Below are 288,358 nucleotides of genomic sequence, written 5' to 3' on the forward strand. Positions count from 1 at the left end.
CTAAGAGTGGCTCTCATCTCCACTTCACTCTCTTCAGACTTGGACTATGGACTTCCTCCACTCTGATTAACCTGCTGCTGCTTCTCATCTTCCTGAAATCACTTGACACCTCTCTTCTGATGACTCACCCTTTCATTTATTCTCCTTACCTTTAAGGGTTTATTTCTTTTCACTCTTTCACATGGTCATTTTCATTTCAGCATTTCAACAGGTTCTCATATGGGAACACACATGTTCCATTACCGTATTGAACTGGAATACTCTGGTGATGGTTCTTAGTTCGGCTTTTTTTCTCTTTTCCCCAGATCGTGTGTGTGTGTGTGTGTGTGTGTGTGTTTATAGCAGTAGTTTGCAACCCTAATACATGTCACCATATAAAATTTGGAAATATGGGAAAATGAGAAATGTCTATTGCTCACCCAAGAGAAATAATTACTGTTACCATTACAATGTATTTATTTTCAGTCTTTTCAATATGCATATGATGTATTTTTAAAAACAAACAATATTATACCAAGTAAAATTTTGTATCCTGCTCTATTCACTTATATCATGAACAATTTCTCAAGTCACAAAATCATCATCTCCGACATGATTTTTTAATGTCTACATAGTATTTCACAATAGGGATAGACCATCATTCACTTACTAATTCTTCTTTTGTTGGCCATTTTGCTTGGTCCCAGGTTTTACTTTGTTTTTGAGTTCTGCCAGTTTCTCTCTCTTTTTTTTTTTGAATTTTATTTTATTTATTTTTTATACAGCAGGTTCTTATTAGTTATCCATTTTATACATATTAGTGTATACATGTCAATCCCAATATCCCAATTCATCCCATCACCACCACCACCCCCAGAATTCCCCCCTTGGTGTCCATACGTTTGTTCCCTACATCTGTGTCTCTATTTCTGCCCTGCAAACTGGTTCATCTGTACCATTTTCCTAGGTTCCACATACATGCATTAATATATGATGTTTGTTTTTCTCATTCTGAGTTACTTCACTCCGTATGACAGTCTCTAGCTCCCTCCATATCTCTACAAATGACTCAATTTCATTCCTTTTTATGGGTGAGTAATATTCCATTATATGTATGTACTACAACTTCTTTATCCATTCATCTATTGATGGGCATTTAGGTTCCTTCCATGTCCTGGCTATTGTAAATAGTGCTGTAATTAACATTGGGATGCATGTGTCTTTTTGAATTATGGTTTTCTCTGGGTATATGCCCAGTAGTGGGATTGCTGGGTCATATGATAATTCTATTTTTAGGGAAGCTCCATACTGTTCTCCATAGTGGCTGTATCAATTTACATTCCCATCAACAATGCAAGAGGGTTCCCTTTTCTCCACACCCTCTCCAGCATTTGTTGTTTGTAGATTTTCTGATGATGCCCATTCTAACTGGTGTGAGGTGATACCTCATTGTAGTTTTGATTTGCATTTCTCTAATAATTAGTGATGTTGCCCATCTGTATGTCTTCTTTGGAGAAATGTCTATTTAGTTCTTCTGCCCATTTTTGGATTGGGTGTTTGTGTTTTTAATATTGACCTTCATGAGCTGTTTATATATTTTGGAAATTAATCCTTTGTCCGTTGATTCATTTGCATGTATTTTATCCCATTCTGAGGGTTGTCTTTTCGTCTTGTTTATGGTTTCCTTTGCTGTGCAAAAGCTTTTAAGTTTCGTTAGGTCCCATTTGTTTATTTCTGTTTTTATTTCCATTACTCTAGGAGGTGGATCAAAAAAGATCTTGTGATTTGAGGTTCTTCCTATGGAAGAACTCCTAGGAAGAGTGTTCTTCCTATGTTTTTCTCTAAGAGTTTTATAGTCCCTGGTCTTACATTTAGCTCTCTAATCCATTTTGAGTTTATTTTTGTATATGGTGTTAGGAAGTGTTCTAATTTCATTCTTTTACATGTAGCTGTCCAGTTTTCCCAGAACCACTTATTGAAGAGACTGTCTTTTCTCCATGGTATATCCTTGCCTCTTTTATCATAGATTAGTTGACCATAGGTGCATGGGTTTATCTCTGGGCTTTCTATCCCGTTCCATTGATCTATGTTTCTGTTTTTGTGCCAGCACCATATTCTCTTGATTACTGTAGCTTTGTAGTATAGTCTGAAGTCAGGGAGTCTGATTCCTCCAGCTCCATTTTTTTCCCTCAAGACTGCTTTGGCTATTCGGGGTCTTTGTGTCTCTATACAAATTTTAAGATTTTTTGTTCTAGTTCCATAAAAAATGCCATTGGTAATTAGATAGGGATTGCATTGAATCTGTAGATTGCTTTGGGTAGTATAGTCATTTTCACAATATTGATTCTTCCAGTCCAAGAACATGGTATATCTCTCCATCTGTTGGTATCATCTTTAATTTCTTTCAGCAGTGCCTTATAGTTTTGTGCATACAGGTCTTTAGTCTCCCTAGGTAGGTTTATTCCTAGGTATTTTCTTCTTTTTGTTGCAAAGGTAAACAGGAGTGTTTCCTTAATATCTCTTTCAGATTTTTCATCATTAGTGTATAGGAATGCAAGAGATTTCTGTGCATTAATTTTGTATCCTGCTACTTTACCAGATTCATTGATTAGCTCTAGGAGTTTTCTGGTGGCATCTTTAGGATTCTCTATGTATAGTATCATGTCATCTGCAAACAGTGACAGTTTTACTTCTTTTCCAGTTTGTATTCCTTTTATTTCTTTTTCTCCTCTGATTGCTGTGGCTAGGACTCCCAAAACTATCTTGAATAATAGTGGTGAGAGTGGACATCCTTGTCTTGTTCCTGCTCTTAGAAGAAATGCTTTCAGTTTTTCACCATTGAGAATGATGTTTGCTGTGGGTTTGTCATACATGGCCTTTATTATGTTGAGGTAGTTTCCCTCTATGCCCACTTTCTGGGGAGTTTTTATCATAACTTGGTGTTGAATTTTGTCAGAAGCTTTTCCTGCATCTATTGAGATGATCATATGGTTTTTCTTCTTAAATTTGTTAATATGGTGTATCACATTGATTGATTTGTGTATATTGAAGAATCCTTGCATCCCTGGGATAAATCCCACTTGATCATGGTGTATGATCCTTTTAATGTGTTGTTGGATTCTGTTTGCTAGTGTTTTGTTGAGAATTTTTGCATCTATATTCATCAGTAATATTGGTCTGTAATTTTCTTTTTTTTGTAATATCTTTGTCTGGTTTTGGTATAAGGGTGATGGTGGCCTCATAGAATGAGTTTGGGAGTGTTCCTTCCTCTGCAATTTTTTTGGAAGAGTTTGAGAAGGATGGGTGTTAGCTCTTCTCTAACTGTTTGATAGAATTCACCTGTGAAGCCATCTGGTCCTGGACTTTGGTTTGTTGGAAGATTTTTAATCACAGTTTCAATTTCATTACTTGTGATTAGTGTGTTCATATTTTCTATTTCTTCCTGGTTCAGTCTTGGAAGTTGTACCTTTCCAAGAATTTGTCCTTTTCTTCCAGGTTGTCCATTTTATTGGCATAGAGTTGCTTGTAATAATCTCTCATGATCCTTTGTATTTCTGTGGTGTCTCTTGTAACTTCTCCTTTTTCATTTCTAATTTTATTGATTTGAGTCCTCTCCCTCTTTTTCTTCATGAGTCTGGCTAATGGTTTATCAATTTTGTTTATCTTCTCAAAGAAACAGCTTTTAGTTTTATTGATCTTTGCTATTGTTTTCTTTGTTTCTATTTCACTTATTTCTGCTCTGATCTTTATGATTTCTTTCCTTCTACTAACTTTGGGTTTTGTTTGTTCTTCTTTCTCTAGTTCCTTTAGGTGAAAGGTTAGGTTGTTTATTTGAGATGTTTGTTGTTTCTTGAGGTAGGCTTGTATTGCTATAAACTTCCCTCTTAGAATTGCTTTCACTGCATCCCATAGGTTTTGGATTGCTGTGTTTTCATTGTCATCTGTCTGTAGGTATTTTTTGATTTCCTCTTTGATTTCTTCAGGGATCTGTTGGTTATTTAGTAATGTATTCTTTAGACTCCATGTGTTAGTGTTTTTCACGTTTTTTTCCCTGTAATTCATTTCTAATCTCATAGCGTTGTAGTCAGAAAAGATGCTTGATATGATTTCAATTTTCTTAAATTTTGTGAGGCTTGATTTGTGACCCAAGATGTGATCTGTCCTGGAGAATGTTCTGTGTACACTTGAGAAGAAAGTGTAATCTGCTGTTTTGGGATGGAATATCCTATACATATCAATTAAATCTATCTGGTCTATTGTGTCATTTAAAGCTTGTGTTTCCTTATTAACTTTCTGTTTGGATGATCTGTGCATTGGTGTAAGGGAGTTGTTAAAGTCCCCCACTATTATTGTGTTACCGTCAATTTCCTCTTTTAGAGCTGTTAGCAGTCGCCTTATGTATTGAGGTGCTCCTATTTTGGGTGCATATATATTTATAATTGTTATATCTTCTTCTTGGATTGATCCCTTTATCATTATGTAGTGTCCTTCCTTGTCTCTTGCAACATTCTTTATTTTAAAGTCTATTTTATCTGATATGAGTATTGCTACTTCAGCTTTCTTTTGATTTCCATTTGCATGGTATATCTTTTTCCATCCCCTCACATTCAGTCTGTATGTGTCCCTAGGTCTGAATTGTGTCTCTTGTAGACAGCATATATATGGGTCTTGTTTTTGTATCCATTCAGCAAGCCTGTGTCTTTTGGTTGGAGCATTTATCCATTCACATTTAAGGTAATTATCGATATGTATGTTCCTATTACGATTTTCTTAATCGTTTTGGGTTTGTTTTTGTAGGTCCTTTTCTTCTCTTGTGTTTCCCACTTAGAGACATTCCTTTAGCATTTGTTGTAGAGCTGGTTTGGTGGTGCTGAATTCTCTTAGCTTTTGCTTGTCTGTAAAGCTTCCGATTTCTCCATCAAATCTGAATGAGATCCTTGCTGGGTAGAGTAATCTTTGTTGTAGGTTCTTCTCTTTCATCACTTTAAATATGTCACGCCACTCCCTTCTGGCTTGTAGAGTTTCTGCTGAGAAATCAGCTGTTAACCTTATGGGAGTTCCCTTGTATGTTATTTGTCGTTTTTCCCTTGCTGCTTTCAATAATTTTTCTTTGTCTTTAATTTTTGCCAATTTGATTACTATGTGTCTCGGTGTGTTTCTCCTTGGGTTTATCCTGTATGGGACTCTCTGCACTTGCTGGACTTGAGTGGCTATTTCCTTTTTCATGTTAGGGAAGTTTTCGACTCTAATCTCTTCAAATATTTTCTCTGGTCCTTTCTCTCTTCTCCTTCTGGGACCCCTATAATGCGAATGTTGTTGCGTTTAATGTTGTCCCAGGGGTCTCTTAGGCTGTCTTCATTTCTTTTCATTCTTTTTTCTTTATTCTGTTCTGCAGCAGTGAATTCCACCATTCTGTCTTCCAGGTCACTTATCCATTCTTCTGCCTCAGTTATTCTGCTATTGATTCCTTCTAGTGTAGTTTTCATTTCAGTTATTGTATTGTTCATCTCTGTTTGTTTGTTCTTTAATTCTTCTAGTTCTTTGTGAAACATTTCTTGCAACTTCTCAGTCTTCACCTCCATTCTTTTTCCGAGGTCCTGGATCATCTTCACTGTCTTTATTCTGAATTCTTTTTCTGGAAGGTTGCCTCTCTCCACTTCATTTAGTTGTTTTTCTGGGGTTTTATCTTGTTCCTTCATGTGGTACATAGCCCTCTGCCTTTTCATCTTATCTATCTTTCTGAGAATGTGGTTTTTTTTTTCCACAGGCTGCAGGATTGTAGTTCTTCTTGCTTCTGCTGTCTGCCCTCTGGTGGATGAGGCTATCTAAGAGGCTTGTACAAGTTTCCTGATGGGAGGGACTAGTAGTGGGTAGAGCTGGCTGTTGCTCTGGTGGGCAGAGCTCAGTAAAACTTTAATCCACTTGTCTGCTGATGGGTGGGGCTGGGTTCCCTTCCTTTTGGCTATTTGGCCTGAGGTGACCCAACACTGGAACCTACCTGGTCTCTTTGATGGGGCTAATGGCAGACTCTGGGAGGGCTCACACCAAGGAGTACCTCCCAGAACTTCTGCTGCCAGTGTCCTTGTCCCTGTGGTGAGCCACAGCCATCCCTGCCTCTGCTGGAGACCCTCCAACACTAGCAGGTAGGTCTGGTTCAGTCTCCTACGGGGTCACTGCTCCTTCCCCTGGGTCCCAATGTGCACACTACTTTGTGTGTACCCTCCAAGAGTGTAGTCTCTGTTTCTCCCAGTCCTGTCGAAGTCCTGCAATCAAATCCTCCTAGCCTTCAAAGTCTGATTCTCTAGGAATTCCTCCTCCCATTGCCAGATCCTCAGATTGAGAAGCCTGACGTGGGGCTCAGAACCTTCACTCCAGTGGGTGGACTTCTGTGGTGTAAGTGTTCTCCAGTTTGTGAGTCACCCACCCAGCAGTTATGGGATTTAATTTTATTGTGATTGCGCCCCTCCTACCAACTCATTGTGGCTTCTCTTTTGTCTTTGGATGTGGGGTATCTTTTTGGGTGAGTTCCAGTGTCTTCCTGTCAATGATTGTTCAGCAGTTAGTTGTGATTCTGGTTGGTCCCAGTTTTTTTGTTTGTTTGTTTCTTAATTTGTTGTCATAGAACATATCTATCACCTCTGGCCTTTCTTCTGTGCTTTTATACTAGTCTTTTTTTTTTGGCCGCACCATGTGGCATGCAGGCTATTAGTTTTGTGACCAGGGATCCAACCCGTGCCCCCTGCAGTGGAAGTGCGGAGTCTTAACCACTAGACTGCCAGGGAAGTCTCTATACTAGTCGTAATGGCGGTTCAGAACTGTACTCTGTTTGTTTTACGCAATAAGGAATTTATTGAAAGGAGAGCAGATAGCCCACAAAATTACTACAAATCACCTGGAACTTATGTTTTATTAATGTGTATATGCACAAGTTCAGGTAAGGGCTTCTCTTTTCTTAGTCAGGGAGAAGAACTCATCTCCTGTTGCCTTCCTGCACGCTCTGAGAAGTCCACTTTACCCGCTGCGTGGAGCTCACTGCACAGCATTTCTCCTAGATGTTCCCTTTTCATTCCACTCCCCTCCTTCTTCCCCTTCCCTATCCTTTCTGGTCAGACGTGCCCCTGATATTTGTCAGGCCTGGGGCAAAAGTACAAATTTGAATCAATATTATTATATCTAAATATTTAAATGTTACAAATTAACCTAAAATTAAAAAAAAAAAGTTGTGTTCTATCTTCCTCCTTCACCTTCATAGTAACCTGGAAGGCTGAGTTCTAATTTAGAATTCGTGTTCCGTGCCAGGATGTGATGATACAGGAAAAGCCAGCCGCTGGTCCTCAGCCTCAGGCCCTTGGTCCACGCTGCTTCTTTTCCACCTTCTACTCAATCCTTCACCTGTCTGTGGCTGCCCGGAGACGAGACCCTGGAAAGGGGCTCAGTGTTTGGCCAGAATCCTGGGGTCCCAGTACACAGAGCATGGCCCAGAAGAGGGGGGATGCAATTCCCTACACTCCTCACTCTTGTCGGGAAGTGTGACCAAAGAAGGAGTGGAGGGGGTCCTTCCACGCTGGGTCCAGGGTGGAGCTATTTGGTCCACCTCAGACTATAATTCTTCCTGAAGCCTCCTTTGTCTCTTAGAGTTCACAGTGACCTCACCTTTGCCCTTCATGCTCCCAGAGCAGTCACCATTGATATCACTCATTTGAGCATTTAATCAGTATTCACTGTGTTGGCACTTAGCTATTTCCTTACAGTGTAGGTTTCCTGGCTCCCCAACTAAGAAAACCTGGGTTCATATCTTACAAGTGTCAAATATTTCAGTCATCACAACTGATGCTTTATAAATACTTGATAAATCAAATGGCCAAAAACAAAAACCCACCGTAGACTAAACCAATGTTAATAACTTTGTTCTCAACTTAATGTCTTATTTGATATTTCAAATGTGACCATTTATGTTTTTGCCATAATTGCAGGATTACATCTTTTGATTGTGGGAAACACACATACACACAAACACACACACCCTGGAAAAGCATCTTTTAATAGGTGGAAACTAGCATTGTGATAAAACTTTTTATATATCTAAAGTATGGGTCCAAAATGTAACTATGACATGGAAAAATTTTAAGTAAGCCAATACACTAGAATTACTGCCTTCAGTATAGGACATGCTGAGGAAAGAGTTTCAACATAGCATAAAATAATGAGTTAATCAGGCCACAAATATTTCCTAAACATCTTCCATTTACTAAATACTGTACAAAGTTCTAGGTCCTAGGAGTATTCGGTAGTAAATAAAATAAGACAAAGTCCCTTATCTCATGGCGCTTATATTCAAACATTATAGCAGAAGACTGTTTTATATATATATATATATATATATATATATATATATATATATAAAATTTATAAATGATGTAATGATAAATGTATCAGATATATTTATTATTAGGCACTGCAGTTGCGACTCTAAACCCGAATCCAGGCCAATAAGTGTGCAGGGGTCTGAGAAAGAACTTGACAGGATCAGTGTGGAGTCATTGCTTACACAGTAGCTACATCCTTCCTGCTGTTCTGAATTTGCTATAAACACCAAGAGGATAACAGGAAGAGTGGCACCACCTCAGGACGACCTGCTCACCTCTCTTCATGTTCCATCTTCTTTCCTTAGGACTGTAGTTCCAATTTTACCAATGACTATTTAGATTACACAGTGAAATTCTGTGTTGTCTTGGGTTTGATTTTGAAAAGCCTAATTAAGGCTCCTTAACGTTCCTCCCTTGCAATTTGCCTAAAAGCTTTTTAGGGACCACTGAGAACAAAGTTAGTTTCCTGGCTGCTCTGAATGGTCTTTATTATTCCTGCTCTTCCCTAAATCTTTCAAGTGGAAACAGAAAGGAAATAGGAAGGAGGAGGAGGAAGGACACACAACTTTGCTCAGGCTCTCGGAAAGTACCACCTCCCAGGCTGCCCCACGCCAGCAAGGGAACTTCTGTATCAGAGAAGTGATGCAATATGGTTACCTCAAGTTTTGCTGCCTGAGGCACCGACAGCTCCCATGGGGTGCAGATCCTGAATTGGTAGCGGAATGTCTACCCTGAGGCCCAGTGAGGCAACCCACCCAGAGGCTGGGGTAGAGAACAGGCAGAGAGACTGCAGAGAGGATATGGCAGAGACTCGGGGGTCTGCAGGCAGCAGGAGTTGGGGAAAGCCAGGCAGCCAGGGGAGCCCCATTGGGAGCACTGCCCGCTGGAAAGAGCCCAGTCACCACTCACACCAGCCTCAGACTTGAGTCACGAATTCCAGAAGCACAGAGAGGCTGAGTGGACAATGGATTTTGCACAGCTTCCAGGTACAAAACCAAAAACTGAACATGGCTCCAAGGACCTTGCCTTACCCCAACAAGTTGCACAAAATCACAGAGGAACAACTGTCTCCCCATCATCCAGACCCACCTTAAGGAGAGGAGGAGCCTCAAGAGACTGAGTATTACCTAAAGAAACTTTTTAAAGTACAAGATTGAAATAAGCTTTAAATTGGCATTTCTTTCTTTCTTTCTTTCTTTTTTTTTTTTTTTGCGGTACGCGGGCCTCTCACTGTTGTGGCCTCTCCCGTTGCGGAGCACAGGCTCTGGATGCGCAGGCTCAGCGGCCATGGCTCACGGGCCCAGCCGCTCCGCGGCATGTGGGATCTTCCCAGACCGGGACACGAACCCGTATCCCCTGCATCGGCAGGCGGACTCTCAACCACTGCGCCACCAGGGAAGCCTGATCATATGGTTTTTATCCTTCAGTTTGTTAATATGGTGTATCCCATTAATTGATTTGCGTATATTGAAGAATCTTTGCATTACTGGGGTAAACCCCACTTGATCATGGTGTATGATCCTTTTAATGTGCTGTTGGATTCTGTTTGCTAGTATTCTGTTGAGGATTTTTGTTCTATGTTCATCAGTGATATTGGCCTGTAGTTTCCTTTCTTTGTGACATCTTTGTCTGGTTTTGGTATCCGGGTGATGCTGCCCTTGTAGAATGAGTTTGGGAGTGTTCCTCCCTCTGCTATATTTTGGAAGAGTTTGAGAAGGATAGGTGTTAGCTCTTCTCTAAATGTTTGATAGAATTTGCCTGTGAAGCCATCTGGTCCTGGAAAGCTATGGCTTTTGAGCATAGCATGACTACCAAGAATGACCATAGTTAATCCTCTCACAAAATCCTTCTTAGCAAGCTCTGTTTCCTTTATGTCTCAAATATTACCACTAAAGTTATCTTCTGTATTTTCCATTTTTATTTCCCTTTTTAATCTCTTTCTCCTTCTTTTGGACGGCATGGGCCTTAAGGTTTTTAGGAAATTGAGCAAGGGAGAATAATTGGGCTTAAAAATCCTTCTGCATGTAGAATTACTGAACAATAGAATATTCCTAGTTAGTTCAACTTTTTTTTTTAGTAACTTAAAACAACACACATTTATTATCTCACAGTTTCTGTGATTCAGTCTCACCCTGGTTTAGCTGGGTTCTCTGCTTCACGATCTCGCCAGACTACAACCAAGGTGTGTGTTAGGCTGTATTCTCATCTTGAAGTTTGACTGTGGAAGGGTCCACTTTGAGGCTCACTCAGGTGGTTGTTCCTTGAAGCTGTAGGCCCTTAGCTCCTACAGGCTACCTGCAGATCCTTGCCATGTGGGTCCCTTCACAGGCAGTTCATAGCATGGGTGTTTGCTTCTTCAAAGTCAGCAGGGGAGTGAGGGCAAGACAGCCAGCAAGATGGAATCTTATAAGCATAACATAATCATGGGAGTGACATTCATCACCTTTACCATAATCTATTGGTTTGAAGCAAGTCACAGGTCCTGTCCACACTCAGGGGAGGGGATCATATAAGAGGGTGAACACCAGAAGGTGGGGATCATAGGGTCACTAGATATTCAACTTTTAAACTTGTTCTCACAGATGATTTCCTTCCTCCCTTATGGATTCCTCAAGAATCAGTTTTTAAATTGTGAATTAAGAATAATGGTTTGCCTTAAACCTTTTGTGAAATGAGATGGGATGTCCACACAGCTAAAAAGAACCAAAATAATTTGCTCTTCGTGTATTGAGGCAGCTGAGACTATTCATTCAAGGGGATGCATACTTCGAGCTACTTCTCAGTCACCTTCATGCTTTTTACTGCTGGCTTCCCTTTATCACAGGCACAGTTCAGAAGTACTATGGCTATAAAAGCAAACAAATTTCTGTATAATGAGCATCAGGTAGTTATCAAACCCCTGGCCTCTTAGTACCAAGATTTCGTTTATCCAAAATTAAATCCACAGCTATTAATATTTAGTATACTAAATATTTAGCTATACTAAAATTAAAATCCATTTGTAAACACTTACCTAGTTCACAGCTCCTTCAATACCAGCAAATAGTGTATAGACAGGAGTGATAGAATTATTCATTAGATTTTTTTCCTGCACATAAAACTACATACAGTGACTCCCTAATAACCTTGGATTTGCTTTCATGAGGAATCTAATCACTGCTTTTCTACTTGTGTGTGAAGGAAAAGGAAGAAAACATTACCTGTTAAATAAGCCAACGTGCTGCCATTAAATAACTAGAGTGATGACTAGCATGATTGTTTAGTTTTTCTAAATGTTATTCTTATAATTATAATTCTTATAATTCTCACCTGGAATGGTGAGAGAGAACTGTGAATTGAGAGTCATTTAAGGTAGATGGATCTGTCTACTCCTTCCACTGTGTATTTGTCTTAAAAGATTAGGTATTAATATAAATGATGAATGATAGTTTATGAGATGCTAAACAACATTTAATATTTGCCTTTGAAATAAAGTTAATTTAGAACAAAATTTCATTTAAAATAAAGATGGTTCCATTAAAAAAATCCTTCTATTCATTGGAAGATAACCTAATTTAAATAGCTCTAGGGTGCAAAAAAGCTTCCCAGGTGTATTCTGAGGCTATGTAGATTAAAAGAAGCACAAAGAGTGTCTGAGATCTGTGTATATAAATAGAGGTTACCTGTCTCTCTCTAGGTAGAGTCAAAATATGGTGGTAGAGCTATTCCTCTAGCCTGAGTCAGAAAGTTCCTTTCCATAAAAGTAAGACTTCTGTTGCACCCTAAAGGAGAAGAAGGATGGATTATGCCAAAAATAAACGAAGGGGGGCTATTCATATATAAAGAAGATTCTGGGCAATGCGTGGAACTAGAGAAGAGATTCTATATGAAGGTTAATCACACTGGAGATCAGAATGGTTAACTGGACCGCATATGCAGTGATGACCAAGGGACACAAACCTGAGGTATAAAAGACTTTTGTATGAAAGCAGATGGCCACACACTGTCTCATGGAAGAGGTGGCTACCCAGCCTGCCCCCTCCACACACCCCCGCCCCCCTGCCACCACCAAGGCCCTTACTCTGGAAAGTAATCTAGCTGTTGTGTGCTCTGTGACCTACCCTGAGAATTGCTCTCACTCTTCCCTTGTTTCCTTTCTTTTCCTCAAATTCCATAGCAGGGTGCTTCCCTGGTGGCGCAGTGGTTGAGAGTCTGCCTGCCAATGCAGGGGACACGGGTTCATGCCCCGGTCTGGGAAGATCCCACATGCCGCGGAGCGGCTGGGCCCGTGAGCCATGGCCGCTGAGCCTGCGCGTCCGGAGCCTGTGCTCCGCAATGGGACAGACCACAGCAGTGAGAGGCCCGCGTTCTGCAAAAAAAAAAAAAAAAAAAAAAAATGGGCAGAGGATCTGAATAAACATTTTTTCCTAAGAAGGCATACAGATGACCAACAGGCACATGAAAGATGTTCAACATCACTAATCCTCAGGGAAATGCAAATCCAAACAGCAGTGAGATACCACCTCACACTGTCACTATGGCTATTATCAAAAAGGCAACAGATAACAAGTATTGGCAAGGATGTGGAGAAGAGGGAATACTTGTGTACTGTTGGTGGGAATGTAGATTGGTGCAGCCTCTATGGAAAACAATATGGAGAATCCTCAAAAAATTAAAAATAGAACTACCATATGATCCAGCAATTCCACTCCTGGGTACTATCAGTAGAAAATGAAAACACTAATTTGAAAAGATATATGCGCCCCAATATTCATTGCAGCTTTACTTACAATAGCCAAGACACAGAAGCAACCTAAGTGCCCATCAATAGGTGAATGGATAGAGAAGATGTGGCACATATATACATTGGAATATTAGCCATAAAAAGAATGAAACCTTGGCATCTGCAACAACATGGATGGACCTAGAGGATATTATGCTGAGTGAAATAAGTCAGAGAAAGACAAATGCTGTATGGTTTCACTTACATGTGGAATCTAAAAAACAAAACAAATGAACACATATAACAAAATAGAAACAGAGAACAAACTGGTAGATGCCAGAGGGGAGAGGAAAGAAATAAGTGAGAGAGATTTAAGAGTTACAAACTTCCAGTTGCAAAATAAATGAATCACAGGTATGAAATGTAAAGTGTGGGGAATATAGTCAATAACTATGTAATATTTTTTTAAAAATGAAGTGAAAAATATTTTGCTGAGAAAATATTTTGAAAGTTATAATAACGTTTGAGAAAATTCGAAATATTCTGGAATATTACAATGTGAACTAGGAACTGTTTCAGTAGGTAATTTTTTTCCCGTGGTAACTCTCTTGTCAATTGCAAATGATTCTTCATAATCTAGGATGACTAGACTTATAAAAATAACACTGTCAATCATTTCTGACTGAGCAGAATATTCTTCAGCTGAATAATTTTATTTTTTAAAATTTAAAAAGTTTTATTTATTTATTGGCTGCGTTGGGTCTTCATTGCTGCATGCGGGCTTTCTCTAATTGCGGCGAGCAGGGGCTACTCTTCATTGCGGTGCGCAGGCTTCTCATTGAGGTGGCTTCTCTTGCTGCGGAGCAGGGGCTCTAGGCGCGTGGGCTCAGTAGTTGTGGCACACAGGCTCAGTAGTTGTGGCGCATGGGCTTAGTTGCTCCGCGGCATGTGGGATCTTCCCGGACCAGGGCTCGAACCCGTGACCCCTACATTGGCAGGCAGATTCTTAACCACTGCACCACCTGGGAAGTCCCTGAATAATTTTAAATAATAGAAAGCTTCCCAGCTTTATGAAACATGGACCCTTGTCTTATTGGAAATGTCATCAAATAAATTAGTGTTGGTAACAGGTCACTAACCTGGCACTGCCTACTTCTGTCAATCCTACGACTGGACTGAGTAAACTTTGTGAACAAGAGTTCAGAAGTTGTGAGTGAATTTGAAGCTTATAACTCCCTAATGACTGCTAGGAACCAGAAGCATTGAACTTTAGTCAAGCAAAGTCTCACCACACATGTGAATTTCATGGTTTTGACAGCTACATAATTTTTGCCTAAAAGTTTATCTTTATAAATGCACACAGCATGTTATCTTTATAAATGCACCACTCATTTTGGTTGCTATAAAATGGGTGTGGAATGAAAAACACAATGTCTCTTCAGTGGATGCCAGAATTGCTAGTAGAGAAAGAACGTTTTATTCGTTTTAGGAAAAATAAGTTGACCCTGTGAGTAGGGAAGTCAGAAGCTTATTAATAAGAAATGACTAACCTGCTCTACATGGGAACGTGAATAGACTGTATTGCTGCTGGGAAAGGGCAATCAGAAGACAGGGTCCGTGAAATGAGGGAGGCAATGGTGAGCAGTGGCCGTCTGCTTAAGCTGTCACAAGCTGGGACCCATCTCTGCCAACACTGTCCCACATAACAAACATCTTTTTGTTTAAGAGTAATAGATCTCCAATTGTTCATGACAGGCAGTGGAGATTGGGACTTTTGTTTTCGACGCAATATAATTGGTAATTTGAATAAGAACATATCAGCTCCAGAGCAACTTTAATTCTGTTCTTCAATGGTTCCTTTAAAATGTACTCCATGGGGCAAGTTCTTCCCCTGATCCTGCATGAATATGCCAGGAGGCTTGACTTTTCTAGTCACTGCTGGGCAACACAACAAAGCCCTGAGGCTCCTTCAAATTGCAAAATATAGTCTCATTTCAGAAATTAGTCCCACTGTCTAAGCTTCTGACTTCACTTGAAACTGCAGCTACTCCCTCACTCTCAGCCAGGGAGGTAAGGCCAGCTACAGAAGCGTTGCCAACTCCTGGGGAAGGTACAAGGTTGGCTCATTTCTGAATTACTTCCTCCCTGCCCCCCCATCCCAACTACTTCAGTCTCTCCTGTCTCTAGTCCCTCCTGCCCTGGGGCAGAAGGTGGAGAAGAAAGTTCTCACTTGACTGATGTTCTGGGAGCCTGGATGGCATTCCCTGGGCCTGGGTGATGTTCGAAGCTGATTCTCTTCTCCTGAGGCTCTTTGTGCCCTTTGGGGTTCTTTCACAGGTTCTCTGGCGTCTATCCTTGGGGACGTCTCACCTGAGTTTGCTTGGGCTGGTGGATATGCTCCCCTCAGCTCCTTGTTCACTCTTTCTGCAGCCTGTAGGAGGACCTGGGACACTTTCAGGGTTTCTCCACTGAAGTTTGCTTTCCCCTCTAGTTGGTTCATTTGGGCAGGGCCTTAGGGAAACCGACGCTGCTCATGTGATCCTTGGAGAGCACTCATGCTTCCCCAGCGCCCACCAGCTTGGGGGAGGCAGGCCAGTCCCCATGCAGCAGCAATTCTCCTTCATTCAGGGTGTCACCTCTTAGACTTCCCACGTGTTTAGTAGATGCCAGTGCACTCAATCCCTCCAACACAGGGTAGACATAGCCGAGCCCTTCTCTCCAGGCTTGAGGTGAGGGGCAGACGCTCAGGGAGGAAGGTGGGACTGATAGTGCCCTCCACAAGCCTTTCCAGAGGGAGTCCTCCTCACAGACCCTCTCCACAACCCTGCACACCTTCCCTGAAGGTGAGAGGGAGGTAAAGACTCCGAGCCCCCGTATTCCATAACTTCCCCAGAGTGGTCTGCCTCACGGTTCACTTCAGTGTCTGATATCTTGTATCTTGAAGCTGCAACTGAAATGTCTAATACAAAAGCTATCTGAGGAAAAGTAATTTATTTGGCCTAGAGAGGAGGAAATCGGTCCAGTTCTAAGATTTAGACATAATACCGTACATATAGCAGTTGGCCACAAATAGATATAATTATGTAGCTTTCATAGCTATGTGAAGCTTAGTCTAGTTGTGAAAAAAAAAAAAAAGTTTTTCCTGGCCCTGAGATCTGAGAGAAATTTGTCACAGAGACATACGGATAATTATTATTATCATGATTCTTTGACAGATGAAAAACACTATTAACCACACAATGACATATATTAGTCATTCTCTGGTCATGTGAAGTGGCCTTTGGGTAGGGCATCAGGGAGTTTAAGCGGGGCCTTGAATCTGTGATGCACTTGCTGTGTTACCTTGAGCGAGAGGCACCTCTCCTTTGGGTGCCTCTGCGTTCACCCTGCTGAAAATGAGGAGGTGATCTCTGGGATTCACTCTCTATCTAGTTTTCTGTGAGTCTGTGAAGCCCTGAACACTGTATAAGTGACAACTACAACCCTCGGAGGTCTCATTAGGAACGTACAGCGGGTTAAATGGTGGTTCCCCCCAAAGGTATGTCCACATCTTAGCCCCCAGAACCTGTGAACGTGACCTTATTAGCAAAGGGTCTTTGCAGATGTAGTTAAGAATCTTGGAGAAAAAAAAAAGATCTTGAAATGAGATAATTCTGGACTACCCCGGTTGACACTAAGTCCAATGACAAGTGTCCTTATATGACACAGAAACGGAGAAGGCCACGTGAAGCAGAGGATGGGACTGGAGTTATGCAGCTAGAGCTGATCTGGAAGATCAGGCAAGGAAGTTCTGGAGCCAGAGCTGAAAGAGATGAGGACAGATTTTTATCTGGGGCCTTCAGAGGGGGTGTAACTGCTAACAACTTGACTTTAGACTTTGGTCTCCAAAACTGCAAGAGAATAAATTTCTGGTTTCAATTCACCAAATTTGTGTCGATTTCTTACAGCAACCCTAAGAAAGCAATACAGAAGGTGTGGAAGAAAATGAAAGCATACAGCCTGGCATGAAGAGCACCTGCTTTGGGATTAGAGAACCGCGCTGCCTAGCCCTGAGGGAGCTATTTCAACTTGCTGGCATTTAATTCCCTCCTCTGTAAAATTAGGATAAAAATAGAGACACTGTTTTTTTATACTTCATGTAAAAGTTTAAAAAATAGTAACATTTATAGAATGGTTGTGAGGATTGAGATAATGAATTACTTAGTACAGTGCCTGGTTCATAGTAAATGATTAATAAAGGTTAGCCATTGTAATTAAGGTTATTGCATATGTGAGATGACAATCTCTTCCTCTTTCGAATGCTGTCTCTAAAACTTGCTTGGTGTTTACTCATATATTGCTAGAAAAATCTCAAAAATGAGACAGGCTACGAGAAAAATCACACCATATGCTTCTGTCTCCAAATCTGCCTAAATGTTAAAAAAAAGGGGTGAATTCTGGTTATTATGAATGTTAGGAGCATCCTCAAAAAGGAAAGAAAAGGCACTATATATTATCATCCACATAAACTATTTCAGGGCCTTATCGCACACGTGTATTCAGCATTTGCCCCCTGAATATACAGGATGACATGTACATTGTCATGTGCCAAGTAAGAGGGACTTGGTAACTAGAAAGACCCTAATCTTTCTCCTTTAAAAGAGTATGGGACAGTGTCTCAGCAGAGGATTTAAACAACACAGGTGTTTTATTCCCCTGGCTCCAAAACTTAAAAGTTGAATGTTTCTTTCTTTCTTTTTTTTATTGAAGCGTAGTTGATTGACAATGCTGTGCCCATCTCTGCTGTACAGCAAAGTGACTCAGTTATATACATATAGACATTCTTTTTTAGTATTCGTTTCTATTGTGGTTTATCCCAGGATATTGTATGTAGTCCCCTGTGCTATTCATTAGGACCTTGTTGTTTATCCATTCTAAATGCAATAGTTTGTATCTGCTAATCCCAAACTCCCAGTCCATCCCTCTCTCTCTCCCCTCCCCCTTGGCAACTACAAATCTGTTCTCTGTGTCTATGAGTCTGTTTCTGTTTTGTAGATAGGTTCATTTGTGCCATATTTTAGATTCCACATATAGGTGATATCGTATGGTATTTGTCTTTCTCTTTCTGACTTACTTCACTTAGTATGATAATCTTTAGTTGCATCCATGTTGCTGAAAATGGCATTATTTCATTCTTTTTATGGCTGAGTAGTGTTCCATTGTATATATGTACCACATCTTCTTTATCCATTCATCTGTCAATGGACATTTATTTCCACGTTTTGGCTATTGTAAATAGTGCTGCTATGAACATAGGGGTGCATGTATCTTTTTGAATTATAGTTTTGTCCAGGTATATTCCCAGGAGTGGGATTGCTGGGTCATATGGTAATTCTATTTTTAGTTTTCTGAGGAACCTCCATACTGTTCTCCATAGTGGCTGTACCAACTTACATTCCCACCAACAGTGTAGGAGGGTTCCCTTTTCTCCACACCCTCTCCAGCATTTATTGTTTTTTTAATTAATTATTTATTAATTTTGGCTGCGTTGGGTCTTCATTGTTGTGCGTGGGCTTTCTCTAGTTGCAGTGAGCAGGGGCCACTCATCGTTGCGGTGCGCAGGCTTCTCATTGTGGTGACCTCCCCTGTTGGGAAGCATGGGCTCTAGGGTGCGCGGGCTTCAGTAGTTGTGGCTCGCGGGCTCTAGAGAGCAGGCTCAGTAGTTGTGGCGCACGGGCTTAGTTGCTCTGCGGCATGTGGCATCTTCCCGGACCAGGGCTCGAACCCGTGTCCCCTGCATTGGCAGGCTGATTCCCAACCACTGCACCACCAGAGAAGTCCCAGCATTTATTGTTTGTAGACTTTTTAATGATGGTCATTCTGACCGGGATGAGGTGATACCTCATTGTAGTTTTGATTTGCATTTCTCTAATAATTAGCGATGTTGAGCATCTTTTCATGTGCCTACTGGCCATCTGTATGTCTTCTTTGAAGAAATGTCTATTAAGGTCTTCTGCCCATTTTTCAGTTGGGTGTTTTTTGTTGTTGTTGAGTTGTATGAGCTGTTTGTATATTTTAGATATTAAGCCCTTGTCAGTTGCATCATTTGCAAATATTCTTTTCCATTCCGTAGGTTGTCTTTTCGTTTTGTTTTCCTTTGCTGTGCAAAATCTTGTAAGTTTGATTAGGTTCCATTTGCCTATTTTTGTTTCTATTTCTATTGCCTTGGGAGACTGACCTAAGAAAACATTGGTACGATTTATGTCACAGAATGTTTTGCCTATGCTCTCTTCTAGGAGTTTTATGATATCATGTCTCATGTTTAAGTCTTTAAGCCATTTTGAGTTTATTTTTGTGCATGGCGTGAGGGTGTGTTCTAACTGAACGAATGTTTCTTGATTTTTCAACTGTGATGCCAACCAGGCTTGGGAATATATTAGCCACTCTCAGACTTGTCTTTCTTGCTGCAAATCCAACCATTCTAAATAGAGGAGATAGAGACCATAACCTGAAAATGTGGTGTAGTACAGATATGACCAATGAGGATCTAATTTTGAGGTGGGCAGACACTCTGATTTGTATCTACTATAGAAACCTCTCTATGGACCTCAAAACAGGTGAAGGTCACCTATGTGCAGCTCCAGCTACCAGGTCACCAGTCACAGCAGTCTGGGGAATTCCACACTTCAGATCTAGACTCCTTGTCCCAGTTTGCTGTACAATCACTCTAGACTACAGTTTATCTGATATTATCATTTAAAAGTACTGTATCTGAGTGTTAGCTCACTTAGAAAAGCAACTTGAGTACAGGACCTATGTTTTTGTATCTTTCATGTTGTGCATTTATTAGGCAAAAACCAAATATTGGTTTGATGAAATAGATTAGAGAATTAAATGACTGTATCAAAATTAAAATTCTGTGAATGACATATAAGAAAAAATTCTTGAAATTCAAAATGTTTGGATAATTAAAATAAATGTGATGATGGCATAACAGTTACACAGAATGTTCTAGAAAATTGAATATTAAGTGCCTAAATTAAGAGATCTCCAAATTTATTTAAGGTTAAAGCCACCCATAAAACTGAACATTTAAAAAAACTTGTGGCATATGATCCAACAAATTCCACTTCTGGTATTTATTTGAAGGAAACAAAAAAACTACCTTGAAAAGGTATCTGCACCCCCTTGTTCATTGCAGGATTATTTACAATAGCCAAGACATGAAAGGAACCTAAGAGTTGATTGATGGATAAATGGATAAAGAAGTCGTGATATATATAAAAAGAAGGAAATCTTGCCATTTGTGATGACATGGATGGACCTTAACAGCATTATGCTAAGTGACAGAGAAAGACAAATACTGAAAGATCTGTTATATGTGGAATCTACCCCCCTGCCAAAAAAAACGCACAAAACTCATTGATACAGAGAACAGATTGGTGGTTGCCAGAGGCAATGGCGTGGGGAGTGGTTGAAATGGGTGAAGGTTTCAAAAGGTACAAACTTCCAGTTATAAAATAAGCAAGTCACTGGGGCTGTAATGTACAGCATGATGACTATAGTTAATGATTCTGTATTATATATTTGAAAGTGGTTAAAAGAGTAGATCTTAAAAGTTCTAAACACAAGAAAAAAATTGTAACTGTGGCGATGGATGTTAACTAGACTTATTGTGGTGATCATTTTGCAATATATACAAATATCAAATCATTTTGTTGTACACCTGAAACAAATATGTTATGTGTCAATTATATCTTAATAAAAAAAACAGTTAGTGGCTCCCCACGCAAAAAAAGTTAGCAGCGGACTTCCCTGGTGGCGCAGTGGTTAAGAATCCACCTGCCAATGCAGGGGACATTGGTCCAGGAAGATCCCACATGCCGCGGAGCAACTAAGCACCACAACTACTGAGCCTGCTCTCTAGAGCCTGCGAGCCACAACTACCGAGCCCATGTCTGCAACTACTGAAGCCCGCAACTACTGAAGCCCGCATGCCTAGAGCCCGTGCTCTGCAACGAGAGAAGCCACCACAACGAGAAGCCCGCGCACCACAATCAAGAGTAGCCCCCGCTCACCACAACTAGAGAAAGCCCGTGCGCAGAAACGAAGACCCAACGCAGCCAAAAAAAAAAAAAAAAAAGCAGCATTTGAAATAAAATGATTCTTAATGATAGACAATAAGTGAAAGGGAAACCAGTTAGGAGGTAAACTACTGTTGAACAGAAGACATCCTTTTAGTTTTCCAAGCTGCATTCAGAGATACAGCTGAAAAGGACTGTGTGAAAATAAATTCTATGTAATATATTCTAATGTTTAAAACTGTGTAGTTTATATAATTTTAGGTACTAATATCAAACTTGGGCTCAAACTCAGGTTATTTAAGGCAATGCCAACATGGTCAGTAGGCTTTTCTCTTCTGAAGATGAGGTTTTTCTAGATTGCGTCTAAGATCTCTTCCAATTCCAAATCCCTGAGTCTGTGAACTCCACTGCATCATGCTGAGTGCTTTTCTTTCCGGATAAAATGGCCTTCTCAGAACTGTTAGGTAAATCCTCCTAGCTCATTGTCCCTGACTCACTGCCACTGTAATCATGGCACCAGTTGTGGCTGTGCTTTCTTTGAAGTCCTAGAGATGAACCATGGGTGCCTTATAATTTGGAAAATCGCATGTTCTCTTTACTATAATTCTGTGAGGCCAATGTGATGGGAGACAACAGAGAGGTATTTAAACTCAGTAGCTATTAAAACCCCAAATCAGAAAGTGTTTTAGCTTGCCTACGGGGCACCTCTCTGTGACTGAGGCCTCCTGTTTTGGCTCTGGAGACAGAAGTAGAGAGTCTGACCTAAGCACCAAAGTTTGTCATAAAATTCATGTTTTATTGCCTCCTCTTCGTATGACCTGTTAATAACCACAAAAAATTTCTCATCTTTTATCCTTTTCCTGCATTCCAGCAAAAGGAGATTGGTGCAAGTATACAGGCAGAGACCCAGAGCAGCTGAGCTTTCTCCCTCCTCACTTCTTTTTTTTGGGTGGCTGAGCACCTTAGCACCTCAGAGTTTCAAGCTTATGGATTTTAAGCATGTACTTGTACATCTGAGTGTTACTCTTGTCTAGTCTTTCCAGGCCAACATTATCTTCTGGAGAGTGCATGAATCACAGTCCACGAACCCACGTATGCCAAGAGTTGACTGTTGTTGCTGAGGCCGCCGTTGTTTTTGTAGGCTTCTGTAGCTCTCTGCCACTTCCTGGTCATGCTGGGTTATAGAAATCTTTGGTAGAGTTGGGAATCCATGGGCCTCTAAGCCAGTCTCCCTGTAGGAACAGATGTAGCCCTTCCTTTTAGGTGTCATAGCTTCCCTCCACTAGGTCCGATTAATCTCTATTCGGGGGCTTCTCTCTTTTTACTTCTCCCAAACATTCAGCCTCTTCCCTTCAATGTTATTTATCTCAATGGATTGAGGAGATTGAGGCTTTTTGGAAAACAAATGCCAGTGAAGTCTAGTGAAAGGTACTTCTGCTTTCTTGCTACATACATAACTCTCTAGGTAAGGAAGTGCAGGGGGAAACACAGGTGGGAAAAATTATAGCTCAAGGCATTATTCAGCAATATTCATGCATTCTAGAGGCAATTACACTTAAATTTAAAAAAATATTAAGACTTTATCTTATTTTTAGAGAAATTTTACGTTCACAGCAAAATTGAGGGGAAGGTACAGAGATTTCCCATATATTTCCTGCCCTACTCCCCATGCATAGTCTCCCACATTATCAACATCCTCCACTAGAGTGATACCTTTGTTACAAGTGATGCATCTACATGGACACATCATAATCATTCAAAGTCCATTGTTAACATCTGCCTTATACTTTTTTTAAGAAAGAATATTTTTACAGAAGTATACTGCATTTATTGCTATGGAAAGAGTCACAACATATTGTTTTGACAGCAAGTTAAAAAACTGTTTATCAGGATGACTACAATGTTTAAATAGAAAACCTATGTGCATAATAAAATCTAAACGGATATATGCCACCTTGTTAACAGCGGATATCTTGGATATCACTGGAATCCACACATCATAAGCAAACTCTTCAGCAGCTGAATTGGTGAAGACATCTGAGATGGACTCAGGACTCACTGATACTACTTTTATTCTGTTTAATATTTTTCTGTAATTTACTGTATAAGAAACTAAGACCTGAAAGTACCGGCAATGCACAGTATACAGAGGCTCACAGCTTTATTTAGCACAGCTGTAAATGACCTCTAACTCCATTTTAGAGAGGGAAGCTGTGATGAAAGTGTCTTGCCATACAGCTGGATAAAGTCTCTGAAGAAAAAGAAACTGCGAAGGGACTACTGAACTGTTTGCTTTCTAATTCTAAGGGTTAAGAAGGTGAAATAGGGACTTGGAGGAAAAATTGAACTGGAAGTCAGGACTTCTTTGCAACAGTCATTGCCAGGCAATAATTTCATAACGTGGAAAGAGGGGGCAGAAGTGGGAGGAAGAATAGGGAGAGATAGAGGGAGATAGTCCTAAATGAGTCCTAAGGTCCCAGTAGCCCGCAGAGATAGGTCTCCTTAAGTACAAGAGAATTCTCAATAATCAGAAGCCCTCTCCTCCTATGCTGAACCAATTACTCTGCTGGGTTTATGTCTCCAGATACCGTAAACAAAAGGAAACCCGGGCTTAGGGGAGGACGGCGCTTGCCCACTGGGGTGCGTTTGCGCTCAGGAAGCCTCAGGGAACCTATTAAGTCACAATGCAAGACGCCGCGCTTTAAAGTCTAGAATCAGGACGTGCCGGCTTGGCTCAAGGTTAAAAAAAAAAATAGCCCTACGAATCCTTTTTGTAAATATCGTCTGCCTCCGCCAGGCCCCGCCTTTCCCGGGACGCCATCCCGCGGCCCCAAGAGGGACTCCAGGCCAGGGTCACGGCTGCAAGAAGCACCCCCGCACACTGAAGCGTCCCCTGCGGCGCGCCTCTGGAGCTCCGGAGCGGCAGCCCACGCCTAGTGCGCAGGCACAGAAAACTCGCCGCGGGCCTCGTGCCAAGTCCTAGAGATCACGCCCCCGCCTCGGCCCCAGGGGTCGGCGGTTTACTTTCGAACAGCGGCCCCGCGCTCTTCCTATTGGCTGATGCTACGCAGTTGAAGGTTGCCGGGAGACTGCGCCTGCGTCTTGAGGCTCTCAAGCCCCGCCTCATCTGGGAACCTGAAGGCCCTCAGGGCAGAGGAGGGAGGGCGGGAATTTGAGTAGCTCTCTGCGTCAGCCCGCAGGCTGTGGAGCTCTGTTTCTGCTGGTGGAGTTGCCTGGTTTTCGCTTCCCCACGGTGAGTTTATAAGGAGCTTCTCTTCGGTCCGACAAGGCGGCTCTTGGTCCCTCTTCTTTCCCTGTAACGCAGGCTGGTGTACTGCATGTGTTTGGGGCTTGGTGATGGAGAGGGCTAGCTTGGGCCCCGCGTCTTGGGTCCCTCTTGTTCCAGGTGGAGAGTTTGGGGGACCTCGTTTTCCTCCCGCCAATAAGGAACTGCATTTCCATGAGGGAGAAGGCCCTCTGTGGTGGGGAGGCGGAGAGAAGCTGGACTCCGCCGAGCTGGGCGGCCTCGCGGCGGCTCGGAAAGGAGGGCGCCGAGGCGCGTTGGGAGAGAGGCCCGGGAGGATTTGTCACAAACCTTCGGGAAGGGGAAGGGCAAGGGCACTGCTGTTTCGAGCCCTTTCTCTGGGAGGCATTCTCATTGGACTTAACCGCGTAGGTGTAGTTATGCCCATTTTACAGATGTGAAACGTCAGTTCTGAGGGGCACTAGGTAAAACTGACCCAGGGTCTGTCAGCATTTAAATGGCAGAATTGAGAGATGAACAGACGTATTAATGGGTATAACCTAAATCAAGATTTATAATTTTAAGCTGGCAAAATATTTCACTCTCATGGGTGCTACTTGTCTTCCAGTTAACTTTCAGCAGTCTAAAATGACGGTGAATGTTTGCTCCGTCATCACGATTGTTGGCTAATATTTTCAAGAGCTCATAAGATACTTGACGCTATAAAAAGAGGTACTTTGTGGCAATTTATTTGGTCACAGACTTGGGATTTTCAAGGTACAGGTGATACCTATCCTGCTGCACCACAGCTGTTGATATTTGTCGCTACTTTTAAAAAAACACAGTGACGCTTAGGGAAGGTAAACGTCAAAGACAGTGAAATTACCACGATATCATTCCCTATGATATCATACTTAACATACGTTTTGAGAATATAAGTCTAGAACATTAAGATAAAATTATTTTTATTTTAGAATAAAAATAAAAGAATCTGAAAAAGTTGAAGATATATATTCAGTCTGCAAACCAGAAGGTCAACGAAGTGGTAAGTTCTGGGAGATTAAGTAAATACCAAAGAAATTTTCAGTAAATTTTTACTGAGCGTGTGATTTAAAATGTAAGGGGAAAGTTTTAAATCTTTTGAAAAAAGGTGTGTATGTTGGTGGTGTATAAAATTCAAACCATATAGAAGGATCATAAAGTGAAAAGTAAACAACTCCCTTATCTGACCTATATCTTAAAGTTAGTCACTGTTAACTCTTGTTTACTCTTCTAGAAATCTTACAAGGATGTGTGTATCTTAATACAGACACACACATTTAACACATACAGATCTGCAAGTTGAATTTATTAAGTTATCTGGATACCTTTTTACCATATATTTTCATATTGGTCTGCATTCCATTTTAATGACCAAGTAGCTATCCTTTAAGGTACCATAGTTTATTCTGGCAAGACGAAATTTTAGTTTTGGGTGATATTAGTTTTTTTTTCTTTTTAATTTATTTATTTATTTTTGGCTGCACTGGGTCTTCATTGCTACGTGCGGGCCTTTCTCTAGTTGCGTCGAGCGGGGGCTACTCTTCGTTGCAGTGTGGGCTTCTCACTGCGGTGGCTCCTCTGGTTGCTGAGCATGGGCTCTAGATGGGTGGGCTTCAGTAGTTATGCCATGCAGGCTCAGTAGTTGTGGCTCGCAGGCTCTAGAACACAGGCTCAGTAGTTGTGGCTCACGGGCTTAGTTGCTCCACGGCATGTGGAATCTTCCTGGACCAGGGCTCGAACCCGTGTCCCCTGCATTGGCAGGCGGATTCTCAACCTCTGTGCCACCAGGGAAGTCCAGTGATGTTAGTTTTAACATTTCTTTTCAGCAAGCATATTGCTGAATTTTTCCCACCAAATATATATGTATTTTTCACTTTTAAAAATATTTTAAAAAAGCAAAGAAAATCTTAACTGCTCGTATCAGTTCCTGGTTAAATTGCATTAATAGTTTCTTTTTTAGTTTGGGGAAACAGGTTGATGTCAAAATGCAGGAAAACAGTGCAAATGGGCAGAGTTAAAATCAGATCTGACCATAGGATTTTGTTTTGAAAGAGTTAGGTGATCCTTCATTATTTTTGTACATTTATATGTACAAAAGTATTTTAAAAATGTTGCCCCATATTTATAGATGGCACAAATGTAGTATTTCTAAAGTAAGTCTTGAATTGCATAAAATGTGCTTTTTATTAGGTAGGGCCACAAAGATGTGAGACCCAGCCTGGGAAGTGGCACCTCTTGAATTTTCCCAGACTTATAGCTGACTCACTCTAAGTCCTAGAGCAAGTCATCTAACTATAATGTGGCAAATTTCTCTTCAGAAGGTGTAAAATGTAATGAATGTTTTATAACCATTCATGTGTAGAGATGAAAGGCAATAATGCATTAGGGAATTAAAACTTAAAGAATAGTTTACACAGGAGAATGGGTAATGATATTTTTGGTACTGCCCAGTTCTCCATCATCTGCTGTCAGTGCTGACCATCCATAATATGCTGGTTAGACATTATGGAGTCTCCATAGGAAATCGGCCCTCTGGAGAAAGACTGCATAGAAAGTTTAGAAATTCAGTAATGTGTTTATTTTTGACACTTAAGCACAAGACATGTGTGAAATAATTTATACGTAGATGATTTAGCTTCAGGTTTATTTCCGAAAAGATTTCTTTTTTACGTTCATATTTCTTGGTGACTTTTTTTTTTTTTTTTCCGGTATGTGGGCCTCTCACTGTTGTGGCCTCTCCCGTTGCGGAGCACAGGCTCCGGACGCGCAGGCTCAGCGGCCACGGCTCACGGGCCCAGCTGCTCCGCAGCACGTGGGATCTTCCCGGACCAGGGCACAAACCCGTGTCCCCTGCATTGGCAGGCGGACTCGCAACCACTGCGCCACCAGGGAAGCCCTCTTGGTGACTTTTAAAAGGGAAGCAGAACATCTTGAACTAAGTTATCAATTTGTACTTGGGCTTTTAGTACCCACTGGAGGAAAATAACATTTTACATGGGTTATTTTAATTTTTTTTGTTTTTTAAAATTATATATTAATATAAATCAATTCTAAAATTAATTTGACGGGAAAGGCTGGTTAATAGGCAAGACACTTAAACATTTTAAAGTTTTTTTATTGTTTTGAAACATACATAAAATTTACCATTTCAACCTTTTTTTTTTTTTTTTGCGGTACGCGGGCCTCTCACCGTTGCACCGTTGCGGCCTCTCCCGTTGCGGAGCACAGGCCCGGGACGCGCAGGCCCAGTGGCCACGGCCCAAGAGCCCAGCCGCTCCGCGGTATGCGGGACCCTCCCGGACCAGGACACGAACCCGCGTCCCCTGCATCGGCAGGCGAACTCCCAACCACTGCGCCACCATGGAAGCCCCATTTTAACCGTTTTTAAGTGTGTAGTCAGTGGCATTAAGTACATCCCACATTGTTGTGCAACCATCACCATCTATCTTCCGAACTTTTTCACGTTTCCAAAGTGAAACTGTGCACTCATTAAATAACAACTCTCCAAAGTCCCCTGTAGCCCCTGGCTTGTTTATTTAAAAAGCCAGCTCTTGGGTTTATCAACTCTAACAATTTTCTATATTTTAATTCATGGTTTTCATCATGCATTAGAATTTTCTTCTGCTTTTCCTAGGTTCATTTTCTTTTCTCTTTTTTTTTTTTTAGATAAATCCTTTTTATACTACTTCTGTTTGTTAATGAAAGTATATGGCTTCAGCTCTGCCATGTAGAACTTTTTTTTAACCCTGTAGATTTTGCTAAAGAGTATTTTTATTATTTCATATGGATAAATTACATCTTGGCTGGGTATAGAATTCTTAGGTCATATCCTTTTCCTTCCAGATCCTTGTGGATATTGATTGCTACATGTCTTTTAGCATTCCTAGTTGCTCTGGAGATGTTCTGGTTATCTACTGCTGTGTAACAAACGTCTGATGGTTTGGATGGCTGCATGTCCAAGATGGCTTTTTCACTCACATGTCTGGCACCTCATTGCTTCTCGTTTTGGCCTCTCTCATCAGCGGAGTAGCCTAGACTTTTCACATAGCGAAGAGGCAGCAATCTGCTAGGCTAGCTAAGGGCTATACCCAGAACTGTCATAGTGTCACTTGTATCAGATTGTTCAGAGCAGTCACATGTCCTGTCCAGATCTTTTTTTTTTTTTTAACTATTTATTAATTTATTTGGCTGCATGGGGTCTTAGTTGCGGCACGCGGGATCTTCGTCGCGGCATGCGGGCTTCTCTCTAGTTGTGGTGCAGGCTCCACAGCACATGGGCTTACTTGCCCCACAGCATGTGGGATCTTAGTTCCCTGACCAGGGATCAAATCCACTTCCTGTGCATTGGAAGGCAGATTCTTAACCACTGGACCACCAGGGAAGCCCCAAGCCCAGATCTTTTTGAGGGGAGAATAGATTTCATCTCTTGATAGGAGAATACCAGCAAAGTCACATCACAGAACAACATGTGGGAGTTAATTGTTGTGGCCATCTTTGGAAATTATAGTCTCCCAGAGAATTCTGACACTATTATGTATTGTTTTCCTTTTTGGGGTATCTTACTTTTCTTCCTGGATGCATGTGGGATTGTCTTTATTTCTTTATTTAAAATTTTAATATTTTAAATTGTATGTTAATAGTTGAAAGTAAAACAGAACTTAGGCTTATAATGAAAAACAGCAGCCTCCTGCCCTCACTCTCCCCACTCTTGATTCCTGATTCCAGAAGCAGTCACTTCATTTCTTTTAAATATTTCTTTTGGTATTGCTTCTTTATTCATAAATAATTTGCTTTTAATGTGATTTCTTGATTTTTCACTTTTCGGCATGTATTGACTTCTTATAAGAGAAGATTAAGATAAAACAAAGTTCTTAAACTTTGTTTCCTTCCCTTATTCCCTCCTCCCAACATAATTTTGTCAGTTTCTTAGTTTGGGCTGTTATAACAAAAATACCATAGACTAGGTGGCTTAAACAACAGTCATTTATGTTTTTGCAGTTTTGGAGGCTGGGAAGTCCAGGATCAGGATGCTGGCAAAGTTGGGTTCTGGAGAAAGCTCTCTTCCTGCTTTGCAGGTGGCCATTTTCCTGCTGTGTCTTCACATGGCCAAGAGCAGAGAAAGAGAGGCAGCAAGCCCTGTACCTCTTCTTCCTATAAGGGCCTAATCTCATTCATGAGGGCTCTACTCGGATGACCTAATTACCTCCCAAAGGCTCTACCTCATTAATACCATCACATTAAGGGTTACGATTTCAACTTACGAGTTTGGGGAGACACATTGAATCCTTAACAGTCATGCTTTTTGGTAAAATCAATATTTAATATTTAAAATATTATAACAAATAGGACAATTGAGCTATATAATGTGTTGTAGTATTTCCTCTTTTCATGATTCCATCACTTTTCCCTAAATTTAGTTTTCTCATTACCTCTCAATATGTTCAGACACGTGGAATGTTGTCAGTTCCATTTATTTACTTAAAAGCATTCCTTCTGGATTTGTCTTCTTCCTCCAGACTACTATTTCTCTAGGCTTGCTGCACAGTTATCCAGGACTTCCTTTCATAGTTATCCTGGTGAGAATTATTGTTTTTCTTTTCTTCCTGCAGCAGCTTCTTTAGAAAGGGTGGGTGATGGGTGGTTCAGTTTTGAGACCTCTTGTGTTAAACTATCTTTAGACTATCTACAAAATTTATTTACTTTGTCTGAGTATAGAATTTTAGGTTGGAAGCCATGTTTTCCCGAGAATATTGAAGAATTGCTTCATTGTCTTCTAGTTTCCAGTGTTGTTACATACACACAGCATAGCTAAATCCAAGATGTTCATACCAGAAAATATTCATAGGAAAATTTTTTTGCTCCTTTATTCCCCCTCAGGAGTCTAGGCTGGTTATGGAAAATTTCTGATGCATAAAATTTCATACTAGTTTCTGTAAAAACTAGCCCCTAAGCATGATAGCCACCTTTATCTTCTGTTTCTCAGGCAGCAACCAGAGTTAGAAAGTTCCTGGCCTTACGTAGTTATTTTCAACCAGGCTTATTTCTGTTAGCCAGTTCTGACTTACAAATTTGTTGCCTAAAATCAGTTTTTCAAAAATCAGCTAGAAGAGGGTAGTCTTAGATTTGATTTCTGTATCTTCAAGTTATCTACACGTTTCTGATTAAATTTTGTTAAAAATTTTATGTGCTATGGAAGTAACTTTTGAGACCAGGATATTTGCTTCCACTTTATGTAAGTTTAAGAGATGATATTTTCTTTACAATATTGTTACTGAATATCTTCATTCTAAAGAAAGTTGAGCTTTTGGGTCCTTAAATGAGTTCCCAGGGAAAATGATTTCTAACTTTTTGACAAATATAGGACTTTGGAGGGAAAGGTTGGGTTCTGTTTTAGAGTTGATTTTTGGTACTTACATTAAATAACTCTGATATTAAATCTAAATTGAATATATGTCCAATGCTCACATTTTATTCCTTTGCAAAGTGCTATTCTGTTTATTCCTTCATTATGAATTCTGACATCACTGAAATAAACTGAGAAACGTTTTTCTTGGGTGGTTTTTCTATTTCAGAGCTCTCTGTAGGTAAAGGGTAGTCATAAAGGCTTCCCAACATGTAGGCACTTAAATTTATCTGCAGTGAATGTCATCTTCTGTTGTCCAGTTATTTTTGTTTCCTGGAATGCCTCAGAGTTCAGGCTTATTAGTCTCTCACATCTTGGCTCATTACGGTTCTTAATATTGTCAGTCTGAATGGAGTATTTTCTATTTTCTGATGGACTCTTGATAAAAGCTTTTCTTAAGCAGAGATTTTGCTATTTAAAGAAAAAAAAAAACCCCAAAACTAAGGTCTGGCATTTTATTAACATTGGTCTCTTAAGGGGCAGTGTTTATTCAACCAACATTGAGTGAATGCCTACTGTGTGTCAACTTCTGTGCTTAGATACAATTCCTGCCCTTATTGCAGGCTTATATTCTAATGTATTGAAAAATGTTACAAAATTCTTTATTTTTTTGACTGCGCTACGCAGCTTGTGGGATATTAGTTCCCTGACCAGGCATCGAACCCAGGCCCCGGTAGTGAAAGTGCTGAGTCCTAACCACTGGACCTGCAGGAATTCCGACAAAATTCTTTTAAATAAACTCCATGTAAGTGCTCGCTATAAAGTAGAAGTGCAGTGTTCAGTGAGATTAGGGGACCTAATCTGGGGGAGGAGGTGGGACTCAGCTTGAGACTTGAAGAATGAATGAGTTGGGTTTTGCAGTTGGTGAAGATGAGGTGCATAAGAGCTGTAAAAAAAAGTCTGAAGAGGTTTTTGTTTCTTAAAAGTACAATTAGTTATTTGTAGATACTTCTAACAGTTTTTATAGAGGAGGATTTGGTAAGCTTTAGATTTTGCATGAATGGCACGTGGAAGGCTTGTTGGAAATATCGGTAATAGCTTGCCAAGACGTCAAGTTACTTGTGTCAGAGAGGGTCTCTGAACTGTTGCTGGATTTCTTTCATGAAGGAAAGATGACTAATGATGTTCTTTACCACTAATGCTCTAGTGGTCCGTAATTCATAATTACCACAATCAACACTTCATCTTTCAAACTTTTTTATCGCAAGGACTAATTCAGAAATATTACTCCCTTCCAAATCTTAAAATTAATATTACTTGATACTATTACACTGTGCTGATTCAGGGCTTTAAGCATACACGCTAATACTCCAAAATTCAAGAAGCTTGAAATTTATAGAACAGTTAGAAATTTAATAACTTACTTTAGAAACTATGGTTGAGCCAACTGAGAGTGTGAATTGAAGAATGTAATTTTGTTAAGAATTAACTTTTTATTTCATAGAAATATTTAGCCTTACCTATTCATGATTTGTGTATAGTTTTGATTTTAGCATCTTAGAATGTAAAAAGTTGCACAGACTAGTTATAATCATTAAATAGACTTCAACAGAACATCCCAAAGTAAATAAGCTCTTAAAGGTGATCAATTATTCAGTGTTAGGAATTGCATTATATAGAAAGCTAATTTTAAAAATCTTACTCTTTTAAATGACAAGTACAGTATATTAACAATTTGGAGGTTAACACCTAAAACTTTACATAATATGTGCATGTGTCTTTGTTATATGTAGAATTAAAATACTTTTTTCTCTTGACAGGAAATGCACAATTTTGAGGATGAGTTAACATGTCCTATTTGTTACAGTATTTTTGAAGATCCTCGTGTACTACCATGCTCTCATACATTTTGTAGAAATTGCTTGGAAAATGTTCTACAGGCATCTGGTAACTTTTATATATGGAGACCTTTACGCATTCCACTCAAGTGCCCTAACTGCAGAAGTATTATTGAAATTGCTCCAACTGGTATTGAGTCTTTACCTGTTAATTTTGCGTTAAGGGCTATTATTGAAAAGTACCAGCAAGAAGACCATCCAGATATTGTCACCTGCCCTGAACATTACAGGCAGCCGTTAAATGTTTACTGTCTCCTGGATAAAAAATTAGTTTGTGGTCATTGCCTTACCATAGGTCAACATCATGGTCATCCTATAGATGACCTTCAAAGTGCCTATATGAAAGAAAAGGACACGCCTGAAAAACTACTTCAACAGTTAACTGACACACACTGGGCAGATCTTACCCGTCTTATTGAAAAGATGGAAGAACAAAAATCTCTTTCAGAGAAAATGGTCCAAGGTGATAAGGAAGTTGTTCTCCAGTATTTTAAGGAGCTTAGTGATACATTAGAACAAAAAAAAAATTTTTTCCTAACTGCTCTTTGTGATGTTGGCAATCTGATTAATCTAGAATATACTCCACAAATTGAAAGAATGAAAGAAATAAGAGAGCAGCAGCGTGAATTAGTGACACTGACAACATCTTTACAAGAAGAGCCTCCACTTAAATTTCTTGAAAAAGTTGATGATGTCCGCCAACGTGTGCAGGTCTTGAAACAAAGACCACTCCCTGAGGTCCAGCCTGTTGAAATTTATCCTCAAGTAAGCCAAGTACTGAAAGAAGAATGGAGCAGAACAGAAATTGGACAGATTAAGAAACTTCTCATTCCTGAAATGAAAATTTCTTCAAAAAGGATGCCATGTTCTTGGCCTGATAAGGAGGAAAAAGAAGTTGAATTTTTAAAGATTCTAAACATTGTTATAGTTACACTAATTTCAGTGATGCTGACGCTGATCCTCTTTTTTAACCAACACATAATGACCTTTTTAAATGAAATCACCTCAATATGTTTTTCTGAAGCCTCTCTATCTGTTTACCAAAGTTTATGTAAGAATGTGCATGATTTAAAGAATCTACTGTGTCACACTTTATATTTACTGAAGGAATTCATGTGGAAAATAATTTGTTGAAAATTCAAATCTGAATTAAGTAGGCTTATTCTGTACAGCAGAGACTAATTAATGACCATTGCTAAATGGAGCAATAGGGGTAGCATGGATAAATAAAATAGCAAGCTAAAGTTTATTAGAGTTGCAACAAATATAATCCCTTTCATGCTTCTGTTGAATAGAAAGTGTGTCATCAAAAGTTAGAAATGAGACAATGTCTCTCGTTTTCTGAAAACCAGAACAAAATCTAGTAATTACTTGATTTTGAGTATTATCCCATTTCTATTGGTTTGAGAGGTTGACTTAATATCACTGTGATATTTAAATATTCTTGTACCAATATTATCTTTTAGCATTATATACTGCAGTGGTTGGCTCTGCAGTTCTTTGTGTATACGTAGCTTTTAATTAAAAGATGGCAAAATCCCGAAAGGTATAAGCTTGACACTTTTGAATGGACAAATGATGGTGAGAAGAGGTTTTAAATTCAAGTAGCAAAGTCTCATAGAGTGGATTGCTTACATTAAAGATGTGTTTGATCAAATGTACGTGATCCACACACAATGTGTTTTAGGTAGATTTAAGAGCTCTAAAATGTTTATATCAGCATTCACTCCTAATAAAACTATTGCTTTGGGAACGCTAAAGTGCCATTAGGGACCAAACAGTAACATTCCCTAGTACTTATTATTCTATGGTTTGTGTAAATTTATTTTAGGATTGTATTTAATTTTGTGTAGTCTTAGTCATGTCAGTCAAATCAGTTCTTGGCTAAAAACTCTAAAACATGTTACTAGAATGGAATATTATTGATATATCCCACCCTCATCATATTTGAATGGCATCATGTTAACTGTTAGGTCTAAAATTTTCTGTTGAACTTTCTCTTATGCTAATACCAAAGTACCAATAATTTGATCGTATTTTCTTGAATTGTGTTATAAAGGGAGCCTACTTAGTCATTAAGTCAAATCCCTTTGATTTAGTTTCCTTTTTATTAACAGGGGCTGAACCGTGGTGCTTGTGGTAGGGCTCTTAGCCCTTTTGTCCTTGTAATCGTAAGTATAAGCTCACTCACTTTCCAGAAATTCCAAATTGGCTCTTGGATTACATATTTAGGAGCCTTACTTAGTTCACACATTTTCCAGGTCAGATTAGGTCCTATAGCTGTGACTGTACTCAGGGCACTAGTTCTAAAATACTCCTTAGTGTCTTATCTACTGAGAACAAGTCTGAACACTAAGACGGCTGGCTGTATTGTCAATTTATGATCAGAATCATAACATCAGAATCAGAATAGCACGACTAACTGTTGTGTGGGCAAAGAACATCTGGAGGTGGAGGAGGTATATATTCAGCTTACCAACTAACTTTAGACTGAAGTTGCATCGACTTGATTAAAGTAATAGTTACAACACAAAAATGCCACATACTTTTTGGAATACGTATTAGCACTGAAATGTTAGGTATTATGTGTCAAAATTGTAATCTCGTATTTCTCGTGTGTATTAATCCTCACTTTTGTAGATTAGGAAACAGATACAAAAGTAAATTGCCCAAGGCCATGTATCTAGTATATGAGACTCCATGTATTTACAGAGTTCATCTGTCGTACTACCTTTTTAAAGGATTTAAGCCAAGATTTTTTAATCTATGTCTATGAATCACAGCTAAAAACTGAAGCATTTTAAGTTTGACCTTAATATTTTTTGTAACTTGCCAGTTTTTAGTAGAACTTTACTGTTGGATAAATTTTATGTAGTGTGCATGAATATAGTCAAATATACAAATAACTGAGTCTTATACATGCTCTTCTTTTTGTATTTTTATCAGGAGGAGGAGACTGTAAAATTTAAAGTATGTAATCCTGAAATATTTCTAAGTTTATGTATAACAAAAGTATATATTTTAATAAACTCATTTTGATATAAGCATTGAGTGGCTTAATAGGGCAGTCAAACTCGGGAGTGGTTGCTTTGGGATTTTCATATGGACTTACGGGCACTATCTATCTACTTTAACTCTTTAAAAGTTAGTACTGGGCGCTTCCCTTGGTGGTGCAGTGGTTAAGAATCCGCCTGCCAACACAGGGGACACAGGTTCGAGCCCTGGTCTGGGAAGATCCCACATGCCGTGGAGCAACTAAGCCCGTGCACCACAACTACTGAGCCTGCGCTCTAGATCCAGTGTGCCACAATTACTGCCCACGTGCCTAGAGCCCGTACTCCACAACAAGCCACCGCAATGAGAAGCCTGCGCACCACAACAGAGTAGCCCCTGCTCTCAGCAACTAGAGAAAACCCACGTGCAGCAGTGAAGACCCAATGCAGCACCAAATTAAATAAATAGATAAAATAAAAAGTACTAAGCTTTACTACTCCATTGGTTATTAAAATATAATATAAAAATATTAAATTCCATTCACCTCTGTTCTCACCAATGAAAAAGCCCTTGATTATGTTGATACTTTTTTCTAGTTACTTTTCCCTTGTATAATCTTGATTTAAAACAAATGACCATACTTGAGTTATAGATCTTGCTTTATTTAAGTCCATGCTAATGTATTTACACTTTTAACGGTTATATTATGATACAGACTGTCTTTGTTGGGTTTTAGTACCTAAACAATACTGCATTGAACAACATGGTAATTTTTAATTTTAATTCCTCAGGATCAATATTCTAGAAACTGAATAGCTAGGGCAGACTTTTGAATCAATACCAAAATTTCTTTTGAAAACCAAGTGGTTGCTGGCTTCCAGTAGCATTATAATATTCTTGGGCCAATACAGTGTAACACAACAACAAAAAACCCTTGACAACTTGATGGGCAAACAGCACTCCATCTTAATTGCCATTTATACTAAGGAAATTAGTCCTTATACACTTTATTCTTTTTCTGAAGTGGGTATTTTTCCTTTTCAACTAATGAGATAGCCAAGTTATTTCAGACATATTTGCTGACCCTTTTTGCAAGTGTTTTAAACAGTCAAGCATATCAAGTTTTAGAAAAGAACACAGTATTTAAATTCTCATCCTTATAATTCAGAATGACGGTTAAAAAAAAAATGTTTCTAGGATTTGGGTAATAGTGACTATCTAAATTACTAAGTGAAATACCTTAAAAATTTTACTATAGTAGCAGTTGATAGGCTTCTCCAGCGTAGGTCAAAGGTCCATGAGAGTATGCTGTGTCTTGGTAACATGATCTAGTTTAGAACTGTACTGTTCACTTTTAACTCTGCAGGTAGCAGTTTGGGGCTAAGGGTAAGTCACCTAACCCCCCCACCCCCCACCCCAGGCATCTTATTTTCTCCGTAGTCTGCTGCTTATAAAGTTGTCAGTTTCTTACAATCTCCTAGAAGCAGATATAGAGAATATTTTATTACACTTGCATGTCTCTTAAGTAACAGCATAAAACAGAAACTAGTTATATGATCCAGTTTAAGAATATGTATTTTATATAATTTATAACCCTTTACAAATAGAAAGTCAGTAAATACAGTACGCTGAATCTGCGGTGATTCAATCTGAGAAATCTTCAGTATAAACAAGTTTAGCAAAGTCCTTTAGATGCAATTTCTTTTGGGTTTACTGCAACACTTTTTGTTATATTGTATGTCTTGTAAATTCCAATAAGTCTATCTGAAATCTCAAACATATTATTTCGAAGAGAAATTATTATGAACTGGGCATTTTTTGTTTGTTCCTAAAGAGAAAGAAAGAATAAATTAGAAAAATTATACATATATTATAAATATATAAATCATATAATAAACATCTAAGCTTTACTTCCCTGAAATATTTGACAGTAAATTCAACATGACATAATTAATTAACATGAAGAATGACAACATGGGTTAATTCATGAAACAGTATTTGGGTTTGAGAAGAATTCAGGTATTTGGAAGGATGGTTGCCTAGAATTCTTCTAGTAGAAAAAAGATATAGAAAAAAAATTTCTAGCTGTGTTTCTGCTACTCATTTACATTATCCATTTATATTTCACTTTTCCAAAATGGAACTATTTGGCTGAAATAAAGGATGTGGGATTAGAGAACAGGGAAAAATCTCAAAAGAAATAAGTCAAAGAATTTCATCTGTAATGTTTAGGGAACCCATAAAATTTTCAGAATGAAAAGCTCTAAATGATTACTTACATATATATAAAATGCAACAATGGAAACATTTTTGAAATCAAGGGCTGCATCAATCTCATCCATGAAGTACAGGGGAGTGGGTTTGTAGTGGTGAAGAGCAAATACTAAAGCCAATGAACTAAGTGTTTTCTCTCCTCCTGAAAGGTTGAAGATCTTCTTCCAACTTTTCTTAGGTGGTCGGACACTGAAATAATTAAGAAAATCTCGTCAGTCAAATTACTTGTAAAGCTAAATTAAGACTTCGTGATTTGTTTCCCATAACTGGCTTCTACCACCTTCCTTGGGAATCTCTAATTTCCTTTTCACGAATATAAACTTCTGAGGGGTTCTTTTATAAACATGTTATTGGAGGATGAACACACAGGAACACCTGACAAAAATTTAAGATTTAAACAGCAAGCTAACAAGTAATTCTTGGTATTTTCCCTCTGTTTCCAATGCACTTTTTGCTTTCCAATTTTAAAATACATATGTTAGATTGAAATGCCTCGAAAATTAGACAAATATTCTGTAAAATCAAGTATTTACTGTTTGCCTAGAATTTATGCTGTAAACTAATATCTAGGCAAACTAGTATTTATGAAATAAAACAAGTTGTACATCTAACCTTCACATCCCACCCCTAAAAAAAATACTGAGTTTGGAGAATATGTAGAGATATAACAGAAGAATCCGAAACTCAGTATACAGCATAACTACAAACCTGAACATGATTCCTTCAGAGAAAGGATCCAAGCTGTCTACAAGCTCCAGCTCAGCATCACCTCCCAAAGTAAGCATTTGGTAATTTTCCTTTAATTTATTTGTTATTATATAAAAACCTGCCATGAATTCATTAAGCCTTTGTTTCCGAAGATCTTCATATGCCTGTCTAAAATTATCTCTTTCATAAGTAATTTTGTCCAATTCTGCTACCCGCTGTAAATATAATTCTTCCTATGAAAAGAATGAGAAAAACATCAATTCAGTTATACATTTGAGATGAGAAATAACACTGCTAATTATATAAAATAAAGGCCACAATTTAGGCTAAGGTGTAGCGACTTCCTGACTATTACAGTTTATTTGTACCTTCTTTTTATACTCTGCAATGGCACCAAGGTTTGGTTTCATTTCATGACACTGGGCTTCCAAGAGTGCAATTTGATTTGTTATGGAATCTGGGTTCTTGATTGCTTCAAGATCTTCTGGGCTTAGAAGTGGAATCTCTTCAACAGGATTATCTTCTATGGGATGCAATGATATTTTTGAAATCTAAAAGTTTAAGTTAGATCAGTGTTAGAAAAGGCATAGTATTATAATTCATTGTTAAACCTCACAAATTAATATGACAAACTGCCTATCAAAACAACAGATACTAAGGAGTGGTAACTAATTTGTGTATCAACTATGTTTCAAAGGACTTCAAGAAAAATAGTTGTAGTGTTCCAGGTGTTCATGTAGCCATTTGTTAAATCTCCGTTATCAGCCCTGGGCTGAAAATGTTGACTAATTCTGACCATTATGCATATTTTTCTGTATATAATAACTCCTATATACTGTTCATTTTGCCCCCATAAACCTGAGAAGTGATTATACACCATGAAATTAAGAATCACAACATACCTCAAAAACACAAAAACAAACCCTAACCTTTTTTCATAAAGGATATCTTAAAGTTACATTTAACTATCCATAACAATTCTCACCTCTTTTTGCCAGTATTTTATTTTAGAATTATGTTCACCAATATGACCATCTACTTGTTCAAGTTTCAACTTAATACTAAGTGCATCTTTTTGAAGAGCATGTTCATTTTCCTGAATTACTTTTAGTTCTTTAAGTAGGTTACGATGTTCTTTCTGGATCTCTGGTAAGGACTCCTAAAAACCAAGAAGAAATGCTACAGATATGATCTTCTCAAACAGAACAGGGATTTTCACATTACAAAGATGAAGAAGCAAGCAATCTCTCCCCACGCCCCTTCCACTTTAAATGAAAATGTTTTTATTTACTGAAAAGTTACAATACAGTACTCATTTTTACTGTACAGATGAAAGTTAATATAAGTTTAACTTATTGAGTGCTTACTAGGCAAGGTATTGACATCTATAAATCTTAATTGCTTGAAATACCATCCTCTCCCCTCTCCATGTCTTACCTCTGCAGCATTTGCATTCTTTACGACCTCTGCTGCTTTGTCTTCAAGACTTTTTAGCTCTGCTGTTAAGTCATCTACTTCTTTCTCAGTATCTTTTATTTCTTTCTCTGTGCGAAAGACAGAGTCTTGTGCTTTTTTAAGATTTCTAAACAAGCAAAATCATATATTAAAAATGTGGTAATGTGTGATTTGTTATTCTACTTCTGAAAACCTACCAAAGAACTTTTCATGACATCAATGTAACATTTTTTTCATCATATTTTAAAATTTATGATTTACTAAAATCCTTGAATTGGTTTTTTATGTTTATACATACACTTGTGGGATATTGTATATTTTATTAAACTCTCAGTATAAATTAATAAAACTTCCTTATATAAGCTTTTAGACTTAGACTATGAAGCAAAATTGTCCATTGGATTATTATATTCTTGTCATTTTCTTGTCAGATTGGAGATTCTTAAATCTTTACACCCATGAAGCTATACCATCAAGTAAATAAATACGCCCTGGTTCAAGTCAGGGCAAACAAGTGTTTTTGGCAGGGTGGAGCGGGGAGGAAACTGGACACATGAACACACACACAGACTACTTTTTCCCTTAATGAAGTTACTTCTATTTTGACTGATAATTGTGTTTAGGCAAAACATATGGCTTATTATTAGCACCTTATCTTTGAACAAAAGACACTGTAATAGCGGAATAACCAGATAATCAAATGTGACTCATGTTATAATTTTAAGACAAAAGAAACAGCTGTTTACATTTCAACATTTTTATACATATTTAGCTTTAATTATTTTAGAAATACTTTAATACTCTGAAAATTAATTTAAAAACAAGATCTGTTATGAACGTATTAAAACTTTTTGGGACAATGGAATCTAGTTAATTAAATTAATCAGGTTAATTAAAAATTTAAGTTATTAAAACAATTTTGCTAAGAAATCTCAACCTTCTTACTCTCCTAAAACCTAGATCTATTTCAATGAATCACCCTCTACTCCCTTTAAGCCAGAGAAATGAAACTCTGACTTCTGTGTCCTCACAAACTTGGGAATTATATAACCACATTTTGCCAAAGCATACCCGTTTATGTTTTTAAAAACTAGTCATATGATGTTTATTATAGGTGCCCACCAAAACTCCTATTAGGTAACAACATGTCAGAAGGGCTTAATAAGTAACAGTAACAGAAACATTTAATGGACATTAAGTTTAAAAAGGGGATGTAGGGAAGAGGAAGACAGGGTAGTATGCATACTCTACCTGTCAGCAGTCTTGATTGCTACTTGGGCTTTAGTAATAGCAGAAGCACATTCATCTAACTGTTTGTTTATTTTATCAAGTTTGTCTTGTTGGGCCTTGAGTTTATGGTTATTAATTTCTACGATAATATTGTGTAACCTTTTAACCTCAGCTTCCACTTTACCAGCTCTCTCAGCCACATTGTTATACTCTGGAAAAAAAAAAAAAGTGAAATTAATTTGTGTTTCTACGCTAATGAGCGTCACTTGTTAGATGTAAATCTCTTCAGTCAATATGACTTAACCTGATGCATGCCCAAGAAATTTTAGACATTTAAGGAAAAGTACCTCAAAAAAAACCAAACAAACCCCAAAACACAAAACCAGAATGCCCAAGTCAAAACAAATGGTGTTATATAACAACACATGGTTAAATTCTCTCTGGCTCAGCTGTGAACATAACCCACTTATCTCTTACTGGCTTCATGCCCTGAAGCTCTTTTCAAAAGTTTTTAGGGTACTTTCTTGACTATTGGTCTCATAATGATTTTTACCCTTAGATAGACTATGTGCCTGACTACTGCCCGGGGTGAAGAAAATTGTGGTTGTTTTATTCAATCAAAAAAAGTTCACACAATTTGGATAGCAAAACTGATAAGTTGAGCATGTTTCTGCTGGCAGTCATGGAAAAGTCTGAATTTTCTTGGTGGTGTTGGAGGCTCTGGTGTCCTGTCAAAAGCTTTGTGAATACTGACAGGCACTGGCATTAACTTTGACAGTGTAGATTATAGTAGGTACAATGTGCTTCTGTTGTTGGCAGTTGTAGTGTCATCTTCCCAATTTGGTATTTATTTATTTATTTGGCTGTGCCAGGTCTTTAGTTACGGTATGCGAACTCTTAGTTGCGGCATGTGAGATCTAGTTCCCTGACCAGGGATCGAACCCAGGCCCCCTGCACTGGGGGCGTGGAGTCTTAGCCGCTGGACCACCAGGGAAGTCCCTCATCTTCCCCATTTGAGAGATGACTTTCCAGTTGTAGAAGAGGCAGTATAGTTCCTTTCATGGTTCTACAGAGTAGCTCTGGAAATTATTCTTCATGTTCAAGCTAGAATTTCTTAAGCCATCATAGTGATTCTGTAAACAATCTTTGTTAAACACACACACACCCCCACACCCCAAATCATATCTGTACTAACCAGAGTGGATTCTGTTCTCCATATTTGAATCCTAATCACTATACAATATAGGAAGGATGAAAGGTGGCAAAAAGGTAAGGAGTTCAAGCTTTCAATATCTATGTCTAGAAAAGCAAGCAGAAACAGAGCCAACTTATGGAAAGAGACTCCCATAAAGCTCCTATGGGAGGAGTGTATCAATACATTTAGCATAGGGGAAAGGAGGTAGGATGTGCTAAGAGGAAAAGATTAGATAAAGACTTAACTGTTGTTCCTCTAGATTGTCTCTTCTCTCCTGTTAGGTAGATTGGAATTTCAATATTCTCCAAATCTCACAACTTAGTATTCATCTTTTTGTCCTACATTATCAGAGAATTCTTTAGTCTGATCTTTCAAACTCATCTAGTGAGTTTAACTCCAACCTCTATTCTTTATATTTCTGAGATCACCACTTGGCTTTTTTAAAAAAACAAAGCAAAACAAAACCCTGCCCTTTTTTTGTCTTCTGAATCCCCCTCTCCCCCTAAGGATACTAAAATAATGTATTTATTGAAGGAATTCTTTTGCTCAAAGTGGCGATGTTCTCTGTAGTTTAAGTTCCATTAGGCTGTCTGTATGCTTAGCTCCCTTGTGGGGTAGAGTACCAGCTGCTGTGGGGTCTGGCATCATGACTTATACTGGGGGATGGGCCAGGTATGCAACTGGGAAGGGTTCCACCCTTCAGAACATCTTCTTCCTTATTTTCAAGTACCTAACATGCATTAAAAATTCTTTTCCCTATCTATAGTAGCATGTCTATTAGAAGTAGGAGGGGAAAACTAACATCAGATAGTCTATAATTTTGAAGTCACTATTTTATACCACCTTGCTCCCCTTACTCTATTCTCTACACAACAGCCAGAGATTTTAAAAATATAAATTAATGTAAAATAAAATATATAATCTTAAAGATACGCTTGCAGAAATGGGCTTCCATATTAGATATTAACAGAGTCTACTAATAATAGCCAGTGTTTCCATGAGAGTAAATATATATGGGGCTCCTAATGAAGTCAAGGATTCCCTTTCAAACAAGAATACAGATTCCTGTAGTCTGTGAAAGTGCTGCTATAAATGACAAAGATACACATTTTTTGTTTTAATTGACCATTAGGTTCCATCAAAGCAAACACAACAAATATTGTAGGTATTCTGGGGAAGGACGGGTAGGGTGAAGTCCCTGTGTCTCCAAGGACAAAATATATACCCAAAATAAATGCAAGGAAAAAAGAGTCCTGACAGATTATATCACTTCCCTGTATATGACTTTCCAATGGCTTTTAATTTCACATGGAGGCAGGGCTTATAAGGCTCTACATTATCTGGATTCTTCCATCGTTTAACTCTAGCCACTCTGGCTTCCTAGTGTTCCTAGAAACTTCTGGCATAGTCCTTCCTGCCCCAGGGCCTCTTCTTACTCCTCTACATTCTTCCTGAAATGTTCTTCTCCCAAATATCCACATGTCCACTCATACTTCCACTGAGTCTCTGCTCAAGTATCTCTGGCAGTGGCCTGTATAACCACTGTGTCTATCTGAATCCCCATCCCATCCTGTTTTCCTGGTTTTACTTTTATCACCTAGCACCACCTGATACAGTATGCAATGTATTTATTATCTTCCCCATCTTTTAAGTGTGAGTTCCTTGAAAAGAGGGACTTTATTTTGTTCACTGCTTGATCAACAGCACCTAAAACAAAGCTTGGCCAGTAGCAGATGCTATCTGAGTGAATGCCTCAATATTAAAAACGTAGATAAATATGACCACAAAAATAAAAAAATTAATACAGCTATATATTAATATTCAATATGCCCAGTGGACATCTGTCTGCTTACAATCTTTTTACCTCTTTTTCTTTGGGAAGAAAACTCGACCTCATTTTTTGAACATTTGGATAATTGCTCCAATTCCAGTCCATCTAGTTCTTTCAGATGAACAATCAGTATTTGCCTTCCTTTGCTCATGAACCAGACGGTAACAAGGGTCTTTCTTGAGGACATGATGAAGGCTCACTGTGTTTGTTGGTGTCCCTAAGATACTGTGTAACTCACCATTACCTCCTCGTGCAATAAGATGCACATCCACCTATGTTTAATTGAAGCCAACATGGAAATAGAAGCAGGGCTGCTCAAGTGCATGATCAGAGGATTTTAATGTCAAAGTCAATTCTGACTATGAGCCTATGATCTAATTCCCTTTCTTGCTGAAAGCTTTTGGAAGAACACTTATATGTTTATATACAAGAAGAAAAAGTTCTGGAAGGAAAAATGTGTTTTCTCTAAGCTCTCAAACAAATAAAATAACTACTATCTTGAAGGGTCCTTAGGAAGACTGGGCCAAAGTATACAAAATATAAAATTAAAAGCATGGGTATCAGAATCAGACTGACTTGTTCCTGAATTCCTATACCACCACCATATGCTATGCGACCTTGGGCAAATTGTATAAACCATTCTGTGCCTCAGTTTTCTTATCTGTCAAATGAAGTACTTAATAGTACTTTATAACCTTCTGAGAAATAAAAACAAAAACCATTAAAACAGAGTGGTCACTTGTCTATAATATATGAAATCTACTTTTTATTCTACAAACTGCTATCTTAAACATTCTAAATATTACAAACCTGTTTTTGACCACACAGGGGGAAAAAAAGTGTATATCCTTAAACATACCTGTCTTGAAAGCAGTAACATTTTCTTCTAGCAATTTCTGCTTTTTTTGGTCAGGGGCTGTAGCAAGTACATTAGCTTCAAGTTCCTTAACTTGGACATTCAAATATTCTTCTTGCTCTGATAAACGCTACAGAAATGTTTTAACATTCAAAACTGTTAGTATTTTAAACTTACTAACAACATTTGCTTTAAACATTCTAAAAAAAAAGGTACTTAAAATCTTTAAGAGAAAGACAAAAACAAGAAAGGGCAGAAAACACGAACAATTAATATAAAAATCGAAAATGGCCAACAAAACGCATGAAATGTATACACTCATTAGGAAGATAAGTTAAAATGCTATTTTTTAGTATTTATATCAGATTAGCAAACTTACAACAAACTGAAGAGTACCTAGTGTTCAAAGACTTGGAAAAATTATTTGCATATGCTACTATTAGTAAATGAATTAGAACCGTCTTTTTGAGAACAATTTGGCATTATGCAACAAACGCTTAAAACACTGTACAGGGCTTCCCTGGTGGCACAGTGGTTGAGAGTCTGCCTGCCGATGCAGGGGACACGGGGTCGTGCCCCGGTCCAGGAAGATCCCACATGCCGCAAAGCGGCGGGGCCCGTGAGCCATGGCCGCTGAGCCTGCGCGTCCGGAGCCTGTGTTCCGCAACGGGAGAGGCCACAGCAGTGAGAGGCCCGCGTACCGCAAAACCCCCCCGCAAAAAAACCAAAAATAACACTGTACACATACTGGGTAATAATTATAGTTTTAGAACTCTAACCTAAGGAAATAATTGGATGAGTGTATTAAGGTCTGCATAAGGATATTTAAAACACAGCAGTATACATAGTCAACACAGAAAAATATTTATCAAATCGTAATACGAACAAAATATGCCAATACAATTGCATACAAAGTAAATGTACATTGGCTTGGAAAGAAAATCGTAATTAATAAGTGAAGAAAAGTTAATAAGACTCATTAAAAATTCATATGCAAATTTAATATGTATATCAATATCTACCATATACATAAACACATACATGCAAACTAGACACACTAAAAGTTGAAAGACATACATAAAAATTTAAGGTGATAATCTTTTGAGTATTTCCTAAAAACTGTTTTCTGATTTTGTTTTTTAAAAGAGACTGGGCATGTATTGCTTTTTCATAATTAAGGAAACATTTCACTTTGAGAAGAGAATGAAATAAAGGGTCACATAGTTGCTAAGGGAAGACACATTTCTATGGAGTACAAATGGAAACCAGAAATAGCTGTGGCTGGAGCAAACACTGTGACAGGGCGTTTATCCATTGGTACTCGGAGAAACAAAATCAACAGATGCGCCTTACACCTAGAGACTCAGCCTCCTCCTCCCCCCTTATATTTTAAAATTATAAGCAAACAGCAAAATGCTTCTGCCAAATTGCTGTTGAATTCCAATAGTTTCAGCTAATATTGATTTAAAAAGTACCTGGATGCTTGCAGTAAACTTTTCTAGTGTATTCCTCATTTCTCGTTCACTATGCCTTAACTTAACTACTGCTTCTTCCAGTTGTACTTTCTGTTCCTGAATTTGCACTGCTTTTTGAGAGTCTCTCTGCAACTGTGATTCCATTTTATTTACCTACAAAGAAGAATACCAGTGAAATAAGTTTATTCCAAGAGTCATTTCAGATTAACAGCAATTTATGAATGAAGAAAACCCAAACTTCTGATCTTAAAGACTAGAAACAAAGCAAACAACCCAGGTCCAATTCCAAAACCTAAAGCTTAGGAGATGGTCAACTAATTTCCGCATCATAGAATCAGATGAAAAGACCATTTTAAGTGTTGTATAGTCAACTACTATTACAATGAAGGTATACTACACAAATATTTAAGTGGAAAAATACAAACTATTTCAAAATATGAAAAAAAATCAAGCCACAACTCTTCAGAAAAAGTTAGGTATCCAGGACATCTAAGTACATATTTTTAAGGAAGAAAAAAGTATAGTGTTCCAAGGGTGATAATGGAACAGAGCAGTATTTCCTGAGCATTTTGACATTCCTCTTATATTTCTGGACATATAAAATTTGGAAACATGTATCAGAAGTCTTTGCTATATTTACAACTTAAAGAATTATGTCAAAATAGAAAAGATAATTATACAATACATCAGTAACTATGTGAAGAAACAAATTAAATGTCAAACAGTAAGTAAATGGTTAAATTATGATATGATCCAAATGTCATAACAGAGAAAGATATATATGCCGAGCATATATTTTTAAATTAACATACTTTTAAAACTTTAACAAGTTTCATATAAAATCCCACAGCTTATATACTAGTCATTTAGAGAAAATTCAATCTGTTAATTGAAAATCTGACTACAGTACATTTAAAATAGCAGAATTTTACAGTATGTTACTTATCAGTAAAGCTGCTTTAACAAAAATGTCTTGACCGTAATTTTGTACATGCTGACCTCTTCTTCTGGGATTTCAACAACAACTGATGAACCCATCCTTCCTTTCATTACTTTGCTTCCACCACCAGTCATTGTACCTGGAGAACAGAGGAGAGAAGTCAGACTTAGATGTCTCCCCCAACAAGATTAAATAAACTCAATGGCAGAGAAAAAAAACATTACCTGACTGTTCTATGATTTGCCCCTGTAATGTTACCACTCTCCATCTTCTATCTTTCTGATATGCTACTCTTGTGGCTTGATCTAAGTTGTCAGCTACTAAGGTATCCCGTAAGGCAAAGTAAAAAGCTTGGCGAATTTCCTCATCTTTTACTTTTACTAAATCAAATAATCGAGGAGTATTTTCAGGAGTTTGAATTTTGGTCATTTTCTTTGCCCACACTGCCATCTAAACATAAAAAAGAAAATAATATATATATAAAGATCATTTCTGTTAGATATAATTTATAGAAGTAATACACATGTATTAAACATAAGGACATGTATACAAAGTTCTGAGTATCTACATAATTGAGTATTACTTTACTGTTTTTTTGCCGTACGCTGGCCTCTCACTGTTGTGGCCTCTCCCTTTGCGGAGCACAGGCTCCGGACGCGCAGGCTCAGCGGCCATGGCTCACGGGCCCAGCCGCTCCGCGGCATGTGGGATCTTCCCGGACCGGGGCACGAACCCGTGTCCCCTGCATCGGCAGGCGGACTCTCAACCACTGCGCCACCAGGGAAGCCCTACTTTACTGTTATTTTAAAAAAGAAGTTATTGTAAAACTATCTCTATTCACAGATGACATGATCTTATACGTATTAAAATCCCGAGGAATTCATACATTAAAAAACGATTAGAAATAACATAAATTCAGCAAAGTTGCAGAATACAAAATCAATATGCAGAAATTAATTGTATTTCTATACACTAGCAATGAATAATCTGAAAATGAGATTAAGAAAATTCCATTTACAATATACTAAAAACAAAACAAAAACCCCAGGACACTCTTGATATTAAAGAACAAAATGAAAGGACTCCTGATTTTAAAGCTTACTACAAAGCTATAGTAATCAAGACAGTGTGGTATCAGTGTAAGGACAGACACAGATAAATGAAGAGTCCAGAAATAAACCCTTACATTTATGATCGGTTGATTTTTGATAAGGGTGCCAAGAAAATTCAACAGGGAAAGAATACAAATGGTGCTGGAACAACCTGATATCCAAAAGAGTAGAGTTGGACCCCTACTTTACACTGTATTATAAAATTAACTTAATATGGATTAAAAAACTAAATTTAGAACCTAAAGCTGTAAAACTCTTAGAAAACAGAGGTAAATCACCCTGCCATTGGATTACACAGTAGTTTCTTAGATATGACACCCAAAATACAAGGAACTAAAAATAAACTGGACTTCTATCTAAATTTTTTGCTTCAGAGGACACCATCAAGAATGTGAAAAGAGAGCCCACAGAATGGGAGAAAACATTTGCAAATTACATACCTGACAAGAGACTTGTATCCAGAATATATAAAGAATTCTTACAACTCAACAATAAGACAAACCAATTAACAAATGGGCAAAGAATGTGAACAGATTTTTCTCCAAAGATAAACAAATGGCCAATAAATAAGCACATGAAAAGATGTCGTACAAAAACCTGTGTACAGGAATGTTCATGGCAGCATTAACCATAATACCCAAAACATGGAAACAACCCAAATGTCCATCAATTGATGAATAAACAAACTGTGCTACATCATATAATGGAATATCATTCGGCAGTAAAAAGGAATGAAGTGCTGATACACATGTATTAGCCCCACCCCCTGCAAAGAGAAGAGAGGGAACTTATTTATTTATTTTTTGCCACACCATGAGGCGTGCAGGATCTTAGTTCCCTGACCAGGGACTGAACACGCACCCCACAGTGGAAGTGTGGAGTCTTAACCACTGGACCGCCAGGGAAGTCTCAACATGGATGACCTTTGAAAAGTAAGTTAAAGAAGCCATACACAAAAGGCTACATATTATATGATTTCATTTATACAAAATGTCCATAATATGTAAATCTAGAGACAAAAAGTAGATTAAAGGTTGCAGGGGGATGGAGGGGTGGGAGAATAGGGGTAGTGACTCCTCATGTGTATGGGGTTCCTCTTTTGGGGTGATGAAAATATTGTGGAATTAGACAGTGGTCATGATTGAACAATCCAGACCATGTGAATGTACTAAAACCTGCTGAACTACGTATTTTAAAATAATGAATTTTATGGTTGTGAATTGTATCTCAGTAAGTGTTTCTTTCTTTTTTTTTTTTTAAAGTAGTTATTGATGATGGAAGTTAGAAATGCAAACTACCAATCATTGTAACATTGGAATGTATATTCCTTTAGGGGAGGCAGTAGAGGATTTTTTTTCACAACCATGTAACCCCAGAGCCTAATATAATCCTCAAAACCTATCAGGTGTTCACTTAAATAACTATGAAAAAAAAGCTAGGATTCAAAATCAAAAAACACTTGGCACTTAAAAACTAAATTACAGGTAGATTATGAATACCCACCTTATCCAAACCTATAAAGGTTGCAACTCCAATGTTTTGTCTTTTAAGGAAGTTTACACATTCTTGGGCCGTATCGATAGAATCAACAACAATGTAGTCTAATGCATGACAACAGGATGAAATAGCAATATCATATTTTTCATCAATTGCTCCTAAGTCCCCCTAATAATTGAGAAGAGGGGGGAAAAATCAATGCACAATCAGCAAGGAATTAGGCACAGGATCATTTTATTAGTAATTCATATAGATTTTTCAAGTTGTGTTTAACTGAACTATACCCACGTATGGTTTTAAACAGTACAAAAAGGGTACACAGTGAAAAATTTAAGTGTTCCTCACATTCAACCTTTCTCTTCTGCAAAGGCAATCACTACTAGAATTTTTAATCTACCTTAAAAAAAAAACTTATGGATATACAGAGTTTGAATTTTTAATGAGCACAAAATGAGAGAACTGTTTTCACTGCATGTAAATAAAAATGTATAGTGTGAAAATTTGAAACCTAAAAGTATTATAAGCAAAATAACTTATAGAATAATAAAACTCTGAATTATTGAAAGCCATTTAAGATTATGTAAATCTGCTTCTCAGTCTATTAATACATAAGCTATCCCCATTTCCTTCCAGCCACCTTCTAGCTGGCCACAGCTCCCTTCCTTCTTCAGGCTCAACTCAGGCTTCAGGTACCCACTATCCCTAGCCTTGGGTTTTGACATCATCCCTTGTTGATTTTCCTAAACTCTAGCCACAACCTTTAGTATAATGGTATAAAACCCAGAATATAATTTATCAAGTTCTTATTTTTTTAAAAAAAGAAAAAAGGAGTTTGTTAAGTTTATCACTAGAGTTGGATCACTTTCTTAAAATGACTATAATTATACAAAATTAAAAAAAAACCCCAAACTATCTGTAACATGAACAAATACATACCACAAAGAATTTTATCATGCCTGAGTGTAAGAGCAAAATGTTTAAAAATGAAAGTCCTTTAAAAGAAACAAAAGTAAATGTTATTTTATGTACAGAGACAATATACAGTTAAGTCAAGGTAAGAAAATTATAACATCTGAGAAAAATGTATAGTCATTTACAAATAAATTTACTTTACCAATCTTCCATATATTCCTGGAATTCTGCCAGATTTTTTTTCTTGAATTATTGCATCAAGGACTTTCCCCCTACTTCGATTCATTGCTAAGGAACTCTTCGCTTCTTCAACTTTTTGGAAAAGATCACGAACCAAACTTTTGAAATTTATTTCTTCTTGTGTAAGTTTTTGAAGTTGTTTTTCTTTCTAAAGGTGAAAATAAAGAAAATGAATCCCAGAAGGTTACACCCTATCACAGTATAGAATTAGTTGTAATACCTAAAAAAAGAAGGAAAGGCCAATAATCAACACTTGAACCAGGACTAAGCTGTCACATTGCAACTGTTGGTTTGATTTTGAAAAATATGGATGGGTTTTCTGTTTTAAAGGGGGCAGAAATTATCTGGGTCAATAATAAGGAATATAAACACAATATAGACCTAGGAGCAGTGCACTGACTGCTAGAGCTAGAGGAGTTAGGGTTGTGGAAATCCCAGTTTGGCACCACACAGTTAGGCATAAATGTGTCCTAATTCTTATATTCTTACACTAATCAAAAACAGACCTCAATACAGGACTCTAGTTATGGGTGACCGGGCAGGGCTATGATTACACTGTGCCTTGCTTTTTAAATAAAAGGAGATTTATTATATAGTATTATATAGCATATATTATTATATCTAATTAAATAAAGGAAAACAAAGAACAAAAAAAGCATAGCTCTGAAATGAAGGAGAGCATGATGAGTGAACACTACTATTGCTAAACAAAAACGTCAGGCTGCCAAGAAGAGGAACCACACACATGCACACAAAAAGCCTAATTCTCAGTTTCTCAATCTCCAAGTTAGTGCAGCCATTTTTCTGACATTCTCCTTCACTTCCTGGCTTTAAATTATTACCTCTATTACCAGTCACACTGGTTTAAAGTATTGATAAAAGCTCAAGTTGCAGATTTAATTTATCCAAAAATAAACTGAATCATAAGGAAGATAGAAGTAGTCACTGAATATAACTTAAGTTTACATTTAAATTCTATACGGCCATTAAGTTCTCTGATGACCAAGCGGCGTGCATTTACTAAAATGAAAAAGACTTCATTTTCAGTGTAATTTCTCTCCAAGCAGCATTTTCTATTGCCATCTTGCCTAATGATGCTTTTGAGATTAAAGTTATGAAATTCCTTAGATGTCTAATTCACTCAAGGATAGCAGAGGACGTGGATGAGCTAATAAGCCAGATGTCTTGATTAGTTTAACAACTTGCAGTCCCAACAAAGAAAACTACATTCATAAATTCAAAAACAGAAAAAAATACACTAAGATAGTTGACTTGCATATTTGTTCACACACACACTTACACTTATTTGTGATTTTCCTTTACCATTGCCGAAGTTGTCTACACTTAGATTTAGGGAAACAAAAAACTTTCTTCTGTTTAAATTTTTATAATGGGAAATAATGGTGGCAGCAGTGATATTATTTGCTGTTTGACACTTGAAGGGAGAATGCAGCTTCTTGATAGTCTCGATTCGTATCAGATAGAATACTGAAATATTAACCCCATTCTTTTCGGAAAGATTACACTAAACAATAACAACAAAAATATCTATGTACCAGTCACTTAAGATGTTGAGATCAGGACTTCCCTGGTGGCACAGTGGTTAAGAATCCGCCTGCTAATGCAGGGAACACGGGTTCGAGCCCTGGTCAGGGAAGATCCCACATGCCACGGAGCAACTAAGCCTGTGCACCACAACTACTGAAGCCCACACGCCTAGAGTCCGTGCTCCGCAACAAGAGAAGCCACCGCAATGAGAAGCCCGCGCACCGCAACGTAGAGGAGCCCCCACTCGCAGCAACTAGAGAAGGCCTGTGCGCAGCAACGAAGACTCAGCGCAGCCAAAAAAAAAAGATGTTGAGATTTAAAAAAATATATGTAAATATAAAAATAAATAAAACTAGGGTTCATAAACAATGTTCAGATGAAATACAGAAGAAGATTTACCTCCTTTAGTTCATGTTCAATTTGAGGGAGTTTTGCCTGTATATCTCCAATTGCAGCTTTCCTTTCTTTGAGAGTCTCAGAAGCTGCCATTAGAGCTTCATTGGCCTTACTTAATTGAGACACTGCGGTATTATGACGACTGAGATAGATATCAAGTTCTGATTGGGCTACATCCATCTTTGAACGTGCTTCATTTACTGATTTGCTGAAATCCATAAGTTCTTTCTCTCGACTCTGTTAAAATATGATAGACCCCATTAAATCCGAAATATATGTGTTTTCAAACCTAAACTGAAATGGAAACCATTCATTTTGAATTTAACTTAATAGATTCTACAAGCACAATATACAGAAATAAATCTCACAAGTGGAATGGACTAACAGTTTTTGCCCAGTTGTGAATGTTCATGGTATACTGTCTTTTCCCAACTGATTTCACAAGAGCTTAACAAGGTAGATACCATACGAATATCTAGTATCTCAATTTAGAGATTAAAATGACAAAGAAGGAGTGGTTGAAAGAGAACAAAAATGTGGATCTGAAATCGATTCCATGGTCTTTCCACATTACCTTACCTAAAATGGTAAGGTGTAAGGACTACTCAGCAGAAAGTTTCCTCAAGTATATTTATGTTGGAAATCTTTTTAAGTTTTAGAGGTAAGGTGAGGTAATCCCCAACACAAGTCATAATTTGATGAGTGAGTAGAAATTTTGGACTACTGTAGTTGACTGTGTAGAAAGGACCTACTTATTAGAATAATGGAATAAGAAAAGCCCTTACAAAAGCCTAACCCTTTTATTTCACATACAAAGCATTGGCCCAGTAATATAGTATGATATTAGAACATGCCCATATTTCAAAACAGAATCAATTTAGTCCGTAAAGAAACTCCAAAACACTTCATGGAGGTATAATTAACAAAGGTCTTATGTAACTGACTTAAGTAACGTTAAGTCAATTCAACTCAATTACTGTCATCTATTAAATATCTATTTAACATGCTCAGTGTTGTCTAAAAGGCTGTGGTGAATATAAACAAAGATAGCTAAACTCTGTGCTTATACTCTTGCTGGGGAGACAAGACATATCAATGAGACAATCTCACACTCTTGCTTTAGGGAAGTGCTAACATAATGTAGTAGCTAATATTTATTAATTCCTTACTTTCTAGGCACTTTATGTAAGTAAACACACATTTTATTTTCACAAAGATTCACAAGATGGGTAATATTTTCTTCCGCATTTTGAGGAAGATAACTTGGAGACATAACCTGAGTTCAGAGATAATAAGGGATTGACCTAGGATTTGAGCCAAGAACTGACACATGAGCCATGGTTAAAACTATTACAGAAGAGCTACAGAAGCAAAGAAAGGAGATGTCATCTACGGTTAGTGTGATCCCAAGCATTTATAGGTAGTAACCAATAAATTACCAAGAAAATAATTTAAGAGAAGATGAAAAAGAAAATTTGATGATGAAGTCAATGTGTAACGAAGAACTGCACATAAAACAAAGTATTTGATGAGTATTTTCTTCTACCACTGTAAGTTCTCGTTAACTTTTTTTTTAAAACGAGAAAGCAAACAACAAGAAAGGGGAAGAGTCTAGGCTAACCATCTTTAGGAATGGTAGATATTAAAAGTCCAAACTTTTTCCTCTAACAGTTCATTTTTTAATATTACTATAAAAACAATCTTCAAGATTAACAAAAAAAAAGCCACCAAAATATATGCCAATTGATAAAGAAATCTTACTTCTTTTTCTTTCTGAAGCCCTTGTGTTTCCTGTTTAAGGCTATCCATAACTTCCTTTAATTTTTTTTCTTCTTTTTCTTTTTCTTTCTCAAGGGCATTATTTCTAGTTGTTGTCTCAGTTATGATATTCTCACTCTTGGCAGGTATACTTTTAAATTCTTCAACCTAAGATTATAAAACAAATTAAAGTTACTAGAAGCATGTACCTTTAGGCTATCCAACACCATCAATATTTGGCTTATTTAAAAGCATTTCTCAGGATCTTCTAGATCTTTGCGGTTTTCACTGTAATTAAGTTTAAAGCAGCTAATTTTAGCAAGTACTTCCTTAATCATCTGCTGCAATTTCTATGTTCTCTCAGTCTAATGGTAAAACTAATTCTACGAATTCCTGATTCCTTATGGAGAACAATTCTTCCTCGCTGAGCAGATCTTCCTTCTGCTCCAACTTTAGGCTGTAATTATCCTTCTTCACCTATGAATATGGTCTGAGTACACGGAATTCCCTGAAGTACCCTTCAAAGTACATTACAACTTACCACAAATTACTCATACACCCCTAGTTTCCCTCAAATCTTAAGATCTTTCCTAACTTTACCCTTCCAGAGTCACCACATAGGACTAATATTTTATTCCATTAATACCTTCCAGCAGTTATCACTTTTCCACAGTTGATTCCTAAAGGCTAATTATCTCTACTACAGTTACATTTGGCTTAATCTGCCCAAATCAGGGGTTTCTATCAAATCCATGCTATTTTGTTTATTCTGATTATCTATTACCAGAGAAAAACATTTCCCAAAATGGTGTCCCTCAAACACTGATTCACATAGATGTGTTACTGTACTGAGCATAAAGCATTTTGTGAACAAATGCATTCAGAAAATGCTTACAAGTTGAAGCAGAGCCTGTCTTATAATTACCATGTAATTATATGGTACAAAACTTTTTTTTTAAATAAATTTATTTTATTTTTGGCTGCGTTGGGTCTTCGTTGCTGCACGTGGGCTTTCTCTAGTTGTGGCGATCAGGGGGCTACTCTTCGTTGTGGTGCGCAGGCTTCTCATTGCAGTGGCTTCTCTTGTTGCAGAGCACGGGCTCTAGGCACGTGGGCTCAGTAGTTGTGGCTCACGGGCTCTAGAGCACAGGCTCAGTAGCTGTGGCACACGGGCTTAGTTATTCCACGGCATGTGGGATCTTCCCAGACCAGGGCTCGAACCCGTGTCCCCTGCACTGGCAGGCGGATTCTCAACCACTGCGCCACCAGGAAGCCCGGTACAAAACTTTTTTGAAGGGAGAGGCTTTATGTGTCTCACCTATTAATATCTGATTAAACTATGAATATAGTTTGAAACACCCCAAATTAATTGATTTATTAGTCTGGCTCCTAGCAAGTTAGGCATTCTGGTCTAAACCTCATCTTTCTTTTTTTGAAACCTCAGTCTAGCTAATCAACCACTTGCTGTAAATTATGAACTTCTCCTTCCCTCCCTTTTAAGGGAAAACTGCTGATACTCTTAACTTGATTTCTGCAGACAAAGGTACTATTTTTAAAAATCTATGATATGTAGCCAAAAACATCTCTTTAAATCATACACTCTAGGAAGAAGAAAATTATTGTCACCAAAATAGAATTGCTGATTTGGTAAATATTTTGCCAACAATGTATATCAGAAACATAAGCTCTAAAACTCAAAGTCAATGGATACAGGATTTCCCTTTGGGGAAAAATCAGGTTGAGATAAATCCTGAAACACTTAACATTCAGAATCCCAACTCATTCTCTTAGGTAGTATGGGCCAAGAACATTCATGAAAAATAATAAAAACTACATGTGATATTCAAACCTGAAATTTTAAGAATTTCTCCCCTATAACTTACCTTTTCTTTATCTTTTTGAAGTTGTTTTTCCAGTTTTCTGGCTTTACTTGTAGCATGCTTTAATTTTTCCCTAACTTGAACATCTTCTAAATCTAGTTTTGTAAATTTTTCTTTGTTCTCCTCAATAAATTTTGTAATTTTGTTCAGCTTCCTAGCAAAGTAAGAAAATTCAGTCACTATTTTGGATATTCTGATATTTTAAAGCCACCTTATATACCTTGCCTGGTTATAAATGTATCCAAGTTCTTATAAGGTAGGATCCTGTTTCAAGCTGACCCTCTCCTCCACCCATATTTGAAGGAGCTGTTAAAATGTGTGACTATAGGAGTTATTTTGTCCTTCTAAGCTGGATTGGAAATAATCACTATGATGTCTAGGTATAGAAAAATTTGACCATAAAAAATAAGCAAAACTCATTTGAAAGAATAAAAAAGAAAACTGCATAGGTAAGGGATATTGGTGTCATTGAAGACTGATATGAGAAAGATAATGAGAAAACTTTTAAGACAACTAACCTGTCAGGTTAAATGCTTGTTTGCTACGATGTTTTGTTATTATGTTCTGCCACTAGGGGGTAGCAGCCTGCATTATTTTAAGACCAGTGTTGGGCAGTCAAATATGTGATAATCATCATCAACTAGATGTAAGTCAATTAAGTTTTTTGTTTGCAAAAGGAGACCATTTTATATGCTGGCAAATGTATTACACGCATGTGCTGGCAGTAAGTTTATATACAGACACACACACATACATGCAATAAAATGTAACTAAATAATCTAAATACTTTTAGTACTTTCCAAAAGATTATTACTTCTCTATATCTTTTACATCTTTATTCTTAGCTTTCATTTCGTTTGACAGTATATTGCTCTTCTCATTAATTTCTTTGGTATCTTCATGAATTTTTTCCTTTTGAGTCTCCATTTCAGCAATTCGTTTCTGCAGATCATAACTAGAGAGAGGAAAAAAAAGATATCAGAGATCCTAAAATACCATTTCTAAAATTCTCTATTTTAGTAAAATCAGCTGTTTCTAAAGTATTCTTAACCACAGTCAATTAACAATTACCTAGGATTACTGACAGGGAAGGGGGAACCAACCTAGGGTCAAGGCTAGAATTAGGAATAAAAATAGGCTCCACATAAACAAAATTAGATCTGCTATTATATGAATTCAAAAGAATGTATATGTAAAACTATTAAGCATAGTAATACTTGTGAACCGACCTCCCAACTTAAAGTACGATACTTAAAAGTCAACTTCGATACTATGGTAAACAACCCTAATTTAATGAATTCATCACATAAAGCAAGTTTTAGAATTTTTTTAACTTCAGTTTTCACATTTCTCTAACATGGGAAAAGAGAAGGGCTTAGACTTACTGCCAGAAACTAATACAAAAATTGATAAATTAAGGTACTTACATGTAATATTGACAAACATGATTCTTTTTTCTAAATATTTCATTTTCCAAGGTAAGAAATTCAATGGCTATGTTTTTCTCTCCTTCTAAGGCGTCCTTTTCCTTTTCCACCATCTTAACTCTGTTTAACTACAAAAGTTAAAAGTGTAGAGATTGTTCATATGAAGTGTATTTGAGCAATCTGAATTTAAAATATGCCAACATTAGATAAAAAAACATATAAACTACATTAATATAACAGTGTTCCTCTAAAATGCCAATAAGAAAAATATAAAATTCAACCTAAAACACTAAACTCTGCCTGAATAATTATGACTATAACTTGAATATCTAGCTCAGTAAAATTAGTTAATACAGAAAACATTCTGGTTTACAATACAACTAAAGTCTACAGAAGATTCACCTTCTCTCCTCTGTGTTCATTTAATATTTCAAATCTCCGACACAAGACTTTAATAGGTTCATTTAGCCGTCCACAACCAATTATATCTTCTAAATATTCAAGCATACCCTCATCATGTTCAGTCTGGCCTTTTGGTTTCATCATAGCAATTTGTTCAACTTCACCCTTTAAAAAAAGTAATATTTCACACTCATTGCATATGTTTAGCAACATCAACCTTAAGTGAGAACTAGAAACAATGAACAAATCCAACAGTAATGAACAACTAAATGATTTAAATCAGTGTTTAAAGACATTTAATAAAAGTAAAAATGTTCTCTCCACTGATACTCTTAAGGGTTTTAAGCAAAATTCAGCAAAGTATTCATACAATCTACAATTAAATCACTGTGGGAACATTTTCAACTACTAACAGAATTATAGCTCCTATTCTAAAACAGAATTTTCAAAAAGACCCTTCACGGTTAAACTGTAGGAATCCTGTCCCAAGATGGTTAGTATCATTAAGGTTTCTCTATAAACCTGGTGTTATGAGTTCCTCAGCAAGCGCTGGGCTTCGTAAGAATGTCTCAAACTTAATGCTGTAACTTTCTAAAAACAAGACCATTAAATGAAAAAGGAAATATTACCATTTCTCATGGTAATAATATTAATAGAAGAAATCCAACTGACTGGAAACTAAAGATCCTGGTACATACAACACTGGAAAACTTTTGCTTGCAATCGTTATTACAACAACTTTTGAACTATAATTAAAATTTTAGATTAACATTATATATTTGTATTTACGCAGTTTAATTACAAAGAGAAAAGAAGAAAAAAATTCACAATCAGTAACTTTCAAGGCTGATTGCCAGGGAGCCATTTAGTTTGATGGGGAAGAAAATTTTGTCTGAACAATGCTAAGGCAAACTGCTGCTACTTTACTTCACACCAGTAGCCTGCTTGTACTCTATATTATTGCAACAGAAGAAAAGGGACAAATAGAAAAAAAAAATACCCCTTTATTTCTGCAAGATAGCAAAGACTGAAAAAAATCTTTTTAAATTATATATTAAAAAAAGCATATAGTCTTTCTCAATTTAAATATCTACAATATGTATTTGTGAATGAACCTTAAAAATCTGGGGTAAAACTTGCTAATGACAAAGCATCATATTTACCAAAATCCTCAACATAATTATACAAGGTAAAAAAATTTAAAGATAAAAGAAAAGATAAAACAGCTTATTTTAAAATCTACTCATTAGGGACTTCCCTGGCGGTCCAGTGGTTAGGGTTCCACACTTCAACTGCAGGGGGCATGGGTTCGATCCCTGGTCGGGGAACTAAGATTCCGTGTAAAAAAAAAATCTACTCACTAAAGGGCATAATTTTAAACATTTTTTACAGATGATCACTTTTCTGTACTTTGACAACAGGACATGATTATAAAATACAAACTGAAATGCTATCCTAAGAGCCTGTTATTTTTTAGATTTCTCTGCAACCGTGGGTATGTATGAATTAGTTTTAACTAAATATTAGCGTTTAAAATATGTAGCTATTTATATAAAATGTTTTATTCTGCTTTCAATTATCAGTTTTTTCCAAATATTTTCATAACAATTTTAAGTTTCAGACAGGATTTAAGCCTGGCAGAGTGTCCAAAGCTTTAGATTACAACAGGGACTCCAGCCACTGAAGAAGCCAAGAGACTTATTCAGTTGTTATCTAGACAGGGTTTATCAACAGCAACATTACTGACATTTTGGGCTGAATACTCTGTTGTGGGGAGCTAGGCTGGGTATCACAGCATGTTTAATAACATCTGGGACCTCTACCCACTAGATATCAGCAGCATCAGGCTTCCCCCAGCTGTAACAGCCCAAACTATCTCCAGACAATGCTAAATGTACTGGGGGTGAGGATGCAACACTACCCCCAGCTGAGAATCACTGATCTGGACGTAGTCAGTTTAACTTTTTTGTATTAGTGTTTAACAATCCAAATATCTGACACCTGATAGTCTAACATTCTACCGAATTCAATTTGAATATCTGAACACTTATTTTAAGAAAAATGGAAAACCATGCCAAGAGAACTTACATGTCCGCGTCAAATCACTATAAGGTATTATTTAAGTATACACTTTTCAGATAACCAGAAGTTATGATTTGGTGTAAGAATGATAAAAATATTCCTAAAGGCATCACACTTTTCCTGGCCAAATTACTTATTGAAGAGATGGATTACCACCATTAGGAGACTGCCTAGCTTTGAATAAAGCATAGTGGTTGCTTGTTTTTGGTTACTTGTTCCTCCCTTTCCAATTAAAATGAAGGATATACAGCTCTGATTTCTTTTCATTCTAACAAGGTTGCCCAGTAGAAAAAAACATTTTCAAGTGAAAGACAAGGACGTTTATGAATCAACATAGTTGCACCTCAAGTCCCATATAACATTCAGTTTTATTATATGGTATTCATTAAAAACAAAAAACAAACGAAAAAACCGGTTATTATCAGATTAGCACTATTGAATCAACAGGTTATTAGAACATTTAGCCTTCTACCTGTCATGTGACAATTAGGACTGTTGTGGTATTTCAATGACAACCTGGGACCTTTTTGTGGTTCTGTTCCTTGATGTCCTCTGCCTTACTACCTGCTACTATTTGTTTTCTTCGTTCTTTTTCCATTTTGTGTCATTTCATGTATAATCTGTGGGTAGACAGTCTGCTTAGAGGACCACTCATATTTCAGAAAATGTACCTATTCCATGTGAAATTATAGAATATAGTTTTAGGGAAATACCTTCAACACATTTCAGAAATAATTTTAAAGCATCACCCTGAATTTAAAAGTCACCTTACCACTCAAAGCTCCAAATCACAAGTAGTGGTAGCATGATGAGACAAAAAAAAAAAAAGTTTCAAGTTGCTATATGCTACCATCTGAAGCTGGCAAAGTTTTGTAGGCCCCCCCACGGTTATTTCTATTTTCTATAGCTTAAGTATACTAAACAAGGTTTTAAACAATTTTTTTCACTGTTGTTTACTAGTAACTTCCTATGTTTTAATTTATATTCACACTATATCAGAGATACTAGGCAACTGTGGAAATACCATCTGTGGTTTTGTTTTTTTTAAAAAATAAATTTATTTATTTTTGGCTGCATTGGGTCTTCATTGCTGTGTGCTGGCTTCTACTCTTTGTTGCAGTGCACAGGTTTCTCATTGTGGTGGCTTCTCTTCTTGTGGAGCATGGGCTCTAGGTGCGCAGGCTTCAGTAGTTGTGGCACGTAGGCTAGGTAGTTGTGGCTCGCGGGCTCTAGAGTGCAGGCTCAGTAGTTGTGGCACACGGGCCTAGTTGCTCTGTGTCATGTGGGATCTTCCCGGACCAGGGCTCGAACCCATGTCCCCTGCATTGGCAGGTGGATTCTTAACCACTGCACCACCAGGGAAGCCCCATCTGTGGTTTTTTAAAGTAACATAAAAATAGCAAACGTATTTCAAGAGGATATTTATAACATCCAAGGCCTAATCCATACCGTATTGAAGTGGATGGCAAACCAGGGTATTGTGATTCATTTATAGCATTCCTCAATAATCTAATTTACAAGAATATAGCTTAAAAATCTAAGAGGAGGGCTTCCCTGGTGGCGCAGTGGTTGACTGTCCGCCTGTCGATGCAGGGGACACGGGTTCGTGCCCCGGTCCAGGAAGATCCCATATGCTGCGGAGCGGCTGGGCCCGTGAGCCATGGCTGCTGAGCCTGCGCGTCTGGAGCCTGTGCTCCGCAACGGGAGAGGCCACAACAGTGAGAGGCCTGAGTACTGCAAAAAATAAAAAAATAAAAAAATAATAAAAAATCTAAGAGGAATGAATAGGTACGATGCTTTCTTATCTTTATTGAAACAGAATCCAAATTTTAGCAAGCAAGAACCACAGGAAACTGTAGTATATAGCTATAACAAAGCTTTTTTCCTAATAAGACCTGAAGGTTTAAGGTAAATATGGGTGTTTGCATCAAAACTAAATGGCCCAGATTTACTAGGCTTTGAAATTTTATTTTGCCTTGGCAATATTTTTATTTTCTCCATTTTCCACTGTAATGTAAGTTATTGTTCTTTCTCTTATTCTGATAAATTTTATTCTAATTGCTCTTTGTGAACTAACAGAGGGCAAGAAACCAAATGACTGAGGTTAGTATCTGTCTAAATTAAGTGCATAAACAGAAAGGACAATGCTTTAGGAGGTAAACTGCTGGCTATCTATTTTGGATGCTTAGGGGTAGTTTCCTATTTTCTTTCATACAGTTGAGGCGGTTGAACAAGACACTTTTGGATAACTAAAGTACTATTGATAAAGCTAAAATTCTTTTGATGTAGCACAGACTTATTTCTACAGGCTAAAAGACCAGAATCCAAATAAGTTTATATGTCATGCCAGGCTTAGAAGTATACTGAAAAGAAAAAGGGAGAGATGACTAGGTAACAACTCAGATCTCAGTTAATCCAATCTCCAAATTACTAAACAATAAGAAAAAAATTTTGGTTGTTTTAAATTTTAGTTTAGATTTTATAATATGAAGACAAAAAGCATATGAAGTTGAAAATTGTGACAAAACTAGCTACCCATGAAATGCTACACAGAGCTAAAAAAAACCCTACTTGTTTACACTTATAGTTACAACAATGGGACAACAGCTCCCAAACAAGGTATATATAAACAGGGAAATGTACAAACATAAAAAGCACAACGGCCAATTATAATCTAACACTTTTGGAAGGCATGTGTATTAAGTGCCTCTAAGGACAAGAAACGGAATTCTACCATTTTTGTATCATTTATAGCATCTCAGCATAGTGACTCACTAGGAATTCATTCAAATAGTCAACGATGAAATTTTAAATGACTTCAAATACTAGAATTGCCTACTTGAAGACCCTACTATACCATTATAAATACTTAAAAAAAAAAAAAGTTTACCCTTATGGACTTCTAAACTTTAGTGCTTTTTAGTCTTAAAAATAAGTTTTCACTTGAGCTGGATTTATATTTCTTAGGTTGTTAATCACTACCACTGGCCAAACAGCCTATACATTTTATTCAAAGTAATCACTTATGTCTTAGATGATGATATTCTGATGTCTCCAAGTTCCCAGCCTCCCAAACCACAGCTAGTTTTTAAGATGTTATTTAGTGGGAGATAAGGTAATGAAAACTGCATTCTTACTTACCTTCAAATGCTTTAAATCTCTAGTGCAGGAGTCTAAGATTTTGATAAGGAACTAAATAAAAATCCATAGAAACCACTGCCACTTTCCCTCAAACTTTTAAATAGGGCATCATTAGTTCTATCTAGTCCAATCCCTGTTTCTTCTTCCTAACAGGTGAGTTTCTAAGGCTCTTATCTGTAAATTTAATCAAACGGAATTCAATTTGTTAACGTGGAAAGTTCATCTCAGTATTAAAAATGATTTAAACAACATAACTATTATGATGACATAAAAAGGTTGAGATTATTATGAGGACAAATGGCTTAAGCATCCTGGGCATTTAAGAAGCACATATTTAATATAAAGTTTACAACTTAAAAACTACTCTTATTTACATCTTTGGGAAGTTACTTTATTTAGCTCCCTTTATTAACTGAATTATGTATACAGAGGCAATATCAAGGGAAAAAAAAATCACCCTTTCAAGGGTTAAAACGCAGCCTATTTTGATGAGTCTATGCACAGGTGTAAAACTTTGATTATCCCTGCGTGACAGTAAATAAACAGCAAATAAGATAAACACAATGATAGGTTCCTGCAAAATGGTATCACTATCAAATTTAGTATTCTAAAGGGGCATCTTTAATCCATAATTAACAAAATCAAATCCCAGAATACAAAAAGTCCATAAAAGTTAAATCTGATTAAAACACACACACACACAGCTTTAATCCCACATTTATGTAAATTCAAATCTTATTTAGAAATATATCTGCTGATGATTTCCCAACATCCATTTTAAAATAAGTTTGGGTTATAGAAGTATTACAAATGAACTGAAAATATTAATATAAGTCATCCCAGAATATTTCTTTACCTTCTACATACACTATGTACGTCTAAAAGTAACATTTTTTTAAAAAAAGCAGTTGAAGAATATAGACTAAAATGGAAACAGAGACTAACACTATAAGTTTCTTACTGGGAACACTCAGTCATACTAATTAAACTTTTAGTGTCAAACCAAAATTCCCAAGTTAGTTTAAAATCAGTAGTACAGGACACTAAAGAATATTAGCAGCTATTTCTATATCACAATATAGTTTTCCTCTTATTATTATGCTCTTGGTGATTGTAGGTAGGACAAAGGAAAAGAAGATAGCCTCAAATCAAAAGGGAATTTTAATATGTCTGACAAAGCCATGTTTTACACTAAGAACTTTTTTGAAAGGTAAGACATAGAGAAGATAAGGAATTTTTCTTACCAAACAACACTGGTAGAAAATATCTTTACTCAGATAAAGAATACAGGGTTTCTAATAAAAATCAGCTTAACACCAGGTACTTAATTTTATACCCCTTTAAAAAGACTTTAAAAGTTGTGATACTTAAGAATGAAATATCAGTTACTTTCTGATCTTCCAGTAGAAGTGGTTCAAGTAGGCCATTTGAAACAAAACAAAGAGCTTGAATAAGCTTTTAATTGACCATTCTAAGCATCAAAAAAAAAAAAAAAAGTTAAATCAGTTAGGTGCCCAGGTAAATTTGTGAAACACCAAGTATACAGAGTTTTTTCTTTCGAGTATATAATATTAGTAGAGATGACAAAGAACAAAAGTAAAGAACTATTAAAAGATAACAAATCTCATTTAAAATGTTATTTTAAAAAGAAATACAAACAGAAATGATAAATAGTTGCTATGTCCCTGTCACGCTAAAGCAGCACAATAATATTGGTGTTTAATATTTATTTTACTACGCCAATATTTACGTGCTGCTAGAGCGGAACAAGTATGTCAGTCCATCCAAACATAAAATGAGCATATGATGATGAAATTACAGTTCTGAATGAATTTCCTTAAATTTCTAGAGCAGCAAATAATGATTCGCATCTTGACTGTAGTATGTAAACCATGATGTGCTGCTACAGTACTTTAAGGCCTCAAAAATACAGGATTCATCCAATAGGGAAAAATTCCTTACACTTTATTTTTAAAAAAAGGGGTGGGGGAAGAACGAGAGAACCTCTAATATCTTTAATAAATTTACCTGTAAGATTAAAAATCTATTATGGTCCAAGTCAATTCCATGGCTTCGAAGAAGATTTCCAACATCCTTAAATGTTTTCTTCTTCCCACTTATGTGATAAACAGAAGTATTATCTCTGTAGGCCGTTCTGGATACATAAAAGTTACTGTTAGGAACTACTTCATAATCATCCCCTTCCTGTTTTGAGGAAAAACAAAACCAGAAAACAATTGTTGGTATTAAGTCAGAGGTTTGCTCCAAATTTCACTCACTTCATACTGAAACCAATTCTATGGTTTAAGAACTTCAATTGAATATGCACATAAACTGACAATAGTTCTTAGAATTAATCTTAGCTAAGATTAGAAATAATTTTTCAAGTTCTTTGATTCCTTCCTCGTAGATCACAAAACCCAAAAAGTCAATGCAACCAAACAAACAAAAAAGAAAACACCCCACCTTCAAGCCTAAAATCATATTCGACTGAGAAAAGAATTGATGAAGGGGCACAAGAAACCCACTGTATCCAAAACAAACTCACCCAAATTATTAAACCATGTTGACAGATTACTAGTCCATTAAAAAAAAGCTGCAAGAGATGATTTGAGGAAAATGGAAGGAAGGTATAGTAGTTGGATGATACAGCTTAGTTTTTTTCCTTTTTTGGGTGAAGAATGTCATTAATTGAAGGTAAAAAAAAATTGCAAAGAATTGACAACTACATTCCCCTATTTTTTTAATCAAATTTAAAAAATGAAGTGCAAATCTGGTTTAACATTAAAACTTGCTTTCCTTTAAAATCTATGTCATTTTGAAATCATGGTTTTTAAAATTTACACAAATCAAGTGTAATTAATAAGCGATGGAATCAAATCTGATTTACTGGCAATCTACTTTCCAACCGAAACTGTACAATAGAAAAGCACTAAGAAACAAAATTAAAATATATACCACCATGTAGATTTAAAGCTGTTTATATTAAAATTAAAAACAAAACAAAACCAAAACAAGACCTAGAGGCCAAATCACAACCTCATTTCATTATGTAATTAGTTTTCTACTGGTGATGTTGGGCGTCATTTTTAGGTTCCAGTCAGTCATTTTTGAACCACGTATTTCAAAAGTTAATTATTAAATAGAAGAGAAAAAAAACCCCAATACCAACAGAGCCAAGTGAATAATCTAAATAGGCATTTTACCTATAATTGTCTCCTCTTCTAGAAAACAAACATGTTACCTTACCCTTTCCTGTTTTAAAAGGGTAGTTTACTTCAAACTGAAGCAAAGCTCTTTCGTACCACCTATACAGATGACTACTAGTAACATTAAATTTAATGCGAAATGAAATACGGGAGATGGTAAACTTAGTCAAACTGTTTAACATTTTCAAGTTTAGGTAACTTATCTGAAAGCAATAAAAACATAACTTTAAAAATGAATCCAAAATTTATAGTAAAAGAATGCTTACTTGGTACTCGGGATACTAAAACTGCTCAATGTTTTACACCAAAAAGGTAAGCATTATTATTAGCTACTTATAATTCACTTTTCCCTGGCTAAAAATTTTAATATTCTAAGTTTAACAGCCACTACCACCAATCCTCAAAAAGAAAATATAGTCATGGAGGTAATGAAATAAATATTGGTTCTGCTTTAACCATATACTAATTTTTACGAGCCAATTTAAGCCAAAAATAATAAAATGTGCAACGTGTTGAAATCCTTTGTGCTCCTTACTTGAAGTTGCAAATAATTAAACAAAGTCCCTTACCTTATCAATTATCTTTTGAAAATGAACTTCTACAGTACAACTCTGAATATCCTTGTGTTCATCAGAATTGTGTATTAGAACTGAGAGTTTTTTAGATCTTATTTTTTGTGCTCGATAGCCAAACACAAAAAGCATAGAATCAATAACATTGGATTTGCCACTGCCATTTGGCCCAATAATACAGGAAAAGCGCTGCATAAAAACAGGAAAAAAAAAAAGTTAAAGATAGCTGTTTTCATATATCATGTCTCTTATATCACAAGCTTCGACACTTTAAATAACACCATATTCTAATTTTAACTCAGACTTTTTACAAAATTCATTCTTAGAGTTAAAGAGAAAATACTCCTTTCAAACAGAAAACCCACCAATTCTATTCAGTGTGGAAAACTTTATAAAGAGAGGTACCAAAAGATAACCAAACAAAAGCTAATTTCAGTTGTTAAAAGCATAGGAAACATACCGTATTTTTAATCCATCAGCATAAATACAATAACTACAAAATTGAAACATTTTATAATAAAGACGCATTACAACAGTTATTTTAAAAAGGTCAAATACCTTATGGAAAGGTCCCAGAATTTTTTCCCCAGCATAGGACTTGAAGTTCTGGTTTACAATATGAGTTATCATAAGACGAGGAGCTCCAGCTTCATTGGTCATTGCTGGAGGTGGGGGAGGAGGGATGCTATTCAAAATCTCTTCTAAACTTCTATTATCTATTTCCTCACTTGGAGTCTCTAAGTCAGTCAAAGGAAAGGGAAAACAAGGGGAAAAAAGCCTGCATTAGTGCAATTAGTTCGGAGGACTACTGCCTGCTCATCTCTGGAGAGATGTTATTTATGAAACCTAGGAATCTGTATTTTCACTCAAATATAGTATTATCCTAAACTCACAGGGGATGAGAATCTTTTGGTTTGGTTTTATCAAAAAAGAAATTCTTGAAAGAAATGCGACCAGTCACAAAATCCTATAGAAATATACCTTTTAGGAGCCGAAACACTACATCGTCATGCAAATCTGGGAAATCCACAACCACTTGATTCCCTGCTCCCTGTCTAAACAGGTGGTTAAATCCTAAGGCTCTAGATCCAACTCTCTCCGTATCTGTGAGCACCTGGAACCTTAACTTTGGACACTCGCGAGCTCTAGAGACACTGTCACAGGGGTTTCATGTCATTCAGTTCCTGGACTCACAAAAGCTACGGTAGTTTCGAGTAAATTATCATCTTCTCTTAGCAATTTAAGACCACGAAGGTGAAGTTACAGGGTCAAGAAACTTTTCATCATTATTATTAGTCAGGCTGACTCTGTCTGAAAAACAGTCCACTAGCTCCTGGCTGACCGTGTCGATTTCCGTGGAAATAGAAGACAATGAACAGAAATTCAGAATTGAAGCTATTTACTCGCCCCCATCCCCTCCGGCACCGTTACACCGATTGCACATTGTCTAATCTGTGAAAATCGCCAAATCGCTTTCTTGAGCGGCTCTACCTGACCTTCAGATGTCAACCCCGCAGCCCCTCTTGTCCGCGCCCAAGAACACCAGCCAGTCCTGGGTTGGGCGCGGATGCACCCGGGTCTCCCCCGCGCTTGCCCGCGACGTCGCGAAGGGCCACTCACCTGCGGTGGCAGGCGCGAGGCTCCCCGCGCGGCCGGGAGGCGGCTCGGGCTCCGCGTCGCTGCTGGCGCCGTCCGGGGACTGCGGCGGCCCTTCCTCTCTGCGCCGGGCGGTGGAAGGCTGGGTGCCTTTACGGGGCATGGTCGCTGGGGCCGAGGGAGAGCCGGGAGCAAGTCGGGCCGCGGGCCAGTGCCGGTACGTTCCCCCCCCCAACTCCCGGTGAGACGGGCTCAGCTCCCCACCCTGTCCCACTCGGGGAAAACTCCGTCCACCCGTTTTCCAGAGCCCCGTCGTCAAACCCCGCTAACGCCAGCGGGTCCTCGAGAAAGAACGCACAAAAAACTCAAGTGCCAAGAAGGCGGGATTCGTTTTCTTAAGTCCTAAGCAAGTGGGAAAACCTAGACGTGCTTGGGGATCAAGCAAGAACAGAGCAACTGCTTAGGTTCTTTTTACTTTTTAATGCACCCCCGCCGTCCGCCCACAGTATAAGTGTGAAAGACTATTCTAACGTAATTTCTAAACGAAGCAATTCCCATACGCTAGCATTTGCGGACATTCCCACGCTCTCTGGGCTAGGGATGCAAACGCACAGATTCTAAAAGACAAGAGTTCGTTTGAAGGGCTATCTATCACCTCTTCCCAGAGCAGCGAAGAACCAACTGGCGGCGAGCCGCCCACTTTCCTCTCCCCGCCATTTAGCCCTCGGCGCAGCGGACGGCCCGGGGTCTTTGAGGTCTGCTCTCTACAGTCCGGCCGGGTCCGACCACTCGCGATTTTCAAATCGGAAGCCGGCAGCGCCGGCTCCGGTTCAATAGCCTTGAGGTGGCAGGGGTCTGTCCCTCCGGGGTCCGCGGCAGAATCCCGTTGGACAATAAACTACGAAAGGTCACCAGTTAAGGGCTCAGACCCGGTGGTTAGTCCCTTGCGGGAAGTGAGACGGGCAGGGGGCCACGCTAGAGTCCGACCAAGACCGAGATTTCTGAGAAGAGGTCCGCGAGGCTGAAAGGCTCCCCCCAACCACCCCCCCCGGGCCCCCAGTCTCCTGAGCAACGCTTATGTAGCTCAGAGAAGTGGCGCCCGGGAGAAGCGCGCGGGAGCCTCGACTGCCGGGGAGCGGCCGAGGGGGGAGGGGTGACAGCGAGAGAAATCTCCCGGCGGCAGCCTCAGCCTAGACTTCGGCTGCTCCAACTCAAGGCCTCTACTTTCCAGGAGCCCGCGGACGGGACAGGAAGTAAGAGTGTGACAACCTGATCAGGAAAAGAAGTATTTTACCTGCCGGATAGTCCACTCAGACCAAGGTTGGAAACGGTTGCATACCCCCCCTCTCCTACCGGTGTTTCGGCTGCGGGTCCTTCACTCGAAAATGGCGCCTAAAATACAAACTCGAACGGAAATTCGTTACAAATGCGCGCAATGCTTTCTGGGAACCACTAATTTGAAAAAAATGCGGCGATTATCGCCGCCATCTTCTGGTGGCTTACGCGCATGCGCGAACTGCTGGCGGGACCCAGGCGGCAGGGGACGTTTTCTATTAAGTGAATAAGAAAAGCGAAACAATGTTTTCCGTGGGCCTACGGCAATAGCACTCTTATAAAAAATATTTTTTAAAAAACCTTGAGAATTTTGAAAAAGATAAAAAAAATAGAGTGGGGCTCCGCCCACAGCTAAAGGCAAAGCTCCGTCGTCCAATGACGCCCCTTAAGGAGAGGGCGAGCTCGCTGAGGGGCGGGGTCTAGGGCCTGCTCGGGTGACGCCCGGCAGGGAAGTATCGCGGGAAGATGGAGTGAGCTTAGCTCTTAGGAGTCGCTATGGTGACAGAGAGGCCCGAGGCTTCTTGGTAACTGGTCCCACTTCTGTGAGTACGATCGCCACCGCTTTCCTGCCACTTAAGGTAAATCTCTTTACTTCTAGGCGAGAGGTGAGGAAAGGGTTTGGAAGTTGTAGCCATTACTGGATCCACCTTCCCTGCTATGAGGGTGTGTGCGGAGTGGAGCATCAGTTATTTTCCGTCTCCCTGGGCGCGGTGCGGCTCTGGACGTAGCTTTTGGGATGCAAAGGAGGAAGCCCTGAGTTTGGAGGGAGTAGAGGGGTAACAAGGAGAAGAGAAAACCTGGATTGGTGAATGATCGTGTAGTGAAAAGCAAAATAATGATTTCGAATTATTGGTGTTAGGTCATTAATGTCACTCGTGAAAGGGGGTTTCGCGTTTTTAAAATCATTTGTCTGAAAGACTCTGTAATGGAAGAAACGATTTGCTGGTGTCTGGGTATGAGAAAATTATTGATCAGCAAATATTTCTTAAGTAGCTTTTGTATACATTGCACTGTCAGGCATAATCAGGATTATTAAGCAAGTATACCTGTTCCCAGAGAATCTAGTTTTGCTAGTAGGTTTTTAGTTTTGCTAGTAGGTTTTTAGCCAGGAGTTTGTGGATCTGGTGGTAGGTGATTGGAATTCAGAGGAGTTCACACCACCTCTTCTCCACTTCCCCCTCCCCGCCCCCCGCCCCCGAAATCGTATACAAAATTCTGGGTGCTTGTGAATTTTTCTGGGGAGTTAGTGTTCCCAGAACTTTGATCAGATTCTCAAACGTGATCCTAATCCCTCACAATGTTAACCATTAATTGATTTGACTATGTCCAACAAGCATTTATTCAGCGACTCTTAAGTACTTGACATTGAGAACTGGGAGCCTCTTTTATTCCCCCTTTTAACTTTTGTAGACTTAGGACTTGGCATACTCAAGCCCCAGTATATCTGCTTTATGAATGAATTTACATTGTCATTCTAAGTAAGTAAGTATGACTCTTGCCCTGAGGAGCATATTCAGGTTCAGTGTTTCTCAAGAGGAGGTGTGGAGGACACTCCCCTCAAGTGTAAGAATTTGGTGAGGTTGGGAGACTGGTGTGATTTGAATAAACATTGACTTGATATTGTAATATACCTTTATATTTGAGGTAATATAAGTTGAAAAAAATTATTGTTTTCATAAGACAAACTACAGACAATAAAGCTTAGTGAAAAAAAAATTTGGCTGGTAGGTGTACAAGAAAATGTAGCAATCAGTTCTCTTTGAAAACATCTGGAATCTTTTGGAATTTTGCAGTCTGTAAAACACTATTACAACTGAGTTGGAGAGATATTAACCATGAAAAAAGCAAAGACTAGACCAAATTGAGTTATGTATATGGGAGACAGCATGATGTAGTAGAAAGATGTAACAGATAACAAGAGTCCCAAATCTCATCATTTTTTTAGCTACATGCTTAGACAGTTTACTCAATTTATCAATCTCTGAGATTTTTTATTATAAAACCGGCATATAATACCTACCTCATAGGATTGTTTATGATTGTCTAGCACACACACTATATGCATTTGGTACTGCTGTGTTTATGACATTGACCATATTAGGGTATGTGCTAAGGATGAATAATGGGATGTCAAGTTAGAAGATTAGTTTATGAAGGGTTTTGAAAGCCAGGTCAAGGATGTTTTCAAAATATTAGAAAAATTTTGAGCTAAGGAATGACTTGGTAAAAAAAAAAAATTAACAGTAGTTATGTGGGATGTGTAAAAAGGGAAAGAGACTGAGATCAGGCATGGCTTAGTTGGATTATTACTGTCCAGTCCTCCATGTAGGAGGTGCCTACGCAGTAGAAAGGTAAAAATCTGGACACATTTTGGGGGAAAATCTATAGCTTTTGTAGGTTTTAATGGTTAAGAGTCTGAACCCTTAAAGTTAGTCAGATTCTATTTTTTATGAATCCCTGGATTAGTGATGAGGCGATAAGAAAGATAAGTCACAAATAAATCCTAGTTTTACTGCCTTTGATGGTTGCTTTAAATAATGATTGGTCTTAGTGACTGATAAGAAATGTAATTTCAGTAAATCAATAAAGTGACCAATAGCTTTAGATTTAGTTGAACCTAACCATGCTCCACTCAGAATAAATATTTTTTAAGCAGACTTAAACCAGGTTGTATAACATAGGAAAGAAATTCATAACAAACAGCTACAGTGGAGACAAATCTAGAGTGAAAGTAGGGCACTCAGAAAAAGTGAAGAAGTGATTTGAGAAGAGATTAGGATCACAAGAAATAAAGACTTGATTGATCCCTGCCAGTACTTTGGATAAAAAGAAGCTGGTCCAATTGGGATGGACTAGGTTACAATGATCTTGGAAAGTATAACCAAGTCTCATCTTTCTGGTCCAAAATCATCTACTAACAACCATTATCTATAATTTCAGGCAGTCTGAGAAGAGAATGCTTACTTTTTATATTTCAAAAAGTTGTACCCCACAGGAAGAAATAAGAATAAGTTCAAGGGGAAAAATTGGAATAGAATTAAAATTAACATTTGCAATTCTTTAAGTGCATAGTTAGATTTTGTCATCATTATAATAATATGTGTTTTGTCTACCTTCTAATGTGGTTACAGCATTCTAATGTGGTTACAGCATTTCATAAAGTCTGAAATTAGATTTGTGGGTAAATGTTTAAAATATTAACAAAGTTTGTAATTAATTGTGAATATTTGGATTAATTAGACATTAAATAATAGATCAAAATGAATAAACATGAATTTATGTAAGTAATGTATAAATACTTAGAGAATATTGTTCAAGATGAATAAATTGGATATAGAGACAGGAGAGATAGTAATGAATATTCCTCTTGATAATGTAAGACCCCTAGAACACCAGTCTTGTTGAAACTCTCACCTATCTTAACAAAAAAAAAAAATGGGAAGTGAGGAAATGGAGCAGTTTTGGGGGATGGACTGTTTTGAAAAATGAGTTTGTTTTTATTCATATAGGTTGAGATTAGGAAAGGTATATACAGTGGGCATTAGAGGTGGAGAATATAGTTCAGGAGAGAAAATAGGGTGAGATAGAGTTACAAGAATAGTTGGGACACTAAAAATAGATTAGATTTTTAAGGTTGTGAGTAGAGAGAGGATAGCACTAGAGAATGTACATTCTTAGAATATAGGAAGAAGAAATAATTATAGTAATGTCTCAGGGAGGACTTTGTAGATTACAAGTGACAGAAAATCCAATCCAAATTGTCTTGAGAAAAAAAAATTAACTTCCATAACCAAAAAGTTAGGTGAGTATAACTGGATTCAGTGTTCAAACAAACACACTAGGATTGTGCTTCTTTCTTGTTCTGCTTTGCATTTCCTTGTCTTGGCATTATTCTCAGGCTTCACGTAGTGGTCTCTGACACCTCCAGGCTCTCCCCTTGCCGTGGTAAGGTGTTACAGTAACTCTAGCCTCAAATTTCCTAAACTTAAAGACCTGGGGGTTAAGAAGTGTCTTTCTTCCCCATCTTTTAGTTAAATAAAAGTTTCTATTGGAGATCTCTAATTGACTTAAGCCTAGGTCTCATGCTAGCTCCACTGAAGCCATATGGCTAAGAGTGAGGAAGTGGTGCTCCAAGAAGAAATTCTTTGTAGCTAGGAAAAGAGTGAATATATGCAGGGTGACAAAAACACCAATTTTCACTATAAATAGCTAACAGTTATTAAGTTCTTACTATGTTTCAGGCACTCTGCTGGACATTTGTAAGATGCCTTTTTTTTTTTTTTAACCTCATGTCTACTTTATCTCATTTAATCATCATAACCAACCTGTGAGGTAGGCATTATTAACCCCATTTTGTATACAGAAGAAAACAAAGTGCAGTATTTGGAAGATCTCTAGCTGAGAGTTTCAATAAGAAGTGGGTCAAATGCAGTAGAAACTGCAAAGAGAATGAGAATGGTGATCTTACGAAAAATAACATTTATTAGGTTTTTTTTTAATGCAGAAATGCATAAAGAAGAAAGCAAAATTGGGCCATAATCCTATCATTCAGATAATTCTATATTAAAAATATAAATGTATAGATAAAATATTATGAACATGATAAAAACATCAAACAGTATAAAAACATATAAAATGAAAATTAAAAGAGTGCCTTCTCACCCCAGTGTCCCTAACCTCATGAAGGTCTCCGTTAAGTGTCTTGCATATCTTCCGAGAAGAATGTTTTAGTATCCAATAACTTGAATATATATTCCTCCCTTTTTTTTTTAACACAAAAGGGATTGAGTTATATAATACTGCTGTATACTTTGTTTTTGTCATTTAACATATTATAGACATCTTTCTGTATCAATACATATAGATTCATCTCATTTTTTAAATAGTTGTACAGCACTCTAGTTTATCAGTTGAGTGTAATTTTTTTCTATGCTAGTTGATGAATTAAAAGGATGAATTAAAGACGACTACTTATTTTTAAATTTGTGAATAACATGGTTTATTGGCTAGAATTTATTAGGCTGTCCTGCAAAAGGATTATAAATATAACCAATGTGAATAATATTGAAGTATGGTTGGCAAGAGCTAGCTCTAATTTAGCTAAAATTGCAAGGAAATGTAAATAACACTGCATATATCAATACATACACTTCAGATACCTACAGGAAGTGGAGTGGCATGGAGGTTGGAGGTCTTTAGTAAGTGAACTATACTGCCATTCGTAAACCTGTTCCATTGCTTGTTAGGTGTTTGAATAACCTGTCCCTGGAAATGGTGAACCTGCTGCTGCCTTCCCTGCCGTATAAGAGATCTCAGCTCTAGTCTTCAAGTGGTTTTATGATGGGACCAATCTGAATAAAAGATCTGTTTCTCTCTCCCTCCTCTCTTTACTGGAAAAGAGACATAGGAGTCTAATCAGAGCTATCAATTTGGAAAATTGTTGATAAAAATCGTACTTCTAAAAATAGGGCCTTGGGTAGTCATCAGCAAACCATTAATTTCAACTGTTAATATCAACACCCAAGGGTTAGACAATATGCAAATGACCCAAACAGAACTTGGTATAAATGCACTTGTGATCTAGCTCTTGGATTTCTTATGTCTCCTTCACATTCTTGTTTACTTCGTAGGCTTTCTGCTACCTCTTATCTATAGGTACATTCTTGTTGACAAGTCATACCTTCCCTCTTTCCTGCCTAAAATTTTTCTCATTTTGTTAGTGCTTTTATGTTTTAGTTTTATTTCTTAAATCTAATTCATTTCTTTTTTCTTTTTTTGTAAACCATCTTAACCACTTTTAAGTGTACAGTTCAGTGGCATTAAGTACATTCATATTGTTGTGCTATTGTCACCTCCATCCATCTGCAGAACTCTTTTAATCTTGCCGAACTGAATCTCTGTACCCATTAGATAGAAACGCCCTGTTCCTCCTTCCGTCCAGGCAACCACCATTCTACTTTTTGTATCTATGAATTTGACTACTTTATGTACTTCATATAAGGGAAATTATATAGTATCTGCCCTCTTGTGACTGACTTCTTTCATTTAGCATAATGTTAAGTCTAATCCTTAACATTAATTCTTAATTCTATTTTCTTGGTTCTAATTCTGTTCCATGTTGTAAATACTTATATCTGGAACATGCATGTGTAATCTATGATGAATATTTAAATTTCTAGTTTTTGATAGAACTGTATAGAGTTCTGTAATAAATAGGCTTGTATAGTTTGTATATGTATCTTGGTGTACATTTATATGTATATGACAAATTCCTATGACTAGGAATTCTTCCCAGGGTAGATTCCTTATATATACTTCTTTTGAATCAGTAGCTTCTAACTCAAAATATGACAGATGTGTCAGATTGGCAAAGCCTAGGTAATTTGCCTATGTCCTAGCTGTAAGGAGGGCTAGAGAGGAAATAATTGGTTTTTTATTTATAAGGTAGGAAATTCCCCGAAGGTAGAAAATGTAGTCAAAAGTGTTGGTGGGGGGCGGAACAAAAGAATCAATGACCGTTAGCACCAGTTTTCCTGCTCTTCAATAATGTATGTGACTAACTCTTTCTCTGTATGCCAGGGCTGGGTTCTGGCTGGGTTTTTGCCTTTGGCCACTTTGACAACAGAAAAATGGTATCTAGTTGTTTTCATTTTCATTTCTTTAATTAAAATTGAGGCTGTGACTTATTTCATGTTTTTGATTGCCCGCTGACCATCTGTATTTATGTTTCTGTGAACTGTCAATTTATATGTGTTTACAAAAAGAAGTACCCCATTATCAGTGTCCTTGATCAAATGACTTCATAGGGGACCATGCTGTCTTAGTTATCTTCTGTTTCTATAGTACTGCCAATCAATCCCTGTCCACTGGTTCCTTCTCCTTTGCCCCCAAACATACTTCTTACATAGTATGTAAGAAGAAAAACGCAGAGCCTAGTATGCCTGGAGCAGTTTGAGTGAAAAGAGAGAGGAAACAGGAGATGAGGTCAGAGAAATGATGTGGTCTATTAGGGCTCTCCAGAGAAAGAAGAGTTAATGTTGAAGTCATTAGTCTTAGGGCTGGAAACGGGCAAAATTTCTGTGCTGTAGTCTGGCAGCAGAATTCCTTCTTCTTTGGGAAATCTTGGTTTTTGCTCTTAAGGCCTTCAACTGATTGGATGAGGCCCACCCAAATTATGCAGGGTGATGTGCTTTACTTACTTCAACTGATTGTCAGTTTTAATCATCTCTAAAAAAATAGTTTGTTTTTTTTTTTTTTCCTTTTTTGCGGTACACAGGCCTCTCACTGTTGTGGCCTCTCCTGTTGCGGAGCACAGGCTCCCGACGCGCAGGCTCAGCGGCCATGGCTCACGGGCCCAGCCACTCTGCGGCATGTGGGAATCTTCCCAGACTGGGGCACGAACCCGTGTCCCCTGCATCGGCAGGCGGACTCTCAACCACTGCGCCACCAGGGAAACCCTAAAAAATAGTTTTATAGTAACATTTAGTCTTGTGTTTGCCCAAATAACGGCACCATCTTGCAGCCAAGCTGACACATAAGATTAACCATCACGATACGAGTCCAGATCAATAAAGGCTTTGAACACCATTGTAAGACCTTTGTTTCAGGGGCTTCCCTGGTGGTGCAGTGGTTAAGAATCTGCCTGCCAATGCATGGGACATGGGTTTGAGCCCTGGTCTGGGAAGATCCCACATGCCGTGGAGCAACTAAGCCCATGCGCCACAACTACTGAGCCTGCACTCTAGAGCCTGCTGGCCACAACAACTGAGCCCGTGTGCCACAACTACTGAAGCCTGCGTGCCTAGAGCCCGTGCTCTGCAACAAGAGAAGCCACTGCAATGAGAAGCCTGGAAACCGCAGTGAAGAGTATCCCCTGCTCGCTGCAATTAGAGAAAACCTGTGCGCAGCAACGAAGACCCAATGCAGCCAAAACAAAACAAAACAAAAAAACACCTTTGTTTTAACTCTGAGTGAAACAGGAAGCCATTGGAGAGTTTTGAGTGGAGAAGCACCGTGACCTATTTTAAAATTCACTTTGGCTGCTATGGTGAGCATAGATTGTGAGGGGTTAGGAGGTCAACTAGGAGGCTATTATAGTTCAGGTTAACAGGTGATGGCACCTTGGACTGGAGCCATAGTAGTGGGGGTCATGAAAGTCAGGTATTTTGAAGATAGATCATACAGGTTTTGTTTTTTACAAATTGGATTTGGAATGTGAGAGAAGAGTCAGTGATTATTCCAAGGTTTTTGGCCTGTGCAACTGGAAGGATGGAATTGCCATTTACTGAGATGGGTAAGGCTGTGGGAGGAGCAAAGTTGGAGGAAAGATCAGGGGTTTGATTTGGATCTTAAGTTTTTAGGTGTCACACATTCAAATAGAGTTGTCAAATAATCAGTTAGCTAAAAAGTCTGGAATTCAGTGCAGAGGTCTGAACTGGAGATATGAAATTGGGAGTTGTCACTAGGTAGTCAATAAATTTAATCTTATATTAAGCCATGAAACTGGGTGAGATCACCATGGCAGTGAGTATAGATACAGCAGAGGTACAAGGATGAATGCACAGTTTAAGGTTAGGGAAATTAGGAGAAAAGGTTGGAGATATTTATTCCCTCTATAACTCTACAATTCCTTTCCCTCCCTAAACTGCCTATTAAAGTAAATCCTAACAACCTTATTAGCAGGATTGAAAAGGAATTCCCACAGAGTTACATGTGGTCCTAGCAAGACTGCCCTTTCCTGTCTTATAAAACTCTTCATCAACACTACAAACCACCTAAGAGAACAGTTCAGGAAGAAGGCTACAATTTAAATTGATTATACACCTTCCTTTATTCGACGATTGGGACTATTCCATCATACCTTACAACCCTATTTCCCTCCGTCTCTACATTCAAGGCTCTTAATTCCCTGCATTAGTTCATTATTAGATTTAGCTGTTGATGACAGTAACTTAAACATGATAAAACTTTATTTTCTATCACTTAAAAGGCTAAATAGGACTGATAGGACTCTTTACAAGGTCAAGAATCTTGGTTCCTTCTATCTTGTTGCTGCTATATATATGGTCTTGATGGCATGGCAGGGAGAGGGTTACTCTTAAATTCCAAGTTTTTATTTGCCAATAATGCTGATTTATATAACTTTTATAAGAGGTAGTAGTGTGGATTTTATAAGAGGTAACTCATTTACTTTTCATATTACCACTGTGGGTAACCAATACTGTTGGGTAGAGTTATCTACCCCCCTCAAGATATAAGTTCCAGATTGGGCCACGAGGTTGATGGTGTTGTAATATCCCCATTGGGTTTAAGAATTGTTAATGTCCTATGTGGCTACACCCAGTTTCAAGGGCAGTTGAGAAATGTAATCTTTATTCTGGATGGCCAGGTATGCAGCAAAAATTCAGATTCTTCTACCACAGAAGTAGGGATGAATGAAAGAGAACAGCTGGCTGTTTTTACCATCTCCCACCATCTGTCCCAAACTCTTAGCTCTTCACCATTTAAATCCTACTACTCTACCTTTTGGAACTCACAGTATGTCATTGGCCAAATCTGTGTTCTCAACCTTTACTCTAAAACTTCATAGTTTTACCCTTTAACTTCACAGTCTAACTTAAATCTGGTTGTTTCCTAAGGAAACTGCTTTCCTCTTGGCTGTTTCAAATGGAGGCTGTTTTGCCTTCCAGACTCCCATGTGTCAGAGGGCCTTGTTTCTCATTAGTGCTTCTGCACAACTGACTGTCTTCCCCTTTCCTCTCTACAATCCCTTAGTCCCTTTGAGATAAGTCTTGTGAGATCGAACCGTTATCTACGCTGCCTTTTTGTAGTCATCTACAGATCTCTTCTTTTTTCCTCATTCAATGAATAGTATTTTAGCACCTGGGTAACTGTGTCTATCTCCACCACTATTCTTGTCATTATTCTCAGTGATTTAACATCCTGAAATCAATTCTTCCATGCCCTGGCCTCTCAGTTACCTTGACCTTGGCCACCCACTTTGACAGGCTTAAACTACTTCATCCTTACCAATATCTATACTCTCCCCCAAAATCTGTTTTAAGCATCTCATTGTATATCTCCACTTGTCTTTCTCTAGTTTACTTCCTCTAGAAGCTTAATGCTGACAATTCTTCAGGCTTCAGTAGGACTTCTAGGCCATTTCAAGTTCTGCTGGGTAGTCTCATCCCATGGCTTTGAACATGATCTTTGTGCTGATAACTCTCAAACTGACATCTCAATGATATCACCAGCTCTGACCTCTTGCTTGACTCCAGACTCGTATATCCAATTTCTCCTTGAATTCTTCATTCGGATATCTAATAGGCACCTTAAACTTAGCATACCCAAAACAGAATTTTTATATCATCCCTTTCAACCTGTTCCTCCCTTAGTTTTCTTCATTTCAGTAAATGGCAACTCTTTTGTACCTGTTGAAACTTTAGAGTCATTTTTGACTCCTCTTTCTCTTAAACTGAATTCATCAACAAATCCTGTGGAATCTTCTTTCAAAATATATTCAGAATATAACTGCTTCATATTATTTGCACCACTACTGCCTTCCTTATCAATCCACTTTCATTTCTCTTCTGGATCATTGAAATCCTAACTGGCCTCCCTGCTTCTAGTGTTGCTCATGTTTGCTTTTTTTTGGTCATACCATCCATAGTGTCATCCATAGTGACACTTTAAAAAATGTAAGTCAGATATTATCACTCTACTGGCTTCTCCGTTCATTTAGAAGAAAAAAAATGAAGCTTTTATTGTGGTTTTCCCACCTCTATGTGATCTGTGTCCCTCCTTCCTCTTCCCCAATTTCCTGCCATCCCTTTCACTCACTCTGTATTGGCCATGCTGGCCTTCGTGATCTGACTTAGCATTAATGATTTAAAAGCATAACTAGCTACTGTATTTAGAAGAGTTTGAAGGGTAAATGTAGGAACAGGAAGATCAGTTCTGGACCTACTGAAATAATTGAGGATGATGGTGGCTTTAGACTTATGATGGCGGCACTGAGAAGTGGCCAGATTTGGAGTATATTTTGGTAGTTTGGTGATCGGATTTCCTGGGCATATTTTTTCCTCTTAAGCGCCATGAATGTTAACCCACGCTGGACCAAAGACAGCTTATAAATGATTTTTAGTAGCAAAGGCATAGTTGCTCCTGTCTTCTCCCTATATAAAGTTGCAAAATAGATTTTTCAATGCTCTAGAAATTTTCTTTTATTCCCCCTCCCACCCCACCTACCACTGACTAGTCAGATCCTTGGTGACCAAGGCTTTTGGGCAGATAAAAACACCTCAGTGCATCCCCAGGCAGCTCTGCACTTCCCTGAATTGGCTGTGCTCTAATACTACTTCTCCTTTTTTCCTCTATTCAGTCTCACATCAGAATGCCCATATCCTTCATGCAGATGATCTCAGCTAAATAGGATGTATGGGGAAGAGCTTTCTGAGCAAAAGAGAATCTTCCCAATGTTCGGATGCCAGCCTCCTCTTTCTCTGATTCCTTGGCACCACGTTTCTGAATAGTTGCAGATTACTTTCTCATGAAAAACATACTGCATTTACTACTTATATGGGATAATGATTTCTTTTGGTGAGGAATGATTCCTAATTATTATGGATTTCAGCACTTTGAGGTATTTTGATATAGGCTACATCATGCCTTTAAAGTTTCTGAATGTAGTTGTATATTCAGACTATATATATATTTTTTTTCTTGTCTATTTTGTTGTTTCTTATTTCCAGAATCAACAAGTTATCTGCCTTTATTCTTTTAAAATCCTTATAAGCTGGGTGAATTTGAATTATTGTGAAAAAGCAGCATGTATTTACATTTTTCCCCCCTCTAATTGAAGGAGGTCTGATAGAAAGAAGGAAGTAGTTTTGAGAAAGGTGCTAAAACTCCTAAGGACGAAAAGTGAACCTTAGAAGTGTGCCTAGGAGAAATTGTTTTCTTGCTCTGGATGCTATACACAGATTCATACTTTTAAAGTTGAACATAAATCTTGTTAAATGAACTGGAGGAGAGAGGTTTCTGACCTTAGCTGCATATTGACTGGATAGAAAACTTCAGATTTTTTTCTGTGGTCGTAACAATTTTCTCCCCATTCTCACAAATTTATGAGTACAATAAGTGAAAAAGGTGCTTTGAGATAAAGCTGTATTTAGCACCTTGCCAATCTAAAAGTCTTCTGGATTTGAGAGAATGAGAAATTATCTAAGGTAGGCCCACTGAATTCTTATCTATAATTCACACCTTCTTTGATGTAGTTAGCAGTAATTTTCTACTTGGTGAAGAGGATTTTTTTCCTTTAATTACACTTTCATTTATTTTTTTCTCTAGGCTAGTGATATTACTCAGAAAGAATCCCACAACTATAAATTGGATTCAGACAATTTAGCATTTTCTTGATTTGTATCTTTTGATAGCATGATTATTTGAGAGAGTGTTACTCTTGTTTTTCTAAATTTTTGTTTGCTATTTACATTGTGATTTTTATATAGCTTTTATAATAGATTTATTACCTCTCTTTTAAATAACTCGCTTATTTTTCACTTTGCCACCATGGCAACCATAACTGTTGGGCAGTGTATCTACATCCAACAGAATGTAAATCTCAGATTGGATCACTAGGTTGATGATGTCATGGTATTCCCATGTGGGTTCTATAACTAAAGCTCAAAATATGTATCTTAGCCCTCGATCAGACCTTTGGAATTTATTTTATTGTGTATCCATTCAACAGGACCAACATTGATCTGCCATTGAACAGTTCCCAGTTTAAAAAATCTTTTGATTAGGTCTCGGGACATCCCTTGGAAATTATTTACCTGGCCAGATTTAGTGGCGTTCTGTACTTGTAGGACTGTTTTAGGCAGGTTGTAGAGGACTTCCGGCATCCAACCCAAGGTCTCCATCACTCACTTGCCAGAATTAGCATACTGACTAGTTTTCTTCCTCTTTCCATGTATTTGTTGCCAGCAGGATTGAAAGTGTTTTGGTGTCCTTGGGGTGCTAAGATATTTTGTTTACTTTTAATTTTTTGTGTATATATGTTTGTTTTTAATGCAGATTCTATATTTTCCCCCTTTTATTTTTACAGTGAGTACAATCAAGTGGCATTTTAAAACTTTGCTGGAAGGTGGAGACATGAGACTGAAGATATCTCTTTTAAAAGAACCAAAGCATATCCTTTTAATACTTATAAACCTTATTGTGATCACCTTACTATAGTATTATTAAAAGTTTTCTTCTATTTTTCTAGTCTAGTTGGATAATGGATTTTTTTCATTCCTTTATTGGTAGTTTCGCTAAATTGTTTCTGAAATATTTGAGGTCTTGTGTTGCAGGTAATTCTCCAATGCAAACTATTTGCTCTAAATCTTACTTTCAAATTTTTATTGACATTTTTCTTACTCTACTTAAGTACTACTATACTTAAGTACATAAAAAACAGTTTTTGTTTAGTCTAATAAAATCTTAAAGAGAAGTTTTTTAAAAATCAAATAATTTATCTGTTGGTATGATCTAGTGTGTTTTCATTGAGTTCTGCTCTATTTCTTCTTACTCATGATAAAGTGGAGGGTAAGCTGGGGAAATCTGAGCAGTTAGACCTTTATTATTTCACGTGGGAAGGGGGCAATTATAAATATTACTCAAACACATGACCTTATATTTTGTCAGCAAGAACTCCCAGTTATGTGTCAGGAATATATGATAGGCCCCTTTACCTTCATTCTTAGTTATTTAGACCAGTGCTTCTAAAAGTATCATCTGTGGACTTTATTGCAGGTCTGTGAAGGGATAAGTAAAGAAATTGAAGGTAAGAAGGAAGAAATTTTTGTAGCAATTTGATAGTCACAACATCCAAATATAAGATCATTTTTCTAGTAATTCATTTTTATTTTATCTTAGAAAATGTTGATCTGTAACAGATTTGAAATAAAGAAAAATAGGATCCTTCAGAGATAGAGAAGCACTGTTTTAGACATTTGATCAAACGCTTTGAATTAATATTGTCTTGTCTGCTTCTTTTACCGTTTGAGTGAAGATATAATTCCTTTTATTTCTCCTTAAATCATTTTTATTCTCTTTTAAAAGTGTGCCCCCAGGAGTTCATGCTGCTTACAATCTTTTAGATTTTGACTATGTCTATTGTCTGCTTTTACCTTTTCAAGCTGAAGAATAACAGTCTTTTTAGACTTTCTTATTCTGGCAGTCCTCTCATTTCTCCTGTAATTTTAGTTAACTTATTAGTTTGAAGACATGTCACGTATGTCTGATGTGTACTTACATCAGTTTTTATGAGGATAAGCTTAGTATTTTTTGTTTTGGGGCGTGTGTGTATGTGTATTTTCTTTCTTTCTAGATTATGCCTGACACTCTCCCTTTTTAAAGGTTTTACCTAACATTGTTTAAGCTGTAGCAATTATACTTGAAGAATTTTTTCAGTAATGGTCTAATGGGACATCCAGATCCTTTTGTTTAGATTCTACTTTGAATTCTGAGTATTCCAATGCCACTTTATTACCTATTTGTGCAGTCTCTTAAGAACTCTCCATAATTTCTTTTTTACCTTTTCGGTTATTTTGCTTAATCTATCATATTTTGAAGTATTAAAAAAAAATCTTAGACCATCCCAGAATTAATTTGGCACATAGTCTCTTCCTTTTTCCTTAGAGTTTACTGATTGCTTGGATGAGCCAGTAGAAAGCATTGGTGAGAAGAGAAGGCAGTAAAATGATTATACAATAACAACAAAAGAGCAAACAACCCAACCAGGATAATGTGGTAATATACAAATCCACATATAAGCAGGAGAAAGCATCTCAAAAATGACAAACTGAAGTGCCTTCTCTAGATACACAACTCTGCTAGGGTAAGCAGCCTGTTCTGATGGTGGAAGTGAGGGCTACTTGAACACCTCAGTTTATAGAAATCCACTTGATAAATCAGAGACTGAAAAAATAGGTTAAAGTAAGAATTTTAGGGTTCATATTTTATCCATATTACCTTGTAGGTACAGTAAATTGTAATTGAATTACTTCCTGAATTTAATGTCAGGAAATTTGGTAGGATTTTAGTTTCAGCTGTTAAGCTGTAGGTTTTTTCCTAGGTGAATTATTATAATGTGTCACTTAAGCAGGTATTTTACTGTTAGATTTCAGTCTTTTTTTCTTTCTTTTTTTTTTTTTTTTAATAAATTTACTTATTTATTTATTTTTGGCTGTATTGGGTCTTCATTGCTGCTCACAGGCTTTCTCTAGTTGTGGCGAGCGGGGGCTACTCTTCATTGCAGTGTGCGGGCTTCTCATTGTGGTGGCTTCTCCCGTTGAGGAGCACAGGCTCTAGGCGTGCAGGCTTCAGTAGTGGCTTGCGGGCTCTAGAGCGCAGGCTCAGCAGTTGTGGCGCACGGGCTTAGTTGCTCCGCGGCATGTGGGATCTTCCCGGACCAGGGCTCGAACCCGTGTCCCCTGCACTGGGAGGCAGATTCTCAACCACTGCGCCACTAGGGAAGTCCCGTCAGTCTTATTTTAACACTTGATTTTTGAAAACTTTTATCAAAATAATACATGCTTATTCTAATAACTTAAATGAAACAGATATATGTAAATAAAAAAAGCATAGTTCCCTTTTCTCCCCACTTACTCCCCAATGGGTTAGAGTCGATCCTTTCATTCCTTTTGTTCTGTTAGATGTCTTTGTATCTTTTGCCTCGTTTATGGAATACTTTGTAACACAATTTAAAAATTTTCATATAGTCAAATCTTTCTTTTTTTCTCTTTTGGCACCTGGATTTCTTATCTTGCTTTCCATTCTTCTTACAACTGTTTTGATAGATGCTTAGTTTCTTTTCCTTATATGGAAAAAATATGAAAGTCATAAAATGAAAAATAGGCTTAGAAGCTTGAAACATTTGGTCCTATTTTATACTCTTCTTATAATCTGCATCTGCAAAATATCGTATTTATTAAGACTGAAGACTTTTGTGTGTGTTTTATATCTCCTTAACATGGTGACACATCAAGAATTAGTAAGCTGTGTGGGCTGGAATACTGCTGAAGAACTGTATTCATGTAGTGATGATCACCAGATAGTGAAGTGGAACTTGTTAACTAGTGAAACAAGTCAAATAGTAAAGCTGCCTGATGATATTTACCCAATAGATCTTCACTGGTTTCCGAAAAGTTTAGGCATAAAGAAACAAACTCAAGCAGAAAGCTTTGTTCTCACAAGTTCTGATGGTAAGTTTTAAATAAATGTTATATGCTAATCTTTATACTTAAAAGACATAACATTTTAGTATGACATGTTTTGAGTTGTTTATCCATTTCCTATGTAGTCAGTTCGTCTGTGTATAGGCTATAAAACTATTGTCATAGAAGAAGGTGAATTAAACTGGCATATACTGGGATTGAATCTGAACCTCTGGCTTTACTTTTTCTGTGCTCGCAGGTATTGTTAGGCTTTTTTCAGTTTTGGTTTCTAATTTTGTCAAATTTAACTGTATAACATAACCACACTAAAAATAGATGGTACAACACACACTCATTTAGTAAGCTATCAAATATAGTCTTTATTTTCTAGTACATGTTAATTCCTACTTACAGAGCTGGAGGTTAATTTGACCATAGTTTTATTATTGGTGAGTAAAAAGCATGATTATTCTATTTTTTAAGGAAATGTTTTAATTTTCCTAGAAATAACTTGAACTGTTTTTCATCTGTATTACACTTTACCTACTATATCAGTTAAGAGTACATTCATCAAAAGTAACAGAAACTTACTCGGCTAACTTATTCACAGATGGAGTTTTCTGGTTTACCTAGCTCCAGAGGTAGATCTTTAAGCACAACTGCATGAGACCCCTATTCTTTTTTTTTTTAAATAACACATACACAACCCCTTGAGATTTTACTTATTTATTTATTTATTATTTATTTTGCTGCGTTAGGTCTTAGTTGTGGCATGTGGGATCATTGTTGCGGCACGCGGGATCTTGCGGCATGCGGGATCTTTCATTGCGGTGTGTGGGCTTCTCTCTAGTTGTGGTGTGCAGGCTCTTTAGTGGTGGCGCGCAGGCTCCAGAGCGCGCAGGCTCAGTAGTTGCAGCACGTGGGCTCTCTAGTTGTGGTGCACAGGCTCTACAGCGCGCGGGCTTAGTTGCCCCACAGCATGTGGGAACTTTGTTCCCTGACCAGGGATCAAACCCGCATCCCCTGCATTGGAAGGTGGATTCTTAACCACTGGACAACCAGGGAAGTCCCCAGGCCCCTATTCTTGCCATCTCTTGGATAGACTCGCCCCAAAAGGTGAGCATGATGGCAGCCAGCAGCCCAAGGCTTACCCTACAGGAAAAGAAAAGTCAGCAGAGAGAGTGCTTCTTCCTCAATATCACTTGCAGTCAACATGCAGAGAAGTCCTGGACAAGCTTGGGTCACATGCCCATCACTGAGTGAATCATTTTAGTCAAGGGACTGGGACACTGATTGACAGAGCATGGCAGGCCTTAGGCCACCGTGGAAAGGGAAAGAGAAGAGGGCTTTTGTAGCCAGAATAGGAAAGGGATGTTATGGCAAACAATCACATCAGATTCTAATTCTTTTACATGTAATTTTTAAACTTAGTTTTCTGAATATTGATTAAATGAGATATTGTGTGAAAGTATTTGGTACAGTGCCTAGCGCTTACAAGATTGACTCTGAGCACAGCTAGAATTTAGTTTACCTCTTATGATAAAATGAAGGGTTGACTTTAAAAAAAGCTTTTAATTTTGTTATAATTTCACATTTATAGAAAGGTTGCAAGAATTGTACAAATAACTGCTGCATATCCTTTATCCAAATTCACTAGTTGTTAACATTTTGTCCCATATATTTTATCATTGCTGGTCTTTTCTCTCTCTTTCTCTCTCTCTCCCCCCTGCCTCCCCCCAACCCACATATACTTTTTTCTGAAACATTTGAGAGTAATTTATAGATATGCCACTTTAACCATAAATACTTCAATGCATTTCCTAAGAATAAGGATTTTCTGTTACTTAACCACAATACATTGATAAAAATCAGGAAATTTAACATTGATGTAATACTGTTATCTAATCTACAGTTTATATTCAAATTTTAACAATTGTCCTAATGATATCTTTTATAGAAATTTGTTTTTTTCTGGTACAGAATAACACATTGTTTTGTCATATCTCTCGAGCCTCCTTTAATCTGGAGCAACCCCTCAGTTTTTCTTTTATGATCTCCACTGTTATGAAGAATACAGGCCTGTTATTTTTACAGAATGTCCTTCAATTCATGTTTGTCTGATGTTTCTTCATGATTAAATCCAGTTATACATTTTAGCAGCAGTACTCAGGGCATCATATTAGAAGATTCATGATGCTGATTTGACCCATTATTGGTGACTTTAACTTTGATTATTTTGAAAGGTTGTGTTCACTAAATTAATCTAGTGTAAAGTTAAAGTTTTTCCCTTTTAATAATTTCTGAAAGGATACTTTCAGACTATATAAAAATATTCTCTTCCTCCTCAGATTTCCTCCCACTGTCTTGGCATCTATTGATGTCTCTTGGCTGAATCATTTATTACTAAGATTGTTGCCAAATGGTGATTTTTTTTAACTCCATAATTTCTTTTATATTGATTTGTTGGTATTTTACTGCAAGGAAGAGCCTTCTGTCTCCTGCCCATTTATTTATTTGTTTACTTAGATTAGACTCATAGATTCTTATTTTATTTCTTGAGCATCCTATTACTACCATTTAAAATTTTTGATGTTACAATTGTCCCAGGTTTGGCCAGTGGGAGCTCCGTGAAGCCAGCTCAAATGAATTTTCTTTTTACCCTGGGGGGTATATTTCCCCATCATCTTTTGAGCACTTCTTTGCTGGCACAAGATGTTCCAGGTTCATTTTGTGCTTTCCCAGTCCCAGCTTCCAAATAAGCTGTTTCTCCAAGGAGACTTGTTCTTTTCTGGGTGCTTAATGGTATTTAAAAGCCAAGATGAGTGTGCCAGGTATGCTCATTTCAATGGGATGTGTTTACTTCAAGGTCCTTTCACAGGACAGAGCTAAGAAATACGAATAGAAATGTGTATTAAAATATACAAATCTACAGCAATTTCTTCCTCCCTCCCTCCCTCTCTTCCTTTGCTTCCTTCCCCTTTCTCCCTTCCTTCCTTTCCATGATAAAAATCATGAGTTCATTCTGATACTGCCAATTCTAATTCAGCACCACAGGGTTAATTCTAGTCTTTTTTCCCCATACTTGGAAACAGTGAGGAAGCTTGGCTCCCATTACTCTCAATATATTTACTTACTTGTTTAATTCTACAATACACAGCAGGTTGTTTCAGAATTGCTAATCCATACTATTGCAAAAAAAAAAAAATAGAGTTTAATATTTTACTGTTGTTTTTATCTTTACACTGAGGATATAGAGTCAAGGATATAGAGTCAAAGCTTGTGTTCAAAGTTACTTGGCATTTCCCCCCTACTAGTGTTGTTGCTATTCATTTAAAATATAGTTAAGTGTATTTATTTCTGTTTGTTTTCCATTTAAGGTCTCATCTCCCCATCCTTGTTGATTTGATTATTTTTTAAATATGTAAAATATTACATGGATGGTTCCACAAAGTCAAAACTATATAAAAAAATATACTCAGCAATGTCACTACTCCTACCCACCCAATCCCATACACCCTATTTTTATTTATTCCCTGTATGTAACCAATCCCTTTGGTTCTGGTTTATCCTTTCTTATTTCTTTTAGCAAAAAGAAACAAAAACATGTATATTTTCTCATTTCACCTTTTTTTTATTACATAGAAGGTGGCATACCACATATTTTCTTTTTTTTTTAACTTTTTATTTATTTTTGGCTCCGTTGGGTCTTTGTTGCTGCACGCGGGCTTTCTCTAGTTGCAGCAAGCGGGGACTATTCTTCATTGTGGTCCACGGGCTTCTCATGGTGGCTTCTCTTGTTGCAGAGCACGGGCTCTAGGCCCGCAGGCTTCAGTAGTTGCAGCATGTGGGCTCAGCAGTTGTGGCACGCAGGCCCTAGAGGACGCGGGCTTCAGTAGTTGCAGGGCATGGGCTCAGTAGTTGTGGCACTTGGTCTCTACGGCACGCAGGCTTCAGTAGCTGTGGCGCTCAGTAGTTGTGGTGCACGGGCTTAGTTGCTCTCTGGCATGTGGGATCTTCCCGGACCAGGGATTGAACCCGTGTCCCCTGCACTGGCAGGTGGATTCTTAACCACTGAGCCACTAGGGAAGTCTACCATATATTTTCTTTTCATTTTCCTTTTTAAAGTCAATAGTGTATGAAGATTGACCTGTATCTGATGAATATGGACAGTAAATATAGTTAGTCTTGATAATTTCTGTTATCTGAGTGTTTCCCTGATTTATTAAGACTACTTAGGTACACTTAACTAAAGAATAGCTGTTTGGGTCTCTATTTCACATTGGCTTTAGGTAAAATACTTTCTGATAGGGAAAAAAGTCTAAAGTAAGACAAATATCATTTAAAGATAAATTTGCAAGATTAAAAGTGGAAAAATATATTATGACTCTTGAGAAACTATAGTGTTTACTTTTTTTAGGTTTACTACAAAAACAAACAAACTAACAAACAAACAAATAAGGTAACATAACATGCTACAACTAGATGTAGGAAGAAGAGAGAACCAAAGCAGGGTAGCTGAGTATTTTCTCTTAGGCTGGGATGAGGAATATCTGGGATCTTGTGAAAGTGAAGGCAAAGGATGATAGTTCAAAGAAAAGAAGTAGAAGAGTAAGACAAGAAACAGAATCCAGAAATGTTCAAAAAAACAGAAAAAGAGGGCTTCCCTGTTGGCGCAGTGGTTGAGAGTCCGCCTGCCGATGCAGGGGACGGGGGTTCGTGCCCCGGTCTGAGAAGATCCCACATGCAGCGGAGCGGCTGGGCCCGTGAGCCATGGCCACTGAGCCTGCACATCTGGAGCCTGTGCTCCGCAACAGGAGAGGCCACGGCAGTGAGAGGCCCGCGTACGGGAAAAACAAACAAACAAACAGAAAAAGAAATGTTCAAAAAAAAAAGAAAGTGGATGCTATTGAAAGGTGGTCGGTCAAGGTGTTTCTTGCCAGATAAACATCTGAGATCATTTTATGTATCAATGCTGTATTCTCTGTTAATCAAATACTATAAAAAAGTATTATTCTGGTTTAAAAAATATATAATATGAGATCCACCCTCTTAATAAACTTTTAAGTGTACAGTGCAATATTTAATAATATAATTTTTGTGTAAGCACAATATTGTATAGCAGATCACTAGGACTTTTTCATTTTGTATGATGTTAACCCAGTACTTAAAAAATTCTTTTTCAAAATTTAGTTCTTTGTCTACGAGGTTCCCTCTTCTAGTTGGCACCAACTCTCTTCTCTTGATTTTTCTCCCCCAAGGCTGGCAAAAATGGTTACGGCTTTTGAGTTTGTTCATCACTCCTCCAGTGTTCCCTTTGTCATACCCACTCCATCTTCTGTGTTAGTGGTAACATTCAAAAAAGATCCATGGGATTTGGGCACAGGTCCTGAAATACATAAAGCAGACTTTTGCCAAGTATTTTGTCTCACCAATAATTCTCTCTTCAACATTATTACTTCTTTTTGAATATTTCATGCAGCTGTATCCTACTTTTTAGAGGAGATATTTCTTTCTTTGACAATGTATTGCAAGATTTACATTTAAAAAAGAATGATTTAAAATGCATTAGGGGAGCTGCTATGTAAAGGAATTCTGGTATAAAATCTTTTGTAAAGCCAGTAAATACTCCTTAAGTTATATTTAGTGAAAGTTGAATATTTTTATACATTGTATTAGGTATCTTAAAGTAATCCTCATATTCTCTTACTAGTTAATATGTACACTTAAAATCCCACTTTAAAAAGCATTTATGTGTTCATTTCTTTCTGTCAGAAGTTAGTGGTTACTGATCTCTGGCTTTTTGCAACCATCTGCCAAAACTTTTCTGCTATTAAGCAGTCTGCAAAAGTGCTCGTGTGACCTTTTTCCTAGCACCCTATTTCAAGCCTTCTCATGTTTCCATAGACATTTCTTAAGGCATTTCTAACTTTAAGAAATGTGTTTCGTGTAATTTTAATCTACTTTGTTCTTTTTCCCTTTTATAACTTTGCGGTACGCGGGCCTCTCACTGTTGGGGCCTCTCCCGTTGCGGAGCACAGGCTCCGGACGCGCAGGCTCAGCGGCCATGGCTCACGGGCCCAGCCGCTCCGTGGCATGTGGGATCTTCCCGGACCAGGGCACGAACCCGCGTCTCCTGCATCGGCAGGTGGACTCTCAACCACTGCGCCACCAGGGAAGCCCTGGTCTAGCATTTTTAAAAGGTTATGGAAAAGCTGGAGAGAAGAACCAAAATAGTTAAAAGGATAACTGTGTTTTTTAAAATTTTTGATATATTTAGTTTTATATTTATGCTTTACTCTGGGGGTGCTAGTCAAGCAATTTGTAACAACCAAACTACAAAGACCAAAGATTTATTGAGTGTCAAATCTATGCAAAGAGTTGGCCTTAGTTGTTCCAGTATGTGTCTTCTGTGAGGTCATGGGAAGCAAGAATAATTTCAGCACTTGTCAGAAATTCAGTATTCGATGTTTTAGGATAAGAAATATCGGTGATCAAAAATACATAAAATTTCTAAAATACAAAGAAAAGAAAAATTTTCGGACCCTTCATTTCAGGTTCAGGAGCTATTTGGTTAATCTCTTTGGTGATAGATTCATTCGTTACATGCAACAATTTAGTATGTGGATATTTTGTGCTGGGCGATATGCTAACATTTAGTGAAACAGATTTAGATAAAGTAAATAATGGCCACTCACTATATGTCATCTTTATAGTTTCCTCTTGAGACTTTTTTCCCCTTGTATTTTCTTTCTAAAGCAATGCATTAAAAAAAGTATATCCAAATTAATTTTAAGTTAGTATCATAAAGAGTGTAATAGCACAGTTGAATTCAAAGTAATCTTGTTAGGGCTTCCCTGGTGGTGCAGTGGTTGAGAGTCCGCCTGCCGATGCAGGGGACACGGGTTCGTGCCCTGGTCCGGGAAGATCCCACATGCCGCGGAGCAGCTGGGCCCATGAGCCATGGCCGCTGGACCTGCGCGTCCGGAGCCTGTGCTCCGCAACAGGAGAGGCCACAACAGTGAGAGACCCGCGTACCGCAAAAAAAAAAAAAAAAAAAAGTAATCTTGTTACATTGAAAAATAACCCAGAGGTAAATATAAAATTAAAAGGAAGATATGAGGAAAAGTAGATGGCGCTAGTGGGTGGTTAGATGAAGGAAAGGGGTAGTTTATTGATGAGGGCCTAGAAAATGAATGATGGGAAAAGACAGCTCTCAGATTGAATGAGAAAGAAAAGAATGTCAAAGTAGTCCTTTTTTTTTTTTAAGTTGCTAAGTATGGTTACTGAGTTGATAAATTTAACAAATGCTGCTTACGTAAAGCACTATTGCAAATAAAAATATGACTAAGACATGGCCTTCTGAAAAGAATCACAGTCCAATAAAAAAATGCTGCAACAGAGCTACAAATATTGTGCAATGTGTGTAAAAAGGGAGAATGACTTTATTGATGGGAATAGGTTGGTGGTCAGTGAAATAACCACAGGGTGCTAAGTGTAAAATATTTTAAAGCCATCTGTATTAGAGCTCTCCAGAGAAATGTTTTAAAGCCATCTAAAGCACCTGACTTATTAAATATGTATTTTTAATGGATTGTTAATATTCGTCCAGAATCTTGAAAAGCCTTAAGTTAAAAATGAATTCAAACAAAATAAATCCTCTGAGGCAAAATTTGATTAAGCAAGCCACATTATTCTTTTGCTACAAAAAATATATACCTTTTTTTTGATTTGGGGAAGTTTCTAATTTTACTGTACAGTTGTCCCTCTGTATCCAAGGGGGTTTGGTTCCAGGACCCCTGTAGATACTAAAATCCACAGATGCTCAAGTCCTTTATATAAAATGGCATAGTATTTGCACATAACCTACACACATCCTCCCACATATTTTAAATCATCTCTAGACTACTTATAATACCTAATACAGTATAAATGTTGTGTAAATAGTTGTAAATACAATGTAAATGCTATGTAAATAGTTGCTGGTACAGGGTAAATTCAAGTTCTGCTTTTGGAGCTTTCTGGGTTTTTGTTTTTATTTATTTATGTATTTTTTAAATCAATTAGTTGAGTCCAAGAATGCAGAACCCTTGGAGGCGGAGGACCAACTGTACTTAATTATTTTATTACAAACTATATATTATTAGACTTCATGATCATTCAAAACCACACTGATTATTTTTTTGGCTTCCTGTAGCACTTATTCTTTGTACAGTTGATTTGTTCCCTTGACATCTCTTATATAGTTTGCTTAGGTCCTTTGAAGTTGTAAGCCTTTTGCTGTTTGCCTATATATGTGTGAACTTTTTGAGAACAGCAACTAAGTAACTTGCTTCTTTTTGTCTACCTGGTGCCTGGTACAGTGTAAAATCAAATAAGGCAAGAATTTGAAAATTTGGGATTATCAGTTATTCAATTAGTTAAACAAGGAGGCCTTTAGACTTGAGGTGACTCTAATGCTGTATACCTCTGCAAACCAAAATCTAAGCCTGTAAATGAATGCTTCAAGATTATGAAATTGAAACCTAAGGACAACCAATCACAAACAGCCAACCAGGCTTTAAGTTGTAGTCAATCAATAGTATCCTTACTTTACTTCTGCCTTTTCTCTATAGAAGTTTCTCCCTGAGCTCCTGTCAGTGGAACGTTCCTAACCACTTAAAGTTTGGCACTGCTGGATTGGAATTGATTTCTGCACAAAGTCCAGTTTTTGTTTTTGTTTTGTTTTTTTGCCAGCGTGGCTTTTGGGATCTTAGTTCCCCTACCAGGGATTGAACCTGGGCCCCCTGCAGTGGAAGAGAGGAGCCCTAACCAGTGGACCACAAGGGAATTCCCCAAAACTCAATATTTTTTAATATGCCTCAGTTTATCTTTTAACACCATTTAACTATCTTGGTTCCTCTCCTCTACACCTTTCCTAACTTTTCTATAGCCTATTTTTAAGAAAAAAAAAGCAAGACTGCAAAGTTCTGCTTAAATAGAAGGCTTTCTTGACATTCCTCTTGGCCCTCTTTGACCATATCCCAGCAGAATTTTATTGTCCCTCTGAACTATCATAGTATCATGTATATATTTCTGTCACACCACTTGTTTCAAGGTTGTATAATTTTGTTTTTGTGCCTGTTTCCCAATGGATTTGAGTGTCCCTTGAGAGTAAGAATAATTATATTATTTGCCCTGGTATCTCCCATGCCTAGCACTATGCTAACTAGTCTACTAGTAGATACTCAACAGATGTTTGTTGATTGGATAAATTAATTTAATAAAATAGATTTCTCAAGTTTAATTTCTTTTAGGCAAATTTCATCTGATTTCTAAGTTAGGAAGGGTGGAAAAAAGTGTGGAAGCTCACTGTGGAGCAGTACTTGCTGGACGATGGAATTATGAAGGAACAGCATTAGTTACAGGTAGGTTATCTGCAAAAATAACATTTAAAATGAAATTTTTAAAGAAAAATTTCCAAAGGAACAGAATATTTTCATTTAGCAATAGTGTCTTTCATTGTCTAATAGCAAATAATTGGCACAGTATTGATCTAGACTGCTATATAATGTTATCATTCACAGTGTCATATTAGTTTTCCTATATGGCTTATGAAGAATGTTCTGTCAAGAAGGTTTTGGAATGGTCAAGTGTGGGGTAAATAAAACTTTTAATTCTTTAAAATTCTAAAATTCAAAATATTCTCATTTAACTTTACCCCCCTTCCATCTCTTTTCCATCTCCTGCCCTACTGCAGGGATTCTCATCTTCACCTATCATATTAGTTATCTATTATTGCATAACAAGTTATCCCAAAAGTTAGTGACTTAAAATAGTAAACATGTATTATCTCACAGTTTCTGTGAGACAGGGAACAGTTTAGTTGGGTGGTTCTGTCTCAGAATCAAGAAGTTGGATGGGGCTGCAGTTATGTGAAGCCCCATTGGGGCTGGAGGACCTGCTTCCAAGATGGCTCACTCACATGGCTGTTGGCAAGAGGTCTTACTTCCTCTATGACTGTTGCAGGAAGCCTTACTCAGCTCCTTACAACATGGGCCTCTCCATAGGGCTGCTTGAGTGTTCTAACAACATGACAGCTGGAGCTTCTCCCTGAGTGAGTGATCCAAGAGAGAGCAAGATGGAAGACACAATATATTTTATGACCCACCATTGGAAGTCATACTCCATCATTTCCACCATATTCTATTAGAAGCAAGTCACTAAATATAGACCAAACTGAAGGAGAAAGGAGAGAGAAGTTAAGCTTCACTTCTTAAAAGAAGGAATAACAAAGAATTTGTGGATATATTTTAAAACCACCACACCTATCCCCTGGGCCTTCTGTAGGACTTTTATCAGTGAGTTTCTCTTCTCTTGCCTGTTTTTTCGACTTCTCCTTTTCCAGTGTTTTTTTTCTTTTCCTTTTTTTTTTTCAGCATATAAATGTGTTCAGATGTCATTCATCTTGAAAATTGAGAAAAAAGAAATAAAAATCCCTCCTTTAACAAATAACTCTAGCTACAACTTCCTCTTTCTTTCTTTCCCATCAGGCAAACTGTCCAAAAGAGTAGTTTATTACTTCACTCCATTCAGTCCCCAACTCACTGGAATTTGGCTGTAACTCTTCTAATTACACTGAAAACACTTTTCTTAGAATTCTAGGATGGAGACGTCAGTGAAAATGAAAGCATTATTTGAATAATATACTCATAAGTCTTCTAAGATTAAAGGAAAAAAATAATTTTGTCATTGAAGTCAGGCTACTTTGATAAAATTGTTTCAAAGTAATTTCAGTTAAATTTTATATTTAGGAAGCAGTGATATCTAAGTAGAGTAACTCGTGTCTGAATTTTAAATGTGCATTAGTGTAGATACTGCTGATTTTTATATGTAAATTTAATGTTTGCATTTATTTCCTATAGATAAAAAATCAATTCTTTTCTCTTTATAGTTGGAGAAGATGGACAAATAAAAATCTGGTCAAAGACTGGAATGCTAAGATCAACTTTAGCTCAGCAAGGTATGTATTATAATCAATTAAATGTCTTTGCATTTTCCTGTAAAAATAGTCTAATATAGTTAGTCTAATATAGTTCCTCAGGCTGATTTTGGTCAGGTTCAAAACCTGAAATCTCTTATTTCTATTTACACTTTTTCCTCTTACTTTCATGTTGCCTGATGGGCCATGGTAACTGTATTGTTTGAGCCAAGAAATATAAGACCCACTCAAACGCTTTTTCTTTGTTAGTGAATCTATATAAATGGAGTTATAGGCTAATGATTCTTTTTAAAATAATTCTGAAGCATCATGAGCATATCCTATCTAGAACAGGATTGGGTGTCTAGTTAAGTAAATAATAATAATAGAAAACACTGAGTATCTCCTTACTTAAAAAGTTCTAATTATATTATAATAATAGCACCCTTTCTAAATTATGTTGTACATCTATACTAATGGAGGGGAACAGATACTCTTACGATTCAAAACTTGGTAAACTACAACTACTTAGAGCAGCAGCTTGGTTTTCCATGTTCATTGGGAAGAAGTGCCCATAAAGTCAATCCAGTGGTCATACCTGTTGGGATTTAGATTACATATGATTTTTTTCCATGTAGCAGATTTATTTTCCAAATTAGGTTTACTTAGGAACAATAAAGCAGTTTTAATGTTGTCCTGAGCCCATATCAGCTGATCTTCAGAGACAGGCTGCCAAAAAGTTTGCAGATTATTCTTCAGAAGTATATGATAAAGTCATTTTGTGAAGCATCTCTAACAACTGACTTCCAAAAATTTCCAGATTTCATTTTTTAACTCATGTTTACTCTTAGGATATGTTAAAATAGTTACATTTCTTTAGCTACACATCAACCAAATGTTAGCAAAGGTAACCATAAGTAATAGGTAGTGGTTATCTCCTGAGGTTAAATCTTTGGTACAGATGGTCTCCAAATAGAATATTTATCCGTGAGTGGAAAATTTAGAGTTCATAGAAACATTCATCAGTAAATTTGTTAGGGAAAGGTGTCAATTTATTGTTGCTTTAGTAATAAAGTATACCTTTAGAAAATAAATTTTATTTTAATCTTCTAGTAGGCATGGACATTTACTTTTGGCTTTATAATTTTTGTTAGAGCTAATTATTTGGCATTCTTACCTTATGATGTCTGACTTATGAGCAGCTACACAATTCGTTTAGAGATCATCACCACCCCCTTGGAGATGGGGCTGCAGTTCTTTTCAGCTGTTGCTGCTACTGAGACATATCCTTTTTTCCTTTCTTTTCTCTTTTGCTAAATATGTTGTCTATAGAAGACACAGATCTTCAGAGAAATTTTGAAAGCTTATCTCATTACCCATTATAATAACCTGAATTCTTGCCTAAGATCCTTCACCACTGTCCCCGTACAGCTCCTTCTCTTTCTTTAAATTCTTCCCAATCATCTCCTTCCCTTTTATTACCCCTTGGATCTACCATTTTGGACTTTACAAAGTCTAAAGTTGAAACTTAGAATAAGTTGTTTAACATAAACATTGTTAATCATAGAGGGTAGATGACATAGTGCTGTTGGTTCAGTACTATAGTTTACCTGTATAATAGGTCTGGAAACCAGATTGCTACTTATTTTACTCTTATAGAGAAAATGCATTTAGAATTCCCAAACGTGCAGAGGCAGTTTGGAAGCCCAATATATTCATAAATTAAGCACTTTTTATACATCAGAAATCACCAGATGGCCCGTGGGCTGAATCTGCCCCACTAGCATGGTGCAGGCCCAACATTAAAAATTAGGATATTTTACATACATATTTGGATTTCTGGTGTCTTGAAAAATTGGAAGAACTGGCAACATTAAGTCTGCTTTCCAGAACAAATACAGTCAGCTGGAGTTCAATAGTGGCTGCTCCATTTTTAGTTGGATTTTAAGCTTCTCTTATTTTTCTTGCACTCTACATACTTCACTCATTTATATTACATGGTAGAACACAACATAAATCTCTGAAGGGATTTGAGTTTGCAACTCATATTTTCAATAATAGTGATCATAAAATTTTGATTGTTTGTATGTGCCTTGCAGGGAGCACTTACATCTTTTTAAGTATTAATTTTTAATAGGTACTACATTCACATGGTTCAGAATTTAAAGCATAAAGAAGGGTATAAAGTTATCTATTAAATACTACGCATGTCTCTCGTATTACCCCTGTCTTCCAGCCACCCAGCAAACATTCCCAGAGGCAACTGCTGTTACCATTTTCTTGTGTAGGAAATTTGGTTTTATATGTTCTTTTTTTTCCCTTTTATAAACAAGTGGTTGCATATTGTATCTAGTATAATATGCTCCTTGCTTTTTTTCACTTGAATTGTGAACTGTCTTGGAGGTGGTTTCATATCAGTGAATTAAAATCTTCTTCAAGTTGTTTTCCAAAGTGAATATACCATTTTACATTCCCAGTAGAAATATATGAAGGTTCCAATTTCTTCAAATCTTCAACACTTGTTACTGTCTTTTTTATTACAATCATCCTAGTGACTGTAAAGTGGTATCTCACTGTAGTTTTGATTTGCATTTCCCTGATGACTAATAATATTGAGCCTCTTTTCATGTGCTTTTTGACCATTTGTAGGTCTTCTTTGGAGAAATATCTGTTAAAATCCTTTGCATATTTTTTAATTGGGTTGTCTTTTTATTGTTGAGTTGTAAGAGCTCTTTATATATATTCTGGTCAATAGACTCTTATTGGATATATGATTTGCAACTTGGATATGCAACTTCCCAATTCTGTGGGTTTCCTTTTCATTTTCTTGATGATAGCTTTTGAAGCACAAAAGTTTTGATGAAATTCAGTTTATCTATTTTTTTCTTTGATTGTTTCTACTTTTGGTGTTATATCTAAGAAACTATTGCCTAATCCAAAGTCATGGAGACTTACATCTATATTTTCTTCTAAGAGTTTTATAGTTTTAGTGCTTATGCTAAATGTATGATCTTTTTTTGGTCTATGATCGATTTTGAGTTAGTTTTTGTTTATAGTATTTATTTTGGAGAGGGATGGGTGGTGCTCTTTTTAATTTTTTCTTCCTCTCAAATAGATGGATAAATAGGATTTTCTTAAAAGCTAAAGTACATATTATGTCTTATAAGATAGGTAATTTTATTATGTATTCATTGGATCATGTAATGGTATTTTACATCAACATTCCAAATAGCTGTAATTTCCTTAACATCAAATGGCTGTGAAACTGCTGATCATTTTTATCCTATTTGAATCTTATTCTTCTCACTCAAGGTTTATGTTAATTATGAGATTAATGAACAAAACTAAATTAGGTAGATTTTATTTTAGTTAACTTACTGGTATTTCAACTGAATAATCTGATATCTTTTTCTAGATTAAGAATTATAAATTCACTATAGAACTATGCTTTTAATTTTTGAATTTTTAAAATTAATTAATTTTTGGTTGTGTTGGGTCTTTGTTGCTACACACGGGCTTTCTCTAGTTGCAGGGTGTGGAGGCTACTCTTTGTTGTGGTGTGCAGGCTTCTCATTGTGGTGGCTTCTCTTGTTGTGGATCACGGGCTCTAGGCGCGCGGGCTTCAATAGTTGTGGCACATGGACCCAGTAGTTGTGGCCCGCGGGCTCTAGAGCGCAGGCTCAATAGTTGTGGTGCATGACCTTTGTTGCTCCACAGCATGTGGGATCTTCCTGGACCAGGGCTCGAACCCGTGTCCCCGGCATTGGCAGGCGGATTCTTAACCACTGTGCCACTAGCGAAGTCCCTAATTTTTGAATTTTTGATCATTGCTGCCACCCACACTTTCCTAATAAGGCATAGATAGACTTCGCCTGTTTTATCTCTGGGAAAAATCATTAGAGAAGTTAAGTTATAATCACATTAACCCTGAAGGAAAAATCCCTAGTTATTTATAAGGTTTGATATATTATAGGCTACAAGTTTCAAGGGTGATTATAAATCTGACCTACTGAGAGCTAAATGCTAAAGGTTCAAGTAAAAAGACCAAGGGAGGTAGAGGTCGGGGACTCCTGGCTTCTTTGAGGAGAAAAACTGTAAATTTTGGCACAAAAATGAAATAACGTAAGCCTGAATTACTGTAAGACTCAGAATTATGTAAACAATGTTGAAAGCATCCTGTGATTTTTACTACATGTTTATGTTAATTGTACTTTTTCCTTGATGAGTAGAAAAATTCCCAAATTCATTTCTTGATGATCGGAGGCAGATATAAAGATAGAAAAGTCATGGTCATCACCTTCTCTTCCAATACAGAAAAAGCATTAATCTTGCTTTTTTTGGGGGGTGGGGGTGGGGCAGGGGGTGGAATTTGACTTTGTTTAAAAACTATTCTTACTGGTGCCTATCAGGAATTATTTTTCCTTATTAGAGAAAAATAATGTGTAAGCCGAGGATAATTATAATGAAGCCCTATCTTGTGTTACATTGTATATTTTAATTATAGGTTAAAATTGAAGAGAGTAATACTGCAAACCTTTAAGGACATTTCCCTTATACTATATTCAAATAGAAGAAGGAGATGACAAAACATGGAACCTTTTTATAATGAATTTGGTAAAGGAAATATAAATAACTGTAACACAAGGCAGAATGTACTCGTTTCTTTAAGGCATTGTGGGAGGACAGGAAAGCAGAAATGAATGCTTTGTGGGGAGAGAAAGTATCAGAAAGGCTTCCTGGCAAATACTGCAGCATCTTTTAATTAGGCTTCGAAGGATAAAGAAATTAGGTAGGATAAATAAATGAGCTTGTTGGCAATGAAGTGGAGCTATGGAAGAAATTAGATGATCAGAGGCACAGAGGCAGAATGGTGTGAGGCATGGAAGTCAGGTGAGAAACCCCCTTGGGCCAGGGGTAGGCTCTGGCCTACCAGAATGTAGGCTCTGTGAGGGATGGTACTGCCAGAGGGACCAAGACACTGATATTCGCAGATGCTAAATGAAGGGGGTTGGAGTTTATTCTATAAGCATATAAAGTCTTTTAAAAAAATGAGCAGGAGAGAAGAGATAAAGTCTGCCTTTTTAGGAAGATTACCTTAGCAGTAATATGTAGGATAAATTAGAAGAGATAGAGGTTAAATTGGGGTCGCTGGTATGGAGGTTACTGAAATGTTTTATGCTATTGTGCAGTAAGGCTTGAACAGAGTCAGTGATGAGGGTAGCTGAAAAAAGTGAATAGTTCTCAGTGGCCAAGAGGAATGGATAATCCTGTAAGAGGTGAAGAATTCAGAGGAAGAAGTGAGGGGATATGTGTGGAGGGATGATATATGAATATGTAGAGTTTGAAGTTCTGGCATGTCTTTGGGGCAAGTGGAAATGTGTTAGAGCTCAGAGGTAAAGGCTGAAATATTATTGTGTGTCAGTTACAGAAAGGTGAAAGGTGAAGCTATGGAGGAAGTTGAGATCCCCAAGGGAGAGGTGACTGAGGCTAGAAACTAAAGAAACAAATGCCTTCATTTCAGCTTTTTTCTCTGTATTGACCCAGTGACATACACAACCAAAAAGTTGTTTTTTTGAGGAATAAATCCCACTCGATATTACTTATTTGTTAATACATGTCCCTACAAATAGAATGAAAGGGAAATAATTCTTTGTTTTTGAATTCTTAATGATTTGACAACCAAAATACTTGAGTGTTTACTCCCATGCACAACACAATAACAAATGGTTGCTTATTGCATTACAAAGTAGTAGTGGTAGTAGCTAACAGGTCGTGCTTATAGAGTGCCAAACTCTGCTCTAAGTTCTTCACTTATACTCACAAGATGTAGACCTATACTGCACTCAAGGCAAAGGTAGCTAATGCTTCATTGTAATAGTGAGAGTTTGTTTCAAAATCATTCTTAAAAGCATGCAAAAACAACATTTTTTAGGGGATACCTTTTAGTATGAATGTGAAAAACATGGTATATTTGACCATGTACTTCCTTAAAACAATTGAAATACATTTTTGTCTCCTTTTCTGTGGTTTAAAATGCCTTCAACAAGTTGAAAGAATTTAGATAATTTGTTTTACAGAGAGATAAGGGTCTGACATTTAACACAACCCCAGGTGCATGTGGTTTCTTAAAAAATGTCAAAAAGGTCACATGATCTTAGTGTACAAAGTCAGAAAAACAAGATCTTTTTGAGTGTCTTAACTGAAATGGAGCATAAATAAAAATTCCCAATATAAAAAACAAATTAATTATTATAAAACTACTTTTGTTTTTTGTCCATTTTTGTTAATAAAGAAATTAATAACATCTTATCATATAATTTGCTAAAGTTTTTGTTGTAAAGGCTATATTATTATTTCCATACTGACTTTGCAAAGTGAAGTGTAGCATTGGGAGTAATTCAGTGCTTTAATAAATACGTTTTTAAAAAACATTTTAAATATTAAAGATTTGTTTCAAATGCTAGTGAGATGGATTTTTTATAATAGAAATCATTTTCTCTGTGAAGTTAATTCATCCACTTTCAATATGGCCTTCTCCAGAACCACCCAAATCAGAAGTTGTATAGCGATAAAAACATATATACAGGAGTTTCACACTTAACATTTTATTACAAATATAAAGAATGAATATAAGGAAGAGTTTTCTTAGTTCTTGATGTTATATTCATTTATTTATTCATTCATTCATTTATTGATTGATTGATTATTTTTGGCTGCATTGGGTCTTCATTGCTGCGCAGGCTTTCTCTAGTTGTGGTGAGTGGGGGCTATTCTTCGTTGTGGTGCATGGGCTTCTCATTGCGGTGACTTCTCTTGTTGTGGAGCATGGGCTCTAGGTGTGCGGGCCTCAGTAGTTGTGGCGTGCGGGTTCAGTAGTTGTGACTCACGGGCTCTAGAGCGCAGGCTCAGTAGTTGTGACGTATGGGCTTATTTGCTCCGCGGCATGTGGGATCTTCCCGGACCAGGGTTCGAACCTGTGTCCCCTGCACTGGCAGGCGGATTCTTAACCACTGCGCCACCAGGGAAGTCCGTTATATTCATTTTGAATATTGGTGGTTAGGAAGCTGGAACTTCTTTAGCTATTGATCTCATTTAGGATTGCTTATTTATCATAAGTAACTCTATATTTGTTTTTTGATTGAAGGAATGTGGTTAAAAACCACATGCTGTAACAAAAGAATTACTTAAATTTTCCTCTATAAGCCTATTTTGTTTTATTCTATAAATTACTATACCTGTTTCTTTAACAGCATTATTATTTAAAAAATTGTTTTATAAGCAGGAAATGAATAATCTCCATGTCCTAACAGGAGAGAAATATTCTGAAGATTTATAAGGTTTATAAACAAGGAAATGGTGACACAGTTGACTTAATGGGGCCACAAATTCAATGTGAAAGAGGACATAAGAGTCCCTAACTCCTCATCCTATACCCCAAACCATGCCTTTTACCACAACTAAAGGACTAGAGTCACATCCTGTATAACTCAATGGGAGCTGTGTTTACTGAATTATTTCCTTGGGGGTAGATGTTTGTCATAGTTTTGTATACACTCAGGAAAGTGTTATTTTACTGAGTGTATTCATGAAGATGTGATAGTCTATAATTAAAATACATAAATTTACTTTTTTTGCACAATACTTACAACTATAATAATGGAAATAAAGAAGGCACCTGTAATTCTACCACTGTATCAAATAAGCTTTCCTCTATTATTCCCTTACTGTCCTCACCAAGAATCATGTTTGGAATATCTGAAATTTTGATTTACATTTTCTGGGGAGTTTATTAGACTTGAACTCTGTTCATTTGGCGATTTACTTTGAAGCCCAGGTCAGCTCCTGGCTACTCCCAGAGAATGTTTCAAGAGAATATACTTACTAAGTTTAGAAGAAGTACCCTCTGAGGTCAGCCATCTCATTGCTCATCTGTAGGTTCCTTTGATACAGGACAATCCTAGATGTCACCGACTGAACAGGATGTTTAGACCCAATATAATATCTAACCTACACCATGAAAGGAATGCTTCAGGAGTTTTTTGGACTAGGTCTAAATCAGACTTTCTAAGTCCTGTAAACCATTGAGGCTTACTCACAGTTGAATTATGTTCTGGTTGGGAAAAAAATGGCACTAAAGGAGTAGGGTGCCACTTAAACACAGCATTTATCTTTCTGAAATTTACTCCCTGTTGATTACTGATTACTCCCTGTTGATTAGCATCAGTTGGGTTTTCCATTTAAATAAACATCTTACTGATTGCTTGTAAATCCTCAGATTCAGATTTCATTTTACTGAGAATGTAAATTACTGAAAGATTTATTCAATCATTCACATAAAGTCAACTGCTACAATGGTCTGACTGAGGAATCCTAGACAATTTTTAAAAGCTTTGTTTTATAAATATAAATAGGTTAATATTTCATAGATTAATTATATAAACTTGATTCACTTCCCTAATGAACAGGTTCTAATGAATAGGTGACTGGGTCAGACAGTGGAACACAGATAATTTAATGCTCTCAATTGATATGATATTCATTATTTATTTAAAAAATAATTTGTTTTTAATTTTCCCCATTTTTATTGAAGTATAATTCATGTACAGTGAAATGACAGCTCTTTTTTTAAAAAATAAATTTACTTATTTTATTCTTGGCTGCATTGGATCTTAGTTGCAGCATGCAGGATCTTTTTTTATTTGCGGCATGCAGACTTCTTAGTTGCGGCATGAATGCGGGATCTAGTTACCCAACCAGGGATCAAACTCGGGCCCCCTGCATTGGGAGCACGGAGTCTTACCCACTGGACCACCAGGGAAGTCCCCAGAATAATGTCTCTTAAGAAGCCAACAAAGACATATTCTCCAAACCAATGATAATAAAGAAGTCCAAATTTAGTTGAGGTGTACCTTTTTACCAGTTGGTTCTCAGGAGAGTTGGCTTAGTCAACCACAAGCTGAAGGCACAAAAGCAAAAGTCGAATGTTGCCGCTGGAGCACACTGCTAGGGAATGAAGACTCAAGTGTTGACCGGGTGAATGATCTTGGTGGGGCCGCTGCAGTGTTTTCACCGTTGCTGTCGCCATAGTTGCTTATTCATTTGTTCTTATTGATCAGCCGCCAGTGGTGCCCCTCAGCAGCTGAGCTACAGGGTGCTTCATCAGCAGCCTCAGATGTCCATGATGATCTCCCGACAACACCTTCACTCTTATAGCAAAACAGCTTTCCTTATAAAAACAACTTCATTCTTAGATCAAAACAACTTCATTTTTTCGTGAACGAGTGGATTTGAAATCATATCAAACCACTACACAAGAGTTGTTGATGATGGGAAATGATAAATCATGACTTTTCTGATACCTTTTTGTATCTTAACATAATGAAGTATATTTATTTTACGTTTTTCCATAGCACGCTCTCAAAGTCCTAAAAGCTCCGTATTTTCTCAGCAAGGTCAAAATTAATAAAAAATATAGTTTATCAGTTGCTCACAGTAGATTTTCAACAGTCAATCTTAACCTGGTCTATGTTTCAGTATCAGGCTTATACTGCAGTTTGGATGGGCCATTGAATGAGGAAATGAAATGACACCCCAAATTGCTTTTTTGATTTTCCTAACAATCTCCCTTTTATAAAGCATAATAATTTAAGTTTATCAGGTTTTTTTTCTTTTCCTTTTTACAGGAACACCAGTGTATTCAGTAGCATGGGGCCCTGATTCGGAAAAGGTTCTTTACACAGCAGGCAAACAGCTGATCATTAAACCTCTTCAACCAAATGCTAAAGTTTTACAGGTACTTCTCAGGCATTTGTAAATTGTTACTGGGGTCTGCCAGACTGCTAAGTGAGAGGTCACTTTCTTAGGAGTCCCTTTTTTCTGGGTGGTCTTGTTATAGTTGAAGCTCTTAAGTGTGTGGTTTTATCGGCCTTTGTTACAGAACAGGGGATATCTGGTTATGTTTCCAACGAGGTTCACTTTCCCCTTTTTCCAACTCACATTATACCAGTAAGTCATAAATGTGTTCTGAGTTACTAAATTATCACATGATTTGGCATAATAGCCATCTTTAAATTTAACAGAGTCAACCTAACATGTATAGATTTGAGACAAAACAGGACTAAATCATAAAACTTTAAGAGGTTGTTTAGACTGTATTTTTTATCATCACCTCTAGCGTCTTCCTCCTCATTGTTTGTTCAGTACCCTTGAGCTTTCTCTAAGACCCTAGAATTCTTTTAGTATTTTTAGAGTGGAGGAGGCGTCAATGTAATGTTTAGAACAATTGGGTATATATAATTTTACCAATTATAGGGAAGCAAAACAATAGTGGCAATTAAGACAGGTCAGGGGAGGACAAATAAATGAAAAACCTTTAAGCCTATATCCAGGATTTTGATGTTTGATTTCAGTGCAAAGAGGCAGAATCATTTTCTTCATATTTTGATAATGACACAGTGTAGTGTGGGTAATAAGACTACAGGCTTTGGAGTTAGTCACCTGGGTTCAAATGTTCACTTACTTATATGTGACTTTAGGCAAGTTATAAAATGTCTTAGCGCCTCAGCGTTCTCATCTCTTAGATGTGATGCTAATACCTACTTGATAGGAATGTTGTGAGGATTAAATGAGTTAAATTGCAAAGTGCATGGGACAGTGCATATAATCAAAATATTGAGTGCACACAATGAAGAGTAGTTGTTGTTGATATTGCGGTGTTGTTCTATCATCTCTACCTTTTAGTCAGCCCTTAATAAATTAGAGCCATGGAGGCCAGTTAAAAGGTATAGAATGACCACGTCCTGGGTAAGGGATTTGGTGCTGGGGATTGACTGGCTACAGCAGGTATAAAAAGTGTTTTAAGAAGAAACATTAGGTTTAACAGTGAGTAGATGTAGAATTTGGAGAGTAAGGATATAGAAATGGCTTTGAGATTCCATATTAATCACTTCTATGTAGAGTATGCTATACATATTCCACACAGTCATCATGCATTTACATTTTTCTACATGCAGAACACTCTGCTAAGAACTGTGGAACAACAGAAAGAGAAGAATTTGGGGAAAAGGAATAAGCTAGGAAAGAGGACTGGCTCTGACTGCCTTTAGTCAAAGTCCTTCTAATACCGCTTATATTCTGAAAATGTGCTTTGAAATCATACAGCAAAAGCAGGCCAGATGAATCTTTTAGTTTATAGTTATGTGATTTGTTAAGATACCTGTAATTAGGCATATGTAAGTGAAACTCAGGAAGATGCTTAAATCACCATTGATAAATTATCGTTTTGTGGCTCGGTAAAACCTTTGGCCCAGGAGGTGGTGAAGGGAAAGAAAAGTATCCATTGCCAAAATTCAGCTAGAGTGGAGAGGGGTTAAAGTATAATTAGTAACTTCGTGCAAATCTTCTATTCCTTTTGGAAAACTAAAGCTGCAGCAATTCTCCTTGGGCATAAACACATACTCACATTTGGATTATTCACAAAAAAGAATGCTTATTTAATTCTTGCTTGTAGAATACAGTTCAAAAGTATATATTTCATTTCCCTTAAGAGCTTTAGGGACTCTTCTAGAGACCCAGAACTTGGTTTCAGAGTGAGGAGACTTCTGTTTATTTAGTCATTCAGTGGGAATGTAGTGCATACTTACTATATCCTAGGCGCTATGCTGGGGTGTAAGGTATTAAAAGTGAAACAGAACATAGTTCCTGCCTTCTGTGAGGAGCTCACGATTCAAAGGAATTTTACAAAATGCCTAATACATTAAGAAATAATTGAAAAATGTCTATGCATTATATGTAATATGTGAATATATGTAATATATAATTGATATTCTAAATTATAGTATAAGGAAAATTTAAACCATATTTTGTTCCTAACTTTTGAATATGGAAAATTTTATTTTTGTAGTTTTAAAATGAAACTCTTGAGAATCTCTGCACGTGTATATCTCTATATATCTATATTTTGTTATTTTTGTCTTTGCAGTTTATTTTAGGACATTGGATTAATTTAGCAGTAAATTGTGAAAATTATTGCTTTATCAAAACATTTGTGTTTTTTTTTGTTTGGTTTTTTTTTTGCGGTACGCGGGCCTCTCACTGTTGTGGCCTCTCCCGTTGCGGAGCACAGGCTCCGGACGCGCAGGCTTAGTGGCCATGGCTCACAGGCCCAGCCACTCCGCGGCATGTGGGATCTTTCCGGACTGGGGCACGAACCCGTGTCCCCTGCATCGGCAGGTGGACTCTCAACCACTGCGCCACCAAGGAAGTCCAAAACATTTGTTTTTGACAGAGTGTATTTTTATGTATCTTGACTAAAACAAGCTATGAATTATTGCTTATTCCTAGGGCTTATTTGACCCTAATTTGATGTTTTTTTCTGTATACATTAAGAATAATAGATTTTCCCAGGAAGGCTCTGTAGAGAGAACACCCTTAAAATCAGTCACTCTTTGAAACAAAGTTAGTTGGTTCAGACATTAAAATGTACCTTATAGTCTTCAAGAAAAATTAATTCTTTTTCAGTTATATTATCCTGCTTAAACCTAGTGAAAGATTAATAGCTTTTAATTATGTGCATGGTTAATAGCTAAATGAGCACATAAATTATATTTAAGATCAAGAAGACATCCACGCTTAATTTCTAGATCGCCAATTTTTGGGTGACTTAGATATATACACAAATATGTATGCATTCTATATATGTGTAGAGTATATATCTGTGGGAAACCTTTTGTTGTATGGTAAATGCAGCAGAATTTTCTCAGAGTAGTTAGTGACTACTCCAGGGACATGAAGGTAAAGAGAATGAAGCTTAGGGGAATGTACAGAAGAGAATGAAGAGAGTACTAAAGAGGATGTGCATGTAGTAGAAGTTTTTTAAAAAATAAAAGAATTAGTAAACAAGAATGAAGGCAGTATCAGTAATGGGATCAACTGTGCAAAGGGAGCAAAATTTGGATTCAAGTAAGTTTTGGAGTGCATAACATATTCATTCCATTATTATCACACAGATGTCAAGCTTGGAATAGTTCAACAGCAAGTGATTTTCCATCTGGAGTCCAGGCAATTGAGGAAATTAATAAGGATGTGAGTTATATAGTGGATGTCATAGTGCAAGGTGCTTTTCATTAGTTTAAATTGGAAATGAAACCAGCATAATGGTTATGAAAGGAAGATAGGAGTCTTCTCCAAGAAGAGGACAAAAGAATCATTAGAAAGAGGCAAAATGCCTTTTCTTATTTAAAAAACTTTTCAGTGCTCTTGAAGTTATAATAAATATCTTATTTTTTTTCTCATAGTGGAAAGCTCATGATGGCATTATTTTAAAAGTAGACTGGAACTCAGTCAATGATTTAATTTTATCTGCTGGCGAAGACTGTAAATATAAGGTATGTAATGTTTGAATAATGTTTGAATTTATCACCTGGTTGAAAGAATCGAATTTCGGTGAAAAGTATTTAGCATATAAGAGTATTCTCTTAGTTCTTCTCTTTAGCCATATCTTTTAACTCTAATAATTTAGCAAATTGTTATTTTATAATTTTCAGTAGCATTTTGAAATGTTGCCTTTCTAATTTGGCCTATTTCATTGACCTATAGAATTTTTTTTTAATTTACCATTTTAACCATTAAAAAAAAAAAATTTACTTGGTCACGCGGGGTCTTAGTTGTGGCAGGCAGGCTCCTTAGTTGCGGCACGTGGGATCTAGTTCCCTGACCAGGGATCAAACCCGGGCCCCCTGCATTGAGTGCGTGCAGTCTTATCCACTGCATCACTAGGGAAGTCCCTGACCTATAGAATTTGATTTAATGAGTAGCAACATGAAAACAACTCCTAGTTTTAGTGACTCTTTAAATCAATTTAAGTTTTTTTTTTTTTTTTTTGCGGTACGCGGGCCTCTCACTGTTGTGGCCTCTCCCGTTGCGGAGCACAGGCTCCGGACCCGGAGGCTCAGCGGCCATGTCTCACAGGCCCAGCTGCTCCGTGGCATGTGGGATCCTCCCGGACCGGGGCACGAACCCGTGTCCCCTGCATCGGCAGGCGGACTCTCAACCACTGCGCCACCAGGGAAGCCCTAAAATGGGTAGTTTTTATGATTAATTAAAGAGTTAGTAAAATCTGAAATTATCATGATGATACCATAACATTTTGGGGGGAGATATTTAGGTTTCTAGGAATACAGCTTCCCTACCCCCACCTTGCCTTGTTGGATAGTAAAGACATGTAATTGCTAATATTATAAAGTGATGACTTCTAAATCTTTACCTGATACTTTACTAGAAGCTACAAACTTGTTTGTAATAACGTGGTGACTTATAAAAGAATTTTTAAAATTTGCTTTTTGTAGGTATGGGATAGCTACGGCCGCCCTCTGTACAGTTCACAACCTCATGAGCATCCTATTACCTCAGTTGCCTGGGCTCCAGATGGAGAATTATTTGCTGTTGGATCATTTCATACTTTACGCTTGTGTGATAAAACTGGGGTAAGTTATAGTGGTAAGCAATCACAGATGTGCTGTCATAATGCACAACACACCTGGTTCTCAATCTTTAAAAAACATTTTCAGTGATGCATTTGACTGCATCTTTCTGGTTTGTCTTCTTAATATACTGGTTCAATCAATTCCAGATTTATGGGACCATACAAGCTCTTTAAGTTCAATCTGAAGATTGGGTATGTTCTCTACTATCTTTCTGGAAATACTTATTTTAAGCATGGTTGTGAAAGATGGTAAAGTGTTAAAATTTATGCCCAATCAATATAGAGGGTTCAGTTTTGAACCTTTTTTTTTTTTTTTTTGCGGTACGCGGGCCTCTCACCATTGTGGCCTCTCCCGCTGCAGAGCAGAGGTTCCTGACGCACAGACTCAGCAGCCATGGCTCATGGGCCCAGCTGCTCTGCGGCATGTGGGATCCTCCTGGACCGGGGCATGAACCCGTGTCCCCTGCATCGGCAGGCGGACTCTCAACCACTGCACCACCAGGGAAGCCCCCCTTTTTTTTTTTTTAACTGTCAATATGTTTCATACAAAAGTTTTGGTTGCATATTTTTGGTAAGGAATTGATACTAAATTTTTTAAATGGTCATTTTAAAACCAAAGAATTCATATTTGAATGTGTGTGAGATTTCTCTCTCACAAGAGAATATGCCCTCTATACAAATTCTGTTTATAACTTAGGCAAACAGCCAAGCTCAGCAGTATTTACCCACTGTACTTGAAGAATGAATTGTTTCATCAAAGTGCTCCAGAGGTGGCAGCATTATATGAGTGGGGCTATTCCATACTGTTCCTAACTATGAGGAAATCACATAATTTTTCTGTGGCTTATTTTCCTTAAATGCAAAACAGGACAGTTAATTTAGAATTCTTAGAGCTTTTTAAATGACCTATTAAGTTTTCTGGTTGCTTGTTTTTTATCATATGAAATATAAAGTCCTCTGCCTGACTTTGAAGCTGTCTGAAACCTGGTGCCATAAAACCTCTTGTCTTTTCCCCCCATTACTCTCTAATTTGTATGTGTTCAAATCAGACTCATGAATCTTCTCTGCCCCTCACTAACATCCTCATCTTCTCTTTTCATGCAATGCTCTCATCTCTTACACTTAATGAGTTCTTCCTATTTTTTAAGGCTCACTTCATATTTTACTTCTTTCCATGATACCTTCCATAGATAAAGTTTATTTATCTATTTTTCTAACTTCCTCTCACCTAGATCTCTTTTCTTAGTTTTAACATAAGGATGTTAAGTTAGACCATCTCATTTTCATCTGATTTTCTATCAATGATTCTCAGCCTATAGAACATATATTCTCATTTTCACAGTGTATTATACTCTTATATCATCCATTTTAGTTTTATGTATATTGTTTTTGACTCCGTAGATAGTTTATAAGGTCCTATAGCTTAATGATTCTCTATTATCTGTACAATGCAGTAGATACTCAGTAATTCACTAATAAGTCCATTTAAGCATAATAATTTAAGTTTGCCATTTTGATGAAAATATTTAAAGATTTAAAAATCTTGGGGCATTGAATTGATCGAATAACTGAATTAAAGATTTACTTAATTAAACACCAAACCTATTTTTAGAATGTTAACTATTCGGGAAAAGTAAATTTTCTAAAAGAATTTTGTTCCTACCTTGTTCAACTGAATAGACTGAATATATTGTAATAATTTTTTAAGACTTGAGATTGACATTTTAAATATATTTTCTTTTATTCAATAGATATCATATATATACTAGTCATCAGAGAGTATTTTGGAAACTGGGGATGGGAAGATGTAAAGATTTTCACTCAAGTTGTTGACAGTCTAGTGGAGAATCAGACTATAAGACTGTGTAAATGCTATACATGAGGTTGCTGTGTGCAAGCACAATAGAGGAGTGGCAGAGCCTAACTCTGCCTGTGGGACACTGACTGAGAGCTGAGGCTTGAAGAATTAGTAGTTCTTCAAGGAGACATGGTGGGAGAAGAAAGTTGTAGGCAGAAGGAACCTCTTGTGCATCAAAGTATGGTGCTTTTTGTGCAATGTCAATAAGATTTTGCATGGGATGGTACCAGGAGATAATACAGAAAAGGTTCTCAGACCAGATCTGTGTTTGCCATCTAAAAGAGTCTAGATTTTACTATTTTAAAATGTAGTTATTTTATGTGGAGCCCCCTTAGGGGTTACTGTGGGGTAGAAAAGAGGTGAGGAGGTTGAGCCCCTGGTACTCCTCCACCCAGAAAAGCTCTACATGAATCAGCTTTGAGATATATATATATATATATATATATATTTTTTTTTTTTTTTTGAGGTACGTGGGCCTCTCACTGTTGTGGCCTCTCCTGTTGCGGAGCACAGGCTCCAGACGCGCAGGCTCAGCGGCCATGGCTCACGGGCCCAGCCGCTCCGTGGCATGTGGGATCTTCCCGGACCGGGGCACGAACCCGTGCCCCCCTTCATCGGCAGGCAGACTCTCAACCACTGCACCACCAGGGAAGCCCTGTTATATAGTTATTAAAAGTGATAATCTGCTTTCATAATGCCATGAAAAGATTTTTAAGATATATAGTCAGAAAAAAGTTACAAATTTTATCTATAGGATGGTCCTATTTGTGTAAAGATATGTGTCTATATATGAATAGAAAAACAGTCTGACAATATAACACATTTTAACAATGGTTATCCCTGGAGTTTGAAGTGATAGGTGATTTTTTTTCATAACTGCGTTTTCTAAAGTTTTCAAATAAAAAACATGCTTTGTATAATTTTTGAAGAGGGAAAAAACTAGATTTATCCTTTAATTTTATTTTGCTTGCAAAATTCATTGGATTCTCTAATCATGTAATTCAGTTTTCTTTCCTTTTTAAACAAATGTTGAGTTTTGAAGCTATTTAATTTATATGTATATATAATTAAAACATGGAAAATTGTTTTAAAGGTGATATAGAATATATACATCTTTATTGGGAAGTAATTCTGTTCACTAAGATATAAATGCTATAAGCATTTTGAGTCAAAACCAAATTACCTACTGCATAATTACTTCCTGCACATCTTTTTAAAAAATGCCAAGCAGACATTCCCCTTGTGGAGTTTACTTTCTTGTTGCTAAGACAGGTATTAAATAATTAATTACCCACTCAGTTATTTAATTACAGTTGTAATAAATTTTACAAGGAGGTACAGGCTGTTCCTCGTAATGAGAACTAATCTATTTGGAGGGTCAAGGCAAGTTCGTATGGTGAAAGTTAAGAAGGGCAATGCTTATTGAGATTCTTCACCTTTTCTACTTACTGAGTAAGTGGTGTCAAGTTAGAGCCAAAAATTTAAGTCAGCTGGTGCTGCATACTTTTCTCACACAGTTGTTTATCTGTTGAAAAAAACTTATTAAGGCTTGTTTTAAGAAGTAAGTACGTGTTTTCTTCAACCTAGAAATGTCACACTTAAATGTAGCTCCTTGCTTCTTTTTTTTCCCTCAAAATCTGCAACTTAAAGTTGTATAATTAATAGTAGTAATCATTTATCCAGGGCCAGATTCTGTGGAATAATTTCAATATTAGATATTATAAAAATCTTGTCCTGAGGAAGGATTTGCTACAAATTTATCAGATTTCTATCTTGAGAGCTCTGTTTTGAGAGCTCTTCACAGATTTTTAGTTGAGTGCAGTGTTCTTAATCAACATTTTAAAAATTCTTATCTAGGCTTCCTTGACAGAAATTGGACAGTAATTTTTTAATATAAGGCTTAAAGAATGATGTTGGTGTAAACTTTCAGGTTATCTGTGAAATAATAAGCCTAGAAAAATGTGGTTTTTGTAAATATTTTCTTTTAATGTTTTTCAAGAAATATTTCTAGTGGGAGAAAAAACCTCAAATGCTTGGAGGCTGTAACTAAGAGGTTTTGGTTTTTTTTTTTTTTTTTAATTTTTTTTTTTATTTTTTTATTTTTTTTAACATCTTTATTGGAGTATAATTGCTTTACAATGGTATGTTAGTTTCAGCTTCACAACAAAATGAATCAGTTATATATATACATATATTCCCATATCTCTTCCCGCTTGTGTCTCCCTCCCTCCCACCCTCCCTATCCCACCCCTCCAGGCGGTCACAAAGCACCGAGCTGATCTCCCTGTGCTATGCGGCTGCTTCCCACTAGCTGTCTACCTTACGTTTGGTAGTGTATATATGTCCATGCCTCTTTATCGCTTTGTCACCGTTTACCCTTCCCCCTCCCCATAGCCTCAAGTCCATTCTCTAGTAAGTCTGTGTCTTTATTCCTGTTTCACCCCTAGGTTTTTCATGACATTTTTTTTCTTAAATTCCATATATATGTGTTAGCATACGGTATTTGTCTCTCTCTTTCTGACTTACTTCACTCTGTATGACAGACTCTAGGTCTATCCACCTCATTACAAATAGCTCAATTTCGTCTCTTTTTATGGCTGAGTAATATTCCATTGTATATATGTGCCACATCTTCTTTATCCATTCATCCGATGATGGACACTTAGGTTGTTTCCATCTCTGGGCTATTGTAAATAGAGCTGCAACGAACATTTTGGTACATGACTCTTTTTGAATTTTGGTCTTCTCAGGGTATATGCCCAGTAGTGGAATTGCTGGGTCATATGGTAGTTCTATTTGTAGCTTTTTAAGGAACCTCCATACTGTTCTCCACAGTGGCTGTATCAATTTACATTCCAACCAACAGTGCAAGAGGGTTCCCTTTTCTCCACACCCTCTCCAGCATTTATTGTTTGTAGGTTTTTTGATGATGGCCATTCTGACTGGTGTGAGATGATATCTCATTGTAGTTTTGATTTGCATTTCTCTAATGATTAGTGATGTTGAGCATTCTTTCATGTGTTTGTTGGCACTCTGTATATCTTCTTTGGAGAAATGTCTATTTAGGTCTTCTGCCCATTTTTGGATTGGGTTGTTTGTTTTTTTGTTATTAAGCTGCATGAGCTGCTTATAAATTTTGGAGATTAATCCTTTATCAGTTGCTTCATTTGCAAATATTTTCTCCCATTCTGAGGGTTGTCTTTTGGTCTTCTTTATGGTTTCCTTTGCTGCGCAAAAGCTTTTAAGTTTCATTAGGTCCCATTTGTTTACTTTTGTTTTTATTTCCATTTCCCTAGGAGGTGGGTCAAAAAGGACCTTGCTGTGATTTATGTCATAGAGTGTTCTGCCTATGTTTCCCTCCAAGAGTTGGATAGTTTCTGGCCTTACATTTAGGTCTTTAATCCATTTTGAGCTTATTTTTGTGTATGGTGTTAGGGAGTGATCTAATCTCATACTTTTACATGTAGCTGTCCAGTTTTCCCAGCACCACTTATTGAAGAGGCTGTCCTTTCTCCACTGTACATTTCTGCCTCCTTTGTCAAAGATAAGGTGACCATATGTGCGTGGGTTTATCTCTGGGCTTTCTATCCTGTTCCATTGATCTATATTTCTGTTTTTGTGCCAGTACCATACTGTCTTGATTACTGTAGCTTTGTAGTATAGTCTGAAGTCAGGAAGCCTGATTCCTCCAGTTCCATTTTTCGTTCTCAAGATTGCTTTGGCTATTCGGGGTTTTTTGTGTTTCCATACAAATTGTGAAATTTTTTGTTCTAGTTCTGTGAAAAATGCCAGTGGTAGTTTCATAGGGATTGCATTGAATCTGTAGATTGCTTTGGGTAGTAGAGTCATTTTCACAATGTTGATTCTTCCAATCCAAGAACATGGTATATCTCTCCATCTATTTGTATCATCTTTAATTTCTTTCATCAGTGTCTTATAATTTTCTGCATACAGGTCTTTTGTCTCCTTAGGTAGGTTTATTCCTAGGTATTTTATTCTTTTTGTTGCAATGGTAAATGGGAGTGTTTTCTTGATTTCACTTTCAGATTTTTCATCCTTAGTGTATAGGAATGCCAGAGATTTCTGTGCATTAATTTTGTATCCTGCTACTTTACCAAATTCATTGATTAGCTCTAGTAGTTTTCTGGTAGCATCTTTAGGATTCTCTATGTATAGTATCATGTCATCTGCAAACAGTGACAGCTTTACTTCTTCTTTTCCGATTTGGATTCCTTTTATTTCCTTTTCTTCTCTGATTGCTGTGACTAAAACTTCCAAAACTATGTTGAATAAGAGTGGTGAGAGTGGGCAACCTTGTCTTGTTCCTGATCTTAGTGGAAATGCTTTCAGTTTTTCACCATTGAGGATGATGTTGGCTGTGGGTTTGTCATATATGGCCTTTATTATGTTGAGGAAAGTTCCCTCTATGCCTACTTTCTGCAGGGTTTTTATCATAAATTGGTGTTGAATTTTGTCAAAAGCTTTCTCTGCATCTATTGAGATGATCATATGGTTTTTCTCCTTCAATTTGTTAATATGGTGTATCACGTTGATTGATTTGCGTATATTGAAGAATCCTTGCATTCCTGGAATAAACCCCACTTGATCATGGTGTATGATCCGTTAAATGTGCTGTTGGATTCTGTTTGCTAGTATTTTGTTGAGGATCTTTGCATCTATGTTCATCAGTGATATTGGCCTGTAGTTTTCTTTCTTTGTGACATCCTTGTCTGGTTTTGGTATCAGGGTGATGGTGGCCTCATAGAATGAGTTGGGGAGTGTTCCTCCCTCTGCTATATTTTGGAAGAGTCTGAGAAGGATAGGTGATAGCTCTTCTCTAAATGTTTGATAGAATTTGCCTGTGAAGCCATCTGGTCCTGGGCTTTTGCTTGTTGGAAGATTTTTAATCACAGTTTCAATTTCAGTGCTTGTGATTGGTCTGTTCATATTTTCTGTTTCTTCCTGATTCAGTCTTGGCAGGTTGTGCCTTTCTAAGAATTTGTGTGTTTCTTCCAGGTTGTCCATTTTATTGGCATAGAGTTGCTTGTAGTAATCTCTCACGATCTTTTTTTATTTCTACAGTGTCAGTTGTTACTTCTCCTTTTTCATTTCTAATTCTATTGATTTGAGTCCTCTCCCTTTTTTTCTTGATGAGTCTGGCTAATGGTTTATCAATTTTGTTTATCCTTTCAAAGAACCAGCTTTTAGTTTTATTGATCTTTGCTATCGTTTCCTTCATTTCTTTTTCATTTATTTCTGATCTGATTTTTATGATTTCTTTCCTCCTGCTAACTTTGGGGGTTTTTTGTTCTTCTTTCTCTAATTGCTTTAGGTGCAAGCTTAGGTTGTTTATTCGAGATGTTTCCTGTTTCTTAAGGTAAGATTGTATTGCTATAAACTTCCCTCTTAGAACTGCTTTTGCTGCATCCCATAGATTTTGAGTCGTCGTGTCTCCATTGTCATTTGTTTCTAGGTATTTTTTGATTTCCTCTTTGATTTCTTCAGTGATCACTTCGTTATTAAGTAGTGTATTGTTTAGCCTCCATGTGTTTGTATTTTTTACAGATCTTTTCCTGTAATTGATATCTAGCCTCATAGCGTTGTGGTCGGAAAAGATACTTGATACAATTTCAATTTTCTTAAATTTACCAAGGCTTGATTTGTGACCCAAGATATGATCTATCCTGGAGAATGTTCCATGAGCACTTGAGAAAAATGTGTATTCTGTTGTTTTTGAATGGAATGTCCTATAAATATCAATTAACTCCATCTCGTTTAACGTATCATTTAAAGCTTGTGTTTCCTTATTTATTTTCATTTTGGATGATCTGTCCATTGGTGAAAGTGGGGTGTTAAAGTCCCCTACTATGAATGTGTTACTGTCGATTTCCCCTTTTATGTTTGTCAGTATTTGCCTTATGTATTGAGGTGTACCTATGTTGGGTGCATAAATATTTACAATTGTTATATCTTCCTCTTGGATTGATCCCTTGATCATTATGTAGTGTCCTTCTTTGTCTCTTCTAATAGTCTTTGTTTTAAAGTCTATTTTGTCTGATATGAGAATTGCTACTCCAGCTTTCTTTTGGTTTCCATTTGCATGAAATACCTTTTTCCATCCCCTTACTTTCAGTCTGTATGTGTCTCTAGGTCTGAAGTGGGTCTCTTGTAGACAGCAAATATATGGGTCTTGTTTTTGTATCCATTCAGCCAATCTGTGTCTTTTGGTGGGAGCATTTAGTCCATTTACATTTAAGGTAATTATCGATATGTGTGTTCCCATTCCCATTTTCTTAATTGTTTTGGGTTCGTTATTGTAGGTCTTTTCCTTCTTTTGTGTTTCTTGCCTAGAGAAGTTCCTTTAGCAGTTGTTGTAGAGCTGGTTTGGTGGTGCTGAACTCTCTCAGCTTTTGCTTGTCTGTAAAGGTTTTAATTTCTCCATCAAATCTGAATGAGATCCTTGCTGGGTAGAGTAATCTTGGTTGCAGGTTTTTCTCCTTCAACACTTTCAGTATGTCCTGCCACTCCCTTCTGGCTTGCAGAGTTTCTGCTGAAAGATCAGCTGTTAACCTTATGGGGATTCCCTTGTGTGTTATTTGTTGTTTTTCCCTTGCTGCTTTTAATATGTTTTCTTTGTATTTAACTTTTGACAGTTTGATTAATATGTGTCTTGGCGTATTTCTCCTTGGATTTATCCTGTATGGGACTCTCTGTGCTTCCTGGACTTGATTAACTATTTCCTTTCCCATATTAGGGAAGTTTTCAACTATAATCTCTTCAAATATTTTCTCAGTCCCTTTCTTTTTCTCTTCTTCTTCTGGAACCCCTATAATTCGAATGTTGGTGCATTTAATGTTGTCCCAGAGGTCTCTGAGACTGTCCTCAGTTCTTTTCATTCTTTTTTCTTTATTCTGCTCTGCAGTAGTTATTTCCACTATTTTATCTTCCAGGTCACTTATCCGTTCTTCTGCCTCAGTTATTCTGCTATTGATCCCATCTAGAGTACTTTTAATTTCATTTATCGTGTTGTTCATCGTTGCTTGTTTCATCTTTAGTTCTTCTAGGTCCTTGTTAACTGATTCTTGCATTTTGTCCATTCTATTGTCCATTCTATCTCCAAGATTTCGGATCAACCTTACTATCATTATTCTGAATTCTTTTTCAGGTAGACTGCCTATTTCCTCTTCATTTGTTAGGTCTGGTGGGTTTTTATCTTGCTCCTTCATCTGCTGTGTGTTTTTCTGTCTTTTCATTTTGCTTATCTTACTGTGTTTGGGGTCTCCTTTTTTGCAGGCTGAAGGTTCGTAGTTCCTGTTGTTTTTTGTGTCAGTCCCCAGTGGCCAAGGTTGGTTCAGTGGGTTGTGTAGGCTTCCTGGTGGAGGGTACTAGTGCCTGTGTTCTGGTGGATGAGGCTGGATCTTGTCTTTCTGGTGGGCAGGTCCACGTCTGGTGGTGTGTTTTGGGGTGTCTGTAGACTTATTATGATTTTGGGCAGCCTCTCTGCTAATGGGTGGGGTTGTGTTCCTGTCTTGCTAGTTGTTTGGCATAGGATGTCCAGCACTGTAGCTTGCTGGTCGTTGAGTGAAGCTGGGTGCTGGCGTTGAGATGGAGATCTCTCGGAGATTTTTGCTGTTTGATATTATGTGCAGCTGGGAGGCCTCTTGTGGCCCAGTGTCCTGAAGTTGGCTCTCCCACCTCAGAGGCACAGCACTGACTCCTGGCTGCAGCACCAAGAGCCTTTCATCCACAGGGCTCCTTAATTTGGGATGATTCTGTCTATTCAGGTATTCCACAGATGCAGGGTATATCAAGTTGATTGTGGAGCTTTAATCCGCTGCTTCTGAGGTTGCTGGGAGAGATTTCCCTTTCTCTTATTTGTTCTCACAGTTCCCAGGGGCTCAGCTTTGGATTTGGCCCCGCCTGTGCGTGTAGGTCGCCGGAGGGCGTCTGTTCTTTGCTCAGACAGGATGGGGTTAAAGGAGCCGCTGATTCGGAGGCTCTGGCTCACTCAGGCCGGGGGGTAGGGAGGGTCACGGAGTGTGGGGCGGGCCTGCGGTGGCAGAGGCCGGCGTGACGTTGCAGCCTGAGGCGCGCCGTGCGTTTTCCCGGGGAAGTTGTCCCTGGATCCCGGGACCCTGGCAGTGGCGGGCTGCACAGGCTCCCCGGAAGGGCGTGTGGCTAGTGACCGGTGTTCGCACACAGGCCTCCTGGTGGCGGCAGCAGCGGCCTTAGCGTCTCTTGTCTGTCTCTGGGCTCCGCACTTTTAGCCGCGGCTCGCGCCCGTCCCTGGAGCTCTCTCAAGCAGCACTCTTAATCCCCTCTCCTCGTGCCCCAGGAAACAAAGAGGGACGTAAAAGTCTCTTGCCTCTTCGGCAGGTCCAGACTTTTCCCCGGACTCTCTCCCGGCTAGCCGCGGTGCACTAACGCCCTGCAGGCTGTGTTCATGCCGCCAACCTCAGTCCTCTCCCGGCGCTCCGACCGAAGCCCGAGCCTCAGCTCCCAGTCCCGCCCACCCCGGCGGGCGAGCAGACAAGCCTCTCGGCTGGTGAGTGCTGGTCGGCCCGATCCTCTGCGCTGGAATCTGTCCGCTTTGCCCTCCGCACCCCTGTTGCTGTGCTCTCCTCCGCGGCTCCCAAGCTCCCCCACTCCGCCTCCCGAAGTCTCCGCCCGCGAAGGGGCTTCCTAGTGTGTGGACACTTTTCCTCCTTCACAGCTCTCTCCCGCTGGTGCAGGACCCGTCCCTATCCTTTTGTCTCTGTTTAGTTTTTTCTTTTGCCCTAACCAGGTACGTGGGGGGTTCCTTGCCTTTTGGGAGGTCTGAGGTCTTCTGCCAGCGTTCAGTAGGTGCTCCGTAGGAGTTGTTCCACGCGTAGATGTATTTCTGGTGTATCTGTGGGGAGGAAGGTGATCTCCGCGTCTTACTCTTCCGCCATCTTCCCGGAAGTCCCCAGAGGTTTTGGTTTGAATATATTCCTTACTATGCATGTATGTAAATGGACTGATGAGAAGAATACTTGAAAAAGCAGAAATTTTTATATTTTTGTATAGGTACATTACTCCAACTCAGTTGTTATATAGTAAATCTAATATTCTCATTAACTTTCATCATAAAATTGGAATTTTCTAAAAAGACCCTCACTAGGCTGATACGAAACTCCTGTTCCCATTTACATCTTCTACTTAAGTAGGCAAGTTACCTGTATTGGTTCAGAACTCACATCCTGGCTCACTTTTGTGGATTGTTGTTCAAATATCAATTTCATTTTCAAAGCCATTTTAGGTGGTATTCCATAGTCCAGTTAGTTGTCATGGTTTTACTGTGTTGATTCAAGTCAACTGCATGAATAGGCTGCTTGATGGTGTTCCAAGGGCTTTATACATAGACTTAAAGAATACCGTTCTCCAGTTCCCTCCTCTCCATAATCCTACCCCAACTCTTGTAGCGAGGGGGTTGGGTGCTGCCTCTTTGCTGTCATTAGTACAAATCAGGCATGGTAGATGGGGGCCCCACTGGGCAGCCTTCACAGTGCTCACTGGAGAGGGCCACTGCTTTGGCATTGCAGGGCTGGAATGGCCTGAGGGGCTCTGTCTCTACAGCACCACGTGGGGAGGCGGAAAGGTGCTACCTCTGCTCACTTGAGTGCAGAGCGGGAATGTTCCACAGGGCTCCATCCCACTGTTTTCACAGGACACAGTGCCTGGTGGGGAGAGTGCCATGGTTTCTTTCATGGTGTGTGTTTGGAGAAGGGTAGTTATGTCCACAGGGTTCCGTCCTGCATTGCAACCCCTCTACCTGGCCCCTTGACCAGAGAATGAGCATTACTTGGTGCTTGTTTTGTCTCACATACTACTTATAGTTAATATAATACCATTTCATGTAAAATATACGAACCTTGCATCCATGGTATTCCATTTACCCACCTTTCCTTTATGCTATAATTATATTACATCTATCACAATATGATAACAGTTTTTGCTGTTAAAAGTCATATTCACTTTAAAGAAATTAAGGAAGAAGGAAATGTTTAGCATTTCTAGTGCTCTCATTTCTTCCTAAAGATACTAATTTCCATCTGATACAATTTTCCTTCAACCTATAAATCTTCTTTTAGGCATATCTCATAGTGTATAACTGCTGGTGATGAATTTTCTTTCTTTTTGTATATTTGAAAATGTTTTTTATTTTCCTCTTTGCTGGATTTACAATTCTGGGTTGACAGAGTTGTTTTTCCTTTCTTTCAGCACTTTAAAGATATTGCTGTACTCTCTTTTGGTCTTTATTGTTTTTGATGAGAAATAAGTGACTGTTGGTATCATTGCTCTCCTGAGTGTAAAGTGGCCTTTACCTCTGGCTGCTTTGAAGATTTTCTCTTTGTCTTTGGTTTTCAATAGTTTGATAGTATATGACTTTCTTTGTATTTGTCTTGTTTGGGATTCTTTATACTTCTTGAATATGTAAAGTTATGATTTCACCAAACTGGGGGAAATTTTGGCCATTATTTTTTCAAAGTTTTTCTGCCCCATTCCCTTCCCTGCTGGAAGTCCAATTACACATTTTTTAGACCTTTGATGTTGTCCCACAGGTCAACAAGGCTCTATTCTTATTTCTTCAACCTTTTTTCCCCTCATTTCTAGGAATTTACTCTAAAGATCATTGGACAAGTACACAAAGATGTATGCATAACAATTTCATCGCAGTATTATAATGGTAAAAATCAGAAATAAAGTGTCCACAAGTGGGAGGCTGATTAGGTTAATATTCTATATGCCTAAAATGGAATACCCTCAACTCATTAGAAGTGTGGAAGAGGGATTATGTTTAATAACCTGGAAAGCTATCTATGGTAAGTTATTTAGTAAAAAGACCAGGTTTTATTCTGTGATCTCACTTGTATAAAATTGTATACCCATAACTCTAACTACCTCTAACTACTAACTATTGTGGCTAAAGATACACCCAATACTATATTTGGGTGATCTTTTGCTTCTTTATATGATTTTGTGTAGTGTGAACCTTTTTTAATGACTGTGTATCAATGGTACAGATGCAGTAAAGGTCTTTAAAAAATTCTTCAATAAAAATAAAAAGAAGTGATGTTGCAGAAAATGGTAGAGTAGGGAGCTCCAAGAATTGGTCCCTCCACTCAAGCAACCATTAACTGGCCAAAAAAAAAAAAATATATCAGAATCAACTTTTTCAGAGCTCTGGAATCTAATTCAAAACTTTGTAGCAGGGCTTCCCTGGTGGCGCAGTGGTTGAGAGTCCGCCTGCCGATGCAGGGGACACGGGTTTGTGCCCTGGTCCGGGAAGATCCCACATGCTGCGGAGCGGCTGGGCCCGTGAGCCATGGCTGCTGAGCCTGCATGTCCGGAGCCTGTGCTCCGCAACGGGAGAGGCCACAACAGTGAGAGGCCCGCATACCGCAAAAAAAAAAACACTTTGTAGCAACCAGGGAAATGCTTAATGAAGAAAGAAAGAGGGTGCTAAATTTTGGTAAGAAAGCATTGTGGCGTTTTTTGCTTACCTGCCTACCATCCCTCATTCCCAGCTTGGCAGTGGCCACGGGAATGGCAGCCTGAGTTCTGGTGTAGCTTGTTGGTGCCAGGGGAACAATATGGACCATGTTCTCAGAAAAGTGTAGTTATACTTTTTGGTTCTCCTGAGACACCTGCACAGAGGCTTGTCTTTGTTTTGCCTTCCTTGGAAATCTCTCAGAGCTGGAGTAGCTTCCCAGGTGGCATCTGTTGAAAGCATGTAAAGGCATACTACCCACAGCCACTTGGGGCAAGGATGGTGAATGGGGCAAGCTGCAGGTAGACCAAAAAAGCCTGGGAAGGAAGAGGCTGAGGAGGAAGATGTATGGAAAAATAACGGCTTTGGAGAGCTGTCACATATACTGAGGAATTCAGTGTGCAACACACATGCTCAGGGCCAGACACACAGTAAAGACTTTAGAGGAGTATTACTGGCAGGTCTTTGGGCTCTGCACAGGCAGGAGGTGAAGGCTAAGGCTGAATTGTAGGTGGCCTGGCTAAGTGTTGAAGGAGTGCCCCAGCTCAGAGCCCATTGGCAGAGTGGGGGAATATTTTTTTCTTTGTTTTTGGCTCTGTCAGGTTGCTAGCTGACCACTGAGATAACAGAATGAAGACTTCAGTGACCATCCATGAAAGGAATACAGTCTTTGCAAAAATAATTTGGAAAAGTCACTAAATAAACAAATGACTGTATCCCTCAAAAAGCAACAACATTAAGCCCTGGTGAGGGGGAAATAATTTGATTTCCAGAGTTTACCACATAATAATATTCAAAACGTCCACGTTTTAACAAAAAATTACAAGTATACAAAGTATGGTCCATTCATAGGAAAAAAAGAAATAGAAACTCCCTCCAGAGCCCATCATTGGACTTAACTATACAAAGACTTTAAATTAGTGGTCTTATAGAAATTATAAAAAAGAACCACATAGAAAATCTTTAACTGAAAAAAAAATGAACAAAGGATAAAAGAGGTGTATTGTAAATGCCTCCAGAACCCCCAAGTATATTTAGTTTCTTCAGTAATGGGTTCATTTTTTCTAACACCATTTCCCACTCATCAGAAAATGGGAAAATGGGCCTCTTCATAAAGTGTTGAAGTACAGCTTTTCTCAAGCATAATTTGGCAAGGTCTATCAAGATCCTTGAAGTCTGTGACACAGCTATTATACTTTCAAGGAAGCTTAAAAATGCACTGCATATTCATTTGTTCATTTATTTTCATATTAATTTCTTTGCAAATGTTTATTGAGAGTCTGTTATGTGCCAGGCACTTGCCCTAGGTGTTAAAGAAGCAGCAGTAAATGGGACTTCCCTGGTAGTCCCATTTGGGTCCAGTGGTAAAGAAGCCGCGTTCCAATGCAGGGGACGCGTGTTCGATCCCTGGTCGGGGAACTAAGATCCCACATGCCATGGGGCAACTAAGCCCACGTGCCACAACTACTGAGCTTGGGTGCCTCAGTGAGAGAGCCCGAGTGCAGAGTGCCACAAACTACAGAACCGACGTGCCCTAGAGCCTGCATACCACAACTAGAGAGAGAAAACCCACACACCACAACTAGAGAGAAGCCCGTGCGCCTCAGTGAAGGATCCCACGTGCCGCAACTAAGGCCCGATGCAGCCAAAAAAAAAAATAATAATGATAATAAAAAGAGGACTTCCCTGGTGGCTCAGTGGTTAAGAATCCACCTGCCAATGCAGGGGACACGGGTTCGAGCTCTGGTCCAGGAAGATCCTACATGCCTTGGAGCAACTAAGCCCATGCGTCACAACTACTGAGCCTGTGCTCTAGAGCCTGAGAGCCACAACTACTGAAGCCCACATGCCACAACTACTGAAGCCCATGCGCCTAGAGCCCGTGCTCTGTAACAAGAGAAGCCACCTCAATGAGAAGCCTGCGCACTGCAACAAAGAGTAGCTCCCGCTCACTGCAACTAGAGAAAGCCCGTGCACAGCAACGAAGACCCAACGCAGCCAAAAATAAATAATAAAAAGAAAAATAATAATGAAAAGAAAAAAAAAAGAAACAGCAGTAAACAAAAATAAATTCCCTGCTCTTGAGCGTTTTTATTCCAGCAGACAAAAGACTATAAACAGACAGAATGAATACATGATATGTTAAGTGGTAATAAATGCTATAAAAAAATAAAGATAGGTATGGGAGATGGCATTATTCTAGGAGAAGTGGTCAGGGAATATCAGACAAAAACTAAAATTTTCCCCTGGATTCCATAATACATTTTATTTTTACCTTTGATTTTTTTAAATGCATGATTCAAATATGTAAGGTAAAAACTTTAAAATTAACATAGTTATTATAAATAAATACACAGAATATATTAATGAATTGCATTATATTACGTTAAGTGGAACAGAATTCAAGGGAAAAGATCTGAATATATAAAGTACCTTTGGCCAGATTTTAAATTAACTGACGTCTTTGCTTTTATTTATCAGCAGGTGGTGCTATTGCTTATGTAAGAGAGAACTTTTTTCATTTTCTCTGTTCTTGAATATCACTTAGTCATTATAATAAAAAGTCTTCCCTCCATTCATTCTCCCATTCAGTTAAAATAATTACAATGATTCATCATCTGCAGTAACTGGTCATACTGCTATATGTCACTTTTCATTGTCAATTATGTATGTCAACACGTAATTTAAGACAGCCTGCAATTTGCTAATTCTTGGTATATTAGAGAGAATATTGATCTTAAAAATCGTTAGTGTACCTTAAAGAAAAATAAGAAACTTTGCGTCTATTTTCTTTTCCTCCTAAACTTAATTTGTGAATGCACAATTTTATGAATTGAATTAATCCATCTTGGCTAAAGATATGCTTTTGAGGATCCTTTTACTCTAGTGTATTTATATAGAAGTAGTAAAGAGAAGAGTGAAGTTGACATTTAGGAGGTAGTTTTAAAAGTTGTTATAATCAAGTTATGTTTTTAGTTTAAATAGCTCTCATTTCCCTGCTGGGAATTTGACAGAATACAGAGAAAAAAAATGGTATCCTAAGAAATTTGACAGAATACAGAGGAAAAAAATGGTATCCTCCCTCAAAGAGATGTAATATCCTTTAATACGTCAACAATTTGAAGATGAATTCTCAATTGTTCTCTGCATTGTGCTGTCCAGTATGATTGCTTATTTTATTTTATTTTATTTTAATGTAGGAATAGTATTGATATGTTTGTAGAGCCCTGGAGTCAAGGCTCCAGTGGTGAATTTACAAAGTTAAAGGCTTCTTCTGGAGCTTCAGCTTCTTCATCTATAAAATAGATAATCTGGGCTAAGTGACCGCCTCTCTCCTTTCAACTCCACAGTTCTGTGACGCCTTTTCCATGGGCACTGGACATATTGCTTGCTTCCTTTCCTGAGTAGTATTAGTGTGGTGCTTCTTTGTTTTTTAATATGAGGTTTGTAGAGGAGGAAGTAGTACTCTACATGATGTGCCAAAAGTGGGAAAAACTGAGGTAGTGCTAGAGAAGTGTGGCTGATCCTAGAACTTCAGACTTATCCTACATTTTATTATAGTTGGGTGCAAGTAACAGAAACCATTAAGCAAAAAAGAGCAATTTGCTCTAAAATTACAGGGTTATCTTCTAGAAGCCAGAGCAAGGATGTAGCTAGGCCTCAGGAATCAGAAACTGGAATGCTAAGAAAACACACAAAGTGGTTCCTTTGTGCCTTTTGCCTCTGCTTTTCTCTCTGCATATCCCTCCTCTTTTTCCTTTCCCAGCAAACTGACCCCTCCCCAACCCTCCCCAGTTTACCTGCTGGAAAGTGACAAATGTCAACAGTTCTCAAGTATACATCTCTACTCAGGAGAGTAGCCAGACTGAGATAAGAATCTTAGTCCTAGTTTTAAATACCCTCAGGGAAGGGGTCACTGGCCCAACCTTGGTTAAGAACTCATGCCTGGTCAGTCAGGTTGGGGTATGTTGTATAAACGTGGCCATCAGGACTCTAATGCAGTAAACCACAGGGATTGCTGGGGAGGGCCAGGTCCTAGAAAATGGAGGAGGTTGCCATTTGTGTTTCAAAGCCTCCTTAGCCATATTTGCCAAAAATTTTCAGTTTAATTCTCTGAGAGTTTTTCTTTCTACATGAATACATTTCTGTCTTTATAATGAAAATTAGAATTGTATTTTCAGATTTGCTATAAAACCAACTTTGCTAGAAACCATAAAGCCATAAAATGTAAACATAAAGTGAGGGAACTGGGCTGGCTTTACAGTAATAAGACCCTGTTGTCCAGAATTGAGAAACTTAGCAAGCAGTACAACATCAGAGTTCTATTACAGAATTTACTTTTAATCTTTTTTAAATCAACACTTAAGGGCTTCCTTGGTGGTGCAGTGGTTAAGAATCGCGTGACAATGCAGGGGACACGGGTTCTAGCCCTGGTCCGGGAAGATCCCACATGCCGCAGAGCAACTAAGCAACTAAGCCCGTGTGCCACAACTACTGAGCCTGTGCTCTAGAGCCTGTGAGCCACAACTACAGAGCCCTCATGCCACAACTACTGAAGCCCATGCGCCTAGAGCCTGTGCTCCGCGACAAGAGAAGCCACCGCAATGAGAAGCCCGTGCACCACAACGAAGAGTAGCCCCCGCTCGCCGCAACTAGAGAAAGCCCGTGCACAGCAACGAAGACCCACTGCAGCCCAAAATAAAATAAATAAATTTATTTTTAAAAAAACACTTAACATATAGATGTTCCATAAATGTTGCATTTTAAAAAAATTAATTAATTAATTTATTTATTTTGGCTGTGTTGGGTCTTTGTTGCTGCGTGCGGGCTTTCTCTAGTTGCGGTGCGCAGGCTTCTCATTGTGGTGGCTTCTCTTGTTTCAGAGCACAGGCTCTAGGCGCACAGGCTTCAGTAGTTGTGGCTCATGGGCTCAGTAGTTGTGGTACACGGGCTTAGTTGTTCCACGGCATGTGGGATCTTCCCAGACCAGGGCTCGAACCTGTGTCCTCTGCATTGACAGGTGGATTCTTAACCACTGTGCTACCAGGGAAGTCCAAATGTTGCGTTTTAATGCATCATTGTACAGACAAAATATATTGTTTTGGTTTTTAATGACTTACTTTAACTCAACTGATGTAACTTAATTAATGACTTCCATTGGAGCATTTTGACTAGTTTTACTAGAATTGATCCATTTAGTCAGTTTCGTTGATGTTTTTGAGATGGCTAGTTTAAAATTTGTAAATCTTTGGCTTTTAATTTGCTCCTTGGATTTGTTGAAATTTTAAAAGTCGTGTTTGGTTGAAGTCATGGTTAAGCTCTGGGAAGGAAGGCTTGCTTAAAGACACAGGCACATTCATTCATCCATTCAACAAATATTTGTGTGTGTTAAGTTCTGTGTGATACTCTGACTATTCAAGGAATAACATCCATACCTGTACTCGAGGAGTAGCTCACCTCTTTTGAGAGTACTGATATGTAAACAGATAATGTAATATCATACTTATTTAATGGCAAAGGTTATAATTGTGGAAGAATGAATAAAGAATAGAATAATGGTAAATTTTCAGATATGTCTGTACTTATTTCGGATGAGGCTAAACTGGTTAAAGTAAACTTCCTCTCTGGTGGAGTAACTTAAAAACATTAAAAAACCTTTTTTTAAATGAACAACAAAACATGTGTTGTTGTTTTTTTTCACCAAGAAGCACAAATATGAATTTGCTTTTTTCTGATTTTGGTACATATTGTTATTTTTTTATACATTATTTTCACTTATCCAAGTCAAAAGTAATTTATGTATACTTTTTCATATTCTGTATTCTACGAAAACTGTGTTAGCTACAATTTATTGCTTGGAATTATGAAAAAAAATAGAAAACCTTACCAGTATTGTGAAAGCACAAATAGTAATTAGTATTAAATAGTTTAATTAAATGCACAAGACAGCTTATATATTGAAGAAATTTATGGCAAAAAACCATAACAAAAATAATGATAACAAAAAATAGAAAAAATAATACCCATAACCATAACATACAAAAAAATCAAATATTTTCATTTTCTGTGTGCCTTACAAGTCATTGAGCAGACATCTTTACATGATTATGATTACTATAAATATATATATTTTTTATATATCCTTTTATTTTTTAGTATTGACATTTACTTATTTTAGATCAATATTATATCTCAAAATATGAAAACAAAGTATAATTTCAGGGGCTTCTCTGGTGGCGCAATGGTTGAGAGTCCGCCTGCCGATGCAGGGGACACGGGTTCGTGCCCCGGTCCAGGAAGATCCCACATGCCGCAGAGCGGCTGGGCCCGTGAGCCATGGCCACTGAGCCTGCGCTCCACAACGGGAGAGGCCGCAACAGTGAGAGGCCCGCGTACCACAAAAAAAAAACAAAAACAAAAACAAAACAAAACAAAACAAAAAAAGGATAATTTCAATAAAATAGGTTGGGGGAATGATAATGGCAGAGGCAGCATTTTTTTTTAATTGAGATAAAACATATACAGTGTCTTATGTGTACAGCTCAGTATTATTTATATATACAAGTACTGAAGAAACCATTGCCCATATTGATATAGAACATTATCAACAACCCAGAAATTTCCTTTGTGCCTTCCCCCATCAGTTACCCCTCCACAGTAATTACTATTCTGACTTCTGTCATCACAGATCAGTTTTGATTGTTTTAACCTTTATATAAATGAAATCATATGGTATTTACACTTTTGTCTGACTTTTTCCATTCAACCATGTATCTGTGAGATTTATCCATGTTGTTGGGTATAGTGGCATAGTTTCTCAATCCTCTCAAATCTCCTCAGAAAGCAGAGAAAGGAAAAGACTATAACCAAAACCTACAGATAGCAAGCAACTACAGCAAAAGTGGGTGGTACTCTATCCCTACAAAACCCTAAATACAAGCGATTTTCCCAGAAGTACCATTGACAGGTATACATGGTAACAGCATCTGTGTATGAGGAAGCAGAGCAAAGGTAGCCAGGTTTCTAAGACCACAAGAAAAGAAGAACTCCCAAATCACCAACAAATACCTGAAAGTGAGACAGACCAATCTGAGAACAGCAGCTGAAACTGGAAAGAAATTTCTGTAGAATCCAATTCGGAGTAAGTGCAAGGGGATCATGACAGGATCTGACAGTGCTGGAGATGTCTGGGTCGAATGTACTCTTCAAACTAACAAATCAAGCTTCCTTTTGGGACAAAGCCCTGTACTGCAGAAATTGCTGAGATTAAAATCCAGTTTGATTAGAACAGATACAATTGAGCAAAGATGAGAATAGATCCAAATAAAATTGGAGAAGAAGCAGAGAATGCTAGTCTCAAAAAATGGAGGCTTTTTTTTTTTTTTTTTAAATCACTGTGAGAAAACAACAGAAGAGAGAGCTCTAGAGCTATCCTTCTGGAACATCCCTTCCTCCCCAAAGTACAGCAAAACCCATTTCACTTAAAAATGAGCAGAAGATCAGGATCACAGTCAAATCACATAATGTTGCCAAAGACAACAAAACCATGCCATAAACAGACAAGCACTGCAACCAGTTAATTCAAAAGAAGTTGAAGGATGTTTTAAAACCATGACAAAAGCTATTAAATAACCATATAAATCAGAATTAGAAAAACTAGGAAATGAGGTGACGGGAGAATGGGAGACTTTTAAGGAGAGGTGACAGAACTCAGGAGGGAATTATTTAAAAAAGGAAAAATTATTACAGAAATGAAGACCAAACTAGAAGGAGTATAAGAGCCAATGAACACAGTGGATGATGCCTTAAAATAAATAGAATGTAAAATGGAAGCAAGGAAATGGCAAAAGACATATAAAGTTTGATAGAAAGTGATAGATACAGAAGATTGGCAGAGAAAATCTGAAGTACATATAATAGGGATCTTTAAAGGAGGAGTCCAAGGCAATGAACAGAAAAATACTAAAAGCCACTATTCAAGAAAGATTTTCTCAGACCTAAGGGATCTGAAATTGATATTGAAAAGGCATACCAGATACCTAGGAAAATTGACCCAGATGGCCAACACCCAGATATACACTAATAAAACTGTAGGAGTTTAAAGAAGAAGAAATAAGTCCTGTGGGCATCCAAGGAAAAGAACAAGTCACTCATAAAGGGAGGAAAATCAGAATGCCGTCAGATTTTAATAGCGTCACCGTACAATGCTTAACATAGGATACTACAGCTATTCTGGCTTTTAAATATAAAGGTCATAAGCATACTGGTATAAACATGCAAGAACTCAAGGAATGTTATTCCCATGAGTCTTTCAAGGAGTCTACTGGAGAATTTTAGCTTCAGCTATAGCAATCTGGAAGTCACACGTATGGATATACAGAGTACGTAAAAACATATTGATCATACTATCAATAGCTATAAAAGGATATGTATATCCATATACTACAATAGATAATGTCTTCATATTGGACCTATTTGTATCACTACTCCTACCCCTGTCTTAGATAAATGCTGGTGCATGCACACACACACAGAGACACACACACAGCTGTGCACATACACACTTAGAATGAAGGAAGATATAAGGATAAAACATATAATTAAAAAATAATTATCAATATTGAGAAGGAGAGAATAGGAGAGAGAAAAGGGTTAGAGGTTGGACTTCTTTGATTATACTTTGTTTTATATACTTTTTGGGTAAATTTAATTTTGATACCCTGTAAATATTTTACATAATTATAAAACAAAATTAAATTTTTAGAAAGCAATTCCTAAAACCAAAGTAAATGAAAAAAATGAGCCTAATTGTGTATTCAGTCATTTGTATACCTACCCGGAGAGGAGCTAATCCAAATGACTTTAAATGATTTGATTGTTCCTTGTGCTTACAGTAGAGACTCAACAGAAAATTGTCCTAAGACTTTGGAAAACATTTTGGCAGTTCCTCAAAATGTTAAACCACAAATCTGCCATCAGATTTTAATAGTGTCACCGTACAATGCTTAACATAGGATACTATGTTACCACATAGTTACCACAGACACAGCAATTCCACTCCTAGGTATGTATACAAGAGAATTGAAAACATGTCTACACAGTAACCTATACACAGATATTCATAGCAGCATTATTCATAATAGTAAAAAAAAGTTGAAAAACTCAAATGCCCATCAAATGATGAATGGAGAAACAAAATATGGTATATCCATACAATACTATATTGCTTGACTATAAAAAAGAATGACATACTGATGCATGCTACAACATGGATGAACCTTGAAAGCATTATGCTAAGTGAAAGAAGCCAGTCACAAAAGGCCACATAGTGTATTATTTCATTTACATGAAATGGCCAGAATAGAAAATGAAAGTAGATTAGTGGTTACCAGGAGCTTGGGGGTGAGGGTGGGGGGAATGGGAGTGTCTGCTAATGGGCATGTGTTTCTTTTTGTGGTGATAAACACGTTCTGAAAATAGTAGTGGTGATGGTTGCACAACTCTGACTACACTGAAAAAACTACTGAATTCTGTACTTTAAAAGGGTGAATTTTATAACGTGAAATATATCTCAATAAAGTTGTCATTTTTAAAAAAAGGGAAATAAGCGTAAGGGCAAAAGAATGAAAAAAAATTTTTAACTCTTTTGTAACTATTTGCTTGTGGTGTTGATGTTGTTATTCTGAGTATTTATATTGATGCTCTTAACAGCTGGGATTTTTGGCTAAGTGAAAGCAGATACTGAGGTAAGATTGGAGAGGGTAAATAAAAATCCTACAGTTCCTGGATTTGAAATGGAAGTATCAGTTTGAGTTATTGAAAAAATTTCCTAGTTCTGTCTATTAAAAAGACCTAGAAAAGGCTTTAATGATCAGCTCAGTAACAGCGAGCACCCTTAGCACTTGTGGGGTTTTTTTCAGTACCATTTTCCGTATTTCCATAAAGTTCACCATGACTCACTGAAGAAAAGACTGATGCCAGGTGTGGGTCAGGAAATATAAAAATGGGACTGGAACATTTTGTCATTCATTGTACAAAGCCCGGGAAGTGATCAAAAACTACAGGGTTCTGTCAAAAAGATTAAAGAACCAACTGAAAGGGGATTCCACTGGCTAAAATTGGGCTAATTGGAGCACTGTATTTATAAAAACACATCAAATATGTTAAAATTAATGAGTTCTTGATACTAAACAGTAACATTTCTTGGTTACATTTGGAAGTTACAAGGGAACCAACTGAATGAATGAATGAATCTTTATTTACCCATTATCCAATAATTATTAACTAATGGCTAATTCGTATCTCATCTATACCACCACCTACTTCTCCATGGCTCAGATCATTTAGAGCAAATCCCTGACATTACATCTTTTCATCACTAAATATTTCAGTATATATCACTGACACAAAGACTTCTTTTTTAACCTAACCTCAATACCATTATTAAACCTAAAAACAGTTAAGAGTTAACAATTATCTACTGATAATATTGTCACTATTCAAATTTATATTTTTGAAAACGAATAATTAAGGGGAAATAATCAATTTATTCTGCCTTTGATATATGAACTGTATCCCAGGGTAACCAAATAGTTGAGGAGATGTTTCTTTTTGTAGCACTATTACAGCTAGTAAATGAAGAAAGAAGGATTGGAATATTACCATTTTGCAACTGTAAGTGAATTAGTCCTCCTAGGCAATGATTATCATTTGCTAACAGCATAAGAAGACATTCGGACATTAAATGCTTCCTGCTGGAAGTACACAACATCACTTATGAAGTTTTCTTGCCAAAAAAATCAAACCTGAATCTGATCAAGACTCTAGATCTAACTATCAATTAACAGGAAATAAAGGGGACAGACTAACATGTTAACACCATGAGAATACAGATGGTAAAATCCAGACTATGGGAAACAACAGGACATGATCCAGTTTCCTCAACCACAGAAAATTTCAAGGGAAAAGAACATGTGTAAGGGGAACTTATAGATCAAAAGAAATCTAAGAGACTTCGCAACCAATCAGAATGATTGTACCTTATTTGTAACTTAATTCCAACAAACTGAAGACAAAAAGGACGATTGGAAAAAATTTGAACAGTGACTAGATACTATGATAATATTAAGGAGTTACTGTTAATTGTTTTTAGGTTTAATAATAGTATTGAGGTTGGGTTAAAAAATCTTTGTGTTTTTAGTGATATATGCCGACGTATTTTGTGATGAAATGATATGATGTGAGGGACTGCTCAAAATGATCTGGGCCGTGGTGGTAGTACACATGAGATAAGAATTACCTATTAGTTGATAATTGTTGGAAACTGGGTAATGGGGCTTCATTATACCAGCCATTCTCAAAGTGTGGTTGCTGGACCAGAAGCTTGAGCACCACCTGGGAACTTGTTAGAATGCAAACACTTTGGCCCCCACCCTAGATCTACTAAATCATAGAAACTGGAGCCCAGCCATTTATTTTAACAATCCCTCTAGGTAATTCTAATACACATTAAAGTTTGAGAACCACTGCTTTATGTTATTCTTCCTATTACACTTTATGTTTGAAATTCTAATAAAAAGTTTCAAAGAAAAAAATTTGCTTGATGAATGTAAGAAAAATTTATACATAACAAAGAGAAGCTGGATTAGTGGATAAAACAAGGGTCATGTAATCTCAAGTGTTAGCAAATTCATTGGCTTGGTATTAACAGTGAGTCAGCAGCTAATGATAGTCTTAAAGAGAATCACAGATTTTGCTTTTCTCTTAGAACAGTGGTTCTACATTAAAATCACCTAGAGAACTTTTTTAAAAAATTAATTAATTAATTTATTTTTGGCTGCGTTGTGTCTTCGTTGCTGCACACGGGCTTTCTCTGGTTGCAGTAAGCGGAGCTACTCTTCTTTGCCGTGCGTGGGCTTCTCATTGAGGTGGCTTTTCTTGTTGCAGAGCATGGACTCTAGGCACATGGGCTCAGTAGTTGTGGCTAACGGGCTCTAGAGCGCAGGCTCAGTAGTTGTGGCGTGCGGGCTTAGTTGCTCCATGGTACGTGGGATCTTCCCGGACCAGGGCTCGAACCCATGTCCCCTGCATTGGCAGCTGGATTCTTAACCACTGCGCCACCAGGGAAGCCCCCAGAGAACTTTTAAGAACATATCCAGACCCCACCCCAAGAAATTCTGGATTTATTTGGTTGTATTCCTGGTTTTGGGTAATTTTTTTGAAAAAAGCTTCCCAGATGATTCTAATGTACAGAGTTGAGGACGAGTGTCCTAACTTTATGATGCTTAAGAATCTCCTGAAGAGCTCATTAAAAGTTTCCTGAACAACCTAAATGTCCATTGATAGATGAATGGATAAAGAAGATGTGGTGTATATATATGCAATGGAATACTACTCAGCCATAAAAAAGAACTAAATAATGCCATTTGCAGCAACATGGATGCAACTAGAGATTATTATACTAATTGAAGTATGTCAGAAAGAGAAATACAAATACCATATGAAATCACTTGTATGTGGAATCTAAAATACTGTATGATACAAATGAACCTATCTACAAAACAGAAATAGACTCATGGACATAGAGAACAGACTTGTGGTTGCCAAGGTGGTGGTGGCGGGGGGTTGGGGGAGGGATGGAGTGAGAGTTTGGGGTTAGCAGATGTAAGCTATTATATACAGGGTGGATAAACAGCAAGGTCCTACTGTATAGCACAGAGAACTATATTCAGTATCCTATGATAAACAATAATGGAAAAGAATATTTAAAAAAGAATATTTATATGTATAACTGAATCACTTTCCTGTACAGCAGAAATTAACACAAGATTGTAAATCAACTATACTTCAATAAAAAAAAATTTAAAAAGAAAAACAGACTAACAACAACAAAAAGTTTCCTGGTGCTCATCCACTAGAGGGTCAGATTCAATAGCATGGTGCGGGGCCTATTAATTTGCATTTCTAACAAGATCACAAGTGATGTAGATGGTGCTGGCCTGAGCACATTTTGAGTAACACTACCTTAAACAAAGGGATAGTTTGGTCAAAGAGATTAGCATAAATGAGAGGGATAGGTAAAAATTCATCTTCAGAGTTCTTGCTGCTAGCACCACTAAATTACATCCAGGGAGGCTGCTTCATTTCTTTCTAGTGGTTGGAAATGCAAATGTAAATCCAGTGTTCCATGGCTTATTTGGAGAAGAAAAGAGACTTGGAGCATTGAAAGTCTCTTTAAAAGCACAAATGATAAGCACAGGGAATGTAGCCAGTATTTTATAATAACTTTAAATGGAATATAATCTAAAAAAGTTTTGAATCTCTATATTGTACACCTGCAACTAATTTAATGTCGTAAATCAACTATACCTCAATTTTTCAAAAAAAGGACAAATGATAAATCTTTCTGATTTGCCAATAAAAATTATTAACTTTACTGATTGGACAAAATATAACCCTGTCCCCTCAAATTTAGTAACTATTCAAGACTCCTTCTCTGATGATTTGCTTGTGCTTGTATTTTTTTTTTTTTTATTACTAGAGTAATTGCAAAGAGGAAGAAATTTAATTTTTTAGAAGGTAAGAATTTAATATAACTTGGGTATCATGGTTCATGTGGACTCTGAAAGAAGTCAGAGGAATATAGGGTGATGATAATATCTAAAATTTCTTTTCATTTTCTCTTCTTAGTATCAGGCATGAGTTCTTAGATAAATATTTGTATGTTTAATTTGAGTAAGATTTTTCTGGGTGATTCAGTTCTTTGGGTATTTTTAAATCATGCTTTAAAGTAAATAGTTTAAAAATATGAATTTTATGTATATATGTTTATGCTGCTGATGAAGCAAAGCTTACAGTTTGTTCATTACCTTCTTCATAGTAACGTTATCATAGAGCCTTTTACCTAAGCAATAGTTAGAGATTTGAAGGGGGATGGGAAGGAGTTGAAAAAAAGTGTCAGTGGGTAGTAAGAGTCATACAGCCTTTTTATTGGATATGTGAACTTTTATTGGGAATTTAAAGTCTTGTTTTATAGTAGTGTGGATTAGTGAATTTTTCTATATTTTTTCTATTTTCTCCAAATTTTATGTCAGTGAGCCCATAGCTGATAATGAATATTAAAACAAACAAACAAAAAACCAATGTAGAACAAAAATAAATGCCCACCCAAGGGCAACAACAACAAAAAATCAAGACTTAATTTGACTGTAGTCTGTAAGGTTAAAAGAATGGAAAGAGACTATAAATAAATTTAGTCAAATAAATAAATCATCCTCCTAGTAAATATGTATGTTTCATCTGAAAGAATGAAAGAAAATGCATATAATACCATCTTTGAAAAAGTTTTTTTTTCTTACTGTCTTATTTGCACACACACATAAGAATCTCCTTTTTCCAGGTGATGCTTATTGATATTGCTAGATTGCTTTCTCAAACAGATAGATTCTAGAAGAGGTTATACTTAACTGCACTGTGAGAAAAAGAAAAATACCTATTTACTTGTACTTTCATGGTTTAAGATATGTGTTTTAGAGGTGTTTTAGTTACATTGTGTGTTTAGTTTCAATTTCTAGTGACACTATAGAAATATTGTAACAGATTTTTAGATGTGTGGACTATAGAGATCCTTATGAATTAATAGTAAGATGTCTGTTTTTTTCCTACATAATCTTTGTATTTACCTGTTTAGTATTAACTGCTTAAAATTAAATGAAAATCAAAATGGTGTGGGTGTTTTGCAGTTCTTGAGTGATTTCATACTCTTTTATCATATTATGTATTCTACTGTATACTTTAAAAATCACATCTATATCTTCCATTTCAGTATGCTATCATTTTATTAAGAAAATATTTCTAAATAATTCTAGAATAAAGACACATTCTTTAAAAAAAAGTCATCCTAGTATGTTAACATATGCTCAATTTGAAACTTCTCTAAAATGTTTTTGAAATAAATTAATTCTATTCTTGTTCTTTCTTCCCCAGTGGTCATATGCTTTAGAAAAGCCCAACACTGGCAGCATATTTAATATCACATGGTCAATTGATGGCACCCAGATCGCTGGAGCCTGTGGAAATGGACATGTTGTTTTTGCACATGTGGTGGAGCAACGTTGGGAGTGGAAAGATTTTCAAGTAACATTAACTAAAAGAAGGACCATGCAGGTATAATTATGTTTCAGGTTGATTAAATCTTCTTCTTTTCACATTAGTTTACAATACAGAAAATGGATTTATCTTCATTAATTATATTTAAATCAGGTTTATAAAGATTCAGTCATACTAGAAATATTTTAACTATACCATTAGTGACTTTTTCATGACATAAAATAAGAACCTTTCACTGACGTAGAATATGAGTGCCCACAGGTACTGAAATTATGGTGTTGAGGCAGGAATGAAATTGAGGCCCCCTAAACCCGAGTTTCTCTGCCAAGTTTATGGTTAACCTCTCTATCCAAAACATTATTCCCTTTCTTGTCCCTCACCTGTTCCCCTCAAGGTTCAGGAGTATCAAAGAAAAGAGGGGATTAAAACTGAGCAGGACCCAATGGGGCCCTCCCTGGTACAAAAGCCCATATCTTTGAGTTGTTCTACAGAAACTAAGACCCCAACCCAGCTGGAGGATGGTGACTGCATGCTTGACCACAAGCATGTAGACCCCAGACTGGTTGGAATAAGAAGGTTGAGATTCCAGAAACATCACCCTGTTACCTCACCACCAACCAATCAGAAGAAAATCACATACCCTGCAGCCCTCACCCCAAATCTTACCTTTTAAAGCTCTTCCCAAAACTGTCAGGGAGTTTGGGCCTTTTGAGCATGAGCTGCCCTTTCTCCTTGCTTAGACCTTGCAATAAACTTTTCTGTGCTCCAGACTTCAATGTCTTGGTTTGTTTGGCCTCACTGTGCCTCCGGCACATGAACTTGGGTTTGACAACAGGGATAGTGAAACTTGAAGCATTGAGGGAATATGTGGATTCAGTTGAGGAAGAAGGAAGGAAGCTGTAACAAGTTAGATTTAACTGCTGGAGCTGACCTCAAGGCAGCCGTAATAACCTGCTGATCACTGTCAGGGTTACATTATTTTATTTATTTATAACTGTATGAGTTTATTTAACCTGATTAAAAAATATTTTTTCCCCTTTTAAGAATTACCTAAGACAAGCTAAAATGGGAAAAAGTTAGTTGATGAAAGTTAGGAGGAGTGGCCAAAGACAATGTGTTGATGGCAAACTCTCTCCCAAAGGAAAGGGAACTCTATCTTCTTCCTTTCTTTCTCCTGTCCATAGCAGTTGCCTCTATCTTCAGTATTCCGAATTCAGATGATTATAATTACTATAAAAATTTGAGGGACTTTCCTGGCAGTCCAGTGGTTAAGATTTCGCCTTCCATTGTGGGGGGGTGAGGGTTCCATCCCTGGTTGGGCGCAGGGAGCTAAGATCCCACATGCCTTGCGGCCAAAAAACCAAAACATAAAACAGAAGCAGTATTGTAACAAATTCAATAAAGATGCTAAAAATGATCCACATCAAAAAAAAAAATCTTTGAAAAAAAATTTGGAAGCATGTATCTTGTGATTTCTTGGATGTGTCTGTTCAGGTATTCTTTAGACTAAGTTCCAGATTTTCACAGACAATCTGGATAATCGTCACCAGATTGATAATAATTAGGTACCTTATACATTTTCTTTGTTCTACTTTTTTTTTTTAAATTTTGGCGGCACCTTGTAGCATGCAGGATCTTATTTCCCCGACCAGGGATTGAACCTGGGCCCCCTGCAGTGTGCGGAGTCTTAACCACTGGCCAGCCAGGGAAGTCCCTCTACTTTCTTATTTAAAAAATTTTAAACTTATTATGGATAATTTAAGCCACACAAAAATAGAAAGAATAGTATAATGAATCTCTATGTACTCATCTCCCAGTCCTAACAGCCATCAACCCATGATCAAACCTGCCCCATCCATGTCCATATCTACTTTCCCCCTCCCCCAGTTATTTTGAAGCAAATTCAGGTATCATTTCAGCTGTGAAGTTTTCAATATATACAGCTAAAAGATAAGGACTCTTTTTAACATACCCACAATACCATTATCATACATTAAAAATGATAATAATTCCTTAATGTTATCAAATATCCAAGAAGTGTTCAAATTTTCGATTGTTTCCACCATGTCACATTTTTAAAAGTTTGTTTGTTTGAATCAGAATCCAGAATGGTTTACATGTTGCTATTGATTGACATATCTTTTAAGTCTCTTTTAGTCTGTGGATTCCCCTTCCATCTCTATTTTACCCCCTGTGGTTTATTTGTTGAAACCAAATTGTTTGTCTAGCCCCACAGCGTGGACATTGCTAATTGTTTCCCCATGGTGTGGTTTGACATACTTCTCTGTCTTTTGTATTTCTTGTAAATGAGTGTTTGGATCTAGGTGATGGTGTAAGTATATATTTTTGTTAGTCAACTTGGGAACCAAAACATTATTTATAGTATTGTGTCTATGACAAAGAATGCATTGTGAGTTCTAATCAGCTGATTTGGGGACACACTTTTACTCATGTAGTGCTTGGTGGCTAGCTAATATAGTATTGTCTTAATTTCAGAAATGCCCCAAGATGAGAATATATTTAAAAAGAGAAGTTTTTCTTTCATAATAAAAAGGAATCATCCTAGAATTAGAGGATTTTTACGTAAGATAAGATGAACAGTGGAGGTTCTTAAATAGCTTATCTAATCCAAATTGTCTTTATACTTAAAGTAATGTTTGCAAATAATCTTTCAAAATTTTAGGACTAGAATAGTATTTTTATTTTTGTAAAGGAGTCTTACTCTCTCAGTGATTATAAGACATTTGTATTGCATTTTTGCTAAGCTGGGTCTATTCATAGTTTTTTCTTAGAACAATTTCATTTATTCAATGCCCTACTTGCCAGGCATTGAGCTAGGCAATGGGAAGTACAGCTGTGAATAAGACAGGTTTGGTTCCTGTTCTCATGGGACCTCCTAGATTAATATGTTGAAAATCTTTTGTTTTTTCATAAATTCATCTCAAATTAATTGAATGAAGGTAAAGAATAAAGAAACAAAAGAAATTTATTGGTCCATGTGAAGTCAAGAGGTGGGACTGATGAGGCTGTACTGGATCCAGAGGCTTAAATAAGATCAACAGGAGTTCCATCATATCTCTTCCTCAACGGTCCTTTTTTCTGTATTGGCTTCATTTTCACAAATGCTGTCTCTCTTTTGAGGCCTTGGTAGCTCCAGGCTTCCATTCTACCAACTTCAAGTCCGACAGAAAGAGTGCTTTCCCCTCCAGCCCCTTAGTAATTACAGCAGAGGTCTCAGCATTGGATCTCATGTGCCAAGTCTGGGTCAAGTATGTTTCGTTGGGAGGTGGAGGGAATGATGAGTCAACCCCATGTAAACCACTTAGTCACTTAGAATAATAGGCGGAATGGTTTCCCAAAGGAAAACCAAAGCATATTTACCAGAAAAGATAGCATTTGATTCTGGGCAGACAGAAACCAACAGATATCCACTATAGTCTATCTTTTTTGGCTGTTTAGCAACCATAACTGTATTAGTTACCGATGGCTACATAATAAATCACCTGAAAACTTAGTGACTTAAAACAGCAACACTTATTATCTCTCAGTTTCTGTGGGTCAAGAATCCAGGCATGGCTTAGCTGGGGTTTCTGGCTCATAGTTTCTCACAAGGCTGCAGTCAAGGTGTTGGCCAGGGCTTAGTGGCACCTGAAGGCTCAGCTGGGGAGGATTGGCTTCCAAGCTCACTGATAAGGTTGTTGGCAAGATTCCATTTATCAACGTCTGTTGAATTGAGGGCAGTTGACTGGAGGCCACCCTCAGTTCCTTGCATGTAGCCTCTTCACAGGGCAGCTCACAACTTGGCAGCTTTGTCAGAGCAGTTACGAAGGGCACAGAGAGTGTGAGCAAGACGTAAGTCACAGTCTTTTATAACCTGAACTCAGAAGTGTCATCTCATCACTTTAGCCTATTTCTGTTCACTGGAAGCAAGCTACAAGGTCCAGTCTACACACAGTGGAGAGACTTACATAAGGATGTGAATATGAGGATATAGAAATCACTAATCCCCTTACAATCTACTCACCACGCATACTTTCCCTTATTCGCATGTATGTATAATTCAGAAATGCACTACTTAACTTTGCAGCTATTCTATATGCAACTGAAAACAAACCCATCCCCTCTCTAAAAGATGATAACCTAGACTAATCCAGTCATTCCAGCTCCAACTCTCTGGTCTGGAAAACTATAAATAAACTCGAATTTTAATATTCTTCTCTCCCCCATATTCCCAGTTTATAATGACGAAGGGAAAACAGGGCGGCTGCAATGAAAACAATTTGGAAAATGGGAGAAGGGAAAACAACGCACTGTGATTACCAGGTTCCTAGCAAAAACCCAGCTGGCCAGGAATATCTTGAGAACTCTTTTTCTTAGCAATAAAGTTAGTTGCTTGGTTAATTTGGCAACTCTAGATTGCCTTTCTGGGAAGTTTCCCACTTGGGAGGATTCCCTTACTGGGGTCCGTACATTTTAGCAGCCCACTTAGCGTTGTTGTGAGGTGCAGCCACAGATTGCTATAGGGACAACAATCAACTTTTTGTTTGCCTGGTTTAGAGTTTTACAGTTTTCTCGGAAGCTAGGTAGACTTGGTTGATTTGTGTTTTGTTAACTCAGAAACCAGAGATCATGTTGAGTCCTAATTATTAAATCCAGACCTTGACCTGGCAGTTGCTACCTGGCAATAGGCTTCATTGCCCTACCTGTCTCTCTGGACCTCAGCTTTTATATGATACAGTAACCTAGAGTGAGACGGTTTCTTAAGTTGTCCCTTGTCTCCAGGCTGAATCCCAGTGGATGATTCTTTCCAAAAGGGATAGTTGATGTCTTTGCTGGGAGGAAGTGCCTAGGAGGGAGAGGGTACAGGTGGAGGAGATGAGGCATTCCTCAGGTCTCAAGTTTACCGTTTTCTCTTTCCTGCCTCTCTCACTTTAGCATGGGGCACAGCTTTGGCTTTTAATTGTTGCCATAATTCAAGATTATTTGATTCTTAGTCACTCTATCTCCTGTAAAGATAAGAGTTAAAGAAAGAGTGATTTTGATGATTAAATGAGATAATGTATGTAAAGCAAAGATAAATGGTGACCATTGCTATGGCTATATCTATGTTTAGGATTAAATGAGTATTTGGAAGTGTAGAAACAGAATTTTTGGACTTATGTCAGTCTGAGAAGTCTAAATATTGTGGTCAGATAGAAGTATTAGGTGATACAAGTATGAACAGGTTAGTCCTGAAGCTGCCCTGAATTGAACAGAGTAAATGGGTGCATTTTAAAATTCAGCACAGGACATTTCTGATGTTGGATTTACCATAGCTTTGAAATTATAACAGCAATTATCAGTGTGTCTTTTGTTTATTATCATGGCCAGGATGTTTTATTCCTGTTCTAGTGTTCCAGATTCACAAAAAATAGAATTCCCCCATGTGAAGCTTTAGGCCAATATGAATTTTAAGAAGTCTGCCTATAATTTGAGTAATGACAGAGGATTATACATCGGATTTTATAAATATTGAATTTTCCTAAACCTGTGTTAACAGCCAGTTTATTTCACTGGGTATCATGTTGCTATAAAGAAATGACCATATAACTTCCTTTAGAAAATTCTGTTTCATTCCATTAGCTTTAAAATGCTTCTGGGAGAGGATGGCATTTTGGACCTCTTAAAAAGTCTCTGGGAGCTCAGACTTCTGGTGAAAATGGTATCATAAGTTCATACTTGGAAGGATGAGACATACATTTGGCTCTAAAGAGATCAATAATTTATGAAATGCATTTTTAAAAGAGACTTATCTGGATTCAAAAATAGGATAAACATCTCTGTGGACCAGAAGTGGAACAAAAATGCAGAGTGTGGAGGGAAGCCTCCAACCTGCTTGACTCCTGGTCCAGAAGCAGGGAGGCAAAGGCAACGCAGAGAGGGGCTCCTATAGGCTGATGGACCTGAAAGGACTCAAAGTGAGACAAGTGGCCTGATCCAGTCTCTGTCTGAAATCAGAGCATGGGGTCTGTGGTGTAGCTCTCTTCTCCCCTCCCTGAAAGACAAACCTAGAACAGCCTGGGATTTAAAGAGAGACTCACAGGTTCACCACCTACAGTCATGGTTTGCTCAGTTCTAGGGGGCCCATCACTTAGACCTAGAGTTGTGCCGTGCACAACCTGCAGCATGTACCTGTGGCCTTGCAGACAGAGCTCAGCCTTATCACTGAAAGTACACTTCACATTTTTATGAAAAAAAAGTAAAAAACCTGCTGACTCCTGAGACCAGTGTTTCTCCTACAGCCTTCTTAAGTAGAGGTGTTTTTCTTCTTTATGTCAAATATTACTGGGTCTGGGGGTCGGGTAGTTGTCTCCTTACCCCTCATTGCTGATTCCAGACCACAATAACTTCTTCTTCCCTAAAGAACTCCAGCTCCTTTGAAGCACCTGCCATCGGACTACTCCCCTTCTGCAGTCATTTCCCCTACTCTTGGAAGAATGAAGCAAACCTATCAGTGTTTTTTTCTTTACCACTAGTCCTGGCAACACTCTTTTTGATTAAGACTTTAAAAAAAAGTCTAAAAGGTAGGAACTAGGGCTTCCCTGGTGGCGCAGTGGTTGAGAGTCCGCCTGCCGATGCAGGAGACACGGGTTTGTGCCCCAGTCCGGGAAGATCCCACATGCCGCGGAGCGGCTGGGCCCGTGAGCCATGGCTGCTGAGCCTGCGCGTCCGGAGCCTGTGCTCTGCAACAGGAGAGGCCACAACAGTGAGAGACCCGCGTACCGAAAAAAAAACAAAAACGTAGGAACTATTTTTATTTTAACATAATCATAGTGATATCTCACATTTCTCCAGTTGTCTCCTAAGTCTGTCTACAGTAACAGGTCCCATTTCTCCCATTATTTTTCCTCTCTCTCTCTCTCTCTATATATATATATTTTTAAACATCTTTATTGGAGTATAATTGCTTTACAATGGTGTGTTAGTTTCTGCTGTATAACAAAGTGAAGCAGCTGTACATATACATATATCCCCATATCTCCTCCCTCTTGCGTCTCCCTCCCACACTCCCTATCCCACCCCTCTAGGTGGTCACAAAGCACCGAGCTGATCTCCCTGCGCTATGCGGCTGCTTCCCACTAGCCATCCATTTTACATTTGGTAGTGTGTATATGTCAATGCTACTCTCTCACTTCGTCCCAGCTTACCCTTTCCCCCTCCCCGTGTCCTCAAGTCCATTCTCTACATCTGTGTCTTTGTTCCTGTCCGGCCCCTAGGTTCTTCAGAACCTTTTTTTTTTTTAGATTCCATATATATGTGTTAGCATACGGTATTTGTTTTTCTCTTTCTGACTTACTTCACTCTGTATGACAGACTCTAGGTCCATCCACCTCACTACAAATAACTCAATTTCGTTTCTTTTTACGGCCGAGTAATATTCCATTGTATATATGTGCCACATCTTCTTTATCCATTCATCTGTCGATGGACTCTTAGGTTGCTTCCATGTCCTGGAGATTGTAAATAGAGCTGCAGTGAACATTGTGGTACATGTCAATATATATTTTTATAGTTAGTCGGTTTGTACCAGGAACAAAGTCCCATATTGCATTTAATTTGTCTCTTCAATCTTTTAAAATCTGGAACAATTCCTCCTCCTTATTTATTTATTTGTTTGTTTACAAAACCAGGTCATTTGTTCTGTTGAATTTCCTACATTTTCCTGTTTGCATCCCTGTGGTATGATTACATTTAACATGTACATCTAGCCCCTGGATTTCCTGTAGACTGCTTATTAGATATAGAGCCTTGATAAATATAAAGAATACTTTGTGGGCGATGCTGTACACTTCCTGTTGCGAGACACATGTCTGCTTATCTCTCTTTTAATGATGAGATTTATCAGTGTGTTCACGTGTTATAAGTCTGATTCATATGTCAGATAGTTTCCCATTAGGCTTTTACTTTAATATTTTTAGCAGCCATGGATGGTACTTGTTTAGAACCATGTTTCATCAGGAGTTGCATCTTGTAATTCTATCATTCCTTCTGCATTTATTAGCTAGAATTCTTCTGTAAAAGACTTTGCCTAATCAACTATTTGTTACTCTGAAGTGAGACAAATTCTGAATTATTTTCCTTTATTTACCAGTTTTCAAATGGCGAATTGGTTTCCTGGTATGCCCAATGAGTTTCTTTGTTGTTGTTATCATTATAAACTTGCAGATTTTAACATTTTTGATATGTTTCAATCCATTGCAGTCTTTATTCTTTCTAATGCTCCAATGGTTCCATCTTTGGCCATTTGACTCCTGTGTTCTTTTGAGATGATTTCAACAGCTTGCTTGCATTTCTGACAAGATGTTCCAGTTGTCTTATATTGATACATTTCCTGTCCCAGACTTGAAATCCACCATTTTTCCAAGAAGGCCTTGTTGCTCTTGGAGGGGAATGTTATTTAAAGACCATGATCCAGGTTCTAGGTGTGCTCATTGCTCCTGGTTTGATGATTACTTCTAGATAAAATGTATTTATTTTTTAAATAAAAAATAAAATATATTTTATTAAGATAAAATGTATTTGTTTTTGACAGATAAAAATATATCATGAGTGTATACTGAGGTTTCAAGTTCAGAATTCAAGATTATGGAATTTTACTCTTGATTGTTTTATTTGCAGTTCTTTTCTTTTACAAGAAAATTTTTGTTCTTAAAGACATTAATATATCCTAGAATATATCCTAAAATATAGTTAAAAATAACAATCTCAATATTATTCTAATAATATATTATTGAATACTATTTTACATTTTTTGTTTTTTTAATATAAACAAATCCATATATCTTCATTTCCTTCCCTTTATAAGATAAAAGGTATAATACTATGCACACTGTTTTGCATCTTGCCTTTTTTTGTTTTACAATATATCGTGGAGGTTGCTCCATAGATCTTACTCAGTCCTTTTTATAGCTGTATATTATTCTATTTTGTGAATGTAGTTTATTCAACCTATCCCTTGTTGATAGATATTTGGGCTGTTTCCAGTCTTTTGCTGTTACCAATAGTGCTGTATGTAGTAATAGCCTGTGTATATGTTATTTCATAGTTTTGCTTGTTTATTTTGGTATAGAATTCTAGAAGTAAGATTGCTGGGTCAAGGATTAGATGTGTATATAATTCTGCTATCTCTTGTCATGGCAATAATAGTTTGGTGGGGATAGGAGTTGGGGAACAGGTAATAAAAATATAATATGCCTTGCAGGTATATTTGAAGAAGTACTTAGAAGAAGTTTGACTTTATCTTCCTCTTTTTCCTTCCATACCCTTTTATTCTTCATTAATACTATAATTGTCATGTTAATTTAGAAAGATGATAACATTTTGAGGGGAATTTAAAGAAACACTAACTTCTAAGTAAAATTAATCTCTTTTTCTCTAATTTTCACCTCTTACTATAATGTATTACCCATCTGGTAATACATAAAAACTTCAAAAAACTTTAAAAAATAAAAACTTTATCAGTTAACAAACTTTTATAATAATTTTGACTATCATAGGCAAGTCGCCATTTGTTAGTTGGTGCTTAGGTTTTTTATATATTATCCCTGTGTTTTTATGCATGGAAATACTTTCCACCCCTCTGCACACCTTGGCTTCTTCACTATATAGTTGGTTTCTTTACTGACACCTCCTACTCCACTTTTGATTTTTAAAGTTATTATATCTCTTTCCTTAGAACTTAAATTTTAAAGTAAAATCTAACCCTAAAAACCCTAAAATTTAAAAAATATATTTCATAAATTATTGATCTCTTACTGTTTTGGGCAGAAATCATACAGTCTCTTTCCAGCTCCTATGTGCCATACTCCTTTGACTATATATCTCACTGTTACAGCAGTTTTCACCTTGTTGCTCCACTGCCACATCATACAGATTGGCTTTCATGTTAGAAATCTCTATACATAGATCCTTTTCTACTTATTTCTAAGTTTTCTGTGTCTGTAGTTTTGTTGGATGATTTTATACCCAAATCTTATGCCTGGTTCCTATTGAATTCTTCTTCTTTTTATGACTAGATAATCAAGAATGCATAGAAATTTTTGTGTTTGCTAACCTATCTAATTAAAATTTGATGTATTTTAATGTTGTTTGTTGGTATTTCATTTTCCCTTGTTTAGGTTCGTAACGTTCTTAATGATGCAGTGGATTTACTGGAATTCCGTGATAGAGTCATTAAAGCCTCTTTGAACTATGCACACTTAGTTGTTTCAACGTCTCTTCAGTGTTATGTGTTCTCGTAAGCATCTTGCGTTTCTTTAAAATCCAGAGTTTTGTCTGTGAGGAGGAATTTATTTTCAAGCTTTCATATCAACATGGTTTGGTTTAAACTTAACTTTCTCAAAACCTTGCCTATCTTGAACTTACTACCAACCAAGAAGTGATAAAAAGTAAGCTATGAGTAAGGAAAGTAGATCTAATAAAGTTTGTGCATCAACGGTTAATAATCACTTTTATAATACAGAATACCTTCTCTGAGATAATGTTTACTCTTACTTTACTCATAGCTCTAAGGACTTCAGTGTAATTTGATTTCAAAGCCCAGAGAAGGTTAGGAGCATCTGATAAATGATGGGAAAAGGAACCACCTAACCACTGGCAGCGGGGACAGCTAGCAGCCTGACAGCAGGCTGAAAGATGTTCAGTAAGGACACAAGGAGGTGTTCAGGCTTAATATCATGGTCCAGGGTAATCATAAATGTTCCTATTGATAATCCAGAGTTGTCCAGAAATGATGAAAGAAAATATGTTCAGTATACTTTGTATTAAAAAGCAGGAAATGACTCAATACCTCCAAGAAACTTGCACCTAAAACTTTAAAAACTTATTTGGTATTTTTATGTAACTCAGTGTGTGCTGACAAATATTGAACTGGCTTTCTGGAAACCAACCAACCAACCAACCAAACAACCTGATTTGCAGTGTTAGCTCATTTCTCTTATATAAATACTTCTACCATGGCCAATTTCAAGCTACCAATATGATGTCACAGAATTAAGAAGAGATGCACAGTGGCAAACCATTATATAGAATTGCCGCCATATAGATAACAATAGGTGTAAATAATCTCAAGTGCATAGATAATAGTAAAATGTAATAAAATAAACTGGAAGTGATCAGTTTGAGTATTATCTTTGTTTTGAATATAATTTGCTTAATTATGTTTATATATTTTAATTTTAAATAATGGCTTTATCTAACAGTTGGCTTGCAAAATTCCTGAAAATATAACAATCGGTACAAACTAGCTCTAGTTTGCCACCAGTTGACTTCTCAACTATCCAGAAAACTCAAGGAACCACTATGACACTTTCAAGAGTTGTGAATAAAGATTTTTTTTTACATTTTGTGCTTTTATTTATAACATTATGTGGTTATAGTTTAATCATTGAATAGAAAATTGAGGGTAGAGTATGTATGTGTCTTATTCACCACTGTATACCCAGTACATGTAGTAAGTACTTAAATAAATAAATATTTTGGGATGAATAAATGAATTGAAAAACATAAAGTATACTGTTGTCTTGGTAAGCTAAAGCTCAGTAATACACAACACAAAGGTATCCTAAAATTTAATTAACAGTATCAGTTGCTACAAGTATATATTACAAATTGTCACTCACTTATGTGGAAATCTGCTACTAATCAGAATCTGCAACTTAGAATAACAGCCAAGCCTGGAGTAATGAAATGGGAGAAGCGAAGGAGAAAGGGGATAAAGAAATAAGCAGCTCAATTTTACATGAAATTTTTTTTCTTACGTGAAAGAGAAGGGAGGCTTTGGGTAAAGTCAAGAAAGCTACCAAGTTAAACCATTGAGGTATAGGAAAGGGACTACAGAATATGAGGAATCTCACAATCACTTAGTGCACATGGGTTTTGAATAATTTTCATGGGGTTGAGGAAAACAGAGAAGATTTCCTCAGTTTAGGGTTTGGTTGAAGAAAGGTAGGGCTCTTAACTGCCCTAACGAGGGATTTATTCTACTAATTTTAATGGCAAGGACATAATGTTTGAATCTGTAGGATTGGTATCATTATGTGTTACTTGTATTAGAGAGGTTGCTTTTTAAAATATTTACCAAAAGTTTAGATGCTGTTATTTAATTTTTTTGTCACTGTACCTTTCTCATACCAGGTAGTATGTGTCAAAATATTAAATTGCTTTTTTTCTTTTCTGATTTAACATTACCTCCCTTCTCTTGTTGTCAAGACATTTATGAAGGTACAAAATATTTATTAAGGTGAAATACCAGGGAGCAGTAGTGGGAATGAAGTAATGCTGAGACCCATCATACTGAAATATAGTTCATTAAATTAAAAATACCTAGTATTTTAGATAATAACAACTATTATTTACTAAGCTCTATTATACTATCTTTTATGTTCATGATCTAATTTACTCTGTGTGTTGGATATTATTATTATTATTCCCGTTTTACAAAATGAAGAAACTAAAGGACGCAGAGGTAATTAAGTAACTTACCCTAGGTGAAATTACTTAACTTCTTTACTAAAGGAAGAGCTGGGATTTGAATTCAAGTTCCTAATAACTGTTGCCCCTTTTTTAGTAATAAAAATATAATTTTAAAAACAAACATGCAAGCCATATACTGGTTTATATGAAAAGAAGGTCCAGACAAAGAAAATCATATATGAGCATTCTATGTTAAATTTTCATTTGATTTTTCAAATAGTTGTATAGAAAATTCTCTTGTTCTGATTTAGGGAGTTTATATTTCCATGTCATATATATATATATATTATATATATATATATATATATCAGTTGTCATAAATCTCAGATATTTTGTAAGGGGACATTAAAAAAACCTCATACTCACTATTTGTATCAGCTCTCTCGACAAAGAATGAACGTTAATTCTGATGACTGCATAAATGAGCATGCTGTGATATTTTTTCTAAAGTTCAAAAGTACATAGCTTTATCGTACCTGTGAACCTGAGACTTACTAATTATTAGTAGTGATTTACTCACTGTTTGGCTTTATGCATGCATTTACTCATTGAAATGGGTATCAGGCTCTGCATTAGCCAAGATTAATTTCCCCCAATTTACTGCAACCTTCCCCTTCCCCCCATCTCCTGGATCAATATGAGATTTAATCTGATTTAAAGAATTGGTTCTAAGAAAGTAATTGAGAGAAATTCAGAATATATAGGAGTAATAAAACATTTTAAACTATGAAACACCTTTGATTATTTGGGGATGGGTTTTTCAGTTTGTAAATGTTCTCTCCACCCATCCTTATCTTTGAATCATATTACATCATAAAAATCATAGGAGTTATTTTTTCATTCATTCATCTGTTTATTCAATAGGCATAGTCATAGCTTACATTAATACAGTATTTTACAGTTTACAGAATGTTTCACAGAAATCTTCATTCAGCTCCACATTTACATTGGGAGACCTGTAGGAAAAATTGTTCATCATGTTATTGTTAGTATAGTGTTTGTTTGTTCAGTATCTGCTATGCAGTAGGCAGTTAGCTAGATGCTTTAGGTAAGTCATCATTATCTCCATTTTAAAAATAAGAAAACTGTTCTTTAGGTCAAGCTTATTAAGATCATATGGCCGACAGGTGGTGAAACCGATTTCTAATCCTGATTTGTCTAGCCAAAACCCCATCCTCTTTTCACTATACTATGCTGCTACTATTTTTCAAAAGAGAAACATTAGATGACATGCCCAATCACAGAGCTAATAAATGACAGAACTTGAACTTATGATTCCTCAATTTGCATATTGTGGCTCCTAGAATAAACATTTATTGAGTACTTACTATGTGCCAGGTGCTAGGGACACAGAGTCCGCTTTCTAGTCAGGGATACAACATGTTAAGTGAGTAATTTCAGAACAATGCACCAAGTGCTGTAATAGAAATATATACAGAGTAACTGTGAAACTAAAGATACTTCATTTAAAATGAGTACCCATCTACTTATTAAAAAGTATTTGGTATTTCAAGTGTTAATAAATATCCATTTTATTTGTCTTTCAGTACGAAGAACTGGAATACACCACTTATATTTGATCTCAAAGAAGGAACTGTTAGTTTAATTTTGCAGGCAGAAAGGTAATTTGTTTATCATGTTTCACTATTTAATTTGGGGTTAAAATATTTTAAACTGCAGTAAAGCACTCTTTAAAGCATGCCATTTACAGAATGGTACATTTGTCACTTGGAATCAATCTGTTTCTTTATTTTAAAAGAAAAAAAAAGTAAGAGAATAAGCTCTTAGATCAGTGTTCTGAAACTTTTTGGTCTCAGAATTTCTTTACATTCTTTTTTTTTGCGGTACGCGGTCCTCTCACTGTTGTGGCCTCTCCCGTTGCGGAGTACAGGCTCCGGACGACGCGCAGGCTCAGCGGCCATGCCTCGCAGGCCTAGCCGCTCCGCGGCATGTGGGATCCTCCCGAACTGGGGCACGAACCCGTGTCCCCTGCATCGGCAGGCGGACTCTCAACCACTGCGCCACCAGGGAAGCCCTGGTTTTGTTTTTAAATACTGGTTGAAACTCATTAATTTTATGAGCTACCACTAGGCTGTGATCTGAAGTTTGAAAAATAATATTCTCGACCAAGACTTTGTGTATACAGGACTAAGAAACTCTGGGTCAATTAACTGGAGTAAAGTAGGAGTAGCTGTTACTCAGGAACCCACACTTTTCCATGAAAGTTATCAGTCTGTCAAGTACAGTGATACCCTACTGAATCAGAGATCAGAGTTAGATAACTACAACTCAATAAAACCAGGAATAAAGTATGAAAATATAATCAGCAATTACCTAAGATAGCTACCCATGAAATCTTTTCACTAAAACAATTTACTTTATTCCTCATCCCTTTACTCACCACCTAGGCAGCTCTTAATAGTGTTATTATCAGGTTTTCTAGCCCATAGTCTTTTTTTAAAAAATAAATAAATTTATTTATTGGGTCTTCGTTGCTGCACGTGGGCTTTCTCTAGTTGCGGCGAGCAGGGGCTACTGTTCGTTGTGGTTCGCAGGCTTCTCATTGTGGTGGCTTCTCTTGTTATGGAGCACAGGCTCTAGGTGCACAGGCTTCAGTAGTTGTGGCTCGCGGGCTTAGTTGTTCCGTGGCATGTGGGATCTTTGTGGACCAGGGCTCGAACCTGTGTCCCATGCATAGGCAGGCGATTCTTAACCACTGTGCCACCAGGGAAGTCCCCCATAGTCTTTTATAAATAGCAAACCAGAAGAGGAATACTGGTGAGTTGTTAGAGGCTGGCACAATGACAGGAAGAAAAGTGACCGCCTGGCAAGGGAGCATGAGAAAACTAAAAGCAGAGAACCGCGTAGCTGAATAGCATAATTATTCTGATGCACCATCAGATTCTCGTGAGTATCAAAGCTATCAGTTACATAGTTACTGAAGAGTATGATCATCATATTGATGACCTTGAGGGATCAAAAAAATAATTGTGTCAAATTTTCTATTAGCTGTTTAATGAAGTTGAACCAGTGATTTATTATTTATTTCTGAAATTCTTTTTACTTGAAACAGTTCCAAACCAATTTATTTCTTTATATAGTATATATAAATGTATGTTGAATATGCTCTTAATTAGTAAAGGCATATGTTAATGGCATAAATGATTAAGTAATTAAAGAATATTTTATTTACTGCCCATTGCTGGTCTTATTTGTACATTTAGAAATGTTTGCCCCTTGAAACAGTGTTTACTCACAAGGAAGTTAAAGCTTTAGTATCTTGTTTAGAAGAGAAAATGCTTTTAGTACTGAGACAAAGAAAGAATATATACTAATATGATGTGTCACTTGTCAACATTAGCAAATACTGTTTTCATACACTAATGTGTAAGGGCCAAACCCTTCAATTAAATAAGCTACACATCAATACTCAAGTATTAATTTAATTCAAGTGTACATATTTGGTATTCATTATATATTAACTTTGTTTTGATGTTTATTTTCTATTTGTTTCCATAGCAAAAAAGAACAATTAGCAATTCTTGAATCAAGAAATAGTTCTGGGGACTCCCCTGGAGGGCCAGTGGTTAGGACTCTGTGCTTTCACCACCGAGGGCCCTGTTCAATCCCTGGTTGGGGAACTAAGATCCCACAAGCCACCTGGCGTGGCCAAAAAAAAAAAGTTCTGAATCAAGGATATTAAAGTCTTGAACATAAGATTTTAAAAAATAATAATGTGGGGGCTTCCCTGGTGGCGCAGTGGTTGAGGGTCCGCCTGCCAATGCAGGGGACACGGGTTTGTGCCCTGGTCCAGGAGGATCCCATATGCCGCAGAGCGGCTGGGCCCGCGAGCCATGGCCGCTGAGCCTGCGTGTCCGGAGCCTGTGCTCCGTAGCGGGAGAGGCCACAACAGTGAGAGGCCCGCATACCATGAAAAAAAATAAATAAAAATAAAGTGGAAACTTTCTTTAAAAAAAAAGTAATAATGTGTTCAGCATTGAGGAAACAGGCTCTCCAATATAGCAGTAGTATGAGTGTAAATCAATACAACCTTTCAAGGGGCAGTTTAACAATATATGTTAAATTTTTAAAAGTATATGCCCTTTGATCGAATTATTGCATTTTTAGAAGTTATATTGTACTAAGGAAATAAGTAATGTAAACATACAGAGATGTGTATATACTTTAGATATTCTTTAAAGCAGTGAATAATTTGAAATAAAATAAGTGTCCATCAGGAATGAGTTAAGTAAAGTTAAGGTGTGTCCATACTTTGCCGTAAGTTATCTCTATGGAAGTAGGAAGATTTCAGGAGATCTTTTGCTTTCTCTGTATTGTTTGAATTATTTTTTGCAATGTTCATAAATTTTGAAAGAAAAAAACAGCAGCCATAAAATATTTACATTTTGACTTAATAAAAAATAAACTATACAGGACCCTATGCCTTGAATAGTGCGGTCAACACAGCAAATGAACCAAAGTCCCTGATACAAAAAATGTGTTTTTAGATATGAACACATTTACTGATGGTTACCATATCGTTTTAAAGTCAAAACATCTTATTTTAATAAATGCTGGCTCTGATGTTAATTTTTGAGTAATTTTCACTGTTTAGGACTTTAACAAGTATTTAATCTAATTTAGTACTGTAATTTAATTTTAATGATCCTTACCATAATCTTTTTTTTTTTTTTTTTTTTTTTTTGTGGTACGCGGGCCTCTCACTGTTGTGGCCTCTCCCGTTGCGGAGCACAGGCTCCGGACACGCAGGCTTAGCGGCCATGGCTCATGGGCCTAGCCGCTCCACGGCATGAGGGATCCTCCTGGACCGGGGCACGAACCCGCGTCCCCTGCATCGGCAGGCAGACTCTCAACCACTGCACCACCAGGGAACCCCTTTACCATAATCCTTAACTGTGAAATATGTACTAATACTGTTTCATGAAACAAATAGCATCTGACATTAAAAAAATCACTGAATTGTGAATTACACGATTTTTTTATTGCCATTGTATAGAGATGCTTCTTTAGGGAAGGAAATGAATTACAATTATATTAATGGGCCTTTTCATTTTTCCTTCTCCTACCTCCATGAAAAAACAAAAACCTAGAAAACAAACCAAACAACCATTGTTGACTTTTCAGGTTGTTTTATATTTCATCCTTTATATATTTATGTTTTACTATTGTTTTAATTGTAAGATTTAGATTTTTCCAAAGCATAAACTATTTTCTAATATAAAAATGAAATTATAGTAAACTCCTATTTGAAAATATATTTTTATTCTTTATTTTTTAGACATTTTCTTCTTGTAGATGGTGGTGGTATCTATTTATATTCTTATGACGGGCGCTTCCTTTCCTCTCCAAAATTTCCTGGAATGAGAACAGATATTCTAAATGCACAGACGGTCTCTCTGAGTAATGATACCATAGCAATAAAAGACAAAGCTGATGAAAAAAGTAAGTGCATTTTTATAATTTTCCATGAAATTTGTTAACACTGTAAAATTTTCATCAATTAACTTTCATTTTCTCATCTATTATTATGTTAACTTTATATGAAAGAATTATGAGCTTCCTAATTTTTCCTAAGTATGAATCAATTAAAGAACTAAAGTTGTCATATTATTCCCAGCTGATGGAACAAATAGATATTGTCACAGCATCAAAGCTTAGTTGTAAGGAATAAATCTTATATATTCAGTAGCTGTTGGTATAGAGTTTGAATTCAAGACTGTGTGTCCTAAAAATGTATGTTAATTTTTAAGTTTATTGACCTTTTAAACTATTTCCTTTTTCTTTATTTAGTAACATAGTAAATATTGTGCTTCATTGTACTATTTATTTTGCTTATATATATTCATATTTTTATGTTTACATATTTTTAAACTAATGAAGTAGAAGAAAGTTATGAATAATTTTAAATTTTCATATAAAAATCTAGGCCACATTAGTGTTTATAAATAAATATGAATGTGTCAGGTGTTTTGGAATTCCATAGGAGAGTGAAACCATTTTTTTAAGGCAATGCTGTATCAGAACATGTATCCAACAAATAGTATTGAGTGCTAACTGTATGCCAAGTACTTTTCTAGAAGTTGAGGATACAATAGTGCATAAGACCACAAATCAAACAAATATAGTCAGCCACTGATACACGCTGTGAAGAAAATTAATGCAGGATGAGGGAATGGAGAATTCTAGAGGTGGGGGAGGGGAATGACCATAGGACAAGCAGGTGCAAATGGGAATTGTTGGCACATAAAAGGAACTGCCAGGGGCTTCCCTGGTGGTGCAGTGGTTAAGAATCCGCCTGCCAATGCAGGGGACACAGTTTCGAGCCCTGGTCCGGGAAGATCCCACATGCCGTGGAGCAACTAAGCCCATGTGCCACAAATACTGAGCCTGCATGCCACAACTACTGAAGCCTACGTGCCTAGAGCCTGTGCTCCACAACAAGAAAAGCCACTGCAATGAGAAGCCTGCACACCGCAGTGAAGAGTAGCCCCCACTCGCTGCAACTAGAGAAAGGCCTGCATGCTGCCACGAAGACCCAATGCAGCCAAAAATAAATAAATAAATAAATAAATAAAATTTAAAAAAAAAAAAAAAGGAACTGCTGGAGGGCCATGGGACTTAGGTCAACACGAGCAAAGCAGAGAGTGGTAGGAGAAGACAGAGAGATAGATAAGTAGGAACCAGATCATGTAAAGACTTGGCCATGGTAAAGATGTTGGCATGAGAGAGTGGAGGCAAGCATATTACCCTAGGGTTTTTCCTGGATGAACGAGATGAAAGATGGGGAACGAGGAAGTTTAGAGGAGGTCCACAAACCCAGAGAGTTCTGTTTTGGTCATGGTAAGTTTAAATGCTTCTTAGACATCCAAGCAGGGTTGGAGAGGAAACAACAGGATAAAGTCCAGGGCTCAGGAGAGAGTTGGGGACGAGATATAAATGTGGGAGTCATTGGTGTGTAGATGGTGCCACGATACTACATGAAATCACCTAGGAAGTGAGTATAGACAGAGAAGAGGACCAGTGACTGAGCACATCAATATTTAGAGATGGGTAAAAGGAGGAGGAGCCAATGAGGTAAGAGTGAGAGTGAGATATCCCTAAAGCCTAGTGGAAAGATAGTAAATAATTGTTATTCTCTGTTAATAAATATTGCTGAACAAACATTGTTCGTTACTGTGACACGTTACAAAAAAAAAAGTCTGACCTGATTATTAATTTTGTGAGGTCATGCCATGGAAGACCTAATTCAGGAGCTAGAAAACTGTCCCACTTTTTAATTTTCAGTACTTTCAGATAGCATCACCTCTCATACTGGTAGGAAATATAATTCTCCTAAGTAGAGCTATTCTGTCTCTTTATGCCTTAGGCTTTCTCTGAGAGAGGACATTTGGTAATTGTTTTGTTTTTAAATGACTTCCTTTCTGGCTGAATGAGAGGAAAGAGAATGAAATGAAATACAGTAGTATCTAGATAGTGGACAGATTCAAGATGGCTGTGTAATCGTTAATAATAATAATTTGGAAGTCAGATTTTTGTCTTCAGTAAACTTAAATTTGAAAATCCCAGTGATCACTATGAACTTTCTATACTTTTCTTATTCAACACCACATATTTTATTTTTATTTACTTATTTATTTAAAAAATATTTATTTATCTATTTATTTATTTATTTGGGTTGCACCAGGTCTTAGCTGTGGCAAGTGGGCTCCTTAGTTGCAGCTCCAGGGCTCCTTAGTTGTGGGTCGCCGGCTCCTTAGTTGCGGCATGCGAACTCTTAGTTGTGGCATGTATGTGGGATCTAGTTTCCTGACCAGGGATCAAACCCCGGACCCCTGCAGTGGGAGCTCGGAGTCTTATCCACTGCGCCAGCAGGGAAGTCCCAACACCACATATTTTAGATAGAAACTGTAATAAAGTATGTACGTTTCCAACTGAATATACCTTATTCTGAATTTTTCTACAGTTAATTCACATCTGAAACATATTTCATTATTATTTAATTATTATTTAATCCTTTCATAATTCATAGAATTTTAGAACCAGAAAGAATTATGAACGCCTTTGGTGAAACAGAGAAAGGGACAGAGACAGTTTTTGTTCCTGGCTTCTTCAATACAATATCTACTGTAATTTTTACAACTTGGCCTACTCAGAACATCTGACATGGGGTTGGAAACAGAGAACTTTGAATTATCATTTTTTAGATAATGATTGATGTCATGAAAATAATCCAGGAAAGTATATAGCATGAAAATGTGACCTAAAACAAAACCTAGGAAAAAGGATCACCAAATGAGGAGGAACTAGCAAAAGAGAATTAGGGATGGTCCAAAATAGGAGAGAATCAAGAGAAAACAGTGTTTTTTGTAGCCCACATAAGAGTTTCAAGAAAGAGGATGATCAGGAGTATCCAGTGCTGCTGGGAGGTCAAGGCTAGAAGTAGATTCTTGAAGACTGAAAATAGACTCTTTGATTCGGCAACATAGGGGTCATTGGTGATCCATGCAAGAGCCTTTGCATCAGTGTAGTGAGGCTGAACATCAAGTTGTAATAGGTCGAAGAGTGGCTACATGATTGAACTCAATTTCCAGCTCCCCTCCCATTTCAGGGAGCTGAAAGTCCAAACTCTGTAATCACGTGCTTGGTCTTTCAGGTGACCAGCCCCTATCCTGAAGCTATCTAGGGAATCACCAAGAGTCTCTCGGTTAGCATAACAAAGACACTCCTATCACTCAGAAAATTCCAAGGGTTGACGAAGACCTGTGTCAGGAACCCAGGACAAAGACCACACAAATCAGTTATTACACATTAGTGTACCGACCACAGGCAATTGAAGAGTACATAACACATTGCATGGTTGTATAGTATGCACTCAACATATTTTTCCTTTGTAAAATGATTGTCTGGGTTGTTATGTTGGTCTAAATCAGAGTTATGAAAATTACAAACTACATCCAGATTTGGACTTGCCACTGTTGATCCTGTGGTGTGGTGATGCCATACCATTAATAACAATTCTAATTAGGGAATGTATGTTTTAGGAAGACGTATTCAGCTCCACTAAGACATATGACCTCATTACTAAGTAGGAATTTGAGGCTGCTGCTCTTCTGTGCTGATAGGTATGCTGTGGTCCGAAGACCTAAATAATTTCTCACTAGGATTATGATAACTCCATAGAAATTTACTAATAAAAATTCTTATGTAATACATCAACTAATACTTTACTTTTTTTCAAGTAATCTTCCTCTTTGAGGCATCAACTGGAAAACCACTGGGAGATGGGAAGCTTCTTTCTCATAAGGTAATGGATATTAGCTATTTTTAATGTAAATAGCCATTTTTTTTTAAATTAATGTTTTCATTTTAAGGAGGAAAACATGGAAATTAGTTTTATATTTAAAACCAGTGTGTGTTCTCTATAGAGTATTTTGCCTAAAATATCATAAAGACTAAACACGCGTAAATTCTGTAATAGAAAGCTATATTTGCAAATTAACTGAATAAAAGAATCTGACTTATATGTTTTTTGTTCAGGCTCTTAACTGCTTTTCAATAAAATGTTCTATCTTGATTAAACTTTTAGCACCTATAGAATCAGTAAATAAAAATGTGTTTATACTTCAAAACAGCTTGTAGTTTTCCCATTAACCTGTTCTTTTTTTAAAAAAATAAATCTATTTATTTATGTATTTTTATTTGGGGCTGCATTGGATCTTCCTTGCTGAGCATGGGCTGTCTCTAGTTGCAGTGAGCGGGGGCTATTCTTCATTTTGGTGCACGGGCTTCTCATTGCGGTGGCTTCTCTTGTTGTGGAACACGGGCTCTAGGCACGTGGGCTTCAGTAGTTGTGGCTCGTGGGCTCTAGAGCGCAGGCTCAGTAGTTGTGGCACATGGGTTTGGTTGCTCTGCGGCATGTGGGATCTTTCTGGACCAGGGCTCGAACCTGTGTCCCCTGCATTGGCAGGCGGATTCTTAACCACTGCGCCACCACCAAGGAAGTCCCCATTGACCTGTTCTTAGCCAACATTTTCTTTAGATTTTAAGACTGTAGTTAAACTCGAAAAAAAAAATCTATAGAAATACAAAAAGACCCTGAATTGTGAACTGTTTATTGGTTTCTGATTTTTAGCCTTAAAATAAACAAATGAGCACATTTTATTGAGTTATCCTTCTAATAAATGATGTATTAGGGTTTAAAGATGCTTTTAACTTTATTGTTCAGTGCTACCAGTGAAGTGTTACCCTATCTTTTATTTTCTTCTTTTTGTAATTATTAGTTTTAAAGTTAAATAACAAATATATTCAATGGTTCAGAAACAGAAAAGCATAAACAAGCATAAAGTGAAAAAGTATGCCTGCTATACCTGTCAATACAGTTCCTTTCCACCAAAATAAGTAACTATCACTATTAATCTCCTAATATCCTTCCAGAAATTTTTAATGCATACACAGACAAAACTGATATATGTTCTTTTCTCCTTCTTTTACAAAAATATAACATATATATCTGCACTTTGCTTTTCTCACACAACACTCTGTTTCTGGAGATATTTTCATATCAATACATAAAGTGCTTTCCCAATCCTTTTTCTTCCCACCACATAGTATAACATTTTATGGATGTATCAGAATTTGTTTAACTTGTGCCCAAGTGATGGACGCAAATGGAAATGTGCTTACAGAATTTCAAAATATACATTATTTTATAGTGCTTTAACAGGCATCTTTCCCTTGTAAATTAAAAAAAAAGTAACTATACTTTAGCTTTTGAATTATTAGTATATTAGCAGTTAAATTATTTAACAGGGACATTTTATCATTATGAGTAGGTAAGTGATATTTAATTGATCTTTAAATAAACAAATGTTCTTATAATTAAACAATTAAAACAATCTAATGTCAAGCACTAAAACTAACCCAGAATTTTCTTTTTTTTTTTTTTAATTTTAGAATGAAATTTTGGAAATTGCTCTAGATCAAAAGGGACTTACCAATGATAGAAAAATTGCTTTCATTGATAAAAATAGAGATCTCTGTATCACTTCAGTGAAACGATTTGGGAAGGAAGAACAAATTATCAAACTTGGTAAAATAATTGTAATACATTTAAATTTTTGATTACTTTCAGTTGTCTTAGATCTACTCTGTCGTATATTATACTAAATAGCTTACTTGCTTGAATGAATCTATGAATAATGCTTTGGTCTCATAACATTTCTTACGAAATGTTACTTCATAAGTATGTTCTTATGAAATGCTACTTAATTCCATTTTAACAGCAAGTCTTTAGCTGCTACAGCTAACTTGGCATTGAAAGAAAGACATGCAGATTAAAAATAGAATGGTTCTGGGTAAAATATTCAAATTTATTTCCATAAATTTTTGTGTGAATTTTTGTACGTTTTCACCATTATATGATCAGAAAATAGTCATACCTACAAGCAGTTAGTTAGGGTCTTGTACATCTGCTGATTTTAAAGGCGTATTTTTAATACTTACGGAATGGAACTAATAGTACATTAACATTCTTTTTAAAATAAGGAACAATGGTGCATACTCTGGCGTGGAGTGATACATGCAACATCCTCTGTGGACTTCAAGATACTCGATTTACAGTGTGGTATTACCCCAATACGGTTTATGTGGACAGAGACATTTTGCCTAAAACATTATATGAAAGGGATGCAAGGTAACATTTTACTGCATAGGATTGTTTATTGTTGTAAATAAAACTAACAGAGTGTTGTGTTTCTGCCTCTAATTTAAGTCCTGCAAGATGTTTTTCACTTTACTTAGTCAACCAAATAAAACTGTTCAGCTAGGGCTTCCCTGGTGGCGCAGTGGTTGAGAGTCCGACTGCCGATGCAGGGGACACGGGTTCGTGCCCCGGTGCGGGAAGATCTCACATGCCACGGAGTGGCTGGGCCCGTGAGCTATGGCCGCTGATCCTGTGCGTCCGGAGCCTGTGCTCCGCAATGAGAGAGGCCGCAACAGTGAGAGGCCCGCGTAAGGCAAAAAAAAAAAGAAACAAAACAAACAAACAAAAAAACTGTTCAGCTAAAACTAGTTTAATGAGATTTAAGTGATGGAATCAAGTTGAGAGGGTCAGATAATACTATTTTATTTATTTATTCCCTAAATGAATATAATTTTTCCTTATATGGATATAATTTTCAGGTTTACTGTTGTTTAATGGTAACTCAGGTCGTTTTTTCAGTGTGGTTTAGTTATTTTAATATAGGCACTCTTAAGATTTTTCTGTGATATATAACTTTGTGACAACCTTTACTCTTTCCCAGATTATCATTGACCTTGAGACTTTCAGGAATGTATGTCTTTCTAGAATTGAATTCTTAAATTAATATTAAATATAGAAAAATGTATACTGAAAAGCTTTTAAAATTTTTTATATTCTTCAGAAAATCAAATGCATTTATATTCCTAAATTCTCTAAGAAATAGCAAGGAGGTCTCTCACTCTTGACAAACTAGGTATACAAAGGCTTCTCAACTCCAAATCTTAGCTTAATTTTCAAATCTATTTTGAGTTCATTTTTAATATTCAAGCTCACAACATTAGCAAAACCAGAGAGGTATTCTATAAAAAATTTTTTAACTAATGAAGAGAAGTTAGTCTCTTTAAAGTTCACCTCTTGTTATTATGAGAAAATAATCCTGGAATCAGCTTAATTTTTAATGTTTATACTTTTAAAAGCTGAAGCTAAGTGCTTTAATCATTTGTGTGATTTACCTTAAGACTTAGAAAAAATCACTTCAAATGCTTTTAGGCATAGTTCTCAAAAATGTAATAATTTTTTGCCATGTTAAAATGTTTGTATATTTTGCTAGTTAGATTCAAATATTTGTTTAATATACATACATTCTCCCTGGAGTTTACTTTTTTGGGAGTGCATTTTGGAGGTTGGAGATTTCATATGTATGTCAGGGGTCAACTCCCCAAATTTAATATATATGAAAAATTTTGCTTAGAATATAAATTGCACTTTTCCTTTTTTCAACAGTGAATTTAGTAAAAATCCCCATATCGTGAGTTTTGTTGGAAATCAGGTAACTATAAGAAGAGCTGATGGCTCACTGATTCACATCAGCATATCACCATATCCTGCTATTCTCCACGAATACGTAAGCAGTTCAAAATGGGAAGATGCTGTAAGACTTTGTCGTTTTGTTAAGGTACTGTACATTTCAGATCCATAGTTGTGTATATATTGTATATTAGTTTATATAATATCTTTGTGCAAAATGAGAAATAGTAAGAGCTAAGGGTGGGAAAAATTGCAAATGGGATCACATCTTTTTTTTAATAAGTGAAGACATGGGTGATACAGAGAGAGAGGTGTTGTGTGATTTATTCTCTGAAGAAGCTATACTTTAAGTGAGTAGTTTCTTCTTACTGGTACATATAAAAACCTCTTATGGAACTTTTTTTAAAAGTCAGATTCCCAAGTTCTACCCCCCACAGAGATTCTAATTTATTAGATCCAGTGAGCCTGGGCATATTTTTAAGTTCCTCAGATTATTTGTACAGGTAAGGTTAAGAACCACTCACTACTTTAGATCAACATTTCCCAACCTGGTTGAATGAAGTATTTTCCAAGCATATTTGACCGCAGAACTGTTTTGTTTTACATTGGTTAATTCCCTTAGACTACACTTTTTATGAAGACTTTTAGATGCTTTTCCTTACAATGGGTTGTTGGTGGCAATCTGCTATAATAGCGTTGTCTGAGAAACTCACTGTTTCTCTGGTTCCCTGTAGTTGCATTCTTTGACATCTCATCAAAAAGACTGGAGGGCTTATAACCTTGAATTATGGTAAAAGTATATTGTAAGTTCAAAATAAACCTTTGATAATTAGAAATGAACATTTTCAAAAAACTTTATTCAAAACTTTCTCTATGTGTTATTAATATATTTTAACAAGGTAGCCACAGTGAAATTTCCACATCATTAACCTATTAAATTATTGGTTTTTCAGTGCCGTGCTCAGTGATTTTTTATTTTTCATTAAAATATAACTTTATTCTATTTTAATTCACTGTTTATTTTAAGGCAGTTCAGCCCTGTAGTTGAAATAATTGTTCTCATTTTTCACTTTAGGAGCAAACCATGTGGGCTTGCCTAGCTGCTATGGCAGTCGCTAATCGAGATATGACTACTGCAGAAATAGCCTACGCAGCAATTGGTGAAGTAAATAATGTTTACTTACGTGTATGTGTTTGTGTGTTTTTCTTACCGTAATTTGTTACTATTCACTTCAAATATTTTCCTTTTTTTTAGATTGATAAGGTTCAATACATCAATTCTATAAAAAATCTTCCATCTAAAGAATCAAAAATGGCCCACATATTAATGTTTAGTGGGAACATACAGGAGGCTGAAATGGTACTTCTTCAGGCTGGCCTTGTTTATCAAGCGATTCAGATCAATATTAATCTCTACAACTGGGAAAGGTAATAAAAATGTTTTTCATCAATTCCAAAACCTGATTGATCTTAGCGTATTCTTCTACCGACCACTTAGTAAATTACATCTTCCACTGTACTTGTTTCCTAGTATCATATAAGAATTTATTCACATTTATATTTGTGAGTAGTTTGCCATTAAAGATTTTTGCCTTCTCTGAATCATGATTGATTAGAAGTTGTCTGTGAAGAAGAAAAGAGAGTCTAGGATGTCTCCAGAATTTCTGATTTCAGTAACTGGATAGATGGTGGTAAGAATATTAGCAGATTTGGAAGAGATGTTAGATTTGAAATATTTGTGAAGAGATAAGTGATAATAGTTGATTATTGGACCTGGAGCTCAAGAAAGATTTGAACTAGAGATGTCAATTTAGGAGTCATCAGCAAATGAATGGAAGCTAGAAGAATGGATGCAGTTGCCTGGGGAATGTGAGGAGTGAGAAGACAAACTATTTTTATGGGATGGGTGAAAAAAAAGAGAAATCCTCTGAAAGATTGGGGTAAAGCAGTCAGACAGGCAGAGAGAGGAGCCAAGGAAGATTTGTGAAGCTAAGGAAGAGATACCAAAGGATTTGTAACAAGGAGTGGTCAGTAACCTTCCCCGCTGCCTTAGGCTTTGGGACAGTTTGCTTTCTGAGGCTGAGTGGCAGGCTGCTCTTCTCTATGACATATTAGGTTTCTCTACTCATTCTCTCTGGTACGTCTCTCTCAGTGAACAAGGTTGTAGCGCTTATATGCACCTGAAGTTACTGTGTTACAAAGCTGGCATGTTGACTTTTCCAGGTTTGAAATGTCTTTCATCATCTTCGTCTCTCTCTGTGCTCAAAAATAACCCATAAATCTTTCAATTACTGGCCCCTTACTTATAATCCCCTCAGATTAGAATTTTTATAGTCCTATCTCTATCTTCCCCTTGAATAGAAGTAACAAAATGGCTAAAAAAGTAACAAAAGGTAGTTAATTTTGTTATGGACATACTATAGTCTCTTTATTTAATTTATACATTAATTATCTACACTCTTCATACAATTCAGCCACCCTGTTTCTATCCTTTATTTTCACAAATTTGTTGTCATTGTTTGGCTATACAAAGGATCATGAAAGATGTTTTAGGTTCTACAAATATGAATAGGCCATTGTTCTTATCCTCAATTTATTCATAATTCACAAATATTAAAGTAACTATTTTGGAAAGAGACAGTATGAATAATTTTTTAAAACCCTGTATTAAAGAACTAACAGAAAATTGTATATACCATTACTAAGCCATGAGTTCCATGAGAAATAGGGAAGAATGGTGTTCACAGCAGATTTTCAACTGATACTTTTTTTTTTTTTAACTGATACTTTTGAGAAAATGTTTATGTTGATAAATGTTAGGCATTACTATTTATATAGCACTCTGAACACCATATAGTATAACAGATATTTTAAAAATCATCCTTATATTAAAAAGCTTGCAACCTACTTAGGAATTCCATTTTATTGTCATTAATAATAGTGAGGCTTCTATTTATTGAGTGCTTATCATGTGCCAAGAATTGTGTTAAACACTTTCCTTATATCATCTTATTTGGTCATCACAACATTATACAAATGAGGAAGTTGAGGGTTACTCATAAGTAGCTGGCTGATCTAGGATTTGAACCTAAGTCTTCCAGTATCAAAGAGGACCTGAATTTTCTGCTATTACCGCAATAAAATATATACTGCTGATACTACTACTTACATTGTTTTATAGGATTGATGTTTACCTCTTTTGTTATTTATCTTTGTAAATTTTATGTCACCTTTCACCTTTCAGGTTATACACTTCTAGAAGGATAGAAACATTTTATCATTTTATATTATCTATATACATAGTAGGTACTTAATATTCATGCTCTTAATCTTTATGCAATACTCTTAATCATTTTGCCTTGCACTTCCTCTACAAACTTTGGGTGTCGATACATACAGTATATAAATATCAGAGCAGGTCTGTGAAGCATTTGCCTCTGATGGCTTCTATTGATGGCCTATAATACAGCCCTTTGAACATTTCTCATACCTCCTTGACCTAAGTGAAAATTACCTCTTTCCAGAGGACACTCCTTCCCTACCAGTCCTCTCAGATGGAGTCAGTTTATTCTCTCTGACTCCACATTCCTTAGGTCTGGGTGTGAGTGCAGTTGGTGTCCTTTTTGCCTCTCCCATCTTTACTTCTCTTGTAAAATCTCTGATCCTTTGAGACTTAGGTCATGTGACTATACTTATTCTCTGCTGCTAACTTCACATCTTCCCTACTATCCCTACATCCTGCTATCTGTGCCGCCTCTTCCCCTCCTCCAGTTTTCAGCAAATGACTCTGCCTTAAGATATTAGATCTCAGGGAGAGGGAAAACAAGAGGGACAAAGAGATATAATGGGGAGAGAGAACGAATGCTGGGTGCTCCTCCGTTCCCCCTATCTACCTGGCATCTCCTTTTCTTATGCTTTGTGTTTTTCATCTAAACTATAAACCAATGGGTTGGTCAAATGCTGGTAGACCTTTATGCCTGCCTGGTAAGTCAATAAACATCAAGGAGCGTTGTTCAAGGCTCCTGATTACTATTTACACACTTAAGACTCCCAAATACGCATCTCTCTTCTAGCCCTCTGTCCTGCCCATGTTTGCTTCCAGAACCCAGTTATCCACCTGCCTATTCAGCATTTCCATTGGCTGTCTCATATGTTTGAGTTCAAATTTATATTTATTCCCTCATAAACTTGGTTCTCTTCCAGAGTAATCTATCTTATCTTTTCAGTCTACCCAAAGCTGGAAATTTAGGAGTTAACTTTTGACATTTTCCTTACCCTCTTTCCCCCATACTCCAATTACCAACCATTTTCCCTCTCAAATACCTCTGGCACTCATCCACTTTACTACCAGCACCCTTATCTAAGCTGATCCAAGTTTCTCTTTTTTCTTTTTCTTTTTTTTTTTTTGGCCACACTGTGCGAGCATCTTAGTTCCCCGACCAGGGCTTGAATCCACACCCCGTGCAGTGAAAGTGTGGAGTTTTAACCACTGGACCGCCAGGGAATTCCCTGATCCAAGTTTTTCTTAATAAAACATCATCATTGGTCTCTCTGCACCTACCTTGTCCTTTTCCTATCCATTCTTCATACTGTAGTCATAGTGATCTTTTCACAGTGGAAATCATCATGTCACTCTTGACCCCTGACTCACTTAAATGAAACCCATAGTTTCCCATCACTTTTAGCATAAATATCAAAGACTGGATAAGAATGACTTCAGATAATCAGCAGAAGTAATTATAACTGCTAAGAAACTCTTAAAAATCTTATGTATTGTCTTCATTTCCAAATTCTGCAGATATTTCTGAAACCAGTTGGAATATTTCTTCCTAATGCATATTCATTCATTCAGCAGATATTTATTGAATGTCTGCCATACCAGACATATTTAGGTATAACATGGAGATCTGCTTAAAACAACAACAGCAGTCTTTTGGTGAAATGTCTGGTCATTTTTTTAAAAAAGTATTTATTTATGTTTTAATTTGTTTGTTTGCTCCGGCTCCTTAGTTGCAGCACGTGGGCTCCTTAGTTGCGGCATGCTAACTCTTAGTTGTGACATGCATGTGGGATCTAGTTCCCAGACCAGGGATCGAACCTGGACCCCGTGCATTGGGAGCGCAGAGTCTTAACCACTGAGCCACCAGGGAAGTCCCACGTCTGGTCATTTTTAATGACTTGTTCAAAAGGGCTGCTGAATGGTACAAAGACAAATGTAGTGGTTAAGAATGGGGGCTTTGAAATAAGACCTGGGTTTGATTTCTGGTTCTGCACTTACTAGTCCTGTGATCTTGGACAGATTAGTGAGGCTCGGTAAGCCTCTGTTTCCTTGTGTTTAAAATGGTGATAATAACAAACACCACATGTTTGTTGTCGGGATTAAGTAAAATAGCATGTGAAAATCTCTTAGCATACTGCCTGATACATAGTAAGCCTTCAATAAATGGTAGCTACTATTCATTCTTTAATTATTTATGGAATGTCTCTAGTGTGCCAGGTTTTAGGCATGGGGGGATATAGCAATGAACAAAACTGACAAAGTTCTGTGATGACAATTTTGATTCTAAATGATATAGCTAATATAAAAAAATAGAAGTAAGAGGGATAAATACTTGGATCCAATATAGGAATCAGCTTATAACAACATAATCCAAAGAACGGCTTGCTTAGAGAGTAGAATAATCCCCATCTGCAAAGATATTCAAACATAGGACGATGATAAAGTTATGTGACTGATTGATTAATTAATAATAGACTTCTTGCATGCCTATCTATGTAGATGGTGTTCTTTTAAAAATGATCTTATTTTTTCTCCACATGTATTACCCTCTTCTGGGAGTGAGTAAATAATTGTTCTCATAAACTAAGACTTCCAGAACTGGTTTATGTTATCGAATAGTGTTTCGAGTTTTTAAAAAATTTTTGAGTGTTGTGTATATTCCAGGAAAGTCTGGCAGGCCTTTAATTTGTCTGTGTCTTTCATCAGGAGGGTAAGCCCACATTTGGTATCTGTGTAGAACCGAAGCTGTACTGGATGGTAAATTTTTGTGTTGGGGTGAGTGGGGAGGGCGGGGTGGTGACTAAGCTGTCTAACAATTTGGATTTGTTGAGTTTTAGTTACCTTTGTGTATCCAGTTCATGAGGTCCAGCAGGAGTGGGATATACAGGTGTGAAGTTGAGGGGAGGTCCTAGACATTGGGGGAAAGACACTGAGGGAATTATCAGCCTTTGGAGTAGCTGCGGCCATGAGTGTGGCTCAAGAATTTAAAGAAGGAAAAAGAAAAGAGGGCAGGGCTTCCCTGGTGGCGCAGTGGTTGAGAGTCCGCCTGCCGATGCAGGGGACACGGGTTCGTGCCCCGGTCCGGGAAGATCCCACATGCCGAGGAGCGGCTGGGCCTGTGAGCCGTGGCCGCTGAGCCTGCGCGTCCGGAGCCTGTGCTCCGCAATGGGGGAGGCCACAACGGTGAGAGGCCCGCGCACCACAAAAAAAAAAAAAAAAAAGAAAGAAAAAACAAAAAAAAGAAAAGAGGGCAGCAGGCAGATTTCCCCTGAAATTCAACACTTAATGATCTGGTTGAAGAGGAGGATTCAGCGAAAGAGATCAGGAGGGACCAAAAAAGATGGAATTAAAAAACTATTTATTATGGAAAATTTCAAATGTATACAAAAGTAAAGAGAATAGTATAATAGATCTCCATGTACCCATCACTCAGCTTCAACAGTTATCAATTTGTGAATAATCTCTACTCCTCCTCTATCCCTCCCCACAATTTTTAAAAGCAAATCCCAGTCATCATATCATTTTATCTATGAATATCTCAGTATGTATCTTAAAGATTTTTTTAATCCAGCCACAGTATCATGATCACACTTTTAAAGTTAACAATAATTCTATTCAGTGTGCTTATTTCTCTGATTATCTCATAAATGTTTTGTTTTATGGTTTGTTTGATTCAGCATTCATAAAATATTCATACATTTTGATTGGTTGATACATTCTTAGGTTTCTTTTCATCTATAGGTTCTCCTATTTCTTTTTTGTGTTTTCTTGCTATTTTCCCAACTGGGCCTGTAGAATTCTGGTAGGATAGAATTTAAGTATTGGATGATAAATATATTAGATTGCTTTTAGGATCCCTGAATTTCTATATTTGTTTAAATCCTTTAGAAGGGAACAGATTTTACTTTGTTAATATGGGTTATTCTATTTGAGAAGCATAGTCTTGCTGCTTTGTGCTTCCGTCATTTATATTTGAACTTGAAAATTGCCTGCAACCTAATAAGATGCAGCCCTTGAGGAGTAGTAGATATGCAAGTTATCTCTTTGACATTCACTTTGGACATTTGGTGGTAGTCTGTTTTCAAACACTGAAGTTAAGAGAGGTAGAAACTAGAAGCTCCAGGTATGCACATTGATCCTTTATGTAAGTATTAATAAAAATAGTTTTTCTACTTATACCAGTTATATAAAGTGATTCTGCTTCATTCAAGTTATGCAAAAAAATTATATTTTGAAGTTAGAACATCTTTTAATGTAACTTCCTTCTGTTTAAAATCAGAGAGGATACATGGAGTTTTTCCAGCCCCATAATCTAATGTTACATTTGTTTGGTTGCTGAATAACCATTTTAAAGCTAGAGACATACTGTTCCCATAACTCTTAGATAATTTGGAGTAAATTCCCTCCTAAATGTGGTAGAGAAACATTTTTTACCCAGTGTGTGCTTTTAGAGAACATTTAAAATAGCGCATATCATTTGAATGTTTAACTTTAGCTATTGCTTTTCAATAATTAATATGTATTTTATAATAATAATAATGACTGTAATAGCAGATAAGTCTTAGCATCTAAATGCAGGATTAGGAACTTCCCTGGCGGTCCAGTGGTTAAGACTTTGCCTTCCAATGCAGGGGGTGTGGGTTCTATCCCTGTTCGGGGAGCTAAGATCCCACATGCCTCGCAGCCAAAAAACCCAAAACATAAAACAGAAGCGATATTGTAACAAATTCAATAAAGACTTTAAAAATGGTCCACATAAAAAAATCTTTAAAAAAAAATAAATGCAGGATTAGACATCATAGTCTATCCTTTCTACATAATTAAACGTGTTCATGTTCCATAACAAAGTCTCTCTTTGGAATTTTTGAAAAGCCCCAACCCAGAATAGATGCTTATGTATTCCCCACTTAGAACACCACCAGTTTTGCACAGTCGAGAACTCCTTCCCCCATCATGTACAATCATAAAGAAAGAATGAGAACTGGAACTTCTGAGGTGCCGGCGAGGTTGTTCACCAGAGTCTCCACTCACACATACAACACGGGATTCAGAGCCTTAGGGATGAAGAGGGGGCTGATGTGAGAGAGGGCTAGAAGAATTAAGGCATCTTTACTTCTGTTTCTCATCTTTTGAGCCTCTATAGATCGTTTCTTGCCTTCTCTTGTTTTCTACTTTTGTTCCTCTGTATCCTAATACCTCTGCATTTTTTCCGTGTGTCTTCTTTTTCTCTGAAAGACATAAAGTCACAGAGGAATGAGGGAACTTTGTGAGGAGTTTGTGATGGGTAGCAAATATCCTTGGATTTAGCAATATTGTTTATGCCAATATATTTTTGTAAGAAATCATTGTACTGAACTTTGACATTATCATTTGTATTATACATGACTTACATTCATAATTTATCATTGTCTTTAATATCTCAATTGTCTATCATTTGTCAATTAATACATACATAATATCTAAAATACTTTTTAAAGTGACAATTTAGTTTACATCAAACCAAAGCATGCTAAGAATCAAACAAATTTTCCTACTAAACAGTCACACATTGCAAAAATTCTAGTCAGTAGTCAGTTTTGTCTAAAACAACAAGTTCGTAATAGTTGGCTCTGATAAACCATCACTGGCCTATTCAGAAATCATGTGTTATATTAGAAAGCAAGAGAACTTGAGAAATATTGTACGTTGACTATTATGATGACTGTTTCCCATACTTTAAAACAGGATAACAATGAACAGTGTAGGAGAGCTATATTCTACTAGATTGTTCCTGGCTCAGCTAATATGAATTATGCCTAGGATCACGGGCTGAGTTGCTGTCCAAAACCTACAAGCAAAAATAGGCCTGGAACTGAAGAATAATCTTTTCATCTCCCTCCAAATTATCAATATATAGATTTTATGCCTTTGGTGTTATAACAGTGAGTTTAGCAATTCATTTAGTTCTTGTCTGCTATTTAAATAAAATATTACCTTAAAATAACTTGGTTACATGGATAGATATTAATTAACTTATAAAATTTAAATGGCTATTAACTTTTTCTAAGAATCAAATGGCAAAAGGCATTTTGTCAGACTTTTATTATCCTCAAATTTTATTTTCATAATATTTTTAATTTACTGTACTAATAATAAGGATAAGTAAGGGTATCAGTATCTAGTTGAACATTGAACAGAATAAATTCATTACTGACTTAAAAAATGGTCAAGATAGTCGAACCACTTACATTCGGGGAGTTCATTCACTTGAATTTTATTATGATTTCAGTGAATTTTTCAATGAACATTTATGATACATACACTCTGTAGTACTCACCAAAGAGAAATGAAACCCAGATCTCCCTTCAATAAATGTATAGGTTAGTGGAAGGAACAGATTCATGATAGTTACAATACACTGTAAGCAGAGCTGAAATAATAGTATGTATAAAATGTTCTGTAGCACAGATAAGATATAATGGTCATTTATTTCTACAAGGAGAGCTGGTCAGGGAGAAGAGATCATGTTTGGTCTGGACCCTGAAGTATAAATAGGAATTTGCAAGATGGATAAGGTAGGGAATGACGTACCTTTCGTATTGAGGGAGGAGTGGAGGGATCAACACAGACTCTCCCACCCTTTCACCCCGAAACTCCACTGCCCGTAGAGGCTAACACAGCAGTGCGGATAATCTGTTTTCTTTCTCATCGTAGGGCACTTGAATTAGCTGTTAAATACAAAACACATGTTGATACAGTGCTGGCCTACCGACAAAAGTTTTTGGAGACATTTGGTAAACAGGAAACTAATAAACGATACCTGCAGTATGCAGAAGGTGTAAGTATTATGCAGTATTTGATAATAATGTATATGCTTTATAAGTATGTATTATTCATCCTAATGCGACAAAATTTGAATAATTCTTACCATAATCTCTAAAAAAAACTACTTTTTGCCTTTCAATGTTAGTCTTATTTTGACTATGTAATTATATTACTGAATATTTTTCTGGACTCTTATAGCCATGTTTTGATTAACTCAAGTCTGGTTTTATAATATTCGATTTGTGTTAAGGTTGTGTGCTAACTGATATTTTTAGATAAACAGTATAAATGGCGAGGATGAAGGCTTCTAGCTCCTGAATTTTGTCTTCTACCAGCTGCCCTTTCTGCTCCAGGGGAAATACATAAGCACAGAGGGCACTGGCCAGAAAGTGGATACTTTGCCACTTTGCAGATTCTATCTAGGGAGCTCAGTTGCACTTCAAAAGGTGCCTGGCCTGGGTAGAGTTCACCGCCTAGAACAAAAGAATGCTAACCCTTTGCCTCTCAAGTTCCTACCAGAATATAAGGTTTTATAAACCCAATTAGAAAAAAGCCATTCCAGTACGTATCAGCACACAGGAGAGCCAGAACAAGGGCGTTTGTCCCAGCGCCTAGAGCAGAAAAGGTTGTGGCCACCTGCCCAGATCCTTCTATACTCAAATAGCAGAAATAGAGCTCACCTGTAGCCATGCAGATTCAAGAGACTTGTACTCCCCAAACAGGGCCAACCTTGCTCCCAGCTCTGTGAACTAGTTGATTCCTTTAGCCTTTTAGTCATTCATTTATTCAAAAAATGTTTATGAGTACTAACTCCAGGCCAGGCACTATGCTATGTGTTGAAACAGATATGGCTTCTGTCTTCATGGAGCTTATAGACTGTGGGAGTGCTCCTCCTTGGGGATAGAATAAAATGGAATGTTCTGATTTATCGTAGGGGGCAGAATATATAAGAGGAAGCTTGGGAAGAGGAAAGAAGATGTAGAGAGAAGGCACCTACTAAAGGCAACATTATCCATTTGCCGTATTTAGAATATTGAGTGTCATGAACCACATTTTTGGACTTCAGACCAGTTTTCAGGGTAATGAAGCCTTTGGGGCCATTCTTAGTTCCGCAGTGCAACTTTATCATCTGGATCCAGGATAGACACAAGTTGTGGGTTTCTTGGTGGAAAGGGATGTATTTTGTAGAAGCTCCACAAAATGTTTTTTGTTTGATTCAGAACTGTTTACTGCTGAAATGGATCCTTCGGGAGTTTGGGCTGTGAGGGCTTCCCTGGGAGCTCTGAGGGCTATACTCTCAATTCACAGAATATGACAGCAGCCACCAGCACTGAGTGCTAAGCAGCCCAGAGATTCAGTAGTCACCTCCTCTTTTTTGTCTCAGTTTTGAAAATATGACAGTATGTTAAAAATGAGCACCCACCTTAAATTTACTTTATTGTGTAATTTTTAAGCAGATTAATACTCTGCTTCCTTTTCATCATCATTACTAACAATATTATTTTCACTCTGTTCTCATTAGGTGCTTTTGAGGACATAAAAAATATAGTTTTTACCCTCAAGGAAATTATATTTCAGATGTTAAAAACTTAACATTCATATCTTATTTTTCATTATATACGTATTCACCTATAACTAACATATGATACTTCAGTCACAAGAGTAGTAGAAATGTTCAAAGTGGGAGAATCAAAACAACACGGCTTTTTTGGGTATTTTGGTTTCTTTTCATCCTGAAACTATATAGGTTACTTTGAGTCCCTATGGCACTATGTTCTAGTTTCCCACTTTTCTTCTTCACAGATGTAATTTGGAAGTTAACTAGAAATCATAAAGCAGTATTTTAAGATGAAAATTATCTTTGACTTAAAAATTATCTTAGCCAAAATTGTGATTATATAAACTCTTTATTTCAGAACTAAGAATTGAATAGAAAAAGATCATTCTTGAAAAGAAATTTAGTCTCCCTCTCTGGTGAACTCAAATGGGCTCACAACGCATAGCGTAAAAGTTTATAAGAAGTGAAGTTTGACATACATTCATATTTATGAGCCCTGAAATGTTACTTGGGCCTTTCTAGTTTAAAATATGGAAATCTGAGATCCATACACGGTGTACTATCTTCTGAGAACCCCATTAGAGTCATTATACTTGCTCTACAAGGGTGTTCAGTAAGTATTTGTAAAATAATTTATGAGTCTGGCAAATAAAGTCCACTTGAGGAATACATTCAATCTACTGAATACATACTCTGTGCAGGAAGAGAAGTAGAAGAGACAGAAAATGCTTAAAGCATTATGCTAGCAGAAAGAAAAAAAGAGGGAAAAACAGGAGAGAAAATAACAAGAGATTGTTAAGTGATAGCTCATTTGCTGGATAATTAGTTACCTTTTATTCATTCAGTATTTACTGAGCACCTCCTGCAGACAATGTACTCTCCTTGGTGGTGGGGATATAATAGTAAACCTGGCAAACACTGACCCTCGTGAAACTTATATTCAAATGGAGGTGATAGTTAATTATACAGTTAATTGTTCATTTCAGTTGTGATAATTGCCTCGAAGGTAGTGTACATAGTGCTGTAAGACTTTATGAATGACAGGCCTGACCTGGAGTGGGGCGGGGGGGATCAGCAGATTTTCCTAAGCAAAGCAATTGCTATTTGAGCTGAGCTGTAAAGAATGGATAGTAGAAGCTGACTGAGGGTGTGGTGGGAGAGTGTGGCGATGGCCGTGTTCTAAGCTGAGGGAAGGCTCTGAAGTGGGAAAGAGTGACGAGCAAAAGGGAGATTGACCTGAGGGTTTCATAGGGCAAATTCGGTATATTGGATTTACCCAAAGATTAATGTAAAGATACTGAATGGAAGTGACGTGATCACTTTTCCCTTTTACAATCCCAGTTCCTAAGTGGAAACGGAAACTTGGAATTTTCCGCCAAAGTATCCTTTTTTTCCCCTTTGGAAATTGTATACTTTGTATTTGTTAGTTTTCATTTTTAAAATTTATTTATTTATTCCATGGAATTATCTTGAGTAGGATTTTGTCAGTCAGTTAAAGGATATGATAATAAGAGCAAATGCATGGAATCTTGAAAGAATGGTGAAGGAGTACAGAGCGACTGCCCTGGGTCCTGGGTGCTGGGTACTGGGTGGCTAGAATATTGATGGGACCAGACATTAAAGAGTCTTAACGCTGTTAAGACTTATAATAGACCTTATAAGACCTTATAATGGAGGCAGACCTTATAATGGAGGCAGTGCAAAGACTTGGAGGTTTGTAATCAAGGAAATGACCTGAAAGATAACTTCTGATGTGGAAGATGGATTAGAGGTAAGGGTGGTGACTAGGAGACCAGTTAGGAGGTTACTGTAATAATCTCAGCAGGAGATGGAGACTGTAGGATTAATGTAAGAAAAAGTAGCAGTAAAATTAATAGAACATTGTGGTTGGGGGTGGTAGGAGAGGTGGTGAGGTAAGGCCAGACATTTGAGAACAACTTCAACATTCCTAGTGTTGGTGACTGGTAGAGGAACATGAGCATATATGAGTTTTGGACCTTTTGAGTTTGAATACATGAAAATAGGCCATTGTTTTGAGTTTGAAATCCCTGTGGGGTGGCCCCTATCTAGGCAGAGATGTCTAGTGGGCAGTTGGAAATACCAATGTGAACATCAAAGGGTGTTGATAAAGGAAGAATCAGGGCTAGAGAAATAAATTTATGGTCATGACCATTTAGGAATAGTTGAAGCTATGAGAGTTGAGGAGATCTCCTAGGGAAAGTATGAAAAAGCTGTGGTTGGAACCCCAGTGAATACTAACAGTGAAGAGGTTACTGAGGGGAAGGATATAGGAGAAAAAGAAAAAGAAAAACAAAAGACTGAGGACATTTAGAAAAGAGAGCAGAAACCAGAAGAGAACAATATTGTACTGAGAGAGATATTTCAAAGAGCGGTGGTCAGCCAGGTCCAGGGGATGCTCCTACATCAGGACCTTTTTCTTCCCTCTGTCTGTTAGTATGCTGTTCCCCAGATACACCCAGAGAGTCACTCACTCATCATCAGGTCTTCACGTCAGCTTCTCAGGGAGGCCTTCTCTGATCACTCTGTTTGAAATACAACACCCATCCCCCCCCCCCAACTCCACCCCCGCGCTATCTCCCTCCCCTGTTTCCAAAACTTTTACCACTCTTACTTGTCTTTGTTTATCTTTCTATGAAGACAGTGATTTTTATCTTTTTGTTCACTGCTAAATCCTTGCTCCTAGAGCAATCCTGGGCATAGAGTGAGCATTAAATATTCGTTGAATGAGCAATTGAGTCGTATAGAGAAGGTGTATAGGATGAGGGATTAAAACACTTAATGGTGGAGTTAGTGAAAAGCTTCTGAGGTGTAGTGGGAACACAGTCATACTACAGTGGTCTGGGGAGAGGATGAGAGTCAGGAATGAAAAGAAGAATGAAGGTGGTAGCTTGTAGGGAGACAGAATACAGAGGGAAGGATGATGAGGGGCAGCCAGTGAAGAGAAGGAAATTGAAATATGTAGGTAATAATTGAAGGCCGATGTCCTAGAGGAGTCAAAGAAGACGAGATCAGGGACTTATGTGAAGAGGTTGCCCTGAGACAGAAGGGAACGAGATAAGGATGGATACCCTACTTTTATGAAAGGAAGGAAATTAAGTGAATTCATGCCTGATGGCCACTATATTCTCTGTAAAGTAGGAAGCTGATTTTCGGCTGAGAGTAAGAGAGATGGGGTAGAGGATGGAGAGCCATTTGCTATGATTTTAAAATTATTATTATGTGAATAAGAAGAATTGACCAACTAGGGACTAGAATAAGAAGCGCCAAGTAGTATTAACACTCCCTAGACTAGAAAAGGATGTGTTTTAGTGTAGAAGTCACTTGACAGCTGTCATGAGTACATCCTTATCTAAAACTCACTATTAAAAATACTCTATTCCAGAGACTAAATTATCAGGAGAACATTGTTCTAAAACTGGACAAATGCCAGAGTGAAAGTGAAACATTTATTTTCACTAGGATAGCTGTCAACTGACACCCTCATTTGTACTATAACAAGTAACTAATATAGATGTCATCAATCTGCTTGATGCACTTCTGGTGCAGCTGAGCAACAGTTGTTTAGTGTATCATCAATATATGGTTTTATTGTGATTGATTTGAAGAACATATGTAGGTCAATTTAAGCCTGGAAGAAGGCCAAGGCACTCATCAAGTTTTGTCTTTCTCTTTGCAAATGTTTTCTTAGACGAGTTGTTTTGCCATTTAAAAACATCAAGTTCTGACCTGATTGAAAAATGAGTCTTTCAAATAACCTAACATTTGCTCTGCCTTTTGATAAGCTGTCACTTGCATCTGAGCACAGACTTTCATCTTTTATGAGTAAAGGGATTCTTTTAATTCATCAATTTTATGTATTATAGACAAGTATATGGAATGATTATCTAAAATATATCCATAAATTACTTCACAGGAATTTAGAGAAAGGATATTGGAATAAAAAAGAACCAAATACTTAATTCTTCCTACTTCCAACACAAAATAAAAGAGGCGTGAAGTCCTGTTAAGGTTAAATTAGTCTCAGTTACTTAAGGTAAATCTGTTCAGGCAGCAAGTAGTAACGCAGTCTGCTTTAATGCTGCTTATTCCACTCAGCTCCCCTACATGGAGGTGAAAACCTATTCACTTTGGGCTCAGTCTCGGGAGTTTGGGTTTATTTCAAAGTAAATCAGAGTTAGTTTTAGGTAGGACCCAGTTTTTCCCATGTCTTGCCTGAGAGGACACACATTCCTTAATTAGTGATATCCAAACTTTTAAAAATAGTAGAAGGCTTTTTCCTAAAGAAATTGTTTATTGAATTCAGAGCAGAGTCCATTCCTAACACTATGTCTGTTGATTTAGTGGAGGGGCAGGGCTGGATTTTGGCGGGGTCTGGTGGCTGGCTGAAAACAGATAAAAATATTATCACTTTTCAGTTATTCTTTTTATGTGTCTTTCAGCCTTGCTTTCCCACTACTTCCTCTAATATCTTTTCACCATTTTCTTCATAAATTTATTTATTTTATTTATTTATTTTTGGCTACGTTGGGTCTTCGTTGCTGTGCGCGGGCTTTCTCTAGTTGCAGCGAGCGGGGGCTACTCTTTGTTGCAGTGTGCGGGCTTCTCACTGCGGTGGTTTCTCTTGCTGTGGAGCACGGGCTCTAGGCGCACGGACTTCAGTAGTTGTGGCGTGCAAGCTCAGTAGTTGTGGCTCGCAGGCTCTAGAGCACAGGCTTGGTAGTTGTGGCACACGGGCTTAGTTGCTCCGCGGTATGTGGGATCTTCCTGGACCAGGGTTTGAACCCGTGTCCCCTGTATTGGCAGGCGGATTCTTAACCACTGTGCCACCAGGGAAGCCCTCGTCATTTTCTTACCACCAAGTCTTCATATTATTTTAAGAGTTGTGAAGGAGCCCCTTTTGCAGAGTATGCTCTGGGAAAGCAGATGCTCCCCTATCTTTCTCCATAGGTAGGCTCCTAATGGAAACGTCAGTATAAAAGCAGTGAAGAGTTGACCCATTTGAAACATGGCCTACTGTTTCAAAAATGGAGCCCAGTTCATTCTCCCCCTTGTTTGGAGGAGAGCAGTCCATCTTCACTCGCTCCTACCTCCTCGAAGCTGAGGCACCGGAGCAGAATCCCAAGGCTCCATGGGACAGTTTAGATGTGCCTTTTATAAATAGCTACAACCAGATTTTGGTCTTTGCTATCACAGTGAGAGTCTTTGCTTTTTATTGTGATAATTGTTCTATTAGGTCTTATTCTTAACGCTATTTCATTTTGGGGGGAGCATTATCTCTTCTTAACTTTTCTTTCCTGCCCTCTTTTTTCTCAAATGTTTTGGAAGTCATGCGTTCTGTTTTTGTTTACTCTTAGTTACTTTGCATTAAACAAAAATGTCTTATACTATATATGCATGTTTCTTCTTTTCTTCTACTGCAGCTTGAAATAGATTGGGAAAAAATCAAAGCCAAAATTGAGATGGAAATTACTAAAGAACGAGAGCGATCCTCAAGCAGCCAGCCCAGCAAGAATATTGGTCTTATGCACTAAATGCCATGCTTACCTTTAAGAAGTTTTACCTTTTGAAACTGATTCTGATTAACCAAGGATAAGCTTGTTCTCCTTGCTTAAAAAAAGGCAGAATCTCTAAGTATAAGCACTCGCTGTGTATTTAATACCAAAAGAATATTCAGAAAGACTAAGCACAAAATAATTGATGTAATTTCATCTTTTATATTTTTTGTCCAATAATTAGCAAAACATCCTATATATTTATGATGCATCTATGTAGTATTGCTTACATTCCAGTTTTCTGTCCATTATTTTATCCCTGAATCTTCAGTATGAACAATATTAATGCTGATAATAAAACATTGGACTCTTTCAAACGTATGTCATCATTAATTTCTATTTGATCTCAATTGTAAAGTGCTCCAAAAGTTTATTTATACAACAACAAAAAATGAAGCTTGACTTATGAAAGTATAAAATAATACATATACTTGTATACCAATGTTCATAGCAGCAATATTCACAATAGCAAAATGGTGGGCAAAAAAAGACGGCCATCAACAGATGAACGGATAAACAGTATGTGGTATTTACACACAGTGGAATATTATCCAGCCTTTAAAGAGAAAGAAATTCTGATACGTGCTACAACATGGATGAACCTTGAAAATACTATGCTAAGTGAAATAAGCCAGACACAAAAGGTCACACATTGTATGATCCCGCTGACATGAGATACCAAAAATAGGCGAGTTCACTGAGTCAGAAAGGTGAATGAATAGTGGTTGCCAGGGACTGTGGGAGGGAAAATTGGGGAGCTATTGTTAAATAAGTTCAGAATTCCTGTCTGGCATGAATGAGTTGTGGAAATGGATAGTGGTGATGGTTGCCCAACATTGGAAATGTACTTAATGCCACTGAATTGTACACTTGAAAATGGTTAAAATGGTAAATTTTGTTGTATATGTTTACCATAATTTTAGAAATATATCTAGAATGGGCAAGAAATATTTTCCTCATTCCTTTTCTGACTCGAGAATGTTTAGGCACTAGGCCCTAGAGTCTGAATTTGTGAAAATCTCCTTAAATTATCAATCTGTTTGACTAGCCTTAATTCAGTATGTCCCCAAACTATTATTACCACAAAGCTTTTTAACATTGACACAAATAATCCTTAGAAATTCTCCCATGAAGCCATTTTTGGAAATGGTGTATTACAGAGTGGGCATAGGCATATGCATGGGAAAGTGATTACCTCTCTCACCCCCATTTTAATTAATATATCTATCTAGTTTTTTTTTAATGAAAATGTTCCTATCTTTTCAACATATTCCTTTTTCTTTCTGGAATCTTGGAATGTTCTGTTCTTCATCCAGATGCCGGGTACAAAGGTGTGTCAGTTTGTGAAATATGATTGAGGGGTTTACTTATAAGTTGTACTTATACATTTATATATGTTTTCTATATTATGTTATATGACAATAGAAAGTTTAAAAAAAGATGGTCAAAAGAGTAAACTTTATATTATGTTTATTTTACTACAATTTAAAAAGAAAAAATATAATGAAATGTGTCTGCATTCTACCAATTCTCTGATAACCAGCTAGGTGCCCTACCATTCAATTCAATTCTGACACTACCCAGAGTTAGTGTAGGTCGCACAAGTTAAAGGGAAAAATCCTCAGCTAGACTGCCCTTATTTCAGTTGCCAGTCGCTAGTGGGGACCCCAGGATACCCACATCTCTCCGACTTGGCTCCAAATTTGTGGGTTCTTACCACCTCCCTTTAGGTTTGATCATTCACTAGAATGATTCACCAAGCTCACTGAAACATTTTCTATTACAATTTTATTGTAAAAGATACAACTTAGGAACAGCCAAATGCAAGAGATGCATAGGGCAGGGTCTAGGAGGAAGGAGAGATCTGGGGGGAAGTGGGAGACACAGAGCTTCCATGCCGTCTCCTCCTTGTGGAACCCCGGCACGTCATCCTCCCAGCACATCAATATATTCACCAACTAGGAGGCTCCCCCAGGACCTGGCTGTCCTGAATTTTGTATCAGGAGTTTTATTATGTAGGCACAGTTGATTAAATCACTGGCTATGAGATTGAACTCAATGGCCAGCTCCCTTCCTCTCCCTGGAGGTCAGGTGGCTGAAAGCTTTAGCCCTCTAATCATGTGGTGACCAGCCCTCATCCTGAAGTTCTCTAGCCACCCCCACTCATTAGCATAACAAAGATACTCCTCTCACTCTGGAAATTCCAAGGGTTTAGGAAGCTCTTTACCAGCCCCCCTCCCCAAGACCAGATACATCCTTTATATATCATAGGCTACTCCCTGGTCTTTGATCATGGGATCTTTTATAGCAACAGGAACATACCTGACTGAGCATAACAGATACAGCAACACTTGGAGGAGTCAATGTGGAGTAAGGATAGGAAGCTATTAAACTCAATTTCCCAATACATTTTTTTTTTTTTTTTTTTTTGCGGTACGCGGGCCTCTCGCTGCTGTGGCCTCTCCCGTTGCGGAGCACAGGCTCCGGACGCAGACACGCAGGCTCAGCGGCCATGGCTCACAGGCCCAGCCGCTCCACGGCATGTGGGATCCTCCTGGACCAGGGCACGAACCCGTGTCCCCTGCATCGGCAGGCGGACTCTCAACCACTGCGCCACCAGGGAAGCCCCCCTAATACATTTGATGATCAATATTGGCATTATCTTTTCAATAATGCCAGTGTTATAACACATCACATTATGGTAGATGTAACCTGAAAAATAAGAATCGAAGATACTGACACATTTACTGGAGTCTCATCCAGTCTCAGATCATCAGCCCAATCCATCGTCATGTCATATGATGGGATATCTCAGGGTTTCCACTCCATCTTGTCAGGTTCAAAAGCAGGAGTGGTCTCAGCAATATATGACTTCACACTTTCAGGCATTTGGTATAACTAGACTTAAGAGACAATATCATTTCTTGCTCTGAGCTTCCTTCCAAGCATTACCATTGGAATTCTCTCATTGTATAACTCAGTCATTATTCATTTACCCTTGGCTACTTACTATTTCTTCTGTTTGTACCCAAACCTTTTCACCTTGGAAGGAACATTAGGTTCAGCCACTGTGCTGGTCTAGATCACAGGCAGCAGTAAGGGTCTAGCCAAGTGCCTCCCGCTCTGTCCACTCCCATCCACGTAACATAGGGTTACATAGGTACAGGGTTAGTGGGCTATTTCTTCCAATAGGCAATGTAACTGTATTCACTGTTAGCCCCAGTATTGCCCGATGGAACGAAAGTGCAACCCATCCCGTCAGGCCCTTAGGAAAAAAAGGATCTCGTTGCTCAGGAATCATCCCTGCTTCCAGCAACATAGTTGCATCCTTGGTCCAGGGACCACTGCCTCAAGTAGGCAGAAGAAAGGTAAGGTGATACGGGAAAGAGAGAAAACAGTAGAGTTGTCACACCAGCACCCTCACCCACCCTCATCCCCACATTCAGAAAAGCAGAGGAATTTGTCCAGTGAGGACAGTCCCTCAGCCCCGCTCACGTTGACTGTGAGCACAGATTCGTGAGGACACGTAAACCAGCCTTTCATGCCTCTCTCTCCTCCCATTTTTTCTTTATAAATGTCTGGGTTTTTTTTTTCTTTTTTGCTGTTTCTTTGGTTTTTTTTCTTTATTGGCTGCACTGCTCATCTTGTGGGATCTTAGTTCCCCGACTAGGGATCGAACCCGGGCCCCTGGCAGTGAAAGCACCAAGTCTCAACCACTGGACCGCCAGGGAATTCCCTATCTCCCGCCTTTTAGACAATCAATTCTAATTCTAATTCTTTACCAAACTGTTACTCCGAGGAAGATATCTCTTTGCCTGTTGTTGGACACAATGGTCTGTAAATAGCGTTCCTTGGTCTGAAGAAATGTGACGCAGTGGTCCAAATCAGTGCAATATCTTCTGTTCCAGTTCTCTTGCAGTACTCCGATCATTTGCATCTACCCCTGGGTAAGCAAAGCCCAGTCCAGAGTCAGAGTTATTCTTGTCAGGATCCACTTGCCGTCCCCCAGGGCTACCGGCATCAGCCTGACTTGCCAGCTCTGGGCAAGGACTCCCCCTCGGGAATCTGCCCCAGAGCCAGCTGTAGTCTCTGTGTCTCTTGTTGGCAGACAGGACAGTTCTTGTTGGCATTTTGTGACTCAGAGGATACCAGAGGAATACGTCTAGATTGAGCCCATCTCTGCATTGCTGCAGCCCACCCCCCACCCCCAGTGTCCACCCGTTTCACAGACCCAGGTGGCTACATCAAGTGAGCACACTAGGGTATCTGCTTGTCGATTCTAATCGCCTTCTGATGGCGTTGACGTGGCCTACGTTAATGCACGCCTCAAATTCCTATAATGATTTCCATAGAGCCATGCCCTGTTTCCACTGGCCTCCCAATAGGCCAATCTTCCATTGTCCTTCTGCCTGACCACATGGCCAGGTCATTGGCCACTGCCCATGAGTGGGTGAAGACCCAAACATGAGGGTAAACAGCATGCAGTGCAGTTCACCAAGCTGATTTGTTTTTATCTTTTTCCATCAGAGTGATGGCCTTCCAAACAGAATCTTGTCTGTTCATGTTGAAACTGCCATCCATAAACCAAGCAGCTCTTTGTTGGTCAGTTGAGAGCTGTTTATAGGGCGCTGTCCAAGTGACCATAGAATCTGGCAGCTCCTCACATGGTTCCAAAGTCAGTCCTGGGGAAGAGAGTCTACCCACTCGTGGATACACTTCATTCCCCCGTAGCATGTTCCTGTACAAACCATGTCTATTTTATTATAGAACTCTTCTGAGCACTGCCTTCTTCATTAGAGCATTTCTCTGACATCACCAGACATCATGGGTATTTCAGGTTGCAAGATTATTTTATGCCTTTCAGTCACATGGGCATTTCCAGTTAATGTCTGGTGGCAAGCTACTAATTGCCCCTCAGATGGAAATTTTCTAGTCCACAATTCCAGTAGTCATTGCTGGGAGGTGCTTACAGGCTTTTGCCATAAACCACAGTTACATTCCACACACAGCTATTGTACAGAGGATTTGTCCAGACAAGCAATCCGGCTTCTATGAAGTGTGGGCTTGGGCAATCTTATTCATTCCCATTTAGCACGTGACCTGAAGGAAGGGTTTACATGCCTTCTGTTTTACAATACTACGTAGGGGAAATATTCCCCAGTCAGATGCAATATCCATCCCCATAATACATTCAGGTACAAAAGTCATAACCACTTCATATAAACTCGTTCACCTGATGGGATTAAAGTACTGCATTTCAGTATCCTCTCAATATACTTTGCCTCCCATTAGAACTTTACCAACAGATTTTGGTACTATAGTGCACAGGGCTCCCAGGTCAAGTGTCCCCGAAACCTCCCTACCTTCTAACCATTTTACTCACGTGCATGAGGCTTTTGGTCCCCAGTGAAGGATTGAGCCAAGGGACTGAGGCCCTTTTATCAATCTTTATCTGGATTAATCTCCCTATTACTTCAGGTATTTTCAGGATGAGTTTCTCATTGTAATCTTTGCCTTGCAGTTTTAAAAATTCCTCCAAATTGCGAAAAATAAAGCAGGCTTTGGGAGGACCTTTAATGTTGAAGGTCTAGCAGGAGGTCCTCCCAATTTCAGTAGTGCTGTATTAAGACTTTTGTTTCGATTCCATCTATGTCCATTTTATTCTTCCCATTTCTTAATAACCATGAAAAGATTTCCACACCAATGGAGTATTTCCACGCCACTGGAGTGAGTCCCTCGATTCTCCCACCTGTCTTTCCCACTTTCTTTTTTTTTTTTTGCAGTACGCGGGCCTCTCACTGTTGTGGCCTCTCCCGTTGCGGAGCACAGGCTCCGGACGCGCAGGCTCAGCGGCCATGGCTCATGGGCACAGCCGCTCCACGGCATGTGGGATCTTCCTGGACCGGGGCACGAACCCGTGTCCCCTGCATCGGCAGGCGGAGTCTCAACCACTGCGCCACCAGAGAAGCCCGATTTCCCACTTTCTTTAATGTTTTTGGTATGTGTAAGATGCACGTGAGCAAGCTGAGGAAGCAAACCTGATAAGGCTTCTCAGACTGTTGTTCAGTTTTGCAGCAGTAAGATGACATGCAGTGCCCATGGAAAAGGGGCCCCCTTAATCACAGCATTTACCATGATGTGGGCGGATGAATAGTCCCATCATCACAAAGCCAGTTCCACACAGTTTGTATGTAAAGCATTTCAGCTGCTTTACCTGGGGTATTCTACTTGGCATTTATTTGGGAAGCTGGAAATTCCTCCTTTTCAGGGTAAACACACTTGACAGCAGTTTTATTTAGTCCACTAGGCTGGCTGTTCCCTTGGGAATAACCTGCTGTGGGTCTGCATCATGTATAGCCATCTATGACTGTCCCATACTGAGCTGTGGGTCCTGTATCCACCCAAATGCGCTTGTTCACTCTGCAGTATTCAAAACCAAAGATACTGCCCCTCAATTTGTCACTCTCACAATCCGTTTTAGCAAAGCTTCTGCAGGGAGCCGATGATAACTAACCACAAAATGAGAAAACTCCTTCACACCGTACCTTCAAATTTCAATAGTTTCTTGGTGTTGCCCTCCTGCTACGTGGGCTACTTTCTTGGTGACCAGAGGTCTTGGAGGTACTTTCCATTGTCCCACCACAATTTTTCCTTTGGGGTCAGGTTTGAGGCTAGTGACCATAGTCCTGAGCTTGGTTCTCAATCAAGATTCACCCCAGCATTCTCTTTTATTCTCATTTTAGCAGTTACAGATAACAATACCCAAGAGATTGTATGTTTAGTATACATATATATTTTTGCGGTACGCGGGCCTCTCACTGCTGTGGCCTCTCCCGTTGCGGAGCACAGGCTCCGGACGCGCAGGCTCAGTGGCCATGGCTCACGGGCCCAGCCACTCCGCGGCACGTGGGATCTTCCCGGACCGGGGCACGAACCCGTGTCCCCTGCATCGGCAGGCAGACTCTCAATCACTGCGCCACCAGGGAAGCCCCTAGTATATTTCTTATTTTGCCTTTCCTTAAGTATCCACATGTCTAGCGTTAAATGCTAGAATGTAATCAAATAGAGATTAAGTAATATTTACAATGTGCTAGAGAATTAAATTAGAATTTTTATATACCCATAATAGTAGAATCTACTGCCAATTTTCCTGTGTTTTCTCCCCTGCCTTTCAATATCTGCCATTAACATAATATTAATTTCTCTTCGTTTTCTGTGTTTTTAATGTAGATGAAAATATGCACAATGAAATGCACAAAATGTAATTTTTTTCTGTACCTGCTACCGGTTCTGATTAGCTATCTGTGTCACAAAATGTAATCCTAAAAAGGATTATGTGAATGGATTCAGGACTATAATGAATTTGTCTTTGACTTAAAAGAAAATACTAGATAGTATTTGCAATGAAACTAAAGTTTTTATCTTTTAAGTCCAGTGACATTATTCAGTCAAAACTGTTAGAAAAATAGTTATAATTTAAAAATTGTAATTAAGTCAACAAAATTCCTTTTTGTGGCACTTGTCTTCCCAGAATAAAAATATTTTTTCCCCATTCTTGATGACTACCTTCATTTTAAATGGCAAACTTCATTTATTAAACAAATCACTCTTGAGCACCTACTGTGGCCTGGGTACTGTTCTAGGTGACAGAGGCCTTGTAATGAGCAAAACAGAGAAATATTCCTGCCCTCTGGTGAAGCTGACATTTTGATGGGAAGGAGACAGACCGTAAGCAAATAAGCAAAAAACATACAGTATTTTAGATATAAATGAGTAGAGACAAAGCACAAAGGAGATAAAAATGATGGGGGGGCGGGGATGTGATTTTCAATAGAGTGTATGAGAGGGTGTCACTGAGAAGGTGCCATTTGCGCAAACACTACAAGGAAAGTGATGCTCAATTTCGATTTCTGCTAAATAACATACAGGAAAATCACCAAATAAAATTCCTGTTAAATGACCTTATGTCATTCCTCTTTAACCCAATTTAAAATGTGCTCATCGACAAAAGTAGTTCCACATGTTTTGACATTAATAGTTATCATCGCTCAGAATATGGCTTACTTGTGAATAGAATTTATTTACGTAGTCATAAAAATGTAAACACAGAATATTTATCTAACCAAATTATAATTATTCAGGTCCACAACCCCATATCTGAAACCCTTGGGCCAAATGTTTCAGAATTCAAATTTGTTTACAAAATATAGTGGATATTAAATTTTTTTTTTTTTTTGGTAATACAGCTCATAGATCATTTATTACAGAACAACCCCAGAAGGGTCTCAGCTAACACTTCCTAATCAAACATATTCCTGCAGTGCAGCATAGGGACATTTACATTCAACAATATGAATAAAGATTAGAAGTAGTTTCTCACCAGGTTTTGCTGCCAAATGAGTTCAGTTTGGGTCAATTATGAAACATTTTTTGGATTTAGAATTGTGGAATGAGATCGTAGATTTGTTTTGGAGGGATTGGGGTGCATATGTTGGATGGGGATAGACGAAAGTTTGAAAAAAGAACTAAATCTTCATTTTTCATAGTGCAAAGGCAATAGATAATGCTTAAAAAAAACCCAAATCAGCAAATAATAAACAGTTTATTTAGTGAGATGGCAGTAAAAATTAAAAGAGCCAGCTAGGGCTTCCCTGGTGGCGCAGTGGTTGAGAATCTGCCTGCTAATGCAGGGCACACGGGTTCGAGCCCTGGTCTGGGAGGATCCCACATGCCGCGGAGCAACTAGGCCCGTGAGCCACAACTACTGAGCCTGCGCGTCTGGAGCTTGTGCTCTGCAGCAAGAGAGGTTGCGACAGTGAGAGGCCCGCACACTGCGATGAAGAGTGGCCCCCGCTTGCCACAAATAGAGAAAGCCCTCACACAGAAACGAGACTCAACACAGCAAAAATAAATAAATTAATAATAAAAAAAAAAACAAAGAGCCAGCTAAAAGGGCTGAAAGTGGTTGCTTTTGGGGAGAGGGAAATTGAGAAGGAGTCCATTCCCACTGTTTTTCACAACAAGCCTCAGAGAGCTATTTGCTTACTTAAATATGTGCATGTATCACTTTGGTAAAAACAAAATTGACTCTTAAAAAGTGACTGAGTGGAAAAAAATACGCAAACCACATATCTGACAAAGGATTTGCACTAGAATATGTAAAGAATTGTCAAATCCGAACAGTAAAAAACAATCCAATTAGAAAATGGGCAAGAGACACGAACAGACATTTTACCAAAGAGGATATGCAGATGGAAAATTATGCACGTGAAAAGACGTTCAAAATCTTAGCCAATAGGGAATTGCAAATTAAAGCTACAACAATCAGAATAGCTAAAATAGAAATTGGTGATAACACCAAATGCTGGCAAGGATGCAGACACACTGGATCACTCATATATTGCCCATGGGAATATAAAAATGGTATAGCCACTAATGAAAGGAGTATGGCAGTTTCTTGCAAAACTAATCATGCACAAACCATACGACTCTAGTTGCGGCGAGCGGGGGCTACTCTTTCTCATTGCGGTGGCTTCTCTTGTTGCGGAGAACGGGCTCTAGAGCACAGGCTCAGTAGTTGTGGCGCACGGGCTTAGTTACTCTGAGGCATGTGGCATCTATCCCGGACCAGGGCTCGAACCCGTGTCCCCTGCATTGGCAGGCAGATTCTTAACCACTGTGCCACCAGGGAAGTCCCTGTGGTACATTTATATCATGGAAAGCTATTCAGTTGTTAAAAGAAAACTAATGCTACACACAACTTGAGTAGATCTCTAGAGAATTATGCTAGGTGAAAAAAAAAATCTCAAAAGGTTATATACTGTATGCCTCCATTTATATAACATTCTTTTTTTTTTTTTTTTTTTTTTTTTTTTTTTTTTTTTGCGGTATGCGGGCCTCTCACTGTTGACACCTCTCCCGTTGCGGAGCACAAGCTCCGGACGCGCAGGCTCAGCGGCCGTGGCTCACGCGCCCAGCCGCTCCGTGGCATGTGGGATCTTCCCGGACCGGGGCACGAACCCGTGTCCCCTGCATCGGCAGGCAGACTCTCAACCACTGTGCCACCAGGGAAGCCCTATATAACATTCTTGAAATAACAAAATACAGATATGCAGAATAGATTAAGAGATGTCAGGGGTTAAGGATTAGTGAGAGGGAGGGTGTGTGTGGCTATAGGGCTATAAAGGGTGGCACCAGAAAGCTCTGAGGTGATGGCACAGTTCTGTATCTTGATTGTAGTGGTGGTTACATGAAGCCACACATGTGATAAAATTGCATAGAAACAAAAACAGTAAGCACAAAATAGTACTATATATATATTTACTATGAATACATCTATGTGTAGTAAAAGTACACAGAGAATATTCTGAAAAGATATTGGAGGAGTGAGCTGGGAATTGAGAGAGCAGGGGTGTTAGAGGGGACTTTGCCATAACGTTTTCTTTTCTTTTTTAAAAAAGAACATGTATTTGTTATTACTGGAGTAACTGAAAATTTAAGCAAAAAATGCTGGAAGTTTCTATCCATTTGTTGGCATATCTCAGTGTAATGGCATAAAAGATGGATTTAAAAACTGAATTTCCGGGAATTCCCTGGTGGTCCAGTGGTTAGGACTTGGCGCTTTCACAGCCGGAGCCCGGGTTAGATCCCTGGTCGAGGGAGTATGATTCCACAAGCCACGTGGCGAGGCCAAAAAATAAAATATTAAAAAAAAAAAACACCTGAATTTTCTCCAGTGTGTGTGTGTTTATATTATTTTATTGCTAGTTCTTTTCACTTAATGACATATATCATAAACATATGCCCATATTAATACATGTCTTATCACATCATTTTAAAGGTTGAAGAATATCTCTTTGTATGAATGGAGCATAGTTTATTTAATCAGTGTCCCACTATTGGATAATTAGGTAATTTTCAATACTTCACCATTAGACCAGTGCTTTGATGGATATCTCTGTAATCCTATTTTGCACAGGGCCTTGATTGTTTCCATGGGATAGATTCCCAGTGCGGGAACTGCCGAATCAAAGCTATGTACATTTTAGGGCTTTTGACACATTCTGGAATTCAGAGGCTCCTCAAAGCTCAGTGAAGAAAACTTTTTTCATGGCTGCCAAGTCAACCTTGACCTTTCCTCTCTCTCAAATCCATTCACAGTGGTAACACCAACCACCTCATATGTAGTCTTCACTGGGTGGCAGACTCTAAGAGCTTTACCCTCTGATGTATTACTTTTAGCTTCCTTTTCAGAAGTAGAATTCGGGGGACAGAGAGGTTAAGCAATTCAGTTGGAAACACAGCCCTAATAAACTTTGGATCTGGGGTCAGAAGCCTCGAGAACCTGGTCCTAGAATCTATGCCACCCACTGCTTCTTGGGAAATGCATTTTTTTCCCAATTGAAATATATTGACATATAACGTTATATTAGGTTTAGGTGTACAGCATAATGCTTTGATATCTGTGTATATCGCGAAAAAATCACCACAATAAGTCTAGGTCACAGCCATCACCACACATAGCAACTTTAAATTATAAAGCACAGTATTGCTAACTATAGTCACCATGCTGTACATTAGATCCCCAGGGCTTATTTAAGTCATAAATGGAAGTTTGTATCTTTAACCACCTTCGCCCACTCTACCACCCCACCCCGGCCTCTCTCTGGCAATCACCAATCTGTTCTCTGTATTGATGAGTTTGACCTTTTTAGATTCCACATATGAGTGAGAACATACAGTATCTTTCTCTGTCATACAGTGTCTGTATTTCATTTAGCATAATGCCTTCAAGATCCACCCGTATTATCACAAATAGGAAGATTTCCTTCTTTTTTATGGTTGAATAATATTCCATTATATATATATATATTATATATATAAAATGGAATATATATAAATATATATCACAATTGTTTTATCCATTCATCTGTTTTTTGTTTTTCGGTACACGGGCCTCTCACTGTTGTGGCCTCTCCCGTTGCGGACCACAGGCTCCGGACGCGCAGGCTCAGTGGCCATGGCTCACGGGCCCAGCCGCTCCGTGGCATGTGGGATCTTCCCGGACCGGGGCACGAACCCGTGTCCCCTGCATCAGCAGGCGGACTCTCAACCACTGCGCCACCAGGGAAGCCCCTCTCCGTCCTCTCTTACTGCTCCCACCCAGGCTTTCACCCACAGTGTATCATCTCAACCAAAACCAGTCATTAAGACCGGCAGTTTTGTTTTTCTTTTTAAAGGTAATTTCTGTTTTTCTTTAAAATGTTTCTATACTTTTTTTTTTTTTTTACTGAGGACTAGTTGATTTACAATGTTTCAGATATACAGCAAAGTGATATATATGTATGTATATATTCTTTTTCAGATTCTTTTCCATTATAGGGTATTACAAGATATTGAATATAGTTCCTTGTGCTATACAGTAGAACTTGTTTATTTACTTTATATATAGTAGTTTGTATCTGCTCATCCCAGACTCCTAATTTATCCCACATCCCCCTTCCCCTTTGGTAACCATAAGTTTGTTTTCTATGCCTGTGAGTCTGTTTCTGTTTTGTAAATAAGTTCATTTGGATCATTTTTTAGATTCCACATATAAGTGATATCATACGATATTTGTCTTTCTCTGTCTGACTTACTCCACTTAGTATGATCATCTCTAGCTCCATCCTAAATATTTCTATTCTCAATTGAAATCATTAATGTCCATGATTAACTAGAAAAGTTTTTGAATTTCCACAAGTTTATCAACAACCCAGTGTCAACCAATATGTGTGCACTCGCACCTGCATACATTTTTATGGCCTAGGCATAGTGTTAAGTGCTTTCTATACATCACCTTAATATTCATTACAACCATCTCTCCCCACTTTACAGATGAGAAAATAGGCTTAGAGAAGGTAAGCAGCTTGCTCACAGTCACATAACTAGTAAATCTAGAGTCCAGCGAGTCACCCAGGCAGTCACACTCTAAACCACTGTTATTCTTCATGAAGTCTTAACAATCATACTCTACCACAAGAACACAAACAAAATCTTCATTTAGGAAGCTATTTTTGTCCCTGTTTTGATATTAGCTGGCACTGGGTACTTAGTTGTAGTGTTAGCCTCTATGGTTCTCATTTTATGCTGAGCATACAAAAATCTGTTTCTTTTTCTAAATATTGGAAACAATTTACCAGCTGTTTTAAAGAAGTGTTTTTGAATTTTTAAAGTTAGTGAAGCCAGACCAGAAAGGAGGCACACTTGCCACTGAAGGAACTGGCCGAATGAAATGGAAAAAACTGGTATCTGAGTTGCTTTTGTTGACCGTTTTCAGGTTTTATCCATGAAACATTTCTGCATGCCCACAAATAATTGTTGAGTCATTAAAGATTCCCGGCCCAGATTCTACTGTACTTTTAATAATAATTCCTTTTTTTTCTTTTGCGGTACGCGGGCCTCTCACTGTTGTGGCCTCTCCCGTTGCGGAGCACAGGCTCTGGACGCGCAGGCTCAGTGGCCATGGCTCACGGCCCCAGCCGCTCCGCGGCATGTGGGATCTTCCCGGACCGGGGCACGAACCCGTGTCCCCTGCATCGTCAGGTGGACTCTCAGCCACTGCACCACCTGGGAAGCCCCAATAATAATTCCTTTAAACAGCAAATAACAGTAGCTACTTATTCACTTGTGAAAAAAAGAAAGTGATGTCATATGATGCTATGCAGCTAAGCCATAGCTCTAATGATAAGATATTCCACAGGGTCAAGAGCATGCTGAGAAGTTTAATGGTTGAAAGTCCCAGCTCTGGAGTCAGACAGGCTGGATCTGCCCCCTGGATCTTCCACATATCAGCCATGTGACTTTGGACACACCACTCAGCCTCTCTGGGCTGCACCTTCCTCATCTGTGAAATGGAACTAATAATCCTTAGTTACTCCTTTTATGAATTTCAAAGGAGATAATACACATAAAATGCCTAGCACAGTGCTTGGCATATGGAAGCATTCAATGAATTACAGTTATTACTGTGATAATCATCATGATAGCAAATGAAAACTGTCACCCCCAAAGCAACTGCCAAGCTTATATCTAAAGCTGTGTACATGCTTACATTTTATTCTTTGGAAGAAAGACTACAATGTGAATTGCTACCAAATTTTAAAACAGAGCTTGCTAGAAATAATGATATGTAACTTATCAAGATGAATTGCCGGAACTCAAACATAGCACTATAAATTTCAGGAATTAACTTATGAAATGATTAATTATAGACCGATGACAGATGTGTGTCCACAAAAAGCTTAGGTGCACTCCGGAGCAGGATCGGGAACCTCTGGAAACGCCAGCAGTCCTCAGGATACTGCTGAAAGCGCGTGAAGAAAAGGTAGAACCTGCGGAAGACTCGGCAGGTGTCCGAGAGCTCCCGCAAACACTAAAAGAAACAGGGACAAATAAACAGAGGTAATGTCCACAGAAGGCTTAGGAGCATGCCAAAGCATACATTAGACCCAGTAAACACCCTCAGCATCCTCACGGGAGTGCTGAGGACATCTAAAATACAACAAGAATTAATGAAAGACCTGGCAGCTCTCAGAGAGCACCTGTAAACACCAGAAGAACCAGAGGAATAAATAAATGGTGGTGATGTTCACAAAATGCTTAGGAACACTCCAAAGCACAAACCAGAACCAGTAGAACATCTAAGAATATTCAGGAGACCACTGGGAACAACTGAGGGAAAATGCAGATTCCGTGGAAGAAGATCTATCCAATAGGCATCAAGAGTTTACACAAACACCAGAGGCGCAATACAACCAGAGAGTGAAAGCAACAGGAACTCCCTATCCCCCCAGTGGAAATGTAGAAAAGGTGAAAACGTCATAGGTTTAAAAAAAAAAAAAAAAGATTGTTTAGGATGCTTAAAGAAAGGGCAGAACCAGTGGAAGACCCAACAGGAACCTACGGCCCTATGAAAACTTCACAGCAAATTGTGGACCCAGAAGATAAGACAATAAGAAATTTGGGACAGTTCCCAGGGAGAAAGGTGAATCAGCTGAACTCCTGACAACAATCAAGAAATTTCTGAGAACTTCTGTGGAAAAGACTGAACCCATGGAAAACCCAACAGGCACCAACAGACAAAACTCCTAAAGAAAAGGGAAACCAAGTAGAAGACTTGACAGGTCTTCTACAATTTGCAAAACTGTAATACAGTGCGACTCTTCTCACTAACCTCAGGACAGCTCCAAAGCAGGTATGTGAATGGACAGGTTTCATTCACATTCTACAGGCATGTTCCATTCTACAGGCATGAAGAAACCTAAGAAAACTCCTAAGGCACATGCAGTAGAAAATCTGGCAGACATTACAATACTTAGGGAAACTCCAAATTTTAAAATCTTGTTCACAGGAAACCCTTAGGAAGGAGTCAGATATATCAGGGGAATTACAAGGAAAACCAAAACATCTGTAGGTTTTTAGATGTGAAAAATACTACTCAAGAAAACCAAGTAATAGAAAAAATATTAGAACATACAGAGTGTACATGTTTTTCAAACAAAAGAAAATGTAGAAGGCCATACAAAACTTTTTCTTAAAACACCAAAAGAGGGACTTCCCTGGTGGTCCAGTGGGTAAGACTCTGCGCTCCCAATACAGGGGGCGCGGGTTCGGTCCCTGGTCAGGGAACTAGATCTCTCATGCATGCCACAACTAAGAGTCTGCATGCCACAACTAAGACCCGGTGCAGCCAAAAGAAATAGATAGATAATATATTATTAAAAAAATAATAAAACATCAAAAGAAAACCTGGAGACAATAGTTATCAGTACTTGATTGAAAACATCAAGAAAAAAGAAAAATGCAGTTGAAGACTTCTTGGAATGCAAACACTTATGGCAGAATCAAAGCAGAAGACATGCTGTTTGGAAGTGGACTATAGTGGATTTGAGGAAATGTTTGATTCAGTGAACAAAAATAAGGCTGGACCAGGAGATCTCAGTCAAGAAAACTCCTCTTGTAAGCCTTGTGAATATGAAGCTAAAACTAATGCCTCTGAAACTGAAGACATGTAGCCAAAGAACATTCAAGATAGTTAGTCAAAGAACAAGATCTATCCTAAGAAACAAAAAAGATTAAAAAAAACTAAACATTTGCCTAGTCAAAAGAGAATGTGCAAAGAGAGATAAATGTAAAGAAATGAGCTTAATTTTCAAGAAAAGCTGAGTCAGGGAATGTCCCTATATCCTAGACACAGATATAGAACTGATACAGAACTCAAGTCTCAGTTGCTTATATTAACAGAAAAGATTCAGATAGGGCTTCCCTGGTGGCGCAGTGGTTGAGAACCTGCATGCTAATGCAGGGGACACGGGTTCGAGCCCTGGTCTGGGAGGATCCCACACGCCGTGGAGCAACTAGGCCCGTGAGCCACAACTACTGAGCTTGTGCGTCTGGAGCCCGTGCTCCGTAACAAGAGAGGCCGCGATAGTGAGAGGCCCGCGCACCGTGATGAAGAGTGGCCCCTGCTTGCCACAGCTAGAGAAAGCCCTTGCACAGAAACGAAGACGCAACACAGCAAAAATAAATCAATTAATTAATAAACTCCTACCCCCAACATCTTCTTAAAAAAAAAAAAAAGATTCAGATAAAGAAAGATGAAAAGAATACTGTGAAGTTTCCAAGAGAAAAACTCTGAAGATGGAGCTACGAAACAAAAGACAGAGACTGTAACATCAGAGGAAGAAGTAAAACTGGTGTAAATTTACAGGAATCTGATAGCTTGGCCATTTCAACAAGGGTTATGCACGTGGTGACAAACCAGTGAAGAGTTTGCAAGAGAAAAGTGAAATCTAGAATGAAGAGAAGATACTTTTAATACCCAGGAAAATAATCAAAAATTAATTTTGATGTGGTAAAATCTTTGGTCAATACAGAAGAGAAAATTCACACAAACCAAAATAAAACAGGAGCAAATCTGCAAGATTCTAATCCTTTGTCTGATGAAACAAATGTAGCCAACAAAGAGGCAGCAATAAGACAAAGAGGTAAATAAAGATTTATTGTGTTTGAAATCTGGAAAAAATAAGTCTTTGCTAAAAAGATGCAAAGATTTGATCTCTGCCCCAGTGTGACAGAGAAAATTCTGTAGATAAGAACAAACAGATATGTTTACAGTCATTTAGTGGATACAAAGGAAAAATTACCTCATTCAAAACTGGAAAACTACAGAAGTCACATGCGAATAGAACACAAAATAAACACTTTGGAAGATACTGTTTTACCAAAAGAAGAAACTTTGTGCAAAAAGCCAAGGCATAACCAGAGTGATATTAAATTCCAGCAAAGATTAACCTGGAGTTCTAAATGATGAGTTTGGGAGAAAACATCTACTGAAAATCCAAAGCAGGATAAGAACAACACACAAAGAAAGAAAATAAGAACTATAAGATATCAAGACAATGCAGGTGCTTAGCTAGGAGGGATAAAAAGTAATAATCTTTAGTTTAAAGGCAAGCCTAAATATCCTCCATAGAGTAATTTTTGCCATAAAATTAAAAGTGAATTCTGTAGGTAAAAGAGAATAAATAAATAAAATTAGGTTCTATATGTATTTAAGTATAATCAAAGTATTGGTTTTATTTGACATTTAATTATTTTATAGGCAAAATTTTAAAAACATAATGAAGACATCCTTTCTACCCCTATGGAAGAAAAGATGTCTTAATTTCTTGCAATTAGCTGGTTACTTGATTTAATCTTTGGTTAACAAAATACTTTCCCTTAGCCTACCACTTATTAGCCTTTTCACCAATGGATGAAAGGAGAATGAATGAAAAAATAAATTGTAAACCAGTGAGGTCAGACATAAACTTGTCAAATATTCTATTATTGATTGGTGGTCTGTAACTTACACTTTTGGAGAGATGGTTAATGCTGGGTTGTTCAAAATAAAACAACTCATTGTTTCTCTTAGTGTGGAAATCCAAATTAATTATGAGTCACAAAATTTTTACAAGTCAATACAGAATATAGTATATACTATAATAGTATAGTATATAAAAATATAGTATAAATCTCAACACCACCTCATGTGTATAACATATCAGTTTCAGCTCTGGATTGTTTCCTTTATTAATTCCACTTGAGAGAAACTATATACAAAAAGTACAACATTAAGATACTTACCATATTGCCTTTTAAACTGTTGAGGCCATTTCCTTAATGTTCCCTTTGGTCTTCACAATTGAATCTTGTTTTCCTTATATAGTACACCTCATGCCCTTTGGCATAATTGCCAATGCCATTTTCCATGGCTGAAGCACACCCACATTTGCAGAATGTGGCAATTAATGGCCTCTTAAAACTATCATTATATCTCAAGAAGACATTTTCTTCTTGGTTATGATACTGAACAACACCATTACAAATTGCTTTTAAGCAACTGGTGATTATATATATATACACACACGATTTAGAAAATCAATCATGTTTTCTCTCATTCCAGATGGATTCTTAACATATCCAGGGCCATTACTTCCCTACTCATGAGAAGTCAATGAAAATAAAAATGTTTGAAATGTTTTAGTACGTGAATTAGTTTGATAACTGAAAACCAGGAGCAAAAGTTCGTTAGTACTGGAGAACCTGGCATTTCCAGGTGGCTTTGTTTAAGATATGGTATGTAGCAGCCCTGCAAAAGATATCAGTCACAGACTATATATCTATATAGATATGTCTGTATCCATGTAGCTACATCTGCATTCTATACTATATATAGAATATTAAAAATAAGTAAAATCAGCATCTCATCATGATTTATTTTCAGGTAAAAGAATAAAACTATTATCTACCTTTCTATTTTCTACTAGTTCTATGTAATAAATAACTTCCAGGTGAAATCTATAAAACTGACCACCAAGATATTGCCGTTAGTGCTTTAAAAATGTTTCTATCCAGGTATTCTACTGTTGTGAACACATGGGTTCTGTGTGTATTAATATGGTATGTTGCATATGTGTGTGTATTGCCCTGAGATATGTTAATTTATCACTAATAAAAATAGCTTTTCAGGATTCCGCCCCCCCGACAAAATTATGCCTGAACAGAATCATGCTTGGTAAATCAATGAATTACAAGGAAAAAACCAAAGTAAACTCATTTTTTATTGAACTGGGGGATGTGAATAAAAGCTTGTGTGATGTGTAGGAAAAAAACAAGTGTAAAACTTGTTGTAACTTTAAAATTTAGTAGAATTTCATTGCATGATTGGTGTCACATTATAGACATTCTGAATTTTAGGGAGAGAAGTGTTCCATAGCTGGTACAAGGAAAACATCTTGGTTCACATTTTAAGTGTATTTTCACAAGATTTTGTTGTACACTTCTAGATGTTGGTAGTAACAACATAGAGGATATACTTTATATACTGGTACTTGGATATTCAGTTAGATGTTTCAGATATGGGTGAGTTTTTAAAAGTGTCTAAAACAGTGTACCCTCAAAGAATAAATCATTTAAAGGAATAAGGCAACTTTCCGGTTTGTCTGAACAGTGGGTGGTACTGACAGCCACATGCAATTAAAATGTAGTGTTTGAGTAACATTAACATTTGTGATTATTCAATATAATGTGATTTCATTAAATCCTGTACCATTCTCAAAAAAGTTGATATAGTCTCAACTGCTGATGCTTTCGCCAATTCACAGCTTAAAATTGCTTTTAAATGATAAAGACACACATTTCATATTTTAATACATTACCATATAGTCACACATCTAATACAATTTGCACAGAGAAAGATTTTAATGTTTTCTGTTTTAATACACTTCAAATGATTCTCTTTAATGACAGGGTCATTAGCTTTTAGAAGTTTAGAGTAAACCATTCTCTTCTCTTACAATTCAGACATCTTAAGATTTCTTAGAACTGTCAGACTTTTTCAATCAGCTTTAAAAAGTTTAAAGTAATCAAATAATTTTCTTCTAATACAATTCAGATATTTTAAGATTTCTCAGGATTGTCAGAACTTTTCAATCATAAGAACAACTTGTCTAGATACACGTGTGAGGTCCACTGTGTAATTTTTCTCAGTGTAATACTCATCCTTCCCCAAGAGAAACCTTTTGTATTTGTTTTCCTTCTTTTTCTTTCTTGATAATCACAAACTGGAATAATTATATGATATACAATGTGTTTACTGTACACAGACGATATGCATATGTACATTATACATAATGCATTTTAATATATTACTTTATATTACCATTTGCTTAAAGGACATTTCACAGAATGGTAGAACTGATACAACGACACGTTTTTTTCTTTAGATAGGTTGAATCCTTCTGTAGTACCTTACTGCACAATTATGGCTTTAAACAAAAGTCACAAGTCACAACAAATTATTCTTTGTATAATGTTGTGAAGTGTATTCCAAATGGAAAATGGAGGGAAAAGTGCGTGACATCATGCTTCGTGGTATGGCATACATGTATCAATGCTTTTTACATATAACTATGACCTTGACTACATACATAATGTATGGTTATTATAAAAAGTTATATATTATGCCACAGTACTAAAAATAAAATATATTCTTCTTAAATAGTGAAAATAAGGTATCCTTCATGTTTTTAATCACATGTTTTCTCGTTTGACCATGCCTCTTCTTTTTCCCATTGTAAATGAAATAATGTCCAACATTTTATTAAACAGTAATGATAGAGTGTAGACAATTTCTGGGCCATTAAGGCCTAAAAAAGGTGCTAAGATGATTATCTTGTCATTAACTGTGGAGATACCCTCCGAATGCGTTTATTTAATACATGGTAAAAATATAAAAATAAAGGACAAATAAATATAAATATCTTCTCAGTTACTGAAAAATCAAAAGTTCAACTGTACCTTATTACGAGTATGGTCCTGGATACGCGTAATTGCTGCATAAGTACGGCAACTAACCGGATATCACGGCTCTCCCCCCACCAATCTGTGAACTGTGACTATGCTTGGCCAGGAAGACACGGAAGGGTTTTCTTGGGTTCTCCGCAAGGGAGGGATTCGACCATACCTAGGTGCTGCTCTCCCAGACCCGCGCGCATCAGTCTCCAGTCATGGCTCACCTCCTCGCCCTCCGCCCATCCTGGGAGACCTTGACCTGTCCAGGCGAGAGGGAAAGGAGTGGAACTGCGTCCCTCTCGCTTCATCCCTAAAGGTTACTGCCCTTCCCCCGAAGCTCATATGTTCTCTGATTCGGGAAGCAGGCACTTACAAGTGAACTCAAGCCGAGGTGAGGCTTAGGGCGGGGACGTTCTCCAAAGTTGCGCTCTGGCCTCGTCTGCTGCTGTCGCCCCCGCCGCGCTTGCCTAACGTTTCCTTGAACCGAATGAAACGTAGGGAAACTTAACATCCCGGGGGAGGCGGGGGTGGGGATGGCCCCAACCCAGTCTCCGGGCGACAGGCGGGGTCTGAGGCAACTGGCGGCGGCGGCCGCGGCCACCCCGGCCTTGCGTCCCACCCGTAGCCCCCGGCCTGGTTCTGTCCGCGTGGTCCTCGCAAGGCCCCGGGCGCTCAGATGAGCGGGAAGCGGCGCTCGCCGCCGCCGTCGGACTCCCCGGCGCCTCCACCTCGCGGGCGGCCGAGCACCGACACGGGCAACACGACCTCCCCGGGACTGAACTGCTGCAGCCGCATGGACTCCTCGTAGGTTGGCAGGTACTTGACCTCCTCGTAGCTGGGCAGCTGCAGGAAGACCGGCGAGACTACGCGCAGCTCGTGCTCCGAGGCGCAGGAAGGGGCCGAGCGCCCGCCGCCTGCCCGGCCCCGGCCACCGCCTCCACTGTCCAGCAGCGAGTCTTGAGAGCCGGCGGCCGCCTCGTCCCGCAGCAGCGCGGGCGAGTCGTCGTCGTCGTCGTCGTCGGGCGGCCCCGCGGCCCCCGGCTGCCCGGCGCCCCCCGGTGGCCCCGGCCGCGCCTGCCCGCGCGGGTACCTGCGTGGGCTGGGGCAGATGATGCGCTGCAAGAAGTAGCCGATGGCGAAGAGCACCAGCAGGATGAGCAGCCCGGAGAGCTTGCGGACGAACCAGCCCACGTTGTCGAGGAAAGCGTGCAGCGGCAGCTTGCAGCAGCGCACCGCGGTGGCGTTGGCCGCGTCGCAGCAGCGCTCCCGCTCGCCGCACGCCAGCTCCGCGCAGCCCCCGCCGCCCCGCGAGGGCGCCACCAGCGCCAGCGCCAGCAGTAGCAGCAGCGGCAGCAGCGGTGGCGGCGCCGGCGCCACCGACAGGCCCTCGGCCGTGACCCCGGGTCCCCACATGGCCCGCGCGTACCGTTACTAAGGTCCGGGGGCGCGGGGGTATCCGTCTGTCCGCGTGTCCGTCAGTCCCTCCCCGGGCGCTCCGCTCGGGTCCCGCGCGCCGCCTCCCTTGCCTCTGCTACCTGCGGCCGGAGCAGTCCTCACTTGGCCACGCTTGGGCGGAAGGAGGAGCCCGAGGCGCGCCGAGGCTGCGGGAGGCGGCCGCTTCCCGCGCCTGAACAGCTTCCTGAGCTTCTGACCTTAACCCCGCGCGCCCAGCCGCCCAGGCCGGGCGCAGGGCGTCCGGAACCGCCCAAGATGGCAGGGGCAGCCTGCGTGGGGCTGCCGTGGGCATCTTGGCCCCGGCCGGCCGCGCTCTTCCAAGCCCCCCTTGGCCCCCCCCCGGGGCTGGAAGGGTTAAAGCTCTGCGCTAAGCCTGGGAGCCCCCTGATCTTGATTAAGTCGGCCGTCTCGCTCTTCCCCGCCACTCGGGCGGGGGCTCTTGCTCGCGTAGGTGTTTCAGTTTTAAGTGATTGGATTTCCCCAGGAATGTTATTTAAATTGACCTGCGACTGGGATTCGCTTACTATCCTTCTTGTGATCTTTCTGATTAAAAATGGATGATGGCCATTAATGGCTAGCGCAGCCCCGCAGCAGTCCCAGAGCTTGGGGGGGTTGGAGACCGCCGGGTGGTTCTGCTTTCAGGCAGATCCAGGGGCTGAAATCCGGTACCCACAGGAGACCTCCAGAACAGATAGAGAATTCTCCGGAGAGGCTAAGGTCAAAACACCACGGAAATATTCCCAGAGGGGCAGGGAGGACTCCGCCAAAGTGACCCGAGTTGACGAAGGAGAGAAGGTGTGCATATTTCCCCAGGGGCTCATCCGACAAGCCCCCACTGAGCTCAAGGGACAGCAGGGATTTGGGTTTGCGGTAGAAGGAGGCCTCTTCTCCAGCGTAAGTAACACATCTGTGAAGTGTCAAAGGGGAGTGTAAGTGGTTGGCAACGTTCCTGATCATTGATCTGCATCTAAAGGGTCTTTTTCAAGGTTACTCTTATTTGCAAAGTTTGCCTTAAAGGGAATCTGTGCTCCCATTTAGCACATGGAGGCAAGTAGTCACTGCTCTGTGGTTAAGCTCCTTGGCACACATGGGAGGGATGGCAGTTACGCGGTCCCTGACACAGGCGCATCTGCTGGGTGGTGGCCTTAGAGCACCAGGAACCTTTGCTTTTATTAAGGCAGACTGAAACAGTCATCTTTGTAGGATTAGGATTTATTAATTCCTTCACCCCTTAAACACTTGACCAAATGGGAAATTCCATAGTCACAGAGAGAAAAAAGTAAAAGCAAAGGAATGATATAGAGACACACAAGGCTCAACGGTAGGTCAGGTTAAAGGCAAAGATTTCTCTCAGAGGAAGTCACACTGTATTTCCCGAATAGCCTTATGGAACAAGGTTAGGGGTGCTGGTTTGATTTAGACAGGTCATTGCCCCGCCTGAATGAAAACATTTGAAATATTTCTGCTGCTGGGAGCTTCTGACTTTGCCTCACACTCCAAAATAATCCTTTCTCCTCCTGGAGAATCTCCAAAGTGTCACTCAGACAAAACTACTTCACGTGAAGCTTAGTTGAGCACAGGTCCTTCTTTCTAAGCTCTCCTAAAGCCACAATATTTCTCTGTGCCATCATCTGTTTCTCTGTAGGGAGGCCTAAAAGCTATTTTGTAAAGACTGACTGACAAGGGGTTTCAAACTGTAGTAAGATAACAGGGTGGAAATGATGCATTTTAAAACAATGAAAATTGTATTATTCTTTCATTCACCCATTCTTTTGCCAAATTTGCATTGAACATTTTCTATATTCAAGGAACTCTGCTAGGTGCTCAGCATTATGGAGAAATAAATGATTCCTCCCGAGCATGGAATAAACCCAGGTCTGCAGTCCTAGCCACTGCTAAATGGAGTACAGTAAAGGAGAGATTCCATAGAGGGAAAGAAATGGCAGTTTCCTCTGTGATCATGGCTTGTTCTTACTTTCCCAAAGGAGGAATAAAATTAATGGGTTTCAAACAGTCTCAAAGATGAAAGCAGTTCACAGATTGAGATGGACTTTGAGTATGAAATTGAAAAAAATGTGAAGACCTCTTTGGGTTTTTATTGTCTGATCTTTTAGGATTTCTGCTAGTCATAGTAGGAGCAATGGCGAAAGTAAAGGGGAAGTTGTACAGTTGATGATGCATAAGTGAAAGTGTCCTGCTTATTGTTATTTTGAAGTTACTTAACAAACAGCATTTAATTTGTATAATTTCTAAACAGAAATTTGAAGAGAGTTAGAATTTGTTTGCAGACCATTAGGACACAGTAGAAAAACAGTATAGATCTTATATAAAATAAAACATTGGCAGAGTTATTTATATGAAAACAAAGAAAAGGATGAGGTCTGCAAAATGAGTATGGAATGGATTTTTATTTGATTTTTTTTCTTTCCAAATTGGTCGTCCCAAAGCATCATCCATTAAAGACCCTCTACAGAAACTGGCGCCTCTTTATTTCTTCTCTGATGTCTCAGTCTCACTTAATTCATTTTTATTTGCAATGTAATTTATTGTGTACAACCTTTTGAAGGAAAGAAGAGAAACTCTATAGCCTTAAAAGCCCCAGAAAAGACATGATATTCACTACTCAGCGTCCTTATTGTTTATATTTGTTTAACACAAAAATAAATGTGTTAGCTCTCAGGAAGTCATAAATTCAAGCTACTTAGTGAGGAAGATGGTATTTAATTCTATGTTCCATAGAATAATTGAAAGATATAGGAAGATCACAATGTAAAAATTAAAAAGAAACCTTATTTTGTTGAAAATTGGCACTAAATTGTGTGTAAATAAGTGTGTGCAAGAGTAAAAAAAACAGATGGAAGGGGGATGGGGACTGACTTTTATCCAAAAAGCATGGTCGCTTGGAGTACAGCTTGATAAAAATTAAGAACAATTAATTGCTTTATCTTGCTGTGGTGCTTGAAGAATTTGTTTGTTTGTTTGTTTGTTTTTGCGGTACGAGGGCCTCTCACTGTTGGGGCCTCTCCCGTTGCGGAGCACAGGCTCCGGACGCGCAGGCTCAGCGGCCATGGCTCACGGGCCCAGCCACTCCGCGGCATGCAGGATCTTCCCGGACTGGGGCACGAACCTGTGTCAGTCTGCATCAGCAGGCGGACGCTCAACCACTGCACCACCAGGGAAGCCCTGAAGAATATTTTTTGAAAAATGTATCTTCCTTGTTATTTACGTTCATGTGAATGAATGCCTAATGAGCTATACTTTTCAACATTTTAGAACAGAAGAAAGTAAACAGAACACAACCAAACTGGCTGCTGTTTCACCTGTGCTTCTGGAAGCTGTCCTGATAGCTTGAGAAAGAGTGAGTGGCCCCATCATGCAACTTTCTGTTCTGTCACATGGTGCCTAGTGCAGAAGGGAGTTTCTCTCTGATGTCTGCTGACTGGGAGTTCGTGCCTTTAAACCTGGGAAGCAATAGCTCTGCCCTGTTCTTGTCCCTCCTTAAGGTCTAAATGTGGGCAGTTAGGACCTTGTAAACCATCCAGTCTCTAAGAACCCCCTTTTCGGATGTGCAGCATTTTTCCTTCCTACTAACTTGCCTGCTCATTTTACGGTCTCCCTCAACTTGCAGTATGGTCTCCCTGTGCAACAGTAAATTGAGGGTTTTATGATAAATAGTGTATATTTGCATAAATGGGCCTACCTAGAAATGATCTGTGATCTGAAATATTCTGCTTTGAAGTTCTCTTCAAATCGTATTTCTTTCATCACTCATTTAATAAATATTTATTGAGGACCCACTCTAAACTGGGCATTCTGCTCTGTTCTAGTGACACTATGAAATCAAAGGGTTCCCTGTTTTCAGGGAGCTTGCTGGGGGGAGGGGAGAGAGAAAAACAGACTGCTAATCAGTCAGATTAATGAATCACTAATTCCAGGCGAAGATCAATGATTATAAAGGAGCAATGCAGGGGCTCTGAGTTTTTACGCTGGATGGGGTCCGGACTGGGGTGGGGGTGTCAGCCGGAAAGGTCCCCCTAAGAAAGAGCTCCTTAGGAAAGGACAAGGCTAAGAGAAACGATGTGCTCCAGGCAGAGGAAACTTCATGGGGACCAGTTCCCCAGCTGGGAGGACGCTTCACACGTCATCTCTTATGCTTGGGACAAAGCCTGTGTAATTTCTACCTCCACAGTTGAGACCCTCTCATAGGTTGGCTTTAAGAAGAGTCAAGCCATGCCTCACTGTTGTTCAGTTGTAAGCCAAATCCGGTTCCCTGCAGGGTCTGTAACCGGTTGTGTGAATACAGTTACCTCTGCAGTCCTGCTCAGTCTTTTGCTGGAGACCAGGAAAGTTCCAGCACTCTTCTCTGTTTTCTCCACCTCTACTCGCCAGACTTGGAGTGCAGTCTGGCTTTCCTTTCAACTCTATGGGTTGGCAGCTTGCTGACAAAAGGCTTTCTTCAAGCCAAATGCTTGAAGTAGGAGAAAAGTCAAAGTGAGATGGTTTGTACCTTTTGTTCAATTTAGGCACAAAAGAAAACAGAAATCTTTCTCCCATGCTTGAAGTTAGAAGCAAAAGATTGAGTACATTCAGGCTCTTAGGAAATAATAACATCTATGTTTGTATTTGGCCTTTCAGCTTTCAGAGTACTCGCCCATGCATTGTTTTGTTTTCGCCTTCCTACATTCCTGTGAAATGGGTTGAAGTTATTCTTTTCCCTTTTTCCAGGTGAAGAGAGGTTAAAAACATCCCAATCACAGAGTAAGTTGGTGGCTGCGCTAAAGGTGGGATCCAAGGCTTGTGAATCCAAGTCTGGTTAAAAAGGGTGGGAAGGGCTTCCCTGGTGGCGCAGTGGTTGAGAGTCTGCCTGCCGACGTAGGGGACACGGGTTCGTGCCCCGGTACGGGAAGATCCCACATGCCGCGGAGCAGCTAGGCCCGTGAGCCATGGCCGCTGAGCCTGCGCGTCCGGAGCCTGTGCTCCGCAATGGGAGAGGCCACAACAGGGAGAGGCCCGCGTACCGCAAAAAAAAAAAAAAAGGGTGGGAAGACTCTCACTTCCTCACTGACTTGAGCCGGGCCAAAAGGACCCCTGAGGTGAGGCACTTGTGTTCCCTCTGACAACTTCGGGTGCATTAAGAGGCCATTTACATGGAAAATAGAGCTAGACTCTATTCCAGACCATGAATACGAGATTCTTCTGAGGACGTAAAGCTTTTATTTCTGTCACTTTTGTGGCCACTTTCTGTAACCCGTTAGTAACGGTTTAGGTAATAATGTGATAGGTCAGCTATTTTTGTAAGCATTTCTGAAAACAAAAAAATAAATTCCCTTCATTATTTTACATTCTTTACACATGAACTAAGCCATCTAATGCGCATCAATATGCTAATGGTACACGCTGGAGAAAATAAGTATATACTGGGTTCTAAAACGCAAAATGAATATATGACATTATTTATCAATGACCTAACTTTCTCTATTTAATTTTGCTTTATTACAATTTATCAGTTAATTTCTCATGGCAAACGTTCCTTTTTATTGCTGGAAATATAAAAATCAGACCATAAATGTTGTGAGAGATATTTAATGAGGCCAAGAAGATCTGAAAATAGAATTGCAGTTATATCAGCTGAATGAATTTCTTTCTCACTCATACTTTTTAAAATGGTCACATTGTTAAAGTTAGAATATATCTGTCAGTAGACTGATGTACCAGCCAAATGCTCGCACTGGCAGACAAATCAAATGGCATGAAATTATTTCATAATGAAATAATTTCATCAGGATGAAGTAATTTCATAAGGTGAAACATTTTTATGCTCCATTATTTTAACTCGAAACTAGTAATATACTCTGCATCCCTTTCATTACAAAGAAAAATTGGTTGTTAATACCTCCTTCTGAATATTCTCTGTAGAACTGGATGGAACGTGAGATGCCTGTTGTTGCTCAGGATCCTGCCCAGGACCACACAGTTACAGGGCAACAGGACCAGGCGCACTGACTCTGTGCTGCCCGTTAGTCCCCGGGCAGGGCTGTGGTCCGTCTACCCACTACCCTGCTTCGAATGTTAAATGGCATGGAATAACTGTCTTCCAAGACACTTGCCTTAAAAGATTGTGAATATAGCCCAATATCCAAAATTTCCCTTAACAATTTTCATTTATGCAGATCTACATTTATGTAGATTTATGCAATGATGAATTTTTAAACAGCCTTTTGGGTATTTTCATTTTGATTTTCTACTTCTTTCCTTCCTACACCCTTTACTTCAATAAATGACTACCTGAGACAGCGGCCAAGCCCCCTGCTTTAGAGATGTTATCTTTTTTTTTTTTGGATGCCAATAAAACTTTATTTGTAAAAACAGGCACCGGTCCTAATTTGGTCCAAGGGTCATATTTTGCAGACCTCCATCCTAAAGCATATGTAAAAAATCTCTATATTTACTCTCCTCCAAAATCATAGAGCAGCCTTAGAAAGCTTTAAACCTGATCACCCCTCTTGGCTTCCCATGCTACTGTTGTCTGGTATCTTTTCCCTTTGGCTGTGCCCTCCACCAGGAATTCTCTTTTCCCACCGCTGTAGGTCAAAACCATGTAAGAAACAGCTCCAGTGTCACTTCCTCTCCAAAATGTATACTACTCATCCCCAAATCCACTGTCCCCAGCTAGAAGTTATCTCTTTCTTCTCAGAATCCCTAACATCATCTCTCATTTGTGGCAATTCTCATTTTCGACCTCATATTTCAGGTGGTTGTGTATATATCTTAATCCTGGGGTTTCTAGAAATCCATTCACGGCAGTAGGCTTTGTGTCTGGGCCCCTGTAGAATAGTGGTTTCCATCTCTCTGTGGACTGGCACCATTTTGACTAGTACTTTGGGAAGCTCACCTGGAGGGTTCCCCGGCTCACACACTACCTTCCCCCCATTGCTATGTTGTCTGAATGTTAACTCCTGCCTGCTTTCCTGTACACTATTAGAAATTCATGAAGCGATGTTCTCAAATGTTCCTGTCAGCACACCATCTTCCTATAGTCCCGATTTGCTGTTAGGTCACTCTTCTTACTTCCTGCAGCAAGGTTTATCCTGCTGACCACAAGTCACAACATCCTCTCTGTTCATCATTCCCTGGGACAGGCATCACCATGCACGCGTGGTGCTCAGCTGGGACAAAATGGATCAATCAGAGCTGGGAGCATTATCTATGAAGAGCTTACAGCGCTCCATGGCCACACCATTTAGGAATCTCTGCCTTGGCAACTTGAACATCATAGGTGCTAAATGCATTTTTATGGAATTAATTTTTTTTTTTTTTTTTGCGGTACACTGGCCTCTCACTGCTGTGGCCTCTCCCGTTGCGGAGCACAGGCTCCGGACGCGCAGGCTCAGCGGCCATGGCTCACGGGCCCAGCCGCTCCACGGCATGTGGGATCCTCCCGGACCGGGGCACGAACCCGCGTCCCCTGCATCAGCAGGCGGACTCTCAACCACTGCGCCACCAGGCAAGCCTTATGGAATTAATTTACCTAAGTGTATGACTTCGTATTTTCAACATGGAGCCCTCTCTTGAGTAACAATACCATGGTTTTGCTACCTGCAGAATGAAGTATTTTACTTATGTATTCTTTCAAGCAGAAAGAGGATTTTCCCCTTGTTAGAGTGACCGGAGATTTAGAGAACAAGCTTTTATTTACCCAGTGATTTGCCTCTTGAAGCCCATTAGCTCCAGCTACTGGAAGACACAATTTTCACATTTTAACTGTTAATACCTGGGCCAGTCTTGGGCATTTTAACTTTTAGATCCATTCTTCAGCAGTTACAGCTCTGCCCTGTATCATAGGAGGGCTGATCCCTAGAGGGTACCTTTCCCTGTTATTGGGATTCTGGCAGGGTTCAGCCAGTGGGAGGTTGGAGTGGGGATAAAGGGAGAAGCTAGTGGGGGGGGGCTCTGGCAGCTCTTTCAAGGCTCCCATAGGTCTGTGGAGGGCAACCCCAGTCCCCAGGGTGCCGTAGGAACACTTCCCATTTCCCACTGTTGCTCATGCCCGGGCTGCGCTACCATCTCCTGGGGGTTTCTTAGCTCTTCCTGTGTAACCGGTCACTTGTATTTAATTCCTTCTGTTTTAAGTGCTCAGAATGGTTTGTTTTTCTGGTTGGACCTTGACTGTTACAGTGCCCCTGAACCACCTTCTCCAGTTCTAGGGACGCAAAGATGACAAATTACATGATTCCTCTGATTGTATAGATTGAAGGGAGTAGTGTTTGCCACTCTGTTGCCTAAGACTGGCACCCATCCATGTGGAAAAGTTGGCCTCAATTGCAAGTGACAGTAGACAGTGTTAGTACTGCTCTGTGACCTTGGGCACCTAATCTCTGGGTCTGCATTTCCTCATCTGCAAAATAAAGGGTATAATAATACCTACCCCATAGAGTTGTTGTGAGGATTAAATGAACGAACACATATAGAGTGCTTAGAACACTGCTTGGCACATAGAAAGCTCTATATAAGTGTTAACTATTATTATTTACTAAAAAGAGCTCATTATCTTTTCTTGCCTGTTAGTTTAATTCTGAAAATGGTGAAGTACAAAGCTAATTTGTTTTAGGGTTATCATGAGTTTATTAGATTTGTAACTTGTCTTCCTGAATCAGCCAAAGACAAATGGAACCCATTAACTTTGCAGAATTTAATATTTGGCCTGAGCCTTATCATTGGCAACGCTGTAAGAATTAGCCGCATAAATTTGTTACTGCATTTGAAAATGGTTGGAAGCATCGTGTCGCCTATGAAATTCTCCCTTTTGAATGATTTCATTTAGAATTCAGTCCAAAAAAGCCTTGTTACCTTATGAACTTGTCAAAGCTTTCTCCTTTTTCATCATGGTTATTATGCAAATGGCCATGAATCGCTTTTGGTTTTGGTTGCTGGGGAGTTCAGAACTAAATTTAAAGTTTAGTTATAACATTTGTGCTGGTTCCCGCCCCCTCATATTTATGTTTCTACTTTAATATGGCCTCGGTTTTCTAATTCAACTTACTTTTTGTTTGAGTCCATTCATATTTTGCCGTTTGTATAAGCGTTATGAGTTATAGCAAATTCTTTGTGGAATAAGAAGTGACATAAATAAATAACACTAAATTTAAGTTAACACAACATTGTAAATCAACTATACTTCAATAAAATAAATTTTAAAAAAAGAAATTAATCTTAAGGTAAAAAATGATATTTGTAGGTAGCTGGACTTCTCAGCACGGCCCATCTTGGGAAGTTGAAGTGGTTTGGTCACATGCCTCAGTCATTTTTATTTCAGAATCAATTATAATAGACTGCCAAAGTCTTACAGAGCATGAATTCTGTGGAATGTTATTGTCATTTGGAAAAAGGATTTTGTGGTCAAGTAAGTTTGAGAAATGCCCAGTCACAGAAAATCATGTGAGTTTCACTGCTTACAGGATTTTTCAGAGCCTTTAATTTGTTAAGGTACGTTGTGATTCTCTAAGAGGAAGCAATAAAAAGTAGCATTTTCCCAACTTGCATGATCAAGAAACTCTCTCCACACTCCTAAGCTGCCATTTTTTTTTCTTTAGTTGAAACTCCAGTTAATATTTTGAGGAGTTAGGGTTCTCTTATATAGACTAATTTCCCGTAGACTGGGTTTTCCCTGCATAATTTAGGCAAGTACCACTTTTTAAATAAGTCTACAAGAAAATAGAGCTGTTCACCGTCAACTAAGAGCATTCCTTAGAATCAGGAATCTTGAAGATTTCTTAAAAATTCATCTTATTGTAATAATAAAAGCAGATTCTTTGGAAGTAAATGCACATTTTTATTGCTGGGGCCTTGATGTTTCTGCTTAAAACCTACTAGTTTGGACAGAAATATAAAATCAATGACCATGTCACTAATGTGACATATAAACTGTTCAATATCATGGAGCCATAATTTAGTTTTAGACAGAGTCAGTTTAAAAATAAGTCTAAGAGGGACTTCCCTGGTGGTCCAGTGGTTAAGACTCCATGCTACCAATGCAGAGGGTGCATGTTTGATCCCTGGTCAGGGAACTAAGATCCCACATGCCATGTGGCATGGCCAAAAAAAAAACAAACCTAAAAATGAGTCTAAGAATAGAGTTAAAAGGATCAAGCTGTGAATATAAGAATTTTTTAAATGACGTGCTTGGCATATAAAAGTAATTACTTTTTTTTAAACATCTTTTTTTTTTTTTTTTTTTTTTTTTTTTTTTTTTGCGGTACGCGGGCCTCTCACTGCCGTGGCCTCTCCCGCTGCGGAGCACAGGCTCCGGACGCGCAGGCTCAGCGGCCATGGCTCACGGGCCCAGCTGCTCCGCGGCATGTGGGATCCTCCCGGACCAGGGCACGAACCCGCGTTCCCTGCATCGGCAGGCGGACTCCCAACCACTGCGCCACCAGGGAAGCCCTTTTTTAAACATCTTTATTGGAGTATAATTGCTTTACAATGGTGTGTTAGTTTCTGCTTTACAACAAAGTAAATCAGCTATACATATAAATATATCCCCATATCCCCTCCCTCTTGCGACTCCCTCCCACCCTCCTTATCCCACCCCTCTAGGTGGTCACAAAGCACCAAGCTGATCTCCCTGTGCTATGCGGCTGCTTCCCACTAGCTATCTATTTTACGTTTGGTAGAGCATATATGTCCATGCCACTCTCTCACTTCGTCCCAGCTTACCCTTCCCCCTCCCCGTGTCCTCAAGTCCATTCTCTATGTCTGTGTCTTTATTCCTGTCCTGCTCCTAAAAAGTAATTGCTTTTGAGCACTTTTCCATATACAAACCTCAAACACAAGGCATAATTTTATTAAGATTGACAAGGTTAATCTATAATTAAAGCAGTTCAGAAAGACATTTAACAGTGATTTACTTTTTCTTAAAGCTGAACAAAACGGATCCTGTTAAGTGGAACAATCTAATTAAATACAGGATTCTGGCTGCCTGTCTTTGGTTCCAGAGAGTATAGTGGTGCTGGCTCCAGAATTCTACATTCCTCTGTTTATGTGGACGTTTATTCCCAGAGAGCCCCTCTTCCAGCACGGTTTTCCTACCATAACCAGAGTCAAAAAGCTAACAGAAATACAAGAGCATTTGTTTCATGCTTAACTTTTACAAAATGCTTGCACATATATCATCTTGTTCATTTTAACAAGATGGATCAGAAAAGTGTTAGTAGGGACAATTATGCTGCATGGTTAGGAATTTAAGCCATGCAATCAGACAGACCTGCTTTTAAATCTGGCTCTACCACTAGTTCTGGAACCTCGGGCAAGTCACCTAATCGCTCCAAGCCTCAGTTTCCTCCTCTATAAAATGGGAGTAATAATAGAATCTAATTTCTAAGGTTATGTGATGCTTAAATGAGTTAATCCAAAGTGGTTAGTGCAGAGTAAATGCTCATTAAGTACATTATTTTAGATAATGTAGAAGAAAGTGAGATTCAAGAGAGTGACTTGTTCAAAGTTGCAGAAAAAGGAAGAGCTACGGTTTAAACTCTGATCTTGTTATTCCTAGGAGGGAAACCAGAAGAGCTCTGTGCTTGCAGATGGCTGCCTGTCTGGTGAGCTCTCTGCTGCCCTTAACAAGGCTCTAGCACATGACCTACCATAGCGTTAGTAGACAGGGTGTGTGGGGTGGTTGAAAGTGCACGCGTTTTAGAATTAGGCAGACAGGAGTTCAAATCCAAGTGCTGCCACTGGTTTGCCCAATTAGCTCAGTGAAATTGTGATAATGATACCTATTTTCAGGATCATTGTGAGAATTCAGTGAGATGATGTATATAAAGTGGCTGGTACATGATAAACTCTCAATAGAGGTTGGTCATTGTTCAGAAGTGATGTGGGGTTTTGGTGGGGGCAGGGGGGAGCTCTGCATCAATCTGGAAAGAATAAGAATGGCCCCAGTCCTCGCCCAAAGGGGTGGAGATATAAACGTGAATTTTATTCCCTCTACTCAGATATAAAGAAAGAGATAGAAAGGCTTCTCATCCCCATTATTTTTTAACAATCTTGTTTATAAACTTTATCTGCATAATCCAAAATAAAATATTAAAGCCCCTTAACAGGCTCTTAGAAGTAACATTTTGGCAAGCTCTTCTGAGCATGTCTCTGCATCTTGGGTTTTGTATTACAGTAAGTCAATATATACTTCTAGATATAACTTAAAGTTTACACTTAAATACTAGATGCTTAAAAGAACATCAGAGAGTGGAATATTAAATATTTCCCCACTGATGTTTGATATTAACTACTGTCACTGGAGTAATATAAGCATTTAGGTGTTACAAAAGTGATATCTTGAATTCTGTGAGCCTGACAAGGAGGCTAAGGAGCAGAAGCAGGATGTACTCCCCTGGGGAGAAGGGGACAGCTTTACTGAAGAGGGGAAATGTAAGCTGAAGCTTGAATGAGGAGTTGGGACAGAAAAAGACACTAAGAACTGTGGGTCATTATAACGTAAAGTGTGTATAACAGTTCTTATAGTCTAATGATTTAGAACAAATGCATGTGTAATGGATTAAATGTTTGTGTCACCCCCAAATTCATATGCTGAAATCCTAACCTCCAGTGTGTGTGAAGATATCTGGAGACAAAGCCTTTGGGAGGTAGTTAGGTCATAAGGGTGGAGCCCTCATGAATGGGATTAGTGCCCTTTTAAAAGGTACCTCAGAGAGCTCTCTGCTCTCCTTCTGCCATGTGAGGATAAAATGAGAAGGCAATCTGCAACCCTGAAGAGGGCCTTCATCAGAACCTGACCATGCTGGCACACTGATCTTGGACTTCCCAGCTTCTGGAACTGTAAGAAATAAATTTCTGTTGTTTATAATATACCCAGGCTATGGTACTTTGTTATAACAGCCCAAACTGACTAAGAGAGCAAGAGCCTGAGAATACATATAACTATAAAATTGATAGGTAATTCAGTTTTCCCCAGGTCTATGGCAATAATTATGTTTCCCTGCCTCTTGCCTGTCCTCCCCTCCTCCATCCCCTGGTATAAAAGTAAGGCATCCAGGGGCTTCCCTGGTGGTGCAGTGGTTGAGAGTCCGCCTGCCGATGCAGGGGACACGGGTTCGTGCCCCGGTCCGGGAAGATCCCACATGCCGCGGAGCGGCTGGGCCCGTGAGCCATGGCCGCTGAGCCTGCGCGTCCGGAGCCTGTGCTCCGCAGCGGGAGAGGCCACGGCAGTGAGAGGTCCGCGTACCACAAAAAAAAAAAAAAAAAAAAAAAAGTAAGGCATCCAAATTCTTTCAACATTGTGGTAGATTTTATTTTCCAAAGACAAGTGACCAGATATATATATATATATATATTCCATCTCACACGCTCTTACGATGTGACATTAATATGCTTCCATCAAGAGGTGCGGTATACGGTCCCTTCCCTTGAACCAACAGAACACAGCAGAGGTGGCTCTGGATGATTTCCAAGGCTAGGTCATAAAAGGTAACATGGCTCCACCCAGCTCTATCTCTTGCAACACTCACTCTTGGAACCATGCTCAGGCCACCTGGAGAAGCATCATGTGGATGCTCCAGCTGACTGTCCTAATAGCCCCCAGCAGCAGCAGCATCAACCACCAGACATGTGAAGGAGTGAGGCTTTAGTGATTCTAGTTCCTGGCCTTTGCGTCTCCAGCCAAGGCTCTGGACTTCGAGGAGCAGAACCAAGCCAGCCTTGCTGTGCCCCATTTGAATTTCTGATCTGTAGGAACTATAGGAGATAATAAATGCTTATTGTTGTCCTAAGCCTCTGAGTTTTGGGATGATTTACTCCACGGCCATACTAATCAGAGCAAATGTCTCTCCCCAGTTATTTCTGTGAATCCCTGGGGGTGTTTCCGTTGTGTCACGAACGGTTCTTCTCAGGCTGTTCAGCTATGTTTCCTGGGCGAAGGTTGCTGCTCAAGAAGCTGTGCAAAGCACGATGCCTCACTGTCGTCACTACTGCTAGGTCGCTGGTGTGATTAGACCAGGTTAGGCTCATTGTGGAAACTTCACATGGAGCTGGAGAATCTTGATTAGTTGTTTGAAATTAGTGGAGAGAAGATGAAAAACCGTTACCTAAAAGAGGAATAACATGTGCCATGATTTGGTGGTTTAGGCATGTATGTATAAGTGCTCTTCTGTGTACTTTTGGATACGTAATTGGTTGCATGCTGGAGGTGGGGTAGGGGATTCAGTGGCAGTGGGAGGCTGGTGAAGTCCCACTTAGGGGTACAAACCACAGGCAATGTTATCCTTTTGGCTGGTGCCCATTCAGTCACTGGATCTTAGCCTGCACACTCCACAGTCCCCATCCTTCTGGGGACCCTCCAGGGAAACTCTAGAGAATGTGCTTTGAGTTACAAAAGGAGCCAGAAGATCCAATATATGTTTTAGCAAGAGGAGCTAGGAATCTACCACCGCTTCTGTAATAGACTGCTTCAAAGGGGAAACAGCTAGAATTTTGACTGTAAGTAACAGGAAACCTGAAGAAATGGTGGCTTAAACAAATAAGTGTTGTTGCTCTTATTTATTACCTCATGTAAAAGAAATCCCGTGGGAGGCAGCACAGAGCTAATATGCAGTCCTGTGATGTTATCCTGTTGCCTCATGGTTACAAACATCAACTCCGCCTCCAGACATCACTTCTGAGTTCCAGGCAGGAGGAAAAAGAAGAGCAAAACATAAAAAATATATGCAAATAAAGAAAAATAAAGTATATTCTAGCTGTGGCTGCTATTGCCTTAAGGAGCTTTCCTAGAAGCTCTACCTGAACAATTCTATTTATACCACATTGGTGAGGATGAGTTATGTATCCATCCACCCCTAGTTGGAAGGGATCTGGGATATACAGTTGAGTAGTTGGGTACATTCTGCTCAAACCAAAATTGGGGGTCTGGTGGTTTAAAAAAGTGTCTAGGGCTTCCCTGGTGGCACAGTGGTTAAGAATCCGCCTGCCAATGCAGCGGACACAGGTTTGAGCCCTGGTCTGGGAAGATCCCACATGCCGCGGAGCAACTAAGCCCGTGCACCACAACTACTGAGCCCGTGCTCTAGAGCCCGTGCTCTGCAACAAGAGAAGCCACTGCAATAAGAAGCCCGTGCACCGCAACGAAGAGTAGCCCCCACTCGCCGCATCTAGATAAAGCCTGCGTGCAACAACGAAGACCCAACACAGCCAAAAATAAATAAGTAAGTAAATAAATAAACAAATTTATTTTAAAAGAAAGCGTCTATCACATGGGGTTTGCAGTCTCCCGAGTATGTCACATTCCTGGGGCAGATGTTAGAGAGGCTACATGGTATGCTAGAAAAAAGCATTGGCCTGGGGTCCAAAGGACTTAAACCAGGCACTGCTGTGTGATATTGGGTAAAAGACTCACTTTCTCCGGGCCTCATTGTCCCTACCTTTAAGAGTTACATATCATTGGGGAGGGGATATATGTATACATATAGCTGATTCACTTCATTGTACAGCAGAAACTAACACAACTTTGTAAAACAATTATACTCCAATTAAAAATAAATAAATAAAATAACTGTAAAGTGTGAAATGTCCAGTACAACAGCTGGACGTAGGACACTTGCAAACAAATTAGTTCCTCTTTATTTCCCCTTCCTCACAAGGGTCTCTAAAGGATCTTAGTGAGGACCTTCAGAGCCCAGACCAGTCAGACTCTCCCAAGTTGCTCAGGTCCTTTTGCACAAGCAGGGAGTAAACCTCCCAACCTCCCTCGACCAGAATGAGGGCCCCAGGGAGCCTGAACACCACCCCTCCCCCACCCCATGCCAGGAGAGACTTGCAGCCGGACTACAGATATCACTGCATTGACTGTTCTGCCACCCCTTTTCTGAAGAAGTCCAAGCATGTGCAGGCATTTTGGGGGTGCCCCATGAACAGTTCTGTGTACAAAGAGGTGCTTAACTTAGATGGTTAACATCTTTCCTTAGTCCTAGGATGTGGGCTACGTGGAATACAGGGTTAAGAGTGGTGAGTTGGTGAGAGGTTACAGGCCTTGAAGAGTTTCTTATGACAATGGAAGCCATTTACGTGATGATCTGATTAGATGGGCGCTTGAGTGATTTGGGAACCCAGGCTCCTTTCACCTTAAGTTCCTTCACCCTCACTTTACCTGCTTATTTGCCTAAAGCCAGTGGTGGGGGAAAGAGCTGGAAGATCCTGTGTGGGTGGTTCTTGTGGGCCAGCCCTGGAAGTAATGTACATTTGTTGACTAGCAATCAGTTGCATGGCTACGTCTTACTGCAAGTGTACACTGCAATCCAGCTGTGTACACTGGATTGACAGGAGGAAATGGTGATCAGCTACTCGGTATCTGCCATGGAGATGAGAACAAAGACCAGGTCAAAGAGATAGCTATTTTTTTTTTAAGGTGGTGGGTTTTTTAAAAATTAATTAATTAATTAATTTTTGGCTGCATTGGGTCTTCGTTGCTGAGCACGGGCTTTCTTTTTAGTTGCGGCAAGTGGGAGCTACTCTTTGTTGTGATGGCTTCTCTTGTTGCGGAGCTCGGGCTCTAGGCATGCAGACTTCAGTAGTTGTGGCATGCGGGCTCAGTAGCTGTGGCTCACGGGCTTAGTTGTTCTGCAGCATGTGGGGTCTTCCCGGACCAGGGATCGAACCCATGTCCCCTGCATTGGCAGGTGGATTCTTAACCACTGCACCACCAGGGAAGTCCAAAGAGATAGCTTTTGACTAATAAAACCTTAGGGCCAGAATGGATTCTTAAAGTCATGTAAACCATTCCCCTTATTTTGAATTTAGCTCCATTACAAATCAAGGCAACAAGCTTTAGACACTGTGGGAGACCCAAAGAGGAACACAATACCCCGTCCCTGCCCTGAAGGAGCACACAGTGTGGGGTGGAGGAAGAGGCAGTGGCACGTGTGTTTATATGATATGTAAGGCAGATGGATGGTGCCAGACGACAGGGAGCCTTTCAGAGTGGTCAAGTCAAGGGTTAGTGATATATATGTGTGAAGGTGGTAGTATAAAGCTAGGAGCAGTTAATAAGCATGAGCTTTATTTATTTATTTATTTTATTGAAGCATAGTTGATTTACAATGTGTTAGTTTCTGCTGTACAGCAAAGTGACTCAGTTATATATATATATATGTGCATTCTTTTTTTATATATTCTTTTCTATTATGGTTTATCATAGGATACTGAATATAGTTCTCTGTTCTATACAGTAGGTAGGATCTTGTTTATCCATTCCATGTATAAAAGCTTACATCTGCTAACCCCATCCTCCCACCCCATCCTTCCCCCGTCCCCTTTCCCCTTGGCAACCACAAGTCTGTTCTCTGTGTCCGTAAACATGAGCTTTAGACACATGGTTCTTAAAGCATGGTCCCTGGACCAATAGCATCAGGCTCAGTTGGGAACTTATTAGAATTGCAAATTCTTAGGCCCCTCTCCAGATCTACTGACTGAGGAACCTGCGGGGCGGGGCCCAGCAACCTGTGTTTTATCAAGCCCTCCACATGATTCTAATACATAAAGTTTGCAAACCAGTGCTTTAGAGCATATCAGCTCTGCAGTTTTGTTTTTTTTTTTGATGTTCAGACCTGTAAAACATCCTAGACTATGAAGGTTTTATCCATTCTTCCCAAGTTTATTCCAACTGTGTAAGAGCATTTCATAATCAAATATCAATAGCATCTGAAACCTGAAGAAATTCCATAAAGTTATATGGGTGTATTTTCAACAATTTTTCAAACTGTTATTTACTATTAGTATGGTATTTTGGGGGGTCATGAAAGCATGTAAATCTAAACATCAGTGCTTACTTGCATGATTGGTCCTTGATGGTTTGTACACTTGCTATCTCATTTGGAATGAGCCATGGCTCATAGACTCTTCACTGTGTGCAATAGCAGTGGTAGCAGGGAAACAACTAACCATCTATCGACCTTGGTCACTGTTTGAGGTCAGAAGGGCCCATTTCTTCAATGGATTTCACTGCACATCACACCCTTGCCCAAATTTATTGTCAGAACAGAGGTCAGAGGGCAGTGTCATGGCGGGGCGTTGCTGAGCCTTTGGTGGGGAGGTGCTAACAGCATTGCTGGATTGGGGGAAGTGGTAGCTTTTCTGAGAGGCAAGGAGGTGCTGGGAGGTATGAGAACCTTGCTTCTCAGTCCCACTTCTGCCACCACTAACCCTGAGACACTGCTGGTTTCCATTTCTATAAAATGAGAGAGCCAGGTTTGTCTGTGGTTCTTAACTTCTTTGGAGCCATGGTCCCCTTGGGAATCTCTGGAAGCTAGGACTCTTCGTCCCAGAAATATGTCCATGTACATATATACCCCCCAGGTCCACAGGCAAACCCTGGATTAGATGGTCTTTCCAAGCCATTCCAGCCCTAGTCTTGTTGAAAGTTCTGATGCTTCTATGAACTATGTGGAAAGGAAAAGTCCATTACTTAAATTCTGGAGATTAAGAAATTTTGCCATCCTTCATGACTCTGTGGCTGCTTAAGTCACATGCTGTAAAGAGCACCTTTCATCTAGTTTAATTAATCTAGTTAATTAAATTACCCTGATTTGGTAAATGGTTGGTCTCCAGATAGAGAAACGAGCAACTCATTCTCAGCCTCTGGATTCCAAAAAAGGCCAAGAGTTCATTCTTTATTTAGAAAGTTAAAATAAAAGTTTTACATTTTAAGTTTTCATTTTTGACAGTGTTAGATAGGAAGCAGCCAATCAGAACTCTGGAGCTATCCGGCAGTAATTATCCTTCATCTGCTAATTTCTAAGCAGGAAAAATATGATTAAAATGAGTTTCCACACAGCTGTTGATTAGGCATAATGGCAAAGTAATCATCGTAAAGCTAATAATCAGAGCAGAGCTAACATTTGGAAAGTTATTGTTGAGTAACCAGAAGGCTATAAAAGCCAAAGATGACATCCAACTAACTAGAAAATTACACAAACCGCCACACACTTTTTTGTCTGTAATTCAACATCAGTTAAACAGAGAAAACTAAAATCAGTTAATTACATCAGTTTTGAGGTCAACTTGCAACAGCTCAAAGCTCCTTGATAAACAAACCACAATATTGAAAGCTTTTTTGAAAAATCAATAAATAAACAGCCATCATACTAGTAAAAGCTGCAACACATTTAACAGCACGTCAATAAATTCTAAACAAGCCTTGTACTTTGATGAGCTCAAGCCCCCTGTTACCTGCCCTCCATGCCCCCTAACATGCATTCCCATTCCACTCAGGCAAGTGTGCCTGTGGCTTGGTGATGCTGCCATTGGACAGCTATTATAGACCTCTGCTGAGCAGTTCTTTGTAATTGTACAGCTCCCACTGGAAAACAGAGATTAATGAGCTCACAAATGGGACAGCATGTAATTTCAGATCTTGGGGATGATAACGAAGCTATTTAGGATGCTTGGTAACAGAATCACTTTCTTAAGTTTGTCATCCAGAAATCTAAAGTCAGTGGCATAAGTGGGAAGTTGGGCTAATGTGGAGGTACTCCAAACAGAGTAAGAGCAAATGGGGGTCTTGGCTTGTCTTTCGTTGTGACCCTGATTGAAGACCATTGGATAAGATCTGTTAGGATTCTAACCGCAATCCATTGGAAATCATTGGAGAGCCAAGGGTGAACAAAGATAAATGTATATACTAGGGAGGAATGGTTAGATGCCCAGTGGTGGAGGAAACTGTGGCCCAAGGGTATACATGTTTAGGGTTACAACACCCGTTGTTGTTTTCTTTCTACTTTCACCTTCCCTTACTTTCTTCTTCTTTTTTTTTATAACAAATTCCTTAGACTTCTCTCTCACTGTCCTGGGTGGAAGCACTGGATTTCGTCTACCAAGTGAACTAGGATATTTCCTGTAATGTCAAGTCATCCAGGCAAATTTTTTCAACAGAACTACCCCTACCTTCCAACATCCTCCTTTGAATTTTTTCCTTTAGAAATAAATGTGCACTTTCAAAAGCCACTCAGCCTCCAGTAGTCTGGTCATCCACTGCTTTGAGGCCATCCAGATGCTCTCACACATGATTTTATATGGAAGAAGGCTGAATATAGATTGCAAAATTATCTATCCCCTTTCCCATCATAAGAACATGACAACTCATTAATCTTAATTCCTCAATAAATAGCAGTCTTCTCATGTGGATAAAATTCCATAATGTTAAAGGCACTGCTTTGCAAAGGCATGCATCACAAGACTCTCATTCCAGGGAAACTCTAAATTTCTAGTCCTGTGAGTGTTGGTCACTTTGATGGGAAAAGAGGCCTGGTCCAATGTTTGAAATTTGCATCGAGATGTAGAAGCTCTGACTGTGAGAGTGGGAGGGTGAAGACACCACTGAGAGGAGCATAAACAGAGGTGACAAGATGAGGGAATTACAGTGGGCGCTCAGTTAGCAAGAGATAGGCACGGGCTCTCTTGAACAATGTTGGTCAGTGTTTCCCCTCAGTTCTGCACACAAGCTGTGGGCCTCATAACCTTTCCTCTGGGTGACATCTGAAGCCAAGAATCATGGTTCTCCAGGACCAGATGGGTGTTCAGACCCCTCCCCATTCTTAGTTCCAGAAAGATGGTGCACAATTCCTACTCACCCCCTCTTAGGAGATGGCTCTGCTTCCCTGCCTGGTGTAGCAGTGTTCCAAGAGGTATTCCTGGAAAATTTCATGGGGTCTAAACTAGGGGAAAACTTCACTCCCCATTTCCCCCTGGTTTCTTCCCAACATCCTACACTCCCACTCCCATATTTTAGGACATCTCCATTAATGTCATTGTGTAGAATGGACTGAGGATAACTAAGATAAAGTTACAATAATCTTGGGATGTTAAGATTATTGTTTCTATTGTAAGTCTTTTAGAAGCACTGGAAGCTTTGCCAAAGAGTATCCAGAGACCTCAGAACCGATCTTTGCTTCTCTCAGTCACCTTATTTCAGGATCTGGGTGGCCTCATTTTGACTTCACTGAATTTCCCAAATTTCACCTGCTGTAGCCCAAATTAGACTCTCTGCCTCTCCTTCCCTTTCCATCACCAGGATAAGGATAGGAACGGGTGATGCTGAGGTTTAGGGGAGAAATTGAATGAACTTAACTTGGTTTAGTATGGGAAAATAACTCCATGCCCATTCTCTGTGTGAGTCGGTATTAGACAATTAAGACAGTTGGATAGATTGATCAGATCTCACAACCTAGGCCGAGGAGACCAAAGCCAATCATTATGTCATTCATCAAAAGCCTGCCAGCAGGTCATGAACAAGGCCGGCCCATGGAGGCAAAGAGGAAAAGAGGAAGAGAGTCATGGTGGGTTTGTATCGGTTCCTCTTTCTCAGCCTTCTATGCCCTTATATCTACTATTATTCTCAGCTGAGGATCTCACTTCCTACTTTATTAGGAAAATAGAAGCAAGGATTACAAGTCTACTGACATAGGGCCCGTCTCAGCTCCTGTGTCAGTGGAGGAAGTGCCCTGTCTCCTCTCCAAGGTCAACCCTGCACTCATGCCCTGACTCGGGCCCCTTTCACCTTCTCAGGGACCTTGTCCCTTTGTTTCTCCTCTCTCTCTTCTGAATCTTCAGCCTCTCCCTCTTTACTAGATTACTGCCATCAGCAGACAGACATATCCTTAAAAACAAAAAGTCACCTCCCTCGACCCATAAGTCTCTTCTGCTACTTTCCCATTGCTCTTTCTTAACCCCAGCTTCAGGGTGGGAAAGGCAGTAGGGCAACCCGGAGGAGGTAGTAAGAGCAGAAACCATAATTTAGTAACTAGAACGGGTTGGATTTCTCACTGCACAGGAAGGGGGCATGGTGGTGGGTACACGTACAGGAGTGTGAACAGATGGCGAGGACGACTGTTTGTTCATTTAGTGAACACCTACTATCTGCCAGATACTCTGCTAGGTGCCGGTGACATAAGGGTGGCCAACACTTCGTCTCTTCACTGTGAGTGTGGAATGTGGGTACAGAAAGGAGATTTAGAGAAGTGCGGATGTCAAGGCGGCAAGAGAAGCGAATTGCTCCACCCTCACCCCAGCCACAGAGACAAAGTTATAAATCACTGCTAGGATCACGTCCTCTGAGGTCACCTCTCTTTAGAAAGCTCCTGAGGTTTGTTGAGCCCCTGTCCTACACCCCTCTGTTTTCAGCTTCCTACCCTTGTGCCCTTGAGCCCATCAGGCCTTTTACCTAGCCAGCCTTGGTGAGGCTGACTGGGGTCAGGATGGTAGTTAAGTGTTAGCACAGTTTTCCAAGAGCCATACCTTAATCAAGTAGCAAGTCTCCAGATGGTTCTGTCAAAGTGCAGGCCCTTTGGGGAGCCTCCTACAAAAATAAAAACACACGGCTTCTCCTGCGTTAAAAGTAAAAGTAGCTTAGGTGTAATGACCATTTTTAAACTCAGGAAAATGCCTCTCACTCTGGGTCCCTGCTATACAGTTGAGGAAACCTTGAGACAGTGAAGCATTTCTTGTTACCACCTTTCCTGTTCTGAATCACTTAAGGATAATGTTGAGCTTCATACAAGAGGAAATGGGATTGACAGTGGCCAAAATAAAATGATTACTTATTTTAAGCATCAGGGAGTTCCAGGGTAGGCAGCAGGGCAGATATCACAGGTCATGGAAAGCTCGAGGATCCAGGAACCTTCCCTTTTCCTGCTCTGCCACCTTTACGTTAGCATTTGGCTCTCATCCACTTCATTGTAATACGGCTGCTACAGCTCCAGGCATGACATCTATATCACAGGCAGGAAAAAGAAAAGAAAGCAAAGGGCAAGAGGCTGGAGGGCATGCCAGCCAGGTCAGGCTCCCTTCAAAAGCTTCCTGGATTCTCCACCCAATGAATTCTACTTCCATCTCATTGGTCAGAACTAGGTCACATGGGCCTCTTAGCTGCAAAGGAGTCTGGGGAGGAAAGAATTCTACCTTTCTAGTTTTTTAGTGAGAAGACAAGGCATTGAGCATGAATGACTATGGGGTAGCTAACAGTGTCTGTGGCACACCTGAGGTAAATTTCTCCCTGAAGCAGAGGTTCTCAGCTTGAATGTGCACTAGTATCCCTGGGGAGCTTTTAAAATTAAAGCCTGGGCTACCCTCAGAACAATTAAATTAGGATCTCTGGGTGGGATCCAACATTGGTAATTGTCAAAGCTCCTCAGGTGATTCCCATGTGTAGCCAAGGTCTGGAACCACTGGCTACGTTTCTACCTTACCTACTCTAGAGGCAGCCGGGAGGGTTAATTTTGACCTGATTCTCATTAGAAACAAGCAACAGATTATAACATGTTAGAGATGGGCAGGACCTTAGTGGTCACAAAACAAGATTTTCTCAAGGTCAAATACGTAGTCAGTGAAGAGTTTGGGGTGGGATCACTAGATCCCCCCATGTCCCCCTGCTGCAATGAGCAGTAGCCCTGATCAAGTTTACCATTGCATCCAGTCAAATGCAACGTGAATTATGTGGCTGTCTGGGAGAATTTAACCTTGATCCAATTAGCACTGAGGGTTGAGGAGAGCAGGTGACCTTAGGCTGCAGCTGTCTCTCCTCCACTCCAGTAATGACGCTCAGCCTGAAATCCAATTTGGGTTGAGTGTGTAATTTCAATGTTTATTTAATCCAGAGCCACTTCTCAGTAAAGAGGATGCTTAAAGGCTTGAATTACTAAAGCTTTCTCTATCCAAGGCGCCCCAGCACTGTTCACTGGGTATGCGATTGCCAAAAAGCCCAATGGTAAATGTCCCCTTGTTCATCTGGAGGGTCTGTCTTCTGAAGCCGAACAGCTGGTCCGTCTGAATCACTGGTGGGTGTTGATTGACCTGGAGTTTTGTAGACTGTTAGCACTGGAGGCAGCCTTACAGATCATCTATCCAAGCTGAAGCTTGGGGAGGTGGAGTGACTTGCCCAAGGTCACCCAACCTCTTGGTTGCAGGTTACGACATTAGCATCAGCCTTTAGGTTAAATTGATTAGACGTTTTTATATAGCAGAAACGTAACAAATGTGACCAAAGATACATTGGTACTTAATTATTGCCCTTCAACTTTTCAGCATAAATCTTTAAATAATTCAGGACCCAAAATACCCCATCTTGCGGGAATAACCCAGCCAGTGGAGGGAAAAACAAATGCGTATTTCTATATGCATTTCCTGAATCGGCTCAATGATGCGGGACGCCCCTGCCAGCACCCAGCACGTGCCTGGTCTGTGTAGGTTCTCTAGATGTCTGTTGGTCTGAATTGATCCCTGCAAGCCCTTCGCTTTGCTACCCATTATTTAGAACGCCTCTGCAGGGCCACATTATCACTAGCTGTTACATTTAGAGCAAAGCAGCAAGAAATCAACTATCTTTGGGATTTCTGTGAAAAAGACTTGTAGCTGGAAGTCATGCATAGACTGATGAGTGTTTTACGGTAATGTGCTCTCAAGTTCAATTTCTTAACTCCTCTAGGTGATGCAAAATGATTGATTCTGAAAATAAACGCTGAAGCAATAAATTGATTCCTTTGAAGTAAGCGGACCATTAATTCTTGACCTTAAAATCTCTAAAATGTTTTAAAAGGAGTTGACTTAGCAGTTACCGCATTTTATGGGATTCACTCTTTTTTCTTCTTTTGTTAATATATTATCTTACTGGGGCTTATCCACAAGCTTCATTCTAGAAAAATAGGATGGAGCTGGCAATATGCCATAAAGTTCCCTAATGCCTTACTTTAAACACACATGCAGTCAATGGCTAAAGGCAGAGCGGGAGGAATTAAATCCATGGAAAAGCTCAAAGCCGCCTTCTAGGCCACCTTAGAAAATTATTTTGGCTACAGTTCTAATTTGATCTCATTAGTAAGGCTGATTCCGTCCTACAGCAATCCCCAGGGCACCTGATTCGACCCACCATGGCACTAGCTCTGCACTGGGGCTGTGCACATCCAGACTGACTCAGGGTCAGCTTTAGTCTGCAAAACTGCTCCCGGCTGCCACTGTAGAAGCTCTGGTGTATGGACCTAAACTTTGTTCATTCATTTGTTCATTCCTTTATACATTTATTTAGTTGATATTTAGTGGTGGCAAACCTGCCCCTGACATTTGTCAGGCTGTAGGTGACAGAGTAATTGGAGGCCCACATACCATATGTCTAAATTTCAAGTTATAAATCCAACTAACAAACTGTTTAATGATATACCCTCACAACAGCATGGAAGAACAGGTTCAAATGCAGTTCTAGGGCTCCTTGGAGTTCTGCATGTAGGGGCCCTCCCCACCTCCAGCCCTCCAGCCCTCAGCCCGACACTCCCCTTTTTCCCCACCCCCCCCCACCCCGTCTGCCCAGTGTTTTGAGGGGCCTCCGCTGCACGTGTTGCTCCTGGGCCCGCCTCAGGCCTCGAGTCTCGCAGCAGTGGTGTGATCTGCCTTTGAGAAGACGAGGCCCATGCAGGCCTTGGAAGAGGGTTTAGGGCCATGTGACCAGGAAATACAGTTTCTGGGTAACCCCAGTGTAGTCTAGAGGGGAGGTGGTGAGCTCTGGGTGGGCACATCTTTGGCCCTGTGGACTCCTCACTCCATGGGGAGGACACAGCTGCAGGGGCCCAAGGCAAGCCCTCTGGGCATTCATTCCATGTACAAGGGCCTCAACTGCCCGGGCTGAGGATAATGCTGTGTGATAAATGCTGGGAGGCAGCAGTGAACACAATTCTTGAGGCTCTTGCCTTAATGAGGGAGACAAAAATTTACAAAGATGACTGGGGTAAGCCACGTGAAGACATTGAGCCAGGGATGAGATGCAGAGCGACTGGTGAATGCCACTTTAGCGTGACCAGGGAAGGCCTCTCGGAGATGGTGGCACATACACTGAGACCCAATGACATGGAAATGCCAAGCCGAGGGAACACAGGGAGTGCAAAGGCCTGGTGGGAGAAAAGGGCTGGTTTGTCTGAGGAGGGCTGGTGGCAGTGGGAAGTGAGCTACGTGTGTGGAGTCAGCAGGGGCCGGGCCATGCAGGGCCTGGAGGAAGGAGAAATGGCCTGAGACAAAGAAAAACGACTTGAGGCTCAGGTACTCTGCTTACTCACTGGCTGAATCTGAGCAAAGCTCATCCCCTGGCCTCCGTCACCTCACCTGTGAACTCTAGATGCCTCATAACTCTCCCGTCTCCCTCAGAGCACTGCGGGAGGACCAGATGGGATGCTGCTGCTTTAGATCTTGGGCATGAAGTAACTAAGCAGCAAGGAGCAGTGACAAGCTCCCTTGAGCTGTTCCAGGGGCTGCTGCTGGGGAATGATTAGTAGTCACAGGGAGTGTCTTGTTGGGCTGTAATGCGGGATTGTTTTCCAGGCAGACTCAAGGCCACCCCTGCCCTCCACTCCCAGATAGGCTTTGAAGCCCATCTTGTGTTCCCTGTGCCTTGGGAGAGAGCAGAGGATGCCAGCAGGCCATGGAGTTGACGCCATCTGCGCAAAGTGGCTCTTCCGCAGCCCCTTCTCCCTGTCAACAAGTAAAACCCAACCTTCCCCAGAACAAAAGGCCAGGAGCTTGAGCAACGACTAAAACTCAGCCCCTGGGGCTCTGAACCAAGATGCCCGCTCAGCACAAGGGCAGCAGGGCCACACCCCACCTCCGAATGCTGACTGGCCAGGACCAGCACTGGGAGGGTTTGCCCAACCCCTCCCAGCTAAGGATGCGGCTTAGTAAGAGGAACAAGGGACCGACATTAGACGCACATGTTTCTTTTATGCGCCATTGTCTGTACTTTGTCTTGTGAGTCATCTATTATCAGCACAGGCTGTGAGTTCCACATTTCCAAAAGATCCTTTTGCCATCTCTACGAGGTCTCAAGTTAAAGAATCCCTTGAGGACTGTGTAACAATAATGATTTCAACCAGAACGATAGCTACTCTTTGTTGACAGCTTACTAAATGCCAGGACCACACGGAGCACTTTAGTCTCACAACCATCATTAACAGGGAGGCATTCATTATCATCCCATTTTACAGATGAGGAAACAGAACCTTAAAGAGATTGAGTAACTTCCTCAAGGGGATTTGAACCTCTGGGATTTGAACCTAAGTTTGCTTGACTCAAAAGTGACACTCTTAATCACAGTACTGTAAAATGGTCATCATCTTCAACATCCTAATACATTTTTAGCAGTGTTTTGCACACATTAGGTTATTTACTCTTTACAATAACCCTGAGAGGTAGGAATTACTAGTATCCCCATTTTGCAGAAGAGGAAACTGGAGTACAGAAATTTGAAACTTAAGTCTCGTTGCTCAGAGATAGTTTTTGAAATAAACATCTATCACCTGAGGGGTCAGCTGGGTGAGATGAAACGTCTTCTCCAAGGTCACATGACCTGTAAGTGGCAAAGTGGGGATTGAACCTGAGGTTCATCTGTCTCTAGACTTGAGCCGCCTAGACGAGGAGCCCCCAGTCCACATTCCAGTGCTGGAGAGGGAACACCTGGCCAGGGGTGCCAGAGTCATTTTCCTGGGCTGCCTCCTCCTGGATGAGTGGCGCGTGGCTCGAGCACTTTGGGGAACCCAAAGTTCCGTTATCTTTGCCCAGGTCCTCCTTGTGGAGGGAACTTTAAGAAGTATCACTGAAGGACAGGTGAGGGGAGAAGAAAGGAAAGCCCAGGAGCTGAATGATAAACTGGATAGTTAGATTCTGACTGTCAGAATTGACGCTACCTGAGAACCACCTGGCGAGGGCCTCCTGCTAGTTATAATACCGAACTGAGAGTTGCACCGAAAGTAAAATGGCTCATTTTAACTCAATTCCAGTGTTTGGGCACAACCATCTTCTAAAAAATATGTATTTTCCAAAGGGAAGGGACAAACGTAGCATTTTTTTCCCCCAACAAATTTGAATAATTTAGATAGCGCAACTGAAGATTTTGGGGCATCAATAATAGGAACCATAACGCTGTTCCACTTTGCCTTACAGCGACGGTCATGATGAAAGGCGTGGGGGTGGATAGAGACCACTTGTTCATGTCCTTAATGCCATAGGCTTAGATTAAGTGTTTACCCGGTATGGCAAGCCGAGTTAGGCGGTAAAAAGCCATGTCCGTGTGGCTTTACATTCCAGTGGAGGAGTAGACATCAACCAAACAGTGCACAAGTAACTTTCAAATTTTGAAGAATCACAAGAGCTGGAAGGGACATGTGAGTCTCTGAGGGGGACCTTACACAGAATGGAGGGCCAGGAATACACTCTGGTGAGATGGAGGAATAAAGGGAATTAGCAAGAGGTGGGAGGTATGGGAAGGGGGCAAGCAGGCTGGGGCCATGTTTGCAGACTCCCTGAGAAAAGGAGTTGGGGTGTTGGAGGGCACAGAGAAGGCCGGTGTGGCCGGAATGAAGGGAGCAGGGAGGCGAAGGCCTGGAGTTAAGTAAGAGCCATGGAAGGCAGGTTAAAAATTTTAAATTTAAGTCTAATAGTAAACCCGGAGGTGCAGAGATGTGGTATTAGCAGGATCAGTCCCAGGCAAAGGCAAAGCAGGACAGATGTGGGGAGACTGGCATGTCTCCGTTGCTCTTTCCTCAAACTTCCCCTCTGCCCAGTGTCTGAAATTCCACCATTAAGCGCAATCCATTTACCCACTCCCACGATTTCCTGTTGAAATTCAGAAAATACTCCGGTACTCCTGGGAATGGGGGAGGACTGCCAATACTGAAGCGACTGTAGCTGTGGTGCTTGGAGAAAGCGGGGTGGCACCGGGTGTCTGAGTGAGGTGTCGCAGAGGGAACGGCAAGGGAGGGGCAGGGCTCTGGGCCCGTTGTATTCCCCAGGGCAGCCTTGACTGACAGCTGCACTCATTGCGGGTTACAGGGCTGGTCGATTTATCCATAGGGCTGAACTGATAATGTTTGGGCGGCTAAAGATTTTATGACTAAAGACTTCCAAGGTGAAGGCAACCAATTAGGAAATATGACAGACAACCCCCGGAAGCCTATTCTATCGCTCTCTTTGTGAGCTCGGATGTGTGTGGGTCACAAGTCTGTGCCAGAGCCCTGCTCTCAGCACTGCGTGAAACCCCCTCCCAGCCCCCATCTCACTCCAGCTCTGACCTGCCTCTCCCCGGGGGTCTTTTGGTGGAACTCCTCTCCCTTCCTGCCCCTCAAAGCCTCATGCTCTGCCCTGAAACCACTGCCAGTCCTGTCTAAAAGTCTTTATTTGCAACAAACCCTTTTTAACCCCAAATGCATAGATTCCTCTGTGCGCTCCGTGGCACTAAAGTGTCATCCATCCATTCGCTCATTTATTCAAACAAATAGCACTCATTAAATGCCCCTGTATCTGCTAAAACAACACCCACCGCAGGACCCACTGATTTCACTCCTGGGTATTTACTCAGGAGAACTGAGTGCCACGTGTTTACAAAACACATACAATGTGAATGTGTATAGCAGCTTTCTTCATAATTGCCCCAAACTGGAAACCAACTCAAACGGCCATCAAGGTGAACAGACACACAAATTGTATACTCCCACAGTGGAGTACCACTCATCAAGGAAAAGGAGCAAACCACTGGTACACGCAACAACGAGGATGAAACGCAGAGACATCATGTTGAGCAAAACACGTCAGATAATAAAGAGGACCTACAGTGTGGTTCTATGTACTATAAGGAGTCCAAAAACAGGCGAAACACACCTGTGGTGTCAAAGTCAGAATGCTGGTTACCTTTGCAGGAGGAGGTAACTGCCTGGGAAGGGGCATGGGGAAGTCTTCTGGGGTGATGTAATTTTTTTTTTTACATCTTTTTTATAATCGCTTTACAACATTGTGTTAGTTTCTGCTCTACAGCAAAGTGAATCAGCTATATGTATACATATATCCCCAGCTCCAGTCTGGGGACTGGAGCAGACTGCAGCTCCAGTCTCCTCTTCCTTCCCTAGCCTCCCAAACTGGGGCCTGAGGGCTTGGATCAGATCTTTCTTGTCCCCCCCCCATCCCATCTACCATGTCACCTCTCCCCAGTGCTCTTTGCTCAACCTGCAAGCACTTGGGCAGGCTGGGGTCCCAGCAACCAAGACCGTCAGTTTTTCCTCCTGGAATAATGCCCAAACCTTATGAGAAAGTGTTTGGGGGACCTCCTTTCTTTTTTCTTTTCTTTTTTTTTTGCGACATGCGGGCCTCTCACTGTTGTGGCTTCTCACTGTTGTGGCCTCTCCCGTTGCGGAGCACAGGCTCCGGAAGCGCAGGCTCAGCGGCCATGGCTCACGGGCCCAGCCGCTCCGCGGCATGTGGGATCCTCCTGGACCGGGGCACGAACCCGTGTCCCCTGCATCGGCAGGCGGACTCTCAACCACTGCGCCACCAGGGAAGCCCGGGACCTCCTTTCTTAACTTCAATTTTTAACCAGAAGTCCCTAAGGAACGGTAACGAACCAGTAGCCACTCTTTGTCATCTAGGCTGGGGAGGAAAAGTGGCTTATCCTCATGAACGTCAGCCTCCCTCCTCCTCACTCCCAGTCTTCTCTGCTCTCTCCAGGATGAAAGCCCCAAAGCCAGGGCAGCCACTGGGCGTGTCTCCTGCCTAGAGGGAGGGTTTCGTTAAACTAAGGCCTGGAGAATTTAGTAATTTTGTTATCAGCAATGTCTCTACCCACCTGAGAGGTTATCTCTGAACTCTTAGGTAACCTCCAGGGGCAGGAAAATAGTTCAGTCCAAACCAGCTCATAGTCACAAGTTTGTTACTAAAAGCCTTCTGCGTGGGAGCCCACATTCCTATCTGACGTAAGGGAAGCGGTTTGTTTCCTCTTAATTCGCTGTTCATCATGCTGCATTGCTTAGGAAAGATCAGTGCTCCAGGAGATACTTCCTGGCAGAAACGCCGCCTCTCCAGCCTCCCGCATCTCGGAGTCCAGCGACTGCCGGTGAAAGAACTCTGCACCACCAGACAATACACATCCGCTAAAAGCACCAAAGATGCGTCGCTGTACCGTGGAAATATTGATTCTTTCTAGTGAGTGACCGATTATTTGAGGTGCTTTAGAGTGTCAATAATAGGAATTGTTGTCCAGTCTTGTTTTCCAAGTGTTCTGTGTGTACAGAGGGAAAAACTTCCACGGACTACTTGTTGCAGTACGTTGAGCTCTGTCTCAGGGATAGAGCCATCACAGGATCCGGGGCAAATTTCTTGCTTCATGATTCCCCAAGGAAAAGGGGAAATAACCCTCAGGACATTATTTCGAACGTCTCTAGTGGGATAGGAACTGTCTGAATCTCTTGGTCCACTTGTGTGTGGTGATCAGAAGGGGACCATCCATGAGGGTCCACAGACCTGGGGCTAGAGCACAGAACATCTCCCTCTGAATCTCATTGCCAAAACTAGAATGGTGCAGTTGAGCCAGAAAAGAAATGAGGTCAAAGCAACCATATGGGGGCTCTAGAGAAGAGGAGAGAACGATGCATTAAAGCTGGGATTGAGCCAGGCGTCTGGGAGACAAAGACGAATGAGTTTGGGAGGAAATGGAAGAAAGATCCAAAACTGTGCTATCCAGCATGGTGGCCACTAGCCACCTGTGGCTATTTAAATTTAAATTAGTTAAAATAAAATTAAAAAATTCAGTTCCTCAGTTACATTTAGCCACATTGTAAGTGCTGCATGTAGCGCAGATTCTGGAACATTTACAACATCACAGAAAGTTCTCTTGGGCGGTACTGACTCTAGAACAACTACCTATATCAGCTTGTGTCATGAACCAGCCTTAGCATGATGGGGGTCGGGGGTAGGGGGTGGAAGGGGGGCATGGAGATGGCCAGCTGAAGATAAAGGACCAAGAGGGTTCGATTTTCCAAAACAAGCCAGAGCCATTTGGAGTCAAGTCATACAGTGGATCCAGTGCACTCATGCTCGACACATTTTTGTTGAATTAATGAGTAAGTGAGCTGGGCAGCATTCGTTGGTGGGGGCAGAGGGTGGGGAAGAAGACAGAAGGCATCTACAAAATAGAAGAGCTAAATTTTCTTGTGTTAGCTGCTCATTAACTAAATGAGAGACATTCTAAAAATGGAATTTCAGAGATGCTCTGAGTACTGTCAGCAAGACTGGAATAAGTACAAAGCCTCTCAAGGTAACTGCTTTGAAAGCGACTACGTTCAACTAGCGCATTGTGTGACTGTGATTAAGAGCCCTAACCACTCCCGGCTTCAGTCTCCTCAACTATAAAACAAAGACTCAGGGCCCAAGACCGGTTCTTTCTGTGTGTCTACGATTTGGATATATAAACTCCATTATTATCTTCATTAAAAGAGCTTTCTTGTCAGACCTCAGAGTTGCCACGAAAACTGAAAAAAATCAGGAAGAGCAAATAGACTTCACCTCATGAGCCAGGTTTGACTAACTGGTAGTACTCACTTGGAAAACTCTGTGGGGAAGAGTTCCGAGGCCACCTCCAAGCTTGTTTGATTAGCAATGTCTGCCACGGGGATGGAGCCGTGGAGCACACGCTGACACCTGCCGTCCAGGGTTTATGGACTGCCCAGCCCAACACCCATTCTAAGCACTTCCTCCCCTTCCCAGGTATATAAATACTGGAACATTTAAACATTTGCTTTCCCAGCCTTCCTTGCAGTTAGGGGTGGCCTGTAATACAGTTCCTGTCTGGATATGTGTTTGCAGCTATGGCAGCCATTTTGTGACCAGGATACAGTGTGAGAGAGTTACAGAGAAGCTGCCTCTGACCTTGGGGACCTGCTAAGCCACTGCCAGCAGCTGCCTATCTCCAGACACATTGTCAGGTGAGAAAAATACCCTCATATTCATTTCAGGTCTCAAAGCTTGTATTTCTGTTACTTCCAGCTGAACACTTCTCTAATGCATCCTGGATATCACATCTGCCTTTCCAGTAGCAAATACAAATTGTCTTTGCTAAATTTTCAGTACTCTTCTTTCTCATTCAACTTCCTACTGTTGAGGGGTGTTGCCCTGCCCTTCTGTGAGATTTTGGATTTATGACACTCTGGTTGCTGAAGCCCCAGAGACTTACTCCTTCATCCACAGTACTCTGTGAATATTAAAAGCCTGAGTGATGGAAAGAACACTGATGAGAATATCAGGAGATGCAAATTCCAGCACGAGTACTGCCAGTACTCACTGTGTGTACTCCGGCAAGTCACTCGGTCATTCTGGACCTCAACTGCACATCTGAAAAGAAAGAACTGGATTAGGAAATCTCCAAGGTCTCTTTTAGCTGTAACTCCTATGCATGCTGATGGGAACGGATACAGACATTTTTTCCCCCCTTTTGTTTTAAGCTGATCCCTGGGTACCTGACGTATTTTGACATCAATAAACTCCAATAAATACATGTTGTCAGAATCCATTCTTGTTGGTGAAGTGTAGCTCTTTCTTCACGTGGAGGCAATAGTTTTTGGGCTAAGAGTAACCCAAGAGTCTTGGGATGAGACAATCCTTGGATCAGACCCAGGGCTCCATCTCAGAACCACAATCCTGACACATCTGTTTGCTTCTGTTCTGCCCATTGCCTGCCTCACACTGGATATGTAAGCTATCCTACAACTTGGATTTGGGAACCTCACCCGTGTTTTGGATTTTTGCACACCAGACATGTCTTGCCGCCTTCCACCAACTCCTTCCCCATTTCTTTTCATCTCTGATTAACCCCTTCCCTTAGCGCTCAACAACTCTCCACCTGGAATCTGTAGGATGAGCCCTGCTCTCACGGCAGGCCCCAGGGACAGAAGGAAACAACGCTATTGCCCACATACAGAGGCCGAGCTCTGTGTCTGTAAATGCTCCCTTGGCTTTTCCCCTTATCCTCAGTGTTAGGAGCTCCAGTCTCCTTGCTATCATGAGCAAGCACCAGCAGGCCAGTGACGTCAGTTTTCTCCCTCCCCAGGTTCTCAGAGGTGGCTAGACACATGCAGTCTGATCCATTAAGTAGCTGCCTTGTAAACACGCAGCAAGCCAAAGAAAGGCCTTTTAGTCGTGCTTCCTGTGGACTTTGAAATTCAAGTTCTATTAGACACACAGATGATCCCAGCAATATGATCCTATTTCTATAGCAACCTCCTCAGGCTTATGCAAGGCAAGCACACAGGCACCAGGGTTCCACCTCTGAGGTGTGGGGTCGGGTGCTTATCTCCTGACATTTAAACACATCGACTGTCCCCAAGCATGTTTCAGTTTCCTCATTTGCTACTAACCAAGGAAGAGAACTGAGCTTAGGAAATCATAGGCGAATGGCCATAATGCATGATCCAATAGATCCTGGTAACAAAATTCATTTAGGTGATCATAAGTCTACTTGGCAGTCAAAGGATCACAGACTTTGAGTGGGAGATTTCCCATGTTTCCTGGGGAGTGTATAGGAGACCTTCCCTCAGAATTAGATTTACAGCCCCTGCTCTAGTCCCGTGGGTCTTGGTTCATACCTACCTGCCCTGGCTTTCAAACGTTTATTGCTTAACTTCTAGTACCTGACTTCCCTTTAAACGATGAATTAACTACCTGGGTTTCTGATCTCCTCTGTTACCTGGTTTTTAACATCAGCATGCTCTTTTATGCGTGTGTACTTTTAACTCTGATCTCCTGCATGTTGTGGCTCTGATAATTTATATTTTCATCATATTGCCTGTTTTTCTCAGGGCTAACATTTCCCTGTAGTAGCCCTGCTCACTATAACCCATTTCCCAGGATAAAAGCCGTATATGTACAGTTATATATAATATACAATTGTACGTGTATATTGTATATCTATATATGTAAATGTTCAATAACAGGTTAGTAACTATCGCAGATGTTGGTTAACATTTCAGAATATAATGTAAACTTCCACATTAACTCAAACACAAAGTAATTCGCTTTCCTTTAGCTTGGATTAGCTAAATCAATCTTGAAGAATAGAAAATAAAAGTGGAAGGAGTTCATTCACACTTGAATGGGTCCACCTCAGCTGTCCTTTCACCCTTTCCCTGCAGCATTCCCAGAACATCCGTACAGAAGGGGCGGAAGTTATTTATTAACACTGTGCATAATTATTAGAATAACTCCTGTGGAGTCTTCAAATGGATGCTAAGTCTTGCTAAATATACCTGATGGAAACAAAAAGTTTTAGAATGCAGTTACACAATCAGCCCTTGGGGTTCAATTCTAAAAAGATAAATACATATTCAAAAACAAGAGGAATTTCTTTCTGGCCTGGAAACCTCCCATCTCCGGCTCTGAAACCATTTTAGAAGCAAGATGACTCTGCAAGTTGGAACCAAATAAAAGGGATGTGAAACATTCGGCTGTGAGCAAGTATTTCTTTTTAAGCTACGAAGAAAGGCGATTTCAGCACTTACACAAAATTGTGATACTTTCCTTTTCCAGATTAGGTGATATCTTCTGCTAACAAGTTAGATAATGTCCAAAAGCGAACTAAATTACTTTTAACTTCATTGAATCTCGAAAAATACTGCAACAAAATCACTTCAATGCCTTGGGTATTGTCCGAGTTCTCAGATTCTGGTCTTGGATGTGGTATTTAATGCCTTTATTAATGTGTGTAAGAATAATAATGATGGTAATTGGAACCTAATAATATTCTGCCATACAATAACTGGTTAGTGTTTAAAATAATAAACATGTCTTCACACCTTGCTGCCAAAGATAACGAGAATCCACCTCAATCCAGAGCAACGCACCAAAGGATAGCCTGGGTTGCTCTTCCTAACACATGATACATATTAAAAACCATACATCTTGAATCGCTGGAATGTGCAAAACCAATTATTACACTTGTAAGCCCTGGAAAATTTCAGGACAATGACCTGATGTAATAATAACAATAGAACAGCATTTGTTTTACAATGAACAGGTTTTCCAAATCAGAGTTTTAAGTAGGGACATTTCTCAGGCAGCAGTAATGCCATTGCCATGGATCTTGCAGAGAACATTTCACTTCACCGTTATTTATAGCTTAGCTCAGCCTCTTTCTATTATTTATATTTAAATATAAAAAGAAATCTTTGCCCATTCCTCTTTCTTTGGATTTTTCTCTTCAACACCCACACAAATCCATGAGGCATAAATGAGACTATGAAGATGAGTGGTCCCCATTGCACAAGAACACTCTTAGGCTACACATGTGAATTTAGGTAATATAATTGTCAAAGTAAGTTCAAAAAACAAATGAAACAATGTCTATGTGAATTCCATTCAGAAAAAACAGAAATGATGAAGTTAGCACGTTGTCTTTGTGTTCTAATATAACAAAACAGATTTTATACACAAACACACCCTTTTCTGAACTCTCACGTACATACTGTAAAATATGTATAACTGGGTGGAAGGGATTGTAGGAACCCAGCTTCTAATCTCAGCTCTCTGCGTCCTGGTTGGGGGATTTAACTATGACCGTGTGTGAAACAGACATAATAATGTCTCTCTTGCCTCCCCTACAGGGCTGCTAAGAGGGTTGAATGTGATAAAATATGTAGAAGTGTGAAGCAAACTGTAATGTGCCATCACAATGTTAAGATATGTTTAATACGTTTCTTCAGCTGAATTAATTGTATAGGAGAATGATTAGGCTGTGGAATGAATTGACAGGCAGATTATGAATTTGCTGCTGCAAACATATTTAATGCTAAACTTAGTCCCCAAGGATCCTATAATGAATTTGGCCCTGTAATACAAAATGACACAATTGATCGCCATAAGCCAAGTCCAATTCAACCTAAATGATCCAATGATCAGTAAGTAACAAACGTCCGGTACAAAGAGATCTATTGCTTTTGCAGCTGAACTTAGTTTGCTACTATCCAAGGGTGAGCCTTCCCTGCGAAACGCCATCTCAATGATTCTGCATCTTACAAAATCTTAAAAATGTTATTCTGTCAGTCTTCATAATAATAGCTCTGTATTAGAGGTGGAAAAATTGGAGCCTTCAAACAACAATCTTATTTAACTACGTATTAAAATTTGGTCAGAGTTCTTATTGTATTTCATTGTTATTGTATTTGGACAAAAGTAGTTAAAGTATTTGAATTCCATTTTTAAAAAACTTATCAACTTAGATATGGTTTACCAAACGTAGGGGTAAATCTGTAAAACATGAAAATTTTTTTCAATGGATGATCATATACATGGTAAACATTCCAACAGTGTTAAAGAATATATACTGAAGAGTTAGCGTCCCTACCAGGGCAAACTTCCAGGTACCTAATTCCCTTCCCTAAAAGGACACACTCTTACCAGTCTGGAGTATCTGTGCTTAGATACTTAAGCATATACAGCATTTATGTATATATTCTTTTAAAGACAAAATACAAAGGGTCGCATAATAATATGCTGTTCCACATATATTTTTTTACTTAGTATATCTTGTAAGTAGCTCCACATCAATTCCTACAGATTTTGTTCCACATTTTTAATGACTACATAGTAATTTATTCCACTTTTGGGTGTATAATAATTTATTTAACCAGTTCCCCATTTATGAACAATATTTTTTTGCTACCCACAAGACTGAAACCCTTGTACATACATACATCTGCATAATATTTTAAAAGGAAAGGATGAATTGGTACTCGCAGATTTCATGAAATACAAGTACATTATATGTAAAATAGAAAAAAAGGATTATCCATAAATGTTGTAAGACTGGACAAAACCTCTGAATTGCTTTTTTAGCCAAATGAGAAAAACTGGATTGAATGTCATGGTTTAAGTAAATTTGACCCTATGTGGATTAACATTTGGATGTCACGTCTGACCACCCCAAAGTAAATTATTCTGCAGCCAACTTCAAGTGAAACTCTAGTGTTTAGACAATAGCAAACTTCCATAGAAAGTAAACAAACCAAGGTCACTTTCAGCAAGCAGAGGGGAAATAAGATGGTAGTCAGCTTTGCTAAATGAGAAATTTGGAATTTTGCTATCTGGACTTGCTTTGGGGGCTCTTTTGTGGCAAGCCTTGGGACATTTAATTTTATAAAAATGATGCCATGCATGTCATTTTCTCTGAAGTGGCTCAACCCATGTTAGTAAATTTAGCAAGTTGCGTGACTGTCACCACCATCCAGTTTTAGCCCATTTTCATCACCTCAGAGAGATCACTTGTGCCTGCTTACGGTTGATTCTCACTTCCACCCCATCCCGCCGTTAATCTACCTCTGGTCTCTGGACATTTGTCTATTCTAGACGTTTAATGTCAATGGAATCCTACACTATGCGGTCTTTTGTGACTAGCTTCTTTCACTTAACATGATGTTTTTGATGTTCATTCATGTTGTAGCATTATCAGCAGTTTCATCCTTTTTTTTTTTTTTGCGATACGCGGGCCTCTCACTGTTGTGGCCTCTCCCGTTGCAGAGCACAGGCTCCGGACGCGCAGGCTCAGCGGCACATGGGATCTTCCTGGACCGGAGCACGAACCCACGTCCCCTGCATCAGCAGGCGGACTCTCAACCACCGCGCCACCAGGGAAGCCCTCAAAATCTTGCTCACAGATTTTGCCTATGGAGGAATCTGGTCTGCATTCATTAAGACAGCATGTCTCAGTATCTCTGTTTTCAGGTTGTCCCAGTCGCTAGTGGAAAGAAATCATTAAGAAAACCTGGGTTCACGTTGGAGAAGTAGATTCAGTATAATTTTTATTATTGTTTTCAAACTGACTGTCTATGCATTGATGCCTTAGTTTGGAATGTTGGCAAGGGAAAAGCCTTCCTCTGTAAAGAGCCCATCAAGGACTTGAGAATAAAAAATATTTTTCTATTTTTAAAAACTAAAGTTTTGTATCTATAATAAGGCATTAAAATTATTGAGACAATGCTGTCTTAGAATATGATACCCAGCTATTTTGCAAACTCCTTGAATCATTTCTCTCTCGACCTTGCTTTATCAATCTATTTAGTCCTTCTACCTTCTTTGGCTTAATAGAGAAATGAACTCGGCTCCATGTGAAAAAGGAAGGAAGGGTGGTGAATTAGAAAGAGAACAGTGGTGAGATTTGCGCTCATACATAAAATGGGAATGAAAATGAGGTGTGGGCTGGTCTCAAGTCCTCACTCCTTTCCATTTTGAGGTCTGAAGTTGGCGTTGAGAAAAGGTGAATTTTACTTTTGGTTTTGTCACAGAATCACCTTGAGAAACTTGCATAATGCTTTTGCATCTTAATTTTTGCCTTTGTGAAATAAAATTGGCCTCCAGAGGTCATGGTGGCAGCCTGTTGGCCCCCAGGAGAGGAGGACACAGCCCTCTAAATGAGACGGGGTGGAGAGGGGCTGCTTTCCCAGTGTCCCCATTCTCCTCACTGCAAGTCGGGTCCATTTTGGCGGTGGCATGGTTGACATGGAGACAGAATAGAGAGGGCACAATGCCAAGTGCCCACAGGACTGAGACCCTCCAGAGCATTGTCACCACACCCAAATGTACTCTGAACCGCTCTCTAAGATCCAGGGGAAGCCAGGCTGACCAATGTACCACCTTACCTATGGCTTCATTCATGGTCTCAGTTTCCCTTGCACGTTCTGCATTATCTGTTATCAGCCTTTCTTCTTTGATGGAGGCATTGTTTATCTAGGTCTTCAGGAAGAGATACATTTGCTTAGAAGTGAATAGTACTCATGATTCTAGCAAATTCCAGGATGATCTTCTTTGCTAGTGGTTGTGAGACATCCTGGGTTCTGGTTCCCTCGGATCACTTACTAGTGGCCTCCTCTTCTGAAAAACCTGCTTGCCAGAGTTTTTGGAAAGGGAAGACACAAAATGTGATGTAAGATAGGTGTGAAAGGCTGAAATTTGTGGATCACTGTTAAAATGTTAGCTATGCTTGCCATTATTTATCTTATCTCCATTGCTTTTATGGTTATGTAGGTTCGGAGGCCTGATGGGAAGGGAGTTCTCTAAAGATGAACCGCACTTAAGTCTCTCCTTTTTTCCAGAGCCAAACCAGTGTGATTTCATAATGATCCTAATTCCTTTCAATGGCTTAATGGCTACATTTCCTACCATGGATGGAGGCTCGGGGCATGGATGTTTTTTATGGATTTTTCCCTTAGGCCATATTTCCAAGCTGAATGCCCCTTACGCTTTTGCTAGAGTTCTCTCAAGCAGGATTTCTAATGTCCCTGCTCGCCAATGTCCTGTTGGCCGGAGAATGCATTGAGAGCCAGCCCGTCATAAAACTCTGCTGCCAGGAAATGAAGCAGCAGTTAACAGCCTAGAGGATTAGAGCTGTAGCTTTCCCTGCTCCATTTCTGACAGGCTTTGCCTCTCTGCCTACTTAAACAATACATTGTTTTCTTCTGATATCAAAAGTGAATAAGTGCTTGTAAATAATTCAAACGCTCCAGAAATGTATAATTTAGAAAGTCAAAAGCTGTCTGTTATTCCTTCCTTGCAAAGACTGTTAAGGGATTTGTTGCTTATTTCTCTAGATTTTGTTCTCTGCATATACTAAAATTTGCATTCATTTTCAAAAGCAGAATCAAATTAGACACAGAGTTCTGCATGCTTTTTCATGTTTTTTCACTTAACATTACATATGAGAATTTTTCCTCGTCTTTAAATCCATCTTGTCCTTGTTAAGAGCTCTGCAGTGTTGAATGGCTGTACCACACTTTAATTAAACTACTACTAAAGACTTGTTCTAATATTTGAATATTATAAAAAGCACTACAATAAATATTTTTGTTCATCTTTCTTTGCAGCCTTGAGTAAGTGTTTTTGTCGTATACATTCTTAGACATTTCTGCCTCCTCTTGAATGATGGCAGATTTTTAACTGCAAAATGAGACAAGTAAGTTTCATTTTTTTATAGAGTAATAACTGGTGAGTGAAGGAAATTTGGTCAAACTAAAGCATGTCAATAAAATGTGTGGATCATTTTTCAAGCCTCTTGCCAGCTCTCATCTTTGTTGAGGACGTAACAATTCCTAACTCTACTGTCTTACTTCCTGGATTCCTTGTTAATAAGGGAAATGGATCTGAGATAACGGATGGATCTGGTCCCGGGCCTGGCGTGATTCTATCCACTATGAGAGAGTCAACGTGGCTCAGTGAATGGAAAGCAGGACTCTGTGGCCAGTCTGCCTCATCTCACATCCTAGCTCTGCTGCTTGCTAACCTTAGTGTTCTCATTTGCGAAACTAGAGGCAATGAAAACGTCTACTTCCTAAGATGAGGTGGGGATTCAGTGAATTAATACCTATTAAGCACTTAGACCTGTACTGGGCACATGATAAGTGTTCCATACATGGTAACTATCAATGTAATTAGTACCAAAAATAGTAACCATTTACTGAGCCTGTATTCTGTTCCATGCATGGAGTAAGCACCTCACTTATATATTGTCAACTTCAATCCTCCCCAAACTCCAAAAGCTAGGTATTACCACCCTCACTTTGCATATGAGGAAACTGAGACTTTGAAAAGTTTAAATAATCTACTAGTTTCTCTCCACCAGTTGATGGAGGAGTTTCCCATCTCTGGTGGATGAGAGCATCCACTGTATGTAATGTGGTCAAGAAATGCAGGGATTGTAAATGAGAACAAGAAGAGGATTCCACACTAAATTCTCCAGGGCCAACCAATGACATATTTAGAGATAGGAAGAGAAACTGTGGTCGTCCTCCAGTAGCTGTTGGTTAAGAGTGCTATCAAGAAACTTTATCCCCAAATATTTAGGAGAAGACCTGATTTGTGTATGATGTCGGCTGTAGTGAATATAAGAGTTCTGTGAAATGATAGTGCAAATTCATCTCTCCCTGTTTTTATTCACATTGTTTCCTCAGGCTGGAGTGATATCCTTTCTCTCTCTACGAGTCCTTCACCTCGCTTCTTCATCTTTGAAGGTCCAGTAGACGCCACCTGCTCTGGGAAGCCTCATCATTGAGAATGTGCTGCTTCTTCCTCAAAGTTCTTGTATTCATGAAATGACAGTTCATGTGGTGCTATTTGTATTCTGGTGAATGCTTCACCCATCTTTGGATTTGATCACCTTGAGGAAAGAGTCCATCCCTCACCATTTTTATTAAGCCTATGCTAAATGCCAGTCCATTTGTGCACTGGATCCTACCTCCTCCTGCATGTGCAAAGGCTTTGCAGTTGTCTTTTTTCTCTCCCACAGCTTTGATTTCTCCCCTCGCTGCAGGAGCCACACCATCATGCAAGCATACTACAATCTCTCTCCTGTAAACAAAAAAACAAAAAAGCTTCCTTACCATCAAGTTTGCCTCAGGCTACAACCCCATTTCTCTGCTCTGCTTTGTTGAAATGCCCTCCAGAAGAGACATCTGTATTGATGTTCTACTTCCTTACCTCCCAGGCCCTCTTTTTTTTTTTTTTTTTTTGCGATAAGCGGGCCACTCACTGTTGTGGCCTCTCCCGTTGCAGAGCACAGGCTCCGGACGCGCAGGCTCAGCGGCCATGGCTCACGGGCCCAGCCGCTCCGCGGCATGTGGGATCTTCCCGGACCGGGGCACGAACCCATGTCCCCTGCATCGGCAGGCGGACTCTCAACCACTGTGCCACCAGGGAAGCCCAACAGGTGTGTTTTTTAGAAAAACACAGATGAATTAGCCAGAAATTATTTAAAATTGTTTCATCAAGGGTGTAGGAGTAAATAGAGTGGAGGGAAAAATTATGAGAATAAGATTTGTCTGAGTATACCTTTTTCAGTAGTTAAAACTTCTTAAATGTTTTACATATTCAAAAAATAAACTTAAGGGTGTAATAAACAAACACTAAGATTAAATAAAAACAGAAATGAATCTAATTGCTTATCAAATTGATAACTTGGGAAAGAAAAAATAAATTCAAGTAACTTTTGAGGACAGCACTATGACTGCATGTTCTTAGTCGGGTATATTCTAAGAACAAGAAGAATAGCACGGAAATTTTGGACTTTACAGTAGCTTTGTAGTTAGTAGTGGTATCGGTGATGTAATTCTGAAACAATTTTGTGTGTATTATGGGATAGATCAAATTAATAGCCGTATTAGTGTTTTGTGAGCCAGAGTTTTCATTATGGGTAAAGACGGAGATACAATAAACACACAAACACTAAACATATTAGTGTTTTGTGAGGGAAGACTGGGGAATGCGGTGCTCTTGGACTTAAACTGGAAGTATCGAATAAGCCTCTGTGTGCGTGTGTGTGTGTGTGTGTGTCCTAATATGTACACTGAAAAGGCTTAGAAACAAGGACATACACCTGTAGAAATAAGCACAGCTAGAGCCCAGATCCTGGTTTCTGAATACCATTCCCCTCTAAAAAGAAACAGCGTTCCTTGGGAAAATGGCTGACTCCATGTCAAGGGTAGAGAAAATACAAAGTAAGCCTGAAAAATTCTGTTGTGTCAGAAAGTAAGAAAGGCTAATATAATGTCAAAAAAAAAAAGCCCGTCTTGAAGGGGTCCGTAAGCCAAATCTGACAGTAGGAACATCAAAGGGAACAATGGCAGTAGTGGGTGATAACATATTGCATATGAAAATGTATGAGAGTATAATGATAATACACAAATAAGAAAAAGGGGAAAAAGAAGGGGAAGCTTTTCTCTAGAGTAGAATGCCAGCTAATAAATGAAAAACAATCAAATTATAAACTCAGCTTGCAACCTCTGATTTAATAATTGTGTGAAAGAGTGTTGGGAAACAGAATATTCACATGGTCTCACAGTATCACCACAGTTACTTATTAATTCCAAAGGGGAAAAGTATCTTTACAAAGAGATCTGGCAACAACCTTAACCAAATGAGCAAACTTAGTTCCACAAATAGTGAACAACCCAGCAGAAGCCCAGTGTTATGCTCTTCCTGATATGATGGGATAAGAGGTACAGAATGTCACCTGTGGAGTATTCCTGTCAAGGTCGTTTAATCTGAATGTAATCATGAGGAAACAGAGTAATCCAGAACATGAGACCTTCTACAAGACAACCAGACTCTTAAAGAAAATCAACGTCTTGAAAAGCAAAATAGGGCAGGGAGACTGTTCTAAAATAAAAGAAACTAAAGAGATATGGCAGTTAAAAAACTGCTGTAAAAATTTTTTTGGAGACAACTGGGGAAATTTGAATATGGACAGTATATTAGATATACCACTGAACTAAAATTAATTTTCTGGGAGGAAGGGGAAGTGGAGAGTTGTTTAATGAGTATAGAGTTTCAGTTTGCAAGATGGAAAAGTTCTGGAGGTCTGTTCCACACCAATGTGCATATACTTAACACGACTGAACTGTAACACTTCGACAGTGTTACAATGGCAAATTTTATGTTATGTGTTTTTTTAGCAAAGTTGGAAAATTTTTTAATCCTTAAAAATTAATTTTCTGAGATGTGATAATGTTATTTTGGTTATATAGAGAAACGTCCTCTATAAGATCATGTTGAAGTATTTAGGGATGAAACGTCAGGCTAACTGCAGCTTACTTTCAAGTGGTTTACAGGAAAAGAAAAGTCGGGGTGTGTGTCTGTGTGTTGAAAGAAAGATGAGTAAGCAGCAAAATGTTAACAAATGTTGAATCTAGATGATGGGTGTACAGATGTTCATTACTGTCTTCTGTCCACTTTTCTATAACTTTGAAAATGGTCCAACTAAAATTTTGAAAACCAAAACCAAGCACAATTACCCAAAACTGTATCGTATTTTAACTGTCATTTCTTTCATAAGTTTCCTCATGATGATTTATCTATTCTCATTTTAATTATGTGGCCGGTCTGATACAATCCTTCACTCTTCAGTGGGGTCTTAACTGTTTCTTACCTACTTACATAAGCTCTTTGTAGATATAGATATTAAAACTCTGAGCCATAGTAGTGCAAATATCTTTCGCTCAGACTGTTTTCTTAATATCTGGGTCTTCTCTCTGCACTCCTCCCTGAGTAATTTTACTTAGTCCCACAGCTTTATGGATCATCTATATGCTAACAATTTCCAGTTTTATAACTGTAACCATGACCTGTCTTCTGTCTTTCAGCAACATCCCAGGAGCAATGACCACCTAGTGCCCAGACATTGATTTCTAAATACCACTTCTGACTAAAAGGAGCTAGGGTTCATTGGAAAAATGGCTTATTCCATGGCAGAAGCAGGAAAGGCCTAGAAAATCCTGTTATGCCAGAAAGCAAGGAAGGGTTCAAAGAACAATGGAAACCTGTCAAAAGGACACAGGAGCCAGCTTGAAGGGGCTTCCAATGGCCAAATCTAGGCCAATTAGAGAATCAAAATAAATAATGATAGTAATGGAATAAAATAAGAATCCACAAGTTCACATGATATAAATTAGGAATTGGCTTTTCCTCTAAAAGGTCTAGTACTAAATATTTTAGGCTTAAGGAACTATGCAGTTTCTGTCACAACTGTTCAACTCTGCCATTGTAGCACAAAAGTAGCCATGGACAATACATTAATGAATGAGTGGCTCTGTTCCAATAAAACTTTATTTATAAAAACAGACAGCAGGCTGGACTGGCCCATGAATCATAGTTTATCTATCTCTGCATCTAAATAAATAAATGAATAAACAAATGGGCAGAAGAGAAAGCTCTTCATCATAATAGAATGCCAACTAATAATCACAGAAGGAATCACGGAGATAAAAAAAAATTACAGTGTGGCAGCCATCATAGTAATTGTTAATTCAGACAAGGAACATCATGGATGCTAAAAATTGTGTGCCAAAGAATGACAAGGAATGGATTGTTTACACAGTTGTAAAATAGCTCCTAATCAAATACTTATTTTTTAATTACTTTTTAAAATTTATTTATTTATTTATTTTTGGCTGCGTTGGGTCTTCAAAGCTGTGCGCAGGCCTTCTCTAGTTGTGGAGCATGGGTTCTAGGCGTGTGGGCTTCAGTAGTTGTGGCACACAGTCTTAGTAGTTGTGGGTCGCGGGCTCCAGAGCACAGGCTCAGTAGTTGTGGTGCACGGGCTTCGCTGCTCTGCGGCATGTGGGATCTTCCCCTACCAGGGCTCAAACCCATGTCCCCTTCATTGGCAGGTGGATTCTTAACCACTGTGCCACCAGGGAAGTCCCAAATAACTTATTAATTACAAAGGAGACAAAAGTATCTTTACAGTGAAGAAATCTGCAGACACTCTCTTAATCAAATGATCAATGTTAATACCACAAGTAACAGGGTGGATAAACATCATTTGCCACCTGACACGATGCAATGAGAAAATCACAACATCACTTCTGTGACATTCCTGCCTGGTATTCCATAATTTGGGTCTAAACATGAGGATACATTAGACAAATCCAATAGAGGGACACTTAAAGTGAGGGTTTGGGGGTTGATCAAGGAAAAAGATATGATCACAGAGTGGCAGCAGCACACACAAGCTTTACTGGATGACACTTTGACAGATTTTCATGTGGGGAAAGTCCCTCCCTGAATGAGACTGTCCAGTAAGTCACTACCCAGAAGGGGAGGAGGACAAGGGAACTCCCTGAGGAAAGGGGGATTGAAAAGGGCCTTTCATAGCACGTATATACAATGGAATATTACTCAGCCATAAAAAGAAACGAAATTGAGTTATTTGTAGTGAGGTGGATGGACCTAGAGTGTGTCATACAGATTGAAGTAAGTCAGAAAGAGAAAGACAAATACCGTATGATAACACATATATATGGAATCTAAAAAAAAAAAAAAAAAAGGTCATGAAGAACCTAGGACCTAGGGGTAAGACGGGAATAAAGATGCAGACCTACTGGAAAATGGACTTGAGGATATGGGGAGGGGGAAGGGTAAGCTGTGACAAAGCGAGAGAGAGGCATGGACATATATACACTACCAAACGTAAAATAGCTAGCTAGTGGGAAGCAGCCGCATAGCACAGGGAGATCAGCTCAGTGGTTTGTGACCACCTAGAGAGGTGGGATAGGGAGGGTGGGAGGGAGGGAGATGCAAGAGGGAAGAGATATGGGAACATATGTATATGCATAACTGATTCACTTTGTTATAAAGCAGAAACTAACACAACATTGTAAAGCAATTATACTCCAATAAAGATGTTAAAAAAAAAAAGAAAAGGGCCTTTCATGTCGAGGACAGCAGTGGGTCATTGGGGTCTTTTATATCTACAAAGTTTATTTTATTTATGGCTAGTAGATTTGGGGTGCAGGTTCACAGGGTACGCAAAGCAGGCAGGGTCTAAACAGCTAAAATCCTGCTTATTGGGCTATGTTGAAAACAATTGGATGTGTAAAAATTTGAGTTTTGCGTCAGTGGGCTTCTGAGATTCCTGTCTGCTACTAAGAAATAAACAACTATCTTTGGCTCACTTATATAACAGACATTCCACAAAATGACTGCCCTGTAACTGCCAAAATGTCAATGGTGTGAAACTCAAGGAAAGACTGAAGAATAATTCTAGATTATAGGTGCCTGGAGAGACACAACTGTGATCCTGGATTGTACCCTTGTGCTATAAACGGCATCACTGGGACAACTGGCCAATTTGAATGTAACCTCTAGGTGAATGAACATTTTGGATTCCTTCGTTTTATTCAAATTAAAATTACAGAAACCATTTTTTCAAAACTACAAACAAGGGTGCCTCTGTCACTTGGGATCTAGTGTTTAATGCTGACACAGTGCAGCCTGTAACGTTAAGCTCGGACTCTGATGCTTAACACTTTATTACGATAAGGAGATAGAACATATTTTATTTTGAAGTTTGTCATCTTGATTTGTAACTTTGAATTATTTAGGCATATGGAATGTCAACCTTCATTTGTTTTCCTGATCCAGGTCCCCCAAATGTTTAGGGCTGGCTTGGGCTGGGGAATACATGTAATTGGGGAAACATTTTTTCCCCTCGGGCCTTGAAATATGGGACACATGCTGGGAAGTTTCAGGAGCTGTGCCTCGTCAATCTTGGAGATGGACACTGGTTTGTCATGCAGGAGGTTTCAAGTAGCAAAAACATTTTGGTCAGAAAAAAAAATTAACTTCCTTACAGATAGCCCGGATACAGTAGATTCTTGTGTGACACAGTATTTTCTAATACATAGAATGTTTTCTTGCTTCTGTTCAAGTTCCAATTTTTGGTCACAAAGATACTCATGCATTAATATGGGTTGCAATCGTCACTCACAGTAGCTGAGGAACATTTTGCAATTTAAAACAATTCATATTGAATTCCCTGGCTGTCCAGAGGTTAGGACTCTATGTTTACCTGCAGGGAGCATGGGTTTGATTCCTGTTCGGGGAACTGAGATACTGCATGCCGCATGGCATGGCCAAAAACAAAACAAAACAAAACAATTCATATTACTCTTAAATTTGGAAATGTATATATTTGTGTGTGTACATGTGTGTGTTTGTATATTATATAAAATTATATATGTGTATATATTTTGTATGTTATATATATAAATCTTTAGATCTAAAATACATGAACCAGACTTCCCTGGTGGTGCAGTAGTTAAGAATCCACTTGCCAATGCAGGGGACACGGGTTTGAGCCCTGTTCCAGGAAGATCCCACATGCCGCAGAGCAACTAAGTCTGTGCGTCACAACTACTGAGCCCACGCACTGTAACTACTGAGTCCGTGTGTTGCAACTACTGAAGCCCGCGTGCCTAGAGCCCATGCTCCGCAATAAGAGAAGCCACCACAATGAGAAGCCTGTGCACCTCAATGAAGCGCAGCCCCTGCTCACCACAACTAGAGAAAGCCCGCGTGCAGCAACGAAAACCCAAAGCAGCCAAAAAAAAAAAAGAACTATGATACTCTACATTGGCAGGTAGATGCATTTGAGTGCTAGCGTTGCAAATTATGATTTTTAGTAAAAATAATAAATAATATTTTATTGGATCATCAAGAAATTAAATAAAATTTCATTTCATATAAATATTATTTTAAAATATTTGTTAACTTTAATTTGTATGTAGCCTTCTAATTTAATAGATAATGAGAATAACTTTTTTGTAATAATATGAGAAATAATTTTGATTTTATGTGTTTTATATTTAATTTATATTTTTATAAAATATATTCAAATTTTGACTACTTTGAATATAGTTACATTTTGCTTTTTAATTTATTAAATCTTTACTGTTGACGGAGCATGAATTATGTGGTCTTAAGTATAAAACATAATTAGTGATTAAAAATTTTTTTTCTAGGTTTATTGAGGCATTATTTACACATAATTAATGATTTTGTTGAAATAAAGGCACTAGTAAATTTTATGAAAAAATCATAATACTTTATGAACTACTTATTTATTTTATTCATTCAAATATTGCTGACACACCCACAGAACATCCAGGCTTATGCAATAATAATTAAATGCAGTAATCTTTGATATTTTGCCAAATTTCAACATATTAAAACCATAGTTTTCTACATATCTTTTTAATTTTGTCATTGTGGCATTTTATTTGTCATGGTAAGTAGATGGAATATATTTTATTTTATAATTTGTCATCTTGCCTTATAAATTCTAATTATTTAGACAGTGATATATGGACCTCCATTTGTAATATTGATCCATGCTCGAAATTTTAGGGGCTGTCCTGGGTTGGGGAGCACTTTGTATTCCATTGACTTCAGAAAAACAAAGAATAAAGAGCATCAATGATTTACTTAAGATTAGATCTGTGTATGTTCTGTTTCTTGTTATGATAAATAAGAATTTTTGCCTTTAAAATTTTCTTAAAGAAGGTCAAAAAGATCTTTAAGGTATTCAACAATTAATGACAAAAGATTTTTGTGAATCTCCCAACAATATAACCATTAACCATGACCCTACAATGTCCACAAATCTTGTAAAATATGTTTGTTACAGAAGATGGTATGTGTTAGAATCTATTTGCTATAGAACATTGAGTTGCTCACTTGAGCTGTCCACAAACTCACTACTGTGGTAGTGAGGAGGCATTGGTCTGGGGAAGGATGTGGTTAAGGTACGGTATGTTCATTCTGTACTTTTTCAGTTTTAGGACATATGAAGGCCCAGTACGTGATTGCCTATGCTGAGCTTATGAGGGGAGTCTGAACTGGAGATTGGGATTCATGACTCATCTGCGCTCAAGAGATAAAGAGGAGGGGTTTGTGCAGGGAGAAAAGAGTGAGAGGCCCAAGGCTGAGCCCTGAGGGCGACCTTATCAAGAGGTGAGGAACAGGTAGGAGAAGAGGGGTCAAGAAATGAGGCCAGGAAAGCACAGTTAGGGGAGGAGCCAGAAACCCAGGGAAACAGGGTGTTGCAGAAGCCAACAAGGAGGAGTTTCAAGGAGAGGATGATCGATCATTTTATGTGCCAGGGAGAATCAGGGCTGAAAATAAGACACTGCCTTTGGTGAGTGGGAGGGAATGGAGGGGTTGGGAACCGGTAGTTTCAAAAGACTAGCGGGAGCAGCAGCAAGGTCGCAGTAGGTCAAAGGGTAAAAGGTGTTAATAAATGGTAAGTCGTTTTTCAAGAGGGGTGATGGTGAAATGGAGGAACATGATGAGGCAGAAGCCTGAGTCGGGGGGCACAACACGGGTCTGGGGGGATGTGACTCCTTTTCCTCCCTCCCCCTCTCTCCCCCTCCCCCTCCCCCTCCTCTCACCCCCCTCTCTTTCCTTCCTTCCTTGCTAGGATGAAGAATCTTTAAGCAAGTCTGTAGTCTACAGAGTAGAGATTCAATGGAGAAGAAAGGACTAAAGATACAAGAAGGAACACAACTGATGCCCTGAAATTCTGAAAGAGGCAGAAGGAATGAGATCAGGGAAAGCTAGTAGAGTTATTTACCTGACAAAAGAATCGAGAAATGGCTTCTTTTGAGGCAGGAAGCTGAAGCAGAAGCAGAAAGGATAATTAAAGAAAGGTTTGGAGGGGAATTCCCTGGTGGTCTAGTGGTTAGGACTCTGAGCTCTTACTGCTGAGGGCCTGGGTTCAATCCCTTATCGGGGAACTAAGATCCACAAGCCTCGTGGGGCAGCCAAAAAATAAAAATAAATAAAGATATGTTTGGAGATGGAGAGGATGAAAGCAGAAGTCCATTCCTGAGGGATGGTTTCCACTTCATGAGAAATGTTAGAACCTGAAAATGCTAGATGCCTATGTCCCAGCCTCTGTTGTCAGACACGCCCAGTGATACTTCTGTCACACCCATGCCCTGCCCCTGCCCCAGGCTTGTGCCTCAGGGGACCCTGCATTTTGCAGAGCCTTACTCCAGTGTTCTGTTGCCTGTGACTGGTCAGGGCTGGCAGTACTGTTCTTGGCACGGTGTCCTGAGCCTGGACTTGGACCTACGTGGGTCCCATGCCTGTTTCTTTCCTTCATGACTGTGCTTGGTGAGATCCATGAGATGCCATGAGGGAGCAGGACCATGGTTCGAAAGCAGTGTCCAGGAAGAGCGTCCATGGGGTCAGCGTCAGGGGCTGTAGTACTGTTCTCAGCAGCTAAGGCAGTGGAGTCTCTGGACTTAGTGAGGCTCTGGGTGTTGCAGGGCCTGCTTAAAGGGCATGTGACCTACACAGTCACAAGAGCCCTGCACTTTGAAGGGCCCCACCCTTGGCTAATGCTCTGCTGGTGCTATCCAAAAATGCTTAATAATTTTGAGCAAGGGACCCACAGATTATGTAAATGGTCCTGGAGCATTGATCTGATTGTGGCTTGGACTGGTTTTTGGTTTTTTTTGCTTTATTATTCACTTGGCTATGTCAGGTCTTAGTCACGGCATGTGGGATCTCCATTGCAACATGCAGGATCTTTTCTTGAGGAGTGTAGACCTCTCTCTAGTTGTAGCTCGTGGGCTCCAGAGCACGGGGGCTCAGTAGTTGTGGCGTGCAGGCTTAGTTGCCCCACAGCATTGGGATCTTAGTTCCCTGACCGGGGATCGAACCCACGTCTCCTGCATTGGAAGGCGGATTCTTGACCACTGGACCACCAGGGAAGTCCCTGGCTTTGACTGTTGATTCTGACTGAGAAATCTAAACCTCATCCTTCAGTCAAATCTAGAGGTTTGGTGAGTTACCTAGTAGTAGTAAACATTGAACAACCAGCTCTTTGAGTGAAAAAAAAAAAAGGAAGGAGACCACCTGACTTGTAATGTTTACCACTTCCCATGGTGTAAATAGGCCACATGCCCCTGAACTCACCTTGGCTGAGTTCAAGCTTCCGACTTGATATCACTGAACGTGGGGTTGGGAGGAGATATACAGTCACATGCTGCTATTGATATATGGTATTTCTACCATACAGATACAATACATGTGATAACTTCAGAAGTAGAGATGATCATAAAATATAGTAAAATAATTAGGAAGTGTTAAGTTTTGAGTACTTATTATCATTGTTCTTGATATAATTTATTTCATTGTAAGTTTATATAATTTAATTTTTAAATAATGTTTAACAACTACCTCACAAAATTCCTGAAAAATGAACAACTGGCTCTTGTGAGCCAGTACAAGCCAATTCCAGCACACCACTCCCCACTCTCCTTTTAACAAATTACTTTTCCGTTTAACTCAGCAAGAGTTGGTTCCTGCTGCTGGCAACTAAGAACCCTGAGGGAGAGGAGCAAGAATCATTAAGGTGGGTGCAGGGGAGAACCAGGGGATCATCCACGTGAGACAGGAAAGAGGTGGCAAAGCAGGAGGCTGGCATCTTGAACTATGAAGTCCTATAATTCTTGGCCTGCTTAGCATCCCATGGAGACGGGCTTGGCCAAAGAAGAGTGAGTCAGATTTATCACTGAGTGAGGGCAGTCCCAGTGCCATGGACTATGCAGTTATGTGTTAAATTCCTGGGTTTACAGTATAATTGCTTCAGAACCTTGGAGATGGGAGAGGCCAGTTCTGGGTAAGACAGGCAAGAAAAGCTTAAGAAAAGATGTTGGCTTTGAACTGGCTTTGAAAGAGTGGCAGGGTTTGATAAAATCTTGGCTTCCCATTTACAAATAAGGAGACATCTTGGAACCCAGCTGCCCTGAAAAAGCGTACTCTTGTTAACCAATGAGCATTTTTGGGGGTAATAGAAACCTCAGGAATATGAAAATGTGGGTGACGAAATTTGGGAATATCCAAATTTATTGTTTTCCAAGAAGTCCCTGTTATATCAGCCAAATAATCTCAGCTAAGAGTTTTTGATATGAATGATAAATTCTCCTTGTGCAGCAATGGTGTGAGGCTGGGTCTGTTGTTATTTAAATGAGATAAGGTATCTGGAATTGCCTCAAGAGAGCTGTGAACAGATAAGAAACCATGGTCACAGTCACCAATATTTAACTTGTAACGACCATGGGCTGAATTGTTTCCCTGCCCCCCAGATTCACATGTTGAAGCTTTAGCTCCCAATGTGACTATATTCAGAGATAGGATTTTTAGGAAGTAGTTAGGGTTAAATGAGGTCATAAGGATTGGGTCCTAATCCAATAACATTAGTGGCCTTCTAAGAAAAGGAAGAGATCTCTCTCTCTCCCCCACTCCCCCCCACCCCCCTCCATGAGCACACACTGAGAAAAGACCAAGTGAACACACAAAGAGAAGACAGCCGGCTGCAAGCCAGGAAGAGGGCTCTCCCCAGAACCCAAGCATAATTGTACCCTGATCTCAGACTTTCAGCCTCCAGAACCGTAAGCCCGTGAACCCCGTCTATGGTATTTGACCCAGCAGACTAAGACATTAATGGAAGGAAAGGCAGCAGCCATCTCGTTATTCTTTTTATAGCTTTTGTTCTGCTGTAGTGTTTGACCAAACATCTGAGTGATGGGCCTCCTACAGGCTTATATTTCCTTCTCCCTGTGCCATGGAAATTTTTTTTTCACACACCACAACTCAAGTTTTAACTTGCCAATTAAGAGCATCACGATCTCTTCCATTTAAAATAACTTTGTTTGGAAGGCTCACTCTGTCTCCTTCAGATAAGTACATGTGAGGAGCTGGGACATTGGCATTCTCCTGCCTTCAGACTCAAACTGAAACATCAGCTCTTCCTGGATCTTGAGGCTAGGCTTTCAGACCAGACCTCACACCATTGGGTCTCCTTGTTCTCAGGCCTTTGGACTCAGACTGGAACTGCACCATCTGTCCTCCTGGGTCTCCAGCCTGCAGACTGTAGTTCTCGGGACTTGTCAGCCTCCATAATCGTGTAATTGAATTCCTTATCATAAATCTCTTTGTAGATATATACCTATATCTCCTATTGGTTCTGTTTCTCTGGAGAACCCTAACTAATACAATAAGTAAAAGACCTCCCTTCCCCTGACTCTTCCAAAATGATATCGGATAATATGGGAAGCTTAGTTGACCTCGTGGTGAAATGAGGGGAGAAGAGGACTCTAGGTTCACAAGTGTCCTCTGCATCCTTGGTGGTCTCTGTTGCTGATTGTCTGCTCTGGACAGGTCCGGAGTTTGTGCATGCAGAGGAGCAACTGACCCCATCGGGTCTTCTAGGGCATCATGTTGGCACATGCTTGAAGCCTCCGGCTCAGTCATTTGCCTCTAGCTGTAAAGTTTTCGAACATGGTGGCTTTTGTCCCAATGCCAGCCTCTGCCAGAGATTAAAGAAAATCTCTACGCTCTGAGTCAACCAGATGTGCTTTGTAGAGATGACCAAGAATGAGGATATATTGACTTAATGTCCCAGAACGTCATTCGTTTTTTGGGTCCTTTCCCCTTCAGCTGTGGGTATGTAGGGAGGCAGGCACCCGCAGACAAAAAGGGTGAGCCAGGGTTCAGCCTCATGAGAACCGAATGACTTGTTGCCTCAGTTTGCAAAAGGCAGGTACTTACGTGGATATTAATTGTGAAAAAGCATTGTCTGAAATCTCTGGAGAGGTGAAAGTCTAAAAGAATGAAGAGATACATTACCTGAGATCGTTCTTAGTGGAGCAAGGTATTCGTTCGGCCCAACTGGAGTTCTTAAAGTCAGGATGAAATTAAGAATGTAAAAGTAAAAATATAGATGAGGGGAGGGTGGGAGGGAGGCTCCAGAGGGAGGGGATATGGGGACATGTGCATGCATACGGCTGATTCGCTTTGTTGTGCAACAGAAACTAACACAGTATTGTGAAGCGATTACACTCCAATAAAGACGTATTTTAAAAAAATGAAATTAAGGCCAGACCACATCAATTGGCCTCTTGCCAAATCACACCTCAAGCAGGGGTCCTGCTGTTCTAGAAGATGCCAATTTGCTAAGGTCACCTGTTTCAGGAGAAAGCAGGAAAAGGATGTGGTAGCGGCATTCAAGAACCTCATCTTACGAAGTTCAGGTTTAAATGCTTGATGGGGAAGGAAAAGTATTTATTGTTCCTGCAGCTGTAACTGATTTTAGAAAGAGAGAAATGGAAAGGGAATGATTAGTTTTCTGTTTTTAGCTTTTGTAATGGACATCTGGATTTATTTACCCACTCACCTCCCGTTCCCTCTTCAGGTAGCATCACCTTCATTTCCTCTAGGGACAGTCATTCTCCACTGAGTGTCAGAGAGACAGGAAACCAGGTGCCCTCTTCTGTGGGCCAAGGGTGGGGATGGAGGCAGTGGGTCAGGCAGACTCGCCTTTATCCACATGTGGAAAGTGCAGGGACGGAGAGTGCTGGGGTGGGAGTATAATCTAAAGCAGGGTGGTCAAGAAGGGCCTCACTGAGATTTAAGCTTTGCCTGAGACTGTCTTCGAGAATAAACCCTGCTCTACCCACCCACAGTCTTCCCATCTTAGTTGATGGCATCGCTACCCTGTCAGTTGTGCAGGCATAAAAGCAAACAAACCAATACAAATGAACAACATGGGATGATCCCTCTCATTTGCTATCACCCCACACCCAGTCAGTCCCCACATCCCGTTTACCTTTGAAACATATCCAGAACCAGACCATCCTTCAGCATCTGCACAGCTACCAGATTGACTGAAGCCACTGCCATCTCCTGCCTGGATGATTACAACTGCCTCCTGGATGGTCTCCCTGCTCCTGCCCTCACCCCCTGTAGTCTGTTCTCAGCACCACAGCCAGAGGAACCTCTGCAGAGAGAAGTCAGTTGATGCCATGCTTTTCTCAAAACCTTCCAATGGCTCCCCATCTCACTCAGAGGAAAAGCAGTCTTAACCATGGCCTACAAACCCTAAATGACCTGGTTAGCTACTGATCATGTTCCCCTTCGCTCATTCCGCTCAGCTGCCTGGGCTTCTTTTATTCTTTAACGTCTCTGTGCATTCTTGTGCCTCAGGGCCTTTGCACATGCTGTTCCTGGGACATTCTTCTTTCAGTGTTCACCCACTCAACTCTGTGAAGTCTTGCGTGTTTTCTCCAGACTCACTCAGCTGTGTGGGCACAGGCAGAGTGGGCCAAATTGAATTGAGATTGGCCATGGAATTTAAACTGGGTAAACAGAGAAATGAAGGGAAGAGGGGGCTGAGGGACAAATAAAAGGTAGTTGGATTATGAGGTACTGGAAAGAGTGAGATGGAAAGATGGAGGGTGGGGATGAGAGTAGATGAGGGAGGGTTTGAGGTTGTTGCTTATGACAGGACAGGAATGTGACTCTGGACAGGAGTGGCCAAGGGAGGGCAGGTAACAGGACCACTGGATGAGAAGAAAGGAACTACGAGACCAGCACTTTGGGAAGATCATCTGAAGGGATGTTGAAATTGCCAAGAATTAAGGCAGGAGCAGGGTTGGAGAGAGTGACAATGAGCCAGGAGCTATAGTCTTCAATGTCCCAGCACTGGTAGATGACAGTAGCAAGGAGAGGTATGGGTGGTCCTGCCTGATGATCTGAGATTCGAAAGTGCTGAGGGGGCAGGGGCAGTGCAGATAATGAGGAGAGAGGAAGGGGGAAGGCAAGAGGAGGGGGAGGCACTGTACTAGAGAGGGCTGCAGGGGAGCAGTGCCCTTAGAGGGCAGCGGGGTTCCCGGGAGAGCAAGACAGTGAAGCTGCTCTAGAGCAGAGGTGGGGAGAGAGGGAGTTTCTGCTGAGAGCTGTGTCCTGAGGCCCCAGGGGAAGGCGTCAGGAATTTGGGGATGGTGGGTCAGGGCCGTGCAGAGATGCGTGCAATTCAGAGTGTGGGGAAGGGAGGTGACCCGGAATCCCAGGTTGTTGTGGAGGTGAAGTAAATGGGGACAAAGGCATAAAGAGATGAGCAATGGTGATAAAACCTAAGTTCCTTCCACTAGTTCAAACCTGAGGAAGATTTTTAAAAATTCTGTAGCTGGAATGACTCAGCAAATCAATTAATACAATCAATGGCTACAAGTCAATTAGTAGCCTGCTATTACAAACAAAAATACATTTTTAAAAGGTGTTTTTTAAAAATATAAAAGCAATACCAAAAACAAAACAATACACGCTCATGGTAAAGAAAAATAATTCAAATAATCTAGAAGAGCATACGTTGAAAAATAAGAGTCCCCCTCCCCCTCCCAGTTCTACTCCCAGTGGTAACAACTATCAACAGCTTCTCAGGCATCCTCTCAGCCATGCGTGTACAAGCATATACCTTATGTAGCTTTTAAACGAATAGATCCTCTCAGCTATGCGTGTACAAACATATACCTTATGTAGCTTTTAAACAAATAGTGTATTATTGCTTTACAGCTTGGTTCTGTCCCTTAGCAATACACTTTTTTTTGGCCGTGCTGCACAGCTTGCAGGATCTTAGTTCCCCGACCAGAGATTGAACCCATGCCCCCTCCAGCAGAAGCGCGGAGTCCTAACCACCGGACCACCAGGGGATTCCCTTTTGTTTTTTCCCCTTAGCGATACACTTGATATATTTTTCATACACATATAAATTACCCCACTCTGCTGCATACTATTTTATCATACCCAATCTATTTAACCAGTTTCCTATTGTTATACATGCAAAAGATTCCCAGTTTTTTTTTTTTTTTTTTTTTGCTGTATAAACATTGCTTCCATGAACATCCAACATACCGAACAGATATAATACAGAACCATGTGTACTCTACTGGGATTAAATACATGTTAATGTTTTACCATAATTGCTTTCAATCTTCAACTTGACTAGGTACCACCGCCTTGCTCTTCCAAGCAGCTGTACTAATTTATACTCTCACCTGCAATTATACAACTTCCCATTTCCCCACATCTTTGACAACACATGGTATTGTCAGACTTTGTTCTGCCAGTCTGTTGGGCAGGAATGGATTACATTGCTTAATTTTCATTTTCCCAAGTTTCAAAAACTCTTCAAATGTTTCTTGGCCATTTGGGTTTCCTTCTTTATGAATATTCTGCCCTTCAAATGTATCCTGGTTCTTCTTGGTGATCTGCTCTTCCAGGAGGATATGGGATTAATTTGCCAAGTTCTATGAAAACCTGTTGTTTTTGCAGTTTTTTAAGCAATAACTCTTTGTATTCTTTTTTTTTTTTTCGTGATTGCTCTAAAGATTATACTCTATAGCCTTAACTTTGCACAGCCTTTCTAGAGTAAATATTGTATCACTTTGTGTAAAATGTAAACATTTCACCATCATAGAGGTCTGTTTACTCCCCTCCATGCTTTTGTTCTAGTGGGTATATATATCATATCTGTATCTATAAACCCTTACTGTTATAATAAACCTTGTGACTTTTGCTTTAAGTATTGCCGTGTATTTTACAGGAACAAAGGAGCTAAGAGGAGAAAAAGTCTTTTATATTTACCCACATATTTACTATTTCTAATGCTCCTTATTCCTTCCCAGAAATCCTAGTTTCCATCTCTACCATTTTCTTTTCGTCAGAAGAAATTCCTTTAGCATTTCTTGGAGTAGTGTAGCTGGTGACAAATCGTCTTTTTTTGTTTTCTTTTTAAACCTGAAACTATATTTTGCCTACATTCTTGAAGGATATTTTTCTTGGATATAGAATTCTAGGTTGGTTTTGTTTTCTTTCAATACTTTAAAGATGTTGTTCCACTGCCTTCTGGTCCTCATAATTTATGATTCAAATCCTTAAACACTTGAATCATTATTCTCCTGAAATGTGCTACTTTTCTTTGTCTACTTTTATCTTTGGATTCCAGCACTTTCACTATGATGTGTCTAGGTGTAATTTTTTTCATATTTATCTTTTGTGAGGGTCACTGAAATTATTTAACCTGTTAATTTATGTTTTCCACCCAAATTTAGAAAAATTTTCATCAGTTATATCTTCAAATATTTTTTCTGCCCCATTCTATCCTTTGCTTCTGGGACTCCCAAAGCATGTTTATTTAACTTTTTTATACTGCCCCACAGATTCCTTAGACTTTGTTACCTTTTGAAGTTTTTTTTCTGTTCTTCACATTGGATAATTTCTATTGATTTATATCCAAGTTTATTGACTCTTCATTGTCATAATCATTCTGCTGTATATTTTTAGTTTTAATTTAAAATTTTATTTCTGCTAGTGAATTTTTAATATCAGGTATTGTTGTTTTGGGTTCCAGAATTTCCCCTAGTTCTTTTTTAAATTTTCAATTAATCTTTTATTTTATTGGACTCGAGCTGCAAACTCTGTCTTTTGGTTGGCAGCTCAAATCTCAGTTCAATTCTCTGTCTTTATAGGGGCTATTTAAATCTGCCCCATTCATGCAGATAACGGTATACTTTACACTCAGAATTTGGGGCCTCCTCCACTCAGATTCTCTCTAGATTTCCATCTCAGTTTTCAGTGTCTGCAGTTGCTTTAAACTCTGTCCTATAGTTCTTCAGCTCACAAAGATTGTGGGTTTTTTTCTATCAGAGTTTTAGTTACCCTGTGAGGCACTAACTTCAGCCTGATCTCAGGCTTAAAGCCATAAAAAGACACTTTGTTATTTCCTTCTTCCAAGTTTCAATTTTCCTTCAGAATACGTCAGCTTTTGTTCACTGTCCAGTGTCTTCAGATCTGTGTGTGTGTATGTGTGTGTGTGTGTGTGTGTGTGTGTGTGTGTGTGTGTGTGTGTATGTGTGTGTGATTTCCTGCAGGGTTCATAGTTGTGGCCTGAGGGAAACTGGGTCCAGAAAAAGCTTCCTTGCTTCCTTGGTCACACTGAAAGCAGAAGCCCTCATCCTTTTATTTTGCATTTTGTATCAGAATGTGGTGGAGCATCCTTTTATATGTTTATTTAAATTCATTTTACTTATTTAAATGAACTAGATATTCATGTCCTTTGGCCATTTTTTCATCCCCTCCCCCGCCTTTTTGCTCTTTTTCTTTGTGAGAGGGCCTAGGCTAAGAATATTAACTGTGTCTGTTATACTTGTCACAGCTATTTCCCGCAGATTGTTATTTGCCTTAACTGTTTATGCTTTGCCCATGAGGAAGTTTAAATTTTGTGTGTAGTTAAGTTTCCTGTCTTAATGGCTTCTGGATTTTGAGGTCATGCTTAGAAATCTCTTCTGCATCAAGAAATATACATACACTATCAATAGTATTTTCATATCTTTTAAATATTTTAACACTCAACCATTTGATTTATTTATAATTTATTTTAGTGTAAGGACTTAGAAGGTGAACCAGCTTGTTTTTCCAATATGTAACTAATTGTCCTAATTTGACTTAACTGATTCATCTTTTCCTCACTGATTTTGCAATGCCAACTATATCACTTATTAATTTCTTATATTTTTTTGGATCTTTTTTTATATACTCTAGTCTCACTATTCCAGGGGTGGTATAAAAATGAGCTTAGCATTCTAATATGTTTACATGCTCTCAGCACCACCAGCAGGCTGGATTTTATCACTGAATAGTTCTTTCTATGAGACTTCATACCTGCTACTTATCTTGAGTTCTTGCATATTTGAGAATGTCTGGCTTTTGCCTCTTCAATGTGAATGACATATGTAGTATGTTTAAAATTCCTAGATCACACTTTCACTCAGAATTCTGTAAACATCGCTCTGTTGTCTTCTGACACAGGACAGTGCAGGATAGTGTGGGTAAATCTGAGGTCAGCTTGGTTTAGCCCTTTTTGGGTGACTTGCTTTCTCTGCCTGGGTATTCTTATTTTTTCTTCACTTCAGATAATTTCTTATTTATATCTCTATCATCTTCCTGTAAGCCATTAATATTCTCTTAAAATTTTTTTTCCCTGACCGTTTTTATCAGTGTCTATTCTTGTTCCTTTCAATACATCTTTCATTTTTGTGACGTTTACTTCTTTATTTTTCTTTTATGGTCCTAAACTCTACCATCTCATTTTTCAACTAATGTTGTTGTCTTATCAGACCTTATTTGATCTCTCCAATTTCTTCTTTGAGTTTTATTTTTCCCAAAGAGTCCATATCTTCTCTAACTTCTTTGAAAGTTTGGAGAAGTACTTGTCTGACATTTTCTTCTGTTTCTGGAGTGATTCTTCTTCTGCTGTGAGTCCTTAATCTGTATTTTATTATATTCCTTCCTCTAGCCCCCATCTTATCTATTTATCTGATGTCAGATCCCAAGTTACACAGAAGCAGGATCTAATTGAGTGGGTGAGAGTACACACTCTGGAGCTACACAGATAAAATCCCAACTCTGCCACATACCAGCTCTGTGACTTTGGACAACTAAATTGGTATATTACCTACTCCAAGGGCTCTTGCAAGGATTAAAGTGCTTAATACAATGCCTGGTACATAGTATCCAATAAATATTAGAGAAAGATACGTGTGATTATTACTTGAGTATACTTATCTTGAATCATTTTGGTTTTATCTGAGAAATATCCAGGCCTAACAATGCTAAATCGATTTCTCTGTTTGGTTCATCCTAGAAAGTTACAAAATACGTTACTGGTGAATTTGTTATTACCTACCAATAAAGAGCTATCCCCATCTGCTGGCCACACTCAGAAATTAAAAATAAAGGGCTGTCCAAATATGGCTGTGCAAGAAATATTTCATTTTGTAGCTACTGTGACTTGTAGAATCTTTTCAGCAAGGAGCATCCCACTTTCCTCTCTCTTACCCACACACTCACAGCACACTCCAACAACTACCATCTTGTCACACAGAGCTGGCTAATTGTTGACACACTTATTTAGTTCAGGCAAACATTTCTCTTCAGTGTGGAATTTAGCCTTATCTTAAAGGCAGGCTGGACGTGTTTCCCTTCTTGCTGGCTTGGTTGTCCCATAGGCTCAGCCTTCCTAGTATTGAATCTTTGTCCCAAGAAGGAGACTGTCACTAATGGTTTTCTGTTTTCCTTCTTAAGACTCACTGAAGTCTCCCATAAGGACCAATAGGCATGAACCGTAGGTTAGTATGTAACTAACATACATTGTATTCCTAACTCTCATTAACGCTAAACAGGAAAAAAAATTATCTTAACTGTCCATTCGATTATTTAACTGCTTGAAGATGTTGTAAGAAGACCTGATAAATGAGATGTTGGGGGGAGCTCTAGTTAACTTCCACCTGGGACTGAGTCATTTCAGACTGAATCACAAAGGCAAATTTAGGTCTTGGCTTTTGAACCGTGAACCTTCTGAGACCAGTGAATTTCACCAGCGCTTTCCTTGGGGTCCAGAAAAGTGGCAAACCAGACTCTGCTCTTTGGGGAGCTTTCATCGCTGTGGGTTGCTGGGGGCTGGCTTGCTGCAGTGACTCAGGTCAGCAAGTGGAGGAGAAGATGATGCTGAGAAAGATCTTGCCTTTGGCATTTCTACATAATCCGTGTCAGCCTGTCGGTCCCCCTTGGCCTTCCTGTTACCAGGGCAACACGGCACTGATTCTGGCTGAGAGGACCCTACCCTCCTCTGTCTTCCAAGAAACTGCCACCTCCCACCCTCACATTCACTGTGGCCTCACAGTGCCCCTGTTTCCCACAGGACCCTTTCCTGAGCCCAGCAATACAACAAAGAAACCCCCTCACTTCCCCGTACCGAAGGATAAGCTCTCCTTACTCCGCTGTCCCTCCCCCCCAATCACAGCGCTGTCACGCTACCTGCAAACTCTGTCCCTTTGAGTCTGGGACAGTTTCTCTGTCTTTCTTGGTCTTTCATGACCTTGACATGTTTGAAGTATACTGGCTGGTTATTTTGTGGAATGTCCTTCAGAATGGGTTTGTGTAATGCTTCCTCTTGCTTTTGTTCAGGTTTTACATTTCTGCCAGTAATACCCTTCTTGGTGTATCACATCAGAGGGTGCATGATGTCCACACGTGCCGTTAACGACGTTCTTATGCCGATCTCTTGGCTAAGGTGGTTCTGGCAGGTTTCTCCACTCTGTGCCTATTGCTTTCCCTTTATAATTAACAAGTATCTTGTAGGAATATGTAGAGGTGCTGGTTCTCCTCACACTTCTGTCCACCGATTTTGGTATCCTTTGATGACTCTGGACCGCAGTGATGATTACCGTGGGTGTTTTCCAAATGGCGGCTTTCTATTTCCACGTTTTTAAACGAGGCTGGGGAAATTGCCCGTGGTGAATCGTGTAGGGCTCAGGCCCAGTAATGACTCTAGAGCATTCTCTAAATGAGGTCTGAGCATTTAGTGGAGCACTCTGGGTCACAGATCTCTCTAAACAGTTTGTCTGTGGACTACTCCTTTTTCTTCTCTCCCTCCCTCCCCCAAATCTCCTGTTTGTGGATACAAAAAGGCTCCTGATGGGTGGTGGTGTTCCTGATGAGACACCAAGAAGGGCTATCGCAAGTAAATTGATCACAACTTAATTATTAATTCATGCCCCTAAAGTACAGACTGTGGAGATTAATGCTCCCAGCCAAAAGATCCTCGGCTCACAGTTTTAGAACCACTGCCTTAAAGGACAGCTGCGTAAGATCAAGGTAGCCTATAACACACCAAGACTTACTGTCTCTGGGGCACCACCTCCCAATCCATTCTGAGCTAAGTCATGAAACTGATGACCTTGGAGGTCTTTTCCAAAGCATTCAGGCAGAGCTACTGAGTTTGGGGGAGGGGCTGGAGGCTGTATGAAATGAAGAAGGGCCAAAACTGTGGCTCCTTCACAGAATGCCTGTTAGCCTCCATTTGTCCCTGAAGCATAGAGTGTTAATTCTCTAGACAAATTTCCCGATCCCTATACAGTGTGTCTGAGAGAAGAAAATCTTTCTTCTGTCACGTTCCCAATAGTTAGTTTTCAGTGTGACTGAATTTAGGTTAATTATTCTCTGCTTAGAGAGATCGAGGTAGTGCAGCTCTGTAGGCTTTTAGGGGTCTGCAAAGCAGCCACCAGAATTCCTAGCTGCCTAGGATATAACGGCTGCCTCTGGCCATGGGGTCTTTAGGAGACTGAGGAAAGTGGAGAACTCTGTTGAAGCAAGAGACAAAGATATGGCCCTGTTTCTAGACTTGGTTTCAGTGTTGGTGAAGGAGTCTCTCAACTTAACTCCCCACTCCTGCAGCCCAAACCAGGGAATTACAAAGGGGAGTAAATAAGACCAAAAGGCCAGAGTTTGGCTGAAAGACATGTGACCCTGGGGGGGTGGCGAGGCTGGCATTCTCCTGTGTGGGAGCGCTGTTGATAGCAGCTGAGGATGGTGTCCTCTGGGACCCACGGGTGACGTGGCAGGGGCTGGCGGCAGCCCCAGGGTGACAGTTATGGAAGCAGGAAGAGTGAGAGTACCAGTAACAAATGGGGGTAGGGACTGGAAACTAATTCTTGTTGTGATTAGAACCCACATCTGTGATTTTCCTCCACAGCTGGTGTAGCCCAGGGGAACAAAAGTTACATTCATGAATAAATTAAAAGCAAGAGATGCTTCTTCTTTTTCTGGAATTCCTTAATACTGATTATAGTATCTTTCGAAATCTGTAAGAAAAAAAGTCTTCCACAGGGTGAGAACAGGGAAATCTTTATGTTCAAGTGACAGTCCCAAGTGAATTTTTCAGAACTCTCTGAGAACAAACTGCCTAAATACTCTGCGATAGCACAAAAGCTGTTTGTCATGAGAACCATATCCTAAACAGAGGCCTTCTTTAGAGCTGTAGGACTGAGGTTAGTCTTTGTAACTCATACATTCTTCTGGTCAGCAGTGGAAGATGCCCTTTTCCTTAGCTCTGTCCAAAGGGATGGCACTGTCTAAGAATGAACCCTCCTTTCTCTCGTTTCTCAATATGGCCTCGGGGACAAAGCTCTCATTTCACAGCTCTGAGCTTTGGGCTGACAGGGTCCCTTTAAGGCTTGGCTTCACCAGCTGGATACTTTGAAAGAGTGGCTGCAGGGGACACTCGGACATAGACATCACCTTTGGGCACAGTGAAGTTGAAATAACCAGGGCGCAGATGGGATACTCGCTGGGCACCAGTCATGGGGAAAAGAATGGAGAAGTACCATCCTTGTCCATCTCTGAGCATCATAGGCCCAGGGCCATAGAAAGGCCACATCCTAGAGCAATTATTGGCAGGAATTCGCATAGTACTACAGGGAAATGTTTTGCTCACGATCTGTGTGAATTTATCAGTCAGAGCTTTCTATAGACCTGGCCGCACTTTGGGACCACTTGATTTGGAAAAGCACTTGAGGAGGCCTGAGAGACCTGGGGGTGCTGGAGGGAGGGGGAGTGACTGAGCCCCTGTCAAGGCTGTTTATATTAGTTGTATTAATATTATTGTTTCCTGCATTGGAACCATTAGTTACACAGCCTCAGAGAATCTGTCCTCTTCTGGAATGCCCTGGGAGCGCACTGAGAAGAGAAGATTGGGCAACATAGCCTTTCACTGAATGTTGTTCATTCATTCATTCATTCATTCAGTTAATCACCCTGCTGTTCAGTGAATATCTATCGAGCGCCTAGTAAGTGGGAGGCACTGTGCTGGGTGCCAGGAGTGACAGCTGTGAACAAGAGAGGTGGAGTCCCTACCCTTGGGGAGCTTTTTTTTTTTTTTTAATGTTTATTGGAGTAGAGTTGATTTACAATGTTGTGTCAGTTTCAGGTGTACAGCAAAGTGAATCAGTTACACATATATATATATACATATATCCACTCTTTTTTAGATTCTTTTCCCATATAGGCCATTACAGAGCACTGAGTAGGTTCCCTGTGCTCTACAGCAGGTCCTTATTAGTTATGTGTTTTATATATGGTACTGTGTATATGTCAGTCCCAATCTCCCAATTTATCCCTCCCCCACCAGTTCCCCCACCACTGTAACCATACGTTTATCTTCTACATCTGTAACTCTATTTCTATTTCGTAGATAGGTTCATTTGTACCCCTTTTTAGATTCCAGGGGAGCTTTTTAATACGATACGTTCTAGATATTAAGTATTATAAGGGAGATAAGCTAATGCAATAGAAAGTGCTTGGGGTTTGGGGAGGGCTGTCTTAGCTAGGGAAGTTCTCCCTGATCTGAATGGCAGGACAGAGTCCATCAAGTGACGACCTGAGGGGTAAGAATTCCAGGCAATGGGATCATCTCAGGCAGAGCCCCTGTGGGCAGAGCTCAGAGAGCAGACATTGGGTGGCCTGGGACCATGAATCCAGGCAAGATGAGAGAGGCAGACAGAGGCAGGATCGTGGCGGGCCTTGTAGGCCATGGCAAGGAGTTTGGGTTTTGTTCTTCTGTTGTCATCCAGGCCAGTCTTTAAACATTGTCTTTCCTAGAGAACTCAGTTTCATCTAAAGTCCGAGGAAGCAGCAGTGTGGGCAAGGCTCTGCACCCTCCTGCCACGTCCGCACTTCAAACCAATACACCTCCTTCCCTTTATCAGTTTCGCTCACTAAAATGCTGTGTATGATTTAGCCTCTAAAGGTGGTAGATGAAAGACAGCCAGAAATCCTTTCACTTTCTCAACAAGAGGTGCAGTTTATTTATCCTGGTCTTGAATCTGGGCTGGGCCTGTGACTGCTTTAATCAAAGGATGTGGCAGAAGTGATGCTGCCCCAACCTTCAAGAGGATGCCAGCTTCCACTTCCCCCTCGAAAAGTGGGCTCTTGGAGCCTCGGGCACCATCTAAGAAGTCCTTCTACTCTGCCGAAGAGACCATGTGGCAGAGAGCCAAGGAACCAGCCAACAGGGAGACCTGAGGCACAGACATATGCCCCTAGTCCAGCTGTTCTGGCCAGTCCCCAGCCATCTGAGCCATCCTAGTGGACATGAAGATGCCATCTTGGGGGTTCTATCTCCAGCAGACACCACATGGTGCAAGGGTAAGAGCCTCCTGCTTGCCTTGTCACGGACTTCAGAACTGTGTTCAAAATTAAATGCTGTTTCATTTCACTATGTTTTCCTGTAGTTAGTTACACAACAGTAGAAAACTGAAGGAAAGGTTTAAACAAACAGTTTGAAAACCACTCCGCTGAGCAGAATCAGTGGTTTTACAAAGAACTCCAAGAGCTTATGTCTCCCAAGGAGGGAGAGAGTGGAGGAGAGCAGACAGGGCAAGGACTTTGGAGTAAGATGGTCCCGGGGTTAAATCGCGACATAACTTAGCTTCTTCGTTTCTAAAATGCAAATAATAATACACGCGTTGGAGGTTTAATGTGAGACTTAAAATCAGACACTTTATGTTAAGACCTTGGCACATAATAAAAGCTCAATAAATTCTAACCATTGTGTGGTCATCAGGGTCCTTCCAGTGAGGAAGCTTTGCTTGGTGGGGCCAGTGCTCGGTCACTGCCAGAGCCCACATGAGACCTCAGTGCAGGTGGCAGCAAGAGCAGAGGCTGTTCCCAAACCTACTGTCCGATTTCCTTAAATGTTAATGCGTTACGTGGACACAGAATTTCGTAACATTGAGTTAGTAGTGAAAACATTTTTTCCTTTTCAATTCTCTATCAATCCTGATAAAGTCAAAACATAAGTGCTACTATAGCTTTAACACCTCTTGCTAATCTACTTTCCTTTCTTTTCTTACTTTAGCAGAGAGAGCTTAACGAAACACATCATCTTAAGTATAGGGCTTTTGGCAGGCAACGCTATCTGGACTAACATTGATATCATTGTTTCGTCTTCATTGTGTTTATTTTTTTGCCCATTACTAGTTTCCTTTTTTTTGACTTGACATAAAGATTTCCTTGAAAGTAAATGAAGAACAGGGAGTCAGTTTAAAGTAGAATATTAGATAAGAAATTGTACAAGTGGTGTAAGACGTGGCAAAGATTGCAATGAAGGTACGCAGATGACCTTTGCGAACACTGCTGCATTGAATGTCCCTAGAGCTTTGACGTGGCCCTACTTTGGGTTGTCACTGTCAAGAAAAGTTGGTAAACTCCTTGTATGACTGGACTGTCCCTCTGCCATCTCTGAGGCCCAGGTACACCACAGCCCCTTGGAATCTGGAAAGGTCAGCCCAGGGTGGCAGGAGCAGACGACAGCTTCATGGCTGAGGCTCTAACATACAGTCAGCTCTGGGCATCCAGGTGATGGCCTCTTGGTTTGCAAATCCTTCGCAGAGCCCTGCTGGCCCCGGAGCCACCACACCTGCCTTGGGCTGTTCTGTCGGCTCAGCTCTCTCTGACCTTCCCTCCCCTCCCCTCACCCCACGCCCCTCTGCTGCTCTTGCCTCCCTCATGCGCTCAGCACTTTTAGCTGTTCTGTGATAGTCTCAGAGGACATGGAGATGACAGCTTTGCTGAAAATGTGCATCTTCTGCAGAAAAGGGCCACGGAACACTTAAGAGAGGAAAAGGACAAAAAGATCAAAGTGGTTTTGGAACAGAAGAGGGAAGGAGGGACTATAAAATTTGAATGACGTGCCTAGAACAAAAGAGAGGGGGGAGAAGGGAGATGGCTTTGTTCAGTATCTAGAACTGAGGCGAGAAATGACAAGAACAAGGATGGGCACCCTTTAAATTCAGGGCTGCTTAAAAACTAGAAATATTAATGTCACTCTGATCAAAGCACCAAAACCTATCACAGTGTTGATCTGGAGTAGTGAGTGCAACTGTGGCAGTTTTGGCAGTGACACAGTGTTCCAACGGCTCCCTTATCCTCCCAGGAATATGCTACCGGTCACCTCCTCAGTGCGGCCTTCCAAGATCACACCACCTAAAGCAGTGCTCCCTTCTCTCTAGCTCTGATCTCCTGCGTCTTTCCTCATTACACTTACCACTTTAGGGAATTTTAATTGGTCATTTATTTACTGCCTTTTACGGACCTGTCAGTACCATGAACTGGCACTTAAGAGATATTAAATAACAATGCCAAGGTCTGAGACCCAGGAAACGGCAGAGCCAAAATTTGAATGAAGGTGTGGTGGACTCCAATACACGTTCTCTTAATCTCACTGCAGGACTACCTATTGCCCTGCTGGGGAATATGTATTGGGCATCTAATGTGTGCACAGAAGTAACATGATCTCTGTTGTCAGAGACTATAGGCCTGGGGCTTCCCTGGTGGTGCAGTGGTTGAGAATCCGCCTGCCAATGCAGGGGACGTGGGTTCGAGCCCTGGTCCAGGAAGATCCCACGTGCTGTGGAGCAACAAAGCCCGTGTGCCACAACTACTGAGCCTGCTCTCTAGAGCCCGTGAGCCACAACTACTGAGGCCGAGTGCCACAACTACTGAAGCCCGCGCGCCTAGAGCCTGTGTTCTGAGAAGCCACCCAATGAGAAGCCCGTGCACCACAATGAAGAGTAGCCCCTGTTCGCCACAACTAGGGAAAAAAGCCCACGTGCAGCAACAAAGACCCAACACAGCCAAATAAATAAATAACTTAAAGAAAAAAAAAAGAGACTATAGGCCTGGTGGAGGAGCTGAGGACTTTGGGCCCAGACTGCCCTTGGGGAGCCAGCCAACCCCTCTTCCTCTGCTGTTTTGGCTCCAACATGTGGGAGGGCCAAAGTCCATACAAACAGAAGGAAGACAGAAGGGGGAGGTGGGGCGGGAAGCTGGGCAAACAAGCAGCCCTGAGGCCGTTTACAGAAGCTGAGAGAACAAGCAGAGGGAGCCTGGGTTCTTGGACAGGCTTGCTCTTCTCCACAGGACCATGTCCCTGCTCACCCCTCTAAGTCACCTCCACCCGAGGGAGTCGGCCCCAGGGGGCAGCAGGCTGAGTTCTCCAGCACAGGCTTTTCACTGGCCCGGCAGCACAATCACCAGCATCTCAGCGGATACAAACAATATCACCGCAGTCAGAGGAAACTTGGGGCCTGAGCTACAAGCTGCCCGCAGTCCGTGCACACCAAGCGTGCACACCAAGCATGCACGTGCACCCGCCGTTTCCCTCTCGGACTTCTGTGCAGTTCGCTGTTAGCGGAAGAAGGGGCTACTTCGCCTTTATTCCTCTCTTCCAGTGCAGTGGTCTTAGCGTCCCATTTTCAAGTTTAAAGTTACAAGACGGAGGACAGCCTCTGACTCATGTCCAGCGTGACCTGAGCAGCAACAATTCACTTTTATTAGATTATACCACTCAGAGCTCAGGTTGATCTGTTGCAGCAGCTCCTTGTGAACTACCTGGACTAATACGTCTCCCTAACGCACTCCGCGCTTCCTGCACAATCTGTCATAATTACTGCTAATAATAATATCTGTTGGGGACTTCTCTGGCAGTCCAGTGGTTAGGGCTCGGCGCTTTCACTGCCTTGGCCGGGGTTCAGTCCCTGGTGAGGGAATGAAGATCCCACACACCACATGGGGCAGGGGGATCTGTTGTGCCCTTTTAGTATTAGCAGTGTTTGACTTAAGCTTCCATGGGCTTGTCTCATGGCACATTTTTTTTTCTTTCTGGTGTATTGCTTTTTATTTCTTTAGGACTCCAACTTTATGGAAACATTTCAATAAGATGAATTACAGGTTGAAGCATGTGAGCATTTTCATGATCCTTGCAAAAGGAGCATGATATTTTTGAAAATTTTTTTTTACCAATTTATGCTATCTTCTTCACTGCGTCTGTGTACCCCCTTTTTTTAAACATCTTTATTGGGGTATAATTGCTTTACAATGGTGTGTCAGTTTCTGCTTTATGACAAAGTGAATCAGCTATACATATACATGTGTCCCCATGTTTCTTCCCTCTTGCATCTCCCTCCCTCCCACCCTCCCTATCCCACCCCTCCAGGCGGTCGCAAAGCACCGAGCTGATCTCCCTGTGCTATGCGGCTGCTTCCCACTAGCTAGCTATTTTATGTTTGGTAGTGTATATATGTCCATGCTGTGGCATGATTTTATCCTGGGGTTGCTTTTGAGAAAATAGTAATGATAGAATTAAATCTGTGCTTGTGTCCCCTAAGTGACGTGGCACAAAACTATTCCATAGCTTCCAAACATATCCGTACAGATTCTAACTATCATCTGGGTAAGCATACCCGCTGAGTAGATCGTATTCCCTGCCTGTTACAAGAGGAGAATGAGGCTTAGGAAGGTCAATTAACTTGCTCACCTTCACATGGTTACTGAGCAGTGGAGCTGGGGAACTCTGATTCCAAAGCTCATTCCACAGTGCCCTGCTGCCTTGACTGACAAGTTGCCTCTATTTAATTTACTATGAGAGTCCACAAAAGGAGAATACTCAGTTATGAACCTCAAGGAGAGGAGGGAGCAGATGAGGTCACTAGGTGAACCTGGGTAAGATAGTTAAAAGGCAATATTAAAAAGGCCCGGTGTGAACGAAACCTTTGAAATACCGCAGGCACCCAGACAAGAGGAGAGAGAGAGAAACATGACTGTCTGAGAGCACAGGCTTCCCAAAGCTTAGAAGGTTGAGTGAGGCCAAGAAGGACAGATAAGGTATGGGGCGAGAGGGCAAGGGGGTCTATACGTGACAGCATCCTTGCAAGGCCTGAAGGGGGAACCAGCCTGGGGCATTGAAGACAGAGAGAAAACCAGTCTGGCAACATGTAGGCTGTGTGGAGAGAGAAGGGTGGAAGCCATGGGACAGTGGGCCAAGGAAGGCTGGCCAGGGAGGTTGGGACTCGACCTCGAGGCAGGGCAGAGCCACGGAAATGACAAGGCAGGAATCAGTTGTTTGCAGAAGAAGATAATCTGAGGAAGGTTTGGAATGTTGTTTTCTTTGAAAGTGGTATCGACCTACAGGCAGTTAAAGGTACGGGGGTTTGACTCAGGAAAAATGAAGATCTAGAATAGGAATGAGAAGACATCCCATGGTTGCAGTCAGTTTTCCTTCCCAACTGGCAGGCCACCCCTTCAATAACCTTCCCTCTCCTACTTTGTATGAGCAATGTACTCATGTACTATTGAGATTATGTGGACTGAAGCTCCAAAGAGCTGTCCTCTGGCCCTTTATCCCAAGCCCCTTGATCTTTCTGGCTTCAGTTGCTTCATCTGTAACATGGGAGTGTTGGACCAGACAATCTTTGGTTGTCATCTCTGATGACTACGCTCTCTTAGCTGGTCTACCCTGTCCTACTTTTCATAAAGCCATTCTGTTCCTTTTTAAAATTGTTTTGGAAGATGTCTTGGGATATGTAATCAGATTTCTTTTGGGGGATCTTCGGTTATGAGGGAACACAAGCCATCTGACCTAATTTTTATGGGGCCTGACTGCCTGTTCTTGTGTTTTGCCCAAAACCTCATGTCTCAGGGAGTGCAGTTCCCTTAGGCTGCAGCGTGTGAGGATTGGATTTGGAGGACCGGGTAGATATAAATGTTCAAAAGCCACCTCTGAATGGACACTGAAATATTTATGGATGAAATGATAGACTATCTGGGAAGTGGGTAAGGTGTAGTTGAAACCAGATTGGCTACAACCTGATCATTGTTGAAGCTGAGTGATGGTATGTGGGGTTTCACTAAACTCTTTTTAAAATTAAAAATTTTCCATTATACAAAGTTAAAAAAGAAGCACACACATGTTTTTGTTTCCTGTTGCAGCATCCAGAAAGCCAAACTGTTGAGTATCCACAAAGTAAGATCCCAAAGCAATCTTGAGACGTGGGAAAGTAAAGCTGATACAACAAAATCATTTACTGTACATGGAAGAGTCTCTCTGAGGACTCTGGCCTTGGATGACTTGTTGACAAGAACATCTCCCTTTATGGAGAGCTGTTATTTTCTTGCCTGCTTGAAGACTCTGTCTTCCACTTTTTTCCTTTCCATTTGTTTGTAAGTTAACTTTCTCTCATGGACAGAGAGAGCTGCTCTTTCAGTAACCATAAAGAAAGGATGACAGGGCCCTCCAAAGCAGTGATTTTCCTTTTTTTTTTTTAACCACAACTCAGAGTGAGAAATATACTTTTTAATCACTGCGTACAAACACAACTGACATACAAGTTTCACAAAATAACACCCTTTACTCAGTGGGATACAGTCTGATATTTTCTGTTCTGGTCTACTCTAGAGAAGTCTATTCTATTCCAGTATTTTAAAGCACTGTTGTGATCCACTAAATTGATTTCAGGATCACTAATGTGTTGCAGCCTGCAGTTTAAAAAGAAATGGTTAATGGAAAGATACACTGGGCAGGAAACTTAACATTTAAAACATCTGGACTGGGGTTGAAGTCATAGACAGCTGGATTTCATTTGTATCTGACAGTGGAAAAGGCCTCCACGCTTTCTTTAATTGGGTGGAAGGTCAGATCTACAAGGCTTGCCAAGGATTGACTAAAGTATTAAATTTCAGCAGATGTGTTAATTGAGGTACCCATCAACAGTGAGCAATCATAGTCACACACAGGCTTAAGATGGGCTTTGGTTGAACTGGGCTCAGCCACATGCTATCTTGCCGTTTTATGACGGCAAAGAAAAGGGGGTAGCCGTGTTCTTCACACCCCACTATGGCTATTGCTCAGAGGAGACACCAGACAAAGGTGTAAAGCTGTGCATGTCCTTTGGGACCAGGTGGACCCGAATTTGGACCCTACCAACTCCTAATCATGTGACTTCAGACACATCACTTAACCTCTCTGAATCTCAGTTTTTCTCATCAGAACAGGGATGATAATACTGTATTAAATGAGATAATATAAAACATCTAGCGCAGAACCTAACATGAGGACAAATCCTCAACCGACATTGTTAACCACTTTGTCCCTCAGCACAGAGGCCGAGGGTGGTTTCCTTCAAAGCCTGCTCAAACTAGTGGCCTGTATGGCAGGTCCCAGAGGTTTGTTGGAGGGGAGCGAAAGGCAGAACACCCAAACGGAAAGAAGTCTGAAGTGCCAACTAGACAAGAGAGAAGCTGCATCTTCAGGCTAAGTGACCTAGAGAGCATCGTTCACCAGTTTTAGATCTCCAGTTCCTCAATCATGAAGTGAAGTTAGGGGAAATATGATGTTCTTCCAAAACTCTTGGCTTGTGTTTCTTTCTTTCTTTTTTTGTTTTAATATTTATTTTTATTCATTTATTTATTTTGGCTGCACCGGGTCTTAGTTGCGGCACGCGGGATCTTCATTTCAGCATGTGGACTTCTTAGTTGCGGCATGCGTGTGGGATCTAGTTCCTTGACCGGGCATTGAACCCGGGCCCCCTGTATTGGGAGCACGGAGTCTTACCCACTGGACCACCAGGGAAGTCCCTTGGCTTGTGTTTCTTAAAGACATTTAGCTTCCTGGCCACCAACTCAGATCCACTGAATGAATCATAATCATCCCAACCCAATATCCAATAATTCACCAGGTCCTTTCAAGTCTGCTTCCTCAGTCTCTCTCCAATCCATCTCATTGTCTCCTCCTCCTGGCCTCCCCTCTGCACCTGTTGGCTGGACTCCTGGCTTCTAGTCTTGCTTGTTCTCCATCCAGTCTCTGCTGCCAGACACATAAGGTTTAACAATACAAAAGTGACACAGGGGATTCCCGGGTGGCGCAGTGGTTAAGAATCCGCCTGCCAATGCAGGGGACACAGGTTTGAGCCCCGGTCCGGGAAGATACCACTTGCCATGGAGCAACCTAAGCCCGCGAGCCACAACTACTGAAGTCCGTGCGCCTAGAGCCTGGGCTCCACAACAAGACAAGCCACCACAGTGAGAGGCCTGTGCACCTCAACAAATAGTAGCCCCTGCACGCCGCAACTAGAGAAAGCCAGTGCGCAGCAATGAAGACCCAACACAGCCAAAAATAAATAGATTAAAAAAAAAAAAAGTGACACAAAGACTGCTGGACTGCCAGCCCCTGGACTGCTGCCAATTCAGGGGCAGCAGAGATGGTGTCTCTCCCACTACTGAGCTTGGTCAATGTCAACGCACAAGACCTGGTGCAAACCAGGCACTGAATGAAAGAACAGTTACTGTGTGCCCACTAAAACTTTTCCGTAAAATTATGGCAAGTGATCTATTTTGGGGACAAAATAACTTTCAGGTTCTATGGCAAATTGTCTCTTAAAGTCCCTATTGTGTTTTCTGCTGGATGTTTAAGGATTAAATCAATTGTACTATAATTTCTCTCATTTTCTATTTCAGGAGAAGGATTTCAAAGTTTTTGGGGTTTTTTTGTTTCTTTTTTTGGATTTTGGAGAACAAATATACTTCGGGTGCTCTTCCTATGTTCCTCAAAATACTGTAAGTGGATGCTGGTAGTTACTCATTATTTCCATAAATTTATTTATTTATTTATTTTTGGCTGTGTTGGGTCTTCGTTGCTGTGCGCGGGCTTTCTCTAGTTGCGGCGAGCGGGGGCTACTCTTCATTGTGGTGCGCAGGCTTCTCATTGCGGTGGCTTCTCTTGTTGCAGAGCATGGGCTCTAGGTGCGCGGGCTTCAGTAATTGTGGCTCACGGGCTCAGTAGTTGTGGCTCGTGGGCTCTAGAGCAGACACTCAGTAGTTGTGGCACACAGGCTTAGTTGTTCCACGGCATGTGGGATCTTCCAGGACCAGGGCTTGAACCCGTGTCCCCTGCATTGGCAGGCGGATTCTTAACCACTGCACCACCAGGGAAGTCCCTATTCATTATTTCTAAAGCCTGGTCTTGCGACATAATGGCTGAAGATTTCCCTTAGCAAGAAGAATGCCATGCATTATGGTTTTCACTTCCATTTAACCAGGTTAAGTATTTAAGTGCTTTGTACTCTGATTAGAGGTGTCTGTATATGAAGTGCTCCTTGAACAGAAGTTATGGGTAGTCAAATGTAATTTAATTGAATAATGTTCCATAATTAAGGCAAAACCGCATCACTTAAATAATTAGCTTGAAGTGGTTGCAGTAGCAGAGTTAATAGATTTGCTTTTATTTCATCTATGCTACTGGTGTCACCTGACAACAGAACGCTGGTGACATGCTGTTCTACAGAACATTCGGGTTCAGCCATTTCAGGGCTCTGGGCTATGCAAGGACTGCCCAGCTGCCTTTTAATTAGAAGGCGTCAAAGAGCAGTAATCACTGGATCGAATTCCCACCTATCGTTTATTCATAAGGTTGAATAAGCATTCAAAACACAGCATTCTGGAGAGAATATGGGCACTTTCCACTAGCATAGTCATGAATACTGGAAGAGATATCATTCAAAGGTTTTTTAGAACAGTGATTACCAAATCACTACTGATTTACGATGCTGCAGAGTTACTGGGGGGTGGCAGCTCCAGGTGGGACCAGTCAATGCAGGATCAGTGTAGGCAAAGGAGCAGATAGTTTACGTTAAGCAGGTAACAGAAAACTCAATTTACAATGGCTGAAATGATGACTTTCCCCCCATGATTAAATATCCATAAGGAGGTTTTTATTTGATTTGGTTCAGTAGGTCAAAAAGATCATCTGGGCACTCAGATGCTTCCTCTTTCCAGTCTGCCATCCTTAGTATATTGGTTTCGCCCTTGACTCGTCACAAGCTGCAATTCCAGCTATGCATCAGCATTCCAGGCGGCAAAAAGGGAGGGGAGGCATGTTAGCCACATATGTCCCTCTTCATCAAGAGAACACAAAGTTTACCCACTATCCTCTGCCCAGCAGACATCTACTTAGATCTCATGGACTAGAAATGGGTCACACACGCCCCCCCTGCCCGCCCCCCACCTCCAACCTCATGGCTCCAGGGAGGCTGCACAAGGAGGAATAGGACTTTCATTTCTGCCTTAGACTGACTCTTATCAGAGCAAATCCCTCTTTTTATCCCCTCCCTTAAAAAAACAAACAAACAAACAAAAACCCCCAAGATTTGTGTAATACTCCATCCTGAAAGGCAATGGATAATAGATCATATAACTCACTTATAGCTGTAATTTCAAAATAATGCCCTAATTGTAATAGAGAAATAAGAGGAAAGTAATTTATAATACAATATTATACATTTCAATGCATAATTGACTCGGTATGACTCCACTAGAAGATAGAATGTCAGAGGTGGATGTTGCATCTATTTCAAAGGCATAGTTGAGAAGAAAAGAGAAAGAAGATCAGAAGATATTCCATACAAGACGTACAGGAAGATGAAGAGCAGAGGTTCAACTGTCCACTACAATAAAATCCAGTGCAAGTTTAAGTAGTAACAAACCAGACTTGTTTGAATATCATAAAAGAAAGAGGAAGGACAAACCTTAATTGTCCAGACAAATTACAGAGTGTTGCAGTGGAGATGATGAAGACTATGATATTCTTTCAAGTGAGCTGAGCCTTACTGCTAAGTGCAGCATCAAAAATAATTCTTTCTTTATGACTTGGGACATCAAATGGGGAGGTATCACAGAAAACCCACCTCCTATCAAACTTCATACATCAAGATTGCTGCTTAGCCTTGAAGACCTACCAAATTGTGTTTCAATAAGCACTGGAATAAAAGATATTCTAGGAAAAAATCATGCTAAAACAGCCTGTAGAGTAAATCAACTATACCTCAAAAATAAAGAAATGAATAGATAAATAAACTCTCCTAATAACTCCAAAAGAAGAAAAAAAGAGGCTACAGAGAAGGTGTTTTGTACAATTCTGGCAAGAGGATCAAAATAAGGTTGAAAAATAATAGGCACCCCCAAATAAATAAATATCATTATTCTCACAGCATAGATTTCTTATCATTATGTTAAACAAGCAAAAAATTTCAAATATGGGATGACAAACATGAAATCATTTTGAAAGTGACAATAATTTAAGTCAGATTCCTGTGTCGTGCATCTCCCCTTATTTAATAATATTTGATTTCTAAGTCTATTAACAGGGACTCAAATTCTCTCTGCCATATAATTACATGTGACAGTTACCAAGGCAGACTCATGCTGGGGTGTGGCACTGTCAACTCAAATAGAAGGAGTGATGCCCAACAGTGATGTAATTTTCTGTAATAGTGAACTGCTCCTGGTGAATTTCAAAACATAGCACAAATATAATAAAGCATAGCACAATCTTTCCTCAATTTATTCAATAGCTGCTCTCCTGGAAAATGTCACTGTTTGTTAAAGCTACAAAACAGATAATTTGTATTTATATGTAAAATGGAATTAGACTCTTGGGCACAGAGGATACAGTTTTTCATCTATATGAATTTCCAGTGGGCATTAGAAGGATATGCAGGGGGACATCCTTGGTGGCCCAGTGGTTAAGAATCTGCCTGCCAATGCAGGGGACACGGGTTTGAGCCCTGGTCCAGGAAGATCTCACATGCCACAGGGCAACTAAGCCCGTGCGCTACTAAGCCCATGCACCACAACTACTGAGCCTGTGTGCCGTAACTACTGAAGCCCACGCGCCTAGAGCCCGTGCTCCGCAACAAGAGAAGCCACCGCGATGAGAAGCCCGTGCACCGCAACGAAGAGTAGTCCCTGCTCACTGCAACTAGAGAAAGCCCACACGCAGCAACGAAGACCCAACACAGCCAAAAATCAATCAATCAATTAATTAATTAATTAAAAAAATTTTTTAAAAAAGAAGACTATACCAGGCTGGTCTTTGTGCCACAGAACTCTCTCACATTGCAGGGCATCTAGCAGTCTAGCCCCCATTCTCTGTCACCCCCCTTAACCATTCAGACATTTACATTCACATCCCAATACACACTTTCCTAAACATTCTCTGGTGTGGGCTAACCTTCCTGGAGAACCACTAGCTTAGGTGAAGCGTGGTCCACGTTGGGTTGCACACAATGGCCCTGGGGAACAAAATCAGGGTTCTGTAGGCAAGGAGGAAAGAGGACAGACACTGGGCAGCAAATAATGATATGTCTGCCACAGGGAGTGAGTGGAAGGGAGCTCAAGCAGGTCCCTTCTGAAACCGCTTATCTTGGAAGAGGAGAAGCTGGAGGAATAAGCATCCACCGGGAAGTCAGAAATGGTGAGGGGAGGACCTGAGGTGGGTGTGAAACCTCAATTCCACAAGCACCAGAGCCCTGCAGGGTGAGAAGCCCTCCTGCAGCACTCCCAGCTCTCAGCTCCCAGTGGGAGCAGATGGTGTCTCCAGATATGAAGTGGGTTCCGAATGAGGGCGGTGGTGGCCAAGGAAGCGTTAGATGCCCCCATGGACCTTGGGCTGTCCAACAAACCCAGAAAAGGAACTTCTGCCCTGGGTAGCACTGCCGCACATGGCCTCCAGCTGTCAGGCCCCACCTACCAACCACTTGTAAGCAGATTAATCTGGAAAAGCAGAACTCTAGAAAATCTCAGATCATTTCCCTTACTAGGCCTGTGGGATTTGACCAGGAAGCCTCACAGCTGCTGCTAGAATTTAATCACACCTCCTAATACATACTGGACACATAGGAACAGCCCCTCTACATGGAGAAAAACCACTGGACATTTTAAAATATATGTTTAAGACAAAAGAGGGGTGTATCTTGAGAAGTCAAAGCAAATGTGTTCCCTTCTGAAAGTATTACTTCAAGCCATTAGGAAGCCTTAAAGCACCTCTAATTTGTATCCTCAGAGAGTTAAGCGCATGTCGCACCCAAGATCCAGTAGAAAGCAGGGAGGAAAAGGGCTGCAATGGGAGCAGGAAGATTGTTTATGCATAAAAGACACAACCACCACATTTGGAAATGCTATGCACATGGCTGATACTAAATTAGGCCAAGAAGACAAATGAGACATTTTCCCACAGTTGAATAGAGACAAAAAAAGACCCAGAGAAGAGGGAAGTCATGATGTTCAAATCCAGGAAATCCAAATGTATAAAAGAGAAACTGGGCTTCCCTGGTGGCAGAGTGGTTGGGAGTCCGCCTGCCGATGCAGGGGACGCGGGTTCGTGCCCCGGTCCGGGAAGATCCCACATTGCCGCAGAGCGGCTGGGCCCGTGAGCCATGGCCGCTGAGCCTGTGCATCTGGAGCCTGTGCTCCGCAACGGGAGAGGTCACAACAGTGAGAGGCCCGCATACCAAAAAAAAAAAAAAGAAAAGAAAAAGAAAAACTTCCAGGATGAGAAAACAGCAGAGGGAGTGATTAAATCTGAATGGAAAGTTACTCTTCTTTTTACTTTGCTTTTCCTTCAAATGTGCATGGAATGTGCTACTTATAAACCCAGAAAATTACAAAAGGCACACAATTCAGATAAGAATATCTGTTTAGAGGTCCTATTTTCTTTGTCTTTCAGAAGAGAAAATCTTAAAGAGCTAAGGGGAGAATCCCAGGCCGAAGGCTGGAAATGATCCGATATGACTAGTTTTCAATCAAACGTGAACACTTGCTGGAAGAGACATGTCTTCCTATGCTACTCATTTGCTTCCAGCTTTCCTCCACATCTGGAGAAGGTGGAACCAGTTCTGTTGTCTGTGGTCCTCCTCCTGAGCAGGCTTTGACTCAGGCTATACATGACCTCCCTCATCTCATTGATTGGGGCTCCCAACCAGAGGGGATGCAACCTTGGGTTAATTCTAGACCCTCTCGCATAAGCATCTATGGCCTGGCATCTGGGGCTGTGAGCTCTTGTGGCTAATGAGGAAATGGTAGGAGATTTGATGTGGGGATGAGTCTGTATGCAGTGGAAGCTCCAGACCTTTTATCCCAGGGAAGCTCTGGCTTCAATGGCTGGTCATCAGGTATTCAGGTCCCAGGATGAGGCCTCAATGCAACTCTCACAACTGGAGAAAGAGCTTCAGTCACTGGCTCTGTCAATGTTGTGTAAGAAAGAAAGAGACCCTTACTGCATGACTGGTCCACAGTTTTCTTTTTTTTTTTTAATTTATTTAATTTATTTATTTTTGGCTGTGTTGGGTCTTCGTTGCTGTGCACGGGCTTTCTCTAGTTGCAGTGAGCAGGGGCTACTCTTCATTGTGGTACACGGTCTTCTCACTGCTGTGGCTTCTTTTGTTGCGGAGCACGGACTCTAGGCACACGGCCTTCAGTAGTTGTGGCTCGCGGGCTCTAGAGCGCAGGCTCCGTAGTTGTGGCACACAGGCTTAGGTGCTCTGCGGCATGTGGGATCTTCCCGGACCAGGGCTCGAACCCGTGTCCCCTGCATTGGCAGGCGGATTCTCAACCACTGCGCCACCAGGGAAGTCCCACAGTTTTCTTTTAAGGGGAATTAATGGGACATTTGATTCTCTCGCGGCTACCAATGAAAATAGCATTGTACATGTAAGTACTCCCTTGCACCTCCTCAGTGAGCCTTCGCTCTATGGCACGTTCCCCTGAGAGGAAGCAGAGGCATTGATATTTTATTTTATTTTTAAATTTTTATTTATTTATTTTTTGGCCGTGCTGCTCGGCATGCGGGATCCTAGCTCTCCGACTAGGGATTGAACCCGTGCCCTCTGCAGTGGAAGCACAGCATCCTAACCACTGGACCACCAGGGAATTCCTGAGGCATTGATATTTTAAACTGAATAACATGGACTGTCTTTTTTTCTTTTTTGTACTTGGATATGAAATGAGTAAAATATGTGGTTCACAATTGATTAGAACTCCAGTCTTTTTCTTTAGTGTAAGCCTTAGGTGTATCTTAACAGGGTTGAAAATACCAGCATGTTGCAAATCCCGAAAGAGTCATTATTGTGCCCTCAGCCTTAATGATGATTTGGCCAGGTATAGAGTTCTGTTCATAACTGGTGAATGGATAACCAAACTGTGGTATCCAGCCATAAAAGGAAATGAAATACTGATACATGCTACTGTATTGGTTGAACGTTGAAAACACACTAAGTGAAAGAAGCCATTCATAAAGGACTATGTATTGTAAGAGTCCATTTATTTGAAATGCAAGGCAAGTCTATGAAGACAGAAAGTAGGTTACTAGTTGCCTAAGGGTGAGGGTGGGGAACGATGGCTAAGGGTATACATTATCTTTTTAGGATAATGAAATATTCTAAAATTGATTGTGGTGATAGGTGTATAACTTTGTGAAAATGTTAAATTGAATTGTACTCTTACATGGTTGAATTATGTGGTCTATGAATTGTATTTCAATATAGCTGTTAAAAAAGCAAAAAAGCAATGCCGGGCAGTCACTCTTTTCTAGGCATGTGCTTATATTTAAGACTCTGCTTTTATCTCCTCTCTGTGGCTCTCAGATTCTTGGCTTCATCCTCTGCTTTTGATGCCTCACTTTTGTCGTCCTGTTTAGAATCTCCTCCCTTTCTTTTTCTTTTAAATTGAACCCAGCTTTTCACTTGACTCTCAGCTCTGCTTACTCTCTTAATTTTGGCGAGTCTGCCGACCTTGGGTGAGAAACCCCTCTTCTTGTTCCAGCCCCCTCAATTCCACCCCCAGCGTCATCAGCAGGCTTACCCATAACCTTGCATAACAGATGGGGAATTCAGCAGAGACAGACTCTCAACTCTCTTCCTTAGTGGCTTTTTCTTGGACGGTCAAAGGAGCTAAGAGA

The 288,358-nt window shown here is 39.4% G+C and overlaps 4 protein-coding genes across 8 annotated transcripts; 2 read left to right on the forward strand and 2 right to left on the reverse strand.

The window, feature by feature from the left end:
* The first annotated feature begins 24,234 nt into the window (after nt 1-24,234).
* Nucleotides 24,235-35,663, forward strand: TRIM59 (tripartite motif containing 59). Of its 2 annotated transcripts, XM_030842371.3 has the most exons (3): nt 24,238-24,363; nt 25,329-25,399; nt 32,560-35,662. In XM_030842371.3, the coding sequence occupies exon 3, from the start codon at nt 32,563-32,565 to the stop codon at nt 33,769-33,771; it is 1,209 nt and encodes a 402-aa protein (XP_030698231.2). In that variant the 5' UTR covers nt 24,238-24,363; nt 25,329-25,399; nt 32,560-32,562; the 3' UTR covers nt 33,772-35,662. The 2 variants fall into 2 exon arrangements, with proteins under 2 accessions (XP_030698232.2, XP_030698231.2); XM_030842372.2 differs by lacking the exon at nt 25,329-25,399 and having other exon boundaries at nt 24,235-24,363; nt 32,560-35,663.
* Nucleotides 35,664-36,282: 619 nt separating this feature from the next.
* SMC4 (structural maintenance of chromosomes 4) lies at nt 36,283-70,787 on the reverse strand. Its single transcript, XM_030842381.3, has 24 exons — nt 70,662-70,787; nt 69,392-69,535; nt 68,330-68,508; nt 67,769-67,960; nt 66,019-66,195; nt 58,768-58,932; nt 58,366-58,493; nt 57,753-57,893; nt 56,942-57,092; nt 55,062-55,226; nt 53,304-53,537; nt 51,319-51,504; nt 50,211-50,372; nt 47,820-48,045; nt 47,655-47,734; nt 46,656-46,808; nt 45,184-45,310; nt 41,320-41,509; nt 40,051-40,195; nt 39,599-39,772; nt 38,982-39,164; nt 38,614-38,846; nt 37,911-38,094; nt 36,283-37,459 (listed from the first exon to the last, which is right to left on the reverse strand). Exons 2-24 carry the CDS (start codon nt 69,528-69,530, stop codon nt 37,307-37,309), a joined length of 3,867 nt encoding a protein of 1,288 aa, XP_030698241.1. The 5' UTR covers nt 69,531-69,535; nt 70,662-70,787; the 3' UTR covers nt 36,283-37,306.
* Nucleotides 70,788-71,123: 336 nt separating this feature from the next.
* On the forward strand, nt 71,124-184,967 carry IFT80 (intraflagellar transport 80). Of its 4 annotated transcripts, XM_060298471.2 has the most exons (20): nt 71,124-71,280; nt 83,811-83,893; nt 86,730-86,952; nt 96,198-96,308; nt 97,835-97,903; nt 107,545-107,654; nt 111,157-111,246; nt 112,207-112,344; nt 140,699-140,878; nt 150,979-151,097; nt 154,882-154,956; nt 158,634-158,797; nt 162,595-162,659; nt 164,309-164,444; nt 164,900-165,047; nt 166,380-166,551; nt 167,479-167,568; nt 167,659-167,831; nt 176,377-176,500; nt 183,487-184,967. In XM_060298471.2, exons 2-20 carry the CDS (start codon nt 83,858-83,860, stop codon nt 183,595-183,597), a joined length of 2,334 nt encoding a protein of 777 aa, XP_060154454.1. In that variant the 5' UTR covers nt 71,124-71,280; nt 83,811-83,857; the 3' UTR covers nt 183,598-184,967. The 4 variants fall into 4 exon arrangements, with proteins under 4 accessions (XP_060154454.1, XP_060154456.1, XP_030698248.1 ...); XM_060298473.1 differs by lacking the exons at nt 176,377-176,500; nt 183,487-184,967 and having other exon boundaries at nt 167,479-167,563; nt 167,659-167,793; XM_030842388.3 differs by lacking the exons at nt 83,811-83,893; nt 86,730-86,952 and having other exon boundaries at nt 71,133-71,280.
* An 18,412-nt stretch (nt 184,968-203,379) lies between these two features.
* C4H3orf80 (chromosome 4 C3orf80 homolog) lies at nt 203,380-206,362 on the reverse strand. The gene has a single exon (XM_030842376.2). It carries the CDS (start codon nt 205,906-205,908, stop codon nt 205,168-205,170), a length of 741 nt encoding a protein of 246 aa, XP_030698236.1. The 5' UTR covers nt 205,909-206,362; the 3' UTR covers nt 203,380-205,167.
* Between the last annotated feature and the right edge of the window lie 81,996 nt (nt 206,363-288,358).

The sequence above is a fragment of the Globicephala melas genome, chromosome 4 (genome assembly GCF_963455315.2).
Source record: "Globicephala melas chromosome 4, mGloMel1.2, whole genome shotgun sequence".
Classification (NCBI taxonomy): domain Eukaryota; kingdom Metazoa; phylum Chordata; class Mammalia; order Artiodactyla; family Delphinidae; genus Globicephala; species Globicephala melas.

Excerpts from the sequence above, each read along its gene's own strand:
- TRIM59 (XM_030842372.2), top strand. The coding sequence starts at position 32,563 with ATGCACAATTTTGAGGATGAGTTAACATGTCCTATTTGTTACAGTATT.
- SMC4 (XM_030842381.3), bottom strand. The coding sequence starts at position 69,530 with ATGCCCCGTAAAGGCACCCAGCCTTCCACCGCCCGGCGCAGAGAGGAA. Across the intron at positions 51,505-53,303 it reads TTGAACATGAACTAAAGGAG|AAAGAAAAACAACTTCAAAA; the intron begins GTAAATCTTCTT and ends TTTCACCTTTAG. Across the intron at positions 45,311-46,655 it reads AGTTTACTGCAAGCATCCAG|CGTTTATCAGAGCAAGAAGA; the intron begins GTACTTTTTAAA and ends ACATTTCTGTAG.
- IFT80 (XM_060298471.2), top strand. The coding sequence starts at position 83,858 with ATGAGACTGAAGATATCTCTTTTAAAAGAACCAAAG. Across the intron at positions 151,098-154,881 it reads CTTCAGTGTTATGTGTTCTC|TACGAAGAACTGGAATACAC; the intron begins GTAAGCATCTTG and ends TTTGTCTTTCAG. Across the intron at positions 158,798-162,594 it reads AGACAAAGCTGATGAAAAAA|TAATCTTCCTCTTTGAGGCA; the intron begins GTAAGTGCATTT and ends CTTTTTTTCAAG.
- C4H3orf80 (XM_030842376.2), bottom strand. The coding sequence starts at position 205,908 with ATGTGGGGACCCGGGGTCACGGCCGAGGGCCTGTCGGTGGCGCCGGCG.